The sequence below is a fragment of the Pleurodeles waltl genome, chromosome 12, assembly GCF_031143425.1.
Source record: "Pleurodeles waltl isolate 20211129_DDA chromosome 12, aPleWal1.hap1.20221129, whole genome shotgun sequence".
NCBI classification, from domain to species: Eukaryota; Metazoa; Chordata; class Amphibia; order Caudata; family Salamandridae; genus Pleurodeles; species Pleurodeles waltl.
Window position 1 is genome coordinate 126446160 of NC_090451.1, and position 284308 is coordinate 126730467.

The 284308-nt window shown below is 43.1% G+C and overlaps 66 non-coding genes across 66 annotated transcripts; 47 read left to right on the top strand and 19 right to left on the bottom strand.

Annotated features, from left to right (window-relative positions):
- Nucleotides 1–2774: 2774 nt before the first annotated feature.
- TRNAL-AAG (transfer RNA leucine (anticodon AAG)) lies at nt 2775–2856 on the top strand. The gene has a single exon. It is a non-coding gene; the product is annotated as a tRNA-Leu (tRNA).
- Nucleotides 2857–6962: 4106 nt separating this feature from the next.
- Nucleotides 6963–7044, top strand: TRNAL-AAG (transfer RNA leucine (anticodon AAG)). Its single transcript has one exon. It is a non-coding gene; the product is annotated as a tRNA-Leu (tRNA).
- A 4121-nt stretch (nt 7045–11165) lies between these two features.
- Nucleotides 11166–11247, top strand: TRNAL-AAG (transfer RNA leucine (anticodon AAG)). Its single transcript has one exon. It is a non-coding gene; the product is annotated as a tRNA-Leu (tRNA).
- A 4121-nt stretch (nt 11248–15368) lies between these two features.
- TRNAL-AAG (transfer RNA leucine (anticodon AAG)) lies at nt 15369–15450 on the top strand. Its single transcript has one exon. It is a non-coding gene; the product is annotated as a tRNA-Leu (tRNA).
- Nucleotides 15451–15830: 380 nt separating this feature from the next.
- Nucleotides 15831–15912, bottom strand: TRNAS-UGA (transfer RNA serine (anticodon UGA)). Its single transcript has one exon. It is a non-coding gene; the product is annotated as a tRNA-Ser (tRNA).
- Nucleotides 15913–19556: 3644 nt separating this feature from the next.
- Nucleotides 19557–19638, top strand: TRNAL-AAG (transfer RNA leucine (anticodon AAG)). Its single transcript has one exon. It is a non-coding gene; the product is annotated as a tRNA-Leu (tRNA).
- Nucleotides 19639–20018: 380 nt separating this feature from the next.
- Nucleotides 20019–20100, bottom strand: TRNAS-UGA (transfer RNA serine (anticodon UGA)). The gene has a single exon. It is a non-coding gene; the product is annotated as a tRNA-Ser (tRNA).
- A 3659-nt stretch (nt 20101–23759) lies between these two features.
- TRNAL-AAG (transfer RNA leucine (anticodon AAG)) lies at nt 23760–23841 on the top strand. Its single transcript has one exon. It is a non-coding gene; the product is annotated as a tRNA-Leu (tRNA).
- Nucleotides 23842–24221: 380 nt separating this feature from the next.
- Nucleotides 24222–24303, bottom strand: TRNAS-UGA (transfer RNA serine (anticodon UGA)). Its single transcript has one exon. It is a non-coding gene; the product is annotated as a tRNA-Ser (tRNA).
- A 3644-nt stretch (nt 24304–27947) lies between these two features.
- Nucleotides 27948–28029, top strand: TRNAL-AAG (transfer RNA leucine (anticodon AAG)). Its single transcript has one exon. It is a non-coding gene; the product is annotated as a tRNA-Leu (tRNA).
- A 380-nt stretch (nt 28030–28409) lies between these two features.
- TRNAS-UGA (transfer RNA serine (anticodon UGA)) lies at nt 28410–28491 on the bottom strand. The gene has a single exon. It is a non-coding gene; the product is annotated as a tRNA-Ser (tRNA).
- Nucleotides 28492–32150: 3659 nt separating this feature from the next.
- TRNAL-AAG (transfer RNA leucine (anticodon AAG)) lies at nt 32151–32232 on the top strand. Its single transcript has one exon. It is a non-coding gene; the product is annotated as a tRNA-Leu (tRNA).
- Nucleotides 32233–32612: 380 nt separating this feature from the next.
- TRNAS-UGA (transfer RNA serine (anticodon UGA)) lies at nt 32613–32694 on the bottom strand. Its single transcript has one exon. It is a non-coding gene; the product is annotated as a tRNA-Ser (tRNA).
- Nucleotides 32695–36338: 3644 nt separating this feature from the next.
- TRNAL-AAG (transfer RNA leucine (anticodon AAG)) lies at nt 36339–36420 on the top strand. Its single transcript has one exon. It is a non-coding gene; the product is annotated as a tRNA-Leu (tRNA).
- Nucleotides 36421–36800: 380 nt separating this feature from the next.
- Nucleotides 36801–36882, bottom strand: TRNAS-UGA (transfer RNA serine (anticodon UGA)). Its single transcript has one exon. It is a non-coding gene; the product is annotated as a tRNA-Ser (tRNA).
- A 3644-nt stretch (nt 36883–40526) lies between these two features.
- TRNAL-AAG (transfer RNA leucine (anticodon AAG)) lies at nt 40527–40608 on the top strand. Its single transcript has one exon. It is a non-coding gene; the product is annotated as a tRNA-Leu (tRNA).
- Nucleotides 40609–44729: 4121 nt separating this feature from the next.
- TRNAL-AAG (transfer RNA leucine (anticodon AAG)) lies at nt 44730–44811 on the top strand. Its single transcript has one exon. It is a non-coding gene; the product is annotated as a tRNA-Leu (tRNA).
- A 4121-nt stretch (nt 44812–48932) lies between these two features.
- On the top strand, nt 48933–49014 carry TRNAL-AAG (transfer RNA leucine (anticodon AAG)). The gene has a single exon. It is a non-coding gene; the product is annotated as a tRNA-Leu (tRNA).
- A 380-nt stretch (nt 49015–49394) lies between these two features.
- Nucleotides 49395–49476, bottom strand: TRNAS-UGA (transfer RNA serine (anticodon UGA)). The gene has a single exon. It is a non-coding gene; the product is annotated as a tRNA-Ser (tRNA).
- A 3644-nt stretch (nt 49477–53120) lies between these two features.
- TRNAL-AAG (transfer RNA leucine (anticodon AAG)) lies at nt 53121–53202 on the top strand. The gene has a single exon. It is a non-coding gene; the product is annotated as a tRNA-Leu (tRNA).
- A 4121-nt stretch (nt 53203–57323) lies between these two features.
- Nucleotides 57324–57405, top strand: TRNAL-AAG (transfer RNA leucine (anticodon AAG)). Its single transcript has one exon. It is a non-coding gene; the product is annotated as a tRNA-Leu (tRNA).
- A 4121-nt stretch (nt 57406–61526) lies between these two features.
- TRNAL-AAG (transfer RNA leucine (anticodon AAG)) lies at nt 61527–61608 on the top strand. The gene has a single exon. It is a non-coding gene; the product is annotated as a tRNA-Leu (tRNA).
- Nucleotides 61609–65729: 4121 nt separating this feature from the next.
- TRNAL-AAG (transfer RNA leucine (anticodon AAG)) lies at nt 65730–65811 on the top strand. The gene has a single exon. It is a non-coding gene; the product is annotated as a tRNA-Leu (tRNA).
- A 4121-nt stretch (nt 65812–69932) lies between these two features.
- Nucleotides 69933–70014, top strand: TRNAL-AAG (transfer RNA leucine (anticodon AAG)). Its single transcript has one exon. It is a non-coding gene; the product is annotated as a tRNA-Leu (tRNA).
- Nucleotides 70015–70394: 380 nt separating this feature from the next.
- TRNAS-UGA (transfer RNA serine (anticodon UGA)) lies at nt 70395–70476 on the bottom strand. Its single transcript has one exon. It is a non-coding gene; the product is annotated as a tRNA-Ser (tRNA).
- A 3644-nt stretch (nt 70477–74120) lies between these two features.
- On the top strand, nt 74121–74202 carry TRNAL-AAG (transfer RNA leucine (anticodon AAG)). The gene has a single exon. It is a non-coding gene; the product is annotated as a tRNA-Leu (tRNA).
- Nucleotides 74203–78323: 4121 nt separating this feature from the next.
- TRNAL-AAG (transfer RNA leucine (anticodon AAG)) lies at nt 78324–78405 on the top strand. The gene has a single exon. It is a non-coding gene; the product is annotated as a tRNA-Leu (tRNA).
- A 4121-nt stretch (nt 78406–82526) lies between these two features.
- TRNAL-AAG (transfer RNA leucine (anticodon AAG)) lies at nt 82527–82608 on the top strand. The gene has a single exon. It is a non-coding gene; the product is annotated as a tRNA-Leu (tRNA).
- Nucleotides 82609–86729: 4121 nt separating this feature from the next.
- On the top strand, nt 86730–86811 carry TRNAL-AAG (transfer RNA leucine (anticodon AAG)). The gene has a single exon. It is a non-coding gene; the product is annotated as a tRNA-Leu (tRNA).
- Nucleotides 86812–87191: 380 nt separating this feature from the next.
- TRNAS-UGA (transfer RNA serine (anticodon UGA)) lies at nt 87192–87273 on the bottom strand. Its single transcript has one exon. It is a non-coding gene; the product is annotated as a tRNA-Ser (tRNA).
- A 3644-nt stretch (nt 87274–90917) lies between these two features.
- On the top strand, nt 90918–90999 carry TRNAL-AAG (transfer RNA leucine (anticodon AAG)). Its single transcript has one exon. It is a non-coding gene; the product is annotated as a tRNA-Leu (tRNA).
- A 380-nt stretch (nt 91000–91379) lies between these two features.
- On the bottom strand, nt 91380–91461 carry TRNAS-UGA (transfer RNA serine (anticodon UGA)). Its single transcript has one exon. It is a non-coding gene; the product is annotated as a tRNA-Ser (tRNA).
- A 3644-nt stretch (nt 91462–95105) lies between these two features.
- On the top strand, nt 95106–95187 carry TRNAL-AAG (transfer RNA leucine (anticodon AAG)). The gene has a single exon. It is a non-coding gene; the product is annotated as a tRNA-Leu (tRNA).
- Nucleotides 95188–95567: 380 nt separating this feature from the next.
- TRNAS-UGA (transfer RNA serine (anticodon UGA)) lies at nt 95568–95649 on the bottom strand. The gene has a single exon. It is a non-coding gene; the product is annotated as a tRNA-Ser (tRNA).
- A 3644-nt stretch (nt 95650–99293) lies between these two features.
- TRNAL-AAG (transfer RNA leucine (anticodon AAG)) lies at nt 99294–99375 on the top strand. Its single transcript has one exon. It is a non-coding gene; the product is annotated as a tRNA-Leu (tRNA).
- Nucleotides 99376–99755: 380 nt separating this feature from the next.
- TRNAS-UGA (transfer RNA serine (anticodon UGA)) lies at nt 99756–99837 on the bottom strand. Its single transcript has one exon. It is a non-coding gene; the product is annotated as a tRNA-Ser (tRNA).
- Nucleotides 99838–103481: 3644 nt separating this feature from the next.
- TRNAL-AAG (transfer RNA leucine (anticodon AAG)) lies at nt 103482–103563 on the top strand. The gene has a single exon. It is a non-coding gene; the product is annotated as a tRNA-Leu (tRNA).
- A 380-nt stretch (nt 103564–103943) lies between these two features.
- Nucleotides 103944–104025, bottom strand: TRNAS-UGA (transfer RNA serine (anticodon UGA)). The gene has a single exon. It is a non-coding gene; the product is annotated as a tRNA-Ser (tRNA).
- Nucleotides 104026–107669: 3644 nt separating this feature from the next.
- Nucleotides 107670–107751, top strand: TRNAL-AAG (transfer RNA leucine (anticodon AAG)). The gene has a single exon. It is a non-coding gene; the product is annotated as a tRNA-Leu (tRNA).
- A 4121-nt stretch (nt 107752–111872) lies between these two features.
- TRNAL-AAG (transfer RNA leucine (anticodon AAG)) lies at nt 111873–111954 on the top strand. The gene has a single exon. It is a non-coding gene; the product is annotated as a tRNA-Leu (tRNA).
- Nucleotides 111955–112334: 380 nt separating this feature from the next.
- On the bottom strand, nt 112335–112416 carry TRNAS-UGA (transfer RNA serine (anticodon UGA)). The gene has a single exon. It is a non-coding gene; the product is annotated as a tRNA-Ser (tRNA).
- Nucleotides 112417–116060: 3644 nt separating this feature from the next.
- On the top strand, nt 116061–116142 carry TRNAL-AAG (transfer RNA leucine (anticodon AAG)). The gene has a single exon. It is a non-coding gene; the product is annotated as a tRNA-Leu (tRNA).
- A 4106-nt stretch (nt 116143–120248) lies between these two features.
- TRNAL-AAG (transfer RNA leucine (anticodon AAG)) lies at nt 120249–120330 on the top strand. Its single transcript has one exon. It is a non-coding gene; the product is annotated as a tRNA-Leu (tRNA).
- Nucleotides 120331–124451: 4121 nt separating this feature from the next.
- Nucleotides 124452–124533, top strand: TRNAL-AAG (transfer RNA leucine (anticodon AAG)). The gene has a single exon. It is a non-coding gene; the product is annotated as a tRNA-Leu (tRNA).
- Nucleotides 124534–128654: 4121 nt separating this feature from the next.
- Nucleotides 128655–128736, top strand: TRNAL-AAG (transfer RNA leucine (anticodon AAG)). Its single transcript has one exon. It is a non-coding gene; the product is annotated as a tRNA-Leu (tRNA).
- A 4106-nt stretch (nt 128737–132842) lies between these two features.
- Nucleotides 132843–132924, top strand: TRNAL-AAG (transfer RNA leucine (anticodon AAG)). Its single transcript has one exon. It is a non-coding gene; the product is annotated as a tRNA-Leu (tRNA).
- A 4121-nt stretch (nt 132925–137045) lies between these two features.
- TRNAL-AAG (transfer RNA leucine (anticodon AAG)) lies at nt 137046–137127 on the top strand. The gene has a single exon. It is a non-coding gene; the product is annotated as a tRNA-Leu (tRNA).
- Nucleotides 137128–141248: 4121 nt separating this feature from the next.
- On the top strand, nt 141249–141330 carry TRNAL-AAG (transfer RNA leucine (anticodon AAG)). Its single transcript has one exon. It is a non-coding gene; the product is annotated as a tRNA-Leu (tRNA).
- Nucleotides 141331–141710: 380 nt separating this feature from the next.
- On the bottom strand, nt 141711–141792 carry TRNAS-UGA (transfer RNA serine (anticodon UGA)). The gene has a single exon. It is a non-coding gene; the product is annotated as a tRNA-Ser (tRNA).
- A 3644-nt stretch (nt 141793–145436) lies between these two features.
- On the top strand, nt 145437–145518 carry TRNAL-AAG (transfer RNA leucine (anticodon AAG)). The gene has a single exon. It is a non-coding gene; the product is annotated as a tRNA-Leu (tRNA).
- Nucleotides 145519–149639: 4121 nt separating this feature from the next.
- Nucleotides 149640–149721, top strand: TRNAL-AAG (transfer RNA leucine (anticodon AAG)). Its single transcript has one exon. It is a non-coding gene; the product is annotated as a tRNA-Leu (tRNA).
- Nucleotides 149722–150101: 380 nt separating this feature from the next.
- Nucleotides 150102–150183, bottom strand: TRNAS-UGA (transfer RNA serine (anticodon UGA)). Its single transcript has one exon. It is a non-coding gene; the product is annotated as a tRNA-Ser (tRNA).
- Nucleotides 150184–153842: 3659 nt separating this feature from the next.
- TRNAL-AAG (transfer RNA leucine (anticodon AAG)) lies at nt 153843–153924 on the top strand. Its single transcript has one exon. It is a non-coding gene; the product is annotated as a tRNA-Leu (tRNA).
- Nucleotides 153925–154304: 380 nt separating this feature from the next.
- TRNAS-UGA (transfer RNA serine (anticodon UGA)) lies at nt 154305–154386 on the bottom strand. Its single transcript has one exon. It is a non-coding gene; the product is annotated as a tRNA-Ser (tRNA).
- Nucleotides 154387–158045: 3659 nt separating this feature from the next.
- TRNAL-AAG (transfer RNA leucine (anticodon AAG)) lies at nt 158046–158127 on the top strand. Its single transcript has one exon. It is a non-coding gene; the product is annotated as a tRNA-Leu (tRNA).
- Nucleotides 158128–158507: 380 nt separating this feature from the next.
- TRNAS-UGA (transfer RNA serine (anticodon UGA)) lies at nt 158508–158589 on the bottom strand. The gene has a single exon. It is a non-coding gene; the product is annotated as a tRNA-Ser (tRNA).
- A 3644-nt stretch (nt 158590–162233) lies between these two features.
- Nucleotides 162234–162315, top strand: TRNAL-AAG (transfer RNA leucine (anticodon AAG)). The gene has a single exon. It is a non-coding gene; the product is annotated as a tRNA-Leu (tRNA).
- Nucleotides 162316–166412: 4097 nt separating this feature from the next.
- TRNAL-AAG (transfer RNA leucine (anticodon AAG)) lies at nt 166413–166494 on the top strand. Its single transcript has one exon. It is a non-coding gene; the product is annotated as a tRNA-Leu (tRNA).
- Nucleotides 166495–170615: 4121 nt separating this feature from the next.
- On the top strand, nt 170616–170697 carry TRNAL-AAG (transfer RNA leucine (anticodon AAG)). The gene has a single exon. It is a non-coding gene; the product is annotated as a tRNA-Leu (tRNA).
- Nucleotides 170698–171077: 380 nt separating this feature from the next.
- Nucleotides 171078–171159, bottom strand: TRNAS-UGA (transfer RNA serine (anticodon UGA)). The gene has a single exon. It is a non-coding gene; the product is annotated as a tRNA-Ser (tRNA).
- A 3660-nt stretch (nt 171160–174819) lies between these two features.
- TRNAL-AAG (transfer RNA leucine (anticodon AAG)) lies at nt 174820–174901 on the top strand. The gene has a single exon. It is a non-coding gene; the product is annotated as a tRNA-Leu (tRNA).
- A 31828-nt stretch (nt 174902–206729) lies between these two features.
- Nucleotides 206730–206811, top strand: TRNAL-AAG (transfer RNA leucine (anticodon AAG)). The gene has a single exon. It is a non-coding gene; the product is annotated as a tRNA-Leu (tRNA).
- Nucleotides 206812–215081: 8270 nt separating this feature from the next.
- TRNAL-UAG (transfer RNA leucine (anticodon UAG)) lies at nt 215082–215163 on the top strand. Its single transcript has one exon. It is a non-coding gene; the product is annotated as a tRNA-Leu (tRNA).
- Nucleotides 215164–233092: 17929 nt separating this feature from the next.
- On the top strand, nt 233093–233174 carry TRNAL-UAG (transfer RNA leucine (anticodon UAG)). Its single transcript has one exon. It is a non-coding gene; the product is annotated as a tRNA-Leu (tRNA).
- Nucleotides 233175–237282: 4108 nt separating this feature from the next.
- Nucleotides 237283–237364, top strand: TRNAL-UAG (transfer RNA leucine (anticodon UAG)). Its single transcript has one exon. It is a non-coding gene; the product is annotated as a tRNA-Leu (tRNA).
- An 18106-nt stretch (nt 237365–255470) lies between these two features.
- Nucleotides 255471–255552, top strand: TRNAL-UAG (transfer RNA leucine (anticodon UAG)). Its single transcript has one exon. It is a non-coding gene; the product is annotated as a tRNA-Leu (tRNA).
- The last annotated feature ends 28756 nt before the right edge of the window (nt 255553–284308 follow it).

The following is a 284308-nucleotide window of genomic DNA, read 5'->3' on the forward strand; positions in this document are numbered from 1 at the left end:
CTCAATTTCAATATTTTTTTTTTATTTCAGTTGTTATTTTCTGTAGGAAACACTTGTAAGATCTACACAAGTTACCCATTGCTGAATTCAGAATGTTGTCTTCTTTTCAAAAATGTTTAGGTTACTGGGACCCAGCATTGGTTTCACACCCATTTCTGTCACTGACTGGAAGGAGGCTAAAAGCACACAAAATCGTAAAAATGGGGTATGTCCCAGTAAAATGCCAAAATTGTGTTGAAAAATTGGGTTTTCTGATTCAAGTCTGCCTGTCCCTGAAAGCTGGGAAGCTGGTGATTTTAGCAGTGCAAACCCTTTGTTGATGCCAATTTCAGGGACAAAAACCACAAGCCTTCTTCTCCAGCCCTTTTTTCCATTTTTTTCTTTTTTAAAACAAAATGTTTACCGTATTTTGGCTAATTTCTTGGTCTCCTTCAGGGGAACCCACAAAGTCTGGGTACCTCTAGAATCCCTAGGATGTTGGAAAAAAAGGACGCAAATTTGGCGTGGATAGCTTATGTGGACAAAAATCTATGAGGGCCTAAGCGCGCCCTGCCCCAAATAGCCAAAAAAATGCCTGGCACCTGAGGGGGAAAAGGCTGGCAGCGAAGGGGTTAAAATGCACTATTTTATTCCAATTTCTTCACTTAGCTTCAGATGAACTATTTTTCCCTCCCACCAACTCCTTTCAAAGTGCACCAGCCACCACTGCCTTGGGTGGGACAGATTGTTTTCGATTGCAGTATGGCAGATTGTTTTGGATTGCAGTGTGGTAGTTTGTTTTTGATTGGAGTGCAGCAGATTGCAGTGGGGTAGATTGTTTTGAATTGGAGTAGGGGAGATTGTTTTGAAGTGGAGTGGGGCAGATTGTTTTGGATCGAAGTGGGACAGATTGTTTTGGAGTGGTGCAGATTGTTTTTTATTATAGTGGGGCACATTGGAGTGAGACAGATTTGCTTGGGGTGGGTGGAGAGGATTGGAATAGGATGAGTTAGAATGGATTGGATTCGGGTGAGTGATTTGGACTGGAGTGAGGTGGATTAGTGTGGGTGAAGTGGTCTGGATGGGGTGGATTGTAGTGGGGAAGATTGGAGTGGGATGGATTGAAGTGTACCGCAGGATTATGTGTTAAAGATTAATTTCAGAATTTACACATAATAAAGAAACACTGTTGATTTGCAATATTTTAAACGAGCTAATCGTCATCTTTTGAGAAGAGTGCCCACGAACAAAAGCAAAAGAAAACATGCGTGGAACGTGGGAAAAGACGATTTGGCAAAATAAAAGAAAGTTCGATTTAAATTTAAAACTTAACAGTTTTGGTTGTCCTGCTGGGCATGTTTTTGCCAGTCACAAGCCTTCTGTTTGCAGGGCACTAGAAGGTAAAAGGAAAAAATAGTACCTTGATCAGGTGGGGAGCAGCGGTCAGGCACTGATTAAGCTGAATCAATCAACGCTTGGTCGCTGCTCTACAGAGAGGAACGGAAATGATGCAAGACATGCCTTGATGAATTAGGAAACTGTAAAGAAGAGTGCCACATAAATAAAAAAATGGTGAGAGACATGCGGGCTCCAAGCCCTTTACTGAATACTACAGAGTCTATCAAGCGAGACCCTAAAAAGGTCAGTTAGTTAAAATAAACAAACATTGTTACTTCTAAATATCAATATTCCAAGGACGCCTAGATGGTCGTCAAGCAAAAAGTTCCTAGTGCATGGAGGGGCTTATGGTAGTTCTGAAGAGAGGCAAAGGACTTGGTCAGAGGGTGGCCTTGTTGGTGTGGTAGGGAAGCAATACCTCAAACATTATTACTGGGGTAGGGGAACTTGCAATTCGGAGTAATGAAAATTATCACAAAGCAATCAAGTAATTCCACATCAAAATAACAAGCGTGCGGGCTGACAACCATGCTCTCAGCATCAACGAGCGCAGAGTGAAGTGAATTTTACCATCCTCTGTGCATTTTTATTGCGAGGCTCATTTACATTTGACTTGGCGCGCAGAACGAGTGAGAACCCGGTCAATAGAAACAAAAATCATCTATTTAAAAAGTTTAGTTTCACGTGGGCCTGTTGTCCTTACTTCTTTCAGAATAGCTTTTGAACCTCTGTCCTGTGTGTGTCTGTGACTGTCACGTGAAAGGCAGTCAGAGCATCCAGGTGGGCCCCATGTCACCTGGGGCACCGCCCACCAGTGCTGGAGTTTTAAACAGCACCCGGTTGCATTTTGGGACTTGTGCCTTTTCAATGTGAGCTCAAAGACGGGAGCCTGTGAAATTCTATTGGCTAAAAAATATTAACAGCGGAATGTGAATAGGCCACACAAGACATGACGTCACTGGAAAGCTAAACAGTATGTTGGGGAGACTGGGTGCGGCAATAGGGCTGATGTCATGAATACGTGCAACTCCTCGGTTATTTTTGAATGAACTGCTCATTCATTAGATCCCACCCAAAGAAATGAGCCCACCGGTATGAACACTTGTTTCATTAGAAAATGATGGAGTCACATTGCCTATGTAGAGCAGGTGCTTATACCTTGGTTGGAAGTCATTGCTCGGAGAGTGTTGTCTTTTAAGGTGATTGCACTAGGTCCGAGCAGGTGGGAGAAGACTTGTGCAGTGACTGAGTAAGAGAGATAACCTTCAATTACCACATCACCCTCCCGACATTGTAATCATGTCCATGAAATGGTTTATCAACTCGACTTTCCACACTAAGTGAGGAGACTCAGGGTTACGGTGCTCATGAAGTGCACAGACACACTGAGAGCAACAGGTAGCGTGGCCGAGCGGTCTAAGGCGCTGGATTAAGGCTCCAGTCTCTTTGGAGGCGTGGGTTCAAATCCCACCGCTGCCAGAGATGGATTTTTACAGATCTTAATGACGCATCTCCCTTCTGACCCTTCAATTTGCATAAGCAGTGACTCTACCAATAGGTCCCTAATTTTAAAACTCTTTTACAGTCTCCTTCTAAGTAAACTCCTAAACCGTGGACTCCAAGAAATCGGCTGATTGGCGCTGCTGTTGTTTTGCTTCATTCTGCTTAGATCACCTTCAAATGGAAGGTTTAACAAATCATTTGTTCTCCCCACGCGGTCACCCGCTCTTCTCTCTGCAAAATAAAATCGAACCTCTGTTAAATAAAGATTTAAAGTAAATTATCTATCTTCCCAAATAAAGTTGGTAAATGTGTTCTTCACAGTTATTTTAAAAATCAGGTTTAAAATAAACAACAGAGGTAGTCAGCAGGATTCAAACCCGTGCAGGGAACCCCCAAAGGATTTCAAGCCCATCACCTTAACCACTCGGCCATAACTACCAGCTCTCATTGAGCTCTACCGAAACTTTATATCACAACAAAATTGTGCAAAATGGCCGTGCAGACCTATATATGACTCCATTTAGTAGGATCTCTAACTGTGTGCAAAGGGCACATTGCTATGTTTCTGTCTAAGCTTTGCTTTAGGTCTGAGGTCTTAAGAACCAAAGCAGGCTCCACGCACACTTGCCTGCACAAAAAAACAAGCATTTGCAATGCGAAAGGTCTCACATTTGTGAGAGTTAGAGCTATTGGCGTTGCAAATGACAATGTCTTTTACCTAGGTTTTGGTTTTCTTTGGGAAAATTTGATGTGTCCACGTTGTGTTTTGGGGCACTTCCTGTCGCGGGCGCTAGGCCTACCCACACAAGTGAGGTAAAAAATGTTATCGGGAGACTTGGGGAAACATAGAATAGCAAAACAAGAGTTACTGCCCCTTGTCTTTATCTACATTTTTTCCTTCCAAATATAAGACAGTGTGTAAAAAAGACGTCTATTTGAGAAATGCCCTTTAATTTGCATGCTAGTGTGGGCACCCCAGAATTCAGAGATGTGCAAATAACCACTGCTCCTTCACTCCTTATCTTGTGCCCATTTTGGAAATAGAAAGGTTTTCTTGATACCTTTTTTTCACTCTATATACTTCGGCAAATTAATTGCAGTATACCCGGTATAGAATGAAAACCCACTGCAAGGTGCAGCTCATTTATTTTCTCTGGATACCTAGGGTTCTTGATGAACCTACAAGCCCTATATATCCCCGCAACCAGAAGAGTCCAGCAGGCGTAATGGTATATTGCTTTCAAAAATCTGACATTGCAGAAAAAAGTTACAGAGTAAAACGTAGAGGAAAATGGCTGTTTTTTTCTTCTCAATTTCAATATTTTTTTTTTATTTCAGTTGTTATTTTCTGTAGGAAACACTTGTAAGATCTACACAAGTTACCCATTGCTGAATTCAGAATGTTGTCTTCTTTTCAAAAATGTTTAGGTTACTGGGACCCAGCATTGGTTTCACACCCATTTCTGTCACTGACTGGAAGGAGGCTAAAAGCACACAAAATCGTAAAAATGGGGTATGTCCCAGTAAAATGCCAAAATTGTGTTGAAAAATTGGGTTTTCTGATTCAAGTCTGCCTGTCCCTGAAAGCTGGGAAGCTGGTGATTTTAGCAGTGCAAACCCTTTGTTGATGCCAATTTCAGGGACAAAAACCACAAGCCTTCTTCTCCAGCCCTTTTTTCCATTTTTTTCTTTTTTAAAACAAAATGTTTACCGTATTTTGGCTAATTTCTTGGTCTCCTTCAGGGGAACCCACAAAGTCTGGGTACCTCTAGAATCCCTAGGATGTTGGAAAAAAAGGACGCAAATTTGGCGTGGATAGCTTATGTGGACAAAAATCTATGAGGGCCTAAGCGCGCCCTGCCCCAAATAGCCAAAAAAATGCCTGGCACCTGAGGGGGAAAAGGCTGGCAGCGAAGGGGTTAAAATGCACTATTTTATTCCAATTTCTTCACTTAGCTTCAGATGAACTATTTTTCCCTCCCACCAACTCCTTTCAAAGTGCACCAGCCACCACTGCCTTGGGTGGGACAGATTGTTTTCGATTGCAGTATGGCAGATTGTTTTGGATTGCAGTGTGGTAGTTTGTTTTTGATTGGAGTGCAGCAGATTGCAGTGGGGTAGATTGTTTTGAATTGGAGTAGGGGAGATTGTTTTGAAGTGGAGTGGGGCAGATTGTTTTGGATCGAAGTGGGACAGATTGTTTTGGAGTGGTGCAGATTGTTTTTTATTATAGTGGGGCACATTGGAGTGAGACAGATTTGCTTGGGGTGGGTGGAGAGGATTGGAATAGGATGAGTTAGAATGGATTGGATTCGGGTGAGTGATTTGGACTGGAGTGAGGTGGATTAGTGTGGGTGAAGTGGTCTGGATGGGGTGGATTGTAGTGGGGAAGATTGGAGTGGGATGGATTGAAGTGTACCGCAGGATTATGTGTTAAAGATTAATTTCAGAATTTACACATAATAAAGAAACACTGTTGATTTGCAATATTTTAAACGAGCTAATCGTCATCTTTTGAGAAGAGTGCCCACGAACAAAAGCAAAAGAAAACATGCGTGGAACGTGGGAAAAGACGATTTGGCAAAATAAAAGAAAGTTCGATTTAAATTTAAAACTTAACAGTTTTGGTTGTCCTGCTGGGCATGTTTTTGCCAGTCACAAGCCTTCTGTTTGCAGGGCACTAGAAGGTAAAAGGAAAAAATAGTACCTTGATCAGGTGGGGAGCAGCGGTCAGGCACTGATTAAGCTGAATCAATCAACGCTTGGTCGCTGCTCTACAGAGAGGAACGGAAATGATGCAAGACATGCCTTGATGAATTAGGAAACTGTAAAGAAGAGTGCCACATAAATAAAAAAATGGTGAGAGACATGCGGGCTCCAAGCCCTTTACTGAATACTACAGAGTCTATCAAGCGAGACCCTAAAAAGGTCAGTTAGTTAAAATAAACAAACATTGTTACTTCTAAATATCAATATTCCAAGGACGCCTAGATGGTCGTCAAGCAAAAAGTTCCTAGTGCATGGAGGGGCTTATGGTAGTTCTGAAGAGAGGCAAAGGACTTGGTCAGAGGGTGGCCTTGTTGGTGTGGTAGGGAAGCAATACCTCAAACATTATTACTGGGGTAGGGGAACTTGCAATTCGGAGTAATGAAAATTATCACAAAGCAATCAAGTAATTCCACATCAAAATAACAAGCGTGCGGGCTGACAACCATGCTCTCAGCATCAACGAGCGCAGAGTGAAGTGAATTTTACCATCCTCTGTGCATTTTTATTGCGAGGCTCATTTACATTTGACTTGGCGCGCAGAACGAGTGAGAACCCGGTCAATAGAAACAAAAATCATCTATTTAAAAAGTTTAGTTTCACGTGGGCCTGTTGTCCTTACTTCTTTCAGAATAGCTTTTGAACCTCTGTCCTGTGTGTGTCTGTGACTGTCACGTGAAAGGCAGTCAGAGCATCCAGGTGGGCCCCATGTCACCTGGGGCACCGCCCACCAGTGCTGGAGTTTTAAACAGCACCCGGTTGCATTTTGGGACTTGTGCCTTTTCAATGTGAGCTCAAAGACGGGAGCCTGTGAAATTCTATTGGCTAAAAAATATTAACAGCGGAATGTGAATAGGCCACACAAGACATGACGTCACTGGAAAGCTAAACAGTATGTTGGGGAGACTGGGTGCGGCAATAGGGCTGATGTCATGAATACGTGCAACTCCTCGGTTATTTTTGAATGAACTGCTCATTCATTAGATCCCACCCAAAGAAATGAGCCCACCGGTATGAACACTTGTTTCATTAGAAAATGATGGAGTCACATTGCCTATGTAGAGCAGGTGCTTATACCTTGGTTGGAAGTCATTGCTCGGAGAGTGTTGTCTTTTAAGGTGATTGCACTAGGTCCGAGCAGGTGGGAGAAGACTTGTGCAGTGACTGAGTAAGAGAGATAACCTTCAATTACCACATCACCCTCCCGACATTGTAATCATGTCCATGAAATGGTTTATCAACTCGACTTTCCACACTAAGTGAGGAGACTCAGGGTTACGGTGCTCATGAAGTGCACAGACACACTGAGAGCAACAGGTAGCGTGGCCGAGCGGTCTAAGGCGCTGGATTAAGGCTCCAGTCTCTTTGGAGGCGTGGGTTCAAATCCCACCGCTGCCAGAGATGGATTTTTACAGATCTTAATGACGCATCTCCCTTCTGACCCTTCAATTTGCATAAGCAGTGACTCTACCAATAGGTCCCTAATTTTAAAACTCTTTTACAGTCTCCTTCTAAGTAAACTCCTAAACCGTGGACTCCAAGAAATCGGCTGATTGGCGCTGCTGTTGTTTTGCTTCATTCTGCTTAGATCACCTTCAAATGGAAGGTTTAACAAATCATTTGTTCTCCCCACGCGGTCACCCGCTCTTCTCTCTGCAAAATAAAATCGAACCTCTGTTAAATAAAGATTTAAAGTAAATTATCTATCTTCCCAAATAAAGTTGGTAAATGTGTTCTTCACAGTTATTTTAAAAATCAGGTTTAAAATAAACAACAGAGGTAGTCAGCAGGATTCAAACCCGTGCAGGGAACCCCCAAAGGATTTCAAGCCCATCACCTTAACCACTCGGCCATAACTACCAGCTCTCATTGAGCTCTACCGAAACTTTATATCACAACAAAATTGTGCAAAATGGCCGTGCAGACCTATATATGACTCCATTTAGTAGGATCTCTAACTGTGTGCAAAGGGCACATTGCTATGTTTCTGTCTAAGCTTTGCTTTAGGTCTGAGGTCTTAAGAACCAAAGCAGGCTCCACGCACACTTGCCTGCACAAAAAAACAAGCATTTGCAATGCGAAAGGTCTCACATTTGTGAGAGTTAGAGCTATTGGCGTTGCAAATGACAATGTCTTTTACCTAGGTTTTGGTTTTCTTTGGGAAAATTTGATGTGTCCACGTTGTGTTTTGGGGCACTTCCTGTCGCGGGCGCTAGGCCTACCCACACAAGTGAGGTAAAAAATGTTATCGGGAGACTTGGGGAAACATAGAATAGCAAAACAAGAGTTACTGCCCCTTGTCTTTATCTACATTTTTTCCTTCCAAATATAAGACAGTGTGTAAAAAAGACGTCTATTTGAGAAATGCCCTTTAATTTGCATGCTAGTGTGGGCACCCCAGAATTCAGAGATGTGCAAATAACCACTGCTCCTTCACTCCTTATCTTGTGCCCATTTTGGAAATAGAAAGGTTTTCTTGATACCTTTTTTTCACTCTATATACTTCGGCAAATTAATTGCAGTATACCCGGTATAGAATGAAAACCCACTGCAAGGTGCAGCTCATTTATTTTCTCTGGATACCTAGGGTTCTTGATGAACCTACAAGCCCTATATATCCCCGCAACCAGAAGAGTCCAGCAGGCGTAATGGTATATTGCTTTCAAAAATCTGACATTGCAGAAAAAAGTTACAGAGTAAAACGTAGAGGAAAATGGCTGTTTTTTTCTTCTCAATTTCAATATTTTTTTTTTATTTCAGTTGTTATTTTCTGTAGGAAACACTTGTAAGATCTACACAAGTTACCCATTGCTGAATTCAGAATGTTGTCTTCTTTTCAAAAATGTTTAGGTTACTGGGACCCAGCATTGGTTTCACACCCATTTCTGTCACTGACTGGAAGGAGGCTAAAAGCACACAAAATCGTAAAAATGGGGTATGTCCCAGTAAAATGCCAAAATTGTGTTGAAAAATTGGGTTTTCTGATTCAAGTCTGCCTGTCCCTGAAAGCTGGGAAGCTGGTGATTTTAGCAGTGCAAACCCTTTGTTGATGCCAATTTCAGGGACAAAAACCACAAGCCTTCTTCTCCAGCCCTTTTTTCCATTTTTTTCTTTTTTAAAACAAAATGTTTACCGTATTTTGGCTAATTTCTTGGTCTCCTTCAGGGGAACCCACAAAGTCTGGGTACCTCTAGAATCCCTAGGATGTTGGAAAAAAAGGACGCAAATTTGGCGTGGATAGCTTATGTGGACAAAAATCTATGAGGGCCTAAGCGCGCCCTGCCCCAAATAGCCAAAAAAATGCCTGGCACCTGAGGGGGAAAAGGCTGGCAGCGAAGGGGTTAAAATGCACTATTTTATTCCAATTTCTTCACTTAGCTTCAGATGAACTATTTTTCCCTCCCACCAACTCCTTTCAAAGTGCACCAGCCACCACTGCCTTGGGTGGGACAGATTGTTTTCGATTGCAGTATGGCAGATTGTTTTGGATTGCAGTGTGGTAGTTTGTTTTTGATTGGAGTGCAGCAGATTGCAGTGGGGTAGATTGTTTTGAATTGGAGTAGGGGAGATTGTTTTGAAGTGGAGTCGGGCAGATTGGAGTGGGGCAGATTGTTTTGGATCGAAGTGGGACAGATTGTTTTGGAGTGGTGCAGATTGTTTTTTATTATAGTGGGGCACATTGGAGTGAGACAGATTTGCTTGGGGTGGGTGGAGAGGATTGGAGTAGGATGAGTTAGAGTGGATTGGATTCGGGTGAGTGATTTGGACTGGAGTGAGGTGGATTAGTGTGGGTGAAGTGGTCTGGATGGGGTGGATTGTAGTGGGGAAGATTGGAGTGGGGTGGATTGAAGTGTACCGCAGGATTATGTGTTAAAGATTAATTTCAGAATTTACACATAATAAAGAAACACTGTTGATTTGCAATATTTTAAACGAGCTAATCGTCATCTTTTGAGAAGAGTGCCCACGAACAAAAGCAAAAGAAAACATGCGTGGAACGTGGGAAAAGACGATTTGGCAAAATAAAAGAAAGTTCGATTTAAATTTAAAACTTAACAGTTTTGGTTGTCCTGCTGGGCATGTTTTTGCCAGTCACAAGCCTTCTGTTTGCAGGGCACTAGAAGGTAAAAGGAAAAAATAGTACCTTGATCAGGTGGGGAGCAGCGGTCAGGCACTGATTAAGCTGAATCAATCAACGCTTGGTCGCTGCTCTACAGAGAGGAACGGAAATGATGCAAGACATGCCTTGATGAATTAGGAAACTGTAAAGAAGAGTGCCACATAAATAAAAAAATGGTGAGAGACATGCGGGCTCCAAGCCCTTTACTGAATACTACAGAGTCTATCAAGCGAGACCCTAAAAAGGTCAGTTAGTTAAAATAAACAAACATTGTTACTTCTAAATATCAATATTCCAAGGACGCCTAGATGGTCGTCAAGCAAAAAGTTCCTAGTGCATGGAGGGGCTTATGGTAGTTCTGAAGAGAGGCAAAGGACTTGGTCAGAGGGTGGCCTTGTTGGTGTGGTAGGGAAGCAATACCTCAAACATTATTACTGGGGTAGGGGAACTTGCAATTCGGAGTAATGAAAATTATCACAAAGCAATCAAGTAATTCCACATCAAAATAACAAGCGTGCGGGCTGACAACCATGCTCTCAGCATCAACGAGCGCAGAGTGAAGTGAATTTTACCATCCTCTGTGCATTTTTATTGCGAGGCTCATTTACATTTGACTTGGCGCGCAGAACGAGTGAGAACCCGGTCAATAGAAACAAAAATCATCTATTTAAAAAGTTTAGTTTCACGTGGGCCTGTTGTCCTTACTTCTTTCAGAATAGCTTTTGAACCTCTGTCCTGTGTGTGTCTGTGACTGTCACGTGAAAGGCAGTCAGAGCATCCAGGTGGGCCCCATGTCACCTGGGGCACCGCCCACCAGTGCTGGAGTTTTAAACAGCACCCGGTTGCATTTTGGGACTTGTGCCTTTTCAATGTGAGCTCAAAGACGGGAGCCTGTGAAATTCTATTGGCTAAAAAATATTAACAGCGGAATGTGAATAGGCCACACAAGACATGACGTCACTGGAAAGCTAAACAGTATGTTGGGGAGACTGGTTGCGGCAATAGGGCTGATGTCATGAATACGTGCAACTCCTCGGTTATTTTTGAATGAACTGCTCATTCATTAGATCCCACCCAAAGAAATGAGCCCACCAGTATGAACACTTGTTTCATTAGAAAATGATGGAGTCACATTGCCTATGTAGAGCAGGTGCTTATACCTTGGTTGGAAGTCATTGCTCGGAGAGTGTTGTCTTTTAAGGTGATTGCACTAGGTCCGAGCAGGTGGGAGAAGACTTGTGCAGTGACTGAGTAAGAGAGATAACCTTCAATTACCACATCACCCTCCCGACATTGTAATCATGTCCATGAAATGGTTTATCAACTCGACTTTCCACACTAAGTGAGGAGACTCAGGGTTACGGTGCTCATGAAGTGCACAGACACACTGAGAGCAACAGGTAGCGTGGCCGAGCGGTCTAAGGCGCTGGATTAAGGCTCCAGTCTCTTTGGAGGCGTGGGTTCAAATCCCACCGCTGCCAGAGATGGATTTTTACAGATCTTAATGACGCATCTCCCTTCTGACCCTTCAATTTGCATAAGCAGTGACTCTACCAATAGGTCCCTAATTTTAAAACTCTTTTACAGTCTCCTTCTAAGTAAACTCCTAAACCGTGGACTCCAAGAAATCGGCTGATTGGCGCTGCTGTTGTTTTGCTTCATTCTGCTTAGATCACCTTCAAATGGAAGGTTTAACAAATCATTTGTTCTCCCCACGCGGTCACCCGCTCTTCTCTCTGCAAAATAAAATCGAACCTCTGTTAAATAAAGATTTAAAGTAAATTATCTATCTTCCCAAATAAAGTTGGTAAATGTGTTCTTCACAGTTATTTTAAAAATCAGGTTTAAAATAAACAACAGAGGTAGTCAGCAGGATTCAAACCCGTGCAGGGAACCCCCAAAGGATTTCAAGCCCATCACCTTAACCACTCGGCCATAACTACCAGCTCTCATTGAGCTCTACCGAAACTTTATATCACAACAAAATTGAGCAAAATGGCCGTGCAGACCTATATATGACTCCATTTAGTAGGATCTCTAACTGTGTGCAAAGGGCACATTGCTATGTTTCTGTCTAAGCTTTGCTTTAGGTCTGAGGTCTTAAGAACCAAAGCAGGCTCCACGCACACTTGCCTGCACAAAAAAACAAGCATTTGCAATGCGAAAGGTCTCACATTTGTGAGAGTTAGAGCTATTGGCGTTGCAAATGACAATGTCTTTTACCTAGGTTTTGGTTTTCTTTGGGAAAATTTGATGTGTCCACGTTGTGTTTTGGGGCACTTCCTGTCGCGGGCGCTAGGCCTACCCACACAAGTGAGGTAAAAAATGTTATCGGGAGACTTGGGGAAACATAGAATAGCAAAACAAGAGTTACTGCCCCTTGTCTTTATCTACATTTTTTCCTTCCAAATATAAGACAGTGTGTAAAAAAGACGTCTATTTGAGAAATGCCCTTTAATTTGCATGCTAGTGTGGGCACCCCAGAATTCAGAGATGTGCAAATAACCACTGCTCCTTCACTCCTTATCTTGTGCCCATTTTGGAAATAGAAAGGTTTTCTTGATACCTTTTTTTCACTCTATATACTTCGGCAAATTAATTGCAGTATACCCGGTATAGAATGAAAACCCACTGCAAGGTGCAGCTCATTTATTTTCTCTGGATACCTAGGGTTCTTGATGAACCTACAAGCCCTATATATCCCCGCAACCAGAAGAGTCCAGCAGGCGTAATGGTATATTGCTTTCAAAAATCTGACATTGCAGAAAAAAGTTACAGAGTAAAACGTAGAGGAAAATGGCTGTTTTTTTCTTCTCAATTTCAATATTTTTTTTTTATTTCAGTTGTTATTTTCTGTAGGAAACACTTGTAAGATCTACACAAGTTACCCATTGCTGAATTCAGAATGTTGTCTTCTTTTCAAAAATGTTTAGGTTACTGGGACCCAGCATTGGTTTCACACCCATTTCTGTCACTGACTGGAAGGAGGCTAAAAGCACACAAAATCGTAAAAATGGGGTATGTCCCAGTAAAATGCCAAAATTGTGTTGAAAAATTGGGTTTTCTGATTCAAGTCTGCCTGTCCCTGAAAGCTGGGAAGCTGGTGATTTTAGCAGTGCAAACCCTTTGTTGATGCCAATTTCAGGGACAAAAACCACAAGCCTTCTTCTCCAGCCCTTTTTTCCATTTTTTTCTTTTTTAAAACAAAATGTTTACCGTATTTTGGCTAATTTCTTGGTCTCCTTCAGGGGAACCCACAAAGTCTGGGTACCTCTAGAATCCCTAGGATGTTGGAAAAAAAGGACGCAAATTTGGCGTGGATAGCTTATGTGGACAAAAATCTATGAGGGCCTAAGCGCGCCCTGCCCCAAATAGCCAAAAAAATGCCTGGCACCTGAGGGGGAAAAGGCTGGCAGCGAAGGGGTTAAAATGCACTATTTTATTCCAATTTCTTCACTTAGCTTCAGATGAACTATTTTTCCCTCCCACCAACTCCTTTCAAAGTGCACCAGCCACCACTGCCTTGGGTGGGACAGATTGTTTTCGATTGCAGTATGGCAGATTGTTTTGGATTGCAGTGTGGTAGTTTGTTTTTGATTGGAGTGCAGCAGATTGCAGTGGGGTAGATTGTTTTGAATTGGAGTAGGGGAGATTGTTTTGAAGTGGAGTCGGGCAGATTGGAGTGGGGCAGATTGTTTTGGATCGAAGTGGGACAGATTGTTTTGGAGTGGTGCAGATTGTTTTTTATTATAGTGGGGCACATTGGAGTGAGACAGATTTGCTTGGGGTGGGTGGAGAGGATTGGAGTAGGATGAGTTAGAGTGGATTGGATTCGGGTGAGTGATTTGGACTGGAGTGAGGTGGATTAGTGTGGGTGAAGTGGTCTGGATGGGGTGGATTGTAGTGGGGAAGATTGGAGTGGGGTGGATTGAAGTGTACCGCAGGATTATGTGTTAAAGATTAATTTCAGAATTTACACATAATAAAGAAACACTGTTGATTTGCAATATTTTAAACGAGCTAATCGTCATCTTTTGAGAAGAGTGCCCACGAACAAAAGCAAAAGAAAACATGCGTGGAACGTGGGAAAAGACGATTTGGCAAAATAAAAGAAAGTTCGATTTAAATTTAAAACTTAACAGTTTTGGTTGTCCTGCTGGGCATGTTTTTGCCAGTCACAAGCCTTCTGTTTGCAGGGCACTAGAAGGTAAAAGGAAAAAATAGTACCTTGATCAGGTGGGGAGCAGCGGTCAGGCACTGATTAAGCTGAATCAATCAACGCTTGGTCGCTGCTCTACAGAGAGGAACGGAAATGATGCAAGACATGCCTTGATGAATTAGGAAACTGTAAAGAAGAGTGCCACATAAATAAAAAAATGGTGAGAGACATGCGGGCTCCAAGCCCTTTACTGAATACTACAGAGTCTATCAAGCGAGACCCTAAAAAGGTCAGTTAGTTAAAATAAACAAACATTGTTACTTCTAAATATCAATATTCCAAGGACGCCTAGATGGTCGTCAAGCAAAAAGTTCCTAGTGCATGGAGGGGCTTATGGTAGTTCTGAAGAGAGGCAAAGGACTTGGTCAGAGGGTGGCCTTGTTGGTGTGGTAGGGAAGCAATACCTCAAACATTATTACTGGGGTAGGGGAACTTGCAATTCGGAGTAATGAAAATTATCACAAAGCAATCAAGTAATTCCACATCAAAATAACAAGCGTGCGGGCTGACAACCATGCTCTCAGCATCAACGAGCGCAGAGTGAAGTGAATTTTACCATCCTCTGTGCATTTTTATTGCGAGGCTCATTTACATTTGACTTGGCGCGCAGAACGAGTGAGAACCAGGTCAATAGAAACAAAAATCATCTATTTAAAAAGTTTAGTTTCACGTGGGCCTGTTGTCCTTACTTCTTTCAGAATAGCTTTTGAACCTCTGTCCTGTGTGTGTCTGTGACTGTCACGTGAAAGGCAGTCAGGGCATCCAGGTGGACCCCATGTCACCTGGAGCACCGCCCACCAGTGCTGGAGTTTTAAACAGCACCCGGTTGCATTTTGGGACTTGTGCCTTTTCAATGTGAGCTCAAAGACGGGAGCCTGTGAAATTCTATTGGCTAAAAAATATTAACAGCGGAATGTGAATAGGCCACACAAGACATGACGTCACTGGAAAGCTAAACAGTATGTTGGGGAGACTGGGTGCGGCAATAGGGCTGATGTCATGAATACGTGCAACTCCTCAGTTATTTTTGAATGAACTGCTCATTCATTAGATCCCACCCAAAGAAATGAGCCCACCGGTATGAACACTTGTTTCATTAGAAAATGATGGAGTCACATTGCCTATGTAGAGCAGGTGCTTATACCTTGGTTGGAAGTCATTGCTCGGAGAGTGTTGTCTTTTAAGGTGATTGCACTAGGTCCGAGCAGGTGGGAGAAGACTTGTGCAGTGACTGAGTAAGAGAGATAACCTTCAATTACCACATCACCCTCCCGACATTGTAATCATGTCCATGAAATGGTTTATCAACTCGACTTTCCACACTAAGTGAGGAGACTCAGGGTTACGGTGCTCATGAAGTGCACAGACACACTGAGAGCAACAGGTAGCGTGGCCGAGCGGTCTAAGGCCCTGGATTAAGGCTCCAGTCTCTTTGGAGGCGTGGGTTCAAATCCCACCGCTGCCAGAGATGGATTTTTACAGATCTTAATGACGCATCTCCCTTCTGACCCTTCAATTTGCATAAGCAGTGACTCTACCAATAGGTCCCTAATTGTAAAACTCTTTTACAGTCTCCTTCTAAGTAAACTCCTAAACCGTGGACTCCAAGAAATCGGCTGATTGGCGCTGCTGTTGTTTTGCTTCATTCTGCTTAGATCATCTTCAAATGGAAGGTTTAACAAATCATTTGTTCTCCCCACGCGGTCACCCGCTCTTCTCTCTGCAAAATAAAATCGAACCTCTGTTAAATAAAGATTTAAAGTAAATTATCTATCTTCCCAAATAAAGTTGGTAAATGTGTTCTTCACAGTTATTTTAAAAATCAGGTTTAAAATAAACAACAGAGGTAGTCAGCAGGATTCAAACCCGTGCAGGGAACCCCCAAAGGATTTCAAGTCCATCACCTTAACCACTCGGCCATAACTACCAGCTCTCATTGAGCTCTACCGAAACTTTATATCACAACAAAATTGTGCAAAATGGCCGTGCAGACCTATATATGACTCCATTTAGTAGGATCTCTAACTGTGTGCAAAGGGCACATTGCTATGTTTCTGTCTAAGCTTTGCTTTAGGTCTGAGGTCTTAAGAACCAAAGCAGGCTCCACGCACACTTGCCTGCACAAAAAAACAAGCATTTGCAATGCGAAAGGTCTCACATTTGTGAGAGTTAGAGCTATTGGCGTTGCAAATGACAATGTCTTTTACCTAGGTTTTGGTTTTCTTTGGGAAAATTTGATGTGTCCACGTTGTGTTTTGGGGCACTTCCTGTCGCGGGCGCTAGGCCTACCCACACAAGTGAGGTAAAAAATGTTATCGGGAGACTTGGGGAAACATAGAATAGCAAAACAAGAGTTACTGCCCCTTGTCTTTATCTACATTTTTTCCTTCCAAATATAAGACAGTGTGTAAAAAAGACGTCTATTTGAGAAATGCCCTTTAATTCGCATGCTAGTGTGGGCACCCCAGAATTCAGAGATGTGCAAATAACCACTGCTCCTTCACTCCTTATCTTGTGCCCATTTTGGAAATAGAAAGGTTTTCTTGATACCTTTTTTTCACTCTATATACTTCGGCAAATTAATTGCAGTATACCCGGTATAGAATGAAAACCCACTGCAAGGTGCAGCTCATTTATTTTCTCTGGATACCTAGGGTTCTTGATGAACCTACAAGCCCTATATATCCCCGCAACCAGAAGAGTCCAGCAGGCGTAATGGTATATTGCTTTCAAAAATCTGACATTGCAGAAAAAAGTTACAGAGTAAAACGTAGAGGAAAATGGCTGTTTTTTTCTTCTCAATTTCAATATTTTTTTTTTATTTCAGTTGTTATTTTCTGTAGGAAACACTTGTAAGATCTACACAAGTTACCCATTGCTGAATTCAGAATGTTGTCTTCTTTTCAAAAATGTTTAGGTTACTGGGACCCAGCATTGGTTTCACACCCATTTCTGTCACTGACTGGAAGGAGGCTAAAAGCACACAAAATCGTAAAAATGGGGTATGTCCCAGTAAAATGCCAAAATTGTGTTGAAAAATTGGGTTTTCTGATTCAAGTCTGCCTGTCCCTGAAAGCTGGGAAGCTGGTGATTTTAGCAGTGCAAACCCTTTGTTGATGCCAATTTCAGGGACAAAAACCACAAGCCTTCTTCTCCAGCCCTTTTTTCCATTTTTTTCTTTTTTAAAACAAAATGTTTACCGTATTTTGGCTAATTTCTTGGTCTCCTTCAGGGGAACCCACAAAGTCTGGGTACCTCTAGAATCCCTAGGATGTTGGAAAAAAAGGACGCAAATTTGGCGTGGATAGCTTATGTGGACAAAAATCTATGAGGGCCTAAGCGCGCCCTGCCCCAAATAGCCAAAAAAATGCCTGGCACCTGAGGGGGAAAAGGCTGGCAGCGAAGGGGTTAAAATGCACTATTTTATTCCAATTTCTTCACTTAGCTTCAGATGAACTATTTTTCCCTCCCACCAACTCCTTTCAAAGTGCACCAGCCACCACTGCCTTGGGTGGGACAGATTGTTTTCGATTGCAGTATGGCAGATTGTTTTGGATTGCAGTGTGGTAGTTTGTTTTTGATTGGAGTGCAGCAGATTGCAGTGGGGTAGATTGTTTTGAATTGGAGTAGGGGAGATTGTTTTGAAGTGGAGTGGGGCAGATTGTTTTGGATCGAAGTGGGACAGATTGTTTTGGAGTGGTGCAGATTGTTTTTTATTATAGTGGGGCACATTGGAGTGAGACAGATTTGCTTGGGGTGGGTGGAGAGGATTGGAATAGGATGAGTTAGAATGGATTGGATTCGGGTGAGTGATTTGGACTGGAGTGAGGTGGATTAGTGTGGGTGAAGTGGTCTGGATGGGGTGGATTGTAGTGGGGAAGATTGGAGTGGGATGGATTGAAGTGTACCGCAGGATTATGTGTTAAAGATTAATTTCAGAATTTACACATAATAAAGAAACACTGTTGATTTGCAATATTTTAAACGAGCTAATCGTCATCTTTTGAGAAGAGTGCCCACGAACAAAAGCAAAAGAAAACATGCGTGGAACGTGGGAAAAGACGATTTGGCAAAATAAAAGAAAGTTCGATTTAAATTTAAAACTTAACAGTTTTGGTTGTCCTGCTGGGCATGTTTTTGCCAGTCACAAGCCTTCTGTTTGCAGGGCACTAGAAGGTAAAAGGAAAAAATAGTACCTTGATCAGGTGGGGAGCAGCGGTCAGGCACTGATTAAGCTGAATCAATCAACGCTTGGTCGCTGCTCTACAGAGAGGAACGGAAATGATGCAAGACATGCCTTGATGAATTAGGAAACTGTAAAGAAGAGTGCCACATAAATAAAAAAATGGTGAGAGACATGCGGGCTCCAAGCCCTTTACTGAATACTACAGAGTCTATCAAGCGAGACCCTAAAAAGGTCAGTTAGTTAAAATAAACAAACATTGTTACTTCTAAATATCAATATTCCAAGGACGCCTAGATGGTCGTCAAGCAAAAAGTTCCTAGTGCATGGAGGGGCTTATGGTAGTTCTGAAGAGAGGCAAAGGACTTGGTCAGAGGGTGGCCTTGTTGGTGTGGTAGGGAAGCAATACCTCAAACATTATTACTGGGGTAGGGGAACTTGCAATTCGGAGTAATGAAAATTATCACAAAGCAATCAAGTAATTCCACATCAAAATAACAAGCGTGCGGGCTGACAACCATGCTCTCAGCATCAACGAGCGCAGAGTGAAGTGAATTTTACCATCCTCTGTGCATTTTTATTGCGAGGCTCATTTACATTTGACTTGGCGCGCAGAACGAGTGAGAACCCGGTCAATAGAAACAAAAATCATCTATTTAAAAAGTTTAGTTTCACGTGGGCCTGTTGTCCTTACTTCTTTCAGAATAGCTTTTGAACCTCTGTCCTGTGTGTGTCTGTGACTGTCACGTGAAAGGCAGTCAGAGCATCCAGGTGGGCCCCATGTCACCTGGAGCACCGCCCACCAGTGCTGGAGTTTTAAACAGCACCCGGTTGCATTTTGGGACTTGTGCCTTTTCAATGTGAGCTCAAAGACGGGAGCCTGTGAAATTCTATTGGCTAAAAAATATTAACAGCGGAATGTGAATAGGCCACACAAGACATGACGTCACTGGAAAGCTAAACAGTATGTTGGGGAGACTGGGTGCGGCAATAGGGCTGATGTCATGAATACGTGCAACTCCTCAGTTATTTTTGAATGAACTGCTCATTCATTAGATCCCACCCAAAGAAATGAGCCCACCGGTATGAACACTTGTTTCATTAGAAAATGATGGAGTCACATTGCCTATGTAGAGCAGGTGCTTATACCTTGGTTGGAAGTCATTGCTCGGAGAGTGTTGTCTTTTAAGGTGATTGCACTAGGTCCGAGCAGGTGGGAGAAGACTTGTGCAGTGACTGAGTAAGAGAGATAACCTTCAATTACCACATCACCCTCCCGACATTGTAATCATGTCCATGAAATGGTTTATCAACTCGACTTTCCACACTAAGTGAGGAGACTCAGGGTTACGGTGCTCATGAAGTGCACAGACACACTGAGAGCAACAGGTAGCGTGGCCGAGCGGTCTAAGGCCCTGGATTAAGGCTCCAGTCTCTTTGGAGGCGTGGGTTCAAATCCCACCGCTGCCAGAGATGGATTTTTACAGATCTTAATGACGCATCTCCCTTCTGACCCTTCAATTTGCATAAGCAGTGACTCTACCAATAGGTCCCTAATTGTAAAACTCTTTTACAGTCTCCTTCTAAGTAAACTCCTAAACCGTGGACTCCAAGAAATCGGCTGATTGGCGCTGCTGTTGTTTTGCTTCATTCTGCTTAGATCATCTTCAAATGGAAGGTTTAACAAATCATTTGTTCTCCCCACGCGGTCACCCGCTCTTCTCTCTGCAAAATAAAATCGAACCTCTGTTAAATAAAGATTTAAAGTAAATTATCTATCTTCCCAAATAAAGTTGGTAAATGTGTTCTTCACAGTTATTTTAAAAATCAGGTTTAAAATAAACAACAGAGGTAGTCAGCAGGATTCAAACCCGTGCAGGGAACCCCCAAAGGATTTCAAGTCCATCACCTTAACCACTCGGCCATAACTACCAGCTCTCATTGAGCTCTACCGAAACTTTATATCACAACAAAATTGTGCAAAATGGCCGTGCAGACCTATATATGACTCCATTTAGTAGGATCTCTAACTGTGTGCAAAGGGCACATTGCTATGTTTCTGTCTAAGCTTTGCTTTAGGTCTGAGGTCTTAAGAACCAAAGCAGGCTCCACGCACACTTGCCTGCACAAAAAAACAAGCATTTGCAATGCGAAAGGTCTCACATTTGTGAGAGTTAGAGCTATTGGCGTTGCAAATGACAATGTCTTTTACCTAGGTTTTGGTTTTCTTTGGGAAAATTTGATGTGTCCACGTTGTGTTTTGGGGCACTTCCTGTCGCGGGCGCTAGGCCTACCCACACAAGTGAGGTAAAAAATGTTATCGGGAGACTTGGGGAAACATAGAATAGCAAAACAAGAGTTACTGCCCCTTGTCTTTATCTACATTTTTTCCTTCCAAATATAAGACAGTGTGTAAAAAAGACGTCTATTTGAGAAATGCCCTTTAATTCGCATGCTAGTGTGGGCACCCCAGAATTCAGAGATGTGCAAATAACCACTGCTCCTTCACTCCTTATCTTGTGCCCATTTTGGAAATAGAAAGGTTTTCTTGATACCTTTTTTTCACTCTATATACTTCGGCAAATTAATTGCAGTATACCCGGTATAGAATGAAAACCCACTGCAAGGTGCAGCTCATTTATTTTCTCTGGATACCTAGGGTTCTTGATGAACCTACAAGCCCTATATATCCCCGCAACCAGAAGAGTCCAGCAGGCGTAATGGTATATTGCTTTCAAAAATCTGACATTGCAGAAAAAAGTTACAGAGTAAAACGTAGAGGAAAATGGCTGTTTTTTTCTTCTCAATTTCAATATTTTTTTTTTATTTCAGTTGTTATTTTCTGTAGGAAACACTTGTAAGATCTACACAAGTTACCCATTGCTGAATTCAGAATGTTGTCTTCTTTTCAAAAATGTTTAGGTTACTGGGACCCAGCATTGGTTTCACACCCATTTCTGTCACTGACTGGAAGGAGGCTAAAAGCACACAAAATCGTAAAAATGGGGTATGTCCCAGTAAAATGCCAAAATTGTGTTGAAAAATTGGGTTTTCTGATTCAAGTCTGCCTGTCCCTGAAAGCTGGGAAGCTGGTGATTTTAGCAGTGCAAACCCTTTGTTGATGCCAATTTCAGGGACAAAAACCACAAGCCTTCTTCTCCAGCCCTTTTTTCCATTTTTTTCTTTTTTAAAACAAAATGTTTACCGTATTTTGGCTAATTTCTTGGTCTCCTTCAGGGGAACCCACAAAGTCTGGGTACCTCTAGAATCCCTAGGATGTTGGAAAAAAAGGACGCAAATTTGGCGTGGATAGCTTATGTGGACAAAAATCTATGAGGGCCTAAGCGCGCCCTGCCCCAAATAGCCAAAAAAATGCCTGGCACCTGAGGGGGAAAAGGCTGGCAGCGAAGGGGTTAAAATGCACTATTTTATTCCAATTTCTTCACTTAGCTTCAGATGAACTATTTTTCCCTCCCACCAACTCCTTTCAAAGTGCACCAGCCACCACTGCCTTGGGTGGGACAGATTGTTTTCGATTGCAGTATGGCAGATTGTTTTGGATTGCAGTGTGGTAGTTTGTTTTTGATTGGAGTGCAGCAGATTGCAGTGGGGTAGATTGTTTTGAATTGGAGTAGGGGAGATTGTTTTGAAGTGGAGTCGGGCAGATTGGAGTGGGGCAGATTGTTTTGGATCGAAGTGGGACAGATTGTTTTGGAGTGGTGCAGATTGTTTTTTATTATAGTGGGGCACATTGGAGTGAGACAGATTTGCTTGGGGTGGGTGGAGAGGATTGGAGTAGGATGAGTTAGAGTGGATTGGATTCGGGTGAGTGATTTGGACTGGAGTGAGGTGGATTAGTGTGGGTGAAGTGGTCTGGATGGGGTGGATTGTAGTGGGGAAGATTGGAGTGGGGTGGATTGAAGTGTACCGCAGGATTATGTGTTAAAGATTAATTTCAGAATTTACACATAATAAAGAAACACTGTTGATTTGCAATATTTTAAACGAGCTAATCGTCATCTTTTGAGAAGAGTGCCCACGAACAAAAGCAAAAGAAAACATGCGTGGAACGTGGGAAAAGACGATTTGGCAAAATAAAAGAAAGTTCGATTTAAATTTAAAACTTAACAGTTTTGGTTGTCCTGCTGGGCATGTTTTTGCCAGTCACAAGCCTTCTGTTTGCAGGGCACTAGAAGGTAAAAGGAAAAAATAGTACCTTGATCAGGTGGGGAGCAGCGGTCAGGCACTGATTAAGCTGAATCAATCAACGCTTGGTCGCTGCTCTACAGAGAGGAACGGAAATGATGCAAGACATGCCTTGATGAATTAGGAAACTGTAAAGAAGAGTGCCACATAAATAAAAAAATGGTGAGAGACATGCGGGCTCCAAGCCCTTTACTGAATACTACAGAGTCTATCAAGCGAGACCCTAAAAAGGTCAGTTAGTTAAAATAAACAAACATTGTTACTTCTAAAAATCAATATTCCAAGGACGCCTAGATGGTCGTCAAGCAAAAAGTTCCTAGTGCATGGAGGGGCTTATGGTAGTTCTGAAGAGAGGCAAAGGACTTGGTCAGAGGGTGGCCTTGTTGGTGTGGTAGGGAAGCAATACCTCAAACATTATTACTGGGGTAGGGGAACTTGCAATTCGGAGTAATGAAAATTATCACAAAGCAATCAAGTAATTCCACATCAAAATAACAAGCGTGCGGGCTGACAACCATGCTCTCAGCATCAACGAGCGCAGAGTGAAGTGAATTTTACCATCCTCTGTGCATTTTTATTGCGAGGCTCATTTACATTTGACTTGGCGCGCAGAACGAGTGAGAACCAGGTCAATAGAAACAAAAATCATCTATTTAAAAAGTTTAGTTTCACGTGGGCCTGTTGTCCTTACTTCTTTCAGAATAGCTTTTGAACCTCTGTCCTGTGTGTGTCTGTGACTGTCACGTGAAAGGCAGTCAGGGCATCCAGGTGGACCCCATGTCACCTGGAGCACCGCCCACCAGTGCTGGAGTTTTAAACAGCACCCGGTTGCATTTTGGGACTTGTGCCTTTTCAATGTGAGCTCAAAGACGGGAGCCTGTGAAATTCTATTGGCTAAAAAATATTAACAGCGGAATGTGAATAGGCCACACAAGACATGACGTCACTGGAAAGCTAAACAGTATGTTGGGGAGACTGGGTGCGGCAATAGGGCTGATGTCATGAATACGTGCAACTCCTCAGTTATTTTTGAATGAACTGCTCATTCATTAGATCCCACCCAAAGAAATGAGCCCACCGGTATGAACACTTGTTTCATTAGAAAATGATGGAGTCACATTGCCTATGTAGAGCAGGTGCTTATACCTTGGTTGGAAGTCATTGCTCGGAGAGTGTTGTCTTTTAAGGTGATTGCACTAGGTCCGAGCAGGTGGGAGAAGACTTGTGCAGTGACTGAGTAAGAGAGATAACCTTCAATTACCACATCACCCTCCCGACATTGTAATCATGTCCATGAAATGGTTTATCAACTCGACTTTCCACACTAAGTGAGGAGACTCAGGGTTACGGTGCTCATGAAGTGCACAGACACACTGAGAGCAACAGGTAGCGTGGCCGAGCGGTCTAAGGCCCTGGATTAAGGCTCCAGTCTCTTTGGAGGCGTGGGTTCAAATCCCACCGCTGCCAGAGATGGATTTTTACAGATCTTAATGACGCATCTCCCTTCTGACCCTTCAATTTGCATAAGCAGTGACTCTACCAATAGGTCCCTAATTGTAAAACTCTTTTACAGTCTCCTTCTAAGTAAACTCCTAAACCGTGGACTCCAAGAAATCGGCTGATTGGCGCTGCTGTTGTTTTGCTTCATTCTGCTTAGATCATCTTCAAATGGAAGGTTTAACAAATCATTTGTTCTCCCCACGCGGTCACCCGCTCTTCTCTCTGCAAAATAAAATCGAACCTCTGTTAAATAAAGATTTAAAGTAAATTATCTATCTTCCCAAATAAAGTTGGTAAATGTGTTCTTCACAGTTATTTTAAAAATCAGGTTTAAAATAAACAACAGAGGTAGTCAGCAGGATTCAAACCCGTGCAGGGAACCCCCAAAGGATTTCAAGTCCATCACCTTAACCACTCGGCCATAACTACCAGCTCTCATTGAGCTCTACCGAAACTTTATATCACAACAAAATTGTGCAAAATGGCCGTGCAGACCTATATATGACTCCATTTAGTAGGATCTCTAACTGTGTGCAAAGGGCACATTGCTATGTTTCTGTCTAAGCTTTGCTTTAGGTCTGAGGTCTTAAGAACCAAAGCAGGCTCCACGCACACTTGCCTGCACAAAAAAACAAGCATTTGCAATGCGAAAGGTCTCACATTTGTGAGAGTTAGAGCTATTGGCGTTGCAAATGACAATGTCTTTTACCTAGGTTTTGGTTTTCTTTGGGAAAATTTGATGTGTCCACGTTGTGTTTTGGGGCACTTCCTGTCGCGGGCGCTAGGCCTACCCACACAAGTGAGGTAAAAAATGTTATCGGGAGACTTGGGGAAACATAGAATAGCAAAACAAGAGTTACTGCCCCTTGTCTTTATCTACATTTTTTCCTTCCAAATATAAGACAGTGTGTAAAAAAGACGTCTATTTGAGAAATGCCCTTTAATTCGCATGCTAGTGTGGGCACCCCAGAATTCAGAGATGTGCAAATAACCACTGCTCCTTCACTCCTTATCTTGTGCCCATTTTGGAAATAGAAAGGTTTTCTTGATACCTTTTTTTCACTCTATATACTTCGGCAAATTAATTGCAGTATACCCGGTATAGAATGAAAACCCACTGCAAGGTGCAGCTCATTTATTTTCTCTGGATACCTAGGGTTCTTGATGAACCTACAAGCCCTATATATCCCCGCAACCAGAAGAGTCCAGCAGGCGTAATGGTATATTGCTTTCAAAAATCTGACATTGCAGAAAAAAGTTACAGAGTAAAACGTAGAGGAAAATGGCTGTTTTTTTCTTCTCAATTTCAATATTTTTTTTTTATTTCAGTTGTTATTTTCTGTAGGAAACACTTGTAAGATCTACACAAGTTACCCATTGCTGAATTCAGAATGTTGTCTTCTTTTCAAAAATGTTTAGGTTACTGGGACCCAGCATTGGTTTCACACCCATTTCTGTCACTGACTGGAAGGAGGCTAAAAGCACACAAAATCGTAAAAATGGGGTATGTCCCAGTAAAATGCCAAAATTGTGTTGAAAAATTGGGTTTTCTGATTCAAGTCTGCCTGTCCCTGAAAGCTGGGAAGCTGGTGATTTTAGCAGTGCAAACCCTTTGTTGATGCCAATTTCAGGGACAAAAACCACAAGCCTTCTTCTCCAGCCCTTTTTTCCATTTTTTTCTTTTTTAAAACAAAATGTTTACCGTATTTTGGCTAATTTCTTGGTCTCCTTCAGGGGAACCCACAAAGTCTGGGTACCTCTAGAATCCCTAGGATGTTGGAAAAAAAGGACGCAAATTTGGCGTGGATAGCTTATGTGGACAAAAATCTATGAGGGCCTAAGCGCGCCCTGCCCCAAATAGCCAAAAAAATGCCTGGCACCTGAGGGGGAAAAGGCTGGCAGCGAAGGGGTTAAAATGCACTATTTTATTCCAATTTCTTCACTTAGCTTCAGATGAACTATTTTTCCCTCCCACCAACTCCTTTCAAAGTGCACCAGCCACCACTGCCTTGGGTGGGACAGATTGTTTTCGATTGCAGTATGGCAGATTGTTTTGGATTGCAGTGTGGTAGTTTGTTTTTGATTGGAGTGCAGCAGATTGCAGTGGGGTAGATTGTTTTGAATTGGAGTAGGGGAGATTGTTTTGAAGTGGAGTGGGGCAGATTGTTTTGGATCGAAGTGGGACAGATTGTTTTGGAGTGGTGCAGATTGTTTTTTATTATAGTGGGGCACATTGGAGTGAGACAGATTTGCTTGGGGTGGGTGGAGAGGATTGGAATAGGATGAGTTAGAATGGATTGGATTCGGGTGAGTGATTTGGACTGGAGTGAGGTGGATTAGTGTGGGTGAAGTGGTCTGGATGGGGTGGATTGTAGTGGGGAAGATTGGAGTGGGATGGATTGAAGTGTACCGCAGGATTATGTGTTAAAGATTAATTTCAGAATTTACACATAATAAAGAAACACTGTTGATTTGCAATATTTTAAACGAGCTAATCGTCATCTTTTGAGAAGAGTGCCCACGAACAAAAGCAAAAGAAAACATGCGTGGAACGTGGGAAAAGACGATTTGGCAAAATAAAAGAAAGTTCGATTTAAATTTAAAACTTAACAGTTTTGGTTGTCCTGCTGGGCATGTTTTTGCCAGTCACAAGCCTTCTGTTTGCAGGGCACTAGAAGGTAAAAGGAAAAAATAGTACCTTGATCAGGTGGGGAGCAGCGGTCAGGCACTGATTAAGCTGAATCAATCAACGCTTGGTCGCTGCTCTACAGAGAGGAACGGAAATGATGCAAGACATGCCTTGATGAATTAGGAAACTGTAAAGAAGAGTGCCACATAAATAAAAAAATGGTGAGAGACATGCGGGCTCCAAGCCCTTTACTGAATACTACAGAGTCTATCAAGCGAGACCCTAAAAAGGTCAGTTAGTTAAAATAAACAAACATTGTTACTTCTAAATATCAATATTCCAAGGACGCCTAGATGGTCGTCAAGCAAAAAGTTCCTAGTGCATGGAGGGGCTTATGGTAGTTCTGAAGAGAGGCAAAGGACTTGGTCAGAGGGTGGCCTTGTTGGTGTGGTAGGGAAGCAATACCTCAAACATTATTACTGGGGTAGGGGAACTTGCAATTCGGAGTAATGAAAATTATCACAAAGCAATCAAGTAATTCCACATCAAAATAACAAGCGTGCGGGCTGACAACCATGCTCTCAGCATCAACGAGCGCAGAGTGAAGTGAATTTTACCATCCTCTGTGCATTTTTATTGCGAGGCTCATTTACATTTGACTTGGCGCGCAGAACGAGTGAGAACCCGGTCAATAGAAACAAAAATCATCTATTTAAAAAGTTTAGTTTCACGTGGGCCTGTTGTCCTTACTTCTTTCAGAATAGCTTTTGAACCTCTGTCCTGTGTGTGTCTGTGACTGTCACGTGAAAGGCAGTCAGAGCATCCAGGTGGGCCCCATGTCACCTGGAGCACCGCCCACCAGTGCTGGAGTTTTAAACAGCACCCGGTTGCATTTTGGGACTTGTGCCTTTTCAATGTGAGCTCAAAGACGGGAGCCTGTGAAATTCTATTGGCTAAAAAATATTAACAGCGGAATGTGAATAGGCCACACAAGACATGACGTCACTGGAAAGCTAAACAGTATGTTGGGGAGACTGGGTGCGGCAATAGGGCTGATGTCATGAATACGTGCAACTCCTCAGTTATTTTTGAATGAACTGCTCATTCATTAGATCCCACCCAAAGAAATGAGCCCACCGGTATGAACACTTGTTTCATTAGAAAATGATGGAGTCACATTGCCTATGTAGAGCAGGTGCTTATACCTTGGTTGGAAGTCATTGCTCGGAGAGTGTTGTCTTTTAAGGTGATTGCACTAGGTCCGAGCAGGTGGGAGAAGACTTGTGCAGTGACTGAGTAAGAGAGATAACCTTCAATTACCACATCACCCTCCCGACATTGTAATCATGTCCATGAAATGGTTTATCAACTCGACTTTCCACACTAAGTGAGGAGACTCAGGGTTACGGTGCTCATGAAGTGCACAGACACACTGAGAGCAACAGGTAGCGTGGCCGAGCGGTCTAAGGCCCTGGATTAAGGCTCCAGTCTCTTTGGAGGCGTGGGTTCAAATCCCACCGCTGCCAGAGATGGATTTTTACAGATCTTAATGACGCATCTCCCTTCTGACCCTTCAATTTGCATAAGCAGTGACTCTACCAATAGGTCCCTAATTGTAAAACTCTTTTACAGTCTCCTTCTAAGTAAACTCCTAAACCGTGGACTCCAAGAAATCGGCTGATTGGCGCTGCTGTTGTTTTGCTTCATTCTGCTTAGATCATCTTCAAATGGAAGGTTTAACAAATCATTTGTTCTCCCCACGCGGTCACCCGCTCTTCTCTCTGCAAAATAAAATCGAACCTCTGTTAAATAAAGATTTAAAGTAAATTATCTATCTTCCCAAATAAAGTTGGTAAATGTGTTCTTCACAGTTATTTTAAAAATCAGGTTTAAAATAAACAACAGAGGTAGTCAGCAGGATTCAAACCCGTGCAGGGAACCCCCAAAGGATTTCAAGTCCATCACCTTAACCACTCGGCCATAACTACCAGCTCTCATTGAGCTCTACCGAAACTTTATATCACAACAAAATTGTGCAAAATGGCCGTGCAGACCTATATATGACTCCATTTAGTAGGATCTCTAACTGTGTGCAAAGGGCACATTGCTATGTTTCTGTCTAAGCTTTGCTTTAGGTCTGAGGTCTTAAGAACCAAAGCAGGCTCCACGCACACTTGCCTGCACAAAAAAACAAGCATTTGCAATGCGAAAGGTCTCACATTTGTGAGAGTTAGAGCTATTGGCGTTGCAAATGACAATGTCTTTTACCTAGGTTTTGGTTTTCTTTGGGAAAATTTGATGTGTCCACGTTGTGTTTTGGGGCACTTCCTGTCGCGGGCGCTAGGCCTACCCACACAAGTGAGGTAAAAAATGTTATCGGGAGACTTGGGGAAACATAGAATAGCAAAACAAGAGTTACTGCCCCTTGTCTTTATCTACATTTTTTCCTTCCAAATATAAGACAGTGTGTAAAAAAGACGTCTATTTGAGAAATGCCCTTTAATTCGCATGCTAGTGTGGGCACCCCAGAATTCAGAGATGTGCAAATAACCACTGCTCCTTCACTCCTTATCTTGTGCCCATTTTGGAAATAGAAAGGTTTTCTTGATACCTTTTTTTCACTCTATATACTTCGGCAAATTAATTGCAGTATACCCGGTATAGAATGAAAACCCACTGCAAGGTGCAGCTCATTTATTTTCTCTGGATACCTAGGGTTCTTGATGAACCTACAAGCCCTATATATCCCCGCAACCAGAAGAGTCCAGCAGGCGTAATGGTATATTGCTTTCAAAAATCTGACATTGCAGAAAAAAGTTACAGAGTAAAACGTAGAGGAAAATGGCTGTTTTTTTCTTCTCAATTTCAATATTTTTTTTTTATTTCAGTTGTTATTTTCTGTAGGAAACACTTGTAAGATCTACACAAGTTACCCATTGCTGAATTCAGAATGTTGTCTTCTTTTCAAAAATGTTTAGGTTACTGGGACCCAGCATTGGTTTCACACCCATTTCTGTCACTGACTGGAAGGAGGCTAAAAGCACACAAAATCGTAAAAATGGGGTATGTCCCAGTAAAATGCCAAAATTGTGTTGAAAAATTGGGTTTTCTGATTCAAGTCTGCCTGTCCCTGAAAGCTGGGAAGCTGGTGATTTTAGCAGTGCAAACCCTTTGTTGATGCCAATTTCAGGGACAAAAACCACAAGCCTTCTTCTCCAGCCCTTTTTTCCATTTTTTTCTTTTTTAAAACAAAATGTTTACCGTATTTTGGCTAATTTCTTGGTCTCCTTCAGGGGAACCCACAAAGTCTGGGTACCTCTAGAATCCCTAGGATGTTGGAAAAAAAGGACGCAAATTTGGCGTGGATAGCTTATGTGGACAAAAATCTATGAGGGCCTAAGCGCGCCCTGCCCCAAATAGCCAAAAAAATGCCTGGCACCTGAGGGGGAAAAGGCTGGCAGCGAAGGGGTTAAAATGCACTATTTTATTCCAATTTCTTCACTTAGCTTCAGATGAACTATTTTTCCCTCCCACCAACTCCTTTCAAAGTGCACCAGCCACCACTGCCTTGGGTGGGACAGATTGTTTTCGATTGCAGTATGGCAGATTGTTTTGGATTGCAGTGTGGTAGTTTGTTTTTGATTGGAGTGCAGCAGATTGCAGTGGGGTAGATTGTTTTGAATTGGAGTAGGGGAGATTGTTTTGAAGTGGAGTCGGGCAGATTGGAGTGGGGCAGATTGTTTTGGATCGAAGTGGGACAGATTGTTTTGGAGTGGTGCAGATTGTTTTTTATTATAGTGGGGCACATTGGAGTGAGACAGATTTGCTTGGGGTGGGTGGAGAGGATTGGAGTAGGATGAGTTAGAGTGGATTGGATTCGGGTGAGTGATTTGGACTGGAGTGAGGTGGATTAGTGTGGGTGAAGTGGTCTGGATGGGGTGGATTGTAGTGGGGAAGATTGGAGTGGGGTGGATTGAAGTGTACCGCAGGATTATGTGTTAAAGATTAATTTCAGAATTTACACATAATAAAGAAACACTGTTGATTTGCAATATTTTAAACGAGCTAATCGTCATCTTTTGAGAAGAGTGCCCACGAACAAAAGCAAAAGAAAACATGCGTGGAACGTGGGAAAAGACGATTTGGCAAAATAAAAGAAAGTTCGATTTAAATTTAAAACTTAACAGTTTTGGTTGTCCTGCTGGGCATGTTTTTGCCAGTCACAAGCCTTCTGTTTGCAGGGCACTAGAAGGTAAAAGGAAAAAATAGTACCTTGATCAGGTGGGGAGCAGCGGTCAGGCACTGATTAAGCTGAATCAATCAACGCTTGGTCGCTGCTCTACAGAGAGGAACGGAAATGATGCAAGACATGCCTTGATGAATTAGGAAACTGTAAAGAAGAGTGCCACATAAATAAAAAAATGGTGAGAGACATGCGGGCTCCAAGCCCTTTACTGAATACTACAGAGTCTATCAAGCGAGACCCTAAAAAGGTCAGTTAGTTAAAATAAACAAACATTGTTACTTCTAAAAATCAATATTCCAAGGACGCCTAGATGGTCGTCAAGCAAAAAGTTCCTAGTGCATGGAGGGGCTTATGGTAGTTCTGAAGAGAGGCAAAGGACTTGGTCAGAGGGTGGCCTTGTTGGTGTGGTAGGGAAGCAATACCTCAAACATTATTACTGGGGTAGGGGAACTTGCAATTCGGAGTAATGAAAATTATCACAAAGCAATCAAGTAATTCCACATCAAAATAACAAGCGTGCGGGCTGACAACCATGCTCTCAGCATCAACGAGCGCAGAGTGAAGTGAATTTTACCATCCTCTGTGCATTTTTATTGCGAGGCTCATTTACATTTGACTTGGCGCGCAGAACGAGTGAGAACCAGGTCAATAGAAACAAAAATCATCTATTTAAAAAGTTTAGTTTCACGTGGGCCTGTTGTCCTTACTTCTTTCAGAATAGCTTTTGAACCTCTGTCCTGTGTGTGTCTGTGACTGTCACGTGAAAGGCAGTCAGGGCATCCAGGTGGACCCCATGTCACCTGGAGCACCGCCCACCAGTGCTGGAGTTTTAAACAGCACCCGGTTGCATTTTGGGACTTGTGCCTTTTCAATGTGAGCTCAAAGACGGGAGCCTGTGAAATTCTATTGGCTAAAAAATATTAACAGCGGAATGTGAATAGGCCACACAAGACATGACGTCACTGGAAAGCTAAACAGTATGTTGGGGAGACTGGGTGCGGCAATAGGGCTGATGTCATGAATACGTGCAACTCCTCAGTTATTTTTGAATGAACTGCTCATTCATTAGATCCCACCCAAAGAAATGAGCCCACCGGTATGAACACTTGTTTCATTAGAAAATGATGGAGTCACATTGCCTATGTAGAGCAGGTGCTTATACCTTGGTTGGAAGTCATTGCTCGGAGAGTGTTGTCTTTTAAGGTGATTGCACTAGGTCCGAGCAGGTGGGAGAAGACTTGTGCAGTGACTGAGTAAGAGAGATAACCTTCAATTACCACATCACCCTCCCGACATTGTAATCATGTCCATGAAATGGTTTATCAACTCGACTTTCCACACTAAGTGAGGAGACTCAGGGTTACGGTGCTCATGAAGTGCACAGACACACTGAGAGCAACAGGTAGCGTGGCCGAGCGGTCTAAGGCCCTGGATTAAGGCTCCAGTCTCTTTGGAGGCGTGGGTTCAAATCCCACCGCTGCCAGAGATGGATTTTTACAGATCTTAATGACGCATCTCCCTTCTGACCCTTCAATTTGCATAAGCAGTGACTCTACCAATAGGTCCCTAATTGTAAAACTCTTTTACAGTCTCCTTCTAAGTAAACTCCTAAACCGTGGACTCCAAGAAATCGGCTGATTGGCGCTGCTGTTGTTTTGCTTCATTCTGCTTAGATCATCTTCAAATGGAAGGTTTAACAAATCATTTGTTCTCCCCACGCGGTCACCCGCTCTTCTCTCTGCAAAATAAAATCGAACCTCTGTTAAATAAAGATTTAAAGTAAATTATCTATCTTCCCAAATAAAGTTGGTAAATGTGTTCTTCACAGTTATTTTAAAAATCAGGTTTAAAATAAACAACAGAGGTAGTCAGCAGGATTCAAACCCGTGCAGGGAACCCCCAAAGGATTTCAAGTCCATCACCTTAACCACTCGGCCATAACTACCAGCTCTCATTGAGCTCTACCGAAACTTTATATCACAACAAAATTGTGCAAAATGGCCGTGCAGACCTATATATGACTCCATTTAGTAGGATCTCTAACTGTGTGCAAAGGGCACATTGCTATGTTTCTGTCTAAGCTTTGCTTTAGGTCTGAGGTCTTAAGAACCAAAGCAGGCTCCACGCACACTTGCCTGCACAAAAAAACAAGCATTTGCAATGCGAAAGGTCTCACATTTGTGAGAGTTAGAGCTATTGGCGTTGCAAATGACAATGTCTTTTACCTAGGTTTTGGTTTTCTTTGGGAAAATTTGATGTGTCCACGTTGTGTTTTGGGGCACTTCCTGTCGCGGGCGCTAGGCCTACCCACACAAGTGAGGTAAAAAATGTTATCGGGAGACTTGGGGAAACATAGAATAGCAAAACAAGAGTTACTGCCCCTTGTCTTTATCTACATTTTTTCCTTCCAAATATAAGACAGTGTGTAAAAAAGACGTCTATTTGAGAAATGCCCTTTAATTCGCATGCTAGTGTGGGCACCCCAGAATTCAGAGATGTGCAAATAACCACTGCTCCTTCACTCCTTATCTTGTGCCCATTTTGGAAATAGAAAGGTTTTCTTGATACCTTTTTTTCACTCTATATACTTCGGCAAATTAATTGCAGTATACCCGGTATAGAATGAAAACCCACTGCAAGGTGCAGCTCATTTATTTTCTCTGGATACCTAGGGTTCTTGATGAACCTACAAGCCCTATATATCCCCGCAACCAGAAGAGTCCAGCAGGCGTAATGGTATATTGCTTTCAAAAATCTGACATTGCAGAAAAAAGTTACAGAGTAAAACGTAGAGGAAAATGGCTGTTTTTTTCTTCTCAATTTCAATATTTTTTTTTTATTTCAGTTGTTATTTTCTGTAGGAAACACTTGTAAGATCTACACAAGTTACCCATTGCTGAATTCAGAATGTTGTCTTCTTTTCAAAAATGTTTAGGTTACTGGGACCCAGCATTGGTTTCACACCCATTTCTGTCACTGACTGGAAGGAGGCTAAAAGCACACAAAATCGTAAAAATGGGGTATGTCCCAGTAAAATGCCAAAATTGTGTTGAAAAATTGGGTTTTCTGATTCAAGTCTGCCTGTCCCTGAAAGCTGGGAAGCTGGTGATTTTAGCAGTGCAAACCCTTTGTTGATGCCAATTTCAGGGACAAAAACCACAAGCCTTCTTCTCCAGCCCTTTTTTCCATTTTTTTCTTTTTTAAAACAAAATGTTTACCGTATTTTGGCTAATTTCTTGGTCTCCTTCAGGGGAACCCACAAAGTCTGGGTACCTCTAGAATCCCTAGGATGTTGGAAAAAAAGGACGCAAATTTGGCGTGGATAGCTTATGTGGACAAAAATCTATGAGGGCCTAAGCGCGCCCTGCCCCAAATAGCCAAAAAAATGCCTGGCACCTGAGGGGGAAAAGGCTGGCAGCGAAGGGGTTAAAATGCACTATTTTATTCCAATTTCTTCACTTAGCTTCAGATGAACTATTTTTCCCTCCCACCAACTCCTTTCAAAGTGCACCAGCCACCACTGCCTTGGGTGGGACAGATTGTTTTCGATTGCAGTATGGCAGATTGTTTTGGATTGCAGTGTGGTAGTTTGTTTTTGATTGGAGTGCAGCAGATTGCAGTGGGGTAGATTGTTTTGAATTGGAGTAGGGGAGATTGTTTTGAAGTGGAGTGGGGCAGATTGTTTTGGATCGAAGTGGGACAGATTGTTTTGGAGTGGTGCAGATTGTTTTTTATTATAGTGGGGCACATTGGAGTGAGACAGATTTGCTTGGGGTGGGTGGAGAGGATTGGAATAGGATGAGTTAGAATGGATTGGATTCGGGTGAGTGATTTGGACTGGAGTGAGGTGGATTAGTGTGGGTGAAGTGGTCTGGATGGGGTGGATTGTAGTGGGGAAGATTGGAGTGGGATGGATTGAAGTGTACCGCAGGATTATGTGTTAAAGATTAATTTCAGAATTTACACATAATAAAGAAACACTGTTGATTTGCAATATTTTAAACGAGCTAATCGTCATCTTTTGAGAAGAGTGCCCACGAACAAAAGCAAAAGAAAACATGCGTGGAACGTGGGAAAAGACGATTTGGCAAAATAAAAGAAAGTTCGATTTAAATTTAAAACTTAACAGTTTTGGTTGTCCTGCTGGGCATGTTTTTGCCAGTCACAAGCCTTCTGTTTGCAGGGCACTAGAAGGTAAAAGGAAAAAATAGTACCTTGATCAGGTGGGGAGCAGCGGTCAGGCACTGATTAAGCTGAATCAATCAACGCTTGGTCGCTGCTCTACAGAGAGGAACGGAAATGATGCAAGACATGCCTTGATGAATTAGGAAACTGTAAAGAAGAGTGCCACATAAATAAAAAAATGGTGAGAGACATGCGGGCTCCAAGCCCTTTACTGAATACTACAGAGTCTATCAAGCGAGACCCTAAAAAGGTCAGTTAGTTAAAATAAACAAACATTGTTACTTCTAAATATCAATATTCCAAGGACGCCTAGATGGTCGTCAAGCAAAAAGTTCCTAGTGCATGGAGGGGCTTATGGTAGTTCTGAAGAGAGGCAAAGGACTTGGTCAGAGGGTGGCCTTGTTGGTGTGGTAGGGAAGCAATACCTCAAACATTATTACTGGGGTAGGGGAACTTGCAATTCGGAGTAATGAAAATTATCACAAAGCAATCAAGTAATTCCACATCAAAATAACAAGCGTGCGGGCTGACAACCATGCTCTCAGCATCAACGAGCGCAGAGTGAAGTGAATTTTACCATCCTCTGTGCATTTTTATTGCGAGGCTCATTTACATTTGACTTGGCGCGCAGAACGAGTGAGAACCCGGTCAATAGAAACAAAAATCATCTATTTAAAAAGTTTAGTTTCACGTGGGCCTGTTGTCCTTACTTCTTTCAGAATAGCTTTTGAACCTCTGTCCTGTGTGTGTCTGTGACTGTCACGTGAAAGGCAGTCAGAGCATCCAGGTGGGCCCCATGTCACCTGGAGCACCGCCCACCAGTGCTGGAGTTTTAAACAGCACCCGGTTGCATTTTGGGACTTGTGCCTTTTCAATGTGAGCTCAAAGACGGGAGCCTGTGAAATTCTATTGGCTAAAAAATATTAACAGCGGAATGTGAATAGGCCACACAAGACATGACGTCACTGGAAAGCTAAACAGTATGTTGGGGAGACTGGGTGCGGCAATAGGGCTGATGTCATGAATACGTGCAACTCCTCAGTTATTTTTGAATGAACTGCTCATTCATTAGATCCCACCCAAAGAAATGAGCCCACCGGTATGAACACTTGTTTCATTAGAAAATGATGGAGTCACATTGCCTATGTAGAGCAGGTGCTTATACCTTGGTTGGAAGTCATTGCTCGGAGAGTGTTGTCTTTTAAGGTGATTGCACTAGGTCCGAGCAGGTGGGAGAAGACTTGTGCAGTGACTGAGTAAGAGAGATAACCTTCAATTACCACATCACCCTCCCGACATTGTAATCATGTCCATGAAATGGTTTATCAACTCGACTTTCCACACTAAGTGAGGAGACTCAGGGTTACGGTGCTCATGAAGTGCACAGACACACTGAGAGCAACAGGTAGCGTGGCCGAGCGGTCTAAGGCCCTGGATTAAGGCTCCAGTCTCTTTGGAGGCGTGGGTTCAAATCCCACCGCTGCCAGAGATGGATTTTTACAGATCTTAATGACGCATCTCCCTTCTGACCCTTCAATTTGCATAAGCAGTGACTCTACCAATAGGTCCCTAATTGTAAAACTCTTTTACAGTCTCCTTCTAAGTAAACTCCTAAACCGTGGACTCCAAGAAATCGGCTGATTGGCGCTGCTGTTGTTTTGCTTCATTCTGCTTAGATCATCTTCAAATGGAAGGTTTAACAAATCATTTGTTCTCCCCACGCGGTCACCCGCTCTTCTCTCTGCAAAATAAAATCGAACCTCTGTTAAATAAAGATTTAAAGTAAATTATCTATCTTCCCAAATAAAGTTGGTAAATGTGTTCTTCACAGTTATTTTAAAAATCAGGTTTAAAATAAACAACAGAGGTAGTCAGCAGGATTCAAACCCGTGCAGGGAACCCCCAAAGGATTTCAAGTCCATCACCTTAACCACTCGGCCATAACTACCAGCTCTCATTGAGCTCTACCGAAACTTTATATCACAACAAAATTGTGCAAAATGGCCGTGCAGACCTATATATGACTCCATTTAGTAGGATCTCTAACTGTGTGCAAAGGGCACATTGCTATGTTTCTGTCTAAGCTTTGCTTTAGGTCTGAGGTCTTAAGAACCAAAGCAGGCTCCACGCACACTTGCCTGCACAAAAAAACAAGCATTTGCAATGCGAAAGGTCTCACATTTGTGAGAGTTAGAGCTATTGGCGTTGCAAATGACAATGTCTTTTACCTAGGTTTTGGTTTTCTTTGGGAAAATTTGATGTGTCCACGTTGTGTTTTGGGGCACTTCCTGTCGCGGGCGCTAGGCCTACCCACACAAGTGAGGTAAAAAATGTTATCGGGAGACTTGGGGAAACATAGAATAGCAAAACAAGAGTTACTGCCCCTTGTCTTTATCTACATTTTTTCCTTCCAAATATAAGACAGTGTGTAAAAAAGACGTCTATTTGAGAAATGCCCTTTAATTCGCATGCTAGTGTGGGCACCCCAGAATTCAGAGATGTGCAAATAACCACTGCTCCTTCACTCCTTATCTTGTGCCCATTTTGGAAATAGAAAGGTTTTCTTGATACCTTTTTTTCACTCTATATACTTCGGCAAATTAATTGCAGTATACCCGGTATAGAATGAAAACCCACTGCAAGGTGCAGCTCATTTATTTTCTCTGGATACCTAGGGTTCTTGATGAACCTACAAGCCCTATATATCCCCGCAACCAGAAGAGTCCAGCAGGCGTAATGGTATATTGCTTTCAAAAATCTGACATTGCAGAAAAAAGTTACAGAGTAAAACGTAGAGGAAAATGGCTGTTTTTTTCTTCTCAATTTCAATATTTTTTTTTTATTTCAGTTGTTATTTTCTGTAGGAAACACTTGTAAGATCTACACAAGTTACCCATTGCTGAATTCAGAATGTTGTCTTCTTTTCAAAAATGTTTAGGTTACTGGGACCCAGCATTGGTTTCACACCCATTTCTGTCACTGACTGGAAGGAGGCTAAAAGCACACAAAATCGTAAAAATGGGGTATGTCCCAGTAAAATGCCAAAATTGTGTTGAAAAATTGGGTTTTCTGATTCAAGTCTGCCTGTCCCTGAAAGCTGGGAAGCTGGTGATTTTAGCAGTGCAAACCCTTTGTTGATGCCAATTTCAGGGACAAAAACCACAAGCCTTCTTCTCCAGCCCTTTTTTCCATTTTTTTCTTTTTTAAAACAAAATGTTTACCGTATTTTGGCTAATTTCTTGGTCTCCTTCAGGGGAACCCACAAAGTCTGGGTACCTCTAGAATCCCTAGGATGTTGGAAAAAAAGGACGCAAATTTGGCGTGGATAGCTTATGTGGACAAAAATCTATGAGGGCCTAAGCGCGCCCTGCCCCAAATAGCCAAAAAAATGCCTGGCACCTGAGGGGGAAAAGGCTGGCAGCGAAGGGGTTAAAATGCACTATTTTATTCCAATTTCTTCACTTAGCTTCAGATGAACTATTTTTCCCTCCCACCAACTCCTTTCAAAGTGCACCAGCCACCACTGCCTTGGGTGGGACAGATTGTTTTCGATTGCAGTATGGCAGATTGTTTTGGATTGCAGTGTGGTAGTTTGTTTTTGATTGGAGTGCAGCAGATTGCAGTGGGGTAGATTGTTTTGAATTGGAGTAGGGGAGATTGTTTTGAAGTGGAGTGGGGCAGATTGTTTTGGATCGAAGTGGGACAGATTGTTTTGGAGTGGTGCAGATTGTTTTTTATTATAGTGGGGCACATTGGAGTGAGACAGATTTGCTTGGGGTGGGTGGAGAGGATTGGAATAGGATGAGTTAGTATGGATTGGATTCGGGTGAGTGATTTGGACTGGAGTGAGGTGGATTAGTGTGGGTGAAGTGGTCTGGATGGGGTGGATTGTAGTGGGGAAGATTGGAGTGGGATGGATTGAAGTGTACCGCAGGATTATGTGTTAAAGATTAATTTCAGAATTTACACATAATAAAGAAACACTGTTGATTTGCAATATTTTAAACGAGCTAATCGTCATCTTTTGAGAAGAGTGCCCACGAACAAAAGCAAAAGAAAACATGCGTGGAACGTGGGAAAAGACGATTTGGCAAAATAAAAGAAAGTTCGATTTAAATTTAAAACTTAACAGTTTTGGTTGTCCTGCTGGGCATGTTTTTGCCAGTCACAAGCCTTCTGTTTGCAGGGCACTAGAAGGTAAAAGGAAAAAATAGTACCTTGATCAGGTGGGGAGCAGCGGTCAGGCACTGATTAAGCTGAATCAATCAACGCTTGGTCGCTGCTCTACAGAGAGGAACGGAAATGATGCAAGACATGCCTTGATGAATTAGGAAACTGTAAAGAAGAGTGCCACATAAATAAAAAAATGGTGAGAGACATGCGGGCTCCAAGCCCTTTACTGAATACTACAGAGTCTATCAAGCGAGACCCTAAAAAGGTCAGTTAGTTAAAATAAACAAACATTGTTACTTCTAAAAATCAATATTCCAAGGACGCCTAGATGGTCGTCAAGCAAAAAGTTCCTAGTGCATGGAGGGGCTTATGGTAGTTCTGAAGAGAGGCAAAGGACTTGGTCAGAGGGTGGCCTTGTTGGTGTGGTAGGGAAGCAATACCTCAAACATTATTACTGGGGTAGGGGAACTTGCAATTCGGAGTAATGAAAATTATCACAAAGCAATCAAGTAATTCCACATCAAAATAACAAGCGTGCGGGCTGACAACCATGCTCTCAGCATCAACGAGCGCAGAGTGAAGTGAATTTTACCATCCTCTGTGCATTTTTATTGCGAGGCTCATTTACATTTGACTTGGCGCGCAGAACGAGTGAGAACCAGGTCAATAGAAACAAAAATCATCTATTTAAAAAGTTTAGTTTCACGTGGGCCTGTTGTCCTTACTTCTTTCAGAATAGCTTTTGAACCTCTGTCCTGTGTGTGTCTGTGACTGTCACGTGAAAGGCAGTCAGGGCATCCAGGTGGACCCCATGTCACCTGGAGCACCGCCCACCAGTGCTGGAGTTTTAAACAGCACCCGGTTGCATTTTGGGACTTGTGCCTTTTCAATGTGAGCTCAAAGACGGGAGCCTGTGAAATTCTATTGGCTAAAAAATATTAACAGCGGAATGTGAATAGGCCACACAAGACATGACGTCACTGGAAAGCTAAACAGTATGTTGGGGAGACTGGGTGCGGCAATAGGGCTGATGTCATGAATACGTGCAACTCCTCAGTTATTTTTGAATGAACTGCTCATTCATTAGATCCCACCCAAAGAAATGAGCCCACCGGTATGAACACTTGTTTCATTAGAAAATGATGGAGTCACATTGCCTATGTAGAGCAGGTGCTTATACCTTGGTTGGAAGTCATTGCTCGGAGAGTGTTGTCTTTTAAGGTGATTGCACTAGGTCCGAGCAGGTGGGAGAAGACTTGTGCAGTGACTGAGTAAGAGAGATAACCTTCAATTACCACATCACCCTCCCGACATTGTAATCATGTCCATGAAATGGTTTATCAACTCGACTTTCCACACTAAGTGAGGAGACTCAGGGTTACGGTGCTCATGAAGTGCACAGACACACTGAGAGCAACAGATAGCGTGGCCGAGCGGTCTAAGGCCCTGGATTAAGGCTCCAGTCTCTTTGGAGGCGTGGGTTCAAATCCCACCGCTGCCAGAGATGGATTTTTACAGATCTTAATGACGCATCTCCCTTCTGACCCTTCAATTTGCATAAGCAGTGACTCTACCAATAGGTCCCTAATTGTAAAACTCTTTTACAGTCTCCTTCTAAGTAAACTCCTAAACCGTGGACTCCAAGAAATCGGCTGATTGGCGCTGCTGTTGTTTTGCTTCATTCTGCTTAGATCATCTTCAAATGGAAGGTTTAACAAATCATTTGTTCTCCCCACGCGGTCACCCGCTCTTCTCTCTGCAAAATAAAATCGAACCTCTGTTAAATAAAGATTTAAAGTAAATTATCTATCTTCCCAAATAAAGTTGGTAAATGTGTTCTTCACAGTTATTTTAAAAATCAGGTTTAAAATAAACAACAGAGGTAGTCAGCAGGATTCAAACCCGTGCAGGGAACCCCCAAAGGATTTCAAGCCCATCACCTTAACCACTCGGCCATAACTACCAGCTCTCATTGAGCTCTACCGAAACTTTATATCACAACAAAATTGTGCAAAATGGCCGTGCAGACCTATATATGACTCCATTTAGTAGGATCTCTAACTGTGTGCAAAGGGCACATTGCTATGTTTCTGTCTAAGCTTTGCTTTAGGTCTGAGGTCTTAAGAACCAAAGCAGGCTCCACGCACACTTGCCTGCACAAAAAAACAAGCATTTGCAATGCGAAAGGTCTCACATTTGTGAGAGTTAGAGCTATTGGCGTTGCAAATGACAATGTCTTTTACCTAGGTTTTGGTTTTCTTTGGGAAAATTTGATGTGTCCACGTTGTGTTTTGGGGCACTTCCTGTCGCGGGCGCTAGGCCTACCCACACAAGTGAGGTAAAAAATGTTATCGGGAGACTTGGGGAAACATAGAATAGCAAAACAAGAGTTACTGCCCCTTGTCTTTATCTACATTTTTTCCTTCCAAATATAAGACAGTGTGTAAAAAAGACGTCTATTTGAGAAATGCCCTTTAATTTGCATGCTAGTGTGGGCACCCCAGAATTCAGAGATGTGCAAATAACCACTGCTCCTTCACTCCTTATCTTGTGCCCATTTTGGAAATAGAAAGGTTTTCTTGATACCTTTTTTTCACTCTATATACTTCGGCAAATTAATTGCAGTATACCCGGTATAGAATGAAAACCCACTGCAAGGTGCAGCTCATTTATTTTCTCTGGATACCTAGGGTTCTTGATGAACCTACAAGCCCTATATATCCCCGCAACCAGAAGAGTCCAGCAGGCGTAATGGTATATTGCTTTCAAAAATCTGACATTGCAGAAAAAAGTTACAGAGTAAAACGTAGAGGAAAATGGCTGTTTTTTTCTTCTCAATTTCAATATTTTTTTTTTATTTCAGTTGTTATTTTCTGTAGGAAACACTTGTAAGATCTACACAAGTTACCCATTGCTGAATTCAGAATGTTGTCTTCTTTTCAAAAATGTTTAGGTTACTGGGACCCAGCATTGGTTTCACACCCATTTCTGTCACTGACTGGAAGGAGGCTAAAAGCACACAAAATCGTAAAAATGGGGTATGTCCCAGTAAAATGCCAAAATTGTGTTGAAAAATTGGGTTTTCTGATTCAAGTCTGCCTGTCCCTGAAAGCTGGGAAGCTGGTGATTTTAGCAGTGCAAACCCTTTGTTGATGCCAATTTCAGGGACAAAAACCACAAGCCTTCTTCTCCAGCCCTTTTTTCCATTTTTTTCTTTTTTAAAACAAAATGTTTACCGTATTTTGGCTAATTTCTTGGTCTCCTTCAGGGGAACCCACAAAGTCTGGGTACCTCTAGAATCCCTAGGATGTTGGAAAAAAAGGACGCAAATTTGGCGTGGATAGCTTATGTGGACAAAAATCTATGAGGGCCTAAGCGCGCCCTGCCCCAAATAGCCAAAAAAATGCCTGGCACCTGAGGGGGAAAAGGCTGGCAGCGAAGGGGTTAAAATGCACTATTTTATTCCAATTTCTTCACTTAGCTTCAGATGAACTATTTTTCCCTCCCACCAACTCCTTTCAAAGTGCACCAGCCACCACTGCCTTGGGTGGGACAGATTGTTTTCGATTGCAGTATGGCAGATTGTTTTGGATTGCAGTGTGGTAGTTTGTTTTTGATTGGAGTGCAGCAGATTGCAGTGGGGTAGATTGTTTTGAATTGGAGTAGGGGAGATTGTTTTGAAGTGGAGTCGGGCAGATTGGAGTGGGGCAGATTGTTTTGGATCGAAGTGGGACAGATTGTTTTGGAGTGGTGCAGATTGTTTTTTATTATAGTGGGGCACATTGGAGTGAGACAGATTTGCTTGGGGTGGGTGGAGAGGATTGGAGTAGGATGAGTTAGAGTGGATTGGATTCGGGTGAGTGATTTGGACTGGAGTGAGGTGGATTAGTGTGGGTGAAGTGGTCTGGATGGGGTGGATTGTAGTGGGGAAGATTGGAGTGGGGTGGATTGAAGTGTACCGCAGGATTATGTGTTAAAGATTAATTTCAGAATTTACACATAATAAAGAAACACTGTTGATTTGCAATATTTTAAACGAGCTAATCGTCATCTTTTGAGAAGAGTGCCCACGAACAAAAGCAAAAGAAAACATGCGTGGAACGTGGGAAAAGACGATTTGGCAAAATAAAAGAAAGTTCGATTTAAATTTAAAACTTAACAGTTTTGGTTGTCCTGCTGGGCATGTTTTTGCCAGTCACAAGCCTTCTGTTTGCAGGGCACTAGAAGGTAAAAGGAAAAAATAGTACCTTGATCAGGTGGGGAGCAGCGGTCAGGCACTGATTAAGCTGAATCAATCAACGCTTGGTCGCTGCTCTACAGAGAGGAACGGAAATGATGCAAGACATGCCTTGATGAATTAGGAAACTGTAAAGAAGAGTGCCACATAAATAAAAAAATGGTGAGAGACATGCGGGCTCCAAGCCCTTTACTGAATACTACAGAGTCTATCAAGCGAGACCCTAAAAAGGTCAGTTAGTTAAAATAAACAAACATTGTTACTTCTAAATATCAATATTCCAAGGACGCCTAGATGGTCGTCAAGCAAAAAGTTCCTAGTGCATGGAGGGGCTTATGGTAGTTCTGAAGAGAGGCAAAGGACTTGGTCAGAGGGTGGCCTTGTTGGTGTGGTAGGGAAGCAATACCTCAAACATTATTACTGGGGTAGGGGAACTTGCAATTCGGAGTAATGAAAATTATCACAAAGCAATCAAGTAATTCCACATCAAAATAACAAGCGTGCGGGCTGACAACCATGCTCTCAGCATCAACGAGCGCAGAGTGAAGTGAATTTTACCATCCTCTGTGCATTTTTATTGCGAGGCTCATTTACATTTGACTTGGCGCGCAGAACGAGTGAGAACCCGGTCAATAGAAACAAAAATCATCTATTTAAAAAGTTTAGTTTCACGTGGGCCTGTTGTCCTTACTTCTTTCAGAATAGCTTTTGAACCTCTGTCCTGTGTGTGTCTGTGACTGTCACGTGAAAGGCAGTCAGAGCATCCAGGTGGGCCCCATGTCACCTGGGGCACCGCCCACCAGTGCTGGAGTTTTAAACAGCACCCGGTTGCATTTTGGGACTTGTGCCTTTTCAATGTGAGCTCAAAGACGGGAGCCTGTGAAATTCTATTGGCTAAAAAATATTAACAGCGGAATGTGAATAGGCCACACAAGACATGACGTCACTGGAAAGCTAAACAGTATGTTGGGGAGACTGGTTGCGGCAATAGGGCTGATGTCATGAATACGTGCAACTCCTCGGTTATTTTTGAATGAACTGCTCATTCATTAGATCCCACCCAAAGAAATGAGCCCACCAGTATGAACACTTGTTTCATTAGAAAATGATGGAGTCACATTGCCTATGTAGAGCAGGTGCTTATACCTTGGTTGGAAGTCATTGCTCGGAGAGTGTTGTCTTTTAAGGTGATTGCACTAGGTCCGAGCAGGTGGGAGAAGACTTGTGCAGTGACTGAGTAAGAGAGATAACCTTCAATTACCACATCACCCTCCCGACATTGTAATCATGTCCATGAAATGGTTTATCAACTCGACTTTCCACACTAAGTGAGGAGACTCAGGGTTACGGTGCTCATGAAGTGCACAGACACACTGAGAGCAACAGGTAGCGTGGCCGAGCGGTCTAAGGCGCTGGATTAAGGCTCCAGTCTCTTTGGAGGCGTGGGTTCAAATCCCACCGCTGCCAGAGATGGATTTTTACAGATCTTAATGACGCATCTCCCTTCTGACCCTTCAATTTGCATAAGCAGTGACTCTACCAATAGGTCCCTAATTTTAAAACTCTTTTACAGTCTCCTTCTAAGTAAACTCCTAAACCGTGGACTCCAAGAAATCGGCTGATTGGCGCTGCTGTTGTTTTGCTTCATTCTGCTTAGATCACCTTCAAATGGAAGGTTTAACAAATCATTTGTTCTCCCCACGCGGTCACCCGCTCTTCTCTCTGCAAAATAAAATCGAACCTCTGTTAAATAAAGATTTAAAGTAAATTATCTATCTTCCCAAATAAAGTTGGTAAATGTGTTCTTCACAGTTATTTTAAAAATCAGGTTTAAAATAAACAACAGAGGTAGTCAGCAGGATTCAAACCCGTGCAGGGAACCCCCAAAGGATTTCAAGCCCATCACCTTAACCACTCGGCCATAACTACCAGCTCTCATTGAGCTCTACCGAAACTTTATATCACAACAAAATTGAGCAAAATGGCCGTGCAGACCTATATATGACTCCATTTAGTAGGATCTCTAACTGTGTGCAAAGGGCACATTGCTATGTTTCTGTCTAAGCTTTGCTTTAGGTCTGAGGTCTTAAGAACCAAAGCAGGCTCCACGCACACTTGCCTGCACAAAAAAACAAGCATTTGCAATGCGAAAGGTCTCACATTTGTGAGAGTTAGAGCTATTGGCGTTGCAAATGACAATGTCTTTTACCTAGGTTTTGGTTTTCTTTGGGAAAATTTGATGTGTCCACGTTGTGTTTTGGGGCACTTCCTGTCGCGGGCGCTAGGCCTACCCACACAAGTGAGGTAAAAAATGTTATCGGGAGACTTGGGGAAACATAGAATAGCAAAACAAGAGTTACTGCCCCTTGTCTTTATCTACATTTTTTCCTTCCAAATATAAGACAGTGTGTAAAAAAGACGTCTATTTGAGAAATGCCCTTTAATTTGCATGCTAGTGTGGGCACCCCAGAATTCAGAGATGTGCAAATAACCACTGCTCCTTCACTCCTTATCTTGTGCCCATTTTGGAAATAGAAAGGTTTTCTTGATACCTTTTTTTCACTCTATATACTTCGGCAAATTAATTGCAGTATACCCGGTATAGAATGAAAACCCACTGCAAGGTGCAGCTCATTTATTTTCTCTGGATACCTAGGGTTCTTGATGAACCTACAAGCCCTATATATCCCCGCAACCAGAAGAGTCCAGCAGGCGTAATGGTATATTGCTTTCAAAAATCTGACATTGCAGAAAAAAGTTACAGAGTAAAACGTAGAGGAAAATGGCTGTTTTTTTCTTCTCAATTTCAATATTTTTTTTTTATTTCAGTTGTTATTTTCTGTAGGAAACACTTGTAAGATCTACACAAGTTACCCATTGCTGAATTCAGAATGTTGTCTTCTTTTCAAAAATGTTTAGGTTACTGGGACCCAGCATTGGTTTCACACCCATTTCTGTCACTGACTGGAAGGAGGCTAAAAGCACACAAAATCGTAAAAATGGGGTATGTCCCAGTAAAATGCCAAAATTGTGTTGAAAAATTGGGTTTTCTGATTCAAGTCTGCCTGTCCCTGAAAGCTGGGAAGCTGGTGATTTTAGCAGTGCAAACCCTTTGTTGATGCCAATTTCAGGGACAAAAACCACAAGCCTTCTTCTCCAGCCCTTTTTTCCATTTTTTTCTTTTTTAAAACAAAATGTTTACCGTATTTTGGCTAATTTCTTGGTCTCCTTCAGGGGAACCCACAAAGTCTGGGTACCTCTAGAATCCCTAGGATGTTGGAAAAAAAGGACGCAAATTTGGCGTGGATAGCTTATGTGGACAAAAATCTATGAGGGCCTAAGCGCGCCCTGCCCCAAATAGCCAAAAAAATGCCTGGCACCTGAGGGGGAAAAGGCTGGCAGCGAAGGGGTTAAAATGCACTATTTTATTCCAATTTCTTCACTTAGCTTCAGATGAACTATTTTTCCCTCCCACCAACTCCTTTCAAAGTGCACCAGCCACCACTGCCTTGGGTGGGACAGATTGTTTTCGATTGCAGTATGGCAGATTGTTTTGGATTGCAGTGTGGTAGTTTGTTTTTGATTGGAGTGCAGCAGATTGCAGTGGGGTAGATTGTTTTGAATTGGAGTAGGGGAGATTGTTTTGAAGTGGAGTCGGGCAGATTGGAGTGGGGCAGATTGTTTTGGATCGAAGTGGGACAGATTGTTTTGGAGTGGTGCAGATTGTTTTTTATTATAGTGGGGCACATTGGAGTGAGACAGATTTGCTTGGGGTGGGTGGAGAGGATTGGAGTAGGATGAGTTAGAGTGGATTGGATTCGGGTGAGTGATTTGGACTGGAGTGAGGTGGATTAGTGTGGGTGAAGTGGTCTGGATGGGGTGGATTGTAGTGGGGAAGATTGGAGTGGGGTGGATTGAAGTGTACCGCAGGATTATGTGTTAAAGATTAATTTCAGAATTTACACATAATAAAGAAACACTGTTGATTTGCAATATTTTAAACGAGCTAATCGTCATCTTTTGAGAAGAGTGCCCACGAACAAAAGCAAAAGAAAACATGCGTGGAACGTGGGAAAAGACGATTTGGCAAAATAAAAGAAAGTTCGATTTAAATTTAAAACTTAACAGTTTTGGTTGTCCTGCTGGGCATGTTTTTGCCAGTCACAAGCCTTCTGTTTGCAGGGCACTAGAAGGTAAAAGGAAAAAATAGTACCTTGATCAGGTGGGGAGCAGCGGTCAGGCACTGATTAAGCTGAATCAATCAACGCTTGGTCGCTGCTCTACAGAGAGGAACGGAAATGATGCAAGACATGCCTTGATGAATTAGGAAACTGTAAAGAAGAGTGCCACATAAATAAAAAAATGGTGAGAGACATGCGGGCTCCAAGCCCTTTACTGAATACTACAGAGTCTATCAAGCGAGACCCTAAAAAGGTCAGTTAGTTAAAATAAACAAACATTGTTACTTCTAAAAATCAATATTCCAAGGACGCCTAGATGGTCGTCAAGCAAAAAGTTCCTAGTGCATGGAGGGGCTTATGGTAGTTCTGAAGAGAGGCAAAGGACTTGGTCAGAGGGTGGCCTTGTTGGTGTGGTAGGGAAGCAATACCTCAAACATTATTACTGGGGTAGGGGAACTTGCAATTCGGAGTAATGAAAATTATCACAAAGCAATCAAGTAATTCCACATCAAAATAACAAGCGTGCGGGCTGACAACCATGCTCTCAGCATCAACGAGCGCAGAGTGAAGTGAATTTTACCATCCTCTGTGCATTTTTATTGCGAGGCTCATTTACATTTGACTTGGCGCGCAGAACGAGTGAGAACCAGGTCAATAGAAACAAAAATCATCTATTTAAAAAGTTTAGTTTCACGTGGGCCTGTTGTCCTTACTTCTTTCAGAATAGCTTTTGAACCTCTGTCCTGTGTGTGTCTGTGACTGTCACGTGAAAGGCAGTCAGGGCATCCAGGTGGACCCCATGTCACCTGGAGCACCGCCCACCAGTGCTGGAGTTTTAAACAGCACCCGGTTGCATTTTGGGACTTGTGCCTTTTCAATGTGAGCTCAAAGACGGGAGCCTGTGAAATTCTATTGGCTAAAAAATATTAACAGCGGAATGTGAATAGGCCACACAAGACATGACGTCACTGGAAAGCTAAACAGTATGTTGGGGAGACTGGGTGCGGCAATAGGGCTGATGTCATGAATACGTGCAACTCCTCAGTTATTTTTGAATGAACTGCTCATTCATTAGATCCCACCCAAAGAAATGAGCCCACCGGTATGAACACTTGTTTCATTAGAAAATGATGGAGTCACATTGCCTATGTAGAGCAGGTGCTTATACCTTGGTTGGAAGTCATTGCTCGGAGAGTGTTGTCTTTTAAGGTGATTGCACTAGGTCCGAGCAGGTGGGAGAAGACTTGTGCAGTGACTGAGTAAGAGAGATAACCTTCAATTACCACATCACCCTCCCGACATTGTAATCATGTCCATGAAATGGTTTATCAACTCGACTTTCCACACTAAGTGAGGAGACTCAGGGTTACGGTGCTCATGAAGTGCACAGACACACTGAGAGCAACAGGTAGCGTGGCCGAGCGGTCTAAGGCCCTGGATTAAGGCTCCAGTCTCTTTGGAGGCGTGGGTTCAAATCCCACCGCTGCCAGAGATGGATTTTTACAGATCTTAATGACGCATCTCCCTTCTGACCCTTCAATTTGCATAAGCAGTGACTCTACCAATAGGTCCCTAATTGTAAAACTCTTTTACAGTCTCCTTCTAAGTAAACTCCTAAACCGTGGACTCCAAGAAATCGGCTGATTGGCGCTGCTGTTGTTTTGCTTCATTCTGCTTAGATCATCTTCAAATGGAAGGTTTAACAAATCATTTGTTCTCCCCACGCGGTCACCCGCTCTTCTCTCTGCAAAATAAAATCGAACCTCTGTTAAATAAAGATTTAAAGTAAATTATCTATCTTCCCAAATAAAGTTGGTAAATGTGTTCTTCACAGTTATTTTAAAAATCAGGTTTAAAATAAACAACAGAGGTAGTCAGCAGGATTCAAACCCGTGCAGGGAACCCCCAAAGGATTTCAAGTCCATCACCTTAACCACTCGGCCATAACTACCAGCTCTCATTGAGCTCTACCGAAACTTTATATCACAACAAAATTGTGCAAAATGGCCGTGCAGACCTATATATGACTCCATTTAGTAGGATCTCTAACTGTGTGCAAAGGGCACATTGCTATGTTTCTGTCTAAGCTTTGCTTTAGGTCTGAGGTCTTAAGAACCAAAGCAGGCTCCACGCACACTTGCCTGCACAAAAAAACAAGCATTTGCAATGCGAAAGGTCTCACATTTGTGAGAGTTAGAGCTATTGGCGTTGCAAATGACAATGTCTTTTACCTAGGTTTTGGTTTTCTTTGGGAAAATTTGATGTGTCCACGTTGTGTTTTGGGGCACTTCCTGTCGCGGGCGCTAGGCCTACCCACACAAGTGAGGTAAAAAATGTTATCGGGAGACTTGGGGAAACATAGAATAGCAAAACAAGAGTTACTGCCCCTTGTCTTTATCTACATTTTTTCCTTCCAAATATAAGACAGTGTGTAAAAAAGACGTCTATTTGAGAAATGCCCTTTAATTTGCATGCTAGTGTGGGCACCCCAGAATTCAGAGATGTGCAAATAACCACTGCTCCTTCACTCCTTATCTTGTGCCCATTTTGGAAATAGAAAGGTTTTCTTGATACCTTTTTTTCACTCTATATACTTCGGCAAATTAATTGCAGTATACCCGGTATAGAATGAAAACCCACTGCAAGGTGCAGCTCATTTATTTTCTCTGGATACCTAGGGTTCTTGATGAACCTACAAGCCCTATATATCCCCGCAACCAGAAGAGTCCAGCAGGCGTAATGGTATATTGCTTTCAAAAATCTGACATTGCAGAAAAAAGTTACAGAGTAAAACGTAGAGGAAAATGGCTGTTTTTTTCTTCTCAATTTCAATATTTTTTTTTTATTTCAGTTGTTATTTTCTGTAGGAAACACTTGTAAGATCTACACAAGTTACCCATTGCTGAATTCAGAATGTTGTCTTCTTTTCAAAAATGTTTAGGTTACTGGGACCCAGCATTGGTTTCACACCCATTTCTGTCACTGACTGGAAGGAGGCTAAAAGCACACAAAATCGTAAAAATGGGGTATGTCCCAGTAAAATGCCAAAATTGTGTTGAAAAATTGGGTTTTCTGATTCAAGTCTGCCTGTCCCTGAAAGCTGGGAAGCTGGTGATTTTAGCAGTGCAAACCCTTTGTTGATGCCAATTTCAGGGACAAAAACCACAAGCCTTCTTCTCCAGCCCTTTTTTCCATTTTTTTCTTTTTTAAAACAAAATGTTTACCGTATTTTGGCTAATTTCTTGGTCTCCTTCAGGGGAACCCACAAAGTCTGGGTACCTCTAGAATCCCTAGGATGTTGGAAAAAAAGGACGCAAATTTGGCGTGGATAGCTTATGTGGACAAAAATCTATGAGGGCCTAAGCGCGCCCTGCCCCAAATAGCCAAAAAAATGCCTGGCACCTGAGGGGGAAAAGGCTGGCAGCGAAGGGGTTAAAATGCACTATTTTATTCCAATTTCTTCACTTAGCTTCAGATGAACTATTTTTCCCTCCCACCAACTCCTTTCAAAGTGCACCAGCCACCACTGCCTTGGGTGGGACAGATTGTTTTCGATTGCAGTATGGCAGATTGTTTTGGATTGCAGTGTGGTAGTTTGTTTTTGATTGGAGTGCAGCAGATTGCAGTGGGGTAGATTGTTTTGAATTGGAGTAGGGGAGATTGTTTTGAAGTGGAGTGGGGCAGATTGTTTTGGATCGAAGTGGGACAGATTGTTTTGGAGTGGTGCAGATTGTTTTTTATTATAGTGGGGCACATTGGAGTGAGACAGATTTGCTTGGGGTGGGTGGAGAGGATTGGAATAGGATGAGTTAGAATGGATTGGATTCGGGTGAGTGATTTGGACTGGAGTGAGGTGGATTAGTGTGGGTGAAGTGGTCTGGATGGGGTGGATTGTAGTGGGGAAGATTGGAGTGGGATGGATTGAAGTGTACCGCAGGATTATGTGTTAAAGATTAATTTCAGAATTTACACATAATAAAGAAACACTGTTGATTTGCAATATTTTAAACGAGCTAATCGTCATCTTTTGAGAAGAGTGCCCACGAACAAAAGCAAAAGAAAACATGCGTGGAACGTGGGAAAAGACGATTTGGCAAAATAAAAGAAAGTTCGATTTAAATTTAAAACTTAACAGTTTTGGTTGTCCTGCTGGGCATGTTTTTGCCAGTCACAAGCCTTCTGTTTGCAGGGCACTAGAAGGTAAAAGGAAAAAATAGTACCTTGATCAGGTGGGGAGCAGCGGTCAGGCACTGATTAAGCTGAATCAATCAACGCTTGGTCGCTGCTCTACAGAGAGGAACGGAAATGATGCAAGACATGCCTTGATGAATTAGGAAACTGTAAAGAAGAGTGCCACATAAATAAAAAAATGGTGAGAGACATGCGGGCTCCAAGCCCTTTACTGAATACTACAGAGTCTATCAAGCGAGACCCTAAAAAGGTCAGTTAGTTAAAATAAACAAACATTGTTACTTCTAAAAATCAATATTCCAAGGACGCCTAGATGGTCGTCAAGCAAAAAGTTCCTAGTGCATGGAGGGGCTTATGGTAGTTCTGAAGAGAGGCAAAGGACTTGGTCAGAGGGTGGCCTTGTTGGTGTGGTAGGGAAGCAATACCTCAAACATTATTACTGGGGTAGGGGAACTTGCAATTCGGAGTAATGAAAATTATCACAAAGCAATCAAGTAATTCCACATCAAAATAACAAGCGTGCGGGCTGACAACCATGCTCTCAGCATCAACGAGCGCAGAGTGAAGTGAATTTTACCATCCTCTGTGCATTTTTATTGCGAGGCTCATTTACATTTGACTTGGAGCGCAGAACGAGTGAGAACCAGGTCAATAGAAACAAAAATCATCTATTTAAAAAGTTTAGTTTCACGTGGGCCTGTTGTCCTTACTTCTTTCAGAATAGCTTTTGAACCTCTGTCCTGTGTGTGTCTGTGACTGTCACGTGAAAGGCAGTCAGGGCATCCAGGTGGACCCCATGTCACCTGGAGCACCGCCCACCAGTGCTGGAGTTTTAAACAGCACCCGGTTGCATTTTGGGACTTGTGCCTTTTCAATGTGAGCTCAAAGACGGGAGCCTGTGAAATTCTATTGGCTAAAAAATATTAACAGCGGAATGTGAATAGGCCACACAAGACATGACGTCACTGGAAAGCTAAACAGTATGTTGGGGAGACTGGGTGCGGCAATAGGGCTGATGTCATGAATACGTGCAACTCCTCAGTTATTTTTGAATGAACTGCTCATTCATTAGATCCCACCCAAAGAAATGAGCCCACCGGTATGAACACTTGTTTCATTAGAAAATGATGGAGTCACATTGCCTATGTAGAGCAGGTGCTTATACCTTGGTTGGAAGTCATTGCTCGGAGAGTGTTGTCTTTTAAGGTGATTGCACTAGGTCCGAGCAGGTGGGAGAAGACTTGTGCAGTGACTGAGTAAGAGAGATAACCTTCAATTACCACATCACCCTCCCGACATTGTAATCATGTCCATGAAATGGTTTATCAACTCGACTTTCCACACTAAGTGAGGAGACTCAGGGTTACGGTGCTCATGAAGTGCACAGACACACTGAGAGCAACAGATAGCGTGGCCGAGCGGTCTAAGGCCCTGGATTAAGGCTCCAGTCTCTTTGGAGGCGTGGGTTCAAATCCCACCGCTGCCAGAGATGGATTTTTACAGATCTTAATGACGCATCTCCCTTCTGACCCTTCAATTTGCATAAGCAGTGACTCTACCAATAGGTCCCTAATTGTAAAACTCTTTTACAGTCTCCTTCTAAGTAAACTCCTAAACCGTGGACTCCAAGAAATCGGCTGATTGGCGCTGCTGTTGTTTTGCTTCATTCTGCTTAGATCATCTTCAAATGGAAGGTTTAACAAATCATTTGTTCTCCCCACGCGGTCACCCGCTCTTCTCTCTGCAAAATAAAATCGAACCTCTGTTAAATAAAGATTTAAAGTAAATTATCTATCTTCCCAAATAAAGTTGGTAAATGTGTTCTTCACAGTTATTTTAAAAATCAGGTTTAAAATAAACAACAGAGGTAGTCAGCAGGATTCAAACCCGTGCAGGGAACCCCCAAAGGATTTCAAGCCCATCACCTTAACCACTCGGCCATAACTACCAGCTCTCATTGAGCTCTACCGAAACTTTATATCACAACAAAATTGTGCAAAATGGCCGTGCAGACCTATATATGACTCCATTTAGTAGGATCTCTAACTGTGTGCAAAGGGCACATTGCTATGTTTCTGTCTAAGCTTTGCTTTAGGTCTGAGGTCTTAAGAACCAAAGCAGGCTCCACGCACACTTGCCTGCACAAAAAAACAAGCATTTGCAATGCGAAAGGTCTCACATTTGTGAGAGTTAGAGCTATTGGCGTTGCAAATGACAATGTCTTTTACCTAGGTTTTGGTTTTCTTTGGGAAAATTTGATGTGTCCACGTTGTGTTTTGGGGCACTTCCTGTCGCGGGCGCTAGGCCTACCCACACAAGTGAGGTAAAAAATGTTATCGGGAGACTTGGGGAAACATAGAATAGCAAAACAAGAGTTACTGCCCCTTGTCTTTATCTACATTTTTTCCTTCCAAATATAAGACAGTGTGTAAAAAAGACGTCTATTTGAGAAATGCCCTTTAATTTGCATGCTAGTGTGGGCACCCCAGAATTCAGAGATGTGCAAATAACCACTGCTCCTTCACTCCTTATCTTGTGCCCATTTTGGAAATAGAAAGGTTTTCTTGATACCTTTTTTTCACTCTATATACTTCGGCAAATTAATTGCAGTATACCCGGTATAGAATGAAAACCCACTGCAAGGTGCAGCTCATTTATTTTCTCTGGATACCTAGGGTTCTTGATGAACCTACAAGCCCTATATATCCCCGCAACCAGAAGAGTCCAGCAGGCGTAATGGTATATTGCTTTCAAAAATCTGACATTGCAGAAAAAAGTTACAGAGTAAAACGTAGAGGAAAATGGCTGTTTTTTTCTTCTCAATTTCAATATTTTTTTTTTATTTCAGTTGTTATTTTCTGTAGGAAACACTTGTAAGATCTACACAAGTTACCCATTGCTGAATTCAGAATGTTGTCTTCTTTTCAAAAATGTTTAGGTTACTGGGACCCAGCATTGGTTTCACACCCATTTCTGTCACTGACTGGAAGGAGGCTAAAAGCACACAAAATCGTAAAAATGGGGTATGTCCCAGTAAAATGCCAAAATTGTGTTGAAAAATTGGGTTTTCTGATTCAAGTCTGCCTGTCCCTGAAAGCTGGGAAGCTGGTGATTTTAGCAGTGCAAACCCTTTGTTGATGCCAATTTCAGGGACAAAAACCACAAGCCTTCTTCTCCAGCCCTTTTTTCCATTTTTTTCTTTTTTAAAACAAAATGTTTACCGTATTTTGGCTAATTTCTTGGTCTCCTTCAGGGGAACCCACAAAGTCTGGGTACCTCTAGAATCCCTAGGATGTTGGAAAAAAAGGACGCAAATTTGGCGTGGATAGCTTATGTGGACAAAAATCTATGAGGGCCTAAGCGCGCCCTGCCCCAAATAGCCAAAAAAATGCCTGGCACCTGAGGGGGAAAAGGCTGGCAGCGAAGGGGTTAAAATGCACTATTTTATTCCAATTTCTTCACTTAGCTTCAGATGAACTATTTTTCCCTCCCACCAACTCCTTTCAAAGTGCACCAGCCACCACTGCCTTGGGTGGGACAGATTGTTTTCGATTGCAGTATGGCAGATTGTTTTGGATTGCAGTGTGGTAGTTTGTTTTTGATTGGAGTGCAGCAGATTGCAGTGGGGTAGATTGTTTTGAATTGGAGTAGGGGAGATTGTTTTGAAGTGGAGTCGGGCAGATTGGAGTGGGGCAGATTGTTTTGGATCGAAGTGGGACAGATTGTTTTGGAGTGGTGCAGATTGTTTTTTATTATAGTGGGGCACATTGGAGTGAGACAGATTTGCTTGGGGTGGGTGGAGAGGATTGGAGTAGGATGAGTTAGAGTGGATTGGATTCGGGTGAGTGATTTGGACTGGAGTGAGGTGGATTAGTGTGGGTGAAGTGGTCTGGATGGGGTGGATTGTAGTGGGGAAGATTGGAGTGGGGTGGATTGAAGTGTACCGCAGGATTATGTGTTAAAGATTAATTTCAGAATTTACACATAATAAAGAAACACTGTTGATTTGCAATATTTTAAACGAGCTAATCGTCATCTTTTGAGAAGAGTGCCCACGAACAAAAGCAAAAGAAAACATGCGTGGAACGTGGGAAAAGACGATTTGGCAAAATAAAAGAAAGTTCGATTTAAATTTAAAACTTAACAGTTTTGGTTGTCCTGCTGGGCATGTTTTTGCCAGTCACAAGCCTTCTGTTTGCAGGGCACTAGAAGGTAAAAGGAAAAAATAGTACCTTGATCAGGTGGGGAGCAGCGGTCAGGCACTGATTAAGCTGAATCAATCAACGCTTGGTCGCTGCTCTACAGAGAGGAACGGAAATGATGCAAGACATGCCTTGATGAATTAGGAAACTGTAAAGAAGAGTGCCACATAAATAAAAAAATGGTGAGAGACATGCGGGCTCCAAGCCCTTTACTGAATACTACAGAGTCTATCAAGCGAGACCCTAAAAAGGTCAGTTAGTTAAAATAAACAAACATTGTTACTTCTAAATATCAATATTCCAAGGACGCCTAGATGGTCGTCAAGCAAAAAGTTCCTAGTGCATGGAGGGGCTTATGGTAGTTCTGAAGAGAGGCAAAGGACTTGGTCAGAGGGTGGCCTTGTTGGTGTGGTAGGGAAGCAATACCTCAAACATTATTACTGGGGTAGGGGAACTTGCAATTCGGAGTAATGAAAATTATCACAAAGCAATCAAGTAATTCCACATCAAAATAACAAGCGTGCGGGCTGACAACCATGCTCTCAGCATCAACGAGCGCAGAGTGAAGTGAATTTTACCATCCTCTGTGCATTTTTATTGCGAGGCTCATTTACATTTGACTTGGCGCGCAGAACGAGTGAGAACCCGGTCAATAGAAACAAAAATCATCTATTTAAAAAGTTTAGTTTCACGTGGGCCTGTTGTCCTTACTTCTTTCAGAATAGCTTTTGAACCTCTGTCCTGTGTGTGTCTGTGACTGTCACGTGAAAGGCAGTCAGAGCATCCAGGTGGGCCCCATGTCACCTGGGGCACCGCCCACCAGTGCTGGAGTTTTAAACAGCACCCGGTTGCATTTTGGGACTTGTGCCTTTTCAATGTGAGCTCAAAGACGGGAGCCTGTGAAATTCTATTGGCTAAAAAATATTAACAGCGGAATGTGAATAGGCCACACAAGACATGACGTCACTGGAAAGCTAAACAGTATGTTGGGGAGACTGGTTGCGGCAATAGGGCTGATGTCATGAATACGTGCAACTCCTCGGTTATTTTTGAATGAACTGCTCATTCATTAGATCCCACCCAAAGAAATGAGCCCACCAGTATGAACACTTGTTTCATTAGAAAATGATGGAGTCACATTGCCTATGTAGAGCAGGTGCTTATACCTTGGTTGGAAGTCATTGCTCGGAGAGTGTTGTCTTTTAAGGTGATTGCACTAGGTCCGAGCAGGTGGGAGAAGACTTGTGCAGTGACTGAGTAAGAGAGATAACCTTCAATTACCACATCACCCTCCCGACATTGTAATCATGTCCATGAAATGGTTTATCAACTCGACTTTCCACACTAAGTGAGGAGACTCAGGGTTACGGTGCTCATGAAGTGCACAGACACACTGAGAGCAACAGGTAGCGTGGCCGAGCGGTCTAAGGCGCTGGATTAAGGCTCCAGTCTCTTTGGAGGCGTGGGTTCAAATCCCACCGCTGCCAGAGATGGATTTTTACAGATCTTAATGACGCATCTCCCTTCTGACCCTTCAATTTGCATAAGCAGTGACTCTACCAATAGGTCCCTAATTTTAAAACTCTTTTACAGTCTCCTTCTAAGTAAACTCCTAAACCGTGGACTCCAAGAAATCGGCTGATTGGCGCTGCTGTTGTTTTGCTTCATTCTGCTTAGATCACCTTCAAATGGAAGGTTTAACAAATAATTTGTTCTCCCCACGCGGTCACCCGCTCTTCTCTCTGCAAAATAAAATCGAACCTCTGTTAAATAAAGATTTAAAGTAAATTATCTATCTTCCCAAATAAAGTTGGTAAATGTGTTCTTCACAGTTTTTTTAAAAATCAGGTTTAAAATAAACAACAGAGGTAGTCAGCAGGATTCAAACCCGTGCAGGGAACCCCCAAAGGATTTCAAGCCCATCATCTTAACCACTCGGCCATAACTACCAGCTCTCATTGAGCTATACCGAAACTTTATATCACAACAAAATTGTGCAAAATGGCCGTGCAGACCTATATATGACTCCATTTAGTAGGATCTCTAACTGTGTGCAAAGGGCACATTGCTATGTTTCTGTCTAAGCTTTGCTTTAGGTCTGAGGTCTTAAGAACCAAAGCAGGCTCCACGCACACTTGCCTGCACAAAAAAACAAGCATTTGCAATGCGAAAGGTCTCACATTTGTGAGAGTTAGAGCTATTGGCGTTGCAAATGACAATGTCTTTTACCTAGGTTTTGGTTTTCTTTGGGAAAATTTGATGTGTCCACGTTGTGTTTTGGGGCACTTCCTGTCGCGGGCGCTAGGCCTACCCACACAAGTGAGGTAAAAAATGTTATCGGGAGACTTGGGGAAACATAGAATAGCAAAACAAGAGTTACTGCCCCTTGTCTTTATCTACATTTTTTCCTTCCAAATATAAGACAGTGTGTAAAAAAGACGTCTATTTGAGAAATGCCCTTTAATTTGCATGCTAGTGTGGGCACCCCAGAATTCAGAGATGTGCAAATAACCACTGCTCCTTCACTCCTTATCTTGTGCCCATTTTGGAAATAGAAAGGTTTTCTTGATACCTTTTTTTCACTCTATATACTTCGGCAAATTAATTGCAGTATACCCGGTATAGAATGAAAACCCACTGCAAGGTGCAGCTCATTTATTTTCTCTGGATACCTAGGGTTCTTGATGAACCTACAAGCCCTATATATCCCCGCAACCAGAAGAGTCCAGCAGGCGTAATGGTATATTGCTTTCAAAAATCTGACATTGCAGAAAAAAGTTACAGAGTAAAACGTAGAGGAAAATGGCTGTTTTTTTCTTCTCAATTTCAATATTTTTTTTTTATTTCAGTTGTTATTTTCTGTAGGAAACACTTGTAAGATCTACACAAGTTACCCATTGCTGAATTCAGAATGTTGTCTTCTTTTCAAAAATGTTTAGGTTACTGGGACCCAGCATTGGTTTCACACCCATTTCTGTCACTGACTGGAAGGAGGCTAAAAGCACACAAAATCGTAAAAATGGGGTATGTCCCAGTAAAATGCCAAAATTGTGTTGAAAAATTGGGTTTTCTGATTCAAGTCTGCCTGTCCCTGAAAGCTGGGAAGCTGCTGATTTTAGCAGTGCAAACCCTTTGTTGATGCCAATTTCAGGGACAAAAACCACAAGCCTTCTTCTCCAGCCCTTTTTTCCATTTTTTTCTTTTTTAAAACAAAATGTTTACCGTATTTTGGCTAATTTCTTGGTCTCCTTCAGGGGAACCCACAAAGTCTGGGTACCTCTAGAATCCCTAGGATGTTGGAAAAAAAGGACGCAAATTTGGCGTGGATAGCTTATGTGGACAAAAATCTATGAGGGCCTAAGCGCGCCCTGCCCCAAATAGCCAAAAAAATGCCTGGCACCTGAGGGGGAAAAGGCTGGCAGCGAAGGGGTTAAAATGCACTATTTTATTCCAATTTCTTCACTTAGCTTCAGATGAACTATTTTTCCCTCCCACCAACTCCTTTCAAAGTGCACCAGCCACCACTGCCTTGGGTGGGACAGATTGTTTTCGATTGCAGTATGGCAGATTGTTTTGGATTGCAGTGTGGTAGTTTGTTTTTGATTGGAGTGCAGCAGATTGCAGTGGGGTAGATTGTTTTGAATTGGAGTAGGGGAGATTGTTTTGAAGTGGAGTCGGGCAGATTGGAGTGGGGCAGATTGTTTTGGATCGAAGTGGGACAGATTGTTTTGGAGTGGTGCAGATTGTTTTTTATTATAGTGGGGCACATTGGAGTGAGACAGATTTGCTTGGGGTGGGTGGAGAGGATTGGAGTAGGATGAGTTAGAGTGGATTGGATTCGGGTGAGTGATTTGGACTGGAGTGAGGTGGATTAGTGTGGGTGAAGTGGTCTGGATGGGGTGGATTGTAGTGGGGAAGATTGGAGTGGGGTGGATTGAAGTGTACCGCAGGATTATGTGTTAAAGATTAATTTCAGAATTTACACATAATAAAGAAACACTGTTGATTTGCAATATTTTAAACGAGCTAATCGTCATCTTTTGAGAAGAGTGCCCACGAACAAAAGCAAAAGAAAACATGCGTGGAACGTGGGAAAAGACGATTTGGCAAAATAAAAGAAAGTTCGATTTAAATTTAAAACTTAACAGTTTTGGTTGTCCTGCTGGGCATGTTTTTGCCAGTCACAAGCCTTCTGTTTGCAGGGCACTAGAAGGTAAAAGGAAAAAATAGTACCTTGATCAGGTGGGGAGCAGCGGTCAGGCACTGATTAAGCTGAATCAATCAACGCTTGGTCGCTGCTCTACAGAGAGGAACGGAAATGATGCAAGACATGCCTTGATGAATTAGGAAACTGTAAAGAAGAGTGCCACATAAATAAAAAAATGGTGAGAGACATGCGGGCTCCAAGCCCTTTACTGAATACTACAGAGTCTATCAAGCGAGACCCTAAAAAGGTCAGTTAGTTAAAATAAACAAACATTGTTACTTCTAAATATCAATATTCCAAGGACGCCTAGATGGTCGTCAAGCAAAAAGTTCCTAGTGCATGGAGGGGCTTATGGTAGTTCTGAAGAGAGGCAAAGGACTTGGTCAGAGGGTGGCCTTGTTGGTGTGGTAGGGAAGCAATACCTCAAACATTATTACTGGGGTAGGGGAACTTGCAATTCGGAGTAATGAAAATTATCACAAAGCAATCAAGTAATTCCACATCAAAATAACAAGCGTGCGGGCTGACAACCATGCTCTCAGCATCAACGAGCGCAGAGTGAAGTGAATTTTACCATCCTCTGTGCATTTTTATTGCGAGGCTCATTTACATTTGACTTGCCGCGCAGAACGAGTGAGAACCCGGTCAATAGAAACAAAAATCATCTATTTAAAAAGTTTAGTTTCACGTGGGCCTGTTGTCCTTACTTCTTTCAGAATAGCTTTTGAACCTCTGTCCTGTGTGTGTCTGTGACTGTCACGTGAAAGGCAGTCAGAGCATCCAGGTGGGCCCCATGTCACCTGGGGCACCGCCCACCAGTGCTGGAGTTTTAAACAGCACCCGGTTGCATTTTGGGACTTGTGCCTTTTCAATGTGAGCTCAAAGACGGGAGCCTGTGAAATTCTATTGGCTAAAAAATATTAACAGCGGAATGTGAATAGGCCACACAAGACATGACGTCACTGGAAAGCTAAACAGTATGTTGGGGAGACTGGTTGCGGCAATAGGGCTGATGTCATGAATACGTGCAACTCCTCGGTTATTTTTGAATGAACTGCTCATTCATTAGATCCCACCCAAAGAAATGAGCCCACCAGTATGAACACTTGTTTCATTAGAAAATGATGGAGTCACATTGCCTATGTAGAGCAGGTGCTTATACCTTGGTTGGAAGTCATTGCTCGGAGAGTGTTGTCTTTTAAGGTGATTGCACTAGGTCCGAGCAGGTGGGAGAAGACTTGTGCAGTGACTGAGTAAGAGAGATAACCTTCAATTACCACATCACCCTCCCGACATTGTAATCATGTCCATGAAATGGTTTATCAACTCGACTTTCCACACTAAGTGAGGAGACTCAGGGTTACGGTGCTCATGAAGTGCACAGACACACTGAGAGCAACAGGTAGCGTGGCCGAGCGGTCTAAGGCGCTGGATTAAGGCTCCAGTCTCTTTGGAGGCGTGGGTTCAAATCCCACCGCTGCCAGAGATGGATTTTTACAGATCTTAATGACGCATCTCCCTTCTGACCCTTCAATTTGCATAAGCAGTGACTCTACCAATAGGTCCCTAATTTTAAAACTCTTTTACAGTCTCCTTCTAAGTAAACTCCTAAACCGTGGACTCCAAGAAATCGGCTGATTGGCGCTGCTGTTGTTTTGCTTCATTCTGCTTAGATCACCTTCAAATGGAAGGTTTAACAAATCATTTGTTCTCCCCACGCGGTCACCCGCTCTTCTCTCTGCAAAATAAAATCGAACCTCTGTTAAATAAAGATTTAAAGTAAATTATCTATCTTCCCAAATAAAGTTGGTAAATGTGTTCTTCACAGTTATTTTAAAAATCAGGTTTAAAATAAACAACAGAGGTAGTCAGCAGGATTCAAACCCGTGCAGGGAACCCCCAAAGGATTTCAAGCCCATCACCTTAACCACTCGGCCATAACTACCAGCTCTCATTGAGCTCTACCGAAACTTTATATCACAACAAAATTGAGCAAAATGGCCGTGCAGACCTATATATGACTCCATTTAGTAGGATCTCTAACTGTGTGCAAAGGGCACATTGCTATGTTTCTGTCTAAGCTTTGCTTTAGGTCTGAGGTCTTAAGAACCAAAGCAGGCTCCACGCACACTTGCCTGCACAAAAAAACAAGCATTTGCAATGCGAAAGGTCTCACATTTGTGAGAGTTAGAGCTATTGGCGTTGCAAATGACAATGTCTTTTACCTAGGTTTTGGTTTTCTTTGGGAAAATTTGATGTGTCCACGTTGTGTTTTGGGGCACTTCCTGTCGCGGGCGCTAGGCCTACCCACACAAGTGAGGTAAAAAATGTTATCGGGAGACTTGGGGAAACATAGAATAGCAAAACAAGAGTTACTGCCCCTTGTCTTTATCTACATTTTTTCCTTCCAAATATAAGACAGTGTGTAAAAAAGACGTCTATTTGAGAAATGCCCTTTAATTTGCATGCTAGTGTGGGCACCCCAGAATTCAGAGATGTGCAAATAACCACTGCTCCTTCACTCCTTATCTTGTGCCCATTTTGGAAATAGAAAGGTTTTCTTGATACCTTTTTTTCACTCTATATACTTCGGCAAATTAATTGCAGTATACCCGGTATAGAATGAAAACCCACTGCAAGGTGCAGCTCATTTATTTTCTCTGGATACCTAGGGTTCTTGATGAACCTACAAGCCCTATATATCCCCGCAACCAGAAGAGTCCAGCAGGCGTAATGGTATATTGCTTTCAAAAATCTGACATTGCAGAAAAAAGTTACAGAGTAAAACGTAGAGGAAAATGGCTGTTTTTTTCTTCTCAATTTCAATATTTTTTTTTTATTTCAGTTGTTATTTTCTGTAGGAAACACTTGTAAGATCTACACAAGTTACCCATTGCTGAATTCAGAATGTTGTCTTCTTTTCAAAAATGTTTAGGTTACTGGGACCCAGCATTGGTTTCACACCCATTTCTGTCACTGACTGGAAGGAGGCTAAAAGCACACAAAATCGTAAAAATGGGGTATGTCCCAGTAAAATGCCAAAATTGTGTTGAAAAATTGGGTTTTCTGATTCAAGTCTGCCTGTCCCTGAAAGCTGGGAAGCTGGTGATTTTAGCAGTGCAAACCCTTTGTTGATGCCAATTTCAGGGACAAAAACCACAAGCCTTCTTCTCCAGCCCTTTTTTCCATTTTTTTCTTTTTTAAAACAAAATGTTTACCGTATTTTGGCTAATTTCTTGGTCTCCTTCAGGGGAACCCACAAAGTCTGGGTACCTCTAGAATCCCTAGGATGTTGGAAAAAAAGGACGCAAATTTGGCGTGGATAGCTTATGTGGACAAAAATCTATGAGGGCCTAAGCGCGCCCTGCCCCAAATAGCCAAAAAAATGCCTGGCACCTGAGGGGGAAAAGGCTGGCAGCGAAGGGGTTAAAATGCACTATTTTATTCCAATTTCTTCACTTAGCTTCAGATGAACTATTTTTCCCTCCCACCAACTCCTTTCAAAGTGCACCAGCCACCACTGCCTTGGGTGGGACAGATTGTTTTCGATTGCAGTATGGCAGATTGTTTTGGATTGCAGTGTGGTAGTTTGTTTTTGATTGGAGTGCAGCAGATTGCAGTGGGGTAGATTGTTTTGAATTGGAGTAGGGGAGATTGTTTTGAAGTGGAGTCGGGCAGATTGGAGTGGGGCAGATTGTTTTGGATCGAAGTGGGACAGATTGTTTTGGAGTGGTGCAGATTGTTTTTTATTATAGTGGGGCACATTGGAGTGAGACAGATTTGCTTGGGGTGGGTGGAGAGGATTGGAGTAGGATGAGTTAGAGTGGATTGGATTCGGGTGAGTGATTTGGACTGGAGTGAGGTGGATTAGTGTGGGTGAAGTGGTCTGGATGGGGTGGATTGTAGTGGGGAAGATTGGAGTGGGGTGGATTGAAGTGTACCGCAGGATTATGTGTTAAAGATTAATTTCAGAATTTACACATAATAAAGAAACACTGTTGATTTGCAATATTTTAAACGAGCTAATCGTCATCTTTTGAGAAGAGTGCCCACGAACAAAAGCAAAAGAAAACATGCGTGGAACGTGGGAAAAGACGATTTGGCAAAATAAAAGAAAGTTCGATTTAAATTTAAAACTTAACAGTTTTGGTTGTCCTGCTGGGCATGTTTTTGCCAGTCACAAGCCTTCTGTTTGCAGGGCACTAGAAGGTAAAAGGAAAAAATAGTACCTTGATCAGGTGGGGAGCAGCGGTCAGGCACTGATTAAGCTGAATCAATCAACGCTTGGTCGCTGCTCTACAGAGAGGAACGGAAATGATGCAAGACATGCCTTGATGAATTAGGAAACTGTAAAGAAGAGTGCCACATAAATAAAAAAATGGTGAGAGACATGCGGGCTCCAAGCCCTTTACTGAATACTACAGAGTCTATCAAGCGAGACCCTAAAAAGGTCAGTTAGTTAAAATAAACAAACATTGTTACTTCTAAATATCAATATTCCAAGGACGCCTAGATGGTCGTCAAGCAAAAAGTTCCTAGTGCATGGAGGGGCTTATGGTAGTTCTGAAGAGAGGCAAAGGACTTGGTCAGAGGGTGGCCTTGTTGGTGTGGTAGGGAAGCAATACCTCAAACATTATTACTGGGGTAGGGGAACTTGCAATTCGGAGTAATGAAAATTATCACAAAGCAATCAAGTAATTCCACATCAAAATAACAAGCGTGCGGGCTGACAACCATGCTCTCAGCATCAACGAGCGCAGAGTGAAGTGAATTTTACCATCCTCTGTGCATTTTTATTGCGAGGCTCATTTACATTTGACTTGGCGCGCAGAACGAGTGAGAACCCGGTCAATAGAAACAAAAATCATCTATTTAAAAAGTTTAGTTTCACGTGGGCCTGTTGTCCTTACTTCTTTCAGAATAGCTTTTGAACCTCTGTCCTGTGTGTGTCTGTGACTGTCACGTGAAAGGCAGTCAGAGCATCCAGGTGGGCCCCATGTCACCTGGGGCACCGCCCACCAGTGCTGGAGTTTTAAACAGCACCCGGTTGCATTTTGGGACTTGTGCCTTTTCAATGTGAGCTCAAAGACGGGAGCCTGTGAAATTCTATTGGCTAAAAAATATTAACAGCGGAATGTGAATAGGCCACACAAGACATGACGTCACTGGAAAGCTAAACAGTATGTTGGGGAGACTGGTTGCGGCAATAGGGCTGATGTCATGAATACGTGCAACTCCTCGGTTATTTTTGAATGAACTGCTCATTCATTAGATCCCACCCAAAGAAATGAGCCCACCAGTATGAACACTTGTTTCATTAGAAAATGATGGAGTCACATTGCCTATGTAGAGCAGGTGCTTATACCTTGGTTGGAAGTCATTGCTCGGAGAGTGTTGTCTTTTAAGGTGATTGCACTAGGTCCGAGCAGGTGGGAGAAGACTTGTGCAGTGACTGAGTAAGAGAGATAACCTTCAATTACCACATCACCCTCCCGACATTGTAATCATGTCCATGAAATGGTTTATCAACTCGACTTTCCACACTAAGTGAGGAGACTCAGGGTTACGGTGCTCATGAAGTGCACAGACACACTGAGAGCAACAGGTAGCGTGGCCGAGCGGTCTAAGGCGCTGGATTAAGGCTCCAGTCTCTTTGGAGGCGTGGGTTCAAATCCCACCGCTGCCAGAGATGGATTTTTACAGATCTTAATGACGCATCTCCCTTCTGACCCTTCAATTTGCATAAGCAGTGACTCTACCAATAGGTCCCTAATTTTAAAACTCTTTTACAGTCTCCTTCTAAGTAAACTCCTAAACCGTGGACTCCAAGAAATCGGCTGATTGGCGCTGCTGTTGTTTTGCTTCATTCTGCTTAGATCACCTTCAAATGGAAGGTTTAACAAATCATTTGTTCTCCCCACGCGGTCACCCGCTCTTCTCTCTGCAAAATAAAATCGAACCTCTGTTAAATAAAGATTTAAAGTAAATTATCTATCTTCCCAAATAAAGTTGGTAAATGTGTTCTTCACAGTTATTTTAAAAATCAGGTTTAAAATAAACAACAGAGGTAGTCAGCAGGATTCAAACCCGTGCAGGGAACCCCCAAAGGATTTCAAGCCCATCACCTTAACCACTCGGCCATAACTACCAGCTCTCATTGAGCTCTACCGAAACTTTATATCACAACAAAATTGAGCAAAATGGCCGTGCAGACCTATATATGACTCCATTTAGTAGGATCTCTAACTGTGTGCAAAGGGCACATTGCTATGTTTCTGTCTAAGCTTTGCTTTAGGTCTGAGGTCTTAAGAACCAAAGCAGGCTCCACGCACACTTGCCTGCACAAAAAAACAAGCATTTGCAATGCGAAAGGTCTCACATTTGTGAGAGTTAGAGCTATTGGCGTTGCAAATGACAATGTCTTTTACCTAGGTTTTGGTTTTCTTTGGGAAAATTTGATGTGTCCACGTTGTGTTTTGGGGCACTTCCTGTCGCGGGCGCTAGGCCTACCCACACAAGTGAGGTAAAAAATGTTATCGGGAGACTTGGGGAAACATAGAATAGCAAAACAAGAGTTACTGCCCCTTGTCTTTATCTACATTTTTTCCTTCCAAATATAAGACAGTGTGTAAAAAAGACGTCTATTTGAGAAATGCCCTTTAATTTGCATGCTAGTGTGGGCACCCCAGAATTCAGAGATGTGCAAATAACCACTGCTCCTTCACTCCTTATCTTGTGCCCATTTTGGAAATAGAAAGGTTTTCTTGATACCTTTTTTTCACTCTATATACTTCGGCAAATTAATTGCAGTATACCCGGTATAGAATGAAAACCCACTGCAAGGTGCAGCTCATTTATTTTCTCTGGATACCTAGGGTTCTTGATGAACCTACAAGCCCTATATATCCCCGCAACCAGAAGAGTCCAGCAGGCGTAATGGTATATTGCTTTCAAAAATCTGACATTGCAGAAAAAAGTTACAGAGTAAAACGTAGAGGAAAATGGCTGTTTTTTTCTTCTCAATTTCAATATTTTTTTTTTATTTCAGTTGTTATTTTCTGTAGGAAACACTTGTAAGATCTACACAAGTTACCCATTGCTGAATTCAGAATGTTGTCTTCTTTTCAAAAATGTTTAGGTTACTGGGACCCAGCATTGGTTTCACACCCATTTCTGTCACTGACTGGAAGGAGGCTAAAAGCACACAAAATCGTAAAAATGGGGTATGTCCCAGTAAAATGCCAAAATTGTGTTGAAAAATTGGGTTTTCTGATTCAAGTCTGCCTGTCCCTGAAAGCTGGGAAGCTGGTGATTTTAGCAGTGCAAACCCTTTGTTGATGCCAATTTCAGGGACAAAAACCACAAGCCTTCTTCTCCAGCCCTTTTTTCCATTTTTTTCTTTTTTAAAACAAAATGTTTACCGTATTTTGGCTAATTTCTTGGTCTCCTTCAGGGGAACCCACAAAGTCTGGGTACCTCTAGAATCCCTAGGATGTTGGAAAAAAAGGACGCAAATTTGGCGTGGATAGCTTATGTGGACAAAAATCTATGAGGGCCTAAGCGCGCCCTGCCCCAAATAGCCAAAAAAATGCCTGGCACCTGAGGGGGAAAAGGCTGGCAGCGAAGGGGTTAAAATGCACTATTTTATTCCAATTTCTTCACTTAGCTTCAGATGAACTATTTTTCCCTCCCACCAACTCCTTTCAAAGTGCACCAGCCACCACTGCCTTGGGTGGGACAGATTGTTTTCGATTGCAGTATGGCAGATTGTTTTGGATTGCAGTGTGGTAGTTTGTTTTTGATTGGAGTGCAGCAGATTGCAGTGGGGTAGATTGTTTTGAATTGGAGTAGGGGAGATTGTTTTGAAGTGGAGTCGGGCAGATTGGAGTGGGGCAGATTGTTTTGGATCGAAGTGGGACAGATTGTTTTGGAGTGGTGCAGATTGTTTTTTATTATAGTGGGGCACATTGGAGTGAGACAGATTTGCTTGGGGTGGGTGGAGAGGATTGGAGTAGGATGAGTTAGAGTGGATTGGATTCGGGTGAGTGATTTGGACTGGAGTGAGGTGGATTAGTGTGGGTGAAGTGGTCTGGATGGGGTGGATTGTAGTGGGGAAGATTGGAGTGGGGTGGATTGAAGTGTACCGCAGGATTATGTGTTAAAGATTAATTTCAGAATTTACACATAATAAAGAAACACTGTTGATTTGCAATATTTTAAACGAGCTAATCGTCATCTTTTGAGAAGAGTGCCCACGAACAAAAGCAAAAGAAAACATGCGTGGAACGTGGGAAAAGACGATTTGGCAAAATAAAAGAAAGTTCGATTTAAATTTAAAACTTAACAGTTTTGGTTGTCCTGCTGGGCATGTTTTTGCCAGTCACAAGCCTTCTGTTTGCAGGGCACTAGAAGGTAAAAGGAAAAAATAGTACCTTGATCAGGTGGGGAGCAGCGGTCAGGCACTGATTAAGCTGAATCAATCAACGCTTGGTCGCTGCTCTACAGAGAGGAACGGAAATGATGCAAGACATGCCTTGATGAATTAGGAAACTGTAAAGAAGAGTGCCACATAAATAAAAAAATGGTGAGAGACATGCGGGCTCCAAGCCCTTTACTGAATACTACAGAGTCTATCAAGCGAGACCCTAAAAAGGTCAGTTAGTTAAAATAAACAAACATTGTTACTTCTAAAAATCAATATTCCAAGGACGCCTAGATGGTCGTCAAGCAAAAAGTTCCTAGTGCATGGAGGGGCTTATGGTAGTTCTGAAGAGAGGCAAAGGACTTGGTCAGAGGGTGGCCTTGTTGGTGTGGTAGGGAAGCAATACCTCAAACATTATTACTGGGGTAGGGGAACTTGCAATTCGGAGTAATGAAAATTATCACAAAGCAATCAAGTAATTCCACATCAAAATAACAAGCGTGCGGGCTGACAACCATGCTCTCAGCATCAACGAGCGCAGAGTGAAGTGAATTTTACCATCCTCTGTGCATTTTTATTGCGAGGCTCATTTACATTTGACTTGGCGCGCAGAACGAGTGAGAACCCGGTCAATAGAAACAAAAATCATCTATTTAAAAAGTTTAGTTTCACGTGGGCCTGTTGTCCTTACTTCTTTCAGAATAGCTTTTGAACCTCTGTCCTGTGTGTGTCTGTGACTGTCACGTGAAAGGCAGTCAGGGCATCCAGGTGGACCCCATGTCACCTGGAGCACCGCCCACCAGTGCTGGAGTTTTAAACAGCACCCGGTTGCATTTTGGGACTTGTGCCTTTTCAATGTGAGCTCAAAGACGGGAGCCTGTGAAATTCTATTGGCTAAAAAATATTAACAGCGGAATGTGAATAGGCCACACAAGACATGACGTCACTGGAAAGCTAAACAGTATGTTGGGGAGACTGGGTGCGGCAATAGGGCTGATGTCATGAATACGTGCAACTCCTCAGTTATTTTTGAATGAACTGCTCATTCATTAGATCCCACCCAAAGAAATGAGCCCACCGGTATGAACACTTGTTTCATTAGAAAATGATGGAGTCACATTGCCTATGTAGAGCAGGTGCTTATACCTTGGTTGGAAGTCATTGCTCGGAGAGTGTTGTCTTTTAAGGTGATTGCACTAGGTCCGAGCAGGTGGGAGAAGACTTGTGCAGTGACTGAGTAAGAGAGATAACCTTCAATTACCACATCACCCTCCCGACATTGTAATCATGTCCATGAAATGGTTTATCAACTCGACTTTCCACACTAAGTGAGGAGACTCAGGGTTACGGTGCTCATGAAGTGCACAGACACACTGAGAGCAACAGGTAGCGTGGCCGAGCGGTCTAAGGCCCTGGATTAAGGCTCCAGTCTCTTTGGAGGCGTGGGTTCAAATCCCACCGCTGCCAGAGATGGATTTTTACAGATCTTAATGACGCATCTCCCTTCTGACCCTTCAATTTGCATAAGCAGTGACTCTACCAATAGGTCCCTAATTGTAAAACTCTTTTACAGTCTCCTTCTAAGTAAACTCCTAAACCGTGGACTCCAAGAAATCGGCTGATTGGCGCTGCTGTTGTTTTGCTTCATTCTGCTTAGATCATCTTCAAATGGAAGGTTTAACAAATCATTTGTTCTCCCCACGCGGTCACCCGCTCTTCTCTCTGCAAAATAAAATCGAACCTCTGTTAAATAAAGATTTAAAGTAAATTATCTATCTTCCCAAATAAAGTTGGTAAATGTGTTCTTCACAGTTATTTTAAAAATCAGGTTTAAAATAAACAACAGAGGTAGTCAGCAGGATTCAAACCCGTGCAGGGAACCCCCAAAGGATTTCAAGTCCATCACCTTAACCACTCGGCCATAACTACCAGCTCTCATTGAGCTCTACCGAAACTTTATATCACAACAAAATTGTGCAAAATGGCCGTGCAGACCTATATATGACTCCATTTAGTAGGATCTCTAACTGTGTGCAAAGGGCACATTGCTATGTTTCTGTCTAAGCTTTGCTTTAGGTCTGAGGTCTTAAGAACCAAAGCAGGCTCCACGCACACTTGCCTGCACAAAAAAACAAGCATTTGCAATGCGAAAGGTCTCACATTTGTGAGAGTTAGAGCTATTGGCGTTGCAAATGACAATGTCTTTTACCTAGGTTTTGGTTTTCTTTGGGAAAATTTGATGTGTCCACGTTGTGTTTTGGGGCACTTCCTGTCGCGGGCGCTAGGCCTACCCACACAAGTGAGGTAAAAAATGTTATCGGGAGACTTGGGGAAACATAGAATAGCAAAACAAGAGTTACTGCCCCTTGTCTTTATCTACATTTTTTCCTTCCAAATATAAGACAGTGTGTAAAAAAGACGTCTATTTGAGAAATGCCCTTTAATTCGCATGCTAGTGTGGGCACCCCAGAATTCAGAGATGTGCAAATAACCACTGCTCCTTCACTCCTTATCTTGTGCCCATTTTGGAAATAGAAAGGTTTTCTTGATACCTTTTTTTCACTCTATATACTTCGGCAAATTAATTGCAGTATACCCGGTATAGAATGAAAACCCACTGCAAGGTGCAGCTCATTTATTTTCTCTGGATACCTAGGGTTCTTGATGAACCTACAAGCCCTATATATCCCCGCAACCAGAAGAGTCCAGCAGGCGTAATGGTATATTGCTTTCAAAAATCTGACATTGCAGAAAAAAGTTACAGAGTAAAACGTAGAGGAAAATGGCTGTTTTTTTCTTCTCAATTTCAATATTTTTTTTTTATTTCAGTTGTTATTTTCTGTAGGAAACACTTGTAAGATCTACACAAGTTACCCATTGCTGAATTCAGAATGTTGTCTTCTTTTCAAAAATGTTTAGGTTACTGGGACCCAGCATTGGTTTCACACCCATTTCTGTCACTGACTGGAAGGAGGCTAAAAGCACACAAAATCGTAAAAATGGGGTATGTCCCAGTAAAATGCCAAAATTGTGTTGAAAAATTGGGTTTTCTGATTCAAGTCTGCCTGTCCCTGAAAGCTGGGAAGCTGGTGATTTTAGCAGTGCAAACCCTTTGTTGATGCCAATTTCAGGGACAAAAACCACAAGCCTTCTTCTCCAGCCCTTTTTTCCATTTTTTTCTTTTTTAAAACAAAATGTTTACCGTATTTTGGCTAATTTCTTGGTCTCCTTCAGGGGAACCCACAAAGTCTGGGTACCTCTAGAATCCCTAGGATGTTGGAAAAAAAGGACGCAAATTTGGCGTGGATAGCTTATGTGGACAAAAATCTATGAGGGCCTAAGCGCGCCCTGCCCCAAATAGCCAAAAAAATGCCTGGCACCTGAGGGGGAAAAGGCTGGCAGCGAAGGGGTTAAAATGCACTATTTTATTCCAATTTCTTCACTTAGCTTCAGATGAACTATTTTTCCCTCCCACCAACTCCTTTCAAAGTGCACCAGCCACCACTGCCTTGGGTGGGACAGATTGTTTTCGATTGCAGTATGGCAGATTGTTTTGGATTGCAGTGTGGTAGTTTGTTTTTGATTGGAGTGCAGCAGATTGCAGTGGGGTAGATTGTTTTGAATTGGAGTAGGGGAGATTGTTTTGAAGTGGAGTGGGGCAGATTGTTTTGGATCGAAGTGGGACAGATTGTTTTGGAGTGGTGCAGATTGTTTTTTATTATAGTGGGGCACATTGGAGTGAGACAGATTTGCTTGGGGTGGGTGGAGAGGATTGGAATAGGATGAGTTAGAATGGATTGGATTCGGGTGAGTGATTTGGACTGGAGTGAGGTGGATTAGTGTGGGTGAAGTGGTCTGGATGGGGTGGATTGTAGTGGGGAAGATTGGAGTGGGATGGATTGAAGTGTACCGCAGGATTATGTGTTAAAGATTAATTTCAGAATTTACACATAATAAAGAAACACTGTTGATTTGCAATATTTTAAACGAGCTAATCGTCATCTTTTGAGAAGAGTGCCCACGAACAAAAGCAAAAGAAAACATGCGTGGAACGTGGGAAAAGACGATTTGGCAAAATAAAAGAAAGTTCGATTTAAATTTAAAACTTAACAGTTTTGGTTGTCCTGCTGGGCATGTTTTTGCCAGTCACAAGCCTTCTGTTTGCAGGGCACTAGAAGGTAAAAGGAAAAAATAGTACCTTGATCAGGTGGGGAGCAGCGGTCAGGCACTGATTAAGCTGAATCAATCAACGCTTGGTCGCTGCTCTACAGAGAGGAACGGAAATGATGCAAGACATGCCTTGATGAATTAGGAAACTGTAAAGAAGAGTGCCACATAAATAAAAAAATGGTGAGAGACATGCGGGCTCCAAGCCCTTTACTGAATACTACAGAGTCTATCAAGCGAGACCCTAAAAAGGTCAGTTAGTTAAAATAAACAAACATTGTTACTTCTAAAAATCAATATTCCAAGGACGCCTAGATGGTCGTCAAGCAAAAAGTTCCTAGTGCATGGAGGGGCTTATGGTAGTTCTGAAGAGAGGCAAAGGACTTGGTCAGAGGGTGGCCTTGTTGGTGTGGTAGGGAAGCAATACCTCAAACATTATTACTGGGGTAGGGGAACTTGCAATTCGGAGTAATGAAAATTATCACAAAGCAATCAAGTAATTCCACATCAAAATAACAAGCGTGCGGGCTGACAACCATGCTCTCAGCATCAACGAGCGCAGAGTGAAGTGAATTTTACCATCCTCTGTGCATTTTTATTGCGAGGCTCATTTACATTTGACTTGGCGCGCAGAACGAGTGAGAACCAGGTCAATAGAAACAAAAATCATCTATTTAAAAAGTTTAGTTTCACGTGGGCCTGTTGTCCTTACTTCTTTCAGAATAGCTTTTGAACCTCTGTCCTGTGTGTGTCTGTGACTGTCACGTGAAAGGCAGTCAGGGCATCCAGGTGGACCCCATGTCACCTGGAGCACCGCCCACCAGTGCTGGAGTTTTAAACAGCACCCGGTTGCATTTTGGGACTTGTGCCTTTTCAATGTGAGCTCAAAGACGGGAGCCTGTGAAATTCTATTGGCTAAAAAATATTAACAGCGGAATGTGAATAGGCCACACAAGACATGACGTCACTGGAAAGCTAAACAGTATGTTGGGGAGACTGGGTGCGGCAATAGGGCTGATGTCATGAATACGTGCAACTCCTCAGTTATTTTTGAATGAACTGCTCATTCATTAGATCCCACCCAAAGAAATGAGCCCACCGGTATGAACACTTGTTTCATTAGAAAATGATGGAGTCACATTGCCTATGTAGAGCAGGTGCTTATACCTTGGTTGGAAGTCATTGCTCGGAGAGTGTTGTCTTTTAAGGTGATTGCACTAGGTCCGAGCAGGTGGGAGAAGACTTGTGCAGTGACTGAGTAAGAGAGATAACCTTCAATTACCACATCACCCTCCCGACATTGTAATCATGTCCATGAAATGGTTTATCAACTCGACTTTCCACACTAAGTGAGGAGACTCAGGGTTACGGTGCTCATGAAGTGCACAGACACACTGAGAGCAACAGATAGCGTGGCCGAGCGGTCTAAGGCCCTGGATTAAGGCTCCAGTCTCTTTGGAGGCGTGGGTTCAAATCCCACCGCTGCCAGAGATGGATTTTTACAGATCTTAATGACGCATCTCCCTTCTGACCCTTCAATTTGCATAAGCAGTGACTCTACCAATAGGTCCCTAATTGTAAAACTCTTTTACAGTCTCCTTCTAAGTAAACTCCTAAACCGTGGACTCCAAGAAATCGGCTGATTGGCGCTGCTGTTGTTTTGCTTCATTCTGCTTAGATCATCTTCAAATGGAAGGTTTAACAAATCATTTGTTCTCCCCACGCGGTCACCCGCTCTTCTCTCTGCAAAATAAAATCGAACCTCTGTTAAATAAAGATTTAAAGTAAATTATCTATCTTCCCAAATAAAGTTGGTAAATGTGTTCTTCACAGTTATTTTAAAAATCAGGTTTAAAATAAACAACAGAGGTAGTCAGCAGGATTCAAACCCGTGCAGGGAACCCCCAAAGGATTTCAAGCCCATCACCTTAACCACTCGGCCATAACTACCAGCTCTCATTGAGCTCTACCGAAACTTTATATCACAACAAAATTGTGCAAAATGGCCGTGCAGACCTATATATGACTCCATTTAGTAGGATCTCTAACTGTGTGCAAAGGGCACATTGCTATGTTTCTGTCTAAGCTTTGCTTTAGGTCTGAGGTCTTAAGAACCAAAGCAGGCTCCACGCACACTTGCCTGCACAAAAAAACAAGCATTTGCAATGCGAAAGGTCTCACATTTGTGAGAGTTAGAGCTATTGGCGTTGCAAATGACAATGTCTTTTACCTAGGTTTTGGTTTTCTTTGGGAAAATTTGATGTGTCCACGTTGTGTTTTGGGGCACTTCCTGTCGCGGGCGCTAGGCCTACCCACACAAGTGAGGTAAAAAATGTTATCGGGAGACTTGGGGAAACATAGAATAGCAAAACAAGAGTTACTGCCCCTTGTCTTTATCTACATTTTTTCCTTCCAAATATAAGACAGTGTGTAAAAAAGACGTCTATTTGAGAAATGCCCTTTAATTTGCATGCTAGTGTGGGCACCCCAGAATTCAGAGATGTGCAAATAACCACTGCTCCTTCACTCCTTATCTTGTGCCCATTTTGGAAATAGAAAGGTTTTCTTGATACCTTTTTTTCACTCTATATACTTCGGCAAATTAATTGCAGTATACCCGGTATAGAATGAAAACCCACTGCAAGGTGCAGCTCATTTATTTTCTCTGGATACCTAGGGTTCTTGATGAACCTACAAGCCCTATATATCCCCGCAACCAGAAGAGTCCAGCAGGCGTAATGGTATATTGCTTTCAAAAATCTGACATTGCAGAAAAAAGTTACAGAGTAAAACGTAGAGGAAAATGGCTGTTTTTTTCTTCTCAATTTCAATATTTTTTTTTTATTTCAGTTGTTATTTTCTGTAGGAAACACTTGTAAGATCTACACAAGTTACCCATTGCTGAATTCAGAATGTTGTCTTCTTTTCAAAAATGTTTAGGTTACTGGGACCCAGCATTGGTTTCACACCCATTTCTGTCACTGACTGGAAGGAGGCTAAAAGCACACAAAATCGTAAAAATGGGGTATGTCCCAGTAAAATGCCAAAATTGTGTTGAAAAATTGGGTTTTCTGATTCAAGTCTGCCTGTCCCTGAAAGCTGGGAAGCTGGTGATTTTAGCAGTGCAAACCCTTTGTTGATGCCAATTTCAGGGACAAAAACCACAAGCCTTCTTCTCCAGCCCTTTTTTCCATTTTTTTCTTTTTTAAAACAAAATGTTTACCGTATTTTGGCTAATTTCTTGGTCTCCTTCAGGGGAACCCACAAAGTCTGGGTACCTCTAGAATCCCTAGGATGTTGGAAAAAAAGGACGCAAATTTGGCGTGGATAGCTTATGTGGACAAAAATCTATGAGGGCCTAAGCGCGCCCTGCCCCAAATAGCCAAAAAAATGCCTGGCACCTGAGGGGGAAAAGGCTGGCAGCGAAGGGGTTAAAATGCACTATTTTATTCCAATTTCTTCACTTAGCTTCAGATGAACTATTTTTCCCTCCCACCAACTCCTTTCAAAGTGCACCAGCCACCACTGCCTTGGGTGGGACAGATTGTTTTCGATTGCAGTATGGCAGATTGTTTTGGATTGCAGTGTGGTAGTTTGTTTTTGATTGGAGTGCAGCAGATTGCAGTGGGGTAGATTGTTTTGAATTGGAGTAGGGGAGATTGTTTTGAAGTGGAGTCGGGCAGATTGGAGTGGGGCAGATTGTTTTGGATCGAAGTGGGACAGATTGTTTTGGAGTGGTGCAGATTGTTTTTTATTATAGTGGGGCACATTGGAGTGAGACAGATTTGCTTGGGGTGGGTGGAGAGGATTGGAGTAGGATGAGTTAGAGTGGATTGGATTCGGGTGAGTGATTTGGACTGGAGTGAGGTGGATTAGTGTGGGTGAAGTGGTCTGGATGGGGTGGATTGTAGTGGGGAAGATTGGAGTGGGGTGGATTGAAGTGTACCGCAGGATTATGTGTTAAAGATTAATTTCAGAATTTACACATAATAAAGAAACACTGTTGATTTGCAATATTTTAAACGAGCTAATCGTCATCTTTTGAGAAGAGTGCCCACGAACAAAAGCAAAAGAAAACATGCGTGGAACGTGGGAAAAGACGATTTGGCAAAATAAAAGAAAGTTCGATTTAAATTTAAAACTTAACAGTTTTGGTTGTCCTGCTGGGCATGTTTTTGCCAGTCACAAGCCTTCTGTTTGCAGGGCACTAGAAGGTAAAAGGAAAAAATAGTACCTTGATCAGGTGGGGAGCAGCGGTCAGGCACTGATTAAGCTGAATCAATCAACGCTTGGTCGCTGCTCTACAGAGAGGAACGGAAATGATGCAAGACATGCCTTGATGAATTAGGAAACTGTAAAGAAGAGTGCCACATAAATAAAAAAATGGTGAGAGACATGCGGGCTCCAAGCCCTTTACTGAATACTACAGAGTCTATCAAGCGAGACCCTAAAAAGGTCAGTTAGTTAAAATAAACAAACATTGTTACTTCTAAATATCAATATTCCAAGGACGCCTAGATGGTCGTCAAGCAAAAAGTTCCTAGTGCATGGAGGGGCTTATGGTAGTTCTGAAGAGAGGCAAAGGACTTGGTCAGAGGGTGGCCTTGTTGGTGTGGTAGGGAAGCAATACCTCAAACATTATTACTGGGGTAGGGGAACTTGCAATTCGGAGTAATGAAAATTATCACAAAGCAATCAAGTAATTCCACATCAAAATAACAAGCGTGCGGGCTGACAACCATGCTCTCAGCATCAACGAGCGCAGAGTGAAGTGAATTTTACCATCCTCTGTGCATTTTTATTGCGAGGCTCATTTACATTTGACTTGGCGCGCAGAACGAGTGAGAACCCGGTCAATAGAAACAAAAATCATCTATTTAAAAAGTTTAGTTTCACGTGGGCCTGTTGTCCTTACTTCTTTCAGAATAGCTTTTGAACCTCTGTCCTGTGTGTGTCTGTGACTGTCACGTGAAAGGCAGTCAGAGCATCCAGGTGGGCCCCATGTCACCTGGGGCACCGCCCACCAGTGTTGGAGTTTTAAACAGCACCCGGTTGCATTTTGGGACTTGTGCCTTTTCAATGTGAGCTCAAAGACGGGAGCCTGTGAAATTCTATTGGCTAAAAAATATTAACAGCGGAATGTGAATAGGCCACACAAGACATGACGTCACTGGAAAGCTAAACAGTATGTTGGGGAGACTGGGTGCGGCAATAGGGCTGATGTCATGAATACGTGCAACTCCTCGGTTATTTTTGAATGAACTGCTCATTCATTAGATCCCACCCAAAGAAATGAGCCCACCAGTATGAACACTTGTTTCATTAGAAAATGATGGAGTCACATTGCCTATGTAGAGCAGGTGCTTATACCTTGGTTGGAAGTCATTGCTCGGAGAGTGTTGTCTTTTAAGGTGATTGCACTAGGTCCGAGCAGGTGGGAGAAGACTTGTGCAGTGACTGAGTAAGAGAGATAACCTTCAATTACCACATCACCCTCCCGACATTGTAATCATGTCCATGAAATGGTTTATCAACTCGACTTTCCACACTAAGTGAGGAGACTCAGGGTTACGGTGCTCATGAAGTGCACAGACACACTGAGAGCAACAGGTAGCGTGGCCGAGCGGTCTAAGGCGCTGGATTAAGGCTCCAGTCTCTTTGGAGGCGTGGGTTCAAATCCCACCGCTGCCAGAGATGGATTTTTACAGATCTTAATGACGCATCTCCCTTCTGACCCTTCAATTTGCATAAGCAGTGACTCTACCAATAGGTCCCTAATTTTAAAACTCTTTTACAGTCTCCTTCTAAGTAAACTCCTAAACCGTGGACTCCAAGAAATCGGCTGATTGGCGCTGCTGTTGTTTTGCTTCATTCTGCTTAGATCACCTTCAAATGGAAGGTTTAACAAATCATTTGTTCTCCCCACGCGGTCACCCGCTCTTCTCTCTGCAAAATAAAATCGAACCTCTGTTAAATAAAGATTTAAAGTAAATTATCTATCTTCCCAAATAAAGTTGGTAAATGTGTTCTTCACAGTTATTTTAAAAATCAGGTTTAAAATAAACAACAGAGGTAGTCAGCAGGATTCAAACCCGTGCAGGGAACCCCCAAAGGATTTCAAGCCCATCACCTTAACCACTCGGCCATAACTACCAGCTCTCATTGAGCTCTACCGAAACTTTATATCACAACAAAATTGTGCAAAATGGCCGTGCAGACCTATATATGACTCCATTTAGTAGGATCTCTAACTGTGTGCAAAGGGCACATTGCTATGTTTCTGTCTAAGCTTTGCTTTAGGTCTGAGGTCTTAAGAACCAAAGCAGGCTCCACGCACACTTGCCTGCACAAAAAAACAAGCATTTGCAATGCGAAAGGTCTCACATTTGTGAGAGTTAGAGCTATTGGCGTTGCAAATGACAATGTCTTTTACCTAGGTTTTGGTTTTCTTTGGGAAAATTTGATGTGTCCACGTTGTGTTTTGGGGCACTTCCTGTCGCGGGCGCTAGGCCTACCCACACAAGTGAGGTAAAAAATGTTATCGGGAGACTTGGGGAAACATAGAATAGCAAAACAAGAGTTACTGCCCCTTGTCTTTATCTACATTTTTTCCTTCCAAATATAAGACAGTGTGTAAAAAAGACGTCTATTTGAGAAATGCCCTTTAATTTGCATGCTAGTGTGGGCACCCCAGAATTCAGAGATGTGCAAATAACCACTGCTCCTTCACTCCTTATCTTGTGCCCATTTTGGAAATAGAAAGGTTTTCTTGATACCTTTTTTTCACTCTATATACTTCGGCAAATTAATTGCAGTATACCCGGTATAGAATGAAAACCCACTGCAAGGTGCAGCTCATTTATTTTCTCTGGATACCTAGGGTTCTTGATGAACCTACAAGCCCTATATATCCCCGCAACCAGAAGAGTCCAGCAGGCGTAATGGTATATTGCTTTCAAAAATCTGACATTGCAGAAAAAAGTTACAGAGTAAAACGTAGAGGAAAATGGCTGTTTTTTTCTTCTCAATTTCAATATTTTTTTTTTATTTCAGTTGTTATTTTCTGTAGGAAACACTTGTAAGATCTACACAAGTTACCCATTGCTGAATTCAGAATGTTGTCTTCTTTTCAAAAATGTTTAGGTTACTGGGACCCAGCATTGGTTTCACACCCATTTCTGTCACTGACTGGAAGGAGGCTAAAAGCACACAAAATCGTAAAAATGGGGTATGTCCCAGTAAAATGCCAAAATTGTGTTGAAAAATTGGGTTTTCTGATTCAAGTCTGCCTGTCCCTGAAAGCTGGGAAGCTGGTGATTTTAGCAGTGCAAACCCTTTGTTGATGCCAATTTCAGGGACAAAAACCACAAGCCTTCTTCTCCAGCCCTTTTTTCCATTTTTTTCTTTTTTAAAACAAAATGTTTACCGTATTTTGGCTAATTTCTTGGTCTCCTTCAGGGGAACCCACAAAGTCTGGGTACCTCTAGAATCCCTAGGATGTTGGAAAAAAAGGACGCAAATTTGGCGTGGATAGCTTATGTGGACAAAAATCTATGAGGGCCTAAGCGCGCCCTGCCCCAAATAGCCAAAAAAATGCCTGGCACCTGAGGGGGAAAAGGCTGGCAGCGAAGGGGTTAAAATGCACTATTTTATTCCAATTTCTTCACTTAGCTTCAGATGAACTATTTTTCCCTCCCACCAACTCCTTTCAAAGTGCACCAGCCACCACTGCCTTGGGTGGGACAGATTGTTTTCGATTGCAGTATGGCAGATTGTTTTGGATTGCAGTGTGGTAGTTTGTTTTTGATTGGAGTGCAGCAGATTGCAGTGGGGTAGATTGTTTTGAATTGGAGTAGGGGAGATTGTTTTGAAGTGGAGTCGGGCAGATTGGAGTGGGGCAGATTGTTTTGGATCGAAGTGGGACAGATTGTTTTGGAGTGGTGCAGATTGTTTTTTATTATAGTGGGGCACATTGGAGTGAGACAGATTTGCTTGGGGTGGGTGGAGAGGATTGGAGTAGGATGAGTTAGAGTGGATTGGATTCGGGTGAGTGATTTGGACTGGAGTGAGGTGGATTAGTGTGGGTGAAGTGGTCTGGATGGGGTGGATTGTAGTGGGGAAGATTGGAGTGGGGTGGATTGAAGTGTACCGCAGGATTATGTGTTAAAGATTAATTTCAGAATTTACACATAATAAAGAAACACTGTTGATTTGCAATATTTTAAACGAGCTAATCGTCATCTTTTGAGAAGAGTGCCCACGAACAAAAGCAAAAGAAAACATGCGTGGAACGTGGGAAAAGACGATTTGGCAAAATAAAAGAAAGTTCGATTTAAATTTAAAACTTAACAGTTTTGGTTGTCCTGCTGGGCATGTTTTTGCCAGTCACAAGCCTTCTGTTTGCAGGGCACTAGAAGGTAAAAGGAAAAAATAGTACCTTGATCAGGTGGGGAGCAGCGGTCAGGCACTGATTAAGCTGAATCAATCAACGCTTGGTCGCTGCTCTACAGAGAGGAACGGAAATGATGCAAGACATGCCTTGATGAATTAGGAAACTGTAAAGAAGAGTGCCACATAAATAAAAAAATGGTGAGAGACATGCGGGCTCCAAGCCCTTTACTGAATACTACAGAGTCTATCAAGCGAGACCCTAAAAAGGTCAGTTAGTTAAAATAAACAAACATTGTTACTTCTAAATATCAATATTCCAAGGACGCCTAGATGGTCGTCAAGCAAAAAGTTCCTAGTGCATGGAGGGGCTTATGGTAGTTCTGAAGAGAGGCAAAGGACTTGGTCAGAGGGTGGCCTTGTTGGTGTGGTAGGGAAGCAATACCTCAAACATTATTACTGGGGTAGGGGAACTTGCAATTCGGAGTAATGAAAATTATCACAAAGCAATCAAGTAATTCCACATCAAAATAACAAGCGTGCGGGCTGACAACCATGCTCTCAGCATCAACGAGCGCAGAGTGAAGTGAATTTTACCATCCTCTGTGCATTTTTATTGCGAGGCTCATTTACATTTGACTTGGCGCGCAGAACGAGTGAGAACCCGGTCAATAGAAACAAAAATCATCTATTTAAAAAGTTTAGTTTCACGTGGGCCTGTTGTCCTTACTTCTTTCAGAATAGCTTTTGAACCTCTGTCCTGTGTGTGTCTGTGACTGTCACGTGAAAGGCAGTCAGAGCATCCAGGTGGGCCCCATGTCACCTGGGGCACCGCCCACCAGTGCTGGAGTTTTAAACAGCACCCGGTTGCATTTTGGGACTTGTGCCTTTTCAATGTGAGCTCAAAGACGGGAGCCTGTGAAATTCTATTGGCTAAAAAATATTAACAGCGGAATGTGAATAGGCCACACAAGACATGACGTCACTGGAAAGCTAAACAGTATGTTGGGGAGACTGGTTGCGGCAATAGGGCTGATGTCATGAATACGTGCAACTCCTCGGTTATTTTTGAATGAACTGCTCATTCATTAGATCCCACCCAAAGAAATGAGCCCACCAGTATGAACACTTGTTTCATTAGAAAATGATGGAGTCACATTGCCTATGTAGAGCAGGTGCTTATACCTTGGTTGGAAGTCATTGCTCGGAGAGTGTTGTCTTTTAAGGTGATTGCACTAGGTCCGAGCAGGTGGGAGAAGACTTGTGCAGTGACTGAGTAAGAGAGATAACCTTCAATTACCACATCACCCTCCCGACATTGTAATCATGTCCATGAAATGGTTTATCAACTCGACTTTCCACACTAAGTGAGGAGACTCAGGGTTACGGTGCTCATGAAGTGCACAGACACACTGAGAGCAACAGGTAGCGTGGCCGAGCGGTCTAAGGCGCTGGATTAAGGCTCCAGTCTCTTTGGAGGCGTGGGTTCAAATCCCACCGCTGCCAGAGATGGATTTTTACAGATCTTAATGACGCATCTCCCTTCTGACCCTTCAATTTGCATAAGCAGTGACTCTACCAATAGGTCCCTAATTTTAAAACTCTTTTACAGTCTCCTTCTAAGTAAACTCCTAAACCGTGGACTCCAAGAAATCGGCTGATTGGCGCTGCTGTTGTTTTGCTTCATTCTGCTTAGATCACCTTCAAATGGAAGGTTTAACAAATCATTTGTTCTCCCCACGCGGTCACCCGCTCTTCTCTCTGCAAAATAAAATCGAACCTCTGTTAAATAAAGATTTAAAGTAAATTATCTATCTTCCCAAATAAAGTTGGTAAATGTGTTCTTCACAGTTATTTTAAAAATCAGGTTTAAAATAAACAACAGAGGTAGTCAGCAGGATTCAAACCCGTGCAGGGAACCCCCAAAGGATTTCAAGCCCATCACCTTAACCACTCGGCCATAACTACCAGCTCTCATTGAGCTCTACCGAAACTTTATATCACAACAAAATTGAGCAAAATGGCCGTGCAGACCTATATATGACTCCATTTAGTAGGATCTCTAACTGTGTGCAAAGGGCACATTGCTATGTTTCTGTCTAAGCTTTGCTTTAGGTCTGAGGTCTTAAGAACCAAAGCAGGCTCCACGCACACTTGCCTGCACAAAAAAACAAGCATTTGCAATGCGAAAGGTCTCACATTTGTGAGAGTTAGAGCTATTGGCGTTGCAAATGACAATGTCTTTTACCTAGGTTTTGGTTTTCTTTGGGAAAATTTGATGTGTCCACGTTGTGTTTTGGGGCACTTCCTGTCGCGGGCGCTAGGCCTACCCACACAAGTGAGGTAAAAAATGTTATCGGGAGACTTGGGGAAACATAGAATAGCAAAACAAGAGTTACTGCCCCTTGTCTTTATCTACATTTTTTCCTTCCAAATATAAGACAGTGTGTAAAAAAGACGTCTATTTGAGAAATGCCCTTTAATTTGCATGCTAGTGTGGGCACCCCAGAATTCAGAGATGTGCAAATAACCACTGCTCCTTCACTCCTTATCTTGTGCCCATTTTGGAAATAGAAAGGTTTTCTTGATACCTTTTTTTCACTCTATATACTTCGGCAAATTAATTGCAGTATACCCGGTATAGAATGAAAACCCACTGCAAGGTGCAGCTCATTTATTTTCTCTGGATACCTAGGGTTCTTGATGAACCTACAAGCCCTATATATCCCCGCAACCAGAAGAGTCCAGCAGGCGTAATGGTATATTGCTTTCAAAAATCTGACATTGCAGAAAAAAGTTACAGAGTAAAACGTAGAGGAAAATGGCTGTTTTTTTCTTCTCAATTTCAATATTTTTTTTTTATTTCAGTTGTTATTTTCTGTAGGAAACACTTGTAAGATCTACACAAGTTACCCATTGCTGAATTCAGAATGTTGTCTTCTTTTCAAAAATGTTTAGGTTACTGGGACCCAGCATTGGTTTCACACCCATTTCTGTCACTGACTGGAAGGAGGCTAAAAGCACACAAAATCGTAAAAATGGGGTATGTCCCAGTAAAATGCCAAAATTGTGTTGAAAAATTGGGTTTTCTGATTCAAGTCTGCCTGTCCCTGAAAGCTGGGAAGCTGGTGATTTTAGCAGTGCAAACCCTTTGTTGATGCCAATTTCAGGGACAAAAACCACAAGCCTTCTTCTCCAGCCCTTTTTTCCATTTTTTTCTTTTTTAAAACAAAATGTTTACCGTATTTTGGCTAATTTCTTGGTCTCCTTCAGGGGAACCCACAAAGTCTGGGTACCTCTAGAATCCCTAGGATGTTGGAAAAAAAGGACGCAAATTTGGCGTGGATAGCTTATGTGGACAAAAATCTATGAGGGCCTAAGCGCGCCCTGCCCCAAATAGCCAAAAAAATGCCTGGCACCTGAGGGGGAAAAGGCTGGCAGCGAAGGGGTTAAAATGCACTATTTTATTCCAATTTCTTCACTTAGCTTCAGATGAACTATTTTTCCCTCCCACCAACTCCTTTCAAAGTGCACCAGCCACCACTGCCTTGGGTGGGACAGATTGTTTTCGATTGCAGTATGGCAGATTGTTTTGGATTGCAGTGTGGTAGTTTGTTTTTGATTGGAGTGCAGCAGATTGCAGTGGGGTAGATTGTTTTGAATTGGAGTAGGGGAGATTGTTTTGAAGTGGAGTCGGGCAGATTGGAGTGGGGCAGATTGTTTTGGATCGAAGTGGGACAGATTGTTTTGGAGTGGTGCAGATTGTTTTTTATTATAGTGGGGCACATTGGAGTGAGACAGATTTGCTTGGGGTGGGTGGAGAGGATTGGAGTAGGATGAGTTAGAGTGGATTGGATTCGGGTGAGTGATTTGGACTGGAGTGAGGTGGATTAGTGTGGGTGAAGTGGTCTGGATGGGGTGGATTGTAGTGGGGAAGATTGGAGTGGGGTGGATTGAAGTGTACCGCAGGATTATGTGTTAAAGATTAATTTCAGAATTTACACATAATAAAGAAACACTGTTGATTTGCAATATTTTAAACGAGCTAATCGTCATCTTTTGAGAAGAGTGCCCACGAACAAAAGCAAAAGAAAACATGCGTGGAACGTGGGAAAAGACGATTTGGCAAAATAAAAGAAAGTTCGATTTAAATTTAAAACTTAACAGTTTTGGTTGTCCTGCTGGGCATGTTTTTGCCAGTCACAAGCCTTCTGTTTGCAGGGCACTAGAAGGTAAAAGGAAAAAATAGTACCTTGATCAGGTGGGGAGCAGCGGTCAGGCACTGATTAAGCTGAATCAATCAACGCTTGGTCGCTGCTCTACAGAGAGGAACGGAAATGATGCAAGACATGCCTTGATGAATTAGGAAACTGTAAAGAAGAGTGCCACATAAATAAAAAAATGGTGAGAGACATGCGGGCTCCAAGCCCTTTACTGAATACTACAGAGTCTATCAAGCGAGACCCTAAAAAGGTCAGTTAGTTAAAATAAACAAACATTGTTACTTCTAAAAATCAATATTCCAAGGACGCCTAGATGGTCGTCAAGCAAAAAGTTCCTAGTGCATGGAGGGGCTTATGGTAGTTCTGAAGAGAGGCAAAGGACTTGGTCAGAGGGTGGCCTTGTTGGTGTGGTAGGGAAGCAATACCTCAAACATTATTACTGGGGTAGGGGAACTTGCAATTCGGAGTAATGAAAATTATCACAAAGCAATCAAGTAATTCCACATCAAAATAACAAGCGTGCGGGCTGACAACCATGCTCTCAGCATCAACGAGCGCAGAGTGAAGTGAATTTTACCATCCTCTGTGCATTTTTATTGCGAGGCTCATTTACATTTGACTTGGCGCGCAGAACGAGTGAGAACCAGGTCAATAGAAACAAAAATCATCTATTTAAAAAGTTTAGTTTCACGTGGGCCTGTTGTCCTTACTTCTTTCAGAATAGCTTTTGAACCTCTGTCCTGTGTGTGTCTGTGACTGTCACGTGAAAGGCAGTCAGGGCATCCAGGTGGACCCCATGTCACCTGGAGCACCGCCCACCAGTGCTGGAGTTTTAAACAGCACCCGGTTGCATTTTGGGACTTGTGCCTTTTCAATGTGAGCTCAAAGACGGGAGCCTGTGAAATTCTATTGGCTAAAAAATATTAACAGCGGAATGTGAATAGGCCACACAAGACATGACGTCACTGGAAAGCTAAACAGTATGTTGGGGAGACTGGGTGCGGCAATAGGGCTGATGTCATGAATACGTGCAACTCCTCAGTTATTTTTGAATGAACTGCTCATTCATTAGATCCCACCCAAAGAAATGAGCCCACCGGTATGAACACTTGTTTCATTAGAAAATGATGGAGTCACATTGCCTATGTAGAGCAGGTGCTTATACCTTGGTTGGAAGTCATTGCTCGGAGAGTGTTGTCTTTTAAGGTGATTGCACTAGGTCCGAGCAGGTGGGAGAAGACTTGTGCAGTGACTGAGTAAGAGAGATAACCTTCAATTACCACATCACCCTCCCGACATTGTAATCATGTCCATGAAATGGTTTATCAACTCGACTTTCCACACTAAGTGAGGAGACTCAGGGTTACGGTGCTCATGAAGTGCACAGACACACTGAGAGCAACAGGTAGCGTGGCCGAGCGGTCTAAGGCCCTGGATTAAGGCTCCAGTCTCTTTGGAGGCGTGGGTTCAAATCCCACCGCTGCCAGAGATGGATTTTTACAGATCTTAATGACGCATCTCCCTTCTGACCCTTCAATTTGCATAAGCAGTGACTCTACCAATAGGTCCCTAATTGTAAAACTCTTTTACAGTCTCCTTCTAAGTAAACTCCTAAACCGTGGACTCCAAGAAATCGGCTGATTGGCGCTGCTGTTGTTTTGCTTCATTCTGCTTAGATCATCTTCAAATGGAAGGTTTAACAAATCATTTGTTCTCCCCACGCGGTCACCCGCTCTTCTCTCTGCAAAATAAAATCGAACCTCTGTTAAATAAAGATTTAAAGTAAATTATCTATCTTCCCAAATAAAGTTGGTAAATGTGTTCTTCACAGTTATTTTAAAAATCAGGTTTAAAATAAACAACAGAGGTAGTCAGCAGGATTCAAACCCGTGCAGGGAACCCCCAAAGGATTTCAAGTCCATCACCTTAACCACTCGGCCATAACTACCAGCTCTCATTGAGCTCTACCGAAACTTTATATCACAACAAAATTGTGCAAAATGGCCGTGCAGACCTATATATGACTCCATTTAGTAGGATCTCTAACTGTGTGCAAAGGGCACATTGCTATGTTTCTGTCTAAGCTTTGCTTTAGGTCTGAGGTCTTAAGAACCAAAGCAGGCTCCACGCACACTTGCCTGCACAAAAAAACAAGCATTTGCAATGCGAAAGGTCTCACATTTGTGAGAGTTAGAGCTATTGGCGTTGCAAATGACAATGTCTTTTACCTAGGTTTTGGTTTTCTTTGGGAAAATTTGATGTGTCCACGTTGTGTTTTGGGGCACTTCCTGTCGCGGGCGCTAGGCCTACCCACACAAGTGAGGTAAAAAATGTTATCGGGAGACTTGGGGAAACATAGAATAGCAAAACAAGAGTTACTGCCCCTTGTCTTTATCTACATTTTTTCCTTCCAAATATAAGACAGTGTGTAAAAAAGACGTCTATTTGAGAAATGCCCTTTAATTCGCATGCTAGTGTGGGCACCCCAGAATTCAGAGATGTGCAAATAACCACTGCTCCTTCACTCCTTATCTTGTGCCCATTTTGGAAATAGAAAGGTTTTCTTGATACCTTTTTTTCACTCTATATACTTCGGCAAATTAATTGCAGTATACCCGGTATAGAATGAAAACCCACTGCAAGGTGCAGCTCATTTATTTTCTCTGGATACCTAGGGTTCTTGATGAACCTACAAGCCCTATATATCCCCGCAACCAGAAGAGTCCAGCAGGCGTAATGGTATATTGCTTTCAAAAATCTGACATTGCAGAAAAAAGTTACAGAGTAAAACGTAGAGGAAAATGGCTGTTTTTTTCTTCTCAATTTCAATATTTTTTTTTTATTTCAGTTGTTATTTTCTGTAGGAAACACTTGTAAGATCTACACAAGTTACCCATTGCTGAATTCAGAATGTTGTCTTCTTTTCAAAAATGTTTAGGTTACTGGGACCCAGCATTGGTTTCACACCCATTTCTGTCACTGACTGGAAGGAGGCTAAAAGCACACAAAATCGTAAAAATGGGGTATGTCCCAGTAAAATGCCAAAATTGTGTTGAAAAATTGGGTTTTCTGATTCAAGTCTGCCTGTCCCTGAAAGCTGGGAAGCTGGTGATTTTAGCAGTGCAAACCCTTTGTTGATGCCAATTTCAGGGACAAAAACCACAAGCCTTCTTCTCCAGCCCTTTTTTCCATTTTTTTCTTTTTTAAAACAAAATGTTTACCGTATTTTGGCTAATTTCTTGGTCTCCTTCAGGGGAACCCACAAAGTCTGGGTACCTCTAGAATCCCTAGGATGTTGGAAAAAAAGGACGCAAATTTGGCGTGGATAGCTTATGTGGACAAAAATCTATGAGGGCCTAAGCGCGCCCTGCCCCAAATAGCCAAAAAAATGCCTGGCACCTGAGGGGGAAAAGGCTGGCAGCGAAGGGGTTAAAATGCACTATTTTATTCCAATTTCTTCACTTAGCTTCAGATGAACTATTTTTCCCTCCCACCAACTCCTTTCAAAGTGCACCAGCCACCACTGCCTTGGGTGGGACAGATTGTTTTCGATTGCAGTATGGCAGATTGTTTTGGATTGCAGTGTGGTAGTTTGTTTTTGATTGGAGTGCAGCAGATTGCAGTGGGGTAGATTGTTTTGAATTGGAGTAGGGGAGATTGTTTTGAAGTGGAGTGGGGCAGATTGTTTTGGATCGAAGTGGGACAGATTGTTTTGGAGTGGTGCAGATTGTTTTTTATTATAGTGGGGCACATTGGAGTGAGACAGATTTGCTTGGGGTGGGTGGAGAGGATTGGAATAGGATGAGTTAGAATGGATTGGATTCGGGTGAGTGATTTGGACTGGAGTGAGGTGGATTAGTGTGGGTGAAGTGGTCTGGATGGGGTGGATTGTAGTGGGGAAGATTGGAGTGGGATGGATTGAAGTGTACTGCAGGATTATGTGTTAAAGATTAATTTCAGAATTTACACATAATAAAGAAACACTGTTGATTTGCAATATTTTAAACGAGCTAATCGTCATCTTTTGAGAAGAGTGCCCACGAACAAAAGCAAAAGAAAACATGCGTGGAACGTGGGAAAAGACGATTTGGCAAAATAAAAGAAAGTTCGATTTAAATTTAAAACTTAACAGTTTTGGTTGTCCTGCTGGGCATGTTTTTGCCAGTCACAAGCCTTCTGTTTGCAGGGCACTAGAAGGTAAAAGGAAAAAATAGTACCTTGATCAGGTGGGGAGCAGCGGTCAGGCACTGATTAAGCTGAATCAATCAACGCTTGGTCGCTGCTCTACAGAGAGGAACGGAAATGATGCAAGACATGCCTTGATGAATTAGGAAACTGTAAAGAAGAGTGCCACATAAATAAAAAAATGGTGAGAGACATGCGGGCTCCAAGCCCTTTACTGAATACTACAGAGTCTATCAAGCGAGACCCTAAAAAGGTCAGTTAGTTAAAATAAACAAACATTGTTACTTCTAAATATCAATATTCCAAGGACGCCTAGATGGTCGTCAAGCAAAAAGTTCCTAGTGCATGGAGGGGCTTATGGTAGTTCTGAAGAGAGGCAAAGGACTTGGTCAGAGGGTGGCCTTGTTGGTGTGGTAGGGAAGCAATACCTCAAACATTATTACTGGGGTAGGGGAACTTGCAATTCGGAGTAATGAAAATTATCACAAAGCAATCAAGTAATTCCACATCAAAATAACAAGCGTGCGGGCTGACAACCATGCTCTCAGCATCAACGAGCGCAGAGTGAAGTGAATTTTACCATCCTCTGTGCATTTTTATTGCGAGGCTCATTTACATTTGACTTGGCGCGCAGAACGAGTGAGAACCCGGTCAATAGAAACAAAAATCATCTATTTAAAAAGTTTAGTTTCACGTGGGCCTGTTGTCCTTACTTCTTTCAGAATAGCTTTTGAACCTCTGTCCTGTGTGTGTCTGTGACTGTCACGTGAAAGGCAGTCAGAGCATCCAGGTGGGCCCCATGTCACCTGGAGCACCGCCCACCAGTGCTGGAGTTTTAAACAGCACCCGGTTGCATTTTGGGACTTGTGCCTTTTCAATGTGAGCTCAAAGACGGGAGCCTGTGAAATTCTATTGGCTAAAAAATATTAACAGCGGAATGTGAATAGGCCACACAAGACATGACGTCACTGGAAAGCTAAACAGTATGTTGGGGAGACTGGGTGCGGCAATAGGGCTGATGTCATGAATACGTGCAACTCCTCAGTTATTTTTGAATGAACTGCTCATTCATTAGATCCCACCCAAAGAAATGAGCCCACCGGTATGAACACTTGTTTCATTAGAAAATGATGGAGTCACATTGCCTATGTAGAGCAGGTGCTTATACCTTGGTTGGAAGTCATTGCTCGGAGAGTGTTGTCTTTTAAGGTGATTGCACTAGGTCCGAGCAGGTGGGAGAAGACTTGTGCAGTGACTGAGTAAGAGAGATAACCTTCAATTACCACATCACCCTCCCGACATTGTAATCATGTCCATGAAATGGTTTATCAACTCGACTTTCCACACTAAGTGAGGAGACTCAGGGTTACGGTGCTCATGAAGTGCACAGACACACTGAGAGCAACAGGTAGCGTGGCCGAGCGGTCTAAGGCCCTGGATTAAGGCTCCAGTCTCTTTGGAGGCGTGGGTTCAAATCCCACCGCTGCCAGAGATGGATTTTTACAGATCTTAATGACGCATCTCCCTTCTGACCCTTCAATTTGCATAAGCAGTGACTCTACCAATAGGTCCCTAATTGTAAAACTCTTTTACAGTCTCCTTCTAAGTAAACTCCTAAACCGTGGACTCCAAGAAATCGGCTGATTGGCGCTGCTGTTGTTTTGCTTCATTCTGCTTAGATCATCTTCAAATGGAAGGTTTAACAAATCATTTGTTCTCCCCACGCGGTCACCCGCTCTTCTCTCTGCAAAATAAAATCGAACCTCTGTTAAATAAAGATTTAAAGTAAATTATCTATCTTCCCAAATAAAGTTGGTAAATGTGTTCTTCACAGTTATTTTAAAAATCAGGTTTAAAATAAACAACAGAGGTAGTCAGCAGGATTCAAACCCGTGCAGGGAACCCCCAAAGGATTTCAAGTCCATCACCTTAACCACTCGGCCATAACTACCAGCTCTCATTGAGCTCTACCGAAACTTTATATCACAACAAAATTGTGCAAAATGGCCGTGCAGACCTATATATGACTCCATTTAGTAGGATCTCTAACTGTGTGCAAAGGGCACATTGCTATGTTTCTGTCTAAGCTTTGCTTTAGGTCTGAGGTCTTAAGAACCAAAGCAGGCTCCACGCACACTTGCCTGCACAAAAAAACAAGCATTTGCAATGCGAAAGGTCTCACATTTGTGAGAGTTAGAGCTATTGGCGTTGCAAATGACAATGTCTTTTACCTAGGTTTTGGTTTTCTTTGGGAAAATTTGATGTGTCCACGTTGTGTTTTGGGGCACTTCCTGTCGCGGGCGCTAGGCCTACCCACACAAGTGAGGTAAAAAATGTTATCGGGAGACTTGGGGAAACATAGAATAGCAAAACAAGAGTTACTGCCCCTTGTCTTTATCTACATTTTTTCCTTCCAAATATAAGACAGTGTGTAAAAAAGACGTCTATTTGAGAAATGCCCTTTAATTCGCATGCTAGTGTGGGCACCCCAGAATTCAGAGATGTGCAAATAACCACTGCTCCTTCACTCCTTATCTTGTGCCCATTTTGGAAATAGAAAGGTTTTCTTGATACCTTTTTTTCACTCTATATACTTCGGCAAATTAATTGCAGTATACCCGGTATAGAATGAAAACCCACTGCAAGGTGCAGCTCATTTATTTTCTCTGGATACCTAGGGTTCTTGATGAACCTACAAGCCCTATATATCCCCGCAACCAGAAGAGTCCAGCAGGCGTAATGGTATATTGCTTTCAAAAATCTGACATTGCAGAAAAAAGTTACAGAGTAAAACGTAGAGGAAAATGGCTGTTTTTTTCTTCTCAATTTCAATATTTTTTTTTTATTTCAGTTGTTATTTTCTGTAGGAAACACTTGTAAGATCTACACAAGTTACCCATTGCTGAATTCAGAATGTTGTCTTCTTTTCAAAAATGTTTAGGTTACTGGGACCCAGCATTGGTTTCACACCCATTTCTGTCACTGACTGGAAGGAGGCTAAAAGCACACAAAATCGTAAAAATGGGGTATGTCCCAGTAAAATGCCAAAATTGTGTTGAAAAATTGGGTTTTCTGATTCAAGTCTGCCTGTCCCTGAAAGCTGGGAAGCTGGTGATTTTAGCAGTGCAAACCCTTTGTTGATGCCAATTTCAGGGACAAAAACCACAAGCCTTCTTCTCCAGCCCTTTTTTCCATTTTTTTCTTTTTTAAAACAAAATGTTTACCGTATTTTGGCTAATTTCTTGGTCTCCTTCAGGGGAACCCACAAAGTCTGGGTACCTCTAGAATCCCTAGGATGTTGGAAAAAAAGGACGCAAATTTGGCGTGGATAGCTTATGTGGACAAAAATCTATGAGGGCCTAAGCGCGCCCTGCCCCAAATAGCCAAAAAAATGCCTGGCACCTGAGGGGGAAAAGGCTGGCAGCGAAGGGGTTAAAATGCACTATTTTATTCCAATTTCTTCACTTAGCTTCAGATGAACTATTTTTCCCTCCCACCAACTCCTTTCAAAGTGCACCAGCCACCACTGCCTTGGGTGGGACAGATTGTTTTCGATTGCAGTATGGCAGATTGTTTTGGATTGCAGTGTGGTAGTTTGTTTTTGATTGGAGTGCAGCAGATTGCAGTGGGGTAGATTGTTTTGAATTGGAGTAGGGGAGATTGTTTTGAAGTGGAGTGGGGCAGATTGTTTTGGATCGAAGTGGGACAGATTGTTTTGGAGTGGTGCAGATTGTTTTTTATTATAGTGGGGCACATTGGAGTGAGACAGATTTGCTTGGGGTGGGTGGAGAGGATTGGAATAGGATGAGTTAGAATGGATTGGATTCGGGTGAGTGATTTGGACTGGAGTGAGGTGGATTAGTGTGGGTGAAGTGGTCTGGATGGGGTGGATTGTAGTGGGGAAGATTGGAGTGGGATGGATTGAAGTGTACCGCAGGATTATGTGTTAAAGATTAATTTCAGAATTTACACATAATAAAGAAACACTGTTGATTTGCAATATTTTAAACGAGCTAATCGTCATCTTTTGAGAAGAGTGCCCACGAACAAAAGCAAAAGAAAACATGCGTGGAACGTGGGAAAAGACGATTTGGCAAAATAAAAGAAAGTTCGATTTAAATTTAAAACTTAACAGTTTTGGTTGTCCTGCTGGGCATGTTTTTGCCAGTCACAAGCCTTCTGTTTGCAGGGCACTAGAAGGTAAAAGGAAAAAATAGTACCTTGATCAGGTGGGGAGCAGCGGTCAGGCACTGATTAAGCTGAATCAATCAACGCTTGGTCGCTGCTCTACAGAGAGGAACGGAAATGATGCAAGACATGCCTTGATGAATTAGGAAACTGTAAAGAAGAGTGCCACATAAATAAAAAAATGGTGAGAGACATGCGGGCTCCAAGCCCTTTACTGAATACTACAGAGTCTATCAAGCGAGACCCTAAAAAGGTCAGTTAGTTAAAATAAACAAACATTGTTACTTCTAAAAATCAATATTCCAAGGACGCCTAGATGGTCGTCAAGCAAAAAGTTCCTAGTGCATGGAGGGGCTTATGGTAGTTCTGAAGAGAGGCAAAGGACTTGGTCAGAGGGTGGCCTTGTTGGTGTGGTAGGGAAGCAATACCTCAAACATTATTACTGGGGTAGGGGAACTTGCAATTCGGAGTAATGAAAATTATCACAAAGCAATCAAGTAATTCCACATCAAAATAACAAGCGTGCGGGCTGACAACCATGCTCTCAGCATCAACGAGCGCAGAGTGAAGTGAATTTTACCATCCTCTGTGCATTTTTATTGCGAGGCTCATTTACATTTGACTTGGCGCGCAGAACGAGTGAGAACCAGGTCAATAGAAACAAAAATCATCTATTTAAAAAGTTTAGTTTCACGTGGGCCTGTTGTCCTTACTTCTTTCAGAATAGCTTTTGAACCTCTGTCCTGTGTGTGTCTGTGACTGTCACGTGAAAGGCAGTCAGGGCATCCAGGTGGACCCCATGTCACCTGGAGCACCGCCCACCAGTGCTGGAGTTTTAAACAGCACCCGGTTGCATTTTGGGACTTGTGCCTTTTCAATGTGAGCTCAAAGACGGGAGCCTGTGAAATTCTATTGGCTAAAAAATATTAACAGCGGAATGTGAATAGGCCACACAAGACATGACGTCACTGGAAAGCTAAACAGTATGTTGGGGAGACTGGGTGCGGCAATAGGGCTGATGTCATGAATACGTGCAACTCCTCAGTTATTTTTGAATGAACTGCTCATTCATTAGATCCCACCCAAAGAAATGAGCCCACCGGTATGAACACTTGTTTCATTAGAAAATGATGGAGTCACATTGCCTATGTAGAGCAGGTGCTTATACCTTGGTTGGAAGTCATTGCTCGGAGAGTGTTGTCTTTTAAGGTGATTGCACTAGGTCCGAGCAGGTGGGAGAAGACTTGTGCAGTGACTGAGTAAGAGAGATAACCTTCAATTACCACATCACCCTCCCGACATTGTAATCATGTCCATGAAATGGTTTATCAACTCGACTTTCCACACTAAGTGAGGAGACTCAGGGTTACGGTGCTCATGAAGTGCACAGACACACTGAGAGCAACAGGTAGCGTGGCCGAGCGGTCTAAGGCCCTGGATTAAGGCTCCAGTCTCTTTGGAGGCGTGGGTTCAAATCCCACCGCTGCCAGAGATGGATTTTTACAGATCTTAATGACGCATCTCCCTTCTGACCCTTCAATTTGCATAAGCAGTGACTCTACCAATAGGTCCCTAATTGTAAAACTCTTTTACAGTCTCCTTCTAAGTAAACTCCTAAACCGTGGACTCCAAGAAATCGGCTGATTGGCGCTGCTGTTGTTTTGCTTCATTCTGCTTAGATCATCTTCAAATGGAAGGTTTAACAAATCATTTGTTCTCCCCACGCGGTCACCCGCTCTTCTCTCTGCAAAATAAAATCGAACCTCTGTTAAATAAAGATTTAAAGTAAATTATCTATCTTCCCAAATAAAGTTGGTAAATGTGTTCTTCACAGTTATTTTAAAAATCAGGTTTAAAATAAACAACAGAGGTAGTCAGCAGGATTCAAACCCGTGCAGGGAACCCCCAAAGGATTTCAAGTCCATCACCTTAACCACTCGGCCATAACTACCAGCTCTCATTGAGCTCTACCGAAACTTTATATCACAACAAAATTGTGCAAAATGGCCGTGCAGACCTATATATGACTCCATTTAGTAGGATCTCTAACTGTGTGCAAAGGGCACATTGCTATGTTTCTGTCTAAGCTTTGCTTTAGGTCTGAGGTCTTAAGAACCAAAGCAGGCTCCACGCACACTTGCCTGCACAAAAAAACAAGCATTTGCAATGCGAAAGGTCTCACATTTGTGAGAGTTAGAGCTATTGGCGTTGCAAATGACAATGTCTTTTACCTAGGTTTTGGTTTTCTTTGGGAAAATTTGATGTGTCCACGTTGTGTTTTGGGGCACTTCCTGTCGCGGGCGCTAGGCCTACCCACACAAGTGAGGTAAAAAATGTTATCGGGAGACTTGGGGAAACATAGAATAGCAAAACAAGAGTTACTGCCCCTTGTCTTTATCTACATTTTTTCCTTCCAAATATAAGACAGTGTGTAAAAAAGACGTCTATTTGAGAAATGCCCTTTAATTCGCATGCTAGTGTGGGCACCCCAGAATTCAGAGATGTGCAAATAACCACTGCTCCTTCACTCCTTATCTTGTGCCCATTTTGGAAATAGAAAGGTTTTCTTGATACCTTTTTTTCACTCTATATACTTCGGCAAATTAATTGCAGTATACCCGGTATAGAATGAAAACCCACTGCAAGGTGCAGCTCATTTATTTTCTCTGGATACCTAGGGTTCTTGATGAACCTACAAGCCCTATATATCCCCGCAACCAGAAGAGTCCAGCAGGCGTAATGGTATATTGCTTTCAAAAATCTGACATTGCAGAAAAAAGTTACAGAGTAAAACGTAGAGGAAAATGGCTGTTTTTTTCTTCTCAATTTCAATATTTTTTTTTTATTTCAGTTGTTATTTTCTGTAGGAAACACTTGTAAGATCTACACAAGTTACCCATTGCTGAATTCAGAATGTTGTCTTCTTTTCAAAAATGTTTAGGTTACTGGGACCCAGCATTGGTTTCACACCCATTTCTGTCACTGACTGGAAGGAGGCTAAAAGCACACAAAATCGTAAAAATGGGGTATGTCCCAGTAAAATGCCAAAATTGTGTTGAAAAATTGGGTTTTCTGATTCAAGTCTGCCTGTCCCTGAAAGCTGGGAAGCTGGTGATTTTAGCAGTGCAAACCCTTTGTTGATGCCAATTTCAGGGACAAAAACCACAAGCCTTCTTCTCCAGCCCTTTTTTCCATTTTTTTCTTTTTTAAAACAAAATGTTTACCGTATTTTGGCTAATTTCTTGGTCTCCTTCAGGGGAACCCACAAAGTCTGGGTACCTCTAGAATCCCTAGGATGTTGGAAAAAAAGGACGCAAATTTGGCGTGGATAGCTTATGTGGACAAAAATCTATGAGGGCCTAAGCGCGCCCTGCCCCAAATAGCCAAAAAAATGCCTGGCACCTGAGGGGGAAAAGGCTGGCAGCGAAGGGGTTAAAATGCACTATTTTATTCCAATTTCTTCACTTAGCTTCAGATGAACTATTTTTCCCTCCCACCAACTCCTTTCAAAGTGCACCAGCCACCACTGCCTTGGGTGGGACAGATTGTTTTCGATTGCAGTATGGCAGATTGTTTTGGATTGCAGTGTGGTAGTTTGTTTTTGATTGGAGTGCAGCAGATTGCAGTGGGGTAGATTGTTTTGAATTGGAGTAGGGGAGATTGTTTTGAAGTGGAGTGGGGCAGATTGTTTTGGATCGAAGTGGGACAGATTGTTTTGGAGTGGTGCAGATTGTTTTTTATTATAGTGGGGCACATTGGAGTGAGACAGATTTGCTTGGGGTGGGTGGAGAGGATTGGAATAGGATGAGTTAGAATGGATTGGATTCGGGTGAGTGATTTGGACTGGAGTGAGGTGGATTAGTGTGGGTGAAGTGGTCTGGATGGGGTGGATTGTAGTGGGGAAGATTGGAGTGGGATGGATTGAAGTGTACTGCAGGATTATGTGTTAAAGATTAATTTCAGAATTTACACATAATAAAGAAACACTGTTGATTTGCAATATTTTAAACGAGCTAATCGTCATCTTTTGAGAAGAGTGCCCACGAACAAAAGCAAAAGAAAACATGCGTGGAACGTGGGAAAAGACGATTTGGCAAAATAAAAGAAAGTTCGATTTAAATTTAAAACTTAACAGTTTTGGTTGTCCTGCTGGGCATGTTTTTGCCAGTCACAAGCCTTCTGTTTGCAGGGCACTAGAAGGTAAAAGGAAAAAATAGTACCTTGATCAGGTGGGGAGCAGCGGTCAGGCACTGATTAAGCTGAATCAATCAACGCTTGGTCGCTGCTCTACAGAGAGGAACGGAAATGATGCAAGACATGCCTTGATGAATTAGGAAACTGTAAAGAAGAGTGCCACATAAATAAAAAAATGGTGAGAGACATGCGGGCTCCAAGCCCTTTACTGAATACTACAGAGTCTATCAAGCGAGACCCTAAAAAGGTCAGTTAGTTAAAATAAACAAACATTGTTACTTCTAAATATCAATATTCCAAGGACGCCTAGATGGTCGTCAAGCAAAAAGTTCCTAGTGCATGGAGGGGCTTATGGTAGTTCTGAAGAGAGGCAAAGGACTTGGTCAGAGGGTGGCCTTGTTGGTGTGGTAGGGAAGCAATACCTCAAACATTATTACTGGGGTAGGGGAACTTGCAATTCGGAGTAATGAAAATTATCACAAAGCAATCAAGTAATTCCACATCAAAATAACAAGCGTGCGGGCTGACAACCATGCTCTCAGCATCAACGAGCGCAGAGTGAAGTGAATTTTACCATCCTCTGTGCATTTTTATTGCGAGGCTCATTTACATTTGACTTGGCGCGCAGAACGAGTGAGAACCCGGTCAATAGAAACAAAAATCATCTATTTAAAAAGTTTAGTTTCACGTGGGCCTGTTGTCCTTACTTCTTTCAGAATAGCTTTTGAACCTCTGTCCTGTGTGTGTCTGTGACTGTCACGTGAAAGGCAGTCAGAGCATCCAGGTGGGCCCCATGTCACCTGGAGCACCGCCCACCAGTGCTGGAGTTTTAAACAGCACCCGGTTGCATTTTGGGACTTGTGCCTTTTCAATGTGAGCTCAAAGACGGGAGCCTGTGAAATTCTATTGGCTAAAAAATATTAACAGCGGAATGTGAATAGGCCACACAAGACATGACGTCACTGGAAAGCTAAACAGTATGTTGGGGAGACTGGGTGCGGCAATAGGGCTGATGTCATGAATACGTGCAACTCCTCAGTTATTTTTGAATGAACTGCTCATTCATTAGATCCCACCGAAAGAAATGAGCCCACCGGTATGAACACTTGTTTCATTAGAAAATGATGGAGTCACATTGCCTATGTAGAGCAGGTGCTTATACCTTGGTTGGAAGTCATTGCTCGGAGAGTGTTGTCTTTTAAGGTGATTGCACTAGGTCCGAGCAGGTGGGAGAAGACTTGTGCAGTGACTGAGTAAGAGAGATAACCTTCAATTACCACATCACCCTCCCGACATTGTAATCATGTCCATGAAATGGTTTATCAACTCGACTTTCCACACTAAGTGAGGAGACTCAGGGTTACGGTGCTCATGAAGTGCACAGACACACTGAGAGCAACAGGTAGCGTGGCCGAGCGGTCTAAGGCCCTGGATTAAGGCTCCAGTCTCTTTGGAGGCGTGGGTTCAAATCCCACCGCTGCCAGAGATGGATTTTTACAGATCTTAATGACGCATCTCCCTTCTGACCCTTCAATTTGCATAAGCAGTGACTCTACCAATAGGTCCCTAATTGTAAAACTCTTTTACAGTCTCCTTCTAAGTAAACTCCTAAACCGTGGACTCCAAGAAATCGGCTGATTGGCGCTGCTGTTGTTTTGCTTCATTCTGCTTAGATCATCTTCAAATGGAAGGTTTAACAAATCATTTGTTCTCCCCACGCGGTCACCCGCTCTTCTCTCTGCAAAATAAAATCGAACCTCTGTTAAATAAAGATTTAAAGTAAATTATCTATCTTCCCAAATAAAGTTGGTAAATGTGTTCTTCACAGTTATTTTAAAAATCAGGTTTAAAATAAACAACAGAGGTAGTCAGCAGGATTCAAACCCGTGCAGGGAACCCCCAAAGGATTTCAAGTCCATCACCTTAACCACTCGGCCATAACTACCAGCTCTCATTGAGCTCTACCGAAACTTTATATCACAACAAAATTGTGCAAAATGGCCGTGCAGACCTATATATGACTCCATTTAGTAGGATCTCTAACTGTGTGCAAAGGGCACATTGCTATGTTTCTGTCTAAGCTTTGCTTTAGGTCTGAGGTCTTAAGAACCAAAGCAGGCTCCACGCACACTTGCCTGCACAAAAAAACAAGCATTTGCAATGCGAAAGGTCTCACATTTGTGAGAGTTAGAGCTATTGGCGTTGCAAATGACAATGTCTTTTACCTAGGTTTTGGTTTTCTTTGGGAAAATTTGATGTGTCCACGTTGTGTTTTGGGGCACTTCCTGTCGCGGGCGCTAGGCCTACCCACACAAGTGAGGTAAAAAATGTTATCGGGAGACTTGGGGAAACATAGAATAGCAAAACAAGAGTTACTGCCCCTTGTCTTTATCTACATTTTTTCCTTCCAAATATAAGACAGTGTGTAAAAAAGACGTCTATTTGAGAAATGCCCTTTAATTCGCATGCTAGTGTGGGCACCCCAGAATTCAGAGATGTGCAAATAACCACTGCTCCTTCACTCCTTATCTTGTGCCCATTTTGGAAATAGAAAGGTTTTCTTGATACCTTTTTTTCACTCTATATACTTCGGCAAATTAATTGCAGTATACCCGGTATAGAATGAAAACCCACTGCAAGGTGCAGCTCATTTATTTTCTCTGGATACCTAGGGTTCTTGATGAACCTACAAGCCCTATATATCCCCGCAACCAGAAGAGTCCAGCAGGCGTAATGGTATATTGCTTTCAAAAATCTGACATTGCAGAAAAAAGTTACAGAGTAAAACGTAGAGGAAAATGGCTGTTTTTTTCTTCTCAATTTCAATATTTTTTTTTTATTTCAGTTGTTATTTTCTGTAGGAAACACTTGTAAGATCTACACAAGTTACCCATTGCTGAATTCAGAATGTTGTCTTCTTTTCAAAAATGTTTAGGTTACTGGGACCCAGCATTGGTTTCACACCCATTTCTGTCACTGACTGGAAGGAGGCTAAAAGCACACAAAATCGTAAAAATGGGGTATGTCCCAGTAAAATGCCAAAATTGTGTTGAAAAATTGGGTTTTCTGATTCAAGTCTGCCTGTCCCTGAAAGCTGGGAAGCTGGTGATTTTAGCAGTGCAAACCCTTTGTTGATGCCAATTTCAGGGACAAAAACCACAAGCCTTCTTCTCCAGCCCTTTTTTCCATTTTTTTCTTTTTTAAAACAAAATGTTTACCGTATTTTGGCTAATTTCTTGGTCTCCTTCAGGGGAACCCACAAAGTCTGGGTACCTCTAGAATCCCTAGGATGTTGGAAAAAAAGGACGCAAATTTGGCGTGGATAGCTTATGTGGACAAAAATCTATGAGGGCCTAAGCGCGCCCTGCCCCAAATAGCCAAAAAAATGCCTGGCACCTGAGGGGGAAAAGGCTGGCAGCGAAGGGGTTAAAATGCACTATTTTATTCCAATTTCTTCACTTAGCTTCAGATGAACTATTTTTCCCTCCCACCAACTCCTTTCAAAGTGCACCAGCCACCACTGCCTTGGGTGGGACAGATTGTTTTCGATTGCAGTATGGCAGATTGTTTTGGATTGCAGTGTGGTAGTTTGTTTTTGATTGGAGTGCAGCAGATTGCAGTGGGGTAGATTGTTTTGAATTGGAGTAGGGGAGATTGTTTTGAAGTGGAGTGGGGCAGATTGTTTTGGATCGAAGTGGGACAGATTGTTTTGGAGTGGTGCAGATTGTTTTTTATTATAGTGGGGCACATTGGAGTGAGACAGATTTGCTTGGGGTGGGTGGAGAGGATTGGAATAGGATGAGTTAGAATGGATTGGATTCGGGTGAGTGATTTGGACTGGAGTGAGGTGGATTAGTGTGGGTGAAGTGGTCTGGATGGGGTGGATTGTAGTGGGGAAGATTGGAGTGGGATGGATTGAAGTGTACCGCAGGATTATGTGTTAAAGATTAATTTCAGAATTTACACATAATAAAGAAACACTGTTGATTTGCAATATTTTAAACGAGCTAATCGTCATCTTTTGAGAAGAGTGCCCACGAACAAAAGCAAAAGAAAACATGCGTGGAACGTGGGAAAAGACGATTTGGCAAAATAAAAGAAAGTTCGATTTAAATTTAAAACTTAACAGTTTTGGTTGTCCTGCTGGGCATGTTTTTGCCAGTCACAAGCCTTCTGTTTGCAGGGCACTAGAAGGTAAAAGGAAAAAATAGTACCTTGATCAGGTGGGGAGCAGCGGTCAGGCACTGATTAAGCTGAATCAATCAACGCTTGGTCGCTGCTCTACAGAGAGGAACGGAAATGATGCAAGACATGCCTTGATGAATTAGGAAACTGTAAAGAAGAGTGCCACATAAATAAAAAAATGGTGAGAGACATGCGGGCTCCAAGCCCTTTACTGAATACTACAGAGTCTATCAAGCGAGACCCTAAAAAGGTCAGTTAGTTAAAATAAACAAACATTGTTACTTCTAAAAATCAATATTCCAAGGACGCCTAGATGGTCGTCAAGCAAAAAGTTCCTAGTGCATGGAGGGGCTTATGGTAGTTCTGAAGAGAGGCAAAGGACTTGGTCAGAGGGTGGCCTTGTTGGTGTGGTAGGGAAGCAATACCTCAAACATTATTACTGGGGTAGGGGAACTTGCAATTCGGAGTAATGAAAATTATCACAAAGCAATCAAGTAATTCCACATCAAAATAACAAGCGTGCGGGCTGACAACCATGCTCTCAGCATCAACGAGCGCAGAGTGAAGTGAATTTTACCATCCTCTGTGCATTTTTATTGCGAGGCTCATTTACATTTGACTTGGCGCGCAGAACGAGTGAGAACCAGGTCAATAGAAACAAAAATCATCTATTTAAAAAGTTTAGTTTCACGTGGGCCTGTTGTCCTTACTTCTTTCAGAATAGCTTTTGAACCTCTGTCCTGTGTGTGTCTGTGACTGTCACGTGAAAGGCAGTCAGGGCATCCAGGTGGACCCCATGTCACCTGGAGCACCGCCCACCAGTGCTGGAGTTTTAAACAGCACCCGGTTGCATTTTGGGACTTGTGCCTTTTCAATGTGAGCTCAAAGACGGGAGCCTGTGAAATTCTATTGGCTAAAAAATATTAACAGCGGAATGTGAATAGGCCACACAAGACATGACGTCACTGGAAAGCTAAACAGTATGTTGGGGAGACTGGGTGCGGCAATAGGGCTGATGTCATGAATACGTGCAACTCCTCAGTTATTTTTGAATGAACTGCTCATTCATTAGATCCCACCCAAAGAAATGAGCCCACCGGTATGAACACTTGTTTCATTAGAAAATGATGGAGTCACATTGCCTATGTAGAGCAGGTGCTTATACCTTGGTTGGAAGTCATTGCTCGGAGAGTGTTGTCTTTTAAGGTGATTGCACTAGGTCCGAGCAGGTGGGAGAAGACTTGTGCAGTGACTGAGTAAGAGAGATAACCTTCAATTACCACATCACCCTCCCGACATTGTAATCATGTCCATGAAATGGTTTATCAACTCGACTTTCCACACTAAGTGAGGAGACTCAGGGTTACGGTGCTCATGAAGTGCACAGACACACTGAGAGCAACAGGTAGCGTGGCCGAGCGGTCTAAGGCCCTGGATTAAGGCTCCAGTCTCTTTGGAGGCGTGGGTTCAAATCCCACCGCTGCCAGAGATGGATTTTTACAGATCTTAATGACGCATCTCCCTTCTGACCCTTCAATTTGCATAAGCAGTGACTCTACCAATAGGTCCCTAATTGTAAAACTCTTTTACAGTCTCCTTCTAAGTAAACTCCTAAACCGTGGACTCCAAGAAATCGGCTGATTGGCGCTGCTGTTGTTTTGCTTCATTCTGCTTAGATCATCTTCAAATGGAAGGTTTAACAAATCATTTGTTCTCCCCACGCGGTCACCCGCTCTTCTCTCTGCAAAATAAAATCGAACCTCTGTTAAATAAAGATTTAAAGTAAATTATCTATCTTCCCAAATAAAGTTGGTAAATGTGTTCTTCACAGTTATTTTAAAAATCAGGTTTAAAATAAACAACAGAGGTAGTCAGCAGGATTCAAACCCGTGCAGGGAACCCCCAAAGGATTTCAAGTCCATCACCTTAACCACTCGGCCATAACTACCAGCTCTCATTGAGCTCTACCGAAACTTTATATCACAACAAAATTGTGCAAAATGGCCGTGCAGACCTATATATGACTCCATTTAGTAGGATCTCTAACTGTGTGCAAAGGGCACATTGCTATGTTTCTGTCTAAGCTTTGCTTTAGGTCTGAGGTCTTAAGAACCAAAGCAGGCTCCACGCACACTTGCCTGCACAAAAAAACAAGCATTTGCAATGCGAAAGGTCTCACATTTGTGAGAGTTAGAGCTATTGGCGTTGCAAATGACAATGTCTTTTACCTAGGTTTTGGTTTTCTTTGGGAAAATTTGATGTGTCCACGTTGTGTTTTGGGGCACTTCCTGTCGCGGGCGCTAGGCCTACCCACACAAGTGAGGTAAAAAATGTTATCGGGAGACTTGGGGAAACATAGAATAGCAAAACAAGAGTTACTGCCCCTTGTCTTTATCTACATTTTTTCCTTCCAAATATAAGACAGTGTGTAAAAAAGACGTCTATTTGAGAAATGCCCTTTAATTCGCATGCTAGTGTGGGCACCCCAGAATTCAGAGATGTGCAAATAACCACTGCTCCTTCACTCCTTATCTTGTGCCCATTTTGGAAATAGAAAGGTTTTCTTGATACCTTTTTTTCACTCTATATACTTCGGCAAATTAATTGCAGTATACCCGGTATAGAATGAAAACCCACTGCAAGGTGCAGCTCATTTATTTTCTCTGGATACCTAGGGTTCTTGATGAACCTACAAGCCCTATATATCCCCGCAACCAGAAGAGTCCAGCAGGCGTAATGGTATATTGCTTTCAAAAATCTGACATTGCAGAAAAAAGTTACAGAGTAAAACGTAGAGGAAAATGGCTGTTTTTTTCTTCTCAATTTCAATATTTTTTTTTTATTTCAGTTGTTATTTTCTGTAGGAAACACTTGTAAGATCTACACAAGTTACCCATTGCTGAATTCAGAATGTTGTCTTCTTTTCAAAAATGTTTAGGTTACTGGGACCCAGCATTGGTTTCACACCCATTTCTGTCACTGACTGGAAGGAGGCTAAAAGCACACAAAATCGTAAAAATGGGGTATGTCCCAGTAAAATGCCAAAATTGTGTTGAAAAATTGGGTTTTCTGATTCAAGTCTGCCTGTCCCTGAAAGCTGGGAAGCTGGTGATTTTAGCAGTGCAAACCCTTTGTTGATGCCAATTTCAGGGACAAAAACCACAAGCCTTCTTCTCCAGCCCTTTTTTCCATTTTTTTCTTTTTTAAAACAAAATGTTTACCGTATTTTGGCTAATTTCTTGGTCTCCTTCAGGGGAACCCACAAAGTCTGGGTACCTCTAGAATCCCTAGGATGTTGGAAAAAAAGGACGCAAATTTGGCGTGGATAGCTTATGTGGACAAAAATCTATGAGGGCCTAAGCGCGCCCTGCCCCAAATAGCCAAAAAAATGCCTGGCACCTGAGGGGGAAAAGGCTGGCAGCGAAGGGGTTAAAATGCACTATTTTATTCCAATTTCTTCACTTAGCTTCAGATGAACTATTTTTCCCTCCCACCAACTCCTTTCAAAGTGCACCAGCCACCACTGCCTTGGGTGGGACAGATTGTTTTCGATTGCAGTATGGCAGATTGTTTTGGATTGCAGTGTGGTAGTTTGTTTTTGATTGGAGTGCAGCAGATTGCAGTGGGGTAGATTGTTTTGAATTGGAGTAGGGGAGATTGTTTTGAAGTGGAGTGGGGCAGATTGTTTTGGATCGAAGTGGGACAGATTGTTTTGGAGTGGTGCAGATTGTTTTTTATTATAGTGGGGCACATTGGAGTGAGACAGATTTGCTTGGGGTGGGTGGAGAGGATTGGAATAGGATGAGTTAGAATGGATTGGATTCGGGTGAGTGATTTGGACTGGAGTGAGGTGGATTAGTGTGGGTGAAGTGGTCTGGATGGGGTGGATTGTAGTGGGGAAGATTGGAGTGGGATGGATTGAAGTGTACCGCAGGATTATGTGTTAAAGATTAATTTCAGAATTTACACATAATAAAGAAACACTGTTGATTTGCAATATTTTAAACGAGCTAATCGTCATCTTTTGAGAAGAGTGCCCACGAACAAAAGCAAAAGAAAACATGCGTGGAACGTGGGAAAAGACGATTTGGCAAAATAAAAGAAAGTTCGATTTAAATTTAAAACTTAACAGTTTTGGTTGTCCTGCTGGGCATGTTTTTGCCAGTCACAAGCCTTCTGTTTGCAGGGCACTAGAAGGTAAAAGGAAAAAATAGTACCTTGATCAGGTGGGGAGCAGCGGTCAGGCACTGATTAAGCTGAATCAATCAACGCTTGGTCGCTGCTCTACAGAGAGGAACGGAAATGATGCAAGACATGCCTTGATGAATTAGGAAACTGTAAAGAAGAGTGCCACATAAATAAAAAAATGGTGAGAGACATGCGGGCTCCAAGCCCTTTACTGAATACTACAGAGTCTATCAAGCGAGACCCTAAAAAGGTCAGTTAGTTAAAATAAACAAACATTGTTACTTCTAAATATCAATATTCCAAGGACGCCTAGATGGTCGTCAAGCAAAAAGTTCCTAGTGCATGGAGGGGCTTATGGTAGTTCTGAAGAGAGGCAAAGGACTTGGTCAGAGGGTGGCCTTGTTGGTGTGGTAGGGAAGCAATACCTCAAACATTATTACTGGGGTAGGGGAACTTGCAATTCGGAGTAATGAAAATTATCACAAAGCAATCAAGTAATTCCACATCAAAATAACAAGCGTGCGGGCTGACAACCATGCTCTCAGCATCAACGAGCGCAGAGTGAAGTGAATTTTACCATCCTCTGTGCATTTTTATTGCGAGGCTCATTTACTTTTGACTTGGCGCGCAGAACGAGTGAGAACCCGGTCAATAGAAACAAAAATCATCTATTTAAAAAGTTTAGTTTCACGTGGGCCTGTTGTCCTTACTTCTTTCAGAATAGCTTTTGAACCTCTGTCCTGTGTGTGTCTGTGACTGTCACGTGAAAGGCAGTCAGAGCATCCAGGTGGGCCCCATGTCACCTGGGGCACCGCCCACCAGTGCTGGAGTTTTAAACAGCACCCGGTTGCATTTTGGGACTTGTGCCTTTTCAATGTGAGCTCAAAGACGGGAGCCTGTGAAATTCTATTGGCTAAAAAATATTAACAGCGGAATGTGAATAGGCCACACAAGACATGACGTCACTGGAAAGCTAAACAGTATGTTGGGGAGACTGGGTGCGGCAATAGGGCTGATGTCATGAATACGTGCAACTCCTCGGTTATTTTTGAATGAACTGCTCATTCATTAGATCCCACCCAAAGAAATGAGCCCACCAGTATGAACACTTGTTTCATTAGAAAATGATGGAGTCACATTGCCTATGTAGAGCAGGTGCTTATACCTTGGTTGGAAGTCATTGCTCGGAGAGTGTTGTCTTTTAAGGTGATTGCACTAGGTCCGAGCAGGTGGGAGAAGACTTGTGCAGTGACTGAGTAAGAGAGATAACCTTCAATTACCACATCACCCTCCCGACATTGTAATCATGTCCATGAAATGGTTTATCAACTCGACTTTCCACACTAAGTGAGGAGACTCAGGGTTACGGTGCTCATGAAGTGCACAGACACACTGAGAGCAACAGGTAGCGTGGCCGAGCGGTCTAAGGCGCTGGATTAAGGCTCCAGTCTCTTTGGAGGCGTGGGTTCAAATCCCACCGCTGCCAGAGATGGATTTTTACAGATCTTAATGACGCATCTCCCTTCTGACCCTTCAATTTGCATAAGCAGTGACTCTACCAATAGGTCCCTAATTTTAAAACTCTTTTACAGTCTCCTTCTAAGTAAACTCCTAAACCGTGGACTCCAAGAAATCGGCTGATTGGCGCTGCTGTTGTTTTGCTTCATTCTGCTTAGATCACCTTCAAATGGAAGGTTTAACAAATCATTTGTTCTCCCCACGCGGTCACCCGCTCTTCTCTCTGCAAAATAAAATCGAACCTCTGTTAAATAAAGATTTAAAGTAAATTATCTATCTTCCCAAATAAAGTTGGTAAATGTGTTCTTCACAGTTATTTTAAAAATCAGGTTTAAAATAAACAACAGAGGTAGTCAGCAGGATTCAAACCCGTGCAGGGAACCCCCAAAGGATTTCAAGCCCATCACCTTAACCACTCGGCCATAACTACCAGCTCTCATTGAGCTCTACCGAAACTTTATATCACAACAAAATTGTGCAAAATGGCCGTGCAGACCTATATATGACTCCATTTAGTAGGATCTCTAACTGTGTGCAAAGGGCACATTGCTATGTTTCTGTCTAAGCTTTGCTTTAGGTCTGAGGTCTTAAGAACCAAAGCAGGCTCCACGCACACTTGCCTGCACAAAAAAACAAGCATTTGCAATGCGAAAGGTCTCACATTTGTGAGAGTTAGAGCTATTGGCGTTGCAAATGACAATGTCTTTTACCTAGGTTTTGGTTTTCTTTGGGAAAATTTGATGTGTCCACGTTGTGTTTTGGGGCACTTCCTGTCGCGGGCGCTAGGCCTACCCACACAAGTGAGGTAAAAAATGTTATCGGGAGACTTGGGGAAACATAGAATAGCAAAACAAGAGTTACTGCCCCTTGTCTTTATCTACATTTTTTCCTTCCAAATATAAGACAGTGTGTAAAAAAGACGTCTATTTGAGAAATGCCCTTTAATTTGCATGCTAGTGTGGGCACCCCAGAATTCAGAGATGTGCAAATAACCACTGCTCCTTCACTCCTTATCTTGTGCCCATTTTGGAAATAGAAAGGTTTTCTTGATACCTTTTTTTCACTCTATATACTTCGGCAAATTAATTGCAGTATACCCGGTATAGAATGAAAACCCACTGCAAGGTGCAGCTCATTTATTTTCTCTGGATACCTAGGGTTCTTGATGAACCTACAAGCCCTATATATCCCCGCAACCAGAAGAGTCCAGCAGGCGTAATGGTATATTGCTTTCAAAAATCTGACATTGCAGAAAAAAGTTACAGAGTAAAACGTAGAGGAAAATGGCTGTTTTTTTCTTCTCAATTTCAATATTTTTTTTTTATTTCAGTTGTTATTTTCTGTAGGAAACACTTGTAAGATCTACACAAGTTACCCATTGCTGAATTCAGAATGTTGTCTTCTTTTCAAAAATGTTTAGGTTACTGGGACCCAGCATTGGTTTCACACCCATTTCTGTCACTGACTGGAAGGAGGCTAAAAGCACACAAAATCGTAAAAATGGGGTATGTCCCAGTAAAATGCCAAAATTGTGTTGAAAAATTGGGTTTTCTGATTCAAGTCTGCCTGTCCCTGAAAGCTGGGAAGCTGGTGATTTTAGCAGTGCAAACCCTTTGTTGATGCCAATTTCAGGGACAAAAACCACAAGCCTTCTTCTCCAGCCCTTTTTTCCATTTTTTTCTTTTTTAAAACAAAATGTTTACCGTATTTTGGCTAATTTCTTGGTCTCCTTCAGGGGAACCCACAAAGTCTGGGTACCTCTAGAATCCCTAGGATGTTGGAAAAAAAGGACGCAAATTTGGCGTGGATAGCTTATGTGGACAAAAATCTATGAGGGCCTAAGCGCGCCCTGCCCCAAATAGCCAAAAAAATGCCTGGCACCTGAGGGGGAAAAGGCTGGCAGCGAAGGGGTTAAAATGCACTATTTTATTCCAATTTCTTCACTTAGCTTCAGATGAACTATTTTTCCCTCCCACCAACTCCTTTCAAAGTGCACCAGCCACCACTGCCTTGGGTGGGACAGATTGTTTTCGATTGCAGTATGGCAGATTGTTTTGGATTGCAGTGTGGTAGTTTGTTTTTGATTGGAGTGCAGCAGATTGCAGTGGGGTAGATTGTTTTGAATTGGAGTAGGGGAGATTGTTTTGAAGTGGAGTCGGGCAGATTGGAGTGGGGCAGATTGTTTTGGATCGAAGTGGGACAGATTGTTTTGGAGTGGTGCAGATTGTTTTTTATTATAGTGGGGCACATTGGAGTGAGACAGATTTGCTTGGGGTGGGTGGAGAGGATTGGAGTAGGATGAGTTAGAGTGGATTGGATTCGGGTGAGTGATTTGGACTGGAGTGAGGTGGATTAGTGTGGGTGAAGTGGTCTGGATGGGGTGGATTGTAGTGGGGAAGATTGGAGTGGGGTGGATTGAAGTGTACCGCAGGATTATGTGTTAAAGATTAATTTCAGAATTTACACATAATAAAGAAACACTGTTGATTTGCAATATTTTAAACGAGCTAATCGTCATCTTTTGAGAAGAGTGCCCACGAACAAAAGCAAAAGAAAACATGCGTGGAACGTGGGAAAAGACGATTTGGCAAAATAAAAGAAAGTTCGATTTAAATTTAAAACTTAACAGTTTTGGTTGTCCTGCTGGGCATGTTTTTGCCAGTCACAAGCCTTCTGTTTGCAGGGCACTAGAAGGTAAAAGGAAAAAATAGTACCTTGATCAGGTGGGGAGCAGCGGTCAGGCACTGATTAAGCTGAATCAATCAACGCTTGGTCGCTGCTCTACAGAGAGGAACGGAAATGATGCAAGACATGCCTTGATGAATTAGGAAACTGTAAAGAAGAGTGCCACATAAATAAAAAAATGGTGAGAGACATGCGGGCTCCAAGCCCTTTACTGAATACTACAGAGTCTATCAAGCGAGACCCTAAAAAGGTCAGTTAGTTAAAATAAACAAACATTGTTACTTCTAAAAATCAATATTCCAAGGACGCCTAGATGGTCGTCAAGCAAAAAGTTCCTAGTGCATGGAGGGGCTTATGGTAGTTCTGAAGAGAGGCAAAGGACTTGGTCAGAGGGTGGCCTTGTTGGTGTGGTAGGGAAGCAATACCTCAAACATTATTACTGGGGTAGGGGAACTTGCAATTCGGAGTAATGAAAATTATCACAAAGCAATCAAGTAATTCCACATCAAAATAACAAGCGTGCGGGCTGACAACCATGCTCTCAGCATCAACGAGCGCAGAGTGAAGTGAATTTTACCATCCTCTGTGCATTTTTATTGCGAGGCTCATTTACATTTGACTTGGCGCGCAGAACGAGTGAGAACCAGGTCAATAGAAACAAAAATCATCTATTTAAAAAGTTTAGTTTCACGTGGGCCTGTTGTCCTTACTTCTTTCAGAATAGCTTTTGAACCTCTGTCCTGTGTGTGTCTGTGACTGTCACGTGAAAGGCAGTCAGGGCATCCAGGTGGACCCCATGTCACCTGGAGCACCGCCCACCAGTGCTGGAGTTTTAAACAGCACCCGGTTGCATTTTGGGACTTGTGCCTTTTCAATGTGAGCTCAAAGACGGGAGCCTGTGAAATTCTATTGGCTAAAAAATATTAACAGCGGAATGTGAATAGGCCACACAAGACATGACGTCACTGGAAAGCTAAACAGTATGTTGGGGAGACTGGGTGCGGCAATAGGGCTGATGTCATGAATACGTGCAACTCCTCAGTTATTTTTGAATGAACTGCTCATTCATTAGATCCCACCCAAAGAAATGAGCCCACCGGTATGAACACTTGTTTCATTAGAAAATGATGGAGTCACATTGCCTATGTAGAGCAGGTGCTTATACCTTGGTTGGAAGTCATTGCTCGGAGAGTGTTGTCTTTTAAGGTGATTGCACTAGGTCCGAGCAGGTGGGAGAAGACTTGTGCAGTGACTGAGTAAGAGAGATAACCTTCAATTACCACATCACCCTCCCGACATTGTAATCATGTCCATGAAATGGTTTATCAACTCGACTTTCCACACTAAGTGAGGAGACTCAGGGTTACGGTGCTCATGAAGTGCACAGACACACTGAGAGCAACAGGTAGCGTGGCCGAGCGGTCTAAGGCCCTGGATTAAGGCTCCAGTCTCTTTGGAGGCGTGGGTTCAAATCCCACCGCTGCCAGAGATGGATTTTTACAGATCTTAATGACGCATCTCCCTTCTGACCCTTCAATTTGCATAAGCAGTGACTCTACCAATAGGTCCCTAATTGTAAAACTCTTTTACAGTCTCCTTCTAAGTAAACTCCTAAACCGTGGACTCCAAGAAATCGGCTGATTGGCGCTGCTGTTGTTTTGCTTCATTCTGCTTAGATCATCTTCAAATGGAAGGTTTAACAAATCATTTGTTCTCCCCACGCGGTCACCCGCTCTTCTCTCTGCAAAATAAAATCGAACCTCTGTTAAATAAAGATTTAAAGTAAATTATCTATCTTCCCAAATAAAGTTGGTAAATGTGTTCTTCACAGTTATTTTAAAAATCAGGTTTAAAATAAACAACAGAGGTAGTCAGCAGGATTCAAACCCGTGCAGGGAACCCCCAAAGGATTTCAAGTCCATCACCTTAACCACTCGGCCATAACTACCAGCTCTCATTGAGCTCTACCGAAACTTTATATCACAACAAAATTGTGCAAAATGGCCGTGCAGACCTATATATGACTCCATTTAGTAGGATCTCTAACTGTGTGCAAAGGGCACATTGCTATGTTTCTGTCTAAGCTTTGCTTTAGGTCTGAGGTCTTAAGAACCAAAGCAGGCTCCACGCACACTTGCCTGCACAAAAAAACAAGCATTTGCAATGCGAAAGGTCTCACATTTGTGAGAGTTAGAGCTATTGGCGTTGCAAATGACAATGTCTTTTACCTAGGTTTTGGTTTTCTTTGGGAAAATTTGATGTGTCCACGTTGTGTTTTGGGGCACTTCCTGTCGCGGGCGCTAGGCCTACCCACACAAGTGAGGTAAAAAATGTTATCGGGAGACTTGGGGAAACATAGAATAGCAAAACAAGAGTTACTGCCCCTTGTCTTTATCTACATTTTTTCCTTCCAAATATAAGACAGTGTGTAAAAAAGACGTCTATTTGAGAAATGCCCTTTAATTCGCATGCTAGTGTGGGCACCCCAGAATTCAGAGATGTGCAAATAACCACTGCTCCTTCACTCCTTATCTTGTGCCCATTTTGGAAATAGAAAGGTTTTCTTGATACCTTTTTTTCACTCTATATACTTCGGCAAATTAATTGCAGTATACCCGGTATAGAATGAAAACCCACTGCAAGGTGCAGCTCATTTATTTTCTCTGGATACCTAGGGTTCTTGATGAACCTACAAGCCCTATATATCCCCGCAACCAGAAGAGTCCAGCAGGCGTAATGGTATATTGCTTTCAAAAATCTGACATTGCAGAAAAAAGTTACAGAGTAAAACGTAGAGGAAAATGGCTGTTTTTTTCTTCTCAATTTCAATATTTTTTTTTTATTTCAGTTGTTATTTTCTGTAGGAAACACTTGTAAGATCTACACAAGTTACCCATTGCTGAATTCAGAATGTTGTCTTCTTTTCAAAAATGTTTAGGTTACTGGGACCCAGCATTGGTTTCACACCCATTTCTGTCACTGACTGGAAGGAGGCTAAAAGCACACAAAATCGTAAAAATGGGGTATGTCCCAGTAAAATGCCAAAATTGTGTTGAAAAATTGGGTTTTCTGATTCAAGTCTGCCTGTCCCTGAAAGCTGGGAAGCTGGTGATTTTAGCAGTGCAAACCCTTTGTTGATGCCAATTTCAGGGACAAAAACCACAAGCCTTCTTCTCCAGCCCTTTTTTCCATTTTTTTCTTTTTTAAAACAAAATGTTTACCGTATTTTGGCTAATTTCTTGGTCTCCTTCAGGGGAACCCACAAAGTCTGGGTACCTCTAGAATCCCTAGGATGTTGGAAAAAAAGGACGCAAATTTGGCGTGGATAGCTTATGTGGACAAAAATCTATGAGGGCCTAAGCGCGCCCTGCCCCAAATAGCCAAAAAAATGCCTGGCACCTGAGGGGGAAAAGGCTGGCAGCGAAGGGGTTAAAATGCACTATTTTATTCCAATTTCTTCACTTAGCTTCAGATGAACTATTTTTCCCTCCCACCAACTCCTTTCAAAGTGCACCAGCCACCACCGCCTTGGGTGGGACAGATTGTTTTCGATTGCAGTATGGCAGATTGTTTTGGATTGCAGTGTGGTAGTTTGTTTTTGATTGGAGTGCAGCAGATTGCAGTGGGGTAGATTGTTTTGAATTGGAGTAGGGGAGATTGTTTTGAAGTGGAGTGGGGCAGATTGTTTTGGATCGAAGTGGGACAGATTGTTTTGGAGTGGTGCAGATTGTTTTTTATTATAGTGGGGCACATTGGAGTGAGACAGATTTGCTTGGGGTGGGTGGAGAGGATTGGAATAGGATGAGTTAGAATGGATTGGATTCGGGTGAGTGATTTGGACTGGAGTGAGGTGGATTAGTGTGGGTGAAGTGGTCTGGATGGGGTGGATTGTAGTGGGGAAGATTGGAGTGGGATGGATTGAAGTGTACCGCAGGATTATGTGTTAAAGATTAATTTCAGAATTTACACATAATAAAGAAACACTGTTGATTTGCAATATTTTAAACGAGCTAATCGTCATCTTTTGAGAAGAGTGCCCACGAACAAAAGCAAAAGAAAACATGCGTGGAACGTGGGAAAAGACGATTTGGCAAAATAAAAGAAAGTTCGATTTAAATTTAAAACTTAACAGTTTTGGTTGTCCTGCTGGGCATGTTTTTGCCAGTCACAAGCCTTCTGTTTGCAGGGCACTAGAAGGTAAAAGGAAAAAATAGTACCTTGATCAGGTGGGGAGCAGCGGTCAGGCACTGATTAAGCTGAATCAATCAACGCTTGGTCGCTGCTCTACAGAGAGGAACGGAAATGATGCAAGACATGCCTTGATGAATTAGGAAACTGTAAAGAAGAGTGCCACATAAATAAAAAAATGGTGAGAGACATGCGGGCTCCAAGCCCTTTACTGAATACTACAGAGTCTATCAAGCGAGACCCTAAAAAGGTCAGTTAGTTAAAATAAACAAACATTGTTACTTCTAAATATCAATATTCCAAGGACGCCTAGATGGTCGTCAAGCAAAAAGTTCCTAGTGCATGGAGGGGCTTATGGTAGTTCTGAAGAGAGGCAAAGGACTTGGTCAGAGGGTGGCCTTGTTGGTGTGGTAGGGAAGCAATACCTCAAACATTATTACTGGGGTAGGGGAACTTGCAATTCGGAGTAATGAAAATTATCACAAAGCAATCAAGTAATTCCACATCAAAATAACAAGCGTGCGGGCTGACAACCATGCTCTCAGCATCAACGAGCGCAGAGTGAAGTGAATTTTACCATCCTCTGTGCATTTTTATTGCGAGGCTCATTTACATTTGACTTGGCGCGCAGAACGAGTGAGAACCCGGTCAATAGAAACAAAAATCATCTATTTAAAAAGTTTAGTTTCACGTGGGCCTGTTGTCCTTACTTCTTTCAGAATAGCTTTTGAACCTCTGTCCTGTGTGTGTCTGTGACTGTCACGTGAAAGGCAGTCAGAGCATCCAGGTGGGCCCCATGTCACCTGGGGCACCGCCCACCAGTGTTGGAGTTTTAAACAGCACCCGGTTGCATTTTGGGACTTGTGCCTTTTCAATGTGAGCTCAAAGACGGGAGCCTGTGAAATTCTATTGGCTAAAAAATATTAACAGCGGAATGTGAATAGGCCACACAAGACATGACGTCACTGGAAAGCTAAACAGTATGTTGGGGAGACTGGGTGCGGCAATAGGGCTGATGTCATGAATACGTGCAACTCCTCGGTTATTTTTGAATGAACTGCTCATTCATTAGATCCCACCCAAAGAAATGAGCCCACCAGTATGAACACTTGTTTCATTAGAAAATGATGGAGTCACATTGCCTATGTAGAGCAGGTGCTTATACCTTGGTTGGAAGTCATTGCTCGGAGAGTGTTGTCTTTTAAGGTGATTGCACTAGGTCCGAGCAGGTGGGAGAAGACTTGTGCAGTGACTGAGTAAGAGAGATAACCTTCAATTACCACATCACCCTCCCGACATTGTAATCATGTCCATGAAATGGTTTATCAACTCGACTTTCCACACTAAGTGAGGAGACTCAGGGTTACGGTGCTCATGAAGTGCACAGACACACTGAGAGCAACAGGTAGCGTGGCCGAGCGGTCTAAGGCGCTGGATTAAGGCTCCAGTCTCTTTGGAGGCGTGGGTTCAAATCCCACCGCTGCCAGAGATGGATTTTTACAGATCTTAATGACGCATCTCCCTTCTGACCCTTCAATTTGCATAAGCAGTGACTCTACCAATAGGTCCCTAATTTTAAAACTCTTTTACAGTCTCCTTCTAAGTAAACTCCTAAACCGTGGACTCCAAGAAATCGGCTGATTGGCGCTGCTGTTGTTTTGCTTCATTCTGCTTAGATCACCTTCAAATGGAAGGTTTAACAAATCATTTGTTCTCCCCACGCGGTCACCCGCTCTTCTCTCTGCAAAATAAAATCGAACCTCTGTTAAATAAAGATTTAAAGTAAATTATCTATCTTCCCAAATAAAGTTGGTAAATGTGTTCTTCACAGTTATTTTAAAAATCAGGTTTAAAATAAACAACAGAGGTAGTCAGCAGGATTCAAACCCGTGCAGGGAACCCCCAAAGGATTTCAAGCCCATCACCTTAACCACTCGGCCATAACTACCAGCTCTCATTGAGCTCTACCGAAACTTTATATCACAACAAAATTGTGCAAAATGGCCGTGCAGACCTATATATGACTCCATTTAGTAGGATCTCTAACTGTGTGCAAAGGGCACATTGCTATGTTTCTGTCTAAGCTTTGCTTTAGGTCTGAGGTCTTAAGAACCAAAGCAGGCTCCACGCACACTTGCCTGCACAAAAAAACAAGCATTTGCAATGCGAAAGGTCTCACATTTGTGAGAGTTAGAGCTATTGGCGTTGCAAATGACAATGTCTTTTACCTAGGTTTTGGTTTTCTTTGGGAAAATTTGATGTGTCCACGTTGTGTTTTGGGGCACTTCCTGTCGCGGGCGCTAGGCCTACCCACACAAGTGAGGTAAAAAATGTTATCGGGAGACTTGGGGAAACATAGAATAGCAAAACAAGAGTTACTGCCCCTTGTCTTTATCTACATTTTTTCCTTCCAAATATAAGACAGTGTGTAAAAAAGACGTCTATTTGAGAAATGCCCTTTAATTTGCATGCTAGTGTGGGCACCCCAGAATTCAGAGATGTGCAAATAACCACTGCTCCTTCACTCCTTATCTTGTGCCCATTTTGGAAATAGAAAGGTTTTCTTGATACCTTTTTTTCACTCTATATACTTCGGCAAATTAATTGCAGTATACCCGGTATAGAATGAAAACCCACTGCAAGGTGCAGCTCATTTATTTTCTCTGGATACCTAGGGTTCTTGATGAACCTACAAGCCCTATATATCCCCGCAACCAGAAGAGTCCAGCAGGCGTAATGGTATATTGCTTTCAAAAATCTGACATTGCAGAAAAAAGTTACAGAGTAAAACGTAGAGGAAAATGGCTGTTTTTTTCTTCTCAATTTCAATATTTTTTTTTTATTTCAGTTGTTATTTTCTGTAGGAAACACTTGTAAGATCTACACAAGTTACCCATTGCTGAATTCAGAATGTTGTCTTCTTTTCAAAAATGTTTAGGTTACTGGGACCCAGCATTGGTTTCACACCCATTTCTGTCACTGACTGGAAGGAGGCTAAAAGCACACAAAATCGTAAAAATGGGGTATGTCCCAGTAAAATGCCAAAATTGTGTTGAAAAATTGGGTTTTCTGATTCAAGTCTGCCTGTCCCTGAAAGCTGGGAAGCTGGTGATTTTAGCAGTGCAAACCCTTTGTTGATGCCAATTTCAGGGACAAAAACCACAAGCCTTCTTCTCCAGCCCTTTTTTCCATTTTTTTCTTTTTTAAAACAAAATGTTTACCGTATTTTGGCTAATTTCTTGGTCTCCTTCAGGGGAACCCACAAAGTCTGGGTACCTCTAGAATCCCTAGGATGTTGGAAAAAAAGGACGCAAATTTGGCGTGGATAGCTTATGTGGACAAAAATCTATGAGGGCCTAAGCGCGCCCTGCCCCAAATAGCCAAAAAAATGCCTGGCACCTGAGGGGGAAAAGGCTGGCAGCGAAGGGGTTAAAATGCACTATTTTATTCCAATTTCTTCACTTAGCTTCAGATGAACTATTTTTCCCTCCCACCAACTCCTTTCAAAGTGCACCAGCCACCACTGCCTTGGGTGGGACAGATTGTTTTCGATTGCAGTATGGCAGATTGTTTTGGATTGCAGTGTGGTAGTTTGTTTTTGATTGGAGTGCAGCAGATTGCAGTGGGGTAGATTGTTTTGAATTGGAGTAGGGGAGATTGTTTTGAAGTGGAGTGGGGCAGATTGTTTTGGATCGAAGTGGGACAGATTGTTTTGGAGTGGTGCAGATTGTTTTTTATTATAGTGGGGCACATTGGAGTGAGACAGATTTGCTTGGGGTGGGTGGAGAGGATTGGAATAGGATGAGTTAGAATGGATTGGATTCGGGTGAGTGATTTGGACTGGAGTGAGGTGGATTAGTGTGGGTGAAGTGGTCTGGATGGGGTGGATTGTAGTGGGGAAGATTGGAGTGGGATGGATTGAAGTGTACCGCAGGATTATGTGTTAAAGATTAATTTCAGAATTTACACATAATAAAGAAACACTGTTGATTTGCAATATTTTAAACGAGCTAATCGTCATCTTTTGAGAAGAGTGCCCACGAACAAAAGCAAAAGAAAACATGCGTGGAACGTGGGAAAAGACGATTTGGCAAAATAAAAGAAAGTTCGATTTAAATTTAAAACTTAACAGTTTTGGTTGTCCTGCTGGGCATGTTTTTGCCAGTCACAAGCCTTCTGTTTGCAGGGCACTAGAAGGTAAAAGGAAAAAATAGTACCTTGATCAGGTGGGGAGCAGCGGTCAGGCACTGATTAAGCTGAATCAATCAACGCTTGGTCGCTGCTCTACAGAGAGGAACGGAAATGATGCAAGACATGCCTTGATGAATTAGGAAACTGTAAAGAAGAGTGCCACATAAATAAAAAAATGGTGAGAGACATGCGGGCTCCAAGCCCTTTACTGAATACTACAGAGTCTATCAAGCGAGACCCTAAAAAGGTCAGTTAGTTAAAATAAACAAACATTGTTACTTCTAAATATCAATATTCCAAGGACGCCTAGATGGTCGTCAAGCAAAAAGTTCCTAGTGCATGGAGGGGCTTATGGTAGTTCTGAAGAGAGGCAAAGGACTTGGTCAGAGGGTGGCCTTGTTGGTGTGGTAGGGAAGCAATACCTCAAACATTATTACTGGGGTAGGGGAACTTGCAATTCGGAGTAATGAAAATTATCACAAAGCAATCAAGTAATTCCACATCAAAATAACAAGCGTGCGGGCTGACAACCATGCTCTCAGCATCAACGAGCGCAGAGTGAAGTGAATTTTACCATCCTCTGTGCATTTTTATTGCGAGGCTCATTTACATTTGACTTGGCGCGCAGAACGAGTGAGAACCCGGTCAATAGAAACAAAAATCATCTATTTAAAAAGTTTAGTTTCACGTGGGCCTGTTGTCCTTACTTCTTTCAGAATAGCTTTTGAACCTCTGTCCTGTGTGTGTCTGTGACTGTCACGTGAAAGGCAGTCAGAGCATCCAGGTGGGCCCCATGTCACCTGGGGCACCGCCCACCAGTGCTGGAGTTTTAAACAGCACCCGGTTGCATTTTGGGACTTGTGCCTTTTCAATGTGAGCTCAAAGACGGGAGCCTGTGAAATTCTATTGGCTAAAAAATATTAACAGCGGAATGTGAATAGGCCACACAAGACATGACGTCACTGGAAAGCTAAACAGTATGTTGGGGAGACTGGGTGCGGCAATAGGGCTGATGTCATGAATACGTGCAACTCCTCGGTTATTTTTGAATGAACTGCTCATTCATTAGATCCCACCCAAAGAAATGAGCCCACCGGTATGAACACTTGTTTCATTAGAAAATGATGGAGTCACATTGCCTATGTAGAGCAGGTGCTTATACCTTGGTTGGAAGTCATTGCTCGGAGAGTGTTGTCTTTTAAGGTGATTGCACTAGGTCCGAGCAGGTGGGAGAAGACTTGTGCAGTGACTGAGTAAGAGAGATAACCTTCAATTACCACATCACCCTCCCGACATTGTAATCATGTCCATGAAATGGTTTATCAACTCGACTTTCCACACTAAGTGAGGAGACTCAGGGTTACGGTGCTCATGAAGTGCACAGACACACTGAGAGCAACAGGTAGCGTGGCCGAGCGGTCTAAGGCGCTGGATTAAGGCTCCAGTCTCTTTGGAGGCGTGGGTTCAAATCCCACCGCTGCCAGAGATGGATTTTTACAGATCTTAATGACGCATCTCCCTTCTGACCCTTCAATTTGCATAAGCAGTGACTCTACCAATAGGTCCCTAATTTTAAAACTCTTTTACAGTCTCCTTCTAAGTAAACTCCTAAACCGTGGACTCCAAGAAATCGGCTGATTGGCGCTGCTGTTGTTTTGCTTCATTCTGCTTAGATCACCTTCAAATGGAAGGTTTAACAAATCATTTGTTCTCCCCACGCGGTCACCCGCTCTTCTCTCTGCAAAATAAAATCGAACCTCTGTTAAATAAAGATTTAAAGTAAATTATCTATCTTCCCAAATAAAGTTGGTAAATGTGTTCTTCACAGTTATTTTAAAAATCAGGTTTAAAATAAACAACAGAGGTAGTCAGCAGGATTCAAACCCGTGCAGGGAACCCCCAAAGGATTTCAAGCCCATCACCTTAACCACTCGGCCATAACTACCAGCTCTCAGTGAGCTCTACCGAAACTTTATATCACAACAAAATTGTGCAAAATGGCCGTGCAGACCTATATATGACTCCATTTAGTAGGATCTCTAACTGTGTGCAAAGGGCACATTGCTATGTTTCTGTCTAAGCTTTGCTTTAGGTCTGAGGTCTTAAGAACCAAAGCAGGCTCCACGCACACTTGCCTGCACAAAAAAACAAGCATTTGCAATGCGAAAGGTCTCACATTTGTGAGAGTTAGAGCTATTGGCGTTGCAAATGACAATGTCTTTTACCTAGGTTTTGGTTTTCTTTGGGAAAATTTGATGTGTCCACGTTGTGTTTTGGGGCACTTCCTGTCGCGGGCGCTAGGCCTACCCACACAAGTGAGGTAAAAAATGTTATCGGGAGACTTGGGGAAACATAGAATAGCAAAACAAGAGTTACTGCCCCTTGTCTTTATCTACATTTTTTCCTTCCAAATATAAGACAGTGTGTAAAAAAGACGTCTATTTGAGAAATGCCCTTTAATTTGCATGCTAGTGTGGGCACCCCAGAATTCAGAGATGTGCAAATAACCACTGCTCCTTCACTCCTTATCTTGTGCCCATTTTGGAAATAGAAAGGTTTTCTTGATACCTTTTTTTCACTCTATATACTTCGGCAAATTAATTGCAGTATACCCGGTATAGAATGAAAACCCACTGCAAGGTGCAGCTCATTTATTTTCTCTGGATACCTAGGGTTCTTGATGAACCTACAAGCCCTATATATCCCCGCAACCAGAAGAGTCCAGCAGGCGTAATGGTATATTGCTTTCAAAAATCTGACATTGCAGAAAAAAGTTACAGAGTAAAACGTAGAGGAAAATGGCTGTTTTTTTCTTCTCAATTTCAATATTTTTTTTTTATTTCAGTTGTTATTTTCTGTAGGAAACACTTGTAAGATCTACACAAGTTACCCATTGCTGAATTCAGAATGTTGTCTTCTTTTCAAAAATGTTTAGGTTACTGGGACCCAGCATTGGTTTCACACCCATTTCTGTCACTGACTGGAAGGAGGCTAAAAGCACACAAAATCGTAAAAATGGGGTATGTCCCAGTAAAATGCCAAAATTGTGTTGAAAAATTGGGTTTTCTGATTCAAGTCTGCCTGTCCCTGAAAGCTGGGAAGCTGGTGATTTTAGCAGTGCAAACCCTTTGTTGATGCCAATTTCAGGGACAAAAACCACAAGCCTTCTTCTCCAGCCCTTTTTTCCATTTTTTTCTTTTTTAAAACAAAATGTTTACCGTATTTTGGCTAATTTCTTGGTCTCCTTCAGGGGAACCCACAAAGTCTGGGTACCTCTAGAATCCCTAGGATGTTGGAAAAAAAGGACGCAAATTTGGCGTGGATAGCTTATGTGGACAAAAATCTATGAGGGCCTAAGCGCGCCCTGCCCCAAATAGCCAAAAAAATGCCTGGCACCTGAGGGGGAAAAGGCTGGCAGCGAAGGGGTTAAAATGCACTATTTTATTCCAATTTCTTCACTTAGCTTCAGATGAACTATTTTTCCCTCCCACCAACTCCTTTCAAAGTGCACCAGCCACCACTGCCTTGGGTGGGACAGATTGTTTTCGATTGCAGTATGGCAGATTGTTTTGGATTGCAGTGTGGTAGTTTGTTTTTGATTGGAGTGCAGCAGATTGCAGTGGGGTAGATTGTTTTGAATTGGAGTAGGGGAGATTGTTTTGAAGTGGAGTCGGGCAGATTGGAGTGGGGCAGATTGTTTTGGATCGAAGTGGGACAGATTGTTTTGGAGTGGTGCAGATTGTTTTTTATTATAGTGGGGCACATTGGAGTGAGACAGATTTGCTTGGGGTGGGTGGAGAGGATTGGAGTAGGATGAGTTAGAGTGGATTGGATTCGGGTGAGTGATTTGGACTGGAGTGAGGTGGATTAGTGTGGGTGAAGTGGTCTGGATGGGGTGGATTGTAGTGGGGAAGATTGGAGTGGGGTGGATTGAAGTGTACCGCAGGATTATGTGTTAAAGATTAATTTCAGAATTTACACATAATAAAGAAACACTGTTGATTTGCAATATTTTAAACGAGCTAATCGTCATCTTTTGAGAAGAGTGCCCACGAACAAAAGCAAAAGAAAACATGCGTGGAACGTGGGAAAAGACGATTTGGCAAAATAAAAGAAAGTTCGATTTAAATTTAAAACTTAACAGTTTTGGTTGTCCTGCTGGGCATGTTTTTGCCAGTCACAAGCCTTCTGTTTGCAGGGCACTAGAAGGTAAAAGGAAAAAATAGTACCTTGATCAGGTGGGGAGCAGCGGTCAGGCACTGATTAAGCTGAATCAATCAACGCTTGGTCGCTGCTCTACAGAGAGGAACGGAAATGATGCAAGACATGCCTTGATGAATTAGGAAACTGTAAAGAAGAGTGCCACATAAATAAAAAAATGGTGAGAGACATGCGGGCTCCAAGCCCTTTACTGAATACTACAGAGTCTATCAAGCGAGACCCTAAAAAGGTCAGTTAGTTAAAATAAACAAACATTGTTACTTCTAAATATCAATATTCCAAGGACGCCTAGATGGTCGTCAAGCAAAAAGTTCCTAGTGCATGGAGGGGCTTATGGTAGTTCTGAAGAGAGGCAAAGGACTTGGTCAGAGGGTGGCCTTGTTGGTGTGGTAGGGAAGCAATACCTCAAACATTATTACTGGGGTAGGGGAACTTGCAATTCGGAGTAATGAAAATTATCACAAAGCAATCAAGTAATTCCACATCAAAATAACAAGCGTGCGGGCTGACAACCATGCTCTCAGCATCAACGAGCGCAGAGTGAAGTGAATTTTACCATCCTCTGTGCATTTTTATTGCGAGGCTCATTTACATTTGACTTGGCGCGCAGAACGAGTGAGAACCCGGTCAATAGAAACAAAAATCATCTATTTAAAAAGTTTAGTTTCACGTGGGCCTGTTGTCCTTACTTCTTTCAGAATAGCTTTTGAACCTCTGTCCTGTGTGTGTCTGTGACTGTCACGTGAAAGGCAGTCAGAGCATCCAGGTGGGCCCCATGTCACCTGGGGCACCGCCCACCAGTGCTGGAGTTTTAAACAGCACCCGGTTGCATTTTGGGACTTGTGCCTTTTCAATGTGAGCTCAAAGACGGGAGCCTGTGAAATTCTATTGGCTAAAAAATATTAACAGCGGAATGTGAATAGGCCACACAAGACATGACGTCACTGGAAAGCTAAACAGTATGTTGGGGAGACTGGGTGCGGCAATAGGGCTGATGTCATGAATACGTGCAACTCCTCGGTTATTTTTGAATGAACTGCTCATTCATTAGATCCCACCCAAAGAAATGAGCCCACCAGTATGAACACTTGTTTCATTAGAAAATGATGGAGTCACATTGCCTATGTAGAGCAGGTGCTTATACCTTGGTTGGAAGTCATTGCTCGGAGAGTGTTGTCTTTTAAGGTGATTGCACTAGGTCCGAGCAGGTGGGAGAAGACTTGTGCAGTGACTGAGTAAGAGAGATAACCTTCAATTACCACATCACCCTCCCGACATTGTAATCATGTCCATGAAATGGTTTATCAACTCGACTTTCCACACTAAGTGAGGAGACTCAGGGTTACGGTGCTCATGAAGTGCACAGACACACTGAGAGCAACAGGTAGCGTGGCCGAGCGGTCTAAGGCGCTGGATTAAGGCTCCAGTCTCTTTGGAGGCATGGGTTCAAATCCCACCGCTGCCAGAGATGGATTTTTACAGATCTTAATGACGCATCTCCCTTCTGACCCTTCAATTTGCATAAGCAGTGACTCTACCAATAGGTCCCTAATTTTAAAACTCTTTTACAGTCTCCTTCTAAGTAAACTCCTAAACCGTGGACTCCAAGAAATCGGCTGATTGGCGCTGCTGTTGTTTTGCTTCATTCTGCTTAGATCACCTTCAAATGGAAGGTTTAACAAATCATTTGTTCTCCCCACGCGGTCACCCGCTCTTCTCTCTGCAAAATAAAATCGAACCTCTGTTAAATAAAGATTTAAAGTAAATTATCTATCTTCCCAAATAAAGTTGGTAAATGTGTTCTTCACAGTTATTTTAAAAATCAGGTTTAAAATAAACAACAGAGGTAGTCAGCAGGATTCAAACCCGTGCAGGGAACCCCCAAAGGATTTCAAGCCCATCACCTTAACCACTCGGCCATAACTACCAGCTCTCATTGAGCTCTACCGCAACTTTATATCACAACAAAATTGTGCAAAATGGCCGTGCAGACCTATATATGACTCCATTTAGTAGGATCTCTAACTGTGTGCAAAGGGCACATTGCTATGTTTCTGTCTAAGCTTTGCTTTAGGTCTGAGGTCTTAAGAACCAAAGCAGGCTCCACGCACACTTGCCTGCACAAAAAAACAAGCATTTGCAATGCGAAAGGTCTCACATTTGTGAGAGTTAGAGCTATTGGCGTTGCAAATGACAATGTCTTTTACCTAGGTTTTGGTTTTCTTTGGGAAAATTTGATGTGTCCACGTTGTGTTTTGGGGCACTTCCTGTCGCGGGCGCTAGGCCTACCCACACAAGTGAGGTAAAAAATGTTATCGGGAGACTTGGGGAAACATAGAATAGCAAAACAAGAGTTACTGCCCCTTGTCTTTATCTACATTTTTTCCTTCCAAATATAAGACAGTGTGTAAAAAAGACGTCTATTTGAGAAATGCCCTTTAATTTGCATGCTAGTGTGGGCACCCCAGAATTCAGAGATGTGCAAATAACCACTGCTCCTTCACTCCTTATCTTGTGCCCATTTTGGAAATAGAAAGGTTTTCTTGATACCTTTTTTTCACTCTATATACTTCGGCAAATTAATTGCAGTATACCCGGTATAGAATGAAAACCCACTGCAAGGTGCAGCTCATTTATTTTCTCTGGATACCTAGGGTTCTTGATGAACCTACAAGCCCTATATATCCCCGCAACCAGAAGAGTCCAGCAGGCGTAATGGTATATTGCTTTCAAAAATCTGACATTGCAGAAAAAAGTTACAGAGTAAAACGTAGAGGAAAATGGCTGTTTTTTTCTTCTCAATTTCAATATTTTTTTTTTATTTCAGTTGTTATTTTCTGTAGGAAACACTTCTAAGATCTACACAAGTTACCCATTGCTGAATTCAGAATGTTGTCTTCTTTTCAAAAATGTTTAGGTTACTGGGACCCAGCATTGGTTTCACACCCATTTCTGTCACTGACTGGAAGGAGGCTAAAAGCACACAAAATCGTAAAAATGGGGTATGTCCCAGTAAAATGCCAAAATTGTGTTGAAAAATTGGGTTTTCTGATTCAAGTCTGCCTGTCCCTGAAAGCTGGGAAGCTGGTGATTTTAGCAGTGCAAACCCTTTGTTGATGCCAATTTCAGGGACAAAAACCACAAGCCTTCTTCTCCAGCCCTTTTTTCCATTTTTTTCTTTTTTAAAACAAAATGTTTACCGTATTTTGGCTAATTTCTTGGTCTCCTTCAGGGGAACCCACAAAGTCTGGGTACCTCTAGAATCCCTAGGATGTTGGAAAAAAAGGACGCAAATTTGGCGTGGATAGCTTATGTGGACAAAAATCTACGAGGGCCTAAGCGCGCCCTGCCCCAAATAGCCAAAAAAATGCCTGGCACCTGAGGGGGAAAAGGCTGGCAGCGAAGGGGTTAAAATGCACTATTTTATTCCAATTTCTTCACTTAGCTTCAGATGAACTATTTTTCCCTCCCACCAACTCCTTTCAAAGTGCACCAGCCACCACTGCCTTGGGTGGGACAGATTGTTTTCGATTGCAGTATGGCAGATTGTTTTGGATTGCAGTGTGGTAGTTTGTTTTTGATTGGAGTGCAGCAGATTGCAGTGGGGTAGATTGTTTTGAATTGGAGTAGGGGAGATTGTTTTGAAGTGGAGTCGGGCAGATTGGAGTGGGGCAGATTGTTTTGGATCGAAGTGGGACAGATTGTTTTGGAGTGGTGCAGATTGTTTTTTATTATAGTGGGGCACATTGGAGTGAGACAGATTTGCTTGGGGTGGGTGGAGAGGATTGGAGTAGGATGAGTTAGAGTGGATTGGATTCGGGTGAGTGATTTGGACTGGAGTGAGGTGGATTAGTGTGGGTGAAGTGGTCTGGATGGGGTGGATTGTAGTGGGGAAGATTGGAGTGGGGTGGATTGAAGTGTACCGCAGGATTATGTGTTAAAGATTAATTTCAGAATTTACACATAATAAAGAAACACTGTTGATTTGCAATATTTTAAACGAGCTAATCGTCATCTTTTGAGAAGAGTGCCCACGAACAAAAGCAAAAGAAAACATGCGTGGAACGTGGGAAAAGACGATTTGGCAAAATAAAAGAAAGTTCGATTTAAATTTAAAACTTAACAGTTTTGGTTGTCCTGCTGGGCATGTTTTTGCCAGTCACAAGCCTTCTGTTTGCAGGGCACTAGAAGGTAAAAGGAAAAAATAGTACCTTGATCAGGTGGGGAGCAGCGGTCAGGCACTGATTAAGCTGAATCAATCAACGCTTGGTCGCTGCTCTACAGAGAGGAACGGAAATGATGCAAGACATGCCTTGATGAATTAGGAAACTGTAAAGAAGAGTGCCACATAAATAAAAAAATGGTGAGAGACATGCGGGCTCCAAGCCCTTTACTGAATACTACAGAGTCTATCAAGCGAGACCCTAAAAAGGTCAGTTAGTTAAAATAAACAAACATTGTTACTTCTAAAAATCAATATTCCAAGGACGCCTAGATGGTCGTCAAGCAAAAAGTTCCTAGTGCATGGAGGGGCTTATGGTAGTTCTGAAGAGAGGCAAAGGACTTGGTCAGAGGGTGGCCTTGTTGGTGTGGTAGGGAAGCAATACCTCAAACATTATTACTGGGGTAGGGGAACTTGCAATTCGGAGTAATGAAAATTATCACAAAGCAATCAAGTAATTCCACATCAAAATAACAAGCGTGCGGGCTGACAACCATGCTCTCAGCATCAACGAGCGCAGAGTGAAGTGAATTTTACCATCCTCTGTGCATTTTTATTGCGAGGCTCATTTACATTTGACTTGGCGCGCAGAACGAGTGAGAACCAGGTCAATAGAAACAAAAATCATCTATTTAAAAAGTTTAGTTTCACGTGGGCCTGTTGTCCTTACTTCTTTCAGAATAGCTTTTGAACCTCTGTCCTGTGTGTGTCTGTGACTGTCACGTGAAAGGCAGTCAGGGCATCCAGGTGGACCCCATGTCACCTGGAGCACCGCCCACCAGTGCTGGAGTTTTAAACAGCACCCGGTTGCATTTTGGGACTTGTGCCTTTTCAATGTGAGCTCAAAGACGGGAGCCTGTGAAATTCTATTGGCTAAAAAATATTAACAGCGGAATGTGAATAGGCCACACAAGACATGACGTCACTGGAAAGCTAAACAGTATGTTGGGGAGACTGGGTGCGGCAATAGGGCTGATGTCATGAATACGTGCAACTCCTCAGTTATTTTTGAATGAACTGCTCATTCATTAGATCCCACCCAAAGAAATGAGCCCACCGGTATGAACACTTGTTTCATTAGAAAATGATGGAGTCACATTGCCTATGTAGAGCAGGTGCTTATACCTTGGTTGGAAGTCATTGCTCGGAGAGTGTTGTCTTTTAAGGTGATTGCACTAGGTCCGAGCAGGTGGGAGAAGACTTGTGCAGTGACTGAGTAAGAGAGATAACCTTCAATTACCACATCACCCTCCCGACATTGTAATCATGTCCATGAAATGGTTTATCAACTCGACTTTCCACACTAAGTGAGGAGACTCAGGGTTACGGTGCTCATGAAGTGCACAGACACACTGAGAGCAACAGGTAGCGTGGCCAAGCGGTCTAAGGCCCTGGATTAAGGCTCCAGTCTCTTTGGAGGCGTGGGTTCAAATCCCACCGCTGCCAGAGATGGATTTTTACAGATCTTAATGACGCATCTCCCTTCTGACCCTTCAATTTGCATAAGCAGTGACTCTACCAATAGGTCCCTAATTGTAAAACTCTTTTACAGTCTCCTTCTAAGTAAACTCCTAAACCGTGGACTCCAAGAAATCGGCTGATTGGCGCTGCTGTTGTTTTGCTTCATTCTGCTTAGATCATCTTCAAATGGAAGGTTTAACAAATCATTTGTTCTCCCCACGCGGTCACCCGCTCTTCTCTCTGCAAAATAAAATCGAACCTCTGTTAAATAAAGATTTAAAGTAAATTATCTATCTTCCCAAATAAAGTTGGTAAATGTGTTCTTCACAGTTATTTTAAAAATCAGGTTTAAAATAAACAACAGAGGTAGTCAGCAGGATTCAAACCCGTGCAGGGAACCGCCAAAGGATTTCAAGTCCATCACCTTAACCACTCGGCCATAACTACCAGCTCTCATTGAGCTCTACCGAAACTTTATATCACAACAAAATTGTGCAAAATGGCCGTGCAGACCTATATATGACTCCATTTAGTAGGATCTCTAACTGTGTGCAAAGGGCACATTGCTATGTTTCTGTCTAAGCTTTGCTTTAGGTCTGAGGTCTTAAGAACCAAAGCAGGCTCCACGCACACTTGCCTGCACAAAAAAACAAGCATTTGCAATGCGAAAGGTCTCACATTTGTGAGAGTTAGAGCTATTGGCGTTGCAAATGACAATGTCTTTTACCTAGGTTTTGGTTTTCTTTGGGAAAATTTGATGTGTCCACGTTGTGTTTTGGGGCACTTCCTGTCGCGGGCGCTAGGCCTACCCACACAAGTGAGGTAAAAAATGTTATCGGGAGACTTGGGGAAACATAGAATAGCAAAACAAGAGTTACTGCCCCTTGTCTTTATCTACATTTTTTCCTTCCAAATATAAGACAGTGTGTAAAAAAGACGTCTATTTGAGAAATGCCCTTTAATTCGCATGCTAGTGTGGGCACCCCAGAATTCAGAGATGTGCAAATAACCACTGCTCCTTCACTCCTTATCTTGTGCCCATTTTGGAAATAGAAAGGTTTTCTTGATACCTTTTTTTCACTCTATATACTTCGGCAAATTAATTGCAGTATACCCGGTATAGAATGAAAACCCACTGCAAGGTGCAGCTCATTTATTTTCTCTGGATACCTAGGGTTCTTGATGAACCTACAAGCCCTATATATCCCCGCAACCAGAAGAGTCCAGCAGGCGTAATGGTATATTGCTTTCAAAAATCTGACATTGCAGAAAAAAGTTACAGAGTAAAACGTAGAGGAAAATGGCTGTTTTTTTCTTCTCAATTTCAATATTTTTTTTTTATTTCAGTTGTTATTTTCTGTAGGAAACACTTGTAAGATCTACACAAGTTACCCATTGCTGAATTCAGAATGTTGTCTTCTTTTCAAAAATGTTTAGGTTACTGGGACCCAGCATTGGTTTCACACCCATTTCTGTCACTGACTGGAAGGAGGCTAAAAGCACACAAAATCGTAAAAATGGGGTATGTCCCAGTAAAATGCCAAAATTGTGTTGGAAAATTGGGTTTTCTGATTCAAGTCTGCCTGTCCCTGAAAGCTGGGAAGCTGGTGATTTTAGCAGTGCAAACCCTTTGTTGATGCCAATTTCAGGGACAAAAACCACAAGCCTTCTTCTCCAGCCCTTTTTTCCATTTTTTTCTTTTTTAAAACAAAATGTTTACCGTATTTTGGCTAATTTCTTGGTCTCCTTCAGGGGAACCCACAAAGTCTGGGTACCTCTAGAATCCCTAGGATGTTGGAAAAAAAGGACGCAAATTTGGCGTGGATAGCTTATGTGGACAAAAATCTATGAGGGCCTAAGCGCGCCCTGCCCCAAATAGCCAAAAAAATGCCTGGCACCTGAGGGGGAAAAGGCTGGCAGCGAAGGGGTTAAAATGCACTATTTTATTCCAATTTCTTCACTTAGCTTCAGATGAACTATTTTTCCCTCCCACCAACTCCTTTCAAAGTGCACCAGCCACCACTGCCTTGGGTGGGACAGATTGTTTTCGATTGCAGTATGGCAGATTGTTTTGGATTGCAGTGTGGTAGTTTGTTTTTGATTGGAGTGCAGCAGATTGCAGTGGGGTAGATTGTTTTGAATTGGAGTAGGGGAGATTGTTTTGAAGTGGAGTGGGGCAGATTGTTTTGGATCGAAGTGGGACAGATTGTTTTGGAGTGGTGCAGATTGTTTTTTATTATAGTGGGGCACATTGGAGTGAGACAGATTTGCTTGGGGTGGGTGGAGAGGATTGGAATAGGATGAGTTAGAATGGATTGGATTCGGGTGAGTGATTTGGACTGGAGTGAGGTGGATTAGTGTGGGTGAAGTGGTCTGGATGGGGTGGATTGTAGTGGGGAAGATTGGAGTGGGATGGATTGAAGTGTACCGCAGGATTATGTGTTAAAGATTAATTTCAGAATTTACACATAATAAAGAAACACTGTTGATTTGCAATATTTTAAACGAGCTAATCGTCATCTTTTGAGAAGAGTGCCCACGAACAAAAGCAAAAGAAAACATGCGTGGAACGTGGGAAAAGACGATTTGGCAAAATAAAAGAAAGTTCGATTTAAATTTAAAACTTAACAGTTTTGGTTGTCCTGCTGGGCATGTTTTTGCCAGTCACAAGCCTTCTGTTTGCAGGGCACTAGAAGGTAAAAGGAAAAAATAGTACCTTGATCAGGTGGGGAGCAGCGGTCAGGCACTGATTAAGCTGAATCAATCAACGCTTGGTCGCTGCTCTACAGAGAGGAACGGAAATGATGCAAGACATGCCTTGATGAATTAGGAAACTGTAAAGAAGAGTGCCACATAAATAAAAAAATGGTGAGAGACATGCGGGCTCCAAGCCCTTTACTGAATACTACAGAGTCTATCAAGCGAGACCCTAAAAAGGTCAGTTAGTTAAAATAAACAAACATTGTTACTTCTAAAAATCAATATTCCAAGGACGCCTAGATGGTCGTCAAGCAAAAAGTTCCTAGTGCATGGAGGGGCTTATGGTAGTTCTGAAGAGAGGCAAAGGACTTGGTCAGAGGGTGGCCTTGTTGGTGTGGTAGGGAAGCAATACCTCAAACATTATTACTGGGGTAGGGGAACTTGCAATTCGGAGTAATGAAAATTATCACAAAGCAATCAAGTAATTCCACATCAAAATAACAAGCGTGCGGGCTGACAACCATGCTCTCAGCATCAACGAGCGCAGAGTGAAGTGAATTTTACCATCCTCTGTGCATTTTTATTGCGAGGCTCATTTACATTTGACTTGGCGCGCAGAACGAGTGAGAACCCGGTCAATAGAAACAAAAATCATCTATTTAAAAAGTTTAGTTTCACGTGGGCCTGTTGTCCTTACTTCTTTCAGAATAGCTTTTGAACCTCTGTCCTGTGTGTGTCTGTGACTGTCACGTGAAAGGCAGTCAGAGCATCCAGGTGGGCCCCATGTCACCTGGGGCACCGCCCACCAGTGCTGGAGTTTTAAACAGCACCCGGTTGCATTTTGGGACTTGTGCCTTTTCAATGTGAGCTCAAAGACGGGAGCCTGTGAAATTCTATTGGCTAAAAAATATTAACAGCGGAATGTGAATAGGCCACACAAGACATGACGTCACTGGAAAGCTAAACAGTATGTTGGGGAGACTGGGTGCGGCAATAGGGCTGATGTCATGAATACGTGCAACTCCTCGGTTATTTTTGAATGAACTGCTCATTCATTAGATCCCACCCAAAGAAATGAGCCCACCAGTATGAACACTTGTTTCATTAGAAAATGATGGAGTCACATTGCCTATGTAGAGCAGGTGCTTATACCTTGGTTGGAAGTCATTGCTCGGAGAGTGTTGTCTTTTAAGGTGATTGCACTAGGTCCGAGCAGGTGGGAGAAGACTTGTGCAGTGACTGAGTAAGAGAGATAACCTTCAATTACCACATCACCCTCCCGACATTGTAATCATGTCCATGAAATGGTTTATCAACTCGACTTTCCACACTAAGTGAGGAGACTCAGGGTTACGGTGCTCATGAAGTGCACAGACACACTGAGAGCAACAGGTAGCGTGGCCGAGCGGTCTAAGGCGCTGGATTAAGGCTCCAGTCTCTTTGGAGGCGTGGGTTCAAATCCCACCGCTGCCAGAGATGGATTTTTACAGATCTTAATGACGCATCTCCCTTCTGACCCTTCAATTTGCATAAACAGTGACTCTACCAATAGGTCCCTAATTTTAAAACTCTTTTACAGTCTCCTTCTAAGTAAACTCCTAAACCGTGGACTCCAAGAAATCGGCTGATTGGCGCTGCTGTTGTTTTGCTTCATTCTGCTTAGATCACCTTCAAATGGAAGGTTTAACAAATCATTTGTTCTCCCCACGCGGTCACCCGCTCTTCTCTCTGCAAAATAAAATCGAACCTCTGTTAAATAAAGATTTAAAGTAAATTATCTATCTTCCCAAATAAAGTTGGTAAATGTGTTCTTCACAGTTATTTTAAAAATCAGGTTTAAAATAAACAACAGAGGTAGTCAGCAGGATTCAAACCCGTGCAGGGAACCCCCAAAGGATTTCAAGCCCATCACCTTAACCACTCGGCCATAACTACCAGCTCTCATTGAGCTCTACCGCAACTTTATATCACAACAAAATTGTGCAAAATGGCCGTGCAGACCTATATATGACTCCATTTAGTAGGATCTCTAACTGTGTGCAAAGGGCACATTGCTATGTTTCTGTCTAAGCTTTGCTTTAGGTCTGAGGTCTTAAGAACCAAAGCAGGCTCCACGCACACTTGCCTGCACAAAAAAACAAGCATTTGCAATGCGAAAGGTCTCACATTTGTGAGAGTTAGAGCTATTGGCGTTGCAAATGACAATGTCTTTTACCTAGGTTTTGGTTTTCTTTGGGAAAATTTGATGTGTCCACGTTGTGTTTTGGGGCACTTCCTGTCGCGGGCGCTAGGCCTACCCACACAAGTGAGGTAAAAAATGTTATCGGGAGACTTGGGGAAACATAGAATAGCAAAACAAGAGTTACTGCCCCTTGTCTTTATCTACATTTTTTCCTTCCAAATATAAGACAGTGTGTAAAAAAGACGTCTATTTGAGAAATGCCCTTTAATTTGCATGCTAGTGTGGGCACCCCAGAATTCAGAGATGTGCAAATAACCACTGCTCCTTCACTCCTTATCTTGTGCCCATTTTGGAAATAGAAAGGTTTTCTTGATACCTTTTTTTCACTCTATATACTTCGGCAAATTAATTGCAGTATACCCGGTATAGAATGAAAACCCACTGCAAGGTGCAGCTCATTTATTTTCTCTGGATACCTAGGGTTCTTGATGAACCTACAAGCCCTATATATCCCCGCAACCAGAAGAGTCCAGCAGGCGTAATGGTATATTGCTTTCAAAAATCTGACATTGCAGAAAAAAGTTACAGAGTAAAACGTAGAGGAAAATGGCTGTTTTTTTCTTCTCAATTTCAATATTTTTTTTTTATTTCAGTTGTTATTTTCTGTAGGAAACACTTGTAAGATCTACACAAGTTACCCATTGCTGAATTCAGAATGTTGTCTTCTTTTCAAAAATGTTTAGGTTACTGGGACCCAGCATTGGTTTCACACCCATTTCTGTCACTGACTGGAAGGAGGCTAAAAGCACACAAAATCGTAAAAATGGGGTATGTCCCAGTAAAATGCCAAAATTGTGTTGAAAAATTGGGTTTTCTGATTCAAGTCTGCCTGTCCCTGAAAGCTGGGAAGCTGGTGATTTTAGCAGTGCAAACCCTTTGTTGATGCCAATTTCAGGGACAAAAACCACAAGCCTTCTTCTCCAGCCCTTTTTTCCATTTTTTTCTTTTTTAAAACAAAATGTTTACCGTATTTTGGCTAATTTCTTGGTCTCCTTCAGGGGAACCCACAAAGTCTGGGTACCTCTAGAATCCCTAGGATGTTGGAAAAAAAGGACGCAAATTTGGCGTGGATAGCTTATGTGGACAAAAATCTATGAGGGCCTAAGCGCGCCCTGCCCCAAATAGCCAAAAAAATGCCTGGCACCTGAGGGGGAAAAGGCTGGCAGCGAAGGGGTTAAAATGCACTATTTTATTCCAATTTCTTCACTTAGCTTCAGATGAACTATTTTTCCCTCCCACCAACTCCTTTCAAAGTGCACCAGCCACCACTGCCTTGGGTGGGACAGATTGTTTTCGATTGCAGTATGGCAGATTGTTTTGGATTGCAGTGTGGTAGTTTGTTTTTGATTGGAGTGCAGCAGATTGCAGTGGGGTAGATTGTTTTGAATTGGAGTAGGGGAGATTGTTTTGAAGTGGAGTCGGGCAGATTGGAGTGGGGCAGATTGTTTTGGATCGAAGTGGGACAGATTGTTTTGGAGTGGTGCAGATTGTTTTTTATTATAGTGGGGCACATTGGAGTGAGACAGATTTGCTTGGGGTGGGTGGAGAGGATTGGAGTAGGATGAGTTAGAGTGGATTGGATTCGGGTGAGTGATTTGGACTGGAGTGAGGTGGATTAGTGTGGGTGAAGTGGTCTGGATGGGGTGGATTGTAGTGGGGAAGATTGGAGTGGGGTGGATTGAAGTGTACCGCAGGATTATGTGTTAAAGATTAATTTCAGAATTTACACATAATAAAGAAACACTGTTGATTTGCAATATTTTAAACGAGCTAATCGTCATCTTTTGAGAAGAGTGCCCACGAACAAAAGCAAAAGAAAACATGCGTGGAACGTGGGAAAAGACGATTTGGCAAAATAAAAGAAAGTTCGATTTAAATTTAAAACTTAACAGTTTTGGTTGTCCTGCTGGGCATGTTTTTGCCAGTCACAAGCCTTCTGTTTGCAGGGCACTAGAAGGTAAAAGGAAAAAATAGTACCTTGATCAGGTGGGGAGCAGCGGTCAGGCACTGATTAAGCTGAATCAATCAACGCTTGGTCGCTGCTCTACAGAGAGGAACGGAAATGATGCAAGACATGCCTTGATGAATTAGGAAACTGTAAAGAAGAGTGCCACATAAATAAAAAAATGGTGAGAGACATGCGGGCTCCAAGCCCTTTACTGAATACTACAGAGTCTATCAAGCGAGACCCTAAAAAGGTCAGTTAGTTAAAATAAACAAACATTGTTACTTCTAAAAATCAATATTCCAAGGACGCCTAGATGGTCGTCAAGCAAAAAGTTCCTAGTGCATGGAGGGGCTTATGGTAGTTCTGAAGAGAGGCAAAGGACTTGGTCAGAGGGTGGCCTTGTTGGTGTGGTAGGGAAGCAATACCTCAAACATTATTACTGGGGTAGGGGAACTTGCAATTCGGAGTAATGAAAATTATCACAAAGCAATCAAGTAATTCCACATCAAAATAACAAGCGTGCGGGCTGACAACCATGCTCTCAGCATCAACGAGCGCAGAGTGAAGTGAATTTTACCATCCTCTGTGCATTTTTATTGCGAGGCTCATTTACATTTGACTTGGCGCGCAGAACGAGTGAGAACCAGGTCAATAGAAACAAAAATCATCTATTTAAAAAGTTTAGTTTCACGTGGGCCTGTTGTCCTTACTTCTTTCAGAATAGCTTTTGAACCTCTGTCCTGTGTGTGTCTGTGACTGTCACGTGAAAGGCAGTCAGGGCATCCAGGTGGACCCCATGTCACCTGGAGCACCGCCCACCAGTGCTGGAGTTTTAAACAGCACCCGGTTGCATTTTGGGACTTGTGCCTTTTCAATGTGAGCTCAAAGACGGGAGCCTGTGAAATTCTATTGGCTAAAAAATATTAACAGCGGAATGTGAATAGGCCACACAAGACATGACGTCACTGGAAAGCTAAACAGTATGTTGGGGAGACTGGGTGCGGCAATAGGGCTGATGTCATGAATACGTGCAACTCCTCAGTTATTTTTGAATGAACTGCTCATTCATTAGATCCCACCCAAAGAAATGAGCCCACCGGTATGAACACTTGTTTCATTAGAAAATGATGGAGTCACATTGCCTATGTAGAGCAGGTGCTTATACCTTGGTTGGAAGTCATTGCTCGGAGAGTGTTGTCTTTTAAGGTGATTGCACTAGGTCCGAGCAGGTGGGAGAAGACTTGTGCAGTGACTGAGTAAGAGAGATAACCTTCAATTACCACATCACCCTCCCGACATTGTAATCATGTCCATGAAATGGTTTATCAACTCGACTTTCCACACTAAGTGAGGAGACTCAGGGTTACGGTGCTCATGAAGTGCACAGACACACTGAGAGCAACAGGTAGCGTGGCCGAGCGGTCTAAGGCCCTGGATTAAGGCTCCAGTCTCTTTGGAGGCGTGGGTTCAAATCCCACCGCTGCCAGAGATGGATTTTTACAGATCTTAATGACGCATCTCCCTTCTGACCCTTCAATTTGCATAAGCAGTGACTCTACCAATAGGTCCCTAATTGTAAAACTCTTTTACAGTCTCCTTCTAAGTAAACTCCTAAACCGTGGACTCCAAGAAATCGGCTGATTGGCGCTGCTGTTGTTTTGCTTCATTCTGCTTAGATCATCTTCAAATGGAAGGTTTAACAAATCATTTGTTCTCCCCACGCGGTCACCCGCTCTTCTCTCTGCAAAATAAAATCGAACCTCTGTTAAATAAAGATTTAAAGTAAATTATCTATCTTCCCAAATAAAGTTGGTAAATGTGTTCTTCACAGTTATTTTAAAAATCAGGTTTAAAATAAACAACAGAGGTAGTCAGCAGGATTCAAACCCGTGCAGGGAACCCCCAAAGGATTTCAAGCCCATCACCTTAACCACTCGGCCATAACTACCAGCTCTCATTGAGCTCTACCGAAACTTTATATCACAACAAAATTGTGCAAAATGGCCGTGCAGACCTATATATGACTCCATTTAGTAGGATCTCTAACTGTGTGCAAAGGGCACATTGCTATGTTTCTGTCTAAGCTTTGCTTTAGGTCTGAGGTCTTAAGAACCAAAGCAGGCTCCACGCACACTTGCCTGCACAAAAAAACAAGCATTTGCAATGCGAAAGGTCTCACATTTGTGAGAGTTAGAGCTATTGGCGTTGCAAATGACAATGTCTTTTACCTAGGTTTTGGTTTTCTTTGGGAAAATTTGATGTGTCCACGTTGTGTTTTGGGGCACTTCCTGTCGCGGGCGCTAGGCCTACCCACACAAGTGAGGTAAAAAATGTTATCGGGAGACTTGGGGAAACATAGAATAGCAAAACAAGAGTTACTGCCCCTTGTCTTTATCTACATTTTTTCCTTCCAAATATAAGACAGTGTGTAAAAAAGACGTCTATTTGAGAAATGCCCTTTAATTTGCATGCTAGTGTGGGCACCCCAGAATTCAGAGATGTGCAAATAACCACTGCTCCTTCACTCCTTATCTTGTGCCCATTTTGGAAATAGAAAGGTTTTCTTGATACCTTTTTTTCACTCTATATACTTCGGCAAATTAATTGCAGTATACCCGGTATAGAATGAAAACCCACTGCAAGGTGCAGCTCATTTATTTTCTCTGGATACCTAGGGTTCTTGATGAACCTACAAGCCCTATATATCCCCGCAACCAGAAGAGTCCAGCAGGCGTAATGGTATATTGCTTTCAAAAATCTGACATTGCAGAAAAAAGTTACAGAGTAAAACGTAGAGGAAAATGGCTGTTTTTTTCTTCTCAATTTCAATATTTTTTTTTTATTTCAGTTGTTATTTTCTGTAGGAAACACTTGTAAGATCTACACAAGTTACCCATTGCTGAATTCAGAATGTTGTCTTCTTTTCAAAAATGTTTAGGTTACTGGGACCCAGCATTGGTTTCACACCCATTTCTGTCACTGACTGGAAGGAGGCTAAAAGCACACAAAATCGTAAAAATGGGGTATGTCCCAGTAAAATGCCAAAATTGTGTTGAAAAATTGGGTTTTCTGATTCAAGTCTGCCTGTCCCTGAAAGCTGGGAAGCTGGTGATTTTAGCAGTGCAAACCCTTTGTTGATGCCAATTTCAGGGACAAAAACCACAAGCCTTCTTCTCCAGCCCTTTTTTCCATTTTTTTCTTTTTTAAAACAAAATGTTTACCGTATTTTGGCTAATTTCTTGGTCTCCTTCAGGGGAACCCACAAAGTCTGGGTACCTCTAGAATCCCTAGGATGTTGGAAAAAAAGGACGCAAATTTGGCGTGGATAGCTTATGTGGACAAAAATCTATGAGGGCCTAAGCGCGCCCTGCCCCAAATAGCCAAAAAAATGCCTGGCACCTGAGGGGGAAAAGGCTGGCAGCGAAGGGGTTAAAATGCACTATTTTATTCCAATTTCTTCACTTAGCTTCAGATGAACTATTTTTCCCTCCCACCAACTCCTTTCAAAGTGCACCAGCCACCACTGCCTTGGGTGGGACAGATTGTTTTCGATTGCAGTATGGCAGATTGTTTTGGATTGCAGTGTGGTAGTTTGTTTTTGATTGGAGTGCAGCAGATTGCAGTGGGGTAGATTGTTTTGAATTGGAGTAGGGGAGATTGTTTTGAAGTGGAGTCGGGCAGATTGGAGTGGGGCAGATTGTTTTGGATCGAAGTGGGACAGATTGTTTTGGAGTGGTGCAGATTGTTTTTTATTATAGTGGGGCACATTGGAGTGAGACAGATTTGCTTGGGGTGGGTGGAGAGGATTGGAGTAGGATGAGTTAGAGTGGATTGGATTCGGGTGAGTGATTTGGACTGGAGTGAGGTGGATTAGTGTGGGTGAAGTGGTCTGGATGGGGTGGATTGTAGTGGGGAAGATTGGAGTGGGGTGGATTGAAGTGTACCGCAGGATTATGTGTTAAAGATTAATTTCAGAATTTACACATAATAAAGAAACACTGTTGATTTGCAATATTTTAAACGAGCTAATCGTCATCTTTTGAGAAGAGTGCCCACGAACAAAAGCAAAAGAAAACATGCGTGGAACGTGGGAAAAGACGATTTGGCAAAATAAAAGAAAGTTCGATTTAAATTTAAAACTTAACAGTTTTGGTTGTCCTGCTGGGCATGTTTTTGCCAGTCACAAGCCTTCTGTTTGCAGGGCACTAGAAGGTAAAAGGAAAAAATAGTACCTTGATCAGGTGGGGAGCAGCGGTCAGGCACTGATTAAGCTGAATCAATCAACGCTTGGTCGCTGCTCTACAGAGAGGAACGGAAATGATGCAAGACATGCCTTGATGAATTAGGAAACTGTAAAGAAGAGTGCCACATAAATAAAAAAATGGTGAGAGACATGCGGGCTCCAAGCCCTTTACTGAATACTACAGAGTCTATCAAGCGAGACCCTAAAAAGGTCAGTTAGTTAAAATAAACAAACATTGTTACTTCTAAAAATCAATATTCCAAGGACGCCTAGATGGTCGTCAAGCAAAAAGTTCCTAGTGCATGGAGGGGCTTATGGTAGTTCTGAAGAGAGGCAAAGGACTTGGTCAGAGGGTGGCCTTGTTGGTGTGGTAGGGAAGCAATACCTCAAACATTATTACTGGGGTAGGGGAACTTGCAATTCGGAGTAATGAAAATTATCACAAAGCAATCAAGTAATTCCACATCAAAATAACAAGCGTGCGGGCTGACAACCATGCTCTCAGCATCAACGAGCGCAGAGTGAAGTGAATTTTACCATCCTCTGTGCATTTTTATTGCGAGGCTCATTTACATTTGACTTGGCGCGCAGAACGAGTGAGAACCAGGTCAATAGAAACAAAAATCATCTATTTAAAAAGTTTAGTTTCACGTGGGCCTGTTGTCCTTACTTCTTTCAGAATAGCTTTTGAACCTCTGTCCTGTGTGTGTCTGTGACTGTCACGTGAAAGGCAGTCAGGGCATCCAGGTGGACCCCATGTCACCTGGAGCACCGCCCACCAGTGCTGGAGTTTTAAACAGCACCCGGTTGCATTTTGGGACTTGTGCCTTTTCAATGTGAGCTCAAAGACGGGAGCCTGTGAAATTCTATTGGCTAAAAAATATTAACAGCGGAATGTGAATAGGCCACACAAGACATGACGTCACTGGAAAGCTAAACAGTATGTTGGGGAGACTGGGTGCGGCAATAGGGCTGATGTCATGAATACGTGCAACTCCTCAGTTATTTTTGAATGAACTGCTCATTCATTAGATCCCACCCAAAGAAATGAGCCCACCGGTATGAACACTTGTTTCATTAGAAAATGATGGAGTCACATTGCCTATGTAGAGCAGGTGCTTATACCTTGGTTGGAAGTCATTGCTCGGAGAGTGTTGTCTTTTAAGGTGATTGCACTAGGTCCGAGCAGGTGGGAGAAGACTTGTGCAGTGACTGAGTAAGAGAGATAACCTTCAATTACCACATCACCCTCCCGACATTGTAATCATGTCCATGAAATGGTTTATCAACTCGACTTTCCACACTAAGTGAGGAGACTCAGGGTTACGGTGCTCATGAAGTGCACAGACACACTGAGAGCAACAGGTAGCGTGGCCGAGCGGTCTAAGGCCCTGGATTAAGGCTCCAGTCTCTTTGGAGGCGTGGGTTCAAATCCCACCGCTGCCAGAGATGGATTTTTACAGATCTTAATGACACATCTCCCTTCTGACCCTTCAATTTGCATAAGCAGTGACTCTACCAATAGGTCCCTAATTGTAAAACTCTTTTACAGTCTCCTTCTAAGTAAACTCCTAAACCGTGGACTCCAAGAAATCGGCTGATTGGCGCTGCTGTTGTTTTGCTTCATTCTGCTTAGATCATCTTCAAATGGAAGGTTTAACAAATCATTTGTTCTCCCCACGCGGTCACCCGCTCTTCTCTCTGCAAAATAAAATCGAACCTCTGTTAAATAAAGATTTAAAGTAAATTATCTATCTTCCCAAATAAAGTTGGTAAATGTGTTCTTCACAGTTATTTTAAAAATCAGGTTTAAAATAAACAACAGAGGTAGTCAGCAGGATTCAAACCCGTGCAGGGAACCCCCAAAGGATTTCAAGTCCATCACCTTAACCACTCGGCCATAACTACCAGCTCTCATTGAGCTCTACCGAAACTTTATATCACAACAAAATTGTGCAAAATGGCCGTGCAGACCTATATATGACTCCATTTAGTAGGATCTCTAACTGTGTGCAAAGGGCACATTGCTATGTTTCTGTCTAAGCTTTGCTTTAGGTCTGAGGTCTTAAGAACCAAAGCAGGCTCCACGCACACTTGCCTGCACAAAAAAACAAGCATTTGCAATGCGAAAGGTCTCACATTTGTGAGAGTTAGAGCTATTGGCGTTGCAAATGACAATGTCTTTTACCTAGGTTTTGGTTTTCTTTGGGAAAATTTGATGTGTCCACGTTGTGTTTTGGGGCACTTCCTGTCGCGGGCGCTAGGCCTACCCACACAAGTGAGGTAAAAAATGTTATCGGGAGACTTGGGGAAACATAGAATAGCAAAACAAGAGTTACTGCCCCTTGTCTTTATCTACATTTTTTCCTTCCAAATATAAGACAGTGTGTAAAAAAGACGTCTATTTGAGAAATGCCCTTTAATTCGCATGCTAGTGTGGGCACCCCAGAATTCAGAGATGTGCAAATAACCACTGCTCCTTCACTCCTTATCTTGTGCCCATTTTGGAAATAGAAAGGTTTTCTTGATACCTTTTTTTCACTCTATATACTTCGGCAAATTAATTGCAGTATACCCGGTATAGAATGAAAACCCACTGCAAGGTGCAGCTCATTTATTTTCTCTGGATACCTAGGGTTCTTGATGAACCTACAAGCCCTATATATCCCCGCAACCAGAAGAGTCCAGCAGGCGTAATGGTATATTGCTTTCAAAAATCTGACATTGCAGAAAAAAGTTACAGAGTAAAACGTAGAGGAAAATGGCTGTTTTTTTCTTCTCAATTTCAATATTTTTTTTTTATTTCAGTTGTTATTTTCTGTAGGAAACACTTGTAAGATCTACACAAGTTACCCATTGCTGAATTCAGAATGTTGTCTTCTTTTCAAAAATGTTTAGGTTACTGGGACCCAGCATTGGTTTCACACCCATTTCTGTCACTGACTGGAAGGAGGCTAAAAGCACACAAAATCGTAAAAATGGGGTATGTCCCAGTAAAATGCCAAAATTGTGTTGAAAAATTGGGTTTTCTGATTCAAGTCTGCCTGTCCCTGAAAGCTGGGAAGCTGGTGATTTTAGCAGTGCAAACCCTTTGTTGATGCCAATTTCAGGGACAAAAACCACAAGCCTTCTTCTCCAGCCCTTTTTTCCATTTTTTTCTTTTTTAAAACAAAATGTTTACCGTATTTTGGCTAATTTCTTGGTCTCCTTCAGGGGAACCCACAAAGTCTGGGTACCTCTAGAATCCCTAGGATGTTGGAAAAAAAGGACGCAAATTTGGCGTGGATAGCTTATGTGGACAAAAATCTATGAGGGCCTAAGCGCGCCCTGCCCCAAATAGCCAAAAAAATGCCTGGCACCTGAGGGGGAAAAGGCTGGCAGCGAAGGGGTTAAAATGCACTATTTTATTCCAATTTCTTCACTTAGCTTCAGATGAACTATTTTTCCCTCCCACCAACTCCTTTCAAAGTGCACCAGCCACCACTGCCTTGGGTGGGACAGATTGTTTTCGATTGCAGTATGGCAGATTGTTTTGGATTGCAGTGTGGTAGTTTGTTTTTGATTGGAGTGCAGCAGATTGCAGTGGGGTAGATTGTTTTGAATTGGAGTAGGGGAGATTGTTTTGAAGTGGAGTGGGGCAGATTGTTTTGGATCGAAGTGGGACAGATTGTTTTGGAGTGGTGCAGATTGTTTTTTATTATAGTGGGGCACATTGGAGTGAGACAGATTTGCTTGGGGTGGGTGGAGAGGATTGGAATAGGATGAGTTAGAATGGATTGGATTCGGGTGAGTGATTTGGACTGGAGTGAGGTGGATTAGTGTGGGTGAAGTGGTCTGGATGGGGTGGATTGTAGTGGGGAAGATTGGAGTGGGATGGATTGAAGTGTACCGCAGGATTATGTGTTAAAGATTAATTTCAGAATTTACACATAATAAAGAAACACTGTTGATTTGCAATATTTTAAACGAGCTAATCGTCATCTTTTGAGAAGAGTGCCCACGAACAAAAGCAAAAGAAAACATGCGTGGAACGTGGGAAAAGACGATTTGGCAAAATAAAAGAAAGTTCGATTTAAATTTAAAACTTAACAGTTTTGGTTGTCCTGCTGGGCATGTTTTTGCCAGTCACAAGCCTTCTGTTTGCAGGGCACTAGAAGGTAAAAGGAAAAAATAGTACCTTGATCAGGTGGGGAGCAGCGGTCAGGCACTGATTAAGCTGAATCAATCAACGCTTGGTCGCTGCTCTACAGAGAGGAACGGAAATGATGCAAGACATGCCTTGATGAATTAGGAAACTGTAAAGAAGAGTGCCACATAAATAAAAAAATGGTGAGAGACATGCGGGCTCCAAGCCCTTTACTGAATACTACAGAGTCTATCAAGCGAGACCCTAAAAAGGTCAGTTAGTTAAAATAAACAAACATTGTTACTTCTAAAAATCAATATTCCAAGGACGCCTAGATGGTCGTCAAGCAAAAAGTTCCTAGTGCATGGAGGGGCTTATGGTAGTTCTGAAGAGAGGCAAAGGACTTGGTCAGAGGGTGGCCTTGTTGGTGTGGTAGGGAAGCAATACCTCAAACATTATTACTGGGGTAGGGGAACTTGCAATTCGGAGTAATGAAAATTATCACAAAGCAATCAAGTAATTCCACATCAAAATAACAAGCGTGCGGGCTGACAACCATGCTCTCAGCATCAACGAGCGCAGAGTGAAGTGAATTTTACCATCCTCTGTGCATTTTTATTGCGAGGCTCATTTACATTTGACTTGGCGCGCAGAACGAGTGAGAACCCGGTCAATAGAAACAAAAATCATCTATTTAAAAAGTTTAGTTTCACGTGGGCCTGTTGTCCTTACTTCTTTCAGAATAGCTTTTGAACCTCTGTCCTGTGTGTGTCTGTGACTGTCACGTGAAAGGCAGTCAGAGCATCCAGGTGGGCCCCATGTCACCTGGGGCACCGCCCACCAGTGCTGGAGTTTTAAACAGCACCCGGTTGCATTTTGGGACTTGTGCCTTTTCAATGTGAGCTCAAAGACGGGAGCCTGTGAAATTCTATTGGCTAAAAAATATTAACAGCGGAATGTGAATAGGCCACACAAGACATGACGTCACTGGAAAGCTAAACAGTATGTTGGGGAGACTGGGTGCGGCAATAGGGCTGATGTCATGAATACGTGCAACTCCTCGGTTATTTTTGAATGAACTGCTCATTCATTAGATCCCACCCAAAGAAATGAGCCCACCAGTATGAACACTTGTTTCATTAGAAAATGATGGAGTCACATTGCCTATGTAGAGCAGGTGCTTATACCTTGGTTGGAAGTCATTGCTCGGAGAGTGTTGTCTTTTAAGGTGATTGCACTAGGTCCGAGCAGGTGGGAGAAGACTTGTGCAGTGACTGAGTAAGAGAGATAACCTTCAATTACCACATCACCCTCCCGACATTGTAATCATGTCCATGAAATGGTTTATCAACTCGACTTTCCACACTAAGTGAGGAGACTCAGGGTTACGGTGCTCATGAAGTGCACAGACACACTGAGAGCAACAGGTAGCGTGGCCGAGCGGTCTAAGGCGCTGGATTAAGGCTCCAGTCTCTTTGGAGGCGTGGGTTCAAATCCCACCGCTGCCAGAGATGGATTTTTACAGATCTTAATGACGCATCTCCCTTCTGACCCTTCAATTTGCATAAACAGTGACTCTACCAATAGGTCCCTAATTTTAAAACTCTTTTACAGTCTCCTTCTAAGTAAACTCCTAAACCGTGGACTCCAAGAAATCGGCTGATTGGCGCTGCTGTTGTTTTGCTTCATTCTGCTTAGATCACCTTCAAATGGAAGGTTTAACAAATCATTTGTTCTCCCCACGCGGTCACCCGCTCTTCTCTCTGCAAAATAAAATCGAACCTCTGTTAAATAAAGATTTAAAGTAAATTATCTATCTTCCCAAATAAAGTTGGTAAATGTGTTCTTCACAGTTATTTTAAAAATCAGGTTTAAAATAAACAACAGAGGTAGTCAGCAGGATTCAAACCCGTGCAGGGAACCCCCAAAGGATTTCAAGCCCATCACCTTAACCACTCGGCCATAACTACCAGCTCTCATTGAGCTCTACCGCAACTTTATATCACAACAAAATTGTGCAAAATGGCCGTGCAGACCTATATATGACTCCATTTAGTAGGATCTCTAACTGTGTGCAAAGGGCACATTGCTATGTTTCTGTCTAAGCTTTGCTTTAGGTCTGAGGTCTTAAGAACCAAAGCAGGCTCCACGCACACTTGCCTGCACAAAAAAACAAGCATTTGCAATGCGAAAGGTCTCACATTTGTGAGAGTTAGAGCTATTGGCGTTGCAAATGACAATGTCTTTTACCTAGGTTTTGGTTTTCTTTGGGAAAATTTGATGTGTCCACGTTGTGTTTTGGGGCACTTCCTGTCGCGGGCGCTAGGCCTACCCACACAAGTGAGGTAAAAAATGTTATCGGGAGACTTGGGGAAACATAGAATAGCAAAACAAGAGTTACTGCCCCTTGTCTTTATCTACATTTTTTCCTTCCAAATATAAGACAGTGTGTAAAAAAGACGTCTATTTGAGAAATGCCCTTTAATTTGCATGCTAGTGTGGGCACCCCAGAATTCAGAGATGTGCAAATAACCACTGCTCCTTCACTCCTTATCTTGTGCCCATTTTGGAAATAGAAAGGTTTTCTTGATACCTTTTTTTCACTCTATATACTTCGGCAAATTAATTGCAGTATACCCGGTATAGAATGAAAACCCACTGCAAGGTGCAGCTCATTTATTTTCTCTGGATACCTAGGGTTCTTGATGAACCTACAAGCCCTATATATCCCCGCAACCAGAAGAGTCCAGCAGGCGTAATGGTATATTGCTTTCAAAAATCTGACATTGCAGAAAAAAGTTACAGAGTAAAACGTAGAGGAAAATGGCTGTTTTTTTCTTCTCAATTTCAATATTTTTTTTTTATTTCAGTTGTTATTTTCTGTAGGAAACACTTGTAAGATCTACACAAGTTACCCATTGCTGAATTCAGAATGTTGTCTTCTTTTCAAAAATGTTTAGGTTACTGGGACCCAGCATTGGTTTCACACCCATTTCTGTCACTGACTGGAAGGAGGCTAAAAGCACACAAAATCGTAAAAATGGGGTATGTCCCAGTAAAATGCCAAAATTGTGTTGAAAAATTGGGTTTTCTGATTCAAGTCTGCCTGTCCCTGAAAGCTGGGAAGCTGGTGATTTTAGCAGTGCAAACCCTTTGTTGATGCCAATTTCAGGGACAAAAACCACAAGCCTTCTTCTCCAGCCCTTTTTTCCATTTTTTTCTTTTTTAAAACAAAATGTTTACCGTATTTTGGCTAATTTCTTGGTCTCCTTCAGGGGAACCCACAAAGTCTGGGTACCTCTAGAATCCCTAGGATGTTGGAAAAAAAGGACGCAAATTTGGCGTGGATAGCTTATGTGGACAAAAATCTATGAGGGCCTAAGCGCGCCCTGCCCCAAATAGCCAAAAAAATGCCTGGCACCTGAGGGGGAAAAGGCTGGCAGCGAAGGGGTTAAAATGCACTATTTTATTCCAATTTCTTCACTTAGCTTCAGATGAACTATTTTTCCCTCCCACCAACTCCTTTCAAAGTGCACCAGCCACCACTGCCTTGGGTGGGACAGATTGTTTTCGATTGCAGTATGGCAGATTGTTTTGGATTGCAGTGTGGTAGTTTGTTTTTGATTGGAGTGCAGCAGATTGCAGTGGGGTAGATTGTTTTGAATTGGAGTAGGGGAGATTGTTTTGAAGTGGAGTCGGGCAGATTGGAGTGGGGCAGATTGTTTTGGATCGAAGTGGGACAGATTGTTTTGGAGTGGTGCAGATTGTTTTTTATTATAGTGGGGCACATTGGAGTGAGACAGATTTGCTTGGGGTGGGTGGAGAGGATTGGAGTAGGATGAGTTAGAGTGGATTGGATTCGGGTGAGTGATTTGGACTGGAGTGAGGTGGATTAGTGTGGGTGAAGTGGTCTGGATGGGGTGGATTGTAGTGGGGAAGATTGGAGTGGGGTGGATTGAAGTGTACCGCAGGATTATGTGTTAAAGATTAATTTCAGAATTTACACATAATAAAGAAACACTGTTGATTTGCAATATTTTAAACGAGCTAATCGTCATCTTTTGAGAAGAGTGCCCACGAACAAAAGCAAAAGAAAACATGCGTGGAACGTGGGAAAAGACGATTTGGCAAAATAAAAGAAAGTTCGATTTAAATTTAAAACTTAACAGTTTTGGTTGTCCTGCTGGGCATGTTTTTGCCAGTCACAAGCCTTCTGTTTGCAGGGCACTAGAAGGTAAAAGGAAAAAATAGTACCTTGATCAGGTGGGGAGCAGCGGTCAGGCACTGATTAAGCTGAATCAATCAACGCTTGGTCGCTGCTCTACAGAGAGGAACGGAAATGATGCAAGACATGCCTTGATGAATTAGGAAACTGTAAAGAAGAGTGCCACATAAATAAAAAAATGGTGAGAGACATGCGGGCTCCAAGCCCTTTACTGAATACTACAGAGTCTATCAAGCGAGACCCTAAAAAGGTCAGTTAGTTAAAATAAACAAACATTGTTACTTCTAAAAATCAATATTCCAAGGACGCCTAGATGGTCGTCAAGCAAAAAGTTCCTAGTGCATGGAGGGGCTTATGGTAGTTCTGAAGAGAGGCAAAGGACTTGGTCAGAGGGTGGCCTTGTTGGTGTGGTAGGGAAGCAATACCTCAAACATTATTACTGGGGTAGGGGAACTTGCAATTCGGAGTAATGAAAATTATCACAAAGCAATCAAGTAATTCCACATCAAAATAACAAGCGTGCGGGCTGACAACCATGCTCTCAGCATCAACGAGCGCAGAGTGAAGTGAATTTTACCATCCTCTGTGCATTTTTATTGCGAGGCTCATTTACATTTGACTTGGCGCGCAGAACGAGTGAGAACCAGGTCAATAGAAACAAAAATCATCTATTTAAAAAGTTTAGTTTCACGTGGGCCTGTTGTCCTTACTTCTTTCAGAATAGCTTTTGAACCTCTGTCCTGTGTGTGTCTGTGACTGTCACGTGAAAGGCAGTCAGGGCATCCAGGTGGACCCCATGTCACCTGGAGCACCGCCCACCAGTGCTGGAGTTTTAAACAGCACCCGGTTGCATTTTGGGACTTGTGCCTTTTCAATGTGAGCTCAAAGACGGGAGCCTGTGAAATTCTATTGGCTAAAAAATATTAACAGCGGAATGTGAATAGGCCACACAAGACATGACGTCACTGGAAAGCTAAACAGTATGTTGGGGAGACTGGGTGCGGCAATAGGGCTGATGTCATGAATACGTGCAACTCCTCAGTTATTTTTGAATGAACTGCTCATTCATTAGATCCCACCCAAAGAAATGAGCCCACCGGTATGAACACTTGTTTCATTAGAAAATGATGGAGTCACATTGCCTATGTAGAGCAGGTGCTTATACCTTGGTTGGAAGTCATTGCTCGGAGAGTGTTGTCTTTTAAGGTGATTGCACTAGGTCCGAGCAGGTGGGAGAAGACTTGTGCAGTGACTGAGTAAGAGAGATAACCTTCAATTACCACATCACCCTCCCGACATTGTAATCATGTCCATGAAATGGTTTATCAACTCGACTTTCCACACTAAGTGAGGAGACTCAGGGTTACGGTGCTCATGAAGTGCACAGACACACTGAGAGCAACAGGTAGCGTGGCCGAGCGGTCTAAGGCCCTGGATTAAGGCTCCAGTCTCTTTGGAGGCGTGGGTTCAAATCCCACCGCTGCCAGAGATGGATTTTTACAGATCTTAATGACGCATCTCCCTTCTGACCCTTCAATTTGCATAAGCAGTGACTCTACCAATAGGTCCCTAATTGTAAAACTCTTTTACAGTCTCCTTCTAAGTAAACTCCTAAACCGTGGACTCCAAGAAATCGGCTGATTGGCGCTGCTGTTGTTTTGCTTCATTCTGCTTAGATCATCTTCAAATGGAAGGTTTAACAAATCATTTGTTCTCCCCACGCGGTCACCCGCTCTTCTCTCTGCAAAATAAAATCGAACCTCTGTTAAATAAAGATTTAAAGTAAATTATCTATCTTCCCAAATAAAGTTGGTAAATGTGTTCTTCACAGTTATTTTAAAAATCAGGTTTAAAATAAACAACAGAGGTAGTCAGCAGGATTCAAACCCGTGCAGGGAACCCCCAAAGGATTTCAAGTCCATCACCTTAACCACTCGGCCATAACTACCAGCTCTCATTGAGCTCTACCGAAACTTTATATCACAACAAAATTGTGCAAAATGGCCGTGCAGACCTATATATGACTCCATTTAGTAGGATCTCTAACTGTGTGCAAAGGGCACATTGCTATGTTTCTGTCTAAGCTTTGCTTTAGGTCTGAGGTCTTAAGAACCAAAGCAGGCTCCACGCACACTTGCCTGCACAAAAAAACAAGCATTTGCAATGCGAAAGGTCTCACATTTGTGAGAGTTAGAGCTATTGGCGTTGCAAATGACAATGTCTTTTACCTAGGTTTTGGTTTTCTTTGGGAAAATTTGATGTGTCCACGTTGTGTTTTGGGGCACTTCCTGTCGCGGGCGCTAGGCCTACCCACACAAGTGAGGTAAAAAATGTTATCGGGAGACTTGGGGAAACATAGAATAGCAAAACAAGAGTTACTGCCCCTTGTCTTTATCTACATTTTTTCCTTCCAAATATAAGACAGTGTGTAAAAAAGACGTCTATTTGAGAAATGCCCTTTAATTCGCATGCTAGTGTGGGCACCCCAGAATTCAGAGATGTGCAAATAACCACTGCTCCTTCACTCCTTATCTTGTGCCCATTTTGGAAATAGAAAGGTTTTCTTGATACCTTTTTTTCACTCTATATACTTCGGCAAATTAATTGCAGTATACCCGGTATAGAATGAAAACCCACTGCAAGGTGCAGCTCATTTATTTTCTCTGGATACCTAGGGTTCTTGATGAACCTACAAGCCCTATATATCCCCGCAACCAGAAGAGTCCAGCAGGCGTAATGGTATATTGCTTTCAAAAATCTGACATTGCAGAAAAAAGTTACAGAGTAAAACGTAGAGGAAAATGGCTGTTTTTTTCTTCTCAATTTCAATATTTTTTTTTTATTTCAGTTGTTATTTTCTGTAGGAAACACTTGTAAGATCTACACAAGTTACCCATTGCTGAATTCAGAATGTTGTCTTCTTTTCAAAAATGTTTAGGTTACTGGGACCCAGCATTGGTTTCACACCCATTTCTGTCACTGACTGGAAGGAGGCTAAAAGCACACAAAATCGTAAAAATGGGGTATGTCCCAGTAAAATGCCAAAATTGTGTTGAAAAATTGGGTTTTCTGATTCAAGTCTGCCTGTCCCTGAAAGCTGGGAAGCTGGTGATTTTAGCAGTGCAAACCCTTTGTTGATGCCAATTTCAGGGACAAAAACCACAAGCCTTCTTCTCCAGCCCTTTTTTCCATTTTTTTCTTTTTTAAAACAAAATGTTTACCGTATTTTGGCTAATTTCTTGGTCTCCTTCAGGGGAACCCACAAAGTCTGGGTACCTCTAGAATCCCTAGGATGTTGGAAAAAAAGGACGCAAATTTGGCGTGGATAGCTTATGTGGACAAAAATCTATGAGGGCCTAAGCGCGCCCTGCCCCAAATAGCCAAAAAAATGCCTGGCACCTGAGGGGGAAAAGGCTGGCAGCGAAGGGGTTAAAATGCACTATTTTATTCCAATTTCTTCACTTAGCTTCAGATGAACTATTTTTCCCTCCCACCAACTCCTTTCAAAGTGCACCAGCCACCACTGCCTTGGGTGGGACAGATTGTTTTCGATTGCAGTATGGCAGATTGTTTTGGATTGCAGTGTGGTAGTTTGTTTTTGATTGGAGTGCAGCAGATTGCAGTGGGGTAGATTGTTTTGAATTGGAGTAGGGGAGATTGTTTTGAAGTGGAGTCGGGCAGATTGGAGTGGGGCAGATTGTTTTGGATCGAAGTGGGACAGATTGTTTTGGAGTGGTGCAGATTGTTTTTTATTATAGTGGGGCACATTGGAGTGAGACAGATTTGCTTGGGGTGGGTGGAGAGGATTGGAGTAGGATGAGTTAGAGTGGATTGGATTCGGGTGAGTGATTTGGACTGGAGTGAGGTGGATTAGTGTGGGTGAAGTGGTCTGGATGGGGTGGATTGTAGTGGGGAAGATTGGAGTGGGGTGGATTGAAGTGTACCGCAGGATTATGTGTTAAAGATTAATTTCAGAATTTACACATAATAAAGAAACACTGTTGATTTGCAATATTTTAAACGAGCTAATCGTCATCTTTTGAGAAGAGTGCCCACGAACAAAAGCAAAAGAAAACATGCGTGGAACGTGGGAAAAGACGATTTGGCAAAATAAAAGAAAGTTCGATTTAAATTTAAAACTTAACAGTTTTGGTTGTCCTGCTGGGCATGTTTTTGCCAGTCACAAGCCTTCTGTTTGCAGGGCACTAGAAGGTAAAAGGAAAAAATAGTACCTTGATCAGGTGGGGAGCAGCGGTCAGGCACTGATTAAGCTGAATCAATCAACGCTTGGTCGCTGCTCTACAGAGAGGAACGGAAATGATGCAAGACATGCCTTGATGAATTAGGAAACTGTAAAGAAGAGTGCCACATAAATAAAAAAATGGTGAGAGACATGCGGGCTCCAAGCCCTTTACTGAATACTACAGAGTCTATCAAGCGAGACCCTAAAAAGGTCAGTTAGTTAAAATAAACAAACATTGTTACTTCTAAAAATCAATATTCCAAGGACGCCTAGATGGTCGTCAAGCAAAAAGTTCCTAGTGCATGGAGGGGCTTATGGTAGTTCTGAAGAGAGGCAAAGGACTTGGTCAGAGGGTGGCCTTGTTGGTGTGGTAGGGAAGCAATACCTCAAACATTATTACTGGGGTAGGGGAACTTGCAATTCGGAGTAATGAAAATTATCACAAAGCAATCAAGTAATTCCACATCAAAATAACAAGCGTGCGGGCTGACAACCATGCTCTCAGCATCAACGAGCGCAGAGTGAAGTGAATTTTACCATCCTCTGTGCATTTTTATTGCGAGGCTCATTTACATTTGACTTGGCGCGCAGAACGAGTGAGAACCAGGTCAATAGAAACAAAAATCATCTATTTAAAAAGTTTAGTTTCACGTGGGCCTGTTGTCCTTACTTCTTTCAGAATAGCTTTTGAACCTCTGTCCTGTGTGTGTCTGTGACTGTCACGTGAAAGGCAGTCAGGGCATCCAGGTGGACCCCATGTCACCTGGAGCACCGCCCACCAGTGCTGGAGTTTTAAACAGCACCCGGTTGCATTTTGGGACTTGTGCCTTTTCAATGTGAGCTCAAAGACGGGAGCCTGTGAAATTCTATTGGCTAAAAAATATTAACAGCGGAATGTGAATAGGCCACACAAGACATGACGTCACTGGAAAGCTAAACAGTATGTTGGGGAGACTGGGTGCGGCAATAGGGCTGATGTCATGAATACGTGCAACTCCTCAGTTATTTTTGAATGAACTGCTCATTCATTAGATCCCACCCAAAGAAATGAGCCCACCGGTATGAACACTTGTTTCATTAGAAAATGATGGAGTCACATTGCCTATGTAGAGCAGGTGCTTATACCTTGGTTGGAAGTCATTGCTCGGAGAGTGTTGTCTTTTAAGGTGATTGCACTAGGTCCGAGCAGGTGGGAGAAGACTTGTGCAGTGACTGAGTAAGAGAGATAACCTTCAATTACCACATCACCCTCCCGACATTGTAATCATGTCCATGAAATGGTTTATCAACTCGACTTTCCACACTAAGTGAGGAGACTCAGGGTTACGGTGCTCATGAAGTGCACAGACAGACTGAGAGCAACAGGTAGCGTGGCCGAGCGGTCTAAGGCCCTGGATTAAGGCTCCAGTCTCTTTGGAGGCGTGGGTTCAAATCCCACCGCTGCCAGAGATGGATTTTTACAGATCTTAATGACGCATCTCCCTTCTGACCCTTCAATTTGCATAAGCAGTGACTCTACCAATAGGTCCCTAATTGTAAAACTCTTTTACAGTCTCCTTCTAAGTAAACTCCTAAACCGTGGACTCCAAGAAATCGGCTGATTGGCGCTGCTGTTGTTTTGCTTCATTCTGCTTAGATCATCTTCAAATGGAAGGTTTAACAAATCATTTGTTCTCCCCACGCGGTCACCCGCTCTTCTCTCTGCAAAATAAAATCGAACCTCTGTTAAATAAAGATTTAAAGTAAATTATCTATCTTCCCAAATAAAGTTGGTAAATGTGTTCTTCACAGTTATTTTAAAAATCAGGTTTAAAATAAACAACAGAGGTAGTCAGCAGGATTCAAACCCGTGCAGGGAACCCCCAAAGGATTTCAAGTCCATCACCTTAACCACTCGGCCATAACTACCAGCTCTCATTGAGCTCTACCGAAACTTTATATCACAACAAAATTGTGCAAAATGGCCGTGCAGACCTATATATGACTCCATTTAGTAGGATCTCTAACTGTGTGCAAAGGGCACATTGCTATGTTTCTGTCTAAGCTTTGCTTTAGGTCTGAGGTCTTAAGAACCAAAGCAGGCTCCACGCACACTTGCCTGCACAAAAAAACAAGCATTTGCAATGCGAAAGGTCTCACATTTGTGAGAGTTAGAGCTATTGGCGTTGCAAATGACAATGTCTTTTACCTAGGTTTTGGTTTTCTTTGGGAAAATTTGATGTGTCCACGTTGTGTTTTGGGGCACTTCCTGTCGCGGGCGCTAGGCCTACCCACACAAGTGAGGTAAAAAATGTTATCGGGAGACTTGGGGAAACATAGAATAGCAAAACAAGAGTTACTGCCCCTTGTCTTTATCTACATTTTTTCCTTCCAAATATAAGACAGTGTGTAAAAAAGACGTCTATTTGAGAAATGCCCTTTAATTCGCATGCTAGTGTGGGCACCCCAGAATTCAGAGATGTGCAAATAACCACTGCTCCTTCACTCCTTATCTTGTGCCCATTTTGGAAATAGAAAGGTTTTCTTGATACCTTTTTTTCACTCTATATACTTCGGCAAATTAATTGCAGTATACCCGGTATAGAATGAAAACCCACTGCAAGGTGCAGCTCATTTATTTTCTCTGGATACCTAGGGTTCTTGATGAACCTACAAGCCCTATATATCCCCGCAACCAGAAGAGTCCAGCAGGCGTAATGGTATATTGCTTTCAAAAATCTGACATTGCAGAAAAAAGTTACAGAGTAAAACGTAGAGGAAAATGGCTGTTTTTTTCTTCTCAATTTCAATATTTTTTTTTTATTTCAGTTGTTATTTTCTGTAGGAAACACTTGTAAGATCTACACAAGTTACCCATTGCTGAATTCAGAATGTTGTCTTCTTTTCAAAAATGTTTAGGTTACTGGGACCCAGCATTGGTTTCACACCCATTTCTGTCACTGACTGGAAGGAGGCTAAAAGCACACAAAATCGTAAAAATGGGGTATGTCCCAGTAAAATGCCAAAATTGTGTTGAAAAATTGGGTTTTCTGATTCAAGTCTGCCTGTCCCTGAAAGCTGGGAAGCTGGTGATTTTAGCAGTGCAAACCCTTTGTTGATGCCAATTTCAGGGACAAAAACCACAAGCCTTCTTCTCCAGCCCTTTTTTCCATTTTTTTCTTTTTTAAAACAAAATGTTTACCGTATTTTGGCTAATTTCTTGGTCTCCTTCAGGGGAACCCACAAAGTCTGGGTACCTCTAGAATCCCTAGGATGTTGGAAAAAAAGGACGCAAATTTGGCGTGGATAGCTTATGTGGACAAAAATCTATGAGGGCCTAAGCGCGCCCTGCCCCAAATAGCCAAAAAAATGCCTGGCACCTGAGGGGGAAAAGGCTGGCAGCGAAGGGGTTAAAATGCACTATTTTATTCCAATTTCTTCACTTAGCTTCAGATGAACTATTTTTCCCTCCCACCAACTCCTTTCAAAGTGCACCAGCCACCACTGCCTTGGGTGGGACAGATTGTTTTCGATTGCAGTATGGCAGATTGTTTTGGATTGCAGTGTGGTAGTTTGTTTTTGATTGGAGTGCAGCAGATTGCAGTGGGGTAGATTGTTTTGAATTGGAGTAGGGGAGATTGTTTTGAAGTGGAGTCGGGCAGATTGGAGTGGGGCAGATTGTTTTGGATCGAAGTGGGACAGATTGTTTTGGAGTGGTGCAGATTGTTTTTTATTATAGTGGGGCACATTGGAGTGAGACAGATTTGCTTGGGGTGGGTGGAGAGGATTGGAGTAGGATGAGTTAGAGTGGATTGGATTCGGGTGAGTGATTTGGACTGGAGTGAGGTGGATTAGTGTGGGTGAAGTGGTCTGGATGGGGTGGATTGTAGTGGGGAAGATTGGAGTGGGGTGGATTGAAGTGTACCGCAGGATTATGTGTTAAAGATTAATTTCAGAATTTACACATAATAAAGAAACACTGTTGATTTGCAATATTTTAAACGAGCTAATCGTCATCTTTTGAGAAGAGTGCCCACGAACAAAAGCAAAAGAAAACATGCGTGGAACGTGGGAAAAGACGATTTGGCAAAATAAAAGAAAGTTCGATTTAAATTTAAAACTTAACAGTTTTGGTTGTCCTGCTGGGCATGTTTTTGCCAGTCACAAGCCTTCTGTTTGCAGGGCACTAGAAGGTAAAAGGAAAAAATAGTACCTTGATCAGGTGGGGAGCAGCGGTCAGGCACTGATTAAGCTGAATCAATCAACGCTTGGTCGCTGCTCTACAGAGAGGAACGGAAATGATGCAAGACATGCCTTGATGAATTAGGAAACTGTAAAGAAGAGTGCCACATAAATAAAAAAATGGTGAGAGACATGCGGGCTCCAAGCCCTTTACTGAATACTACAGAGTCTATCAAGCGAGACCCTAAAAAGGTCAGTTAGTTAAAATAAACAAACATTGTTACTTCTAAAAATCAATATTCCAAGGACGCCTAGATGGTCGTCAAGCAAAAAGTTCCTAGTGCATGGAGGGGCTTATGGTAGTTCTGAAGAGAGGCAAAGGACTTGGTCAGAGGGTGGCCTTGTTGGTGTGGTAGGGAAGCAATACCTCAAACATTATTACTGGGGTAGGGGAACTTGCAATTCGGAGTAATGAAAATTATCACAAAGCAATCAAGTAATTCCACATCAAAATAACAAGCGTGCGGGCTGACAACCATGCTCTCAGCATCAACGAGCGCAGAGTGAAGTGAATTTTACCATCCTCTGTGCATTTTTATTGCGAGGCTCATTTACATTTGACTTGGCGCGCAGAACGAGTGAGAACCAGGTCAATAGAAACAAAAATCATCTATTTAAAAAGTTTAGTTTCACGTGGGCCTGTTGTCCTTACTTCTTTCAGAATAGCTTTTGAACCTCTGTCCTGTGTGTGTCTGTGACTGTCACGTGAAAGGCAGTCAGGGCATCCAGGTGGACCCCATGTCACCTGGAGCACCGCCCACCAGTGCTGGAGTTTTAAACAGCACCCGGTTGCATTTTGGGACTTGTGCCTTTTCAATGTGAGCTCAAAGACGGGAGCCTGTGAAATTCTATTGGCTAAAAAATATTAACAGCGGAATGTGAATAGGCCACACAAGACATGACGTCACTGGAAAGCTAAACAGTATGTTGGGGAGACTGGGTGCGGCAATAGGGCTGATGTCATGAATACGTGCAACTCCTCAGTTATTTTTGAATGAACTGCTCATTCATTAGATCCCACCCAAAGAAATGAGCCCACCGGTATGAACACTTGTTTCATTAGAAAATGATGGAGTCACATTGCCTATGTAGAGCAGGTGCTTATACCTTGGTTGGAAGTCATTGCTCGGAGAGTGTTGTCTTTTAAGGTGATTGCACTAGGTCCGAGCAGGTGGGAGAAGACTTGTGCAGTGACTGAGTAAGAGAGATAACCTTCAATTACCACATCACCCTCCCGACATTGTAATCATGTCCATGAAATGGTTTATCAACTCGACTTTCCACACTAAGTGAGGAGACTCAGGGTTACGGTGCTCATGAAGTGCACAGACAGACTGAGAGCAACAGGTAGCGTGGCCGAGCGGTCTAAGGCCCTGGATTAAGGCTCCAGTCTCTTTGGAGGCGTGGGTTCAAATCCCACCGCTGCCAGAGATGGATTTTTACAGATCTTAATGACGCATCTCCCTTCTGACCCTTCAATTTGCATAAGCAGTGACTCTACCAATAGGTCCCTAATTGTAAAACTCTTTTACAGTCTCCTTCTAAGTAAACTCCTAAACCGTGGACTCCAAGAAATCGGCTGATTGGCGCTGCTGTTGTTTTGCTTCATTCTGCTTAGATCATCTTCAAATGGAAGGTTTAACAAATCATTTGTTCTCCCCACGCGGTCACCCGCTCTTCTCTCTGCAAAATAAAATCGAACCTCTGTTAAATAAAGATTTAAAGTAAATTATCTATCTTCCCAAATAAAGTTGGTAAATGTGTTCTTCACAGTTATTTTAAAAATCAGGTTTAAAATAAACAACAGAGGTAGTCAGCAGGATTCAAACCCGTGCAGGGAACCCCCAAAGGATTTCAAGTCCATCACCTTAACCACTCGGCCATAACTACCAGCTCTCATTGAGCTCTACCGAAACTTTATATCACAACAAAATTGTGCAAAATGGCCGTGCAGACCTATATATGACTCCATTTAGTAGGATCTCTAACTGTGTGCAAAGGGCACATTGCTATGTTTCTGTCTAAGCTTTGCTTTAGGTCTGAGGTCTTAAGAACCAAAGCAGGCTCCACGCACACTTGCCTGCACAAAAAAACAAGCATTTGCAATGCGAAAGGTCTCACATTTGTGAGAGTTAGAGCTATTGGCGTTGCAAATGACAATGTCTTTTACCTAGGTTTTGGTTTTCTTTGGGAAAATTTGATGTGTCCACGTTGTGTTTTGGGGCACTTCCTGTCGCGGGCGCTAGGCCTACCCACACAAGTGAGGTAAAAAATGTTATCGGGAGACTTGGGGAAACATAGAATAGCAAAACAAGAGTTACTGCCCCTTGTCTTTATCTACATTTTTTCCTTCCAAATATAAGACAGTGTGTAAAAAAGACGTCTATTTGAGAAATGCCCTTTAATTCGCATGCTAGTGTGGGCACCCCAGAATTCAGAGATGTGCAAATAACCACTGCTCCTTCACTCCTTATCTTGTGCCCATTTTGGAAATAGAAAGGTTTTCTTGATACCTTTTTTTCACTCTATATACTTCGGCAAATTAATTGCAGTATACCCGGTATAGAATGAAAACCCACTGCAAGGTGCAGCTCATTTATTTTCTCTGGATACCTAGGGTTCTTGATGAACCTACAAGCCCTATATATCCCCGCAACCAGAAGAGTCCAGCAGGCGTAATGGTATATTGCTTTCAAAAATCTGACATTGCAGAAAAAAGTTACAGAGTAAAACGTAGAGGAAAATGGCTGTTTTTTTCTTCTCAATTTCAATATTTTTTTTTTATTTCAGTTGTTATTTTCTGTAGGAAACACTTGTAAGATCTACACAAGTTACCCATTGCTGAATTCAGAATGTTGTCTTCTTTTCAAAAATGTTTAGGTTACTGGGACCCAGCATTGGTTTCACACCCATTTCTGTCACTGACTGGAAGGAGGCTAAAAGCACACAAAATCGTAAAAATGGGGTATGTCCCAGTAAAATGCCAAAATTGTGTTGAAAAATTGGGTTTTCTGATTCAAGTCTGCCTGTCCCTGAAAGCTGGGAAGCTGGTGATTTTAGCAGTGCAAACCCTTTGTTGATGCCAATTTCAGGGACAAAAACCACAAGCCTTCTTCTCCAGCCCTTTTTTCCATTTTTTTCTTTTTTAAAACAAAATGTTTACCGTATTTTGGCTAATTTCTTGGTCTCCTTCAGGGGAACCCACAAAGTCTGGGTACCTCTAGAATCCCTAGGATGTTGGAAAAAAAGGACGCAAATTTGGCGTGGATAGCTTATGTGGACAAAAATCTATGAGGGCCTAAGCGCGCCCTGCCCCAAATAGCCAAAAAAATGCCTGGCACCTGAGGGGGAAAAGGCTGGCAGCGAAGGGGTTAAAATGCACTATTTTATTCCAATTTCTTCACTTAGCTTCAGATGAACTATTTTTCCCTCCCACCAACTCCTTTCAAAGTGCACCAGCCACCACTGCCTTGGGTGGGACAGATTGTTTTCGATTGCAGTATGGCAGATTGTTTTGGATTGCAGTGTGGTAGTTTGTTTTTGATTGGAGTGCAGCAGATTGCAGTGGGGTAGATTGTTTTGAATTGGAGTAGGGGAGATTGTTTTGAAGTGGAGTGGGGCAGATTGTTTTGGATCGAAGTGGGACAGATTGTTTTGGAGTGGTGCAGATTGTTTTTTATTATAGTGGGGCACATTGGAGTGAGACAGATTTGCTTGGGGTGGGTGGAGAGGATTGGAATAGGATGAGTTAGAATGGATTGGATTCGGGTGAGTGATTTGGACTGGAGTGAGGTGGATTAGTGTGGGTGAAGTGGTCTGGATGGGGTGGATTGTAGTGGGGAAGATTGGAGTGGGATGGATTGAAGTGTACCGCAGGATTATGTGTTAAAGATTAATTTCAGAATTTACACATAATAAAGAAACACTGTTGATTTGCAATATTTTAAACGAGCTAATCGTCATCTTTTGAGAAGAGTGCCCACGAACAAAAGCAAAAGAAAACATGCGTGGAACGTGGGAAAAGACGATTTGGCAAAATAAAAGAAAGTTCGATTTAAATTTAAAACTTAACAGTTTTGGTTGTCCTGCTGGGCATGTTTTTGCCAGTCACAAGCCTTCTGTTTGCAGGGCACTAGAAGGTAAAAGGAAAAAATAGTACCTTGATCAGGTGGGGAGCAGCGGTCAGGCACTGATTAAGCTGAATCAATCAACGCTTGGTCGCTGCTCTACAGAGAGGAACGGAAATGATGCAAGACATGCCTTGATGAATTAGGAAACTGTAAAGAAGAGTGCCACATAAATAAAAAAATGGTGAGAGACATGCGGGCTCCAAGCCCTTTACTGAATACTACAGAGTCTATCAAGCGAGACCCTAAAAAGGTCAGTTAGTTAAAATAAACAAACATTGTTACTTCTAAATATCAATATTCCAAGGACGCCTAGATGGTCGTCAAGCAAAAAGTTCCTAGTGCATGGAGGGGCTTATGGTAGTTCTGAAGAGAGGCAAAGGACTTGGTCAGAGGGTGGCCTTGTTGGTGTGGTAGGGAAGCAATACCTCAAACATTATTACTGGGGTAGGGGAACTTGCAATTCGGAGTAATGAAAATTATCACAAAGCAATCAAGTAATTCCACATCAAAATAACAAGCGTGCGGGCTGACAACCATGCTCTCAGCATCAACGAGCGCAGAGTGAAGTGAATTTTACCATCCTCTGTGCATTTTTATTGCGAGGCTCATTTACATTTGACTTGGCGCGCAGAACGAGTGAGAACCCGGTCAATAGAAACAAAAATCATCTATTTAAAAAGTTTAGTTTCACGTGGGCCTGTTGTCCTTACTTCTTTCAGAATAGCTTTTGAACCTCTGTCCTGTGTGTGTCTGTGACTGTCACGTGAAAGGCAGTCAGAGCATCCAGGTGGGCCCCATGTCACCTGGGGCACCGCCCACCAGTGCTGGAGTTTTAAACAGCACCCGGTTGCATTTTGGGACTTGTGCCTTTTCAATGTGAGCTCAAAGACGGGAGCCTGTGAAATTCTATTGGCTAAAAAATATTAACAGCGGAATGTGAATAGGCCACACAAGACATGACGTCACTGGAAAGCTAAACAGTATGTTGGGGAGACTGGGTGCGGCAATAGGGCTGATGTCATGAATACGTGCAACTCCTCGGTTATTTTTGAATGAACTGCTCATTCATTAGATCCCACCCAAAGAAATGAGCCCACCAGTATGAACACTTGTTTCATTAGAAAATGATGGAGTCACATTGCCTATGTAGAGCAGGTGCTTATACCTTGGTTGGAAGTCATTGCTCGGAGAGTGTTGTCTTTTAAGGTGATTGCACTAGGTCCGAGCAGGTGGGAGAAGACTTGTGCAGTGACTGAGTAAGAGAGATAACCTTCAATTACCACATCACCCTCCCGACATTGTAATCATGTCCATGAAATGGTTTATCAACTCGACTTTCCACACTAAGTGAGGAGACTCAGGGTTACGGTGCTCATGAAGTGCACAGACACACTGAGAGCAACAGGTAGCGTGGCCGAGCGGTCTAAGGCGCTGGATTAAGGCTCCAGTCTCTTTGGAGGCGTGGGTTCAAATCCCACCGCTGCCAGAGATGGATTTTTACAGATCTTAATGACGCATCTCCCTTCTGACCCTTCAATTTGCATAAACAGTGACTCTACCAATAGGTCCCTAATTTTAAAACTCTTTTACAGTCTCCTTCTAAGTAAACTCCTAAACCGTGGACTCCAAGAAATCGGCTGATTGGCGCTGCTGTTGTTTTGCTTCATTCTGCTTAGATCACCTTCAAATGGAAGGTTTAACAAATCATTTGTTCTCCCCACGCGGTCACCCGCTCTTCTCTCTGCAAAATAAAATCGAACCTCTGTTAAATAAAGATTTAAAGTAAATTATCTATCTTCCCAAATAAAGTTGGTAAATGTGTTCTTCACAGTTATTTTAAAAATCAGGTTTAAAATAAACAACAGAGGTAGTCAGCAGGATTCAAACCCGTGCAGGGAACCCCCAAAGGATTTCAAGCCCATCACCTTAACCACTCGGCCATAACTACCAGCTCTCATTGAGCTCTACCGAAACTTTATATCACAACAAAATTGTGCAAAATGGCCGAGCAGACCTATATATGACTCCATTTAGTAGGATCTCTAACTGTGTGCAAAGGGCACATTGCTATGTTTCTGTCTAAGCTTTGCTTTAGGTCTGAGGTCTTAAGAACCAAAGCAGGCTCCACGCACACTTGCCTGCACAAAAAAACAAGCATTTGCAATGCGAAAGGTCTCACATTTGTGAGAGTTAGAGCTATTGGCGTTGCAAATGACAATGTCTTTTACCTAGGTTTTGGTTTTCTTTGGGAAAATTTGATGTGTCCACGTTGTGTTTTGGGGCACTTCCTGTCGCGGGCGCTAGGCCTACCCACACAAGTGAGGTAAAAAATGTTATCGGGAGACTTGGGGAAACATAGAATAGCAAAACAAGAGTTACTGCCCCTTGTCTTTATCTACATTTTTTCCTTCCAAATATAAGACAGTGTGTAAAAAAGACGTCTATTTGAGAAATGCCCTTTAATTCGCATGCTAGTGTGGGCACCCCAGAATTCAGAGATGTGCAAATAACCACTGCTCCTTCACTCCTTATCTTGTGCCCATTTTGGAAATAGAAAGGTTTTCTTGATACCTATTTTTCACTCTATATACTTCGGCAAATTAATTGCAGTATACCCGGTATAGAATGAAAACCCACTGAAAGGTGCAGCTCATTTATTTTCTCTGGATACCTAGGGTTCTTGATGAACCTACAAGCCCTATATATCCCCGCAACCAGAAGAGTCCAGCAGGCGTAATGGTATATTGCTTTCAAAAATCTGACATTGCAGAAAAAAGTTACAGAGTAAAACGTAGAGGAAAATGGCTGTTTTTTTCTTCTCAATTTCAATATTTTTTTTTTATTTCAGTTGTTATTTTCTGTAGGAAACACTTGTAAGATCTACACAAGTTACCCATTGCTGAATTCAGAATGTTGTCTTCTTTTCAAAAATGTTTAGGTTACTGGGAGCCAGCATTGGTTTCACACCCATTTCTGTCACTGACTGGAAGGAGGCTAAAAGCACACAAAATCGTAAAAATGGGGTATGTCCCAGTAAAATGCCAAAATTGTGTTGAAAAATTGGGTTTTCTGATTCAAGTCTGCCTGTCCCTGAAAGCTGGGAAGCTGGTGATTTTAGCAGTGCAAACGCTTTGTTGATGCCAATTTCAGGGACAAAAACCACAAGCCTTCTTCTCCAGCCCTTTTTTCCATTTTTTTCTTTTTTAAAACAAAATGTTTACTGTATTTTGGCTAATTTCTTGGTCTCCTTCAGGGGAACCCACAAAGTCTGGGTACCTCTAGAATCCCTAGGATGTTGGAAAAAAAGGACGCAAATTTGGCGTGGATAGCTTATGTGGACAAAAATCTATGAGGGCCTAAGCGCGCCCTGCCCCAAATAGCCAAAAAAATGCCTGGCACCTGAGGGGGAAAAGGCTGGCAGCGAAGGGGTTAAAATGCACTATTTTATTCCAATTTCTTCACTTAGCTTCAGATGAACTATTTTTCCCTCCCACCAACTCCTTTCAAAGTGCACCAGCCACCACTGCCTTGGGTGGGACAGATTGTTTTCGATTGCAGTGTGGTAGTTTGTTTTTGATTGGAGTGCAGCAGATTGCAGTGGGGTAGATTGTTTTGAATTGGAGTAGGGGAGATTGTTTTGAAGTGGAGTCGGGCAGATTGGAGTGGGGCAGATTGTTTTGGATCGAAGTGGGACAGATTGTTTTGGAGTGGTGCAGATTGTTTTTTATTATAGTGGGGCACATTGGAGTGAGACAGATTTGCTTGGGGTGGGTGGAGAGGATTGGAGTAGGATGAGTTAGAGTGGATTGGATTCGGGTGAGTGATTTGGACTGGAGTGAGGTGGATTAGTGTGGGTGAAGTGGTCTGGATGGGGTGGATTGTAGTGGGGAAGATTGGAGTGGGGTGGATTGAAGTGTACCGCAGGATTATGTGTTAAAGATTAATTTCAGAATTTACACATAATAAAGAAACACTGTTGATTTGCAATATTTTAAACGAGCTAATCGTCATCTTTTGAGAAGAGTGCCCACGAACAAAAGCAAAAGAAAACATGCGTGGAACGTGGGAAAAGACGATTTGGCAAAATAAAAGAAAGTTCGATTTAAATTTAAAACTTAACAGTTTTGGTTGTCCTGCTGGGCATGTTTTTGCCAGTCACAAGCCTTCTGTTTGCAGGGCACTAGAAGGTAAAAGGAAAAAATAGTACCTTGATCAGGTGGGGAGCAGCGGTCAGGCACTGATTAAGCTGAATCAATCAACGCTTGGTCGCTGCTCTACAGAGAGGAACGGAAATGATGCAAGACATGCCTTGATGAATTAGGAAACTGTAAAGAAGAGTGCCAAATAAATAAAAAAATGGTGAGAGACATGCGGGCTCCAAGCCCTTTACTGAATACTACAGAGTCTATCAAGCGAGACCCTAAAAAGGTCAGTTAGTTAAAATAAACAAACATTGTTACTTCTAAATATCAATATTCCAAGGACGCCTAGATGGTCGTCAAGCAAAAAGTTCCTAGTGCATGGAGGGGCTTATGGTAGTTCTGAAGAGAGGCAAAGGACTTGGTCAGAGGGTGGCCTTGTTGGTGTGGTAGGGAAGCAATACCTCAAACATTATTACTGGGGTAGGGGAGCTTGCAATTCGGAGTAATGAAAATTATCACAAAGCAATCAAGTAATTCCACATCAAAATAACAAGCGTGCGGGCTGACAACCATGCTCTCAGCATCAACGAGCGCAGAGTGAAGTGAATTTTAACATCCTCTGTGCATTTTTATTGCGGGGCTCATTTACATTTGACTTGGCGCGCAGAACGAGTGAGAACCAGGTCAATAGAAACAAAAATCATCTATTTAAAAAGTTTAGTTTCACGTGGGCCTGTTGTCCTTACTTCTTTCAGAATAGCTTTTGAACCTCTGTCCTGTGTGTGTCTGTGACTGTCACGTGAAAAGGCAGTCAGGGCATCCAGGTGGGCTCCATGTCACCTGGGGCACCGCCCACCAGTGCTGGAGTTTTAAACAGCACCCGGTTGCATTTTGGGACTTGTGCCTTTTCAATGTGAGCTCAAAGACGGGAGCCTGTGAAATTCTATTGGCTAAAAAATATTAACAGCGGAATGTGAATAGGCCACACAAGACATGACGTCACTGGAAAGCTAAACAGTATGTTGGGGAGACTGGGTGCGGCAATAGGGCTGATGTCATGAATACGTGCAACTCCTCAGTTATTTTTGAATGAACTGCTCATTCATTAGATCCCACCCAAAGAAATGAGCCCACCAGTATGAACACTTGTTTCATTAGAAAATGATGGAGTCACATTGCCTATGTAGAGCAGGTGCTTATACCTTGGTTGGAAGTCATTGCTCGGAGAGTGTTGTCTTTTAAGGTGATTGCACTAGGTCCGAGCAGGTGGGAGAAGACTTGTGCAGTGACTGAGTAAGAGAGATAACCTTCAATTACCACATCACCCTCCCGACATTGTAATCATGTCCATGAAATGGTTTATCAACTCGACTTTCCACACTAAGTGAGGAGACTCAGGGTTACGGTGCTCATGAAGTGCACAGACACACTGAGAGCAACAGGTAGCGTGGCCGAGCGGTCTAAGGCGCTGGATTAAGGCTCCAGTCTCTTTGGAGGCGTGGGTTCAAATCCCACCGCTGCCAGAGATGGATTTTTACAGATCTTAATGACGCATCTCCCTTCTGACCCTTCAATTTGCATAAACAGTGACTCTACCAATAGGTCCCTAATTTTAAAACTCTTTTACAGTCTCCTTCTAAGTAAACTCCTAAACCGTGGACTCCAAGAAATCGGCTGATTGGCGCTGCTGTTGTTTTGCTTCATTCTGCTTAGATCACCTTCAAATGGAAGGTTTAACAAATCATTTGTTCTCCCCACGCGGTCACCCGCTCTTCTCTCTGCAAAATAAAATCGAACCTCTGTTAAATAAAGATTTAAAGTAAATTATCTATCTTCCCAAATAAAGTTGGTAAATGTGCTCTTCACAGTTATTTTAAAAATCAGGTTTAAAATAAACAACAGAGGTAGTCAGCAGGATTCAAACCCGTGCAGGGAACCCCCAAAGGATTTCAAGCCCATCACCTTAACCACTCGGCCATAACTACCAGCTCTCATTGAGCTCTACCGCAACTTTATATCACAACAAAATTGTGCAAAATGGCCGTGCAGACCTATATATGACTCCATTTAGTAGGATCTCTAACTGTGTGCAAAGGGCACATTGCTATGTTTCTGTCTAAGCTTTGCTTTAGGTCTGAGGTCTTAAGAACCAAAGCAGGCTCCACGCACACTTGCCTGCACAAAAAAACAAGCATTTGCAATGCGAAAGGTCTCACATTTGTGAGAGTTAGAGCTATTGGCGTTGCAAATGACAATGTCTTTTACCTAGGTTTTCGTTTTCTTTGGGAAAATTTGATGTGTCCACGTTGTGTTTTGGGGCACTTCCTGTCGCGGGCGCTAGGCCTACCCACACAAGTGAGGTAAAAAATGTTATCGGGAGACTTGGGGAAACATAGAATAGCAAAACAAGAGTTACTGCCCCTTGTCTTTATCTACATTTTTTCCTTCCAAATATAAGACAGTGTGTAAAAAAGACGTCTATTTGAGAAATGCCCTTTAATTCGCATGCTAGTGTGGGCACCCCAGAATTCAGAGATGTGCAAATAACCACTGCTCCTTCACTCCTTATCTTGTGCCCATTTTGGAAATAGAAAGGTTTTCTTGATACCTATTTTTCACTCTATATACTTCGGCTAATTAATTGCAGTATACCCGGTATAGAATGAAAACCCACTGCAAGGTGCAGCTCATTTATTTTCTCTGGATACCTAGGGTTCTTGATGAACCTACAAGCCCTATATATCCCCGCAACCAGAAGAGTCCAGCAGGCGTAATGGTATATTGCTTTCAAAAATCTGACATTGCAGAAAAAAGTTACAGAGTAAAACGTAGAGGAAAATGGCTGTTTTTTTCTTCTCAATTTCAATATTTTTTTTTTATTTCAGTTGTTATTTTCTGTAGGAAACACTTGTAAGATCTACACAAGTTACCCATTGCTGAATTCAGAATGTTGTCTTCTTTTCAAAAATGTTTAGGTTACTGGGACCCAGCATTGGTTTCACACCCATTTCTGTCACTGACTGGAAGGAGGCTAAAAGCACACAAAATCGTAAAAATGGGGTATGTCCCAGTAAAATGCCAAAATTGTGTTGAAAAATTGGGTTTTCTGATTCAAGTCTGCCTGTCCCTGAAAGCTGGGAAGCTGGTGATTTTAGCAGTGCAAACCCTTTGTTGATGCCAATTTCAGGGACAAAAACCACAAGCCTTCTTCTCCAGCCCTTTTTTCCATTTTTTTCTTTTTTAAAACAAAATGTTTACCGTATTTTGGCTAATTTCTTGGTCTCCTTCAGGGGAACCCACAAAGTCTGGGTACCTCTAGAATCCCTAGGATGTTGGAAAAAAAGGACGCAAATTTGGCGTGGATAGCTTATGTGGACAAAAATCTATGAGGGCCTAAGCGCGCCCTGCCCCAAATAGCCAAAAAAATGCCTGGCACCTGAGGGGGAAAAGGCTGGCAGCGAAGGGGTTAAAATGCACTATTTTATTCCAATTTCTTCACTTAGCTTCAGATGAACTATTTTTCCCTCCCACCAACTCCTTTCAAAGTGCACCAGCCACCACTGCCTTGGGTGGGACAGATTGTTTTCGATTGCAGTATGGCAGATTGTTTTGGATTGCAGTGTGGTAGTTTGTTTTTGATTGGAGTGCAGCAGATTGCAGTGGGGTAGATTGTTTTGAATTGGAGTAGGGGAGATTGTTTTGAAGTGGAGTCGGGCAGATTGGAGTGGGGCAGATTGTTTTGGATCGAAGTGGGACAGATTGTTTTGGAGTGGTGCAGATTGTTTTTTATTATAGTGGGGCACATTGGAGTGAGACAGATTTGCTTGGGGTGGGTGGAGAGGATTGGAGTAGGATGAGTTAGAGTGGATTGGATTCGGGTGAGTGATTTGGACTGGAGTGAGGTGGATTAGTGTGGGTGAAGTGGTCTGGATGGGGTGGATTGTAGTGGGGAAGATTGGAGTGGGGTGGATTGAAGTGTACCGCAGGATTATGTGTTAAAGATTAATTTCAGAATTTACACATAATAAAGAAACACTGTTGATTTGCAATATTTTAAACGAGCTAATCGTCATCTTTTGAGAAGAGTGCCCACGAACAAAAGCAAAAGAAAACATGCGTGGAACGTGGGAAAAGACGATTTGGCAAAATAAAAGAAAGTTCGATTTAAATTTAAAACTTAACAGTTTTGGTTGTCCTGCTGGGCATGTTTTTGCCAGTCACAAGCCTTCTGTTTGCAGGGCACTAGAAGGTAAAAGGAAAAAATAGTACCTTGATCAGGTGGGGAGCAGCGGTCAGGCACTGATTAAGCTGAATCAATCAACGCTTGGTCGCTGCTCTACAGAGAGGAACGGAAATGATGCAAGACATGCCTTGATGAATTAGGAAACTGTAAAGAAGAGTGCCACATAAATAAAAAAATGGTGAGAGACATGCGGGCTCCAAGCCCTTTACTGAATACTACAGAGTCTATCAAGCGAGACCCTAAAAAGGTCAGTTAGTTAAAATAAACAAACATTGTTACTTCTAAAAATCAATATTCCAAGGACGCCTAGATGGTCGTCAAGCAAAAAGTTCCTAGTGCATGGAGGGGCTTATGGTAGTTCTGAAGAGAGGCAAAGGACTTGGTCAGAGGGTGGCCTTGTTGGTGTGGTAGGGAAGCAATACCTCAAACATTATTACTGGGGTAGGGGAACTTGCAATTCGGAGTAATGAAAATTATCACAAAGCAATCAAGTAATTCCACATCAAAATAACAAGCGTGCGGGCTGACAACCATGCTCTCAGCATCAACGAGCGCAGAGTGAAGTGAATTTTACCATCCTCTGTGCATTTTTATTGCGAGGCTCATTTACATTTGACTTGGCGCGCAGAACGAGTGAGAACCAGGTCAATAGAAACAAAAATCATCTATTTAAAAAGTTTAGTTTCACGTGGGCCTGTTGTCCTTACTTCTTTCAGAATAGCTTTTGAACCTCTGTCCTGTGTGTGTCTGTGACTGTCACGTGAAAGGCAGTCAGGGCATCCAGGTGGACCCCATGTCACCTGGAGCACCGCCCACCAGTGCTGGAGTTTTAAACAGCACCCGGTTGCATTTTGGGACTTGTGCCTTTTCAATGTGAGCTCAAAGACGGGAGCCTGTGAAATTCTATTGGCTAAAAAATATTAACAGCGGAATGTGAATAGGCCACACAAGACATGACGTCACTGGAAAGCTAAACAGTATGTTGGGGAGACTGGGTGCGGCAATAGGGCTGATGTCATGAATACGTGCAACTCCTCAGTTATTTTTGAATGAACTGCTCATTCATTAGATCCCACCCAAAGAAATGAGCCCACCGGTATGAACACTTGTTTCATTAGAAAATGATGGAGTCACATTGCCTATGTAGAGCAGGTGCTTATACCTTGGTTGGAAGTCATTGCTCGGAGAGTGTTGTCTTTTAAGGTGATTGCACTAGGTCCGAGCAGGTGGGAGAAGACTTGTGCAGTGACTGAGTAAGAGAGATAACCTTCAATTACCACATCACCCTCCCGACATTGTAATCATGTCCATGAAATGGTTTATCAACTCGACTTTCCACACTAAGTGAGGAGACTCAGGGTTACGGTGCTCATGAAGTGCACAGACAGACTGAGAGCAACAGGTAGCGTGGCCGAGCGGTCTAAGGCCCTGGATTAAGGCTCCAGTCTCTTTGGAGGCGTGGGTTCAAATCCCACCGCTGCCAGAGATGGATTTTTACAGATCTTAATGACGCATCTCCCTTCTGACCCTTCAATTTGCATAAGCAGTGACTCTACCAATAGGTCCCTAATTGTAAAACTCTTTTACAGTCTCCTTCTAAGTAAACTCCTAAACCGTGGACTCCAAGAAATCGGCTGATTGGCGCTGCTGTTGTTTTGCTTCATTCTGCTTAGATCATCTTCAAATGGAAGGTTTAACAAATCATTTGTTCTCCCCACGCGGTCACCCGCTCTTCTCTCTGCAAAATAAAATCGAACCTCTGTTAAATAAAGATTTAAAGTAAATTATCTATCTTCCCAAATAAAGTTGGTAAATGTGTTCTTCACAGTTATTTTAAAAATCAGGTTTAAAATAAACAACAGAGGTAGTCAGCAGGATTCAAACCCGTGCAGGGAACCCCCAAAGGATTTCAAGTCCATCACCTTAACCACTCGGCCATAACTACCAGCTCTCATTGAGCTCTACCGAAACTTTATATCACAACAAAATTGTGCAAAATGGCCGTGCAGACCTATATATGACTCCATTTAGTAGGATCTCTAACTGTGTGCAAAGGGCACATTGCTATGTTTCTGTCTAAGCTTTGCTTTAGGTCTGAGGTCTTAAGAACCAAAGCAGGCTCCACGCACACTTGCCTGCACAAAAAAACAAGCATTTGCAATGCGAAAGGTCTCACATTTGTGAGAGTTAGAGCTATTGGCGTTGCAAATGACAATGTCTTTTACCTAGGTTTTGGTTTTCTTTGGGAAAATTTGATGTGTCCACGTTGTGTTTTGGGGCACTTCCTGTCGCGGGCGCTAGGCCTACCCACACAAGTGAGGTAAAAAATGTTATCGGGAGACTTGGGGAAACATAGAATAGCAAAACAAGAGTTACTGCCCCTTGTCTTTATCTACATTTTTTCCTTCCAAATATAAGACAGTGTGTAAAAAAGACGTCTATTTGAGAAATGCCCTTTAATTCGCATGCTAGTGTGGGCACCCCAGAATTCAGAGATGTGCAAATAACCACTGCTCCTTCACTCCTTATCTTGTGCCCATTTTGGAAATAGAAAGGTTTTCTTGATACCTTTTTTTCACTCTATATACTTCGGCAAATTAATTGCAGTATACCCGGTATAGAATGAAAACCCACTGCAAGGTGCAGCTCATTTATTTTCTCTGGATACCTAGGGTTCTTGATGAACCTACAAGCCCTATATATCCCCGCAACCAGAAGAGTCCAGCAGGCGTAATGGTATATTGCTTTCAAAAATCTGACATTGCAGAAAAAAGTTACAGAGTAAAACGTAGAGGAAAATGGCTGTTTTTTTCTTCTCAATTTCAATATTTTTTTTTTATTTCAGTTGTTATTTTCTGTAGGAAACACTTGTAAGATCTACACAAGTTACCCATTGCTGAATTCAGAATGTTGTCTTCTTTTCAAAAATGTTTAGGTTACTGGGACCCAGCATTGGTTTCACACCCATTTCTGTCACTGACTGGAAGGAGGCTAAAAGCACACAAAATCGTAAAAATGGGGTATGTCCCAGTAAAATGCCAAAATTGTGTTGAAAAATTGGGTTTTCTGATTCAAGTCTGCCTGTCCCTGAAAGCTGGGAAGCTGGTGATTTTAGCAGTGCAAACCCTTTGTTGATGCCAATTTCAGGGACAAAAACCACAAGCCTTCTTCTCCAGCCCTTTTTTCCATTTTTTTCTTTTTTAAAACAAAATGTTTACCGTATTTTGGCTAATTTCTTGGTCTCCTTCAGGGGAACCCACAAAGTCTGGGTACCTCTAGAATCCCTAGGATGTTGGAAAAAAAGGACGCAAATTTGGCGTGGATAGCTTATGTGGACAAAAATCTATGAGGGCCTAAGCGCGCCCTGCCCCAAATAGCCAAAAAAATGCCTGGCACCTGAGGGGGAAAAGGCTGGCAGCGAAGGGGTTAAAATGCACTATTTTATTCCAATTTCTTCACTTAGCTTCAGATGAACTATTTTTCCCTCCCACCAACTCCTTTCAAAGTGCACCAGCCACCACTGCCTTGGGTGGGACAGATTGTTTTCGATTGCAGAATGGCAGATTGTTTTGGATTGCAGTGTGGTAGTTTGTTTTTGATTGGAGTGCAGCAGATTGCAGTGGGGTAGATTGTTTTGAATTGGAGTAGGGGAGATTGTTTTGAAGTGGAGTCGGGCAGATTGGAGTGGGGCAGATTGTTTTGGATCGAAGTGGGACAGATTGTTTTGGAGTGGTGCAGATTGTTTTTTATTATAGTGGGGCACATTGGAGTGAGACAGATTTGCTTGGGGTGGGTGGAGAGGATTGGAGTAGGATGAGTTAGAGTGGATTGGATTCGGGTGAGTGATTTGGACTGGAGTGAGGTGGATTAGTGTGGGTGAAGTGGTCTGGATGGGGTGGATTGTAGTGGGGAAGATTGGAGTGGGGTGGATTGAAGTGTACCGCAGGATTATGTGTTAAAGATTAATTTCAGAATTTACACATAATAAAGAAACACTGTTGATTTGCAATATTTTAAACGAGCTAATCGTCATCTTTTGAGAAGAGTGCCCACGAACAAAAGCAAAAGAAAACATGCGTGGAACGTGGGAAAAGACGATTTGGCAAAATAAAAGAAAGTTCGATTTAAATTTAAAACTTAACAGTTTTGGTTGTCCTGCTGGGCATGTTTTTGCCAGTCACAAGCCTTCTGTTTGCAGGGCACTAGAAGGTAAAAGGAAAAAATAGTACCTTGATCAGGTGGGGAGCAGCGGTCAGGCACTGATTAAGCTGAATCAATCAACGCTTGGTCGCTGCTCTACAGAGAGGAACGGAAATGATGCAAGACATGCCTTGATGAATTAGGAAACTGTAAAGAAGAGTGCCACATAAATAAAAAAATGGTGAGAGACATGCGGGCTCCAAGCCCTTTACTGAATACTACAGAGTCTATCAAGCGAGACCCTAAAAAGGTCAGTTAGTTAAAATAAACAAACATTGTTACTTCTAAATATCAATATTCCAAGGACGCCTAGATGGTCGTCAAGCAAAAAGTTCCTAGTGCATGGAGGGGCTTATGGTAGTTCTGAAGAGAGGCAAAGGACTTGGTCAGAGGGTGGCCTTGTTGGTGTGGTAGGGAAGCAATACCTCAAACATTATTACTGGGGTAGGGGAGCTTGCAATTCGGAGTAATGAAAATTATCACAAAGCAATCAAGTAATTCCACATCAAAATAACAAGCGTGCGGGCTGACAACCATGCTCTCAGCATCAACGAGCGCAGAGTGAAGTGAATTTTACCATCCTCTGTGCATTTTTATTGCGGGGCTCATTTACATTTGACTTGGCGCGCAGAACGAGTGAGAACCAGGTCAATAGAAACAAAAATCATCTATTTAAAAAGTTTAGTTTCACGTGGGCCTGTTGTCCTTACTTCTTTCAGAATAGCTTTTGAACCTCTGTCCTGAGTGTGTCTGTGACTGTCACGTGAAAAGGCAGTCAGGGCATCCAGGTGGACCCCATGTCACCTGGGGCACCGCCCACCAGTGCTGGAGTTTTAAACAGCACCCGGTTGCATTTTGGGACTTGTGCCTTTTCAATGTGAGCTCAAAGACGGGAGCCTGTGAAATTCTATTGGCTAAAAAATATTAACAGCGGAATGTGAATAGGCCACACAAGACATGACGTCACTGGAAAGCTAAACAGTATGTTGGGGAGACTGGGTGCGGCAATAGGGCTGATGTCATGAATACGTGCAACTCCTCAGTTATTTTTGAATGAACTGCTCATTCATTAGATCCCACCCAAAGAAATGAGCCCACCAGTATGAACACTTGTTTCATTAGAAAATGATGGAGTCACATTGCCTATGTAGAGCAGGTGCTTATACCTTGGTTGGAAGTCATTGCTCGGAGAGTGTTGTCTTTTAAGGTGATTGCACTTGATCCGAGCAGCTGGGAGAAGACTTGTGCAGTGACTGAGTAAGAGAGATAACCTTCAATTACCACATCACCCTCCAGACATTGTAATCATAGTCATGAAACGGTTTATCGACTCGACTTTCCACACTCAGTGCGGAGACTCAGGGTTGCGGTGCTCATGAAGTGAACAGACACCCTGAGAGCAGCAGGTAGCGTGGCCGAGCGGTCTAAGGCGCTGGATTAAGGCTCCAGTCTCTTTGGAAGCGTGGGTTCAAATCCCACAGCTGCCAGAGATGGATTTTTACAGATCTTAATGACTTCTGACCATTCAATTTGCATAAACAGTGACTCTACCAATAGGTCCCTAATTTTAAAACTCTTTTACAGTTGATAGAGCGGAACGTGGTAACAATTTACCTGCGTTCGGACGCTCTTTAGGTCGATGAATCTTTTGACTAAGTGGGAACTCTCTGTACTCTTATATCGATCAGTCGCATCAAATCAATAATCAATAACGAACATAAGCAACACCTTGAACAACATAACACTTAACAATTAATCCAGAATACATTTCGGCGAACCCTGACCTTTCAGTCAGGAATAACCACACCAGTTTATTGCGAAGTTAGTGAATTTATTTCCCTATATTAACAAAGCTAGCACAATATAGATGTGTCTCAACACCAAATGATAGACATATATGAACATTAATAGCTGTCCATAACGTCGAAACAAGTGTAATCTATGAAGCATTTGAATCACAAGGCATTCGATAATGGCAATGCAAAGCACTAATACGATAATCTGTAATGAGCTAATTGCGTACATTTAGTCAGCATAACAAGATCTCAAATTGCATCGTGCGACATATGGAATCCTCGTCTAACCTCAAATTAGCATCAGCATGTGGGACTTCATGCAAAAACAATTTGGCAACATCAATTTGGAAAACTCCTAGCTAGGGTCCTTATCAAAATCAGCAGTTGGTTACCTAAAAGAAACACAATGCAATTTTACAATTTCCTTTCATAATTACCAATTCCGATCAGCAATCAATGAAGTCTTCGTCTCACAGGTACCGTTTCTCGATCAGCATGGGACGGGACAAAGGGGCAGGGGTGAACGGGGCAATTGCCTCACGGCGGCAAGTTAAGACTACTACTTCATGCAAAGGGGCAAATCAAAGTTAAAGTCTCTAGGGCAAGAATCATTAAAGTCTATTTCTCTCGATTAGAGAAAGCATCAAAGTCTCTCAAAATGGCGTCGCAGCAAAGTGGGCCATCGTAGCTACAAAGTCAAAATGGCGGGATGTCCGAAGATAGAGAGAGCTTTCCTCTCGTGCACCTGGGTTTTATAGACAACAGTTCAAGTCCAGTAGGGTCTCCATTGGTGGGTTCATAGGTTAGCTTCAAATTGACCAATCAAAAACAACAGTTCTCAAGCTTTTACTTAAGCATACATTATCCTTGGAGATGGGTACGTAATTTGCAACATTGTCTCTCGATTAGCTTACTCTCAGAGCCTCCATTGTCCGCACCTGCAAGTCGACCTTGAATAAAAGAGAAAATATGCCGGCTGGCACTAACTTTAAGATAAGCATGTGAACAGTTTCTGTGGAAAAATACAGCTTCAAGCAGAAATACACGTTTAATAGCACAGTGGAAAAATACAAACATCTAAACCGTGAGACCAGGCAACTAGGCCAAAGCCTCCGCTAAAGTAATGCTAAGCTAAAACATTTCAAACAAGCAAATCGTAGCACACGTTTATGAATATGTGGGATTAGTGCAATTCTAATACACCACGTTATATAAAGCACGCGTATAAATGATGTCAAACTACTCTGAGGGCACATTTTGTCCCCGTACAATCTTTATTAGTTCGGTTAATATCACACATGATTATTTCAGCACTACGTTTATGCGTTAATAAATCAAAACCTTCATTTTCTGCTTCATCAATCCCTCCTCTGATGACTACTTGTCATCACACAAATTTAGCCCACACATTTTATCCCATTAAAATTCTGTCAGCTCCCTTTTCCTTTTAGTTCCCCTAGTTTGCACTTTATATTCTTCTGCCATTCTTTTCATAATTTTCTCCTCCTTTCTTCTTTTAATTCTTTCCATAATCATTATTATTCCCCTTTTTATTCCCCAAATTCCAAATACACAAATTATCACTATTAATATCCCTTCTATTATTTTCAATAATATTCCATTCCAAATTCCCCCAATCCAATGTCCCACTGAGGCAAGTCCCTTTCCAACCTTCTCCCACACTTCTGGTTCTTTCAGTTCTTTCAAATCTGCGCTTTCTTTTGTTAGATTAGCAAGCAAAATTTAAATCTTCACACTATTATCAGGTATATAGGTGCAGCAGTGACGTGCACCAATCATTTTGCAAACGCCTCCATCCTTTGCTAAAAGAATGTCTAAAGCAAGCCTATTTTGAAGAGTCATAGCTCTTTCCGCTGCAAGTTCAGCATCCATCAGGATTATAGCACCTGAAAACTTTGTCAGCATGTTATCCACTATAGTAGACAACTTCCTTATTTTGATGGAATTCAGCACAACTCCCAATGAAGGAATCATAGCTCCAAATATATCGCCTACCACAGCAGCTGCGGTCTCTCTTTTCTGGATACGATGGGATCCAGGTGTCTTTTCAATCATCGATATGTCATCCAGTTGATAAACCTTTGGAAACACTATACCCAAATAACATCTTCCCCACCATCCCTTTGGAAGACGATAATAGGCATTATGCCCACAAATATAATACATCCCTGGAATGACAGGGTCAAGTCCGTCCATCATGAATGTCCATTTGGCCTTAAAAATAAACGTATGTTTGCATTCACTCGCTCCTACAAAAATATTATCATAGTAAGATTCACCTCGATATATACAAAACTTCCCTACATGCCAAGCATCTAAAGCAATTTTCCCTTGTGTCTTTATAGCAGCAAAATCATAATTATCTACTGAAGTCCTCTTGTATAGCTCCTTTTCTAATTTCGCTTTCATTTGAGCCCTTCTATCATCTGTGCGATCTAAAAAGCTTATTTCTACAGCAGAGACGGAGCAAGTAAGGTTCTCCCTATGAGCATGAGCCGTTTCAAAAGGTTGCATTGGCTCGAAAAAGTCCCTCATAATTTTGTAATCCCAATATTTTGCAGTCTCGCTTAGCTGCGCTATTATAGGAACATAAGCAAAGGTAACATTATAATTTGAGAAAAAATACTGTATATTAGATTGACCATAAAACCTAGACATTACTATACTACATGTAATCCCATATGTAAGAGGCATGTGGTGATAAGTCACCCCTTCCTTTACTGATGTCGGTATCTGGGTACACACATAACAATCTTTCGCATCCATAGTCTCAACATACTCTGTTAGTAAGCGATAGAAAACGTTATACGAAAGCTCTTTCTTATCATGCAAGAGCCTCTCATCCATTGCTAGTCTTTTCAATGGTGTTAGTTCAGTGACAGTAACAGGAACAATAGTAGAAGCAGCAATAGTCTTATTCTCACCCTTTCCATGCATTCCAAACACAATTGCCATTATTATTAGTACACATGTTAGTACCAAGCCTATACACACGTATTTACAATATTTCTTTCTATTATTCTGCATAGCGTACCTAGGCATGATCTGTATAGAATCAGAGAGCTAGAAGCACTTATAAATGAAACTACTTAGCAATTCAGTTACAAAGCTGAACGAGCACAATGTTCACACCGTCTTCTTCAAAAGGCCAGTCACTTATCGGTTAGCAGCATTTGTCTCAATTTGGTTTAGCAATGTCTCAGCTGGTTGTTTGTCTCACGTTAGATTGCAGCAAGCAATACCATTTACTACCGTTTCAATCAACAGAGTCTATGAAACTTTTCTTTTCTATTGGTATCTCTTCTTCTTCTTCGTTCTCGATGCATAGAGATACAAACTCATCAGTCCAATCATCGTTTACTGCATATGCCCATTCAGGACCGGAATACCTCCTGTTTGGTATCCTTTTCCTTTTCAATTTTGCTTCTCTTTTCGATTCTGCTTCGCTGGCACTCTCCTCCTTCGCCAAGTCTTTTTCTTCACTTGACGATTGTTCCACGACAGCCACTTCCTTTCTTTTCTCTTTCACTTTTGGCCTTCCTCCTTCGTTCAAACCTTCTTTACCCTTTTCTTTTATCGGTGAGATACTTAGTCTTCTTTTTGCACCGTGTCCGTTTGATGGACCTGCGATCCTTTCTGTAGAGGTTTGAGCTCTTTCGTTCTGCTCTTCTTTGTCCCCACCTTCAGGGGAATCAGTCACGTTTTCCTTTTCTTTTTCTGTATCGTCTGTTTCTGGGAAAGTCCCCTTCTGCTCAGGCTCTCCTGCTTTCTCACTCTCTTCGAGCCCTTTGTCACCGTTACTTTCTTCAGGCTCTGTATCACTTTCAGCTGCTTCAGGTTCCTTGTCACCTTCAGCTGCTTCAGGCTTTTTGCTACCCTCAGCTGCTTCAGGCTCTTTGTCACCTGCAGCTTCGTCGTCGCTGTCTGAACTTTCTCCTTGGTCTTCCCCAAGCGAGTCAGACTCTTCGTTCTCCAATAATATTTCTTTTTCTCCTGCTGTTGCTTGTTCGCTTTCAGTTCGCTTTTGTTCTGTCTCAGCACTCGGCACTGTTTTATCAGGCACTGGTAATTTCAGCGCTTCAACTTCCTCATCTGTGGGACACAACACCTTCTTTGTATGACTGGCGTGAATCCAGTTGGGAACCCCCGCGCACTTCACAGCGGTAGTTGTCGTCAGGATCACTTGGAAAGGGCCTTTCCAACGGGGTTCCAGACACGACTTCCTCACGTGCTTCTTTATCACGACCCAGTCACCTGCTTTCAGTGCGTGTCCTGGACCTTGGATCGGTGGCAAGGTGGTCGCTTCCACCTGGTGAGAGAAAGAGCGAACCACGTCAGCCAGACCTTTGCAGTAGTCTAACACCATATCATCTGTAATATTCAAAAGCATGTTTGCGGGAACTGCAGGAAGTCTCATAGCCCTGCCCATGAGAATTTCGTGCGGAGACAATCCAGTTTTTCTATCCGGAGTGTTTCTCATTGACATTAGCACTAAGGGCAATGCGTCAGGCCATTTCAAATTTGTTGATGCACATATTTTTGCCATTCTCGATTTCAGCGTACCATTCATCTGCTCCACCAGTCCTGATGCTTCAGGGCGATAGCTACAGTGCAGCTTTTGCTCAATGTTCAGTGCTTCGCAAAGTAACTTCATCACCTCGTTGTTGAAGTGACTTCCCCTATCTGATTCTAAAGAGATCGGGAATCCGAAACGTGGTATTAACTCCCTCAATAATAGCTTGGCAACTGTAAGGCTGTCGTTTCTACGTGTGGGGTATGCCTCAATCCAGTGACTAAAAATGCACACAATCACCAACACATATCTTAAACCTCCATGTACAGGCATCTCAATGAAGTCCATCTGCATACGGCTAAAAGGACCGCTTGCCCTACCAATGTGACTCGCGTTCACAACCGTCCCCTTTCCTGGGTTCATCTGTTGGCAAGTGACACATCGATGGCAAACTGCTTCTGCAGCTTGACAAAATCTGGGGTTAAACCAATCAGTTTTGAACAAACTTATCATGGCATCTCTCCCTAGGTGAGCTTGCCCATGATAGAACCGCGCAAGCTGTGATAAGAGACTATTTGGCAAAACAAATTTTCCCTCATGTGAAACCCATAGCTCGTCTTGTCTCTTTATACATTGTGATTTAATCCAGGAATCTCTTTCATCCTCCCTGACATTACTTTGTAGTGCTTTTAGTTCTTCTATTGTATCTACGACCTTCAAGGCAAATGCTTCAGCTGGTTCGAGTTCTGGTTCACTTATTGTATTCCAATCATCCCTTAACAATATACAGTTCAAGGCACAAAATCTTGCGACTTGATCTGCATAGGCGTTTCCCAGAGACACATAGTCCTGTCCCTTCGTGTGAGCACTGCACTTTACCACTGCAACTTCAGCTGGCACTTGAATGGCATGTAACAACTCCCTTATTCTCTCCCCATTTTTCACTGGGGATCCTGAAGAAGTCAGGAAACCTCTCTGTGACCATAGTTGTCCAAAGTCATGCACAATCCCAAACCCGTATTGGCTATCAGTGTAAATGGTGACTTTCATCAATGCAGACAATTGACATGCTCTAGTAAGGGCTACAAGTTCTGCTACTTGTGCAGAATAGACTCCTTGGAGCCATCCCGCTTCCAAGACCCCTGTCACAGTACATACAGCATATCCTGCTTTCAAAATTCCCACCCCATCTCTTAGACATGAACCATCAACAAAAAGAATTTGGTCATTTTCATCAAGTTTTGTATCCTTGATATCCGGTCGGGGTTTTGTGCAAAATTCAGTCACCTGAAGGCAGTCATGCTCGACGTCTTCAGCGTTCTCAATTTCAGCATTTTCTCCAGGAAGCAAGGTAGCTGGATTCAACGTGGTGCACGTTTTCAGCTGCACATTCGGTGAGCCCAGAATAGTCGTTTCATACCTTGTGAGTCTTGCTCCAGTCATGTGCTGCATTCGGGAGCGGGTCAAAAGTATCTCAACTGAGTGAGGGACCATGACTGTTACTGGGTGTCCCATCACTATTCCTTCACTCTGAGTGAGGCTGATACCAACTGCTGCTACGGCGCACAAACACCCTGGGAGTGCTGCTGCAACCGGATCCAGAGTAGCTGAAAAATACGCTACTGGTCTGTTTACGCCACCATGGGCTTGAGTCAAGACAGACAAAGAACATGCATCACGTTCATGACAAAACAATGTGAAAGGCTTCGTGTAATCAGGCATACCTAAAGCTGGAGCCCTACACATGCACTCCTTTAATTCAACAAAAGCATCCATCTCATCCCCTTTCAGTTCGATCTGATCCAAGGCATCCTTCTGGGTCAATTTCAGCAAAGGCTTCGCTAGTGACGAGAAGTTGGGAATCCACTGGCGACAGTATCCCACCATTCCCAAAAACTTCCTCACCTCCTTCCTTGTCTTTGGTGGACTCATTTGAAGTACACTTGTAATTCTTTCCTTCATTATTTTCCGTGACCCTTTTTCTATTTGGTGACCCAAGTATTTCACTTTCTTCTGACAGAACTGCAGTTTGGAAGGAGACCCTTGTGTCCATTCCCTCCCAAATAGTTCAACAGAGCAATGGTATCGGCTGTGCAGCCACTTTCTGTCTTTGATGCAACCAGTAAGTCATCAATGTACTGTACTAGGGTTGACCCGAATGGCAACTCTAACTCTTCCAAATCTTTCTTTAGGACTTGATTGAATATCGACGGTGACTCAGAAAACCCCTGAGGAATTCGACACCAACTGTACACTCTGTCTAGGAATTTGAAACAAAAGAGGAATTGGCTGTCCTCATGAAGAGGCACAGAAAAGAATGCTTGTGACAAATCGATGACTGAGAACCACTCAGCTTCGCAAGGGATCTGAAACATTATCACAGCTGGATTCGGTACGACAGGGCAGCACTTGATTATGATGTCATTTATTTTCCTCAAATCCTGCACAAGTCGGACTTTCCCACTTGGCTTTATTAGTCCCATTATCGGTGAATTACATGGGCTGCTTAATACTTCTTTTAGTACTCCCTGCTTTACGAATTCGTCAATAAGTTGGGCAACTTTCATGAGGGTATCTTGTGGCATGTGGTATTGTGGGGTCTGGGGAAAGATCGCATTGGGCTTTACCATCACTTTTACTGGTTCCACTCCTTTCATCAATCCCACCTCTTTCCCTGTCATGTCCCACACTTCCTTTCCGACTGTCTCCCGTAATTCTGCTGGGATATCTTCTTCAGTTATCATCGGTAAAAGACAAATCAGAGGATACTCTTCGTCGACTGTTTCTATCTCATCCCCCTCTACACTGTCCTCGTCTTCCCCATCATTGCTCGTCTCTATTGTTATTCCTTCGTTTGAACACATGATCGAGCAACCCAATTTACACAATAGGTCTCTTCCTAACAGTGCTATCGAGCTTGAGTCACACACCACAAACTGATGTACCCCTTGATAGTTACCAATGTTGACTGGTACCGGATCTGTTATTGGGTTCGTCAGATGCCTGTTTGCTACTCCCACCACTTGAACTGTCCTCCCTGAGAGTGGCAAATTTGGTACTTCACTGCTCTTAACAGTTGAACGTGTGGCTCCCGTGTCAACCAAGAATGAAACACGATGACCCATTACTCTTCCCTCTACGTACGGACCCCTTTGATCGACTTTCAAGGATGCCGCAAGCACACAGTCTCCTTCTTCTCCTGAACTTTCACTCTCCCATACGTTGTTTATTCCACTCTCACTGTGTAATGGGAACTGTTGTACTGTGCCGTTTGTACTCATTACCTGACCCGTTACCTGTGGAGGAACCATCACTTGCTGCTGACTCATTGGTGCCAAAGGTATTTGCATTTGCTGATTAGGTACCATAGGTAACTGCTGTTGCATCGGCTGCATCTGCGTCATCTGCACACGGGGCATCTGCATCTGCTGCAGCTGCATAGGTTGTAATCCCTGCAATTGATTTATGGTCTGAAAATTTGGGTTAAGACCTCTCATTTTCGGTCCTCTCATTGTCTGAAATGCATTGACATCATTGTTTTGCTGACCAACACCTACACCTGCACCTGCACCTGCACCTGCACCTTCCTGCACCACCATCGGGCACTCGCGTTTCCAATGACCTACGTTTCCGCACACGTGACACGGCATCACCTTTTTCATTGCCTGCACACCCGTCACAACAGTATTCAAATCCGGACCATTATTCACAAAACCTCCTCTACCTCTGCCTCTGGCCTGTGGCTGAAATGCCATGTTTCCTTGCAACTGCGGCTGCTGTTGCTGAAACGCCATGTTTCCCTGCAACTGCGGCTGCGGTTGCGGTACCTGCTTTTGGAACCCTTGCATCCCTGGCAACCCTTGCAGTCCTTGCAGACCTTGCAAGCCTGTCTGAGCCGCCTTAAGCTGCATCATCATCACCTTCTCTTTCAGCTTTTTCTGTTTCACCTCAATTTCGTCGCTACAGTATTTCGCATAAGTCAAGACTTCATCAATCGGTTTCGACTGCCAGCAGATCAAATGCGATTTTATCATCTGACTTATCTCTGGTTTCAGCCCTTCCACAAATCTGAACACAAAATGAAGCATATCTTTCGCCTCAATTGCTTCCGTGCCACTGTAATTCTTGAACGCCTTCAACAACCTCTCATAGTAACTATGAATCGATTCTTTAGCCTCTTGGGCAGTTCGATCAATTTTCTGCCAATCCACATTTTTCGCGGCAACCTTTGTCTTCAAATGCTCAATCACCTTATAGTACAGACACATCACCATAGGTGATGGTGCACCCGTCTCTCTGTCTCTCTCTGGTTCACTTGTCGGCCAACCTACAGCTCTTTTGCAATCCTCCCACAAATCTGCCGGAACCACAATCTCGAATAAAGTGTTCAGGTCTTCCCAGAGACATTTGGCAAGCTTCACAAACCTATCAGTCTGTTGATACCATTCGATCGGCTTCTCCCTCAGTTTGGGAAAATCATTCGTAAAAGACTGAATATCGCTCCTGTGCCATGGTACATGTACTAATTTTCCCCCTGCTGTCTCCCTCATTGGTAACATGGTTACGGTCTCGCTGCTCTGCGGTCTTTTCTCATTGTGCTCTGTGGCACTGTCCCTCCTCTTATCCTTCCTCTTTACCCATCTGCTTTCCCACTTGTCTAAGCACCTCCACACTTGGGCACTCTGCAACAATTCTCTAAGGTGTGCCTTCATGCCTGCTGATCTCATGTGTTCAAAATCTGTGGTCCCAAAATCCAACCTATAGCTCCTGCTCAAGTGTTTCGTCTTGCCTATGTCAATCCCGTTCCTGTCTGCTACTTCCTGCAAACTTTTATGCACCTTGTTTACTTCTTTCGTGATCTTTGGACATAGATACCTCAACTCCTCTTCCGTGTAGGACTCTAACCTGTTCACACCCATATTCCCTTCCACCAATTCTTGTGCTTCCATGTTCAGCCTCATCCTGCCCAAGTAATCGTCTCCTTTCCCACTGTCTGAACTTTGTGTGGAATTTAAACTGTTGAACCACTGTGTCAGCTGTTGCGCATTTACCCCCATCAGTGTAGCATTCACATCGACTGCCATCGATGGTTGCGGCAACTTTTCAGTGTTTGATGGTAATGGTATTATTAGTGGGGGGCTCGACCTCACCAGTGTTGACTGAGCACATATGGGACTAAATTCCATCAGGGACCCAGACCCAGTTGGCTGAGTCGCTATCGGAGTTATCCCTGGAGTGTTTTCTATGCACCTTCTTTCTGTCCCATTCTGCAGCATTGGTCCCTGACTGCTCATGCCTAAGTTAGGCTGACTATACAGAGGTACCACTGGACCTACGTTAATGGGCAGTGATATCGCATCTGGATTTTGTCCATTTCCCATATTCTGAGGCATGTTCATCCCCATATTATGGGCCATCATTGCCGGCATGCCCATCTGACTCCCCGTCATTTGAGCATGAACATTTCCTCCCTGCGTCTGCTTTTGAGGCATCATAAACTGAGTTGATTCAGCTTGTGCCATTGTTGGGTTGTAACCATTCTGTACGCCCCTTACGGTCGGATCTAGAATCATTCCTCCACTGTTATCACTGCTGTAGTACCCTGGCATCTGCGGCTGATAATTTTCTGCTGGTTTCAACACGGGCACATCTGGATACATTCTCCTAACCTGCGGTATCTGTGGGGTGAGCAGTAAACTCGGATCCTTAGATCCCGATGGTGCTCCTGGATTCTGCGTTTCACTGTTCTGTACCGATGCCGGAGGGGCAGAACTGGTACTTGGACCTTGTCCATTTTCCGCATAAGGTGGTGGACGGTCGTTCAGCAATTGCATTATCAACTCTTCATCCTCTAACTCCTCTTCTCTTCTCAACTTTTCCTCGTTCTCTCTATCCTTGGAACATTTCCTGTCTGTCTTACAGGTAGCTTTCTTACCTGTCTCCTCTTCATCTTTAGTAATTGCGGGGAACAATTTTATTCCCTGCAATACATCTGACCTCCACACCTTCTGCGCATTATCCCACCTAGCATCCACTAGTGTCTTTTCTACCTTCCTCATCCTTGTTTCAAACTTGTTTTTCTGTTGCTGTCTAGCCATGAGTTCCCAGATTGCTAGAGCCTCAAACTGTGCTGGCCTTGGAGGCACCTTCATGTCATACATCGTGAATCTCAAATTCTCTAGGACCCTTATATTGAATGTCCCATGTATCGGGAATGCTACGCTCCCATGTTTCTCTGTCCACTTGTGCCATTGCTTTAGCCAAAGACACGGAGCTACCCCTTTTTCCTCCATTACAATGTAAGCTGGTGTACCCTCGGGCGGCGTTTCCTCTCCTACGCTCGCTTTAATGTATGACTCTCCCTTCATTGCGCTCCTGAACGCTTTAAGGAATTTCATTTTCTCGTCTTTTAATTCACAAAGTTTATAATCAATAGGTCACTGTTATTCCACAAAATTTGTAATCAATAGGTGACTTTAATTCCCGGAATACTCTTCGCTTGCCTTTCCCCTTCCAACCGAGTCCCACGGACTGCATCCAATCCGTGCGCGACCCTTCTCTCCAACCAACCTATCTCAGCGCGGCTCTTAGTGACGTCACACTCACGCACACTGCGGCTGACAAAGCCTCGCGGCTAGTCCTCCTTCACTCAGTTCCTCCCGTAACAACTTTTTGCATGTATCGCGAGCTACCAAAAAACTAAAACAGATCTGTCGGTTTACTACAGGAAGGGTAACACAACCGCTTCAGGACCTTAGGGACTTTTCACTAACCTCGGCCACTATTCGATCTCTTTCACCAGCCTCGGTCGCTATTCCGTCTTTCTCAATCCCCACGTTCGCAAGCAAATCTGACCCGCAGACCTACTCTCAACTTGTCAATGATCTGTTCTAGTGCACTTAGAATCTTGTCAAAGCCCGAAGTCGAAGTTTCTTTCACTCCCTAACACACGTACCCACTCGTTGACCACGCCCGATCAACCTACTAAACCGCCCAGACCACAACATGGATCAACATACTCCGGAGTCTCTTGACCTCGCAGGGCCCGTCTCAACAACAACAACCACGTGGACCTTTTTATGCACAAAGCGCCAGACGCACATGAAGTTCGACGACTTCCCTACTCTCACACTCGGAGCCGCACCTCCGATGTCTCTATGAAGTTCGACGACTTCTCTACTTCTACACTCGGAGTCGCACCTCCGCTATCCTTAAATGAAAATCCTCGCAACCTTTTCACACACCATGCGGCAATAAGCTGTGCAAGCGCAAAACCCTAACTTCACTCATACCATCACTAGTACCGCCAACGCTGTTTCCACATCTCCTTTCTCTCCATTCGCAAGCTCCGAGATCCCGGGAAAGTCGCGGTGGACCTAGCCCATCATCATCTTGTCAATTATTTTCATCCAAGAAAATCTAATTCAACTTTCCGAATGAGGCCTCAAATGCGTAACCGTTAATCCAACACCATGTACTCTAATGGTACAGGGTCCCAAAAGACGAAACCGTCCTCTGCTACCATCTACTGATAGAGCGGAACGTGGTAACAATTTACCTGCGTTCGGACGCTCTTTAGGTCGATGAATCTTTTGACTAAGTGGGAACTCTCTGTACTCTTATATCGATCAGTCGCATCAAATCAATAATCAATAACGAACATAAGCAACACCTTGAACAACATAACACTTAACAATTAATCCAGAATACATTTCGGCGAACCCTGACCTTTCAGTCAGGAATAACCACACCAGTTTATTGCGAAGTTAGTGAATTTATTTCCCTATATTAACAAAGCTAGCACAATATAAATGTGTCTCAACACCAAATGATAGACATATATGAACATTAATAGCTGTCCATAACGTCGAAACAAGTGTAATCTATGAAGCATTTGAATCACAAGGCATTCGATAATGGCAATGCAAAGCACTAATACGATAATCTGTAATGAACTAATTGCGTACATTTAGTCAGCATAACAAGATCTCAAATTGCATCGTGCGACATATGGAATCCTCGTCTAACCTCAAATTAGCATCAGCATGTGGGACTTCATGCAAAAACAATTTGGCAACATCAATTTGGAAAACTCCTAGCTAGGGTCCTTATCAAAATCAGCAGTTGGTTACCTAAAAGAAACACAATGCAATTTTACAATTTCCTTTCATAATTACCAATTCCGATCAGCAATCAATGAAGTCTTCGTCTCACAGGTACCGTTTCTCGATCAGCATGGGACGGGACAAAGGGGCAGGGGTGAACGGGGCAATTGCCTCACGGCGGCAAGTTAAGACTACTACTTCATGCAAAGGGGCAAATCAAAGTTAAAGTCTCTAGGGCAAGAATCATTAAAGTCTATTTCTCTCGATTAGAGAAAGCATCAAAGTCTCTCAAAATGGCGTCGCAGCAAAGTGGGCCATAGTAGCTACAAAGTCAAAATGGCGGGATGTCCGAAGATAGAGAGAGCTTTCCTCTCGTGCACCTGGGTTTAATAGACAACAGTTCAAGTCCAGTAGGGTCTCCATTGGTGGGTTCATAGGTTAGCTTCAAATTGACCAATCAAAAACGACAGTTCTCAAGCTTTTACTTAAGCATACATTATCCTTGGAGATGGGTACGTAATTTGCAACATTGTCTCTCGATTAGCTTACTCTCAGAGCCTCCATTGTCCGCACCTGCAAGTCGACCTTGAATTAAAGAGAAAATATGCCGGCTGGCACTAACTTTAAGATAAGCATGTGAACAGTTTCTGTGGAAAAATACAGCTTCAAGCAGAAATACACGTTTAATAGCACAGTGGAAAAATACAAACATCTAAACCGTGAGACCAGGCAACTAGGCCAAAGCCTCCGCTAAAGTAATGCTAAGCTAAAACATTTCAAACAAGCAAATCGTAGCACACGTTTATGATTATGTCGGATTAGTGCAATTCTAATACACCACGTTATATAAAGCACGCGTATAAATGATGGCAAACTACTCTCAGGGCACATTTTGTCCCCGTACAATCTTTATTAGTTCGGTTAATATCACACATGATTATTTCAGCACTACGTTTATGCGTTAATAAATCAAAACCTTCATTTTCTGCTTCATCACAGTCTCCTAAGTAAACTCCTAAACCGTGGACTCCAAGAAATCGGCTGATTGGCGCTGCTGTTGTTTTGCTTCATTCTGCTTAGATCACCTTCAAATGGAAGGTTTAACAAATAATTTTTTCTCCCCACGCGGTCACCCGCTCTTCTCTCTGCAAAATAAAATCGAACCTCTGTTAAATAAAGATTTAAAGTAAATTATCTATCTTCCCAAATAAAGTTGGTAAATGTGTTCTTCACAGTTATTTTAAAAATCAGGTTTAAAATAAACAAGTGTAGAAGTCAGCAGGATTCAAACCTGTGCAGGGAACCCCCAAAGGATTTCAAGCCCATCACCTTAACCGCTCGGCCATAACTACCAGCTCTCATTGAGCTCTACCGAAACTTTATATCACAACAAAATTGTGCAAAATGGCCGTGCATACCTATATATGACTCCATTTAGTAGGATCTGTAACTGTGGGCAAAGGGCACATTGCTATGTTTCTGTCTAAGCTTTGCTTTAGGTCTGAGGTCTTAAGAACCAAAGCAGGCTCCACGCACACTTGCCTGAACAAGAAAACAAGCATTTGCAATGCGAAAGGTCTCACATTTGTGAGAGTTAGAGCTATTGGCGTTGCAAATGACAATGTCTTTTACCTAGGTTTTGATTTTCTTTGGGAAAATTTGATGTGTCCACGTTGTGTTTTGGGGCACTTCCTGTCGCGGGCGCTAGGCCTACCCACACAAGTGAGGTATCATTTTTATCGGGAGACTTGGGGAAACATAGAATAGCAAAACAAGAGTTACTGCCCCTTGTCTTTATCTACATTTTTTCCTTCCAAATATAAGACAGTGTGTAAAAAAGACGTCTATTTGAGAAATGCCCTTTAATTCGCATGCTAGTGTGGGCACCCCAGAATTCAGAGATGTGCAAATAACCACTGCTCCTTCACTCCTTATCTTGTGCCCATTTTGGAAATAGAAAGGTTTTCTTGATACCTATTTTTCACTCTATATACTTCGGCAAATTAATTGCAGTATACCCGGTATAGAATGAAAACCCACTGCAAGGTGCAGCTCATTTATTTTCTCTGGATACCTAGGGTTCTTGATGAACCTACAAGCCCTATATATCCCCGCAACCAGAAGAGTCCAGCAGGCGTAATGGTATATTGCTTTCAAAAATCTGACATTGCAGAAAAAAGTTACAGAGTAAAACGTAGAGGAAAATGGCTGTTTTTTTCTTCTCAATTTCAATTTTATTTTTTATTTCAGTTGTTATTTTCTGTAGGAAACACTTGTAAGATCTACACAAGTTACCCATTGCTGAATTCAGAATGTTGTCTTCTTTTCAAAAATGTTTAGGTTACTGGGATCCAGCATTGGTTTCACACCCATTTCTGTCACTGACTGGAAGGAGGCTAAAAGCACACAAAATCGTAAAAATGGGGTATGTCCCAGTAAAATGCCAAAATTGTGTTGAAAAATTGGGTTTTCTGATTCAAGTCTGCCTGTCCCTGAAAGCTGGGAAGCTGGTGATTTTAGCAGTGCAAACCCTTTGTTGATGCCAATTTCAGGGACAAAAACCACAAGCCTTCTTCTCCAGCCCTTTTTTCCATTTTTTTCTTTTTTAAAACAAAATGTTTACTGTATTTTGGCTAATTTCTTGGTCTCCTTCAGGGGAACCCACAAAGTCTGGGTACCTCTAGAATCCCTAGGATGTTGGAAAAAAAGGACGCAAATTTGGCGTGGATAGCTTATGTGGACAAAAATCTATGAGGGCCTAAGCGCGCCCTGCCCCAAATAGCCAAAAAAATGCCTGGCACCTGAGGGGGAAAAGGCTGGCAGCGAAGGGGTTAAAATGCACTATTTTATTCCAATTTCTTCACTTAGCTTCAGATGAACTATTTTTCCCTCCCACCAACTCCTTTCAAAGTGCACCAGCCACCACTGCCTTGGGTGGGACAGATTGTTTTGGATTGCAGTGTGGTAGTTTGTTTTTGATTGGAGTGCAGCAGATTGCAGTGGGGTAGATTGTTTTGAATTGGAGTAGGGGAGATTGTTTTGAAGTGGAGTCGGGCAGATTGGAGTGGGGCAGATTGTTTTGGATCGAAGTGGGACAGATTGTTTTGGAGTGGTGCAGATTGTTTTTTATTATAGTGGGGCACATTGGAGTGAGACAGATTTGCTTGGGGTGGGTGGAGAGGATTGGAGTAGGATGAGTTAGAGTGGATTGGATTCGGGTGAGTGATTTGGACTGGAGTGAGGTGGATTAGTGTGGGTGAAGTGGTCTGGATGGGGTGGATTGTAGTGGGGAAGATTGGAGTGGGGAGGATTGAAGTGTACCGCAGGATTATGTGTTAAAGATTAATTTCAGAATTTACACATAATAAAGAAACACTGTTGATTTGCAATATTTTAAACGAGCTAATCGTCATCTTTTGAGAAGAGTGCCCATGATAGAGCGTTCCGTACTAATAGTTTACCTATTCTTTGGACGCTCTTTTGGCCGATGAATCTTTTGGCTAAGTGGGACCCTCTCCACCCTTAATCAGTCAATTTCATTAAATCAATAATCAATAACGAACATAAGCAATGCCCTGGTCAACATAACACTTAACAATTAATCCAGAATACATTTCGACGAACCCTGACCTTTCAGTCAGGAATAACCACACCAGTTTATTCAAAGTTAGTGAATTTATTTCCCTATATTAACAAAGCTAGCACAATATAGATGTGTCTCAACACCAAATGATAAACATAAATGAACATTAATAGCTGTCCATAACGGCGAAACAGGTCCAATCTATGCAACATTTGAATAACAAGGCATTCGATAATAGCAATACAAATCACCAATACTATAATCTGTAATGAACTAATTGCATACATTTAGTCAGCATAACAAGGTCTCAAATTGCATCGTGCAACAAAAGGAATCCTCATCTAACCTCAAATTAGCATCAGCATGTGGAACTTCATGCAAAAACAATTTAGCAACATTAATTTGGAAAACTCCTAACTAGGGCTCTTATCCAAAATCAGCAGTTGGTTACCTAAAAGAAACACAATGCAATTTTACAATTTCCTTTCATATTTACCAATTTCAATCAGCATTCAAGGAAGTCTTCGTCTCACAGGTACCGTTTCTCGATCAGCATGGGACGGGGCAAAGGGGCAGGGGTGGACGGGGCAATTTGCCTCACGGCGGCAAGATAAAACTACTACTTCATGCAAGGGATCAAAGTTAAAGTCTCTAGGGCAAGAATCATTTAAAGTCTCTTTCTCTCGATTAGAGAAAGTATCAAAGTCTCTTTCAAAATGGCGTCGCAGCAAGATGGGCCATAGTAGCTACAAAATGGCGGGTAACGGCAATAATGGCTGTAATGGCTGCAAATGGCTGCAATAATGGCTGTAATGGCTGCAATAATGTCTGCAATAATGGCTGTAATGGCTGCAATAATGTCTACCTTCTTCTCGTGCACCTGGTTTAAATAGACAACAGTTCAAATCCAGTAGGGTCTTCCATTGGAGGGTTCATAGGTTGGCTTCAAATTATCCATTCAAAAACAACAGTTCTCAAGCTTTTACTTAAGCATACATTATCCTTGGAGACGGGTACGCAAGTTGCAACATTTTATACCAATTAACTCACTTTCAGAGCTTCCATTGTCCGCACCTGCAGATTGACCTTGGAGCAAAGAGAAAAAAATGCCAGGCTGGCACGAAACCTTAAGATAAGCATGTGAACGATCTCAGTGGAAAAGTACAGCTTCAAGCAAAAATACACGTTTATTAGCACATTGGAAAAATACGAGCATCTAAACCGTGAGACCAGGCAACTAGGCCGAAGCCTCCACTAAAGTTATGCTAAGCTAAGACATTTCAAACAAGCAAATCGTAGCACACGTTTATGATTATGTCGGATTAGTGCAATTCTAATACACCACGTTATATAAAGCACGCTTATAAATGTTGGCAAACTACTCTGAGGGCACATTTTGTCCCCGTACAATCTTTATTAGTTTGGTTAAAGTCACACATGATTATTTCACACTACGTTTATGCGTTAATAAATGTAAAACCTTCATTTCAGCTTCATCAATCCCTCCTCTGATGACTACTTGTCATCACACCAAACCATGCCCACAAATTTTATTCCATTAAAATTCTGTCAGTTCTCTTTTCCTTTTAATTCCCCTAGTTTTTGCTTTGTATTCTTCTGCCATTCTTTTCATCATTTTCTCTTCCTTCCTTCTTTTAATTCTTTCCATTATCATTATTATTCCTCTTTTTATTCCCCAAATTCCAAATATGCAAATCAGAACTATTAGAATTCCCTGTATTATTTTCAGTAATATTCCATTCCAAATTCCCCCAATCCAATTTCCCACTGAAGCAAGTCCTTTTCCAACCTTCTCCCACACTCCTGGTTCTTTCAGTTCCTTCAAATCTGCACTCTCTTTTGTTAGATTAGCAAGCATATTTTTAATTTTCACACTATTATCTGGAATATACGTGCAACAGTGTCGTGCTCCAAGCATTTTGCAAACGCCACCATCCTTTGCTAAAAGAATGTCTATAGCAAGCCTGTTTTGAAGAGTCATAGCTCTTTCCGCTGCGAGTTCAGCATCTATCAGGATTATAGCACCTGAAAACTTTGTCAACATGTTATCCACTATAGTAGACAACTTTCTTATTTTGATGGAATTCAACACAACTCCCAACGAAGGAATCATGGCTCCAAATATATCTCCTACCACAGCAGCTGCCTTCTCTCTTTTCTGGATACGATGGGATCCAGATGTCTTTGGAATCATTGATAGGTCATCCAGTTGATAAACCTTTGGGAACACTATACCCAAATAACATCTCCCCCACCATCCCTTTGGAAGACGATAATAGGCATTATACCCACAAATGTAATATACACCTGGTATGACAGGGTCAAGTCCGTTCATCATGAATGTCCATTTGGCCTTAAAGATAAACGTATGTTTACACTCACTCGCTCCTACAAAAATGTTTTCATAATAAGATTCACCTCGATATATACAAAATTTCCCTACATGCCAAGCATCTAAAGCTATTCTCCCTTGTGTTTTTATTGCAGCAAAATCATAATTTTCTACTGAAGTCCTCTTATGTAGCTCTTTTTCTACTTTCGCATTCATTTGTGCCCTTCTATCATCTGTGCGATCTAAAAAGCTTATTTCTACTGCAGAGAGCGAGCAGGTAAGGTTTTCCCTATGAGCGTGAGCCGTTTCAAAAGGTTGCATCGGCTCGAAAAATTCCCTCATTATTTTAGCATCCCAATCTTTAGCAATCTGGCTTAGCTGCGCTATTATAGGAACATATGCAAAGGTAACATCATAATTTGAGTAAAAATACTGTATGTTAGTTTGACCATAAAATCTAGACATTACTATACTACATGTAATCCCGTATGTAAGAGGCATGTGGTGATAAGTCACTCCTTCCTTTACTGATGTCGGTATCTGTGTACACACATAACAATCTTTCGCGTCCATAGTCTCAACATATTCTGTTAATAAGCGATAGAAAACATTATACGAAAGCTCTTTCTTATCATGCAAGTGTCTCTCATCTAATTCTAGTCTTTTCAGTGCGGTTAGTTCAGTAACAGTAACAGGAGCAAAAGTAGAAGTGTCAATTTTCTCATTCTCACCCTTACCATGCATTGCAAGTACGATTGCCATTATTATTAGTACACATGCAATTACCAAGCCTATACACACGTATTTACAATAATTCCTTCTACTGTTTTGCGTCATGATCTGTTTAGAATCAGAGAGCTAGAAGCGCCTATAAAGAAACTATTTAGCAATTCAGTCACAAAGCTGAACGAGCGCAATGTTCACACCGTCTTCTTCAGGAGGCCAGTCACTTATCGGTTAGCAGCATTTGTCTCAATTCGGCAATAACTCAGTCTTTTATCAGTTCAGCAAAAGTCTCATCCGGTTTAGCAATGTCTCATCTGGTTGTTTGTATCACGTTGGATTGTAGCAAGCAATATCATTTATTACCCTTTCAATCGACAGAGTCCATAAAACTTTTCTTTTCTATTGGTATCTCTTCTTCTTCGTTCTCGAGGCTTAGAGATACAAACTCGTCAGTCCAATCGTCATGAACTACATATGCCCATTCAGGACCGGAATATCTTCTGTTCGGTATCCTCTTCCTTTTCAATTTTGCATCCCTTTTTGATTCTGCCTCACTGGTACTTTCCACTTTTGTCAAGTCTTTTTCTTCACTCGAGGATGGTACCACGACAGACACTTCCTTTCTTTTCTCTTTCACTTTTGGCCTTTCTTCGTCGTTCAAATTTTCTTTAGTCCTCTGTTTTATTGGTGATATACTTAGTCTTCTCTTTGCACCATGTCCATTTGATGGACCTGTGATCTTTTCTGTGGAAGCTTGAACTGTTTCGTTCTGTTCTACCTTGTCCCCTCCTTCTGGGGAATCAATCACGTTCTCTTTTTCTTTATCGTCTGCTTTTGGGAAAGCCCTCCTCTGATCAGGCTCTCCTGCTTTTTCACCTTTTTCGAGCCCTTCGTCACTGTTACTTTCGTCAGGCTCTTTATCACTTTCAGCTGCTTCAGGTTCTTTGTCACCTTCAGCTGCTTCAGGCTCTTTACTACCCTCAGCTGCTTCAGGTTCTTTGTCACCTTCAGCTGCTTCGTCGCTGTCTGAACTTTCTCCTTGGTCTTCCCCAAGTGAGTTGGTTGCTTCGTCCTCAGAGAATATCTCTCTCTCTTCCGTTCCTGTCTGTTCGCTTTCAGTTTGGTTTTGCTCTGTCTCAGCACTCAGCACTGTTTTATCAGGCACTGGCAGTTTCAGCGCTTCAACTTCCTCATCTGTGGGACACAACACTTTCTTTGTGTGACTGGCGTGAATCCAGTTGGGAACCCCCGCGCACTTCACAGCGGTAGTTGTCGTCAGGATCACTTGGAAAGGGCCTTTCCAACGGGGTTCCAGACACAACTTCCTCACATGCTTCTTTACCACGACCCAGTCACCTGCTTTCAGTGCGTGTCCTGGACCTTGGATCGGTGGCAAGGTGGTTGCTTCCACCTGGTGAGAGAAAGAGCGAACCACGTCAGCTAGACCCTTGCAGTAGTCTAACACCATATCATCTGTAATATTCAAAAGCGCGTTTTCGGGAACTGCAGGAAGTCTCATAGCCCTGCCCATGAGAATTTCGTGCGGAGACAATCCAGTCTTTCTATCAGGAGTGTTTCTCATTGACATTAGCACCAAGGGCAATGCGTCAGGCCATTTCAAATTTGTCGATGCACATATTTTCGCCATTCTTGATTTCAGTGTACCATTCATCTGCTCCACCAGTCCTGATGCTTCCGGGCGATAGCTACAATGCAGTTTTTGCTCAATGTTCAGCGCTTCGCAAAGTAACTTTATCACCTCATTATTGAAGTGACTTCCCCTATCTGATTCTAAAGAGATCGGGAATCCGAAACGTGGTATTAACTCCCTCAATAATAGTTTTGCAACTGTAAGGCTGTCATTTCTACGTGTGGGGTATGCTTCAATCCAGTGACTAAAAATGCACACAATCACCAACACATACTTCAGACCTCCATGCACAGGCATCTCAATGAAGTCCATCTGCATCCTACTAAATGGGCCACTGGCCCTGCCAATGTGGCTCGCGTTCACAACTGTTCCCTTTCCTGGGTTCATCTGCTGGCAAGTGACACATCGATGGCAAACTGCTTCTGCAGCTTGACGAAATCTGGGGTTAAACCAATCAGTTTTGAACAATCTTATCATGGCATCTCTCCCTAGGTGAGCTTGCCCATGATAGAACCGCGCAAGCTGTGATAAGAGACTATTTGGCAAAACAAATTTTCCCTCGTCTCGTTTGAAACCCATAACTCGTCTGGTCTCTTTATACATTGTGATTTAATCCAGGAATCTCTTTCATCCTCCCTGACGTTATTCTGTAATGCTTTTAATTCATCTATTGTATCTACGACCTTCAAGGCAAATGCTTCAGCTGGTTCGAGTTCTGGTTCACTTATCGAATTCCATTCATCTCTGAGTAATATACAGTTCAAGGCACAAAATCTTGCGACTTGATCCGCATATGCATTTCCCAGAGAAACATAGTCAAGTCCTTTTGTATGAGCACTACACTTTACCACTGCAACTTCGGCTGGCATTTGAATGGCGTGTAACAATTCCCTTATTCTCTCCCCGTTTTTCACTGGGGATCCTGAAGAAGTCAGGAAACCTCTCTGTGACCATAGTTGTCCAAAGTCGTGCACAATCCCAAACCCGTACTGACTATCAGTGTAAATGGTGACTTTCATCAATGCAGACAGTTGACATGCTCTTGTAAGGGCTACAAGTTCTGCTACTTGTGCAGAATAGACTCCTTGAAGCCAGGCCGCTTCCAAGACACCTGTTACAGTACATTCAGCATATCCTGCTTTCAAAATCCCCATCCCATCTCTTAGACATGAACCATCAACAAAAACAATTTGGTCATTTTCATCAAGTTTTGTATCCTTGATGTCAGGTCGAGGTTTGGTGCAAAATTCAGTCACCTGAAGGCAGTCATGTTCGACGTCTTCAGCGTTCTCAATTTCAGCATTTTCACCGGGAAGCAAAGTTGCTGGATTCAGCGTAGTGCACCTTTTCAGCTGCACATTCGGTGAGCCCAGAATTATCGTTTCATACCTTGTGAGTCTTGCTCCAGTCATGTGTTGCGTTCGGGAGCGGGTCAAAAGTATCTCAACTGAGTGAGGGACCATGACTGTTACTGGATGTCCCATCACTATTCCTTCACTCTGAGTGAGGCTGATACCAACTGCTGCTACGGCGCGCAAACACCCTGGAAGTGCTGCTGCGACCGTATCCAAAGTAGCTGAAAAATACGCTACTGGTCTGTTTATGCCACCATGGGCTTGAGTCAAGACAGACAGAGAACATGCATCACGTTCATGACAAAACAGTGTGAAAGGCTTTGTGTAATCAGGCATACCTAAAGCTGGAGCCCTGCACATGCATTCTTTCAATTCGATAAAAGCATCCATCTCATCTCCTTTCAGCTCAATTTGATCCAAGGCATCCTTATGGGTCAACTTCAGTAAAGGCTTTGCTAGAGTTGAGAAGTTGGGAATCCACTGACGACAGTAGCCCACCATTCCCAAAAACTTCCTCACCTCCCTCCTCGTCTTTGGTGGACTCATTTGAAGTACACTCGTTATTCTTTCCTTCATTATTTTCCTTGACCCTTTCTCTATCTGGTGACCCAAGTATTTCACTTTCTTCTGACAGAACTGCAATTTGGAAGGAGACACCTTGTGCCCATTCCTTCCCAAATGGTTCAACAGAGCAATAGTATCGGCTGTGCAGCCACTTTCTGTCTTTGATGCAATCAGTAAGTCATCAATGTACTGTACTAGGGTTGACTCGAATGGCAATTCTAATGCTTCCAAATCTTTCTTTAGAATCTGATTGAATATTGACGGTGACTCAGAAAACCCTTGAGGAATTCGACACCAGCTGTACACTCTGTCTAAGAATTTGAAACAAAAGAGAAATTGACTGTCCTCATGAAGAGGCACCGAAAAGAATGCTTGTGACAGGTCGATGACTGAGAACCACTCGGCATCGCAAGGGACTTGAAACATTATCACAGCTGGATTCGGTACGACAGGGCAACACTTGACTATGATGTCATTTATTTTCCTCAAGTCCTGCACAATTCGGACCTTTCCACTTGGCTTTATTAGTCCCATGATTGGTGAATTACATGGACTGCTTAACACTTCTTTCAGTACTCCCTGTTTTACAAATTCGTCAATGAGTTGGGCAACTTTCATGAGGGTGTCTTGTGCCATGTGGTATTGTGGGGTCTGGGGAAACGTTGCATTGGGCTTTACAGTTACTTTCACTGGTTCCACTCCTTTCATCAATCCCACCTCTTTCCCTGTCATATCCCACACTTCCTTTCCGACTGTTTCCCGTAATTCAGCTGGAATATCTTCTTCAGTTATCATCGGGAAAAGACAAATCAGAGGATACTCTTCATCGACAGTTTCCATCTCATCCCCCTCTACACTGTCCTCTTCTTCCCCATCACTGCTCGTCTGGATTTTTATTCCCTCGTTCGAACACATAATCGAACAACCCAATTTGCACAATAGGTCTCTCCCTAACAGTGCTATCGGGCTTGAGTCACATACCACAAACTGATGTAACCCTTGATAGTTACCGATGCTGACTGGTACCGGATCTGTAATTGGGTTTGTCAGGTGCCTGTTTGCTACTCCCACCACTTGAACTGTCCTTCCTGAGAGTGGCAAATTTGGTACTTCAATACTCTTAACAGTTGAACGTGTGGCTCCTGTGTCAACCAGGAATGAGACACGATGACCCATTACTCTTCCCTCCACGTACGGACCCTTTTGATCAACTTCCAAGGATGCTGCAAGCACACAATCTCCTTCCTCTCCTGAACTTTCACTCTCCCATACATTGTTTATTCCACTCTCACTGTGTAATGGGAACTGTTGTACAGTGCCATTTGTATTCATTACCTGACCCGAGACCTGTGGAGGAACCATCACTTGCTGCTGACTCATTGGTGCCAAAGGTATTTGCATTTGCTGATTAGGTACCATGGGAAACTGCTGTTGCATTGGCTGCATTTGCGTCATCTGCATACGGGGCATCTGCATTTGCTGCGGCTGCATAGGCTGTAATCCCTGTAGCTGATTTATGGTCTGAAAATTTGGGTTTGGACCTCTCATTTTCGGTCCCCTCATTGTCTGAAATGCATTGACATCATTGTTTTGCTGACCGACACCTGCACCTTCCTGCACCACCATCGGGCACTCGCGTTTCCAATGACCGACAATCCCGCACACGTGACACGGCATCACCTTTTTCAATGCCTGCACACCATTCTGAGTCACAACAGTGTTCAAATCCGGACCATTATTCACAAAACCTCCTCTGCCTCTGCCTCTTGCCTGTGGCTGAAACGCCATATTTCCCTGCAACTGCGGCTGCGGTTGCGGTACCTGCTGTTGGAACCCTTGCAACCCTTGCAAACCTTGCAGACCTGTCTGAGCTGCTTTAAGTTGCATCATCATCACTTTCTCCTTCAACCTTTTCTGTTTCACTTCAATTTCGTCGCTACACTATTTCGCATAATTCAACACCTCATCAATCGGTTTCGATTGCCAACAAATCAAATGCGACTTTATCATCTGACTTATCTCTGGTCTCAGCCCTTCCACAAATCTGAACACAAAATGAAGCATGTCCTTCGCCTCTATTTTTTCCGTGCCACTGTAGTTCTTGAACGCCTTCAACAACCTCTCATAGTAACTATGAATCGACTCTTTAGCCTCTTGGGCAGTTCGATCAATCTTCTGCCAATCCACATTCTTCGCGGCCACCTTCGTCTTCAAATGCTCAATCACCTTATAGTACAGGCTCATCACCATAGGTGATGGTGCACCCGTATCCCTGTCTCTCTCTGGTTCACTTGTCGGCCAACCTACAGCTCTTTTGCAATCCTCCCACAAATCTGCCGGAACCACAATATCAAAGAGAGTGTTCAGGTCTTCCCAAAGACATTTTGCAAGCTTCACAAACCTATCAGTCTGTTGATACCATTCAATCGGCTTCTCTCTCAGTTTGGGAAAATCGTCCGTAAAAGACTGAATGTCGCTTCTGTGCCATGGTACATGTATTAATTTTCCCCCTGCTGTCTCCCTCATTGGTAACATGGTTACTGCATCACTACTCTGTGGTCTTCTCTCGTTGAGCTCTGGGACACTGTCTTTCCTCTTTTCCTTTCTCTTTACCCATCTGCTTTCCCATTTGTCTAAGCACCCCCACACTTGTGCACTCTGCAACAATTCTCTAAGGTGTGCCTTCATGCCTGCTGACCTCATGTGTTCAAAATCTGTGGTCCCGAAATCCAACCTGTAGCTCCTGCTCAAGTGTTTTGTCTTGTCTATGTCAACCCCGTTTTTGTCAGCTATTTCCTGCAAGCTTTTATGTACCTTGTTCACTTCTTTTGTAATCCTTGGACATAGATACCTCAACTCTTCTTCCGAGTAGGACTCTAACCTATCCACACCCATAGTCCCTTCCACCAATTCTTGTGCTTCCATATTCAACCTGACCCTATTCAGATAGTCTTCTCCCTTCCCACTGGCTGAGCTTTGTGTGGAATTCAGACTGTTGAACCACTGTGTCAGCTGTTGCGCATTCAACCCCATCAGTGTAGCATTCACATCGACTGCCATTGATGGTTGCGGCAACTTTTCAGTGTTCGATGTTAGAGGTGTTATCAGTGGGGGACTCGACCTCACCAGTGTTGACTGAGCGCATATGGGACTAAACTCCATCAAGGACCCAGATCCATTTGGCTGAGCCGCTATCGGAGTTATCCCTGGAGTGGTTTCTATGCACCTCCTTTCTGTCCCATTCTGCAGCATTGATCCCTGACCGCTCATACCTAAGTTAGGCTGACTGTACAAAGGTACCGGTGGACCTACAGTAATGGGTAGCGATATCGCATCTGGGTTTTGTCCATTTCCCATGTTCTGAGACATGTTCATTCCCACACTATGGGTCATCATTGCCGGCATGCCCATCTGGCTCCCCCTCATCTGAGCATGTGCTGTCCCCCCCTGCATCTGCTTTTGAGGCATCAAAAACTGTGTTGATTCGGCTTGTGCCAATGTCGGGTTGTGACCATTCTGTCCTCCCATTGCGGCAGGGTCTAGAATCATTCCCGTACTATTGTCACTGCTGTAGTACCTTGGGATCTGCGGCTGATAATTTTCTGCTGGTTTCAACATGGGCACATCTGGATATATTCTCCTAACCTGCGGTATCTGCGGGGTGAACAGCAAACTCGGGTCCTTAGACCCCGATGATGCTCCTGAACTCTGAGTTTCACTGTTCTGTACCGGTGCCGGAGGGGCAGAACTGGTACTTGGACCTTGTCCACTCTCCGCATAAGGGGGTGGACGGTCGTTCAGCAATTGCATTATTAACTCCTCATCCTCTAACTCCTCTTCTCTTCTCAACTTTTCCTCGTCCTCTCTATCCTTGGAACACCTCCTGTTTGTCTTACAGGTAGCTTTCTTACCTGTCTCCTCTTCTTCCTTAGTAATTGGGGGAAACAATTTTATCCCCTGCAATACATCTGACCTCCACACCTTCTGTGCATTATCCCACCTAGCGTCCGCCAGTGTCTTTTCTACCTTCCTTATCCTAGTCTCGAACTTATTTTGCTGCTGCTGTCTAGCCATTAGTTCCCAAATTGCTAGAGCCTCAAACTGTGCTGGCCTTGGAGGTACTTTCATGTCGTACATCGCGAATCTCAAATTCTCTAGGATCCTTATATTGAATGTCCCATGGATCGGGAATGCTACGCTCCCATGTTTCTCTGTCAGCTTGTGCCATTGCTTTAGCCAAAGGCACGGAGCTACCCCCTTTTCCTCCATTACAATGTAAGCTGGTGTGCCTTCGGGCGGCGTCTCCTCTCCTACGCTCGCTTTAATGTAAGACTCCCCCTTCATCGCACTCCTAAATGCTTTAAAAAATTTCATTTTCTCGTCTTTTATTTCACAAAGTTTGTAATCAATAGGTGACTTTAATTCCCGGAATACTCTTCCCTTGCCTTTCCCCTTCCAATCGAGCCCCACGGACTGCGTCCAATCCGTGCGCGACCCTTCTCTGCAACCAACCCATCCCAGCGCGGCTCCTAGTGACGTCACACTCACACCCACTGCGGCTGACAAAGCATCGCGGCTAGTCCTCCTTCACTTAGCTCCTCTCGTAACAACTTCTGGCATGTATCGCAAGCTACCAAAAATTATAAAACAGATCTGTCGGTTTACTACAGGAAGGGTAACACAATCGCTTCAGGACCTTAGGGATTTTTCACTAGCCTCGGCAGTTATTCCATCTTTCTCGGTCCCCACTTTCGCAAGCAAATCTGCCCCGCAGACCTACTCTCAACTTGTCAATGATCTATTCTAGTGCACTTAGAATTTTGTCAAAGCCCGAAGTCGAAGTTTTCTTTCACTCCCTTAACACACGTACCGACTCGTTGACCACGCCCGATCAACCTACTAAACAGACCAGACCACAACATAAAACAACATACTCCGGAGTCTCTTGACCTTGCTGGGCCCGTCTCAACAACAACAACCACGTGGACCTTTTTATGCACGAAGCGAAACATGCACATGAAGTTCGACGACTTCCCTACTCTCACACTCGGAGTCGCACCTCTGCTATTTCTATGAAGTTCGACGACTTCCCTACTCCTACACTCGGAGTCGCACCTCTGCTATTCTCTAAAATCCTCGCAACCTTCTCACACAATCTGCGGCAATAAGCTGTGCAAGCGCAAAATCCTAACTTCACTCATACCGTCACTAGTACCACCAACGCCGATCTCACACCTCCATTATCTCCATCCGCAAGCTCCGAGATCCCGGGAAAGTCACGGTGGACTTAGCCCATCATCATTCTCTCAATCTGTTTTATCCAAGAAAAATCTAATTCAACTTCTCGAGTGGGGTCTCAAAGGGTGTAACCGTTAATTCAACACCATGTACTTTAAGAGTACGGGGTCCCAAAAGGCGAAACCGTCCTCTGCTACCATCTACTGATAGAGCGTTCCGTACTAATAGTTTACCTATTCTGTGGACGCTCTTTTGGCCGATGAATCTTTTGGCTAAGTGGGACCCTCTCCACCCTTAATCAGTCAATTTCATTAAATCAATAATCAATAACGAACATAAGCAATGCTCTGGTCAACATAACACTTAACAATTAATCCAGAATACATTTCGACGAACCCTGACCTTTCAGTCAGGAATAACCACACCAGTTTATTCAAAGTTAGTGAATTTATTTCCCTATATTAACAAAGCTAGCACAATATAGATGTGTCTCAACACCAAATGATAAACATAAATGAACATTAATAGCTGTCCATAACGGCGAAACAGGTGCAATCTATGCAGCATTTGAATAACAAGGCATTCGATAATAGCAATACAAATCACCAATACTATAATCTGTAATGAACTAATTGCATACATTTAGTCAGCATAACAAGGTCTCAAATTGCATCGTGCAACAAAAGGAATCCTCATCTAACCTCAAATTAGCATCAGCATGTGGGACTTCATGCAAAAACAATTTAGCAACATTAATTTGGAAAACTCTTAACTAGGGCTCTTATCCAAAATCAGCAGTTGGTTACCTAAAAGAAACACAATGCAATTTTACAATTTCCTTTCATATTTACCAATTTCAATCAGCATTCAAGGAAGTCTTCGTCTCACAGGTACCGTTTCTCGATCAGCATGGGACGAGGCAAAGGGGCAGGGGTGGACGGGGCAATTTGCCTCACGGCGGCAAGATAAAACTACTACTTCATGCAAGGGATCAAAGTTAAAGTCTCTAGGGCAAGAATCATTTAAAGTCTCTTTCTCTCGATTAGAGAAAGTATCAAAGTCTCTTTCAAAATGGCGTCGCAGCAAGATGGGCCATAGTAGCTACAAAATGGCGGGTAACGGCAATAATGGCTGTAATGGCTGCAAATGGCTGCAATAATGGCTGTAATGGCTGCAATAATGTCTGCAATAATGGCTGTAATGGCTGCAATAATGTCTACCTTCTTCTCGTGCACCTGGTTTAAATAGACAACAGTTCAAATCCAGTAGGGTCTTCCATTGGAGGGTTCATAGGTTGGCTTCAAATTATCCAATCAAAAACAACAGTTCTCAAGCTTTTACTTAAGCATACATTATCCTTGGAGACGGGTACGCAAGTTGCAACATTTTATACCAATTAACTCACTTTCATAGCTTCCATTGTCCGCACCTGCAGATTGACCTTGGAGCAAAGAGAAAAAAATGCCAGGCTGGCACGAAACCTTAAGATAAGCATGTGAACGATCTCAGTGGAAAAGTACAGCTTCAAGCAAAAATACACGTTTATTAGCACATTGGAAAAATACGAGCATCTAAACCGTGAGACCAGGCAACTAGGCCGAAGCCTACACTAAAGTTATGCTAAGCTAAGACATTTCAAACAAGCAAATCGTAGCACACGTTTATGATTATGTCGGATTAGTGCAATTCTAATACACCACGTTATATAAAGCACGCTTATAAATGTTGGCAAACTACTCTGAGGGCACATTTTGTCCCCGTACAATCTTTATTAGTTTGGTTAAAGTCACACATGATTATTCCACACTACGTTTATGCGTTAATAAATGTAAAACCTTCATTTCAGCTTCATCACCCACGAACAAAAGCAAAAGAAAACATGCGTGGAACGTGGGAAAAGACGATTTGGCAAAATAAAAGAAAGTTAGATTTAAATTTAAAACTTAACAGTTTTGGTTGTCCTGCTGGGCATGTTTTTGCCAGTCACAAGCCTTCTGTTTGCAGGGCACTAGAAGGTAAAAGGAAAAAATAGTACCTTGATCAGGTGGGGAGCAGCGGTCAGGCACTGATTAAGCTGAATCAATCAACGCTTGGTCGCTGCTCTACAGAGAGGAACGGAAATTATGCAAGACATGCCTTGATGAATTAGGAAACTGTAAAGAAGAGTGCCACATAAATAAAAAAATGGTGAGAGACATGCGGGCTCCAAGCCCTTTACTGAATACTACAGAGTCTATCAAGCGAGACCCTAAAAAGTTCAGTTAGTTAAAATAAACAAACATTGTTACTTCTAAATATCAATATTCCAAGAACGCCTAGATGGTCGTCAAGCAAAAAGTTCCTAGTGCATGGAGGGGCTTATGGTAGTTCTGAAGAGAGGCAAAGGACTTGGTCAGAGGGTGGCCTTGTTGGTGTGGTAGGGAGGCAATACCTCAAACGTTATTACTGGGGTAGGGGAGCTTGCAATTCGGAGTAATGAAAATTATCACAAAGCAATCAAGTAATTTCACATCAAAATAACAAGCGTGCGGGCTGACAACCATGCTCTCAGAATCAACGAGCGCAGAGTGAAGTGAATTTGACCATCCTCTGTGCATTTTTATTGCGAGGCTCATTTACATTTGACTTGGCGCGCAGAACGAGTGAGAACCAGGTCAATAGAAACAAAAATCATCTATTTAAAAAGTTTAGTTTCACCTGGGCCTGTTGTCCTTACTTCTTTCAGAATAGCTTTTGAACCTCTGTCCTGTGTGTGTCTGTGACTGTCACGTGAAAGGCAGTCAGAGCATCCAGGTGGGCCCCATGTCACCTGGGGCACCGCCCACCAGTGCTGGAGTTTTAAACAGCACCCGGTTGCATTTTGGGACTTGTGCCTTTTCAATGTGAGCTCAAGGACGGGAGCCTGTGAAATTCTATTGGCTAAAAAATATTAACAGCGGAATGTGAATAGGCCACACAAGACATGACGTCACTGGGAAGCTAAAGAGTATGTTGGGGAGACTGGCTGAGGCAATAGGGCTGATGTCATGAATACGTGCAGCTCCTCGGTTATTTTTGAATGAACTGCTCCTTCATTAGATCCCACCCTAAGAAATGACCCCACCAGTATGAACACTTGTTTCATTAGAAAATGATGGAGTCACGTTGCCTATGTAGAGCAGGTGCTAATACCTTGGTTTTAAGTCATTGCTCGGAGAGTGTTGTATTTTAAGGTGATTGCACTTGATCCGAGCAGCTGGGAGAAGACTTGTGCAGTGACTGAGTAAGAGAGATAACCTTCAATTACCACATCACCCTCCCGACATTGTAATCATGTCCATGAAACGGTTTATCGACTCGACTTTCCACACTAAGTGCGGAGACTCAGGGTTGCGGTGCTCATGAAGTGCACAGACACCCTGAGAACAGCAGATAGCGTGGCCGAGCGGTCTAAGGCGCTGGATTAAGGCTCCAGTCTCTTTGGAGGCGTGGGTTCAAATCCCACCGCTGCCAGAGATGGATTTTTACAGATCTTAATGACTCATCTCCCTTCTGACCCTTCAATTTGCATAAACAGTGACTCTACCAATAGGTCCCTAATTTTAAAACTCTTTTACAGTCTCCTTCTAAGTAAACTCCTAAACCGTGGACTCCAAGAAATCGGCTGATTGGCGCTGCTGTTGTTTTGCTTCATTCTGCTTAGATCACCTTCAAATGGAAGGTTTAACAAATCATTTGTTCTCCCCACGCGGTCACCCGCTCTTCTCTCTGCAAAATAAAATCGAACCTCTGTTAAATAAAGATTTAAAGTAAATTATCTATCTTCCCAAATAAAGTTGGTAAATGTGTTCTTCACAGTTATTTTAAAAATCAGGTTTAAAATAAACAAGTGGGGTAGTCAGCAGGATTCATACCTGTGCAGGGAACCCCCAAAGGATTTCAAGCCCATCACCTTAACCACTCGGCCATAACTACGAGCTCTCAACAACTCATACCGAAACTTTAAATCACAACAAAATTGTGCAAAATGGCCGTGCATACCTATATATAACTCCATTTAGTAGGATCTCTAACTGTGTGCAAAGGGCACATTGCTATGTTTCTGTCTAAGCTTTGCTTTAGGTCTGAGGTCTTAAGAACCAAAGCAGGCTCCACGCACACTTGTCGGCACAAAAAAACAAGCATTTGCAATGCGAAAGGTCTCACATTTGTGAGAGTTAGAGCTATTGGCGGTGCAAATGACAATGTCTTTTACCTAGGTTTTGGTTTTCTTAGGGAAAATTTGATGTGTCCACGTTGTGTTTTGGGGCACTTCCTGTCGCTGGCGCTAGGCCTACCCACACAAGTGAGGTACCATTTTTAGCGGGAGACTTGAGGAAACATAGAATAGCAAAACAAGTGTTACTGCCCCTTGTCTTTATCTAAATTTGTTCCTTCCAAATATAAGACAGTGTGTAAAAAAGACGTCTATTTGAGAAATGCCCTTTAATTTGCATGCTAGTGTGGGCACCCCAGAATTCAGAGATGTGCAAATAACCACTGCTCCTCAACACCTTATCTTGTGCCCATTTTGGAAATAGAAAGGTTTTCTTGATACCTATTTTTCACTCTTTATACTTCGGCAAATTAATTGCTGTATACCCGGTATAGAAAGAAAACCCACTGCAAGGTGCAGCTCATTTATTTTCTCTGGATACCTAGGGTTCTTGATGAACCTACAAGCCCTATATATCCCCGCAACCAGAAGAGTCCAGCAGACGTAACGGTATATTGCCTTCAAAATTCTGACATTGCAGAAAAAAGTTACAGAGTAAAACGTAGAGAAAAATGGCTGTTTTTTTCACCTCAATTTCAATTTATTTTTTTATTTCAGTTGTTATTTTCTGTAGGAAACCCTTGTAAGATCTACACAAGTTACCCATTGCTGAATTCAGAATGTTGTCTTCTTTTCAAAAATGTTTAGGTTACTGGGATCCAGCATTGGTTTCACACCCATTTCTGTCACTGACTGGAAGGAGGCTAAAAGCACACAAAATCATAAAAATGGGGTATGTCCCAGTAAAATGCCAAAATTGAGTTGAAAAATTGGGTTTTCTGATTCAAGTCTGCCTGTCCCTGAAAGCTGGGAAGCTGGTGATTTTAGCACTGCAAACCCTTTGTGGATGCCAATTTCAGGGACAAAAACCACAAGCCTTCTTCTCCAGCCCTTTTTTCCATTTTTTTTTTTTTAAACTACATTTTTACTGTATTTTGGCTAATTTATTGGTCTCCTTCAGGGGAACCCACAAAGTCTGGGTACCTCTAGAATCCCTAGGATGTTGGAAAAAAGGACACAAATTAGGCGTGGGTAGCTTATGTGGACAAAAATGTATGATGGCCTAAGCGCGCCCTGCCCCAAATAGCCAAAAAAATGCCTGGCACCTGAGGGGGAAAAGGCTTGTCAGCGAAGGGGTTAAAATTCACTATTTTATTCCAATTTCTTCACTTAGCTTCAGATGAACTATTTTTCCCTCCCACCACCTCCTTTCAAAGTGCACCAGCCACCACTGCCTGGGGTGGGACAGATTGTTTTCGATTGCAGTATGGCAGATTGTTTTGAATTGCAGTGTGGTAGTTTGTTTTGGATTGGAGTGCAGCAGATTGCAGTGGGGTAGATTGTTTTGAATTGGAGTAGGGGAGATTGTTTTGAAATGGAGTCGGGCAGATTGGAGTGGGTCAGATTGTTTTAGATCGGAGTGGGACAGATTGTTTTGGAGTGGTGCAGATTGTTTTTTATTAGAGTGGGGCAAATTGGAGTGAGACAGATTTGATAGGGGTGGCTGGAGAGGATTGGAGTGGGATGAGTTAGAGTGGATTGGATTCTGGTGAGTGATTTGGACTGGAGTGAGGTGGATCAGTGTGGGTGAAGTGGTCTGGATGGGGGTGGATTGTAGTGGGGCAGATTGGAGTGGGGTGGATTGAAGTGTACCGCAGGATTATGTGTCAAAGCATAATTTCAGAACTTACACATAATAAAGAAACACTGTTGCTTTGCAATATTTTAAACAAGCTAATCGTCATCTTTTGAGAAGAGCGCCCACGAACAAAAACAAAAGAAAACATGCGTGGAACGTGGGAAAAGACGATTTGGCAAAATAAAAGAAAGTTAGATTTAAATTTAAAACTTAACAGTTTTGGTTGACCTGCTGGTCATGTTTTTGCCAGTCACAAGCCTTCTGTTTGCAGGGCACTAGAAGGTAAAAGGTAACAATAGTACCTTGATCAGGTGGGGAGCAGCGGTCAGGCACTGATTAAGCTGAATCAATCAACGCTTGGTCGCTGCTCTACAGAGAGGAACGGAAATGATGCAAGACATGCCTTGATGAATTAGGAAACTGTAAAGAAGAGTGCCACATAAATAAAAAAATGGTGAGAGACATGCGGGCTCCAAGCCCTTTACTGAATACTACAGAGTCTATCAAGCGAGACCCTAAAAAGTTCAGTTAGTTAAAATAAACAAACATTGTTACTTCTAAATATCAATATTCCAAGGACGCCTACATGGTCGTCAAGCAAAAAGTTCTTAGTGCATGGAGGGCCTTATGGTAGTTCTGAAGAGAGGCAAAGGACTTGGTCAGAGGGTGGCCTTGTTGGTGTGGTAGGGAGGCAATACCTCAAACGTTATTACTGGGGTAGGGGAGCTTGCAATTCAGAGTAATGAAAATTATCACAAAGCAATCAAGTAATTCCACATCAAAATAACAAGCGTGCGGGCTGACAACCATGCTCTCAGCATCAACGAGCGCAGAGTGAAGTGAATTTTACCATCCTCTGTGCATTTTTATTGCGAGGCTCATTTACATTTGACTTGGCGCGCAGAACGAGTGAGAAACCGGTCAATAGAAAGAAAAATCATCTTTTTAAAAAGTTTAGTTTCACGTGGGCCTGTTGTGCTTACTTCTTTCAGAATAGCTTTTGAACCTCTGTCCTGTGTGTGTCTGTGACTGTCACGTGAAAGGCAGTCAGAGCATCCAGGTGGGCCCCATGTCACCTGAGGCACCGCCCACCAGTGCTGGAGTTTTAAACAGCACCGGGTTGCATTTTGGGACTTGTGCCTTTTCAATGTGAGCTCAAAGACCGGGAAGTGTGGAATTCTGTTGGCTAAAAAATATTAACAGCGGAATGTGAATAGGCCACACAAGACATGACGTCACTGGAAAGCTAAAGAGTATGTTGGGGAGACTGGGTGCGGCAATAGGGCTGATGTCATGAATACGTGCAACTCCTCGGTAATTTTTGAATGAACTGCTCATTCATTAGATCCCACCCTAAGAAATGACCCCACCATTATGAACACTTGTTTCATTAGAAAATGATGGAGTCACGTTGCCTATGTAGAGCAGGTGCTTATATCAATCAATCAGTCATTCGCATTTATAAAGCGCGCTACTCACCCATAAAGGGTCTCAAGGCGCTGGGGGGGGGGGGTCAGTGCTTGAAGAGCCAGGTCTTGAGCTGCCTTCTGAAGGAGAGGTGTTCAGGTATGGCGCGAAGGTGGCTGGGCAGAGAGTTCCAGGTCTTCGCTGCCAGGAAAGAGAAGGATCTTCCTCCGGCGGTGGCTTTGCGGATGCGGGGTACGGCTGCCAGGGCCTGTCCGGCGGATCATAGAGTGCGCGGAGGAGTGTAGAAGGAGACGCGGTTGTTGATGAGTTTGGGTCCAAGGTTGTGAAGGGCTTTGTGTGCGTGGGTGAGGAGTCGGAAGGTGATCCTCTTGTTGACGGGGAGCCAATGGAGTTTTTTCAAGAGTCCTGAGATGTGGTGGAGGCGAGGGATGTCCAGGATGAGTCTTGCGGCAGCGTTCTGGATCCGTTGGAGTTTCCTCAGCAGCTTGGTGGTGATGCCCGCGTACAGGGTGTTCCCATAGTCCAAGCGACTGGTGATGAGGGCGTGGGTGACAGTCTTCCTGATGTCGGTGGGGATCCAGCGGAAGATCTTGCTGAGCATGCGTAGGGTGTTGAAGCACATGAGGTCACCGAGTTCACCTGTCTGGTCATGGTGAGGGATGAGTCCAGGATGAAGCCGAGGTTGCGTGCGTGGTCAGTGGGTTGGGGAGTGCTGCCTAGGGCGGGGGGCCACCAGGAGTCGTCCCATGCGGTGGGGGTGGGGCCGAGGATGAGGACCTCCGTCTTGTCGGCGTTCAGTTTCAGGCGGCTGTCTGTCATCCAGTTCGCCACTTCCTTCATTCCTTCATGAAATCTGGTCCTAGCTGAGGTGGGGTTGTTTGTGAGGGATAAGATGAGCTGGGTGTCGTCGGCGTATGATATTAGGTCGAGTCCGTGTTTGCGTGCGATGTTCGCCAGGGGGGTCATGTAGATGTTGAAGAGAGTGGGGCTGAGGGAGGATCCTTGAGGTACGCCGCAGATAATCTCCGTGGCTGTGGATCTGAAGGGGGGCAGGCGGACTCTCTGAGTCCTTCTGGAGAGGAAGGAGATGATCCATTCGAGGGCCTTGCCTCTGATGCCGGCGTTGCTGAGGCGTCGTATCAGGGTGCGGTGGCAGACCGTGTCGAAGGCTGCGGAGAGGTCCAGGAGTACGAGGGCCACAGTCTCACCCTTGTCGGTCAGGGCTCTGATGTTGTCCGTGGCTGCGATGAGGGCGGTTTCGGTGCTGTGGTTGGTCCTGAAACCGAACTGTGTGGGGTCGAGGGAGTCGTTGGTTTCCAGGGCGTTGGTGAGTTGAGTGTTGACAATTTTCTCAATCACTTTGGCGGGGAACGGCAGGAGAGAGATGGGCCGGAAGTTTTTGAGTTCGGTGGGGTCTGCTGTGGGTTTCTTTAAGAGGGCGTTGAGCTCTGAGTGTTTCCAGCTCTCCGGGAAGGTGGCGGTGGTGAGGGAGGCGTTGATGACATCTCGGAGGTGCGGTGCGATGATGTCGTCGGCTTTGTTGTATATGTGGTGCGGGCAGGGGTCCGATGGGGATCTGGAGTGGATCGAGTTCATGACGCGGGTGGTCTCCTCGGTGGTGGTTGGGCTCCAGGTGAGGATGGTGGCGATGTCGGTAGCGGGTTCCGGGGGGGGGTTCGCGTCAGTGGTCGGGAAGCTGTTGTATATGTCGGTGATCTTGTGGTGGAAGAAGGTCGAGAGGGAGTCGCAGAGGTCCTGTGATGGAGGGATGGAGTTGTTTTCTGCGTCCGGGTTGGAGAGCTCTTTGACGATGCCAAATAGTTCCTTGCTGTTTTGGGCGTTGTTGTCAAGTCTGATCCGGTAGGCTGTTTTTCGTGCGGCGCGGAGGCGTTGGTGGTGTTGGCGGGTGGCGTCCTTGAGAGCTGACATGTTCTCTTCGGTCTGGTTGAGGCGCCACGTCTTCTCGCGGGCGCGGCATTCTTTCTTGGAGTCCTTGAGGTCGGGGGTGAACCAGGAGTTTTTCTTGTGGTTGTTGGTGCTGGCTTGAGTTTTCAGGGGGGCCAGGAGGTTGGCGCAGTTGGAGATCCAGTTGGTGAGGTTGTTGGCGGCTTCGTTTGGGTCGGTGGTGCTGGTGGGTCGGTTCTGGGAGAGGGTTGATGCGAGCTGATCCGTGGTGATACGATTACAGTGTCTTCTTGGTGGTTGCTGGGTGTGGTGGTGCACAGTGGTCTTCTTGAAGATGAAGTGGACGCAGCTGTGGTCCGACCAGGTGAGTTGGGTGGTGTGGCTGAAGGTGATGTGTTTGCTGGAGGAGAAGATGGGGTCGAGCGTGTGTCCGGCGTAGTGGGTGGGGGTGTTGACTAGCTGATTCAGTCCCAGGTTGGTGAGATTGTCCAGTAAGGCGGTGGTGTTGTTGTCGGTGAGGTTCTCCAGGTGAAAGTTGAGGTCTCCTAGGAGGATGTAGTCGGTGGACAAGAGTGCGTGAGGGTTGACGAATTCTGCGATGTCTTCGCTGAACTTGGTGCGGGGTCCTGGTGGTCTGTACATGAGGGTGCCTCTGAGGGTGGTCTTGGGGTCGCTGTGGATCGTGAAGTGGAGATGTTCGGCGTTGGGGAGTGAGTTGTCGGTGTCGGTTGAGATGCGGATGGAGTTTTTGTGTGCGATGGCGATGCCTCCTCCGATGCGGTTGGTGCGGTCTTTCCGGATGATTTTGTAGCCGTCGGGGATGGCTATGGCGATGTCGGGTGCCGAGGAGGGATTCATCCAGGTCTCGGTGAGGAAGGCGATGTCCGGGTTCGTAGAGTTGATGAGGTTCCACAGTTCGATGGCGTGCCTGTGGACGGATCGGGTGTTGACCAGGATGCAGTGGAGATTTCTTCCGGGGGAGTCGTTCTTGACGGGAGCGGTGTTGGTCCGTAGGCAGGTGAAGTGACAGTTGCTGCAGGTGAAGGGTCCGTGGGTCCGTTTGGGGGGGGCGCGGTAGCAGCCCGGAGTGCAGCCGGGGTTGAGGTTGACGAGGGTGGCGGAGTCGTAGGTCAGGCGGGGGGCGCGGGGGCCAGGGGTTCGGGCGCTGTGCGCGGTCCAGACGGGCGCAGATGGGCTTGCCTTAGGTGCAACTTCGGCGCGCCAGCGGCGCACCCGCTGCGCGGCCTCGCAGCGGCCGCCATTTAAGGGGTAGCCGGGGAGGCGGGGTCAGCTGGGAGGCGGGAGGAGGGCGGGTAGGGCGAAAAAAGCGGCAAAAAAGCGGCGGGAAAAAGGCTCCGAAGGCGAGGAGGCCTAGAAAAATGGCGAAGTGCCGAAAGGCGCAGAAAAACAGGAAAAACAAGGGGGAGACGGCGGGAGGGCAAGGGGGACGGCACTCAGAAGATGCAGGCACTCGGGGATACAGAAGAAAACAAGGGGAGCGCGATCACACAACACAGGCACTCGGGGATACAGAAGGAAAAAAGGGGAGCGCGATCACACAGCACAGGCACTCGGGGATACAGAAGGAAAAAAAGGGGAGCGCGAACGCAGACACACGGCAACACAGACACTCGGGGCACAGGCAGCGATGCAGGCAAAAGAGAAGGCAGAACAGGGGATCTGGATCTGGTGGCGCTGTGAGGACAGGGGAGCGACCTACCCTGGGGTCAAGGGTCGCTACTACTGCCTCGCAGCGGCCGCCATTTAAGGGGTAGCCGGGGAGGCGGGGTCAGCTGGGAGGCGGGAGGAGGGCGGGTAGGGCGAAAAAAGCAGCAAAAAAGCGGCGGGAAAAAGGCTCCGAAGGCGAGGAGGCCTAGAAAAATGGCGAAGCGCCGAAAGGCGCAGAAAAACAGGAAAAACAAGGGGGAGACGGCGGGAGGGCAAGGGGGACGGCACTCAGAAGATGCAGGCACTCGGGGATACAGAAGAAAACCAGGGGAGCGCGATCACACAACACAGGCACTCGGGGATACAGAAGGAAAAAAGGGGAGCGCGATCACACAGCACAGGCACTCGGGGATACAGAAGGAAAAAAAGGGGAGCGCGAACGCAGACACACGGCAACACAGACACTCGGGGCACAGGCAGCGATGCAGGCAAAAGAGAAGGCAGAACAGGGGATCTGGATCTGGTGGCGCTGTGAGGACAGGGGAGCGACCTACCCTGGGGTCAAGGGTCGCTGATACTGAACTTATACCTTGGTTGGAAGTCATTGCTCGGAGAGTGTTGTCTTTTAAGGTGATTGCACTAGATCCGAGCAGCTGGGAGAAGACTTGTGCAGTGACTGAGTAAGAGAGATAACCTTAAATTACCACATCACCCTCCCGACATTGTAATCATGTCCTTTAAACGGTTTATCGACTCGACTTTCCACACTGAGTGCGCAGACGCAGGGTTTCGGTGCTCATGAAGTGCACAGTCACCCTGAGAGCAGCAGGTAGCGTGGCCGAGCGGTCTAAGGCGCTGGATTTAGGCTCCAGTCTCTTTGGAGGCGTGGGTTCGAATCCCACCGCTGCCAGAGATGGATTTTAACAGATCTTAATGACGCATCTCCCTCCCGCCCCTTCAATTTGCATACACAGTGACTCTACCAATAGGTCCCAAATATTAAAACTCTTTTACAGTCTCCTTCTAAGTAAACTCCTAAACCGTGGACTCCCAAGAAATCGGCTGATGGGCGCTGCTGTTGTTTTCCTTCATTCTGCTTAGATCACCTTCAAATTTAACAAATAATGTGTTCTCCCCACGCGGTCACCCCGCTCTTCTCTCTGCAAAATAAAATCGAACCTCTGTTAAATAAAGATTTAAAGCAAATTATCTACCTTCCCAAATAAAGTTGGTAAATGTGCTCTTCACAGTTATTTTAAATATCAGGTTTAAAATAAACAAGTGACGTACTCGGCAGAATTCGAACCTGCGCAGAGAACCCCCAATGGATTGCAAGCCCATCACCTTAACCACTGATAGAGCGGTCCGCAGTAATAATTTACTTGTGTCCGGACGCTCTTTAGGCCGATGAATCTTTTGACTAAGTGGGAACTCTCTGTACTCTTAATCGATCAACTCCCTCTAATCAATAATCAATAACGAACATAGGCAATACCTTGATAGACATAGCACTTAACAATTAATCCAGAATACATTTCAGCGAACCCTGACCTTTCAGTCAGGAATAACCACACCAGTTTATTCAAAATTAGTGAATTTTATTTCCCTATATTAGAAAGCCAGCACAATATAAATGTGTCTCAACACCAAATGATAAACATATATGAACATTAATAGCTGTCCATAGCGGCGAAACAGGTGCAATCTATGTAGCATTTGAATCACAAGGCATTCGATAATAGCAATGCAAATCACTAATACGATAATCTGTAATGAACTAATTGCATACATTTAGTCAGCATAACAAGATCTCAAATTGCATCGTGCGACATATGGAACCCTCGTCTAACCTCAAATTAGCATCGGCATGTGGGGCTTCATGCGAAAACAATTTAGCAACATTAATTTAGAAAAACTCCTAATTAGGGACCTTATCAAAATCAGCAGTTGGTTACCTAAAAGAAACACAATGCAATTTTACAATTTTCCTTTCATATTTACCAATTACGATCAGCAATCAAGGAAGTCTTCGTCTCACAGGTACCGTTCTTCGGTCAGCATGGGTGCCGTTTCGATCAGCATAGGACGGGGCAAAGGGGCAGGGGTGAACGGGGCAATTGCCTCACGGCGGCAAGGTAAAACTATTACTTCATGCAAAGGGATCAAATCAAAGTTACAGTCTCTAGGGCAAGAATCATTTAAAAGTCTCTTTCTCTCGATTAGAGAAAGAATCAAAGTCTCTTTCAAAATGGCGTCGCAGCAAAGTGGGCCATAATAGCTACGAAGTCAAAATGGCGGGATGTCCGATGATGGAGAGAGCGATTCCTCTCGTGCACCTGGTTTTTATAGACAACAGTTCAAGTCCAGTAGGGTCTTCCATTGGAGGGTTCATAGGTTAGCTTCAAATTAACCAATCAAAAACGACAGTTCTCAAGCTTTTACTTAAGCATACATTATCCTTGGAGATGGGTACGCAAGTTGCAACATTGTCTACCAATTAGCTCACTTTCAGAGCCTCCATTGTCCGCACCTGCAAGTCGACCTTGAAGTAAGGAGAAAATATGCCAGGCTGGCACGAAACCTTAAGATAAGCATGTGAACAGTTTCTGTGGAAAAGTACAGCTTCAAGCAAAAATACACGTTTATTAGCACAGTGGAAAAATACGAGCACCTAAACCGTGAGACCGGGCAACTAGGCCAAAGCCTCCGCTAAAGTCATGCTAAGCTAAAGCAATTCAAGCAAGCAAATCGTAGCACACGTTTATGATTATGTCGGATTAGTGCAATTCTAATAAACCACGTTATATAAAGCTCACATATAAATGATGGCAAACTACTCTGAGGCACATTTTGTCCCCGTACAATCTTTATTAGTTCGGTTAAAGTCACACATGATTATTTCAGCACTACGTTTAAGCGTTAATAAATCAAAACCTTCATTTTCTGCTTCATCAATCCCTCCTCTGATGACTACTTGTCATCACACAAATCATGCCCACAAATTTTATTTCATTAAAATTCTGTCTGTTCCCATTTTCTTTTAGTTCCCCTAGTTTGCGCTTTGTATTCTTCTGCCATTCTTTTCATAATTTTCTCTTCTTTTCTTCTTTTAATTCTTTCCATAATCATTATTATTCCCCTTTTTATTCCCCAAATTCCAAATACACAAATTATTACTATTAAAATTCCCTCTATTATTTTTAACAATATTCCATTCCAAATTCCCCCAATCCAATGTCCCACTGAAGCAAGTCCCTTTCCAACCTTCTCCCACACTCCTTGTTCTTTCAATTCCTTCAAATCTGCACTTTCTTTTGTTAGATTAGCAAGCATAGTTTTAATCTTCACACTATTGTCAGGTATATAGGTACAACAGTATCGTGCACCAAGCATTTTGCAAACGCCTCCATCCTTTGCTAAAAGAATGTCTAAAGCAAGCCTATTTTGAAGAGTCATAGCTCTTTCCGCTGCAAGTTCTGCATCTATCAGGATTATAGCACCTGAAAACTTTGTCAACATGTTATCCACTATAGTAGACAACTTTCTTATCTTGATGGAATTCAGCACAACTCCCAATGAAGGAATCATGGCTCCAAATATATCTCCTACCACAGCAGCTGCGGTCTCTCTTTTCTGGATACGATGGGATCCAGGTGTCTTTTGAATCATCGATACGTCATCCAGCTGATAAACCTTTGGGAATACTATACCCAAATAACATCTCCCCCACCATCCCTTTGGAAGACGATAATAGGCATTATACCCACAAATGTAATATACACCTGGAATGACAGGGTCAAGTCCGTTCATCATGAATGTCCATTTGGCCTTAAAAATAAACGTATGTTTACACTCACTCGCTCCTACAAAAATATTGTCATAATAAGATTCACCTCGATATATACAAAATTTCCCTACATGCCAAGCATCTAAAGCTATTTTCCCTTGTGTCTTTATAGCAGCAAAATCATAGTTATCTACTGAAGTCCTCTTATGTAGCTCTTTTTCTAATTTCGCCTTCATTTGTGCCCTTCTATCATCTGTGCGATCTAAAAAGCTTATTTCTAAAGCAGAAACTGAGCAAGTAAGGTTCTCCCTATGAGCATGAGCCGTTTCAAAAGGTTGCATTGGCTCGAAAAATTCCCTCATAATTTTAGCATCCCAATCTTTAGCAATCTGGCTTAGCTGCGCTATTATAGGAACATAAGCAAAGGTAACATCATAATTCGAATAAAAATACTGTATGTTAGTTTGACCATAAAACCTAGACATTACTATACTACATGTAATCCCATATGTAAGAGGCATGTGGTGATAAGTTACCCCTTCCTTTACTGATGTCGGTATCTGCGTACACACATAACAATCTTTCGCATCCATAGTCTCAACATACTCTGTTAGCAAGCGATAGAAAACGTTATACGAAAGCTCTTTCTTATCATGCAAGAGTCTCTCATCCAATGCCAGTCTTTTCAATGGAGTTAATTCAGTGACAGTAACAGGAGCAAAAGTAGAAGCCTCAATATTTTCATTCTCACCCTTTCCATGCATTCCAAGCACAATTGCCATTATTATTAGTACACATGCAATTACCAAGCCTATACACACATATTTACAATATTTCTTTCTATTATTCTGCATAGCGTACCTAGTCATGATCTGTATAGAATCAGAGAGCTAGAAGCACCTATAAATGAAACTATTAAGCGATTCAGTTACAAGGCTGAACGAGCGCAAGGTTCACACCGTCTTCTTCAAAAGGCCAGTCACTTATCTGTTAGCAGCATTTGTCTCAATTCGGCAATAACTCAGTCTTTATCTGTTTAGCAAGTCTCATCCGGTTTAGCAATGTCTCAGCTGATTGTTTCTTTCACGTTAGATTGTAGCAAGCAATATCATTTACTATTCTTTCAATCGACAGAGTCTATGAAACTTTTCTTTTCTATTGGTATCTCTTCTTCTTCTTCGTTCTCGATGCTTAGAGATACAAACTCATCAGTCCAATCATCATTGACTGCATATGCCCATTCAGGACCGGAATATCTCCTGTTTGGTATCCTTTTCCTTTTCAATTTTGCTTCTCTTTTCGACTCTGCTTCGCTGGTACTTTCCTCTTTTGTCAAGTCTTTTTCTTCATTTGACAATTGTTCCACGACAGTCACTTCCTTTCTTTTCTCTTTCACTTTCGGCCTTCCTCCTTCGTTCAAACTTTCTTTACCCCTTTCTTTTATTGGTGAGATACTTAGTCTTCTCTTTGCACCATGTCCATTCGATGGACCTGCAGTCTTTTCTGTGGAAGCTTGAACCTTTTCCTTTCGTTCTGCCTCGTTCCCTCCTTCTGGGGAATCAATCACGTTCTCTTTTTCCTTTTCTGTATCGTCTGCTTCTGGGAAAGCCCTCCTCTGATCAGGCTCTCCTGCCTTTTCACCTTTTTCGAGCCCTTCGTCACCGTTACTTTCGTCTGGCTCTTTATCACTTTCGGCTGCTTCAGGTTCCTTTTCACCTTCAACTGCTTCAGGCTTTTTGCTACCCTCAGCTTCTTCAGGTTGTTTGTCACCTTCAGCTTCTGCGTCGCTATCTGAACTTTCTCCTTGATCTTCCCCAAGTGAGTCGGACTCTTCGCCCTCCAATAATATCTCTCTCTCTCCTGCTTCTGCCTGTTCGCCTTCAGTTCGGTTTTGTTCTGTCTCAGCACTCAGCACTGTTTTATCAGGCACTGGCAGTTTCAGCGCTTCAACTTCCTCATCTGTGGGACACAACACCTTCTTTGTGTGACTGGCGTGAATCCAGTTGGGAACCCCCGCACACTTCACAGCAGTAGTTGTCGTCAGGATCACTTGGAAAGGGACTTTCCAACGGGGTTCCAGACACGACTTTCTCACGTGCTTCTTTACCACGACCCAGTCACCTGCTTTTAGTGCGTGTCCTGGACCTTGGATCGGTGGCAAGGTGGTCGCTTCCACCTGGTGAGAGAAAGAGCGAACCACGTCAGCCAGACCCTTGCAGTAGTCTAACACCATATCATCTGTAATATTCAAAAGCGCGTTTGCGGGAACTGCAGGAAGTCTCATAGCCCTGCCCATGAGAATTTCATGCGGAGACAATCCAGCCTTTCTATCAGGGGTGTTTCTCATTGACATCAGCACTAAGGGCAATGCGTCAGGCCATTTCAAATTTGTCGATGCACATATTTTCGCCATTCTTGATTTCAGTGTACCATTCATTTGCTCCACCAATCCTGATGCTTCAGGGCGATAGCTACGATGCAGTTTTTGCTCAATGTTCAGCGCTTCGCAAAGTAACTTTATCACCTCGTTATTGAAGTGACTTCCCCTATCTGATTCTAAAGAGATCGGGAATCCGAAACGTGGTATTAACTCCCTCAACAATAGCTTTGCAACTGTAAGGCTGTCATTTCTACGTGTGGGCTATGCCTCAATCCAGTGACTAAAAATGCACACAATCACCAACACATATTTCAGACCTCCATGCGCAGGTATCTCAATGAAGTCCATCTGCATTCGACTAAAAGGCCCGCTTGCCCTACCAATGTGACTCACGTTCACAACCGTTCCCTTTCCTGGGTTCATCTGCTGGCAAGTGACACATCGATGGCAAACTGCTTCCGCAGCTTGACGAAATCTGGGGTTAAACCAATCAGTTTTGAACAATCTTATCATGGCATCTCTCCCTAGGTGAGCCTGCCCATGATAGAACCGCGCAAGCTGTGATAAGAGACTATCTGGCAAAACAAATTTTCCCTCATGTGAAACCCATAACTCGTCTTGTCTCTTTATACATTGTGATTTAATCCAGGAATCTCTTTCATCCTCCCTGACATTATTTTGTAATGCTTTTAATTCATCTATTGTATCTACGACCTTCAAGGCAAATGCTTCAGCTGGTTCGAGTTCTGGCTCATTTATCGTATTCCAATCATCCCTGAGTAATATACAGTTCAAGGCACAAAATCTTGCGACTTGATCCGCATATGCATTTCCCAGAGACACATAGTCCTGTCCTTTCGTATGAGCACTACACTTTAACACTGCAACTTCGGCTGGCACTTGAATGGCGTGTAACAATTCCCTTATCCTCTCCCCGTTCTTCACTGGGGATCCTGAAGAAGTCAGGAAACCTCTCTGTGACCATAGTTGGCCAAAGTCGTGCACAATCCCAAACCCGTATTGACTATCCGTGTAAATGGTGACTTTCATCAATGCAGACAGTTGACATGCTCTTGTGAGGGCTACGAGTTCTGCTACTTGTGCAGAATAGACTCCTTGAAGCCATCCCACTTCCAAGACCCCTGTTACAGTACATACAGCATATCCTGCTTTCAAAATCCCCATCCCGTCTCTTAGACATGAACCATCTACAAAAAGAATTTGGTCATTTTCATCAAGCTTAGTATCCTTGATGTCCGGTCGGGGTTTTGTGCAAAATTCAGTCACCTGAAGGCAGTCATGCTCGACGTCTTCAGCGTTCTCAATTTCGGCATTTTCTCCAGGAAGCAAGGTTGCTGGATTCAACGTAGTGCACCTTTTCAGCTGCACGTTCGGTGAGCCCAGAATTATCGTTTCATACCTTGTGAGTCTTGCTCCAGTCATGTGCTGCGTTCGGGAGCGGGTCAAAAGTATCTCAACTGAGTGAGGGACCATGACTGTTACTGGGTGTCCCATTACTATTCCTTCACTCTGAGTGAGGCTGATACCAACTGCTGCTACGGCGCGCAAACACCCTGGGAGTGCTGCTGCGACCGGATCCAAAGTAGCTGAAAAATACGCTACTGGTCTGTTTACGCCACCATGGGCTTGAGTCAAGACAGACAAAGAACATGCATCACGTTCATGACAAAACAATGTGAAAGGCTTCGTGTAATCAGGCATACCTAAAGCTGGAGCCCTGCACATGCATTCTTTCAATTCGATAAAAGCATCCATCTCATCTCCTTTCAGCTCAATTTGATCCAAGGCATCCTTCTGGGTCAGTTTCAGTAGAGGCTTTGCTAGAGTCGAGAAGTTGGGAATCCACTGGCGACAGTAACCCACCATTCCCAAAAACTTCCTCACCTCCCTCCTTGTCTTTGGTGGACTCATTTGAAGTACGCTTCTTATTCTTTCCTTCATTATTCTCCGTGACCCTTTCTCTATCTGGTGACCCAAGTATTTCACTTTCTTCTGGCAGAACTGCAATTTGGAAGGAGACACCTTATGTCCATTCCTTCCCAAATGATTCAACAGAGCAATGGTATCGGCTGTGCAGCCACTTTCTGTCTTTGATGCAACCAGTAAGTCATCGATGTACTGTACTAGGGTTGACTCGAATGGCAATTCTAATTCTTACAAATCTTTCTTTAGAATTTGATTGAAGATTGACGGTGACTCAGAAAACCCTTGAGGAATTCGACACCAACTGTACACTCTGTCTAGGAATTTGAAACAAAAGAGAAATTGGCTGTCCTCATGAAGAGGCACAGAAAAGAATGCTTGTGACAAATCGATGACTGAGAACCATTCGGCATCGCAAGGAATTTGAAACATTATCACAGCTGGATTCGGTATGACAGGACAGCACTTGACTATGATGTCATTTATTTTCCTCAAATCCTGCACGAGTCGGACCTTTCCACTCGGCTTTATTAGTCCCATTATTGGTGAATTACATGGACTGCTTAACACTTCTTTCAGTACCCCCTGCTTTACAAATTCGTCAATGAGTTGAGCAACTTTCATGAGGGTATCTTGTGGCATGTGGTATTGTGGGGTCTGGGGAAAGATTGCATTGGGCTTTACAGCCACTTTCACTGGTTCCACTCCTTTCATCAATCCCACCTCTTTCCCTGTCATATCCCACACTTCCCTTCCTACTGTTTCCCGTAATTCAGCTGGGATGTCCTCTTCAGTTATCATCGGGAAGAGACAAATCAAAGGATACTCTTCATCGACAGTTTCCACCTCATCCCCCTCTACACTGTCCTCTTCTTCCCCATCACTGCTCGTCTGGATTGTTATTCCTTCATTTGAACACATGATCGAACAACCCAACTTGCACAATAGGTCTCTCCCTAACAGTGCTATCGGGCTTGAGTCACATACCACAAACTGATGTACCCCTTGGTAGTTACCGATGCTGACTGGTACCGGATCTGTTATTTGGTTCGTCAGATGTCTGTTTGCTACTCCCACCACTTGAACTGTCCTCCCTGAGAGTGGCAAATTTGGGACTTCACTGCTCTTAACTGTTGAACGGGTGGCTCCCGTGTCAACCAAGAACAAGACATGATGACCCATTACTCTTCCTTCTACGTACGGACCCCTTTGATCAACTTCCAAGGATGCCGCAAGCACACAATCTCCTTCTTCTCCTGAACTTTCACTCTCCCATACGTTGTTTATTCCACTCTCACTGAGTAATGGGAACTGTTGTACGGTGCCATTTGTGCTCATTACCTGACCCGAGACCTGTGGAGGAACCATCACTTGCTGCTGACTCATTGGTGCCAAGGGTATTTGCATTTGCTGATTAGGTACCATGGGTAACTGCTGTTGCATTGGCTGCATTTGCGTCATCTGCATACGAGGCATCTGCATCTGCTGCGGCTGCATAGGTTGTAATCCCTGCAATTGATTTACGGTCTGAAAATTTGGGCTTGGACCTCTCAGTTTCGGTCCCCTCATTGTCTGAAATGCATTGACATCATTGTTTTGCTGACCAACACCTGCACCTGCACCTGCACCTACACCTTCCTGCACCACCATCGGGCACTCGCGTTTCCAATGACCTACAATTCCGCACACGTGACACAGCATCACCTTCTTCATTGCCTGCACACCCGTCACAACAGTGTTCAAATCCGGACCATTATTCACAAAACCTCCTCTGCCTCTGGCCTGTGGCTGAAACGCCATATTTCCCTGCAACTGCGGCTGTGGTTGCGGTACCTGCTGTTGGAACCCTTGCATCCCTTGCAAACCCTGCAAACCTGTCTGAGCTGCTTTAAGCTGCATCATCATCACCTTCTCTTTCAGCTTTTTCTGTTTCACTTCAATTTTGTCACTACAGTATTTTGCATAATTCAACACCTCATCAATCGGTTTCGACTGCCAGCAAATCAAATGCGACTTTATCATCTGACTTATCTCTGGTCTTAGCCCTTCCACAAATCTGAACACAAAATGAAGCATGTCCTTCGCCTCGATTGTTTCCGTGCCACTATAATTCTTAAACGCCTTTAACAACCTCTCATAGTAACTATGAATCGATTCCTTAGCCTCTTGGGCCGTTCGATCAATCTTCTGCCAATCCACATTTTTCGCGGGTACCTTCGTTTTCAAATGCTCAATCACCTTATAGTACAAGCTCATCACCATAGGTGATGGTGCGCCCGTCTCCCTGTCCCTTTCTGGTTCACTTGTCGGCCAACCTACCGCTCTTTTGCAATCCTCCCACAAATCGTCTGGAACCACAATCTCAAAGAGAGTGTTCAGGTCCTCCCAGAGACATTTTGCAAGCTTCACAAACCTATCAGTCTGCTGATACCATTCGATCGGCTTCTCTCTCAGTTTGGGAAAATCATCCGTAAAAGACTGAATGTCACTCCTGTGCCATGGTACATGTACTAATTTTCCCCCTGCAGTCTCCCTCATTGGTAACATTGTTACTGTATCACTACTCTGCGGTCTTTTCTCATTGTGCTCTGTAGCACTGTCCCTCCTCTTTTCCTTTCTCTTTACCCACCTGCTTTCCCATTTGTCTAAGCACCTCCACACCTGTGCACTCTGCAGCAATTCTCTAAGGTGTGTCTTCATGCCTGCTGACCTCATGTGTTCAAAATCTGTGGGCCCAAAATCTAACCTATAGCTTCTGCTCAAGTGTTTCATCTTGCCTATGTCAACCCCGTTTCTGTCAGCTGCTTCCTGCAAGCTCTTATGTACCTTGTTCACTTCCTTCGTAATCCTGGGACATAGATACCTCAGCTCTTCTTCCGTGTAGGACTCTAACCTATTCACACCCATGGTTCCTTCCACCAATTCTTGTGCTTCCATGTTCAACCTGACCCTATTCATATAGTCTTCTCCTTTCCCACTGGCTGAACTTTGTGTGGAATTCAAACTGTTGAACCACTGTGTCAGCTGTTGTGCATTCAACCCCATCAGCGTGGCATTCACATCGACTGCCATTGATGGTTGCGGCAACTTTTCAGTATTCGATGTTAGAGGTATTATCAGTGGGGGACTCGACCTTACCAGTGTCGATTGAGCACATACGGGACTAAACTCCATCAAGGATCCAGATCCATTTGGCTGAGCCGCTATCGGAGTTATCCCTGGGGTGTTTTCTATGCACCTCCTTTCTGTCCCACTCTGCAGCATTGATCCCTGACTGCTCATACCTAAGTTAGGCTGACTGTACAAAGGTACCGGTGGACCTACAGTAATGGGTAGTGATATCGCGTCTGGGTTCTGTCCATTTCCCATGTTCTGTGGCATGTTCATGCCCACACCATGGGTCATCATTGCCGGCATGCCCATCTGACTCCCCGTCATCTGAGCATGTGCGTTTCCTCCCTGTATCTGCTTCTGGGGCAGCATAAACTGAGTTGATTCAGCTTGTCCCATTGTTTGGTTGCAACCATTCTGTCCTCCCATTGCGGTTGGGTCTAGAATCATTCCTGTACTATTGTCGCTGCTGTAATACCCTGGCATCTGCGGCTGATAATTTTCTGCTGGTTTCAACATGGGCACATCTGGATATATTCTCCTAACCTGCGGTATCTGCGGGGTGAACAATAAACTCGGGTCCTTATATCCCGATGACGCTCCTGAACTCTGGGTTTCACTGTTCTGTACCGATGCCGGAGGGGCAGAGCTGGTACTTGGACCTTGTCCATCCTCCGCATAAGGCGGTGGACGGTCGTTCAGCAATTGCATTATCAACTCCTCATCCTCTAACTCCTCTTCTCTTCTCAACTTTTCCTCGTCCTCTCTATCCTTGAAACACTTCCTGTCCGTCTTACAGGTAGCTTTCTTACCTGTCTCCTCTTCCTCCTTAGTAATTGCTGGAAACAATTTTATCCCCTGCAATACATCTGACCTCCACACCTTCTGTGCATTATCCCACCTAGCATCCGCTAGTGTCTTTTCTACCTTTCTCATCCTGGTCTCAAACTTCTTCTGCTGTTGCTGTCTGGCCATTAGTTCCCAAATCGCTAGAGCCTCAAACTGGGCTGGCCTTGGAGGCACCTTCATGTCGTACATCGTGAATCTCAAATTCTCTAGAATCCTTATATTGAATGTCCCATGTATCGGGAACGCTACGCTCCCATGTTTCTCTGTCAGTTTGTGCCATTGCTTTAGCCAAAGGCACGGAGCTACTCCCTTCTCTTCCATTACAATGTAAGCTGGTGTACCCTCGGGCGGCGTCTCCTCTCCTACGCTCGCTTTAATGTAAGACTCCCCCTTCATCGCACTCCTGAATGCTTTAAAGAATTTCATTTTCTCGTCTTTTATTTCACAAAGTTTGTAATCAATGGGTGACTTTAATTCCCGGAATACTCTTCACCTGCCTTTACCCTTCCAATCGAGTCCCACGGACTGCGTCCAATCCGTGCACGACGCTTCTCTACAACCAACCTATCCCAGCGCGGCTCCTAGTGACGTCACACTCACACACACTGCGGCTGACAAAGCCTCGCGGCTAGTCCTCCTTCACTCACCTCTTTTCGTAACAACTTTTTGCATGTATCGCGAGCTACCAAAAATAAAACAGATCTGTCGGTTTACTACAGGAAGGGTAACACAATCGCTTCAGGACCTTAGGGACCTTTCACTAGCCTTGGCCGCTATTCCGTCTTTCTCAGTCCCCACGTTCGCAAGCAAATCTGACCCGCAGACCTACTCTCAACTTGTCAATGATCTATTCTAGTGCACTTAGAATCTTGTCAAAGCCCGAAGTCGAAGCTTCTTTCACTCCCCAACACACGCACCGACTCGTTGACCACGCCCGATCAACCTACTAAACCGCCCAGACCACAACATTGATCAACATACTCCGGAGTCTCTTGACCTCGCAGGGCCCGTCTCAACAACAACAACCACGTGGACCTTTTTATGCACAAAGCGCCACACGCACATGAAGCTCGACGACTTCCCTACTCTCACACTCGGAGCCGCACCTCCGCTATTTCTATGAAGTTCGACGACTTCTCTACTTCTACACTCGGAGTCGCACCTCCGCTATCCTCTAAAAAGAAAAATCCTCGCAACCTTTTCACACACCCTGCGGCAATAAGCTGTGCAAGCGCAAAACCCTAACTTCACTCATACCATCACTAGTACCGCCAACGCTGTTTCCACGCCTCCGTTCTCTCCATTCGCAAGCTCCGAGATCCCGGGAAAGTCGCGGTGGACCTAGCCCATCATCATTCTGTCAATCAGTTTTATCTAAGAAAAATCTAATTCAATTTCTGAATGGGGTCTCAAAATGCGTAACCGTTAATTCAACACCATGTACTCTAAGAGTACAGGGTCCCAAAAGACGTAACCGTCCTCTGCTACCATCTACTGATAGAGCGGTCCGTAGTAATAGTTTACTTGTGTCCGGACGCTCTTTAGGCCGATGAATCTTTTGACTAAGTGGGAACTCTCTGTACTCTTAATCGATCAACTCCCTCTAATCAATAATCAATAACGAACATAGGCAATACCTTGATAGACATAGCACTTAACAATTAATCCAGAATACATTTCGGCGAACCCTGACCTTTCAGTCAGGAATAACCACACCAGTTTATTCAAAATTAGTGAATTTTATTTCCCTATATTAACAAAGCCAGCACAATATAAATGTGTCTCAACACCAAATGATAAACATATATGAACATTAATAGCTGTCCATAGCGGCGAAACAGGTGCAATCTATGTAGCATTTGAATCACAAGGCATTCGATAATAGCAATGCAAATCACTAATACGATAATCTGTAATGAACTAATTGCATACATTTAGTCAGCATAACAAGATCTCAAATTGCATCGTGCGACATATGGAACCCTCGTCTAACCTCAAATTAGCATCGGCATGTGGGGCTTCATGCGAAAACAATTTAGCAACATTAATTTAGAAAAACTCCTAATTAGGGACCTTATCAAAATCAGCAGTTGGTTACCTAAAAGAAACACAATGCAATTTTACAATTTTCCTTTCATATTTACCAATTACGATCAGCAATCAAGGAAGTCTTCGTCTCACAGGTACCGTTCTTCGGTCAGCATGGGTACCGTTTCGATCAGCATAGGACGGGGCAAAGGGGCAGGGGTGAACGGGGCAATTGCCTCACGGCGGCAATGTAAAACTATTACTTCATGCAAAGGGATCAAATCAAAGTTACAGTCTCTAGGGCAAGAATCATTTAAAAGTCTCTTTCTCTCGATTAGAGAAAGAATCAAAGTCTCTTTCAAAATGGCGTCGCAGCAAAGTGGGCCATAATAGCTACGAAGTCAAAATGGCGGGATGTCCGATGATGGAGAGAGCGATTCCTCTCGTGCACCTGGTTTTTATAGACAACAGTTCAAGTCCAGTAGGGTCTTCCATTGGAGGGTTCATAGGTTAGCTTCAAATTAACCAATCAAAAACGACAGTTCTCAAGCTTTTACTTAAGCATACATTATCCTTGGAGATGGGTACGCAAGTTGCAACATTGTCTACCAATTAGCTCACTTTCAGAGCCTCCATTGTCCGCACCTGCAAGTCGACCTTGAAGTAAGGAGAAAATATGCCAGGCTGGCACGAAACCTTAAGATAAGCATGTGAACAGTTTCTGGGGAAAAGTACAGCTTCAAGCAAAAATACACGTTTATTAGCACAGTGGAAAAATACGAGCACCTAAACCGTGAGACCGGGCAACTAGGCCAAAGCCTCCGCTAAAGTCATGCTAAGCTAAAGCAATTCAAGCAAGCAAATCGTAGCACACGTTTATGATTATGTCGGATTAGTGCAATTCTAATACACCACGTTATATAAAGCTCGCATATAAATGATGGCAAACTACTCTGAGGCACATTTTGTCCCCGTACAATCTTTATTAGTTCGGTTAAAGTCACACATGATTATTTCAGCACTACGTTTAAGCGTTAATAAATCAAAACCTTCATTTTCTGCTTCATCACCACTCGGCCATAACTACGAGCTCTCGACAGCCCATACCGAAACTTTATATCACAACAAAATTGTGCAAAACGGCCGTGCATACCTATATATAACTCCATTTAGTAGGATCTCTAACTTTGTGCAAAGGGCACATTGCTATGTTTCTGTCTAAGCTTTGCTTTAGGTCTGAGGTCTTAAGAACCAAAGCAGGCTCCACGCACACTTGTCGGCACAAAAAAACAAGCATTTGCAATGCGAAATGTCTCACATTTGTGAGAGTTAGAGCTATTGGCGTTGCAAATGACAATGTCTTTTACCTAGGTTTTGGTTTTCTTTGGGAAAATTTGATGTGTCCACGTTGTGTTTTGGGGCACTTCCTGTCGCGGGCGCTAGGCCTACCCACACAAGTGAGGTACCATTTTTATCGGGAGACTTGAGGAAACATAGAATAGCAAAACAAGTGTTACTGCCCCTTGTCTTTATCTACATTTTTTCCTTCCAAATATAAGACAGTGTGTAAAAAAGACGTCTATTTGAGAAATGCCCTTTAATTCGCATGCTAGTGTGGGCACCCCAGAATTCAGAGATGTGCAAATAACCACTGCTCCTCAACACCTTATCTTGTGCCCATTTTGGAAATAGAAAGGTTTTCTTGATACCTATTTTTCACTCTTTATACTTCGGCAAAATAATTGCTGTATACCCGGTATAGAAAGAAAACCCACTGCAAGGTGCAGCTCATTTATTTTCTCTGGATACCTAGGGTTCTTGATGAACCTACAAGCCCTCTATATCCCCGCAACCAGAAGAGTCCAGCAGACGTAACGGTATATTGCCTTCAAAATTCTGACATTGCAGAAAAAAGTTACAGAGTAAAACGTAGAGAAAAATTGCTGTTTTTTTACCTCAATTTCAATATTTTTTTTATTTCAGTTGTTATTTTCTGTAGGAAACCCTTGTAAGATCTACACAAGTTACCCATTGCTGAATTCAGAATGTTGTCTTCTTTTCAAAAATGTTTAGGTTACTGGGATCCAGCATTGGTTTCACACCCATTTCTGTCACTGACTGGAAGGAGGCTAAAAGCACACAAAATCATAAAAATGGGGTATATCCCAGTAAAATGCCAAAATTGAGTTGAAAAATTGGGTTTTCTGATTCAAGTCTGCCTGTCCCTGAATGCTGGGAAGCTGGTGATTTTAGCACTGCAAACCCTTTGTGGATGCCAATTTCAGGGACAAAAACCACAAGCCTTCTTCTCCAGCCCTTTTTTCCATTTTTTTTTTAAACTACATTTTTACTGTATTTTGGCTAATTTATTGGTCTCCTTCAGGGGAACCCACAAAGTCTGGGTACCTCTAGAATCCCTAGGATGTTGGACAAAAAGGACGCAAATTTGGCGTGGGTAGCTTATGTGGACAAAAATGTATGATGGCCTAAGCGCGCCCTGCCCCAAATAGCCAAAAAAATGCCTGCCACCTGAGGGGGAAAAGGCCTGGCAGCGAAGGGGTTAAAATGCACTATTTTATTCCAATTTCTTCACTTAGCTTCAGATGAACTATTGTTCCCTCCCACCCCCTCCTTTCAAAGTGCACCAGCCACCACTGCCTGGGGTGAGGCAGATTGTTTTCGATTGCAGTATGGCAGATTGTTTTGGATTGCAGTGTGGTAGTTTGTTTTGGATTGGAGTGCAGCAGATTGCAGTGGGGTAGATTGTTTTGAATTGGAGTAGGGGAGATTGTTTTGAAGTGGAGTCGGGCAGATTGGAGTGGGTCAGATTGTTTTAGATCGGAGTGGGACAGATTGTTTTGGAGTGGTGCAGATTGTTTTTTATTAGAGTGGGGCAAATTGGAGTGAGACAGATTTGATAGGGGTGGCTGGAGAGGATTGGAGTGGGATGAGTTAGAGTGGATTGGATTCGGGTGAGTGATTTGGACTGGAGTGAGGTGGATTAGTGTGGGTGAAGTGGTCTGGATGGGGGTGGATTGTAGTGGGGCAGATTGGAGTGGGGTGGATTGAAGTGTACCGCAGGATTATGTGTCAAAGCATAATTTCAGAACTTACACATAATAAAGAAACACTGTTGCTTTGCAATATTTTAAACAAGCTAATCGTCATCTTTTGAGAAGAGCGCCCACGAACAAAAACAAAAGAAAACATGCGTGGAACGTGGGAAAAGACGATTTGGCAAAATAAAAGAAAGTTAGATTTAAATTTAAAACTTAACAGTTTTGGTTGACCTGCTGGTCATGTTTTTGCCAGTCACAAGCCTTCTGTTTGCAGGGCACTAGAAGGTAAAAGGTAACAATAGTACCTTGATCAGGTGGGGAGCAGCAGTCAGGCACTGATTAAGCTGAATCAATCAACGCTTGGTCGCTGCTCTACAGAGAGGAACGGAAATGATGCAAGACATGCCTTGATGAATTAGGAAACTGTAAAGAAGAGTGCCACATAAATAAAAAAATGGTGAGAGACATGCGGGCTCCAAGCCCTTTACTGAATACTACAGAGTCTATCAAGCGAGACCCTAAAAAGGTCAGTTAGTTAAAATAAACAAACATTGTTACTTCTAAATATCAATATTCCAAGGACGCCTACATGGTCGTCAAGCAAAAAGTCCCTAGTGCATGGAGGGGCTTATGGTAGTTCTGAAGAGAGGCAAAGGACTTGGTCAGAGGGTGGCCTTGTTGGTGTGGTAGGGAAGCAATACCTCAAACGTTATTACTGGGGTAGGGGAGCTTCCAATTCGGAGTAATGAAAATTATCACAAAGCAATCAAGTAATTCCACATCAAAATAACAAGCGTGCGGGCTGACAACCATGCTCTCAGCATCAACGAGCGCAGAGTGAAGTGAATTTTACCATCCTCTGTGCATTTTTATTGCGGGGCTCATTTACATTTGACTTGGCGCGCAGAACGAGTGAGAACCCGGTCAATAGAAACAAAAATCATCTATTTAAAAAGTTTAGTTTCACGTGGGCCTGTTGTCCTTACTTCTTTCAGAATAGCTTTTGAACCTCTGTCCTGTGTGTGTCTGTGACTGTCACGTGAAAAGGCAGTCAGAGCATCCAGGTGGACCCCATGTCACCTGGGGCACCGCCCACCAGTGCTGGAGTTTTAAACAGCACCGGGTTGCATTTTGGGACTTGTGCCTTTTCAATGTGAGCTCAAAGACCGGGAAGTGTGGAATTCTGTTGGCTAAAAAATATTAACAGCGGAATGTGAATAGGCCACACAAGACATGACGTCACTGGAAAGCTAAAGAGTATGTTGGGGAGACTGGGTGAGGCAATAGGGCTGATGTCATGAATACGTGCAACTCCTCGGTAATTTTTGAATGAACTGCTCATTCATTAGATCCCACCCTAAGAAATGACCCCACCAGTATGAACACTTGTTTCATTAGAAAATGATGGAGTCACGTTGCCTATGTAGAGCAGGTGCTTATACCTTGGTTGGAAGTCATTGCTCGGAGAGTGTTGTCTTTTAAGGTGATTGCACTAGATCCGAGCAGCTGGGAGAAGACTTGTGCAGTGACTGAGTAAGAGAGATAACCTTAAATTACCACATCACCCTCCCGACATTGTAATCATGTCCTTTAAACGGTTTATCGACTCGACTTTCCACACTAAGTGCGTCGACGCAGGGTTTCGGTGCTCATGAAGTGCACAGACACACAGAAAGCTGAAGGTAGCGTGGCCGAGCGGTCTAAGGCGCTGGATTTAGGCTCCAGTCTCTTTGGAGGCGTGGGTTCGAGGCCCACCGCTGCCAGAGATGGATTTTAACAGATCTTAATGAGCATCTCCCTCCCGCCCCTTCAATTTTGCATACACAGTGACTCTACCAATAGGTCCCAAATATTAAAACTCTTTTACAGTCTCCTTCTGAGTAAACTCCTAAACCGTGGACTCCCAAGAAATCGGCTGATGGGCGCTGCTGTTGTTTTCCTTCATTCTGCTTAGATCACCTTCAAATTTAACAAATAATGTGTTCTCCCCACGCGGTCACCCCGCTCTTCTCTCTGCAAAATAAAATCGAACCTCTGTTAAATAAAGATTTAAAGCAAATTATCTACCTTCCCAAATAAAGTTGGTAAATGTGCTCTTCACAGTTATTTTAAATATCAGGTTTAAAATAAACAAGTGACGTACTCGGCAGAATTCGAACCTGCGCAGAGAACCCACAATGGATTGCAAGCCCATCACCTTAACCACTCGGCCATACCTACGAACTCTCGACAGCCCATACCGAAACTTTATATCACAACAACATTGTGCAAAATGGCCGTGCACACCTATATATAACTCCATTTAGTAGGATCTCTAACTTTGTGCAAAGGGCACATTGCTATGTTTCTGTCTAAGCTTTGCTTTAGGTCTGAGGTCTTAAGAACCAAAGCAGGCTCCACGCACACTTGTCGGCACAAAAAAACAAGCATTTGCAATGCGAAATGTCTCACATTTGTGAGAGTTAGAGCTATTGGCGTTGCAAATGACAATGTCTTTTACCTAGGTTTTGGTTTTCTTTGGGAAAATTTGATGTGTCCACGTTGTGTTTTGGGGCACTTCCTGTTGCGGGCGCTAGGCCTACCCACACAAGTGAGGTACCATTTTTATCGGGAGACTTGAGGAAACATAGAATAGCAAAACAAGTGTTACTGCCCCTTGTCTTTATCTACATTTTTTCCTTCCAAATATAAGACAGTGTGTAAAAAAGACGTCTATTTGAGAAATGCCCTTTAATTCGCATGCTAGTGTGGGCACCCCAGAATTCAGAGATGTGCAAATAACCACTGCTCCTCAACACCTTATCTTGTGCCCATTTTGGAAATAGAAAGGTTTTCTTGATACCTATTTTTCACTCTTTATACTTCGGCAAAATAATTGCTGTATACCCGGTATAGAAAGAAAACCCACTGCAAGGTGCAGCTCATTTATTTTCTCTGGATACCTAGGGTTCTTGATGAACCTACAAGCCCTATATATCCCCGCAACCAGAAGAGTCCAGCAGACGTAACGGTATATTGCCTTCAAAATTCTGACATTGCAGAAAAAAAGTTACAGAGTAAAACGTAGAGAAAAATGGCTGTTTTTTTACCTCAATTTCAATATTTTTTTTATTTCAGTTGTTATTTTCTGTAGGAAACCCTTGTAAGATCTACACAAGTTACCCATTGCTGAATTCAGAATGTTGTCTTCTTTTCAAAAATGTTTAGGTTACTGGGATCCAGCATTGGTTTCACACCCATTTCTGTCACTGACTGGAAGGAGGCTAAAAGCACACAAAATCATAAAAATGGGGTATGTCCCAGTAAAATGCCAAAATTTAGTTGAAAAATTGGGTTTTCTGATTCAAGTCTGCCTGTCCCTGAAAGCTGGGAAGCTGGTGATTTTAGCACTGCAAACCCTTTGTGGATGCCAATTTCAGGGACAAAAACCACAAGCCTTCTTCTCCAGCCCTTTTTTCAATTTTTTTTTTTAAACTACATTTTTACTGTATTTTGGCTAATTTATTGGTCTCCTTCAGGGGAACCCACAAAGTCTGGGTACCTCTAGAATCCCTAGGATGTTCGACAAAAAGGACGCAAATTTGGCGTGGGTAGCTTATGTGGACAAAAATGTATGATGGCCTAAGCGCGCCCTTCCCCAAATAGCCAAAAAATGCCTGCCACCTGAGGGGGAAAAGGCCTGGCAGCGAAGGGGTTAAAATGCACTATTTTATTCCAATTTCTTCACTTAGCTTCAGATGAACTATTGTTCCCTCCCACTCCCTCCTTTCAAAGTGCACCAGCCACCACTGCCTGGGGTGGGACAGATTGTTTTCGATTGCAGTATGGCAGATTGTTTTGGATTGCAGTGTGGTAGTTTGTTTTGGATTGGAGTGCAGCAGATTGCAGTGGGGTAGATTGTTTTGAATTGGAGCAGGGGAGATTGTTTTGAAGTGGAGTCGGGCAGATTGGAGTGGGTCAGATTGTTTTAGATCGGAGTGGGACAGATTGTTTTGGAGTGGTGCAGATTGTTTTTTATTAGAGTGGGGCAAATTGGAGTGAGACAGATTTGATAGGGGTGGCTGGAGAGGATTGGAGTGGGATGAGTTAGAGTGGATTGGATTCGGGTGAGTGATTTGGACTGGAGTGAGGTGGATTAGTGTGGGTGAAGTGGTCTGGATGGGGGTGGATTGTAGTGGGGCAGATTGGAGTGGGGTGGATTGAAGTGTACCGCAGGATTATGTGTCAAAGCATAATTTCAGAACTTACACATAATAAAGAAACACTGTTGCTTTGCAATATTTTAAACAAGCTAATCGTCATCTTTTGAGAAGAGCGCCCACGAACAAAAACAAAAGAAAACATGCGTGGAACGTGGGAAAAGACGATTTGGCAAAATAAAAGAAAGTTAGATTTAAATTTAAAACTTAACAGTTTTGGTTGACCTGCTGGTCATGTTTTTGCCAGTCACAAGCCTTCTGTTTGCAGGGCACTAGAAGGTAAAAGGTAACAATAGTACCTTGATCAGGTGGGGAGCAGCGGTCAGGCACTGATTAAGCTGAATCAATCAACGCTTGGTCGCTGCTCTACAGAGAGGAACGGAAATGATGCAAGACATGCCTTGATGAATTAGGAAACTGTAAAGAAGAGTGCCACATAAATAAAAAAATGGTGAGAGACATGCGGGCTTCAAGCCCTTTACTGAATACTACAGAGTCTATCAAGCGAGACCCTAAAAAGTTCAGTTAGTTAAAATAAACAAACATTGTTACTTCTAAATATCAATATTCCGAGGACGCCTACATGGTCGTCAAGCAAAAAGTTCCTAGTGCATGGAGGGGCTTATTGTAGTTCTGAAGAGAGGCAAAGGACTTGGTCAGACGGTGGCCTTGTTGGTGTGGTAGGGAGGCAATACCTCAAACGTTATTACTGGGGTAGGGGAGCTTGCAATTCGGAGTAATGAAAATTATCACAAAGCAATCAAGTAATTCCACATCAAAATAACAAGCGTGCGGGCTGACAACCATGCTCTCAGCATCAACGAGCGCAGAGTGAAGTGAATTTTACCATCCTCTGTGCATTTTTATTGCGAGGCTCATTTACATTTGACTTGGCGCGCAGAACGAGTGAGAACCCGGTCAATAGAAACAAAAATCATCTATTTAAAAAGTTTAGTTTCACGTGGGCCTGTTGTGCTTACTTCTTTCAGAATAGCTTTTGAACCTCTGTCCTGTGTGTGTCTGTGACTGTCACGTGAAAGGCAATCAGAGCATCCAGGTGGGCCCCGTCACCTGGGGCACCGCCCACCAGTGCTGGAGTTTTAAACAGCACCGGGTTGCATTTTGGGACTTGTGCCTTTTCAATGTGAGCTCAAAGACCGGGAAGTGTGGAATTCTGTTGGCTAAAAAATATTAACAGCGGAATGTGAATAGGCCACACAAGACATGACGTCACTGGAAAGCTAAACAGTATGTTGGGGAGACTGGGTGCGGCAATAGGGCTGATGTCATGAATACGTGCAACTCCTCGGAATTTTTTGAATGAACTGCTCATTCATTAGATCCCACCCTAAGAAATGAGCCCACCAGTATGAACACTTGTTTCATTAGAAAATGATGGAGTCACATTGCCTATGTAGAGCAGGTGCTTATACCTTGGTTGGAAGTCATTGCTCGGAGAGTGTTGTCTTTTAAGGTGATTGCACTAGGTCCGAGCAGGTGGGAGAAGACCTGTGCAGTGACTGAGTAAGAGAGATAACCTTCAATTACCACATCACCCTCCCGACATTGTAATCATGTCCTTTAAACGGTTTATCGACTCGACTTTCCACACGAAGTGCGAAGACGCAGGGTTTCGGTGCTCATGAAGTGCACAGACACACAGAAAACTGAAGGTAGCGTGGCCGAGCGGTCTAAGGCGCTGGATTTAGGCTCCAGTCTCTTTGGAGGCGTGGGTTCAAATCCCACCGCTGCCAGAGATGGATTTTAACAGATCTTAATGACGCATCTCCCTCCCGCCCCTTCAATTTGCATACACAGTGACTCTACCAATAGGTCCCAAATATTAAAACTCTTTTACAGTCTCCTTCTAAGTAAACTCCTAAACCGTGGACTCCCAAGAAATCGGCTGATGGGCGCTGCTGTTGTTTTCCTTCATTCTGCTTAGATCACCTTCAAATGGAAGGTTTAACAAATAATGTGTTCTCCCCACGCGGTCACCCCGCTCTTCTCTCTGCAAAATAAAATCGAACCTCTGTTAAATAAAGATTTAAAGCAAATTATCTACCTTCCCAAATAAAGTTGGTAAATGTGCTCTTCACAGTTATTTTAAATATCAGGTTTAAAATAAACAAGTGACGTACTCGGCAGAATTCGAACCTGCGCAGAGAACCCCCAATGGAGTGAAAGCCCATCACCTTAACCACTCGGCCATAACTACAAGCTCTCGCCAGCCCATACCGAAACTTTATATCACAACAAAATTGTGCAAAATGGCCGTGCATACCTATATATAACTCCATTTAGTAGGATCTCTAACTTTGTGCAAAGGGCACATTGCTATGTTTCTGTCTAAGCTTTGCTTTAGGTCTGAGGTCTTAAGAACCAAAGCAGGCTCCACGCACACTTGTCGGCACAAAAAAACAAGCATTTGCAATGCCAAAGGTCTCACATTTGTGAGAGTTAGAGCTATTGGCGTTGCAAATGACAATGTCTTTTACCTAGGTTTTGGTTTTCTTTGGGAAAATTTGATGTGTCCACGTTGTGTTTTGGGGCACTTCCTGTCGCGGGCGCTAGGCCTACCCACACAAGTGAGGTACCATTTTTATCGGGAGACTCGAGGAAACATAGAATAGCAAAACAAGTGTTACTGCCCCTTGTCTTTATCTACATTTTTTCCTTCCAAATATAAGACAGTGTGTAAAAAAGACGTCTATTTGAGAAATGCCCTTTAATTCGCATGCTAGTGTGGGCACCCCAGAATTCAGAGATATGCAAATAACCACTGCTCCTCAACACCTTATCTTGTGCCCATTTTGGAAATAGAAAGGTTTTCTTGATACCTATTTTTCACTCTTTATACTTCGGCAAATTAATTGCTGTATACCCGGTATAGAAAGAAAACCCACTGCAAGGTGCAGCTCATTTATTTTCTCTGGATACCTAGGGTTCTTGATGAACCTACAAGCCCTATATATCCCCGCAACCAGAAGAGTCCAGCAGACGTAACTGTATATTGCCTTCAAAATTCTGACATTGCAGAAAAAAGTTACAGAGTAAAACGTAGAGAAAAATGGCTGTTTTTTCACCTCAATTTCATTTTTTTTTTTTTTTCAGTTGTTATTTTCTGTAGGAAACCCTTGTAAGATCTACACAAGTTACCCATTGCTGAATTCAGAATGTTGTCTTCTTTTCAAAAATGTTTAGGTTACTGGGATCCAGCATTGGTTTCACACCCATTTCGGTCACTGACTGGAAGGAGGCTAAAAGCACACAAAATCATAAACATGGGGTATGTCCCAGTAAAATGCCAAAATTTAGTTGAAAAATTGGGTTTTCTGATTCAAGTCTGCCTGTCCCTGAAAGCTGGTGATTTTAGCACTGCAAACCCTTTGTGGATGCCAATTTCAGGGACAAAAACCACAAGCCTTCTTCTCCAGCCCTTTTTTCCATTTTATTTTTTAAAACTACATTTTTACTGTATTTTGCTAATTTATTGGTCTCCTTCAGGGGAACCCACAAAGTCTGGGTACCTCTAGCATCCCTAGGATGTTGGATAAAAAGGACGCAAATTTGGCGTGGGTTGCTTATGTGGACAAAAATGTATGATGGCCTAAGCGCGCCCTGCCCCAAATAGCCCAAAAAATGCCTGGCACCTGAGGGGGAAAAGGCCTGGCAGCGAAGGGGTTAAAATGCACTATTTTATTCCAATTTCTTCACTTAGCTTCAGATGAACTATTGTTCCCTCCCACCCCCTCCTTTCAAAGTGCACCAGCCACCACTGCCTGGGGTGGGACAGATTGTTTTCGATTGCAGTATGGCAGATTGTTTTGGATTGCAGTGTGGTAGTTTGTTTTGGATTGGAGTGCAGCAGATTGCAGTGGGGTAGATTGTTTTGAATTGGAGTAGGAGAGATTGTTTTGAAGTGGAGTCGGGCAGATTGGAGTGGGTCGGATTGTTTTAGATCGGAGTGGGACAGATTGTTTTGGAGTGGTGCAGATTGTTTTTTATTAGAGTGGGGCAAATTGGAGTGAGACAGATTTGATAGGGGTGGCTGGAGAGGATTGGAGTGGGATGAGTTAGTGTGGATTGGATTCGGGTGAGTGATTTGGACTGGAGTGAGGTGGATTAGTGTGGGTGAAGTGGTCTGGATGGGGGTGGATTGTAGTGGGGCAGATTGGAGTGGGGTGGATTGAAGTGTACCGCAGGATTATGTGTCAAAGCATAATTTCAGAACTTACACATAATAAAGAAACACTGTTACTTTGCAATATTTTAAACAAGCTAATCGTCATCTTTTGAGAAGAGCGCCCACGAACAAAAACAAAAGAAAACATGCGTGGAACGTGGGAAAAGACGATTTGGCAAAATAAAAGAAAGTTAGATTTTAATTTAAAACTTAACAGTTTTGGTTGACCTGCTGGTCATGTTTTTGCCAGTCACAAGCCTTCTGTTTGCAGGGCACTAGAAGGTAAAAGGAAACAATAGTACCTTGATCAGGTGGGGAGCAGCGGTCAGGCACTGATTAAGCTGAATCAATCAACGCTTGGTCGCTGCTCTACAAAGAGGAACGGAAATGATGCAAGACATGCCTTGATGAATTAGGAAACTGTAAAGAAGAGAGGCACATAAATAAAAAAATGGTGAGAGACATGCGGGCTCCAAGCCCTTTACTGAATACTACAGAGTCTATCAAGCGAGACCCTAAAAAGTTCAGTTAGTTAAAATAAACAAACATTGTTACTTCTAAATATCAATATTCCAAGGACGCCTACATGGTCGTCAAGCAAAAAGTTCCTAGTGCATGGAGGGCCTTATGGTAGTTCTGAAGAGAGGCCAAGGACTTGGTCAGAGGGTGGCCTTGTTGGTTTGGTAGGGATGATAGAGCGTTCCGTACTAATAATTTACCTGTACTTGGACGCTCTTTAGGCCGATGAATCTTTTGGCTAAGTGGGGCTCTCTTCACCCGAGACCAGTCAATTTAATCAAATCAATAATCAATAACGAACATAAGCAATGCCCTGATCAACATAACACTTAACAATTAATCCAGAATACATTTCGGCGAACCCTGACCTTTCAGTCAGGAATAACCTCACCAGTTTATTCAAAGTTAGTGAATTTATTTCCCTATATTAACAAAGCTAGCACAATATAGATGTGTCTCAACACCAAATGATAAATGTAAATGAACATTAATAGCTGTCCATAACGGCGAAACAGGTGCAATCTATGCAGCATTTGAATAACAAGGCATTCGATAATAGCAATGCAAATCACTAATACTATAATCTGTAATGAGCTTATTGCATACATTTAGTCAGCATAACAAAGTCTCAAATTGCATTGTGCAACAAAAGGAATCCTCATCTAACCTCAAATTAGCATCGGCATGTGGGACTTCATGCAAAACAATTTAGCAACATTAATTTGGAAAACTCCTAGCTAGGGCTCTTGTCAAAATCAGCAGTTGGTTACCTAAAAGAAACACAATGCAATTGTACAATTTCCTTTCATATTTACCAATTACAATCAGCATTCAAGGAAGTCTTCGTCTCACAGGTACCGTTTCTCGATCAGCATGGGACGGGGCAAAGGGGCAGGGGTGGACGGGGCAGTTGCCTCACGGCGGCAAGATAAAACTACTACTTCATGCAAAGGGCATTTCAAAGTTAAAGTCTCTAGGGCAAGAATCATTTAAAGTCTCTTTCTCTCGATTAGAGAAAGCATCAAAGTCTCTTTCAAAATGGCGTCGCAGCAAGGTGGGCCATAATAGCTGCAAAGTCTACAAAATGGCGGGTATCGGGCTGGTAATGGCTATTTTCTTCTCGTGCACCTGGTTTAAATAGACAACAGTTCAAATCCAGTAGGGTCTTCCATTGGAGGGTTCATAGGTTGGCTTCAAATTGTCCAATCAAAAACAACAGTTCTCAAGCTTTTACTTAAGCATACATTATCCTTGGAGACGGGTACGCAAGTTGCAACATTTCATACCAATTAACTCACTTTCAGAGCTTCCATTGTCCGCACCTGCAGATTGACCTTGGAGCAAAGAGAAAAATGCCAGGCTGGCACGAAACCTTAAGATAAGCATGTGAACGATCTCAGTGGAAAAGTACAGCTTCAAGCAAAAATACACGTTTATTAGCACATTGGAAAAACACGAGCATCTAAATCGTGAGACCAGACAACTAGGCCAAAGCCTCCACTAAAGTTATGCTAAGCTAAAACATTTCAAACAAGCAAATCATAGCACACGTTTACGATTATGTCGGATTAGTGCGCTTCTAATACATCACGTTATATAAAGCACGCTTATAAATGTTGGCAAACTACTCTGAGGGCACATTTTGTCCCCGTACAATCTTTATTAGTTCGGTTAAAGTCACACATGATTATTTCACACTACGTTTATGCGCTAATAAATGTAAAACCTTCATTTCAGCTTCATCAATCCCTCCTCTGATGACTACTTGTCATCACACAAACTATTCCCACAAATTTTATTCCATTAAAATTCTGTCAGTTCTCTTTTCCTTTTAATTCCCCTAGTTTTCGGTTTGTATTCTTCTGCCATTCTTTTCATCATTTTCTCTTCCTTCCTTCTCTTAATTCTTTCCATAATCATTATTATTCCCCTTTTTATTCCCCAAATTCCAAATATACAAATCAGTACTATTAATATTCCCTGTATTATTTTTAGTAATATTCCATTCCAAATTCCCCCAATCCAATTTCCCACTGAAGCAAGTCCTTTTCCAACCTTCTCCCACACTCCTGGTTCTTTCAATTCCTTCAAATCTGCACTCTCTTTTGTTAGATTAGCAAGCATAGTTTTAATTTTCACACTGTTGTCGGGAATATACGTGCAACAGTGGCGCGCACCAAGCATTTTGCAAACGCCGCCATCCTTTGCTAAAAGAATGTCTAAGGCAAGCCTATTTTGAAGAGTCATAGCTCTTTCCGCTGCAAGTTCAGCATCTATCAGGATTATAGCACCTGAAAACTTTGTCAACATGTTATCCACTATAGTAGACAACTTTCTTATTTTGATGGAATTCAACACAACTCCCAAAGAAGGAATCATGGCTCCAAATATATCTCCTACCACAGCAGCTGCGGTCTCTCTTTTCTGGATACGATGGGATCCAGATGTCTTTGAAATCATCGATAGGTCATCCAGTTGATAAACCTTTGGGAACACTATACCCAAATAACATCTCCCCCACCATCCTTTCGGAAGACGATAATAGGCATTATACCCACAAATGTAATATACACCTGGAATGACAGGGTCAAGTCCGTTCATCATGAATGTCCATTTGGCCTTAAAGATAAACGTATGTTTACACTCACTCGCTCCTACAAAAATGTTATCATAATAAGATTCACCTCGATATATACAAAATTTCCCTACATGCCAAGCATCTAAAGCTATTCTCCCTTGTGTTTTTATTACGGCAAAATCATAATGATCTACTGAAGTCCTCTTACTTAGCTCTTTTTCTAATTTCGCATTCATTTGCGCCCTTCTATCATCCGTGCGATCTAAAAAGCTTATTTCTACTGCAGTGAGCGAGCAGGTAAGGTTTTCCCTATGAGCGTGAGCCGTTTCAAAAGGTTGCATTGGCTAGAAAAATTCCCTCATTATTTTAGCATCCCAATCTTTAGCAATCTGGCTTAGCTGCGCTATTATAGGAACATATGCAAAGGTAACATCATAATTTGAGTAAAAATACTGTATGTTGGTTTGACCATAAAATCTAGAAGTTACTATACTACATGTAATCCCGTATGTAAGAGGCATGTGGTGATAAGTCACCCCTTCCTTTACTGATGTCGGTATCTGTGTACACACATAACAATCTTTCGCATCCATAGTCTCAACATATTCTGTTAGCAAGCGATAGCAAACATTATACGATAGCTCCTTCTTATCATGCAAGTGTCTCTCATCTAATTCTAGTCTTTTCAATGCGGTTAGTTCAGTAACAGTAACAGGAGCAAGAGTAGAAGCATCAATTCTCTCATTCTCACCCTTTCCACGTGTAGCGAGCACTATTCCCACTATTATTAGTACACATGCAATTATTAAGCCTATACACGCATATTTACAATATTTCATTCTACTGTTTTGTGTAGCCATGATCTGTATAGAATCAGAGAGCTAGAAGCACCTATAAAGAAACTATTTAGCAATTTAGTTACAAAGCTGAACGAGCGCAATGTTCACACAGTTTTCTTCAAGAGGCCAGTCACTTATCGGTTAGCAGCATTTGTATCCACTATTCGGCAATCAATAACTCAGTCCTTTTTTTTTTTTTTTTTTTTTTTTTTCTTTTTTTTTCTTTAAAGTTCAATCAATAACTCAGTCTTTTATCGGTTCAGCAAATGTCTCATCCGGTTTAGCAATGTCTCAGCTGGTTGTATCACGTTAGATTGTAGCAAGCAATGTCATTTATTACCCTTTCAATCGACAGAGTCCATAAAACTTTTCTTTTCTATTGGTATCTCTTCTTCTTCGTTATCGAGACTAAGAGATACAAATTCGTCAGTCCAATCGTCATTGACTGCATATGCCCATTCTGGACCGGAATATCTCCTGTTTGGTATCCTTTTCCTTTTCAATTTTGCTTCTCTTTTCGATTCTGCCTCACTGGTACTTTCCTCTTTGGCCAAGTCTTTTCCTTCACTTGAGGTTGGTACCACGACAGACACTTCCTTTCTTTTCTCTTTCACTTTTGGCCTTTCTCCGTCGTTCAAATTTTCTCTAGTTCTTTGTTTTATTGGTGATATACTTAGTCTCCTCTTTGCACCGTGTCCATTTGATGGACCTGCGATCTTTTCTGTGGAAGCTTGAACTGTTCCGTTCTGTTCTGCCTTGTCCCCTCCTTCTGGGGAATCAATCACGTTCTCTTTTTCTTTTTCTGTATCGTCTGCTTCTGGGAAAGCCCTCCTCTGATCAGGCTCTCCTGCCTTTTCACCTCTTTCGAGCCCTTCGTCACCGTTACTTTCGTCAGGCTCTTTATCACTTTCAGCTGCTTCAGGCTCTTTGTCACCTTCAGCTGCTTCAGGCTCTTTGCTACCCTCAGCTGCTTCAGGCTCTTTGTCACCTTCAGCTGCTTCGTCGCTGTCTGAGGTTTCTCCTTGGTCTTCCCCAAGTGAGTCTGTTGCTTCGTCCTCAGAGAATATTTCTCTCTCTCCCGTTTCTGCCTGTTCGCTTTCAGTTCGGTTTTGCTCTGTCTCAGCGCTCAGCACTGTTTTATCAGGCACTGGCAGTTTCAGCGCTTCAACTTCCTCATCTGTGGGACACAACACTTTCTTTGTGTGACTGGTGTGAATCCAGTTGGGAACTCCCGCACACTTCACAGCGGTAGTTGTCGTCAGGATCACTTGGAAAGGGCCTTTCCAACGGGGTTCCAAACACGACTTCCTCACGTGCTTCTTTACTACGACCCAGTCACCTGCTTTCAGTGTGTGTCCTGGACCTTGGATCGGTGGCAAGGTGGTCGCTTCCACCTGGTGAGAGAAAGAGCGAACCACGTCAGCCAGACCTTTGCAGTAGTCTAACACCATATCATCTGTAATATTCAAAAGCGCGTTTGCGGGAACTGCAGGAAGTCTCATAGCCCAGCCCATGAGAATTTCGTGCGGGGACAATCCAGTCTTTCTGTCAGGGGTGTTTCTCATTGACATTAACACCAAAGGCAATGCGTCAGGCCATTTCAAATTTGTCGATGCACATATTTTCGCCATTCTTGATTTCAGTGTACCATTCATCTGCTCCACCAGTCCTGAGGCTTCAGGGCGATAGCTACAATGCAGTTTTTGCTCAATGTTCAGCGCCTCGCAAAGTAACTTTATCACCTCGTTATTGAAGTGACTTCCTCTATCTGATTCTAAAGAGATCGGGAATCCGAAACGTGGTATTAACTCCCTCAACAATAGTTTTGCAACTGTAAGGCTGTCATTTCTACGTGTGGGGTATGCTTCATTCCAGTGACTAAAAATGCACACAATCACCAACACATACTTCAGACCTCCATGCACAGGCATCTCAATGAAGTCCATCTGCATCCTACTAAACGGGCCACTTGCCCTGCCAATGTGGCTCGCATTCACAACCGTTCCCTTCCCTGGGTTCATCTGCTGGCAAATGACACATCGATGGCAAACTGCTTCTGCAGCTTGACGGAATCTGGGGTTAAACCAATCAGTTTTGAACACTCTTATCATGGCATCTCTCCCTAGGTGGGCCTGCCCATGATAGAACCGCGCTAGCTGCGATAAGAGACTATTTGGCAAAACAAATTTTCCCTCATTTGAAACCCATAACTCATCTGGTCTCTTTATACATTGTGATTTAATCCAGGAATCTCTTTCGTCCTCCCTGACGTTATTCTGTAATGCTTTTAGTTCATCTATTGTATCTACGACCTTCAAGGCAAATGCTTCAGCTGGTTCGAGTTCTGGTTCACTTATCGAATTCCATTCATCTCTGAGTAATATACAGTTCAAGGCACAAAATCGTTGCGACTTGATACGCATATGCATTTCCCAGAGAGACATAGTCCTGTCCTTTTGTATGAGCACTACACTTTACCACTGCAACTTCAGCTGGCATTTGAATGGTGTGTAACAATTCCCTTATTCTCTCCCCGTTTTTCACTGGGGATCCTGAAGAAGTCAGGAAACCTCTCTGTGACCATAGTTGGCCAAAGTCATGCACAATTCCGAACCCGTACTGACTATCAGTGTAAATGGTGACTTTCATCAATGCAGACAGTTGGCATGCTCTTGTAAGGGCTACAAGTTCTGCTACTTGTTCAGAATAGACTCCTTGGAGCCAAGATGCTTCCAAGACACCTGTTACAGTACATACAGCATATCCTGCTTTCAAAATTCCCATCCCATCTCTTAGACATGAACCATCAACAAAAACAATTTGGTCATTTTCATCAAGCTTAGTATCCTTAATGTCAGGTCGAGGTTTTGTGCAAAATTCAGTCACCTGAAGGCAGTCATGCTCGACGTCTTCAGCGTTCTCAATTTCAGCATTTTCACCAGGAAGCAAGGTTGCTGGATTCAACGTAGTGCACCTTTTCAGCTGCACATTCGGTGAGCCCAGAATTATCGTTTCATACCTTGTGAGTCTTGCTCCAGTCATGTGTTGCGTTCGGGAACGGGTCAAAAGTATCTCAACTGAGTGAGGGACCATGACTGTTACTGGGTGTCCCATCACTATTCCTTCACTCTGAGTGAGGCTGATACCAACTGCTGCTACGGCGCGCAAACACCCAGGCAGTGCTGCTGCGACCGGATCCAAAGTAGCTGAAAAATACGCTACTGGTCTGTTTATGCCACCATGGGCTTGAGTCAAGACAGACAAAGAACATGCATCACGTTCATGACAAAACAATGTGAAAGGCTTTGTGTAATCAGGCATACCTAAAGCTGGGGCCCTGCACATGCATTCTTTCAATTCAATAAAAGCATCCATCTCATCTCCTTTCAGCTCAATTTCATCCAAAGCATCCTTCTGGGTCAGTTTCAGTAAAGGCTTTGCTAGAGTTGAGAAGTTGGGAATCCACTGGCGACAGTAGCTCACCATCCCCAAAAACTTCCTCACCTCCCTCCTTGTCTTTGGTGGACTCATTTGAAGTACACTTGTTATTCTTTCCTTCATTATTCTCCGTGACCCTTTCTCTATCTGGTGACCCAAGTATTTCACTTTCTTCTGACAGAACTGCAACTTGGAAGGAGACACCTTGTGTCCATTCCTTCCCAAATGGTTCAACAGAGCAATGGTGTCGGCTGTGCAGCCACTTTCTGTCTTAGATGCGATCAGTAAGTCATCGATGTACTGTACTAGGGTTGACTCGAATGGTAATTCTAATGCTTCCAAGTCCTTCTTTGGAATCTGGTTGAATATTGACGGTGACTCAGAAAACCCTTGAGGAATTCGACACCAACTGTAAACTCTGTCTAAGAATTTGAAACAAAAGAGAAATTGGCTATCCTCATGAAGAGGCACCGAGAAGAATGCTTGTGACAAGTCGATGACTGAGAACCACTCAGCATCGCAAGGGACTTGAAACATTATCACAGCTGGATTTGGCACGACAGGGCAGCATTTAATTATGATGTCATTTATTTTCCTCAAGTCCTGCACTATTCGGACCTTTCCACTCGGCTTTATTAGTCCCATGATTGGTGAATTACATGGACTGCTTAACACTTCTTTCAGTACTCCCTGCTTTACAAATTCGTCAATGAGTTGGGCAACTTTCATGAGGGTATCTTGTGCCATGTGGTATTGTGGGGTCTGGGGAAAGATTGCATTGGGCTTTACAGTCACTTTCACTGGTTCCACTCCTTTCATCAATCCCACCTCTTTCCCTGTCATATCCCACACTTCCTTTCCGACTGTTTCCCGTAATTCAGCTGGAATATCTTCTTCAGTTATCATCGGGAAAAGACAAATCAGAGGATACTCTTCATCGACAGTTTCCATCTCATCCCCCTCTACACTGTCCTCTTCTTCCCCATCACTGCTCGTCTGAATTTTAATTCCCTCGTTCGAACACATAATCGAACATCCCAATTTGCACAATAGGTCTCTCCCTAACAGTGCTATCGGGCTTGAGTCACATACCACAAATTTATGTAACCCTTGATAGTTACCGATGCTGACTGGTACTGGATCTGTGATTGGGTTTGTCAGGTGCCTGTTTGCTACTCCCACCACTTGAACTGTTCTCCCTGAGAGTGGCAAATTTGGTACTTCAATGCTCTTAACAGTTGAACGTGTGGCTCCTGTGTCAACCAAGAATGAGACACGATGACCCATTACTCTTCCCTCTACATATGGACCCTTTTGATCAACTTCCAAGGATGCTGCAAGCACACAATCTCCCTCCTCTCCTGAACTTTCACTCTCCCATACATTGTTTATTCCACTCTCACTGTGTAATGGGAACTGTTGTACGGTGCCATTTCTATTCATTACCTGACCCGAGACCTGTGGAGGAACCATCACTTGCTGCTGACTCATTGGTGCCAAAGGTATTTGCATTTGCTGATTAGGTACCATGGGAAACTGCTGTTGCATTGGCTGCATTTGCGTCATCTGCATACAGGGCATCTGCATCTGCTGCGGCTGCATAGGTTGTAATCCCTGCAACTGATTTATGGTCTGAAAATTTGGGTTTGGACCTCTCATTTTAGGTCCCCTCATTGTCTGAAATGCATTGACATCATTGTTTTGCTGACCAACACCTGCACCTTCCTGCACCACCCTCGGGCACTCGCGTTTCCAATGTCCGACAATTCCGCACACGTGACACGGCATCACCTTTTTTAATGCCTGCACACCATTCGGAGTCACAACAGTGTTCAAATCCGGACCATTATTTCCAAAACCTCCTCTGCCTCTGCCTCTCGCCTGTGGCTGAAACATCATATTTCCCTGCAACTGCGGCTGCGGTTGCGGTACCTGCTGTTGGAACCCTTGCAACCCTTGCAAACCTTGCAGACCTGTCTGAGCTGCTTTAAGTTGCATCATCATCACTTTCTCTTTCAACTTTTTCTGTTTCACTTCAATTTCGTCGCTACAGTATTTCGCATAATTCAACACCTCATCAATAGGTTTCGACTGCCAACAAATCAAATGCGACTTTATCATCTGACTTATCTCTGGTCTCAGCCCTTCCACAAATCTAAATACAAAATGAAGCATGTCCTTCGCCTCTATTGTTTCCGTGCCACTGTAGTTCTTAAACGCCTTCAACAACCTCTCATAGTAGCTATGAATCGACTCTTTAGCCTCTTGGGCAGTTCGATCAATCTTCTGCCAATCCACATTTTTCGCGGCAACCTTCGTTTTCAAATGCTCAATCACCTTATAGTACAAGCTCATCACCCTAGGTGATGGTGCACCCGTATCCCTGTCTCTCTCCGGTTCACTTGTCGGCCAACCTACAGCTCTTTTGCAATCCTCCCACAAATCTGCCGGAACCACAATCTCAAAGAGAGTGTTCAGGTCTTCCCAGAGACATTTTGCAAGCTTCACAAACCTATCAGTCTGTTGATACCATTCAATCGGTTTCTCTCTCAGTTTGGGAAAATCATCCGTGAAAGACTGAATGTCACTTCTGTGCCATGGTACATGTATTAATTTTCCCCCTGCTGTCTCCCTCATTGGAAACATGGTTACTGCATCGCTACTCTGCGGTCTTTTCTCGTTGAGCTCTGGGACACTGTCTTTCCTCTTCTCCTTTCTCTTTACCCATCTGCTTTCCCATTTGTCTAAGCACCTCCACACTTGTGCACTCTGCAGCAATTCTCTAAGGTGCGCCTTCATGCCTGCTGACCTCATGTGTTCAAAATCTGTGGTCCCAAAATCCAATCTGTAGCTCCTGCTCAAGTGTTTCATCTTGTCTATCTCCACCCCGTTCTTGTCAGCTATTTCTTGCAACCTTCTATGTACCTTGTCCACTTCTCTCGTAATCCTGGGACATAGATACCTCAGCTCTTCTTCCGAGTAGGACTCTAACCTATTGACACCCATAGTCCCTTCCACCAATTCTTGTGCTTCCATGCTCAACCTGACCCTATTCAGATATTCTTCTCCCTTCCCACTGGCTGAGCTTTGTGTGGAATTCAGACTGTTGAACCACTGTGTCAGCTGTTGCGCGTTCAACCCCATCAGTGTAGCATTCACATCGACTGCCATTGATGGTTGCGGCAGCTTTTCAGTATTCGATGACAACGGTATCACCAGTGGGGGACTCGACCTCACCAGTGTTGACTGAGCACATATGGGACTAAACTCCATCAAGGACCCAGATCCAGTTGGCAAAGCCACTATCGGAGTTGTCTCTGGAGTGTTTTGAATGCACCTCCTTTCCATCCCGCTCTGCACCATTGATCCTTGACTGCTCATACCTGAATTAGGCTGAATGTACAAAGGTACCGGTGGACCTACAGTAATGGGTAGGGATATCGCATCTGCGTTCTGTCCATTCCCCATGTTCTGAGACATGTTCATTCCCACACTATGGGTCATCATTGCCGGCATGCCCATCTGACTCCCCGTCATCTGAGCATGTGCGTTTCCCCCCTGCATCTGCTCTTGAGGCATCAGAAACTGGGTTGATTCAGCTTGTGCCAATGTTGGGTTGTGACCATTCTGTACTCCCATTACAGTCGGGTCTAGAACCATTCCCGTACTGTTGTCACTGCTGTAGTACCTTGGGACCTGCGGCTGATAATTTTCTGCTGGTTTCAATATGGGCACATCTGGATATATTCTCCTCACCTGCGGTATCTGCGGGGTGAACAGTAAACTCGGGTCCTTAGATCCCGATGATGCTCCTGAACTCTGAGTTTCACTGTTCTGTACCGGTGCCGGAGGGGCAGAACTGGTACTTGGACCTTGTCCACTCTCTGCATAAGGTGGTGGACGGTCGTTCAGCAACTGCATGATTAACTCCTCATCCTCTAACTCCTCTTCTCTTCTCAACTTTTCCTCGTCCTCTCTATCCTTGGAACACCTCCTGTTTGTCTTACAGGTAGCTTTCTTACCTGTCTCCTCTTCTTCCTTAGTAATTGCGGGAAACAATTTTATCCCCTGCAATACATCTGACCTCCACACCTTCTGTGCATTATCCCACCTAGCGTCCGCTAGTGTCTTTTCTACCTTCCTTATCCTGGTCTCGAACTTATTTTGCTGTTGCTGTCTAGCCATCAGTTCCCAAATTGCTAGAGCCTCAAACTGTGCTGGCCTTGGAGGTACCTTCATGTCGTACATCGCGAATCTCAAATTCTCTAGGAACCTTATATTGAATGTCCCATGAATCGGGAACGCTACACTCCCATGTTTCTCTGTCAGCTTGTGCCATTGCTTTAGCCAAAGGCACGGAGCTACCCCTTTTTCCTCCATTACAATGTAAGCTGGTGTACCTTCGGGTGGCGTCTCCTCTCCTATGCTCGCTTTAATGTAAGACTCCCCCTTCATCGCACTCTTTAATGCTTTAAAAAATTTCATTTTCTCGTCTTTCTATTTCACAAAGTTTGTAATCAATAAGTGACTTTAATTCCCGGAATACTCTTCGCTTGCCTTTCCCCTTCCAATCGAGCCCCACGGACTGCGTCCAATCCGTGCGCGACCCTTCTCTTCAACCAACCTATCCTAGCGCGGCTCCTAGTGACGTCACACTCACACACACTGCGGCTGACAAAGCCTCGCGGCTAATCCTCCTTCACTCAGCTCCTCTCATAACAACTTCTGGCATATATCGCGAGCTACAAAAAAAAAATAGTAATAATAAAACAGATCTGTCGGTTTACTACAGGAAGGGTAACACAATCGCTTCAGGACCTTAGGGATTTTTCACTAGCCTCAGCAGTTATTCCATCTTTCTCGGTCCCCACTTTCGCAAGCAAATCTGACCCGCAGACTGCTCTCAACTTGTCAATGATCTATTCTAGTGCACTTAGAATTTTGTCAAAGCCCGAAGTCGAAGTTTTCTTTCACTCCCTTAACACACGTACCGACTCGTCGACCACGCCCGATCAACCTACTAAACCGACCAGACCACAACATAAAACAAGTGTCTCATACACTTTTCAACATACTCCGGAGTCTCTTGACCTCGCAGGGCCCGTCTCAACAACAACAACCACGTGGACCTTTTTCTGCACAAAGCGCCACATGCACATGAAGTTCGACGACTTCCCTACTCTCACACTCGGAGTCGCACCTCCGCTATTTCTATGAAGTTCGACGACTTCCCTACTTCTACACTCGGAGTCGCACCTCCGCTATTCTCTAAAATCCTCGCAACCATTTCAAACAATCTGCGGCAATAAGCTGTGCAAGCGCAAAACCCTAATTTCACTCATACCGTCACCAGTACCGCCAACGCTGATCTCACACCTCCATTCTCTCCATTCGCAAGCTCCGAGATCCCTGGAAAGTCGCGGTGGACCTAGCCCATCATCATTTTCTCAATCTGTTTTACCCAAGAAAAAATCTAATTCAACTTCTCGAGTGGGATCTCAAAAGTCGAGACCGTTAATTTAACACCATGTATGTCTCTAGTGGAGTCCCAAAAGTCTAAACCGTTAATTCAACACCATGTATGTCTTGAGTGGGGGTCCCAAAAGTCTAAACTGTTAATTCAACACCATGTATGTCTCGAGTGGGGGTCCCAAAAGTCTAAACCGTTAATTCAACACCATGTATGTCTCGAGTGGGGGTCCCAAAAGTCTAAACCGTCCTCTGCTACCATCTACTGATAGAGCGTTCCGTACTAATAATTTACCTGTACTTGGACGCTCTTTAGGCCGATGAATCTTTTGGCTAAGTGGGGCTCTCTTCACCCGAGACCAGTCAATTTAATCAAATCAATAATCAATAACGAACATAAGCAATGCCCTGATCAACATAACACTTAACAATTAATCCAGAATACATTTCGGCGAACCCTGACCTTTCAGTCAGGAATAACCACACCAGTTTATTCAAAGTTAGTGAATTTATTTCCCTATATTAACAAAGCTAGCACAATATAGATGTGTCTCAACACCAAATGATAAATGTAAATGAACATTAATAGCTGTCCATAATGGCGAAACAGGTGCAATCTATGCAGCATTTGAATAACAAGGCATTCGATAATAGCAATGCAAATCACTAATACTATAATCTGTAATGAGCTTATTGCATACATTTAGTCAGCATAACAAGATCTCAAATTGCATTGTGCAACAAAAGGAATCCTCATCTAACCTCAAATTAGCATCGGCATGTGGGACTTCATGCAAAACAATTTAGCAACATAAATTTGGAAAACTCCTAGCTAGGGCTCTTGTCAAAATCAGCAGTTGGTTACCTAAAAGAAACACAATGCAATTGTACAATTTCCTTTCATATTTACCAATTACAATCAGCATTCAAGGAAGTCTTCGTCTCACAGGTACCGTTTCTCGATCAGCATGGGACGGGGCAAAGGGACAGGGGTGGACGGGGCAGTTGCCTCACGGCGGCAAGATAAAACTACTACTTCATGCAAAGGGCATTTCAAAGTTAAAGTCTCTAGGGCAAGAATCATTTAAAGTCTCTTTCTCTCGATTAGAGAAAGCATCAAAGTCTCTTTCAAAATGGCGTCGCAGCAAGGTGGGCCATAATAGCTGCAAAGTCTACAAAATGGCGGGTATCGGGCTGGTAATGGCTATTTTCTTCTCGTGCACCTGGTTTAAATAGACAACAGTTCAAATCCAGTAGGGTCTTCCATTGGAGGGTTCATAGGTTGGCTTCAAATTGTCCAATCAAAAACAACAGTTCTCAAGCTTTTACTTAAGCATACATTATCCTTGGAGACGGGTACGCAAGTTGCAACATTTCATACCAATTAACTCACTTTCAGAGCTTCCATTGTCCGCACCTGCAGATTGACCTTGGAGCAAAGAGAAAAATGCCAGGCTGGCACGAAACCTTAAGATAAGCATGTGAACGATCTCAGTGGAAAAGTACAGCTTCAAGCAAAAATACACGTTTATTAGCACATTGGAAAAACACGAGCATCTAAATCGTGAGACCAGACAACTAGGCCAAAGCCTCCACTAAAGTTATGCTAAGCTAAAACATTTCAAACAAGCAAATCATAGCACACGTTTACCATTATGTCGGATTAGTGCACTTCTAATACATCACGTTATATAAAGCACGCTTATAAATGTTGACAAACTACTCTGAGGACACATTTTGTCCCCGTACAATCTTTATTAGTTCGGTTAAAGTCACACATGATTATTTCACACTACGTTTATGCGCTAATAAATGTAAAACCTTCATTTCACCTTCATCAGGGAGGCAATACCTCAAACGTTATTACTGGGGTAGGGGAGCTTGCAATTCGGAGTAATGAAAATTATCACAAAGCAATCAAGTAATTCCACATCAAAATAACAAGCGTGCGGGCTGACAACCATGCTCTCAGCATCAACGAGCGCAGAGTGAAGTGAATTTTACCATCCTCTGTGCATTTTTATTGCGAGGCTCATTTACATTTGACTTGGCGCGCAGAACGAGTGAGAAACCGGTCAATAGAAAGAAAAATCATCTATTTAAAAAGTTTAGTTTCACGTGGGCCTGTTGTGCTTACTTCTTTCAGAATAGCTTTTGAACCTCTGTCCTGTGTGTGTCTGTGACTGTCACGTGAAAGGCAGTCAGAGCATCCAGGTGGGCCCCATGTCACCTGGGGCACCGCCCACCAGTGCTGGAGTTTTAAACAGCACCCGGTTGCATTTTGGGACTTGTGCCTTTTCAATGTGAGCTCAAAGACCGGGAAGTGTGGAATTCTGTTGGCTAAAAAATATTAACAGCGGAATGTGAATAGGCCACACAAGACATGACGTCACTGGAAAGCTAAAGAGTATGTTGGGGAGACTGGGTGCGGCAATAGGGCTGATGTCATAAATACGTGCAGCTCCTCGGTAATTTTTGAATGAACTGCTCATTCATTAGATCCCACCCTAAGAAATGACCCCACCATTATGAACACTTGTTTCATTAGAAAATGATGGAGTCACGTTGCCTATGTAGAGCAGGTGCTTATACCTTGGTTGGAAGTCATTGCTCGGAGAGTGTTGTCTTTTAAGGTGATTGCACTAGGTCCGAGCAGGTAGGAGAAGACTTGTGCAGTGACTGAGTAAGAGAGATAACCTTCAATTACCACATCACCCTCCCGACATTTTAATCATGTCTTTTAAACTGTTTATCGACTCGACTTTCCACACTAAGTGCGTAGACGCAGGGTTTCGGTGCTCATGAAGTGCACAGACACCCAGAGAGCAGCAGGTAGCGTGGCCGAGCGGTCTAAGGCGCTGGGTTTAGGCTCCAGTCTCTTTGGAGGCTTGGGTTCGAATCCCACCGCTGCCAGGGATGGATTTTAACAGATCTTAATGACGCAACTCCCTCCTGCCCCTTCAATTTGCATACACAGTGACTCTACCAATAGGTCCCAAATATTAATACTCTTTTACAGTCTCCTTCTAAGTAAACTCCTAAACCGTGGACTCCAAGAAATCGGCTGATTGGCGCTGCTGTTGTTTTGCTTCATTCTGCTTAGATCACCTTCAAATGGAAGGTTTAACAAATCATTTGTTCTCCCCACGCGGTCACCCGCTCTTCTCTCTGCAAAATAAAATCGAACCTCTGTTAAATAAAGATTTAAAGTAAATTATCTATCTTCCCAAATAAAGTTGGTAAATGTGTTCTTCACAGTTATTTTAAAAATCAGGTTTAAAATAAACAAGTGGGGTAGTCAGCAGGATTCAAACCTGTGCAAGGAACCCCCAAAGGATTTCAAGCCCATCACCTTAACCACTCGGCCATAACTACCAGCTCTTATTGAGCTATACCGAAACTTTATATCACAACAAAATTGTGCAAAATGGCCGTGCATACCTATATATAACTCCATTTAGTAGGATCTCTAACTTTGTGCAAAGGGCACATTGCTATGTTTCTGTCTAAGCTTTGCTTTAGGTCTGAGGTCTTAAGAACCAAAGCAGGCTCCACGCACACTTGTCGGCACAAAAAAACAAGCATTTGCAATGCGAAAGGTCTCACATTTGTGAGAGTTAGAGCTATTGGCGTTGCAAATGACAATGTCTTTTACCTAGGTTTTGGTTTTCTTTGGGAAAATTTGATGTGTCCACGTTGTGTTTTTGGGCACTTCCTGTCGCGGGTGATAGAGCGTTCCGTACTAATAATTTACCTGTATTTGGACGCTATTTAGGCCGATGAATCTTTTGGCTAAGTGGGACTCTCTTCACTCGAGATCAGTCAATTTAATGTAATCAATAACGAACATAAGCAATACCCTGATCAACATAACACTTAACAATTAATCCAGAATACATTTCGGCGAACCATGACCTTTCGGTCATGAATAACCACACCAGTTTATTCAAAGTTAATGAATTTATTTCCCTATATTAACAAAGCTAGCACAATATAGATGTGTCTCAACACCAAATGATAAACGTAAATGAACATTAATAGCTGTCCATAACGGCGGAAAAGATGCAATCTATGCAGCATTTGAATAACAAGGCATTCGATAATAGCAATGCAAATCACTAAAACTATAATCTGTAATGAGCTAATTGCATACATTGGTCAGCACAACAAGGTCTCAAATTGCATCGTGCAACAAAAGGAATCCTCATCTAACCTCAAATTAGCATCGGCATGTGGGACTTCATGCAAAAACAATTTTAGCAACATCAATTTGGAAAACTGCTAACTAGGGATCTTATCAAAAATCAGCAGTTGGTTACCTAAAAGAAACACAATGCAATTGTACAATGTCCTTTCATATTTACCAATTACAATCAGCATTCAAGGAAGTCTTTGTCTCACAGGTACCGTTTCTCGATCAGCATGGGACGGGGCCAAGGGGCAAGGTGGACGGGATAATTGCCTCACGGTGGCAAGATAAAACTACTACTTCATGCAAAGGGATCAAAGTTAAAGTCTCTAGGGCAAGAATCATTTAAAGTCTCTTTCTCTCGATTAGAGAAAGCATCAGAGTCTCTTTCAAAATGGCGTCGCAACAAGGTGGGCCATAATAGCTGCAATGTCCTGCAAAATGGCGGGTATCGGGCTGGTAATGGCTGCAATGGCTGGTAATGGCTACTTTCTTCTCGTGCACCTGGTTTTTATAGACAACAGTTCAAATCCAGTAGGGTCTTCCATTGGAGGGTTCATAGGTTGGCTTCAAATTGTCCAATCAAAAACAACAGTTCTCAAGCTTTTACTTAAGCATACATTATCCTTGGAGACGGGTACGTAAGTTGCAACATTTTATACCAATTAACTCACTTTCAGAGCTTCCATTGTCCGCACCTGCAGATTGACCTTGGAGCAAAGAGAAAAATGCCAGGCTGGCACGAAACTTTAAGATAAGCATGTGAACGATCTCAGTGGAAAAGTACAGCTTCAAGCAGAAATACACGTTTATTAGCACATTGGAAAAACACGAGCATCTAAACCGTGAGACCAGGCAACTAGGCCAAAGCCTCCACTAAAGTTATGCTAAGCTAAAACATTTCAAACAAGCAAATCGTGGTATACGTTTACGTCGGATTAGTGCACTTCTAATACATTACGTTATATAAAGCACGCTTATAAATGTTGGCAAACTACTCTAAGGGCACATTTGTCCCCGTACAATCTTTATTAGTTCGGTTAAAGTCACACTTGATTATTGCAATACTACGTTTAAGCGCTAATAAATGTAAAACCTTCATTTCTGCGTCATCAATCCCTCCTCTGATGACTACTTGTCATCACACAAAACTATTCCCACAAATTTTATTCCATTAAAATTCTGTCAGTTCTCTTTTCCTTTTAGTTCCCCTAGTTCTTGCTTTATATTCTTCTGCCATTCTTTTCATCATTTTCTCTTCCTTCCTTCTTTTAATTCTTTCCATAATCATTATTATTCCCCTTTTTATTCCCCAAATTCCAAATATACAAATCAGTACTATTAATATTCCCTGTATTATTTTTAGTAATATTCCATTCCAAATGCCACCAAGCCAATTTCCCACTGAAGCAAGTCCTTTTCCAACCTTCTCCCACACTCCTGGTTCTTTCAATTCCTTCAAATCTGCACTCTCTTTTGTTAGATTAGCAAGCATAGTTTTAATTTTCACACTGTTGTCTGGAATATACGTGGAACAGTGGCGCGCACCAAGCATTTTGCAAACGCCGCCATCCTTTGCTAAAAGAATGTCTAAGGCAAGCTTATTTTGAAGAGTCATAGCTCTTTCCGCTGCAAGTTCAGCATCTATCAGGATTATAGCACCTGAAAACTTTGTCAACATGTTATCCACTATAGTAGAAAACTTTCTTATTTTGATGGAATTCAACACAACTCCCAATGAAGGAATCATGGCTCCAAATATATCTCCTACCACAGCAGCTGGGGTCTCTCTTTTTTGGATACGATGGGATCCAGATGTCTTTTAAATCATCGATAGGTCATCCAGCTGATAAACCTTTGGGAACACTATACCCAAATAACATCTTCCCCACCATCCTTTCGGAAGACGATAATAGGCATTATACCCACAAATGTAATATACACTTGGTATGACAGGGTCAAGTCCATTCATCATGAATGTCCATTTGGCCTTAAAGATAAACGTATGTTTACACTCACTCGCTCCTACGAAAATGTTATCATAATAAGATTCACCTCGATATATACAAAATTTCCCTACATGCCAAGCATCTAAAGCTATTCTCCCTTGTGTTTTTATTGCGGCAAAATCATAATGATCTACTGAAGTCCTCTTACTTAGCTCCTTTTCTAATTTCGCATTCATTTGTGCCCTTCTATCATCTGTGCGATCTAAAAAGCTTATTTCTACTGCAGAAAGCGAGCAGGTAAGGTTTTCCCTATGAGCGTGAGCCGTTTCAAAAGGTTGCATTGGCTAGAAAAAGTCCCTCATTATTTTAGCATCCCAATCTTTAGCAATCTGGCTTAGCTGCGCTATTATAGGAACATATGCAAAGGTAACATCATAATTTGAGTAAAAATACTGTATGTTGGTTTGACCATAAAATCTAGAAGTTACTATACTACATGTAATCCCGTATGTAAGAGGCATGTGATGATAAGTCACCCCTTCCTTTACTGATGTCGGTATCTGTGTACACACATAACAATCTTTCGCATCCATAGTCTCAACATATTCTGTTAGCAAGCGATAGAAAACATTATACGAAAGTTCCTTCTTATCATGCAAGTGTCTCTCATCTAATTCTAGTCTTTTCAATGCAGTTAGTTCAGTGACAGTAACAGGAGCAAAAGTAGAAGCATCAATTCTCTCATTCTCACCCTTTCCACGTGTAGCGAGCACTATTCCCACTATTATTAGTACACATGCAATTATCAAGCCTATACACGCATATTTACAATATTTCATTCTACTGTTTTGTGTAGCCATGATCTGTATAGAATCAGAGAGCTAGAAGCACCTATAAAGAAACTATTTAGCAATTCAGTTACAAAGCTGAACGAGCGCAATGTTCACACAGTTTTCTTCAAGAGGCCAGTCACTTATCGGTTAGCAGCATTTGTCTCAATTCGGCAATAACTCAGTCTTTATCAGTTCAGCAAGTGTCTCATCCGGTTTAGCAATGTCTCAGCTGGTTGTTTGTGTCACGTTAGATTGTAGCAAGCAATGTCATTTATCACCCTTTCAATCAACAGCGTCCATAAAACTTTTCTTTTCTATTGGTATCTCTTCTTCTTCGTTCTCGAGGCTTAGAGATACAAATTCGTCAGTCCAATCGTCATTGACTGCATAGGCCCATTCTGGACCGGAATATCTCCTGTTCGGTATCCTTTTCCTTTTCAATTTTGCTTCTCTTTTCGATTCTGCTTCGCTGGTACTTTCCTCTTTGGCCAAGTCTTTTCCTTCACTTGAGGTTGGTACCACGACAGACACTTCCTTTCTTTTCTCTTTCACTTTTGGCCTTTCTCCGTTGTTCAAATTTTCTTTAGTTCTTAGTTTTATTGGTGATATACTTAGTCTCCTCTTTGCACCGTGTCCACTTGATGGACCTGCGATCTTTTCTGTGGAAGCTTGAACAGTTTCGTTCTGTTCTGCCCTGTCCCCTCCTTCTGGGGAGTCAATCACGTTCTCTTTTTCTTTTTCTGTATCGTCTGCTTCTGGGAAAGCCCTCCTCTGATCAGGCTCTCCTGCTTCTTCACCTCTTTCGAGCCCTTCGTCACCGTTACTTTCGTCAGGCTCTTTATCACGTTCCGTTGCTTCAGGCTCTTTGTCACCTTCAGCTGCTTCAGGCTCTTTGCTACCCTCAGCTGCTTCAGGCTCTTTGTCACCTTCAGCTGCTTCGTCGCTGTCTGAGGTCTCTCCTTGGTCTTCCCCAAGTGAGTCGGTCGTTTCGTCCTCAGAGAATACTTCTCTCTCTTCCGTTCCTGCCTGTTCGCTTTCAGTTCGGTTTTGCTCTGTCTCAGCGCTCAGCACTGTTTTATCAGGCACTGGCAGTTTCAGCGCTTCAACTTCCTCATCTGTGCGACACAACACTTTCTTTGTGTGACTGGCGTGAATCCAATTGGGAACTCCTGCACACTTCACAGCGGTAGTTGTCGTCAGGATCACTTGGAAAGGGCCTTTCCAACGGGGTTCCAGACACGACTTCCTCACGTGCTTCTTTACCACAACCCAGTCACCTGCTTTCAGTGTGTGTCCTGGACCTTGAATCGGTGGCAAGGTGGTCGCTTCCACCTGGTGAGAGAAAGAGCGAACCACGTCAGCCAGACCTTTGCAGTAGTCTAACACCATATCATCTGTAATATTCAAAAGCGCGTTTGCGGGAACTGCAGGAAGTCTCATAGCCCTGCCCATGAGAATTACGTGCAGAGACAATCCAGTCTTTCTGTCAGGGGTGTTTCTCATTGACATTAACACCAAAGGCAATGCGTCAGGCCATTTCAAATTTGTCGATGCACATATTTTCGCCATTCTTGATTTCAGTGTACCATTCATCTGCTCCACCAGTCCTGAGGCTTCAGGGCGATAGCTACAATGCAGTTTTTGCTCAATGTTCAGCGCTTCGCAAAGTAACTTTATCACCTCGTTATTGAAGTGACTTCCTCTATCTGATTCTAAAGAGATCGGGAATCCGAAACGTGGTATTAACTCCCTCAGCAATAGCTTTGCAACTGTAAGGCTGTCATTTCTACGTGTGGGGTATGCTTCAATAAAGTGACTAAAAATGCACACAATCACCAACACATACTTCAAACCTCCATGCACAGGCATCTCAATGAAGTCCATCTGCATTCTACTAAACGGGCCAATCGCCCTACCGATGTGGCTCGCGTTCACAACCGTTCCCTTCCCTGGGTTCATCTGCTGGCAAATGACACATCGATGGCAAACTGCTTCTGCAGCTTGACGGAATCTGGGGTTAAACCAATCAGTTATGGCATCTCTCCCTAGGTGAGCCTGCCCATGATAGAACCGCGCAAGCTGCGATAAGAGACTATTTGGCAAAACAAATTTTCCCTCATTTGAAACCCATAACTCATCTGGTCTCTTTATACATTGTGATTTAATCCAGGAATCTCTTTCATCCTCCCTGACGCTATTCTGTAATGCTTTTAGTTCATCCATTGTATCTACGACCTTCAAGGCAAATGCTTCAGCTGGTTCGAGTTCTGGTTCACTTATCGAATTCCATTCATCCCTGAGTAATATACAGTTCAAGGCACAAAATCTTGCGACTTGATCCGCCTATGCATTTCCCAGAGAAACATAATCCTGTCCTTTTGTATGAGCACTACACTTTACCACTGCAACTTCGGCTGGCATTTGAATGGCGTGTAACAATTCCCTTATTCTCTCCCCGTTTTTCACTGGGGATCCTGAAGAAGTCAGGAATCCTCTCTGTGACCATAGTTGCCCAAAATCGTGCACAATTCCAAACCCGTACTGACTATCAGTGTAAATGGTGACTTTCATCAACGTAGACAATTGGCATGCTCTTGTAAGGGCTACAAGTTCTGCTACTTGTGCAGAATAGACTCCTTGGAGCCAGGATGCTTCCAAGACACCTGTTACAGTACATACAGCATATCCTGCTTTCAAAATTCCCATCCCATCTCTTAGACATGAACCATCAACAAAAACAATTTGGTCATTTTCATCAAGCTTAGTATCCTTAATGTCAGGTCGGGGTTTTGTGCAAAATTCAGTCACCTGAAGGCAGTCATGCTCGACGTCTTCAGCGTTCTCAATTTCAGCATTCTCACCAGGAAGCAAGGTTGCTGGATTCAACGTAGTGCATCTTTTCAGCTGCACATTCGGTGAGCCCAGAATTATTGTCTCATACCTTGTTAGTCTTGCTCCAGTCATGTGTTGCGTTCGGGAGCGGGTCAAAAGTATCTCAACTGAGTGAGGGACCATGACTGTTACTGGGTGTCCCATCACTATTCCTTCACTCTGAGTGAGGCTGATACCAACTGCTGCTACGGCGCGCAAACACCCTGGAAGTGCTGCTGCGACCGGATCCAAAGTAGCTGAAAAATACGCTACTGGTCTGTTTATGCCACCATGGGCTTGAGTCAAGACAGACAAAGAACATGCATCACGTTCATGACAAAACAATGTGAAAGGCTTCGTGTAATCAGGCATACCTAAAGCTGGAGCCCTGCACATGCATTCTTTCAATTCAATAAAAGCATCCATCTCATCTCCTTTCAGCTCAATTTGATCCAAGGCATCCTTCTGGGTCAGTTTCAGTAAAGGCTTCGCTAGAGTTGAGAAGTTGGGAATCCACTGACGACAGTAGCTCACCATTCCCAAAAACTTCCCCACCTCCCTCCTTGTCTTTGGTGGACTCATTTGAAGTACACTTGTTATTCTTTCCTTCATTATTCTCCGTGACCCTTTCTCTATTTGGTGACCCAAGTATTTCACTTTCTTCTGACAGAACTGCAACTTTGAAGGAGACACCTTGTGTCCATTCCTTCCCAAATGGTTCAACAGAGCAATGGTGTCGGCTGTGCAGCCACTTTCTGTCTTAGATGCAATCAGTAAGTCATCGATGTACTGTACTAGGGTTGACTCGAATGGCAATTCTAATGCTTCCAAGTCTTTCTTTAGAATCTGATTGAAAATTGACGGTGACTCAGAAAACCCTTGAGGAATTCGACACCAACTGTAAACTCTGTCTAAGAATTTGAAACAAAAGAGAAATTGGCTGTCCTCATGAAGAGGCACCGAGAAGAATGCTTGTGACAAGTCGATGACTGAGAACCACTCAGCATCGCAAGGGACTTGAAACATTATCACAGCTGGATTTGGTACGACAGGGCAACATTTGATTATGATGTCATTTATTTTCCTCAAGTCCTGTACAATTCGGACCTTTCCACTCGGCTTTATTAATCCCATGATTGGTGAATTACATGGACTGCTTAACACTTCTTTCAGTACTCCCTGCTTTACAAATTCGTCAATGAGTTGGGCAACTTTCATGAGGGTGTCTTGTGCCATGTGGTATTTTGGGGTCTGGGGAAAGGTTGCATTGGGTTTTACAGTCACTTTCACTGGTTCCACTCCTTTCATCAATCCCACCTCTTTCCCTGTCATATCCCACACTTCGTTTCCGACTGTTTCCCGTAATTCAGCTGGAATATTTTCTTCAGTTATCATCGGGAAAAGGCAAATCAGAGGATACTCTTCATCGACAGTTTCCATCTCTTCCCTCTCTACACTGTCCTCTTCTTCCCCATCACTGCTCGTCTGAATTTTAATTCCATCGTTCGAACACATAATCGAACATCCCAATTTGCACAATAGGTCTCTCCCTAACAGTGCTATCGGGCTTGAGTCACATACCACAAATTTGTGTAATCCTTGATAGTTACCAATACTGACTGGTACTGGATCTGTAATTGGGTTTGTCAGGTGCCTGTTTGCTACTCCCACCACTTGAACTGTCCTTCCTGAGAGTGGCAAATTTGGTACTTCAATACTCTTAACAGTTGAACGTGTGGCTCCTGTGTCAACCAAGAATGAAACACGATGACCCATTACTCTTCCCTCCACATACGGACCCTTTTGATCAACTTCCAAGGATGCTGCAAGCACACAATCTCCCTCCTCTCCTGAACTTTCACTCTCCCATACATTGTTTATTCCATCCTCACTGTGTAATGGGAACTGTTGTACGGTGCCATTTGTATTCATTACCTGACCCGAGACCTGTGGAGGAACCATCACTTGCTGCTGACTCATTGGTGCCAAAGGTATTTGCATTTGCTGATTAGGTACCATGGGAAACTGCTGTTGCATTGGCTACATTTGCGTCATCTGCATACGGGGCATCTGCATCTGCTGCGGCTGCATAGGTTGTAATCCCTGCAGCTGATTTATGGTCTGAAAATTTGGGTTTGGACCTCTCATTTTCGGTCCCCTCATTGTCTGAAATGCATTGACATCATTGTTTTGCTGACCAACACCTGCACCTTCCTGCACCACCATCGGGCACTAGCGTTTCCAATGACCGACGATTCCGCACACGTGACACGGCATCACCTTTTTCAATGCCTGCACACCATTCGGAGTCACAACAGTGTTCAAATCCGGACCATTATTCCCAAAACCTCCTCTGCCTCTCGCCTGTGGCTGAAACATCATATTTCCCTGCAACTGCGGCTGCGGTTGCGGTACCTGCTGTTGGAACCCTTGCAACCCTTGCAAACCTTGCAGACCTGTCTGAGCTGCTTTAAGTTGCATCATCATCACCTTCTTCTTCAGCTTTTTCTGTTTCACTTCAATTTCGTCGCTACAGTATTTCGCATAATTCAACACCTCATCAATCGGTTTCGACTGCCAACAAATCAAATGCGACTTTATCATCTGACTTATCTCTTTTCTCGGCCCTTCCACAAATCTAAACACAAAATGAAGCATGTCCTTCGCCTCTATTGTTTCCGTGCCACTGTAGTTCTTGAACGCCTTCAACAACCTCTCATAGTAACTATGAATCGACTCTTTAGCCTCTTGGGCCGTTCGATCGATCTTCTGCCAATCCACGTTTTTCGCGGCCACCTTCGTCTTCAAATGCTCAATCACCTTATAGTACAAGCTCATCACCATAGGTGATGGTGCACCCGTATCCCTGTCTCTCTCTGGTTCACTTGTCGGCCAACCTACAGCTCTTTTGCAATCTTCCCACAAATCTGCCGGAAACACAATCTCAAAGAGGGTGTTCAGGTCTTCCCAAAGGCATTTCGCAAGTTTCACAAACCTATCAGTCTGTTGATACCATTCAATCGGTTTCTCTCTCAGTTTGGGAAAATCATCCGTAAAAGACTGAATGTCGCTTCTGTGCCATGGTACATGTATTAATTTTCCCCCTGCTGTCTCCCTCATTGGTAACATGGTTACTGTATCACTGCTCTGTGGTCTTTTCTCGTTGAGCTCTGGGACACTGTCTTTCCTCTTTTCTTTTCTCTTTACCCATCTGCTTTCCCATTTGTCTAAGCACCTCCACACTTGTGCACTCTGCAGCAATTCTCTAAGGTGCGCCTTCATGCCTGCTGACCTCATGTGTTCAAAGTCTGTGGTCCCGAAATCCAATCTATAGCTCCTGCTCAAGTGTTTTGTCTTGTCTATATCAACCCCGTTTTTGTCAGCTATTTCTTGCAAGCTTCTATGTACCTTGTTCACTTCTCTCGTTATCCTGGGACATAGATACCTCAGCTCTTCTTCCGAGTAGGACTCTAACCTATTCACACCCATAGTCCCTTCCACCAATTCTTGTGCTTCCATGTTCAACCTGACCCTATTCAGATAGTCTTCTCCCTTCCCACTGGCTGAGCTTTGTGTGGAATTCAGACTGTTGAACCACTGTGTCAGCTGTTGCGCGTTCAACCCCATCAGTGTAGCATTCACGTCGACTGCCATTGATGGTTGCGGCAACTTTTCAGTATTCGATGACAGCGGTATCATCAGTTGGGGACTCGACCTCACCACTGTTGACTGAGCACATATGGGACTAAACTCCATCAAGGACCCAGATCCAGTTGGCAGGGCCGCTATCGGAGTTGTCTCTGGAGTGTTTTGTATGCACCTCCTTTCCATCCCACTCTGCACCATTGATCCTTGATTGCTCATACCTGAATTAGGCTGAATATACAAAGGTACCGGTGGACCTACAGTAATGGGTAGGGATATCGCATCTGCGTTCTGTCCATTCCCCATGTTCTGAGACATGTTCATTCCCGCACTATGGGTCATCATTGCCGGCATGCCCATCTGACTCCCCGTCATCTGAGCATGTGCGTTTCCCCCCTGCATCTGCTTTTGAGGCATCAAAAACTGGGTTGATTCAGCTTGTGCCAATGTTGGGTTGTGACCATTCTGTCCTCCCATTACGGTCGGATCTAGAATCATTCCCGTACTGTTGTCACTGCTGTAGTACCTTGGGACCTGCGGCTGATAATTTTCTGCTGGTTTCAACATGGGCACATCTGGATATATTCTCCTAACCTGCGGTATCTGCGGGGTGAACAGTAAACTCGGGTCCTTAGATCCCGATGACTCTTCTGAACCCGGAGTTTCATTGTTCTGTACTGGTGCCTGAGGGGCAGAACTGGTACTTGGTCCTTGTCCACTCTCTGCATAAGGTGGTGGACGGTCGTTCAGCAATTGCATGATTAACTCCTCATCCTCTAACTCCTCTTCTCTTCTCAACTTTTCCTCGTCCTCTCTATCTTTGGAACACCTCCCATTTGTCTTACAGGAGCTTTCTTGCCTGTCGTCTCTTCTTCCTTAGTGATTGCGGGAAACAGTTTTATCCCCTGCAATACATCTGACCTCCACACCTTCTGTGCATTATCCCACCTAGCGTCCGCTAGTGTCTTTTCTACCTTCCTTATCCTGGTCTCGAACTTATTTTGCTGTTGCTGTCTAGCCATTAGTTCCCAAATTGCTAGAGCCTCAAACTGTGCTGGCCTTGGAGGTACCTTCATGTCGTACATCGCGAATCTCAAATTCTCTAGGATCCTTATATTGAACGTCCCATGGATCGGGAACGCTACGCTCCCATGTTTCTCTGTCAGCTTGTGCCATTGCTTTAGCCAAAGGCACGGGGCTACCCCTTTTTCCTCCATCACAATGTAAGCTGGTGTACCTTCGGGTGGCGTCTCCTCTCCTACGCTCGCTTTAATGTAAGACTCCCCCTTCATCGCACTCTTTAATGCTTTAAAAAATTTCATTTTCTCGTCTTTTATTTCACAAATTTGTAGTCAATAGGTGACTTTAATTCCCGGAATAATCTTCGCTTGCCTTTCCCCTTCCAATCGAGCCCCACGGACTGCGTCCAATCCGTGCGCGACCCTTCTCACCAACCAACCTATCCCAGCGCGGCTCCTAGTGACGTCACACTCACACACTCTGCGGCTGACAAAGCCTCGCGGCTAATCCTCCTTCACTCAGCTCCTCTCGTAACAACTTCTGGCATGTATCGCGAACTACCAAAAAAATTATAATAAAACAGATCTGTCGGTTTACTACAGGAAGGGTAACACAATCGCTTCAGGACCTTAGGGATTTTTCACTAGCCTCGGCAGTTATTCCATCTTTCTCGGTCCCCACGTTCGCAAGCAAATCTGACCCGCAGACTGCTCTCAACTTGTCAGTGATCTATTCTAGTGCACTTAGAATTTTGTCAGAGCCCGAAGTCGAAGTTTTCTTTCACTCCCTTAACACACGTACCGACTCGTTGACCACGCCCGATCAACCTACTAAACCGACCAGACCACAACATAAAACAAGTGTCTCATACACTTTTCAACATACTCCGGAGTCTCTTGACCTCGCAGGGCCCGTCTCAACAACAACAACCACGTGGACCTTTTTCTGCACAAAGCGCCACACGCACATGAAGTTCGACGACTTCCCTACTCTCACACTCGGAGTCGCACCTCCGCTATTTCTATGAAGTTCGACGACTTCCCTACTCCTACACTCGGAGTCGCACCTCCGCTATTCTCTAAAAATCCTCGCAACCTTCTCAAACAATCTGCGGCAGTAAGCTGTGCAAGCGCAAAACCCTAACTTCACTCATACCATCACTAGTACCGCCAACGCCAATCTCACACCTCCATTCTCTCCATTCGCAAGCTCCGAGATCCCGGGAAAGTCGCGGTGGACCTAGCCCATCATCATTCTGTCAATCTGTTTTACCCAAGAAAAATCTAATTCAACACCATATACCTCTCGAGCGGGGTCCCAAAAGTCTAAACAGTTAATTCAACACCATGTATGTCTCGAATGGGGTCCCAAAAGTCTAAACCGTCCTCTGCTACCATCTACTGATAGAGCGTTCCGTACTAATAATTTACCTGTATTTGGACGCTCTTTAGGCCGATGAATCTTTTGGCTAAGTGGGACTCTCTTCACTCGAGATCAGTCAATTTAATGTAATCAATAACGAACATAAGCAATACCCTGATCAACATAACACTTAACAATTAATCCAGAATACATTTCGGCGAACCAGGACCTTTCGGTCATGAATAACCACACCAGTTTATTCAAAGTTAATGAATTTATTTCCCTATATTAACAAAGCTAGCACAATATAGATGTGTCTCAACACCAAATGATAAACGTAAATGAACATTAATAGCTGTCCATAACGGCGGAAAAGATGCAATCTATGCAGCATTTGAATAACAAGGCATTCGATAATAGCAATGCAAATCACTAAAACTATAATCTGTAATGAGCTAATTGCATACATTGGTCAGCACAACAAGGTCTCAAATTGCATCGTGCAACAAAAGGAATCCTCATCTAACCTCAAATTAGCATCGGCATGTGGGACTTCATGCAAAAACAATTTTAGCAACATCAATTTGGAAAACTGCTAACTAGGGATCTTATCAAAAATCAGCAGTTGGTTACCTAAAAGAAACACAATGCAATTGTACAATGTCCTTTCATATTTACCAATTACAATCAGCATTCAAGGAAGTCTTTGTCTCACAGGTACCGTTTCTCGATCAGCATGGGACGGGGCCAAGGGGCAAGGTGGACGGGATAATTGCCTCACGGTGGCAAGATAAAACTACTACTTCATGCAAAGGGATCAAAGTTAAAGTCTCTAGGGCAAGAATCATTTAAAGTCTCTTTCTCTCGATTAGAGAAAGCATCAGAGTCTCTTTCAAAATGGCGTCGCAACAAGGTGGGCCATAATAGCTGCAATGTCCTGCAAAATGGCGGGTATCGGGCTGGTAATGGCTGCAATGGCTGGTAATGGCTACTTTCTTCTCGTGCACCTGGTTTTTATAGACAACAGTTCAAATCCAGTAGGGTCTTCCATTGGAGGGTTCATAGGTTGGCTTCAAATTGTCCAATCAAAAACAACAGTTCTCAAGCTTTTACTTAAGCATACATTATCCTTGGAGACGGGTACGTAAGTTGCAACATTTTATACCAATTAACTCACTTTCAGAGCTTCCATTGTCCGCACCTGCAGATTGACCTTGGAGCAAAGAGAAAAATGCCAGGCTGGCACGAAACTTTAAGATAAGCATGTGAACGATCTCAGTGGAAAAGTACAGCTTCAAGCAGAAATACACGTTTATTAGCACATTGGAAAAACACGAGCATCTAAACCGTGAGACCAGGCAACTAGGCCAAAGCCTCCACTAAAGTTATGCTAAGCTAAAACATTTCAAACAAGCAAATCGTGGTATACGTTTACGTCGGATTAGTGCACTTCTAATACATTACGTTATATAAAGCACGCTTATAAATGTTGGCAAACTACTCTAAGGGCACATTTGTCCCCGTACAATCTTTATTAGTTCGGTTAAAGTCACACTTGATTATTGCAATACTACGTTTAAGCGCTAATAAATGTAAAACCTTCATTTCTGCGTCATCAATCCCTCCTCTGATGACTACTTGTCATCACACAAAACTATTCCCACAAATTTTATTCCATTAAAATTCTGTCAGTTCTCTTTTCCTTTTAGTTCCCCTAGTTCTTGCTTTATATTCTTCTGCCATTCTTTTCATCATTTTCTCTTCCTTCCTTCTTTTAATTCTTTCCATAATCATTATTATTCCCCTTTTTATTCCCCAAATTCCAAATATACAAATCAGTACTATTAATATTCCCTGTATTATTTTTAGTAATATTCCATTCCAAATGCCACCAAGCCAATTTCCCACTGAAGCAAGTCCTTTTCCAACCTTCTCCCACACTCCTGGTTCTTTCAATTCCTTCAAATCTGCACTCTCTTTTGTTAGATTAGCAAGCATAGTTTTAATTTTCACACTGTTGTCTGGAATATACGTGGAACAGTGGCGCGCACCAAGCATTTTGCAAACGCCGCCATCCTTTGCTAAAAGAATGTCTAAGGCAAGCTTATTTTGAAGAGTCATAGCTCTTTCCGCTGCAAGTTCAGCATCTATCAGGATTATAGCACCTGAAAACTTTGTCAACATGTTATCCACTATAGTAGAAAACTTTCTTATTTTGATGGAATTCAACACAACTCCCAATGAAGGAATCATGGCTCCAAATATATCTCCTACCACAGCAGCTGGGGTCTCTCTTTTTTGGATACGATGGGATCCAGATGTCTTTTAAATCATCGATAGGTCATCCAGCTGATAAACCTTTGGGAACACTATACCCAAATAACATCTTCCCCACCATCCTTTCGGAAGACGATAATAGGCATTATACCCACAAATGTAATATACACTTGGTATGACAGGGTCAAGTCCATTCATCATGAATGTCCATTTGGCCTTAAAGATAAACGTATGTTTACACTCACTCGCTCCTACGAAAATGTTATCATAATAAGATTCACCTCGATATATACAAAATTTCCCTACATGCCAAGCATCTAAAGCTATTCTCCCTTGTGTTTTTATTGCGGCAAAATCATAATGATCTACTGAAGTCCTCTTACTTAGCTCCTTTTCTAATTTCGCATTCATTTGTGCCCTTCTATCATCTGTGCGATCTAAAAAGCTTATTTCTACTGCAGAAAGCGAGCAGGTAAGGTTTTCCCTATGAGCGTGAGCCGTTTCAAAAGGTTGCATTGGCTAGAAAAAGTCCCTCATTATTTTAGCATCCCAATCTTTAGCAATCTGGCTTAGCTGCGCTATTATAGGAACATATGCAAAGGTAACATCATAATTTGAGTAAAAATACTGTATGTTGGTTTGACCATAAAATCTAGAAGTTACTATACTACATGTAATCCCGTATGTAAGAGGCATGTGATGATAAGTCACCCCTTCCTTTACTGATGTCGGTATCTGTGTACACACATAACAATCTTTCGCATCCATAGTCTCAACATATTCTGTTAGCAAGCGATAGAAAACATTATACGAAAGTTCCTTCTTATCATGCAAGTGTCTCTCATCTAATTCTAGTCTTTTCAATGCAGTTAGTTCAGTGACAGTAACAGGAGCAAAAGTAGAAGCATCAATTCTCTCATTCTCACCCTTTCCACGTGTAGCGAGCACTATTCCCACTATTATTAGTACACATGCAATTATCAAGCCTATACACGCATATTTACAATATTTCATTCTACTGTTTTGTGTAGCCATGATCTGTATAGAATCAGAGAGCTAGAAGCACCTATAAAGAAACTATTTAGCAATTCAGTTACAAAGCTGAACGAGCGCAATGTTCACACAGTTTTCTTCAAGAGGCCAGTCACTTATCGGTTAGCAGCATTTGTCTCAATTCGGCAATAACTCAGTCTTTATCAGTTCAGCAAGTGTCTCATCCGGTTTAGCAATGTCTCAGCTGGTTGTTTGTGTCACGTTAGATTGTAGCAAGCAATGTCATTTATCACCCTTTCAATCAACAGCGTCCATAAAACTTTTCTTTTCTATTGGTATCTCTTCTTCTTCGTTCTCGAGGCTTAGAGATACAAATTCGTCAGTCCAATCGTCATTGACTGCATAGGCCCATTCTGGACCGGAATATCTCCTGTTCGGTATCCTTTTCCTTTTCAATTTTGCTTCTCTTTTCGATTCTGCTTCGCTGGTACTTTCCTCTTTGGCCAAGTCTTTTCCTTCACTTGAGGTTGGTACCACGACAGACACTTCCTTTCTTTTCTCTTTCACTTTTGGCCTTTCTCCGTTGTTCAAATTTTCTTTAGTTCTTAGTTTTATTGGTGATATACTTAGTCTCCTCTTTGCACCGTGTCCACTTGATGGACCTGCGATCTTTTCTGTGGAAGCTTGAACAGTTTCGTTCTGTTCTGCCCTGTCCCCTCCTTCTGGGGAGTCAATCACGTTCTCTTTTTCTTTTTCTGTATCGTCTGCTTCTGGGAAAGCCCTCCTCTGATCAGGCTCTCCTGCTTCTTCACCTCTTTCGAGCCCTTCGTCACCGTTACTTTCGTCAGGCTCTTTATCACGTTCCGTTGCTTCAGGCTCTTTGTCACCTTCAGCTGCTTCAGGCTCTTTGCTACCCTCAGCTGCTTCAGGCTCTTTGTCACCTTCAGCTGCTTCGTCGCTGTCTGAGGTCTCTCCTTGGTCTTCCCCAAGTGAGTCGGTCGTTTCGTCCTCAGAGAATACTTCTCTCTCTTCCGTTCCTGCCTGTTCGCTTTCAGTTCGGTTTTGCTCTGTCTCAGCGCTCAGCACTGTTTTATCAGGCACTGGCAGTTTCAGCGCTTCAACTTCCTCATCTGTGCGACACAACACTTTCTTTGTGTGACTGGCGTGAATCCAATTGGGAACTCCTGCACACTTCACAGCGGTAGTTGTCGTCAGGATCACTTGGAAAGGGCCTTTCCAACGGGGTTCCAGACACGACTTCCTCACGTGCTTCTTTACCACAACCCAGTCACCTGCTTTCAGTGTGTGTCCTGGACCTTGAATCGGTGGCAAGGTGGTCGCTTCCACCTGGTGAGAGAAAGAGCGAACCACGTCAGCCAGACCTTTGCAGTAGTCTAACACCATATCATCTGTAATATTCAAAAGCGCGTTTGCGGGAACTGCAGGAAGTCTCATAGCCCTGCCCATGAGAATTACGTGCAGAGACAATCCAGTCTTTCTGTCAGGGGTGTTTCTCATTGACATTAACACCAAAGGCAATGCGTCAGGCCATTTCAAATTTGTCGATGCACATATTTTCGCCATTCTTGATTTCAGTGTACCATTCATCTGCTCCACCAGTCCTGAGGCTTCAGGGCGATAGCTACAATGCAGTTTTTGCTCAATGTTCAGCGCTTCGCAAAGTAACTTTATCACCTCGTTATTGAAGTGACTTCCTCTATCTGATTCTAAAGAGATCGGGAATCCGAAACGTGGTATTAACTCCCTCAGCAATAGCTTTGCAACTGTAAGGCTGTCATTTCTACGTGTGGGGTATGCTTCAATAAAGTGACTAAAAATGCACACAATCACCAACACATACTTCAAACCTCCATGCACAGGCATCTCAATGAAGTCCATCTGCATTCTACTAAACGGGCCAATCGCCCTACCGATGTGGCTCGCGTTCACAACCGTTCCCTTCCCTGGGTTCATCTGCTGGCAAATGACACATCGATGGCAAACTGCTTCTGCAGCTTGACGGAATCTGGGGTTAAACCAATCAGTTATGGCATCTCTCCCTAGGTGAGCCTGCCCATGATAGAACCGCGCAAGCTGCGATAAGAGACTATTTGGCAAAACAAATTTTCCCTCATTTGAAACCCATAACTCATCTGGTCTCTTTATACATTGTGATTTAATCCAGGAATCTCTTTCATCCTCCCTGACGCTATTCTGTAATGCTTTTAGTTCATCCATTGTATCTACGACCTTCAAGGCAAATGCTTCAGCTGGTTCGAGTTCTGGTTCACTTATCGAATTCCATTCATCCCTGAGTAATATACAGTTCAAGGCACAAAATCTTGCGACTTGATCCGCCTATGCATTTCCCAGAGAAACATAATCCTGTCCTTTTGTATGAGCACTACACTTTACCACTGCAACTTCGGCTGGCATTTGAATGGCGTGTAACAATTCCCTTATTCTCTCCCCGTTTTTCACTGGGGATCCTGAAGAAGTCAGGAATCCTCTCTGTGACCATAGTTGCCCAAAATCGTGCACAATTCCAAACCCGTACTGACTATCAGTGTAAATGGTGACTTTCATCAACGTAGACAATTGGCATGCTCTTGTAAGGGCTACAAGTTCTGCTACTTGTGCAGAATAGACTCCTTGGAGCCAGGATGCTTCCAAGACACCTGTTACAGTACATACAGCATATCCTGCTTTCAAAATTCCCATCCCATCTCTTAGACATGAACCATCAACAAAAACAATTTGGTCATTTTCATCAAGCTTAGTATCCTTAATGTCAGGTCGGGGTTTTGTGCAAAATTCAGTCACCTGAAGGCAGTCATGCTCGACGTCTTCAGCGTTCTCAATTTCAGCATTCTCACCAGGAAGCAAGGTTGCTGGATTCAACGTAGTGCATCTTTTCAGCTGCACATTCGGTGAGCCCAGAATTATTGTCTCATACCTTGTTAGTCTTGCTCCAGTCATGTGTTGCGTTCGGGAGCGGGTCAAAAGTATCTCAACTGAGTGAGGGACCATGACTGTTACTGGGTGTCCCATCACTATTCCTTCACTCTGAGTGAGGCTGATACCAACTGCTGCTACGGCGCGCAAACACCCTGGAAGTGCTGCTGCGACCGGATCCAAAGTAGCTGAAAAATACGCTACTGGTCTGTTTATGCCACCATGGGCTTGAGTCAAGACAGACAAAGAACATGCATCACGTTCATGACAAAACAATGTGAAAGGCTTCGTGTAATCAGGCATACCTAAAGCTGGAGCCCTGCACATGCATTCTTTCAATTCAATAAAAGCATCCATCTCATCTCCTTTCAGCTCAATTTGATCCAAGGCATCCTTCTGGGTCAGTTTCAGTAAAGGCTTCGCTAGAGTTGAGAAGTTGGGAATCCACTGACGACAGTAGCTCACCATTCCCAAAAACTTCCCCACCTCCCTCCTTGTCTTTGGTGGACTCATTTGAAGTACACTTGTTATTCTTTCCTTCATTATTCTCCGTGACCCTTTCTCTATTTGGTGACCCAAGTATTTCACTTTCTTCTGACAGAACTGCAACTTTGAAGGAGACACCTTGTGTCCATTCCTTCCCAAATGGTTCAACAGAGCAATGGTGTCGGCTGTGCAGCCACTTTCTGTCTTAGATGCAATCAGTAAGTCATCGATGTACTGTACTAGGGTTGACTCGAATGGCAATTCTAATGCTTCCAAGTCTTTCTTTAGAATCTGATTGAAAATTGACGGTGACTCAGAAAACCCTTGAGGAATTCGACACCAACTGTAAACTCTGTCTAAGAATTTGAAACAAAAGAGAAATTGGCTGTCCTCATGAAGAGGCACCGAGAAGAATGCTTGTGACAAGTCGATGACTGAGAACCACTCAGCATCGCAAGGGACTTGAAACATTATCACAGCTGGATTTGGTACGACAGGGCAACATTTGATTATGATGTCATTTATTTTCCTCAAGTCCTGTACAATTCGGACCTTTCCACTCGGCTTTATTAATCCCATGATTGGTGAATTACATGGACTGCTTAACACTTCTTTCAGTACTCCCTGCTTTACAAATTCGTCAATGAGTTGGGCAACTTTCATGAGGGTGTCTTGTGCCATGTGGTATTTTGGGGTCTGGGGAAAGGTTGCATTGGGTTTTACAGTCACTTTCACTGGTTCCACTCCTTTCATCAATCCCACCTCTTTCCCTGTCATATCCCACACTTCGTTTCCGACTGTTTCCCGTAATTCAGCTGGAATATTTTCTTCAGTTATCATCGGGAAAAGGCAAATCAGAGGATACTCTTCATCGACAGTTTCCATCTCTTCCCTCTCTACACTGTCCTCTTCTTCCCCATCACTGCTCGTCTGAATTTTAATTCCATCGTTCGAACACATAATCGAACATCCCAATTTGCACAATAGGTCTCTCCCTAACAGTGCTATCGGGCTTGAGTCACATACCACAAATTTGTGTAATCCTTGATAGTTACCAATACTGACTGGTACTGGATCTGTAATTGGGTTTGTCAGGTGCCTGTTTGCTACTCCCACCACTTGAACTGTCCTTCCTGAGAGTGGCAAATTTGGTACTTCAATACTCTTAACAGTTGAACGTGTGGCTCCTGTGTCAACCAAGAATGAAACACGATGACCCATTACTCTTCCCTCCACATACGGACCCTTTTGATCAACTTCCAAGGATGCTGCAAGCACACAATCTCCCTCCTCTCCTGAACTTTCACTCTCCCATACATTGTTTATTCCATCCTCACTGTGTAATGGGAACTGTTGTACGGTGCCATTTGTATTCATTACCTGACCCGAGACCTGTGGAGGAACCATCACTTGCTGCTGACTCATTGGTGCCAAAGGTATTTGCATTTGCTGATTAGGTACCATGGGAAACTGCTGTTGCATTGGCTACATTTGCGTCATCTGCATACGGGGCATCTGCATCTGCTGCGGCTGCATAGGTTGTAATCCCTGCAGCTGATTTATGGTCTGAAAATTTGGGTTTGGACCTCTCATTTTCGGTCCCCTCATTGTCTGAAATGCATTGACATCATTGTTTTGCTGACCAACACCTGCACCTTCCTGCACCACCATCGGGCACTAGCGTTTCCAATGACCGACGATTCCGCACACGTGACACGGCATCACCTTTTTCAATGCCTGCACACCATTCGGAGTCACAACAGTGTTCAAATCCGGACCATTATTCCCAAAACCTCCTCTGCCTCTCGCCTGTGGCTGAAACATCATATTTCCCTGCAACTGCGGCTGCGGTTGCGGTACCTGCTGTTGGAACCCTTGCAACCCTTGCAAACCTTGCAGACCTGTCTGAGCTGCTTTAAGTTGCATCATCATCACCTTCTTCTTCAGCTTTTTCTGTTTCACTTCAATTTCGTCGCTACAGTATTTCGCATAATTCAACACCTCATCAATCGGTTTCGACTGCCAACAAATCAAATGCGACTTTATCATCTGACTTATCTCTTTTCTCGGCCCTTCCACAAATCTAAACACAAAATGAAGCATGTCCTTCGCCTCTATTGTTTCCGTGCCACTGTAGTTCTTGAACGCCTTCAACAACCTCTCATAGTAACTATGAATCGACTCTTTAGCCTCTTGGGCCGTTCGATCGATCTTCTGCCAATCCACGTTTTTCGCGGCCACCTTCGTCTTCAAATGCTCAATCACCTTATAGTACAAGCTCATCACCATAGGTGATGGTGCACCCGTATCCCTGTCTCTCTCTGGTTCACTTGTCGGCCAACCTACAGCTCTTTTGCAATCTTCCCACAAATCTGCCGGAAACACAATCTCAAAGAGGGTGTTCAGGTCTTCCCAAAGGCATTTCGCAAGTTTCACAAACCTATCAGTCTGTTGATACCATTCAATCGGTTTCTCTCTCAGTTTGGGAAAATCATCCGTAAAAGACTGAATGTCGCTTCTGTGCCATGGTACATGTATTAATTTTCCCCCTGCTGTCTCCCTCATTGGTAACATGGTTACTGTATCACTGCTCTGTGGTCTTTTCTCGTTGAGCTCTGGGACACTGTCTTTCCTCTTTTCTTTTCTCTTTACCCATCTGCTTTCCCATTTGTCTAAGCACCTCCACACTTGTGCACTCTGCAGCAATTCTCTAAGGTGCGCCTTCATGCCTGCTGACCTCATGTGTTCAAAGTCTGTGGTCCCGAAATCCAATCTATAGCTCCTGCTCAAGTGTTTTGTCTTGTCTATATCAACCCCGTTTTTGTCAGCTATTTCTTGCAAGCTTCTATGTACCTTGTTCACTTCTCTCGTTATCCTGGGACATAGATACCTCAGCTCTTCTTCCGAGTAGGACTCTAACCTATTCACACCCATAGTCCCTTCCACCAATTCTTGTGCTTCCATGTTCAACCTGACCCTATTCAGATAGTCTTCTCCCTTCCCACTGGCTGAGCTTTGTGTGGAATTCAGACTGTTGAACCACTGTGTCAGCTGTTGCGCGTTCAACCCCATCAGTGTAGCATTCACGTCGACTGCCATTGATGGTTGCGGCAACTTTTCAGTATTCGATGACAGCGGTATCATCAGTTGGGGACTCGACCTCACCACTGTTGACTGAGCACATATGGGACTAAACTCCATCAAGGACCCAGATCCAGTTGGCAGGGCCGCTATCGGAGTTGTCTCTGGAGTGTTTTGTATGCACCTCCTTTCCATCCCACTCTGCACCATTGATCCTTGATTGCTCATACCTGAATTAGGCTGAATATACAAAGGTACCGGTGGACCTACAGTAATGGGTAGGGATATCGCATCTGCGTTCTGTCCATTCCCCATGTTCTGAGACATGTTCATTCCCGCACTATGGGTCATCATTGCCGGCATGCCCATCTGACTCCCCGTCATCTGAGCATGTGCGTTTCCCCCCTGCATCTGCTTTTGAGGCATCAAAAACTGGGTTGATTCAGCTTGTGCCAATGTTGGGTTGTGACCATTCTGTCCTCCCATTACGGTCGGATCTAGAATCATTCCCGTACTGTTGTCACTGCTGTAGTACCTTGGGACCTGCGGCTGATAATTTTCTGCTGGTTTCAACATGGGCACATCTGGATATATTCTCCTAACCTGCGGTATCTGCGGGGTGAACAGTAAACTCGGGTCCTTAGATCCCGATGACTCTTCTGAACCCGGAGTTTCATTGTTCTGTACTGGTGCCTGAGGGGCAGAACTGGTACTTGGTCCTTGTCCACTCTCTGCATAAGGTGGTGGACGGTCGTTCAGCAATTGCATGATTAACTCCTCATCCTCTAACTCCTCTTCTCTTCTCAACTTTTCCTCGTCCTCTCTATCTTTGGAACACCTCCCATTTGTCTTACAGGAGCTTTCTTGCCTGTCGTCTCTTCTTCCTTAGTGATTGCGGGAAACAGTTTTATCCCCTGCAATACATCTGACCTCCACACCTTCTGTGCATTATCCCACCTAGCGTCCGCTAGTGTCTTTTCTACCTTCCTTATCCTGGTCTCGAACTTATTTTGCTGTTGCTGTCTAGCCATTAGTTCCCAAATTGCTAGAGCCTCAAACTGTGCTGGCCTTGGAGGTACCTTCATGTCGTACATCGCGAATCTCAAATTCTCTAGGATCCTTATATTGAACGTCCCATGGATCGGGAACGCTACGCTCCCATGTTTCTCTGTCAGCTTGTGCCATTGCTTTAGCCAAAGGCACGGGGCTACCCCTTTTTCCTCCATCACAATGTAAGCTGGTGTACCTTCGGGTGGCGTCTCCTCTCCTACGCTCGCTTTAATGTAAGACTCCCCCTTCATCGCACTCTTTAATGCTTTAAAAAATTTCATTTTCTCGTCTTTTATTTCACAAATTTGTAGTCAATAGGTGACTTTAATTCCCGGAATAATCTTCGCTTGCCTTTCCCCTTCCAATCGAGCCCCACGGACTGCGTCCAATCCGTGCGCGACCCTTCTCACCAACCAACCTATCCCAGCGCGGCTCCTAGTGACGTCACACTCACACACTCTGCGGCTGACAAAGCCTCGCGGCTAATCCTCCTTCACTCAGCTCCTCTCGTAACAACTTCTGGCATGTATCGCGAACTACCAAAAAAATTATAATAAAACAGATCTGTCGGTTTACTACAGGAAGGGTAACACAATCGCTTCAGGACCTTAGGGATTTTTCACTAGCCTCGGCAGTTATTCCATCTTTCTCGGTCCCCACGTTCGCAAGCAAATCTGACCCGCAGACTGCTCTCAACTTGTCAGTGATCTATTCTAGTGCACTTAGAATTTTGTCAGAGCCCGAAGTCGAAGTTTTCTTTCACTCCCTTAACACACGTACCGACTCGTTGACCACGCCCGATCAACCTACTAAACCGACCAGACCACAACATAAAACAAGTGTCTCATACACTTTTCAACATACTCCGGAGTCTCTTGACCTCGCAGGGCCCGTCTCAACAACAACAACCACGTGGACCTTTTTCTGCACAAAGCGCCACACGCACATGAAGTTCGACGACTTCCCTACTCTCACACTCGGAGTCGCACCTCCGCTATTTCTATGAAGTTCGACGACTTCCCTACTCCTACACTCGGAGTCGCACCTCCGCTATTCTCTAAAAATCCTCGCAACCTTCTCAAACAATCTGCGGCAGTAAGCTGTGCAAGCGCAAAACCCTAACTTCACTCATACCATCACTAGTACCGCCAACGCCAATCTCACACCTCCATTCTCTCCATTCGCAAGCTCCGAGATCCCGGGAAAGTCGCGGTGGACCTAGCCCATCATCATTCTGTCAATCTGTTTTACCCAAGAAAAATCTAATTCAACACCATATACCTCTCGAGCGGGGTCCCAAAAGTCTAAACAGTTAATTCAACACCATGTATGTCTCGAATGGGGTCCCAAAAGTCTAAACCGTCCTCTGCTACCATCTACTGATAGAGCGTTCCGTACTAATAATTTACCTGTATTTGGACGCTCTTTAGGCCGATGAATCTTTTGGCTAAGTGGGACTCTCTTCACTCGAGATCAGTCAATTTAATGTAATCAATAACGAACATAAGCAATACCCTGATCAACATAACACTTAACAATTAATCCAGAATACATTTCGGCGAACCAGGACCTTTCGGTCATGAATAACCACACCAGTTTATTCAAAGTTAATGAATTTATTTCCCTATATTAACAAAGCTAGCACAATATAGATGTGTCTCAACACCAAATGATAAACGTAAATGAACATTAATAGCTGTCCATAACGGCGGAAAAGATGCAATCTATGCAGCATTTGAATAACAAGGCATTCGATAATAGCAATGCAAATCACTAAAACTATAATCTGTAATGAGCTAATTGCATACATTGGTCAGCACAACAAGGTCTCAAATTGCATCGTGCAACAAAAGGAATCCTCATCTAACCTCAAATTAGCATCGGCATGTGGGACTTCATGCAAAAACAATTTTAGCAACATCAATTTGGAAAACTCCTAACTAGGGATCTTATCAAAAATCAGCAGTTGGTTACCTAAAAGAAACACAATGCAATTGTACAATGTCCTTTCATATTTACCAATTACAATCAGCATTCAAGGAAGTCTTCGTCTCACAGGTACCGTTTCTCGATCAGCATGGGACGGGGCAAAGGGGCAAGGTGGACGGGACAATTGCCTCACGGCGGCAAGATAAAACTACTACTTCATGCAAAGGGATCAAAGTTGAAGTCTCTAGGGCAAGAATCATTTAAAGTCTCTTTCTCTCGATTAGAGAAAGCATCAGAGTCTCTTTCAAAATGGCGTCGCAACAAGGTGGGCCATAATAGCTGCAATGTCCTGCAAAATGGCGGGTATCGGGCTGGTAATGGCTGCAATGGCTGGTAATGGCTACTTTCTTCTCGTGCACCTGGTTTTTATAGACAACAGTTCAAATCCAGTAGGGTCTTCCATTGGAGGGTTCATAGGTTGGCTTCAAATTGTCCAATCAAAAACAACAGTTCTCAAGCTTTTACTTAAGCATACATTATCCTTGGAGACGGGTACGTAAGTTGCAACATTTTATACCAATTAACTCACTTTCAGAGCTTCCATTGTCCGCACCTGCAGATTGACCTTGGAGCAAAGAGAAAAATGCCAGGCTGGCACGAAACTTTAAGATAAGCATGTGAACGATCTCAGTGGAAAAGTACAGCTTCAAGCAGAAATACACGTTTATTAGCACATTGGAAAAACACGAGCATCTAAACCGTGAGACCAGGCAACTAGGCCAAAGCCTCCACTAAAGTTATGCTAAGCTAAAACATTTCAAACAAGCAAATCGTGGTATACGTTTACGATTATGTCGGATTAGTGCACTTCTAATACATTACGTTATATAAAGCACGCTTATAAATGTTGGCAAACTACTCTAAGGGCACATTTGTCCCCGTACAATCTTTATTAGTTCGGTTAAAGTCACACTTGATTATTGCAATACTACGTTTAAGCGCTAATAAATGTAAAACCTTCATTTCTGCGTCATCACGGGCGCTAGGCCTACCCACACAAGTGAGGTACCATTTTTATCGGGAGACTTGAGGAAACATAGAATAGCAAAACAAGTGTTACTGCCCCTTGTCTTTATCTACATTTTTTCCTTCCAAATATAAGACAGTGTGTAAAAAAGACGTCTATTTGAGAAATGCCCTTTAATTCGCATGCTAGTGTGGGCACCCCAGAATTCAGAGATGTGCAAATAACCACTGCTCCTCAACACCTTATCTTGTGCCCATTTTGGAAATAGAAAGGTTTTCTTGATACCTATTTTTCACTCTTTATACTTTGGCAAATTAATTGCTGTATACCCGGTATAGAAAGAAAACCCACTGCAAGGTGCAGCTCATTTCTTTTCTCTGGATACCTAGGGTTCTTGATGAACCTACAAGCCCTATATATCCCCGCAACCAGAAGAGTCCAGCAGACGTAACGGTATATTGCCTTCAAAATTCTGACATTGCAGAAAAAAGTTACAGAGTAAAACGTAGAGAAAAATGGCTGTTTTTTTACCTCAATTTCAATACTTTTTTTATTTCAGTTGTTATTTTCTGTAGGAAACCCTTGTAAGATCTACACAAGTTACCCATTGCTGAATTCAGAATGTTGTCTTCTTTTCAAAAATGTTTAGGTTACTGGGATCCAGCATTGGTTTCACACCCATTTCTGTCACTGACTGGAAGGAGGCTAAAAGCACACAAAATCATAAAAATGGGGTATGTCCCAGTAAAATGCCAAAATTGAGTTGAAAAATTGGGTTTTCTGATTCAAGTCTGCCTGTCCCTGAAAGCTGGGAAGCTGGTGATTTTAGCACTGCAAACCCTTTGTGGATGCCAATTTCAGGGACAAAAACCACAAGCCTTCTTCTCCAGCCCTTTTTTCCATTTTTTTTTTTTTTAACTACATTTTTACAGTATTTTGGCTAATTTATTGGTCTCCTTCAGGGGAACCCACAAAGTCTGGGTACCTCTAGAATCCCTAGGATGTTGGACAAAAAGGACGCAAATTTGGCGTGGGTAGCTTATGTGGACAAAAATGTATGATGGCCTAAGCGCGCCCTGCCCCAAATAGCCAAAAAAATGCCTGGCACCTGAGGGGGAAAAGGCCTGGCAGCGAAGGGGTTAAAATGCACTATTTTATTCCAATTTCTTCACTTAGCTTCAGATGAACTATTGTTCCCTCCCACCCCCTCCTTTCAAAGTGCACTAGCCACCATTGCCTGGGGTGGGACAGATTGTTTTCGATTGCAGTATGGCAGATTGTTTTGGATTGCAGTGTGGTAGTTTGTTTTGGATTGGAGTGCAGCAGATTGCAGTGGGGTAGATTGTTATGAATTGGAGTAGGGGAGATTGTTTTGAAGTGGAGTCGGGCAGATTGAAGTGGGTCAGATTGTTCTAGATCGGAGTGGGACAGATTGTTTTGGAGTGGTGCAGATTGTTTTTTATTAGAGTGGGGCAAATTGGAGTGAGACAGATTTGATAGGGGTGGCTGGAGAAGGTTGGAGTGGGATGAGTTAGAGTGGATTGGATTCGGGTGAGTGATTTGGACTGGAGTGAGGTGGATTAGTGTGGGTGAAGTGGTCTGGATGGGGGTGGATTGTAGTGGGGCAGATTGGAGTGGGGTGGATTGAAGTGTACCGCAGGATTATGTGTCAAAGCATAATTTCAGAATTTACACATAATAAAGAAACACTGTTGTTTTGCAATATTTTAAACAAGCTAATCGTCATCTTTTGAGAAGAGCGCCCACGAACAAAAACAAAAGAAAACATGCGTGGAACGTGGGAAAAGACGATTTGGCAAAATAAAAGAAAGTTAGATTTAAATTTAAAACTTAACAGTTTTGGTTGACCTGCTGGTCATGTTTTTGCCAGTCACAAGCCTTCTGTTTGCAGGGCACTAGAAGGTAAAAGGAAAAAATAGTACCTTGATCAGGTGGGGAGCAGCGGTCAGGCACTGATTAAGCTGAATCAATCAACGCTTGG